At 43.3% G+C, this 288,358-nt stretch overlaps 2 protein-coding genes, 1 long non-coding RNA gene and 1 other non-coding gene across 7 annotated transcripts; 2 read left to right on the top strand and 2 right to left on the bottom strand.

Annotated features, from left to right (window-relative positions):
- The first annotated feature begins 43,929 nt into the window (after positions 1 to 43,929).
- TRNAS-GCU (transfer RNA serine (anticodon GCU)) lies at positions 43,930 to 44,003 on the top strand. Its single transcript has one exon. It is a non-coding gene; the product is annotated as a tRNA-Ser (tRNA).
- A 19,496-nt stretch (positions 44,004 to 63,499) lies between these two features.
- Positions 63,500 to 197,008, bottom strand: SOS2 (SOS Ras/Rho guanine nucleotide exchange factor 2). 2 transcript variants are annotated; one of them, XM_068254184.1, is made up of 23 exons: positions 195,109 to 197,008; positions 144,995 to 145,120; positions 133,928 to 134,059; positions 127,255 to 127,419; positions 121,394 to 121,600; positions 118,849 to 118,992; positions 118,593 to 118,703; positions 115,151 to 115,249; positions 110,058 to 110,185; positions 107,763 to 108,418; positions 106,007 to 106,088; positions 103,334 to 103,456; positions 100,644 to 100,747; positions 98,813 to 99,038; positions 87,105 to 87,224; positions 85,604 to 85,766; positions 83,773 to 83,890; positions 80,551 to 80,723; positions 74,759 to 74,875; positions 73,224 to 73,479; positions 71,838 to 71,879; positions 68,510 to 68,616; positions 63,500 to 64,069 (listed from the first exon to the last, which is right to left on the bottom strand). In XM_068254184.1, the coding sequence occupies exons 1-23, from the start codon at positions 195,193 to 195,195 to the stop codon at positions 63,560 to 63,562; spliced, it is 3,996 nt and encodes a 1,331-aa protein (XP_068110285.1). In that variant the 5' UTR covers positions 195,196 to 197,008; the 3' UTR covers positions 63,500 to 63,559. The 2 variants fall into 2 exon arrangements, with proteins under 2 accessions (XP_068110285.1, XP_068110286.1); XM_068254185.1 differs by having other exon boundaries at positions 68,519 to 68,616.
- Positions 197,009 to 212,616: 15,608 nt separating this feature from the next.
- LOC137531950 (L-2-hydroxyglutarate dehydrogenase, mitochondrial-like) lies at positions 212,617 to 261,271 on the bottom strand. The gene is made up of 10 exons (XM_068251992.1): positions 261,103 to 261,271; positions 245,774 to 245,889; positions 241,881 to 242,032; positions 238,819 to 238,950; positions 235,531 to 235,693; positions 231,528 to 231,562; positions 229,665 to 229,832; positions 228,034 to 228,191; positions 226,277 to 226,408; positions 212,617 to 213,326 (listed from the first exon to the last, which is right to left on the bottom strand). The coding sequence occupies exons 1-10, from the start codon at positions 261,189 to 261,191 to the stop codon at positions 213,131 to 213,133; spliced, it is 1,341 nt and encodes a 446-aa protein (XP_068108093.1). The 5' UTR covers positions 261,192 to 261,271; the 3' UTR covers positions 212,617 to 213,130.
- A 170-nt stretch (positions 261,272 to 261,441) lies between these two features.
- Positions 261,442 to 279,413, top strand: LOC137531951 (uncharacterized). Of its 3 annotated transcripts, none has more exons than XR_011023814.1 (3): positions 261,442 to 261,522; positions 271,987 to 272,086; positions 279,301 to 279,413. It is a non-coding gene; the product is annotated as an uncharacterized lncRNA (long non-coding RNA). The 3 variants fall into 3 exon arrangements; XR_011023815.1 differs by lacking the exon at positions 261,442 to 261,522 and adding an exon at positions 271,833 to 271,879; XR_011023816.1 differs by lacking the exon at positions 261,442 to 261,522 and adding an exon at positions 271,851 to 271,871.
- Positions 279,414 to 288,358: the final 8,945 nt, after the last annotated feature.

Here is a 288,358-nt window from a genome sequence, read left to right as displayed (position 1 = left end):
GTAATGCATGTAAATTATTATCTCTTTTTTTGTGTTTTCTCTCTTCTGTTTTCTTACAGATGGCGGTCGACAAGTGTTTTTCAAGTTGAAGAGGAGTTTGGCATCGTATGTTTTATAACATCTATTTGTTCTTTCTCCTTGCAACTTTCTAACTCTTTTTGTCTGACTTTTTTTCTCTTTTTCAGTATGATAAGTATGCATAAATAATCAATCTTTTTTACAGGTCACTTTGTGTGCAGTTCATGGGTAGTATTTTATATCTGTTATTGTATGTGGTAATGCATGTAAATTGGTATCTCCTTTTTTTGTGTTGTCTCTCTTCTGTTTTCTTACAGATGGCGGTCGACAAGTGTTTTTCATGGTGAAGAAGAGTTGTGCATGTGAATTGTTATGGCGGTGGCAGTTGTGTGTATTTGTTTCTTTACATTCACTGTGCAGATTTTGCACACTAACTGTTAAAGAAAATAAATCTGGAGAGGAATAGGGTGGCTATTGGGGAGGAGGAGGCCACAGTACAGGGTGGGCCATTTATATGGATACACCTTAATTTGGTTATTTATATGGGTACATAATTGTATGTGAATGGTGAAATTAACAAACAAAACCACCACTATTGGTCTGACACTAACCCACATTAGATAGAGCCCTCCAAGACTGTTGGAACAAAAACATTGATGGTATGATGTTGTATATGGGGTGTATACATAGATCAGGTGTATCCATATAAATGGCCCACCCTGTAGTATCCTTTAGTTTTGCAATGTGTAATATTTTATATCTTCCATTGTATGTGTAAATGCATGTATGTTGTTTTAACTTTATCTGTGTTGTCTCTCTTCTTTTATCTTCCAGATGGAGCTGGAGAAATATTTTTGATGTTGATGAAGAGTTGGGCATGGGATTTGTTATAACATGTATTTGTTCCATCTTTTTGCAACTTTCTTACACTTTGGGACTGTTTTTATTCTCTTTTCCAGTATAATATGTAAGCATATATAATCCCTCTTTTTTGACTGGTCACTTTGTGCGTATTTCATGTGTAGATTTTATATTTGTCATTGTATGTGTTAATGCATGTTAGATGGTATCTCTTTTTCTGTGTTGTCTGTCTTCTGTTTTTTTACAGATGGGGTTCGACTAGTATTTTTCATGGTGAAGACGAGTTTGGCATGGGGTTTGTTAATCACATAACATGTGTTTGCTCTGTCTCTTTGCAACTTTCTTGCACTTTTTGTTTGTTTTTTATTCTCTTTTCCAGTATAATAAGTATGCATATATGATTTATTTATTTTTTTACAGGTCACTGTGCGCATTTCATGGGTAGTATTTTATATCTGTTATTGTATGTGTTAATGCATGTAAGTTGGTATCTCTTTTTTTGTGTTGTCTCTCATCTGTTTTCTTACAGAGGGCGGTCGACAGGTATTTTTCATGTTAAAAGAAGAGTTTGGCATCAGGTTTTTTATAACATGTATTTGTTCTTTCTGCTTGCAACTTTCTTACTCTTTTTGTCTGACTTTATTTCTCTTTTCCAGTATAATATGTATGCATATATAAACAATCTTTTTTTACATGTCACTGTGCGCATGTCATGGATAGTATTTTATATCTGTTATTGTATGTGGTAATGCATGTAAATTATTATCTCTTTTTTTGTGTTTTCTCTCTTCTGTTTTCTTACAGATGGCGGTCGACAAGTGTTTTTCATGTTGAAGAGGAGTTTGGCATCGTATTTTTTACAACATCTATTTGTTCTTTCTCCTTGCAACTTTCTTACTCTTTTTGTCTGACTTTTTTTTCTCTTTTTCAGTATGATAAGTATGCATAAATAATCAATCTTTTTTTACAGGCCACTTTGTGTGCATTTCATGGGTAGTATTTTATATCTGTTATTGTATGTGGTAATGCATGTAAATTGGTATCTCCTTTTTTGTGTTGTCTCTCTACTGTTTTCTTACAGATGGCGGTCGACAAGTGTTTTTCATGGTGAAGAAGAGTTGTGCATGTGAATTGTTATGGCGGTGGCAGTTGTGTGTATTTGTTTCTTTACATTCACTGTGCAGATTTTGCACACTAACTGTTAAAGAAAATAAATCTGGAGAGGAATAGGGTGGCTATTGGGGAGGAGGAGGCCACAGTACAGGGTGGGCCATTTATATGGATACACCTTAATTTGGTTATTTATATGGGTACATAATTTTATGTGAATGGTGAAATTAACAAACAAAACCACCACTATTGGTCTGACACTAACCCACATTAGATAGAGCCCTCCAAGACTGTTGGAACAAAAACATTGATGGTATGATGTTGTATATGGGGTGTATACATAGATCAGGTGTATCCATATAAATGGCCCACCCTGTAGTATCCTTTAGTTTTGCAATGTGTAATATTTTATATCTTCCATTGTATGTGTAAATGCATGTATGTTGTTTTAACTTTATCTGTGTTGTCTCTCTTCTTTTATCTTCCAGATGGAGCTGGAGAAATATTTTTGATGTTGATGAAGAGTTGGGCATGGGATTTGTTATAACATGTATTTGTTCCATCTTTTTGCAACTTTCTTACACTTTGTGACTGTTTTTATTCTCTTTTCCAGTATAATATGTAAGCATATATAATCCCTCTTTTTTGACTGGTCACTTTGTGCGTATTTCATGTGTAGATTTTATATTTGTCATTGTATGTGTTAATGCATGTTAGATGGTATCTCTTTTTCTGTGTTGTCTGTCTTCTGTTTTTTTACAGATGGGGTTCGACTAGTATTTTTCATGGTGAAGACGAGTTTGGCATGGGGTTTGTTAATCACATAACATGTGTTTGCTCTGTCTCCTTGCAACTTTCTTGCACTTTTTGTTTGTTTTTTATTCTCTTTTCCAGTATAATAAGTATGCATATATGATTTATTTATTTTTTTACAGGTCACTGTGCGCATTTCATGGGTAGTATTTTATATCTGTTATTGTATGTGTTAATGCATGTAAGTTGGTATCTCTTTTTTTGTGTTGTCTCTCATCTGTTTTCTTACAGAGGGCGGTCGACAGGTATTTTTCATGTTAAAAGAAGAGTTTGGCATCAGGTTTTTTATAACATGTATTTGTTCTTTCTGCTTGCAACTTTCTTACTCTTTTTGTCTGACTTTATTTCTCTTTTCCAGTATAATATGTATGCATATATAAACAATCTTTTTTTACATGTCACTGTGCGCATGTCATGGATAGTATTTTAAATCTGTTATTGTATGTGGTAATGCATGTAAATTATTATCTCTTTTTTTGTGTTTTCTCTCTTCTGTTTTCTTACAGATGGCGGTCGACAAGTGTTTTTCATGTTGAAGAGGAGTTTGGCATCGTATTTTTTATAACATCTATTTGTTCTTTCTCCTTGCAACTTTCTAACTCTTTTTGTCTGACTTTTTTTTCTCTTTTTCAGTATGATAAGTATGCATAAATAATCAATCTTTTTTTACAGGCCACTTTGTGTGCATTTCATGGGTAGTATTTTATATCTGTTATTGTATGTGGTAATGCATGTAAATTGGTATCTCCTTTTTTGTGTTGTCTCTCTTCTGTTTTCTTACAGATGGCGGTCGACAAGTGTTTTTCATGGTGAAGAAGAGTTGTGCATGTGAATTGGTATGGCGGTGGCATTTGGGCGTATTTGTTTCTTTACATTCACTGTGCAGATTTTGCACACTAACTGTTAAAGAAAATAAATCTGGAGAGGAATAGGGTGGCTATTGGGGAGGAGGAGGCCACAGTACAGGGTGGGCCATTTATATGGATACACCTTAATTTGGCTATTTATATGGGTACATAATTTTATGTGAATGGTGAAATTAACAAACAAAACCACCACTATTGGTCTGACACTAACCCACATTAGATAGAGCCCTCCAAGACTGTTGGAACAAAAACATTGATGGTATGATGTTGTATATGGGGTGTATACATAGATCAGGTGTATCCATATAAATGGCCCACCCTGTAGTATCCTTTAGTTTTGCAATGTGTAATATTTTATATCTTCCATTGTATGTGTAAATGCATGTATGTTGTTTTAACTTTATCTGTGTTGTCTCTCTTCTTTTATCTTCCAGATGGAGCTGGAGAAATATTTTTGATGTTGATGAAGAGTTGGGCATGGGATTTGTTATAACATGTATTTGTTCCATCTTTTTGCAACTTTCTTACACTTTGTGACTGTTTTTATTCTCTTTTCCAGTATAATATGTAAGCATATATAATCCCTCTTTTTTGACTGGTCACTTTGTGCGTATTTCATGTGTAGATTTTATATTTGTCATTGTATGTGTTAATGCATGTTAGATGGTATCTCTTTTTCTGTGTTGTCTGTCTTCTGTTTTTTTACAGATGGGGTTCGACTAGTATTTTTCATGGTGAAGACGAGTTTGGCATGGGGTTTGTTAATCACATAACATGTGTTTGCTCTGTCTCCTTGCAACTTTCTTGCACTTTTTGTTTGTTTTTTATTCTCTTTTCCAGTATAATAAGTATGCATATATGATTTATTTATTTTTTTACAGGTCACTGTGCGCATTTCATGGGTAGTATTTTATATCTGTTATTGTATGTGTTAATGCATGTAAGTTGGTATCTCTTTTTTTGTGTTGTCTCTCATCTGTTTTCTTACAGAGGGCGGTCGACAGGTATTTTTCATGTTAAAAGAAGAGTTTGGCATCAGGTTTTTTATAACATGTATTTGTTCTTTCTGCTTGCAACTTTCTTACTCTTTTTGTCTGACTTTATTTCTCTTTTCCAGTATAATATGTATGCATATATAAACAATCTTTTTTTACATGTCACTGTGCGCATGTCATGGATAGTATTTTAAATCTGTTATTGTATGTGGTAATGCATGTAAATTATTATCTCTTTTTTTGTGTTTTCTCTCTTCTGTTTTCTTACAGATGGCGGTCGACAAGTGTTTTTCATGTTGAAGAGGAGTTTGGCATCGTATTTTTTATAACATCTATTTGTTCTTTCTCCTTGCAACTTTCTAACTCTTTTTGTCTGACTTTTTTTTCTCTTTTTCAGTATGATAAGTATGCATAAATAATCAATCTTTTTTTACAGGCCACTTTGTGTGCATTTCATGGGTAGTATTTTATATCTGTTATTGTATGTGGTAATGCATGTAAATTGGTATCTCCTTTTTTTGTGTTGTCTCTCTTCTGTTTTCTTACAGATGGCGGTCGACAAGTGTTTTTCATGGTGAAGAAGAGTTGTGCATGTGAATTGTTATGGCGGTGGCAGTTGTGTGTATTTGTTTCTTTACATTCACTGTGCAGATTTTGCACACTAACTGTTAAAGAAAATAAATCTGGAGAGGAATAGGGTGGCTATTGGGGAGGAGGAGGCCACAGTACAGGGTGGGCCATTTATATGGATACACCTTAATTTGGTTATTTATATGGGTACATAATTTTATGTGAATGGTGAAATTAACAAACAAAACCACCACTATTGGTCTGACACTAACCCACATTAGATAGAGCCCTCCAAGACTGTTGGAACAAAAACATTGATGGTATGATGTTGTATATGGGGTGTATACATAGATCAGGTGTATCCATATAAATGGCCCACCCTGTAGTATCCTTTAGTTTTGCAATGTGTAATATTTTATATCTTCCATTGTATGTGTAAATGCATGTATGTTGTTTTAACTTTATCTGTGTTGTCTCTCTTCTTTTATCTTCCAGATGGAGCTGGAGAAATATTTTTGATGTTGATGAAGAGTTGGGCATGGGATTTGTTATAACATGTATTTGTTCCATCTTTTTGCAACTTTCTTACACTTTGTGACTGTTTTTATTCTCTTTTCCAGTATAATATGTAAGCATATATAATCCCTCTTTTTTGACTGGTCACTTTGTGCGTATTTCATGTGTAGATTTTATATTTGTCATTGTATGTGTTAATGCATGTTAGATGGTATCTCTTTTTCTGTGTTGTCTGTCTTCTGTTTTTTTACAGATGGGGTTCGACTAGTATTTTTCATGGTGAAGACGAGTTTGGCATGGGGTTTGTTAATCACATAACATGTGTTTGCTCTGTCTCTTTGCAACTTTCTTGCACTTTTTGTTTGTTTTTTATTCTCTTTTCCAGTATAATAAGTTTGCATATATGATTTATTTATTTTTTTACAGGTCACTGTGCGCATTTCATGGGTAGTATTTTATATCTGTTATTGTATGTGTTAATGCATGTAAGTTGGTATCTCTTTTTTTGTGTTGTCTCTCTTCTGTTTTCTTACAGAGGGCGGTCGACAGGTATTTTTCATGTTAAAAGAAGAGTTTGGCATCAGGTTTTTTATAACATGTATTTGTTCTTTCTGCTTGCAAATTTCTTACTCTTTTTGTCTGACTTTATTTCTCTTTTCCAGTATAATATGTATGCATATATAAACAATCTTTTTTTACATGTCACTGTGCGCATGTCATGGATAGTATTTTAAATCTGTTATTGTATGTGGTAATGCATGTAAATTATTATCTCTTTTTTTGTGTTTTCTCTCTTCTGTTTTCTTACAGATGGCGGTCGACAAGTGTTTTTCATGTTGAAGAGGAGTTTGGCATCGTATTTTTTATAACATCTATTTGTTCTTTCTCCTTGCAACTTTCTAACTCTTTTTTGTCTGACTTTTTTTTCTCTTTTTCAGTATGATAAGTATGCATAAATAATCAATCTTTTTTTACAGGCCACTTTGTGTGCATTTCATGGGTAGTATTTTATATCTGTTATTGTATGTGGTAATGCATGTAAATTGGTATCTCCTTTTTTGTGTTGTCTCTCTTCTGTTTTCTTACAGATGGCGGTCGACAAGTGTTTTTCATGGTGAAGAAGAGTTGTGCATGTGAATTGGTATGGCGGTGGCATTTGGGCGTATTTGTTTCTTTACATTCACTGTGCAGATTTTGCACACTAACTGTTAAAGAAAATAAATCTGGAGAGGAATAGGGTGGCTATTGGGGAGGAGGAGGCCACAGTACAGGGTGGGCCATTTATATGGATACACCTTAATTTGGCTATTTATATGGGTACATCATTTTATGTGAATGGTGAAATTAACAAACAAAACCACCACTATTGGTCTGACACTAACCCACATTAGATAGATCCCTCCAAGACTGTTGGAACAAAAACATTGATGGTATGATGTTGTATATGGGGTGTATACATAGATCAGGTGTATCCATATAAATGGCCCACCCTGTAGTATCCTTTAGTTTTGCAATGTGTAATATTTTATATCTTCCATTGTATGTGTAAATGCATGTATGTTGTTTTAACTTTATCTGTGTTGTCTCTCTTCTTTTATCTTCCAGATGGAGCTGGAGAAATATTTTTTATGTTGATGAAGAGTTGGGCATGGGATTTGTTATAACATGTATTTGTTCCTTCTTTTTGCAACTTTCTTACACTTTGTGACTGTTTTTATTCTCTTTTCCAGTATAATATGTAAGCATATATATTCCTTCTTTTTTGACTGGTCACTTTGTGCGTATTTCATGTGTAGATTTTATATTTGTCATTGTATGTGTTAATGCATGTTAGATGGTATCTCTTTTTCTGTGTTGTCTGTCTTCTGTTTTTTTACAGATGGGGTTCGACTAGTATTTTTCATGGTGAAGAAGAGTTTGGCATGGGGTTTGTTATCACATAACATGTGTTTGCTCTGTCTCCTTGCAACTTTCTTGTACTTTTTGTTTGTTTTTTATTCTCTTTTCCAGTATAATAAGTATGCATATATGATTTATTTATTTTTTTACAGGTCACTGTGCTCATTTCATGGGTAGTATTTAATATCTGTTATTGTATGTGTTAATGCATGTAAGTTGGTATCTCTTTTTTTGTGTTGTATCTCATCTGTTTTCTTACAGACGGCGGTCAGCAGGTATTTTTTATGTTGAAGAAGAGTTTGGCATCAGGTTTTTTATAACATGTATTTGTTCTTTCTGCTTGCAACTTTCTTACTCTTTTTGTCTGACTTTATTTCTCTTTTCCAGTATAATATGTATGCATATATAAACAATCTTTTTTTACACGTCACTGTGCGCATGTCATGGATAGTATTTTATATCTGTTATTGTATGTGGTAATGCATGTAAATTATTATCTCTTTTTTTGTGTTTTCTCTCTTCTGTTTTCTTACAGATGGCGGTTAACAAGTGTTTTTCATGTTAAAGAGGAGTTTGGCATCGTATTTCTTATAACATCTATTTGTTCTTTCTCCTTGCAACTTTCTTACTCTTTTTGTCTGACTTTTTTTTCTCTTTTTCAGTATGATAAGTATGCATAAATAATCAATCTTTTTTTACAGGTCACTTTGTGTGCATTTCATGGGTAGTATTTTATATCTGTTATTGTATGTGGTAATGCATGTAAATTGGTATCTCCTTTTTTTGTGTTGTCTCTCTTCTGTTTTCTTACAGATGGCGGTCGACAAGTGTTTTTCATGGTGAAGAAGAGTTGTGCATGTGAATTGGTATGGCGGTGGCAGTTGGGCGTATTTGTTTCTTTACATTCACTGTGCAGATTTTGCACACTAACTGTTAAAGAAAATAAATCTGGAGAGGAATAGGGTGGCTATTGGGGAGGAGGAGGCCACAGTACAGGGTGGGCCATTCATATGGATACACCTTAATTTGGCTATTTATATGGGTACATCATTTTATGTGAATGGTGAAATTAACAAACAAAACCACCACTATTGGTCTAACACTAACCCACATTAGATAGATCCCTCCAAGACTGTTGGAACAAAAACATTGATGGTATGATGTTGTATATGGGGTGTATACATAGATCAGGTGTATCCATATAAATGGCCCACCCTGTAGTATCCTTTAGTTTTGCAATGTGTAATATTTTATATCTTCCATTGTATGTGTAAATGCATGTATGTTGTTTTAACTTTATCTGTGTTGTCTCTCTTCTTTTATCTTCCAGATGGAGCTGGAGAAATATTTTTGATGTTGATGAAGAGTTGGGCATGGGATTTGTTATAACATGTATTTGTTCCATCTTTTTGCAACTTTCTTACACTTTGTGACTGTTTTTATTCTCTTTTCCAGTATAATATGTAAGCATATATAATCCCTCTTTTTTGACTGGTCACTTTGTGCGTATTTCATGTGTAGATTTTATATTTGTCATTGTATGTGTTAATGCATGTTAGATGGTATCTCTTTTTCTGTGTTGTCTGTCTTCTGTTTTTTTACAGATGGGGTTCGACTAGTATTTTTCATGGTGAAGACGAGTTTGGCATGGGGTTTGTTAATCACATAACATGTGTTTGCTCTGTCTCTTTGCAACTTTCTTGCACTTTTTGTTTGTTTTTTATTCTCTTTTCCAGTATAATAAGTATGCATATATGATTTATTTATTTTTTTACAGGTCACTGTGCGCATTTCATGGGTAGTATTTTATATCTGTTATTGTATGTGTTAATGCATGTAAGTTGGTATCTCTTTTTTTGTGTTGTCTCTCATCTGTTTTCTTACAGAGGGCGGTCGACAGGTATTTTTCATGTTAAAAGAAGAGTTTGGCATCAGGTTTTTTATAACATGTATTTGTTCTTTCTGCTTGCAACTTTCTTACTCTTTTTCTCTGACTTTATTTCTCTTTTCCAGTATAATATGTATGCATATATAAACAATCTTTTTTTACATGTCACTGTGCGCATGTCATGGATAGTATTTTATATCTGTTATTGTATGTGGTAATGCATGTAAATTATTATCTCTTTTTTTGTGTTTTCTCTCTTCTGTTTTCTTACAGATGGCGGTCGACAAGTGTTTTTCATGTTGAAGAGGAGTTTGGCATCGTATTTTTTATAACATCTATTTGTTCTTTCTCCTTGCAACTTTCTTACTCTTTTTGTCTGACTTTTTTTTCTCTTTTTCAGTATGATAAGTATGCATAAATAATCAATCTTTTTTTACAGGCCACTTTGTGTGCATTTCATGGGTAGTATTTTATATCTGTTATTGTATGTGGTAATGCATGTAAATTGGTATCTCTTTTTTTGTGTTGTCTCTCTTCTGTTTTCTTACAGATGGCGGTCGACAAGTGTTTTTCATGGTGAAGAAGAGTTGTGCATGTGAATTGTTATGGGGGTGGCAGTTGTGTGTATTTGTTTCTTTACATTCACTGTGCAGATTTTGCACACTAACTGTTAAAGAAAATAAATCTGGAGAGGAATAGGGTGGCTATTGGGGAGGAGGAGGCCACAGTACAGGGTGGGCCATTTATATGGATACACCTTAATTTGGTTATTTATATGGGTACATAATTTTATGTGAATGGTGAAATTAACAAACAAAACCAACACTATTGGTCTGACACTAACCCACATTAGATAGAGCCCTCCAAGACTGTTGGAACAAAAACATTGATGGTATGATGTTGTATATGGGGTGTATACATAGATCAGGTGTATCCATATAAATGGCCCACCCTGTAGTATCCTTTAGTTTTGCAATGTGTAATATTTTATATCTTCCATTGTATGTGTAAATGCATGTATGTTGTTTTAACTTTATCTGTGTTGTCTCTCTTCTTTTATCTTCCAGATGGAGCTGGAGAAATATTTTTGATGTTGATGAAGAGTTGGGCATGGGATTTGTTATAACATGTATTTGTTCCATCTTTTTGCAACTTTCTTACACTTTGTGACTGTTTTTATTCTCTTTTCCAGTATAATATGTAAGCATATATAATCCCTCTTTTTTGACTGGTCACTTTGTGCGTATTTCATGTGTAGATTTTATATTTGTCATTGTATGTGTTAATGCATGTTAGATGGTATCTCTTTTTCTGTGTTGTCTGTCTTCTGTTTTTTTACAGATGGGGTTCGACTAGTATTTTTCATGGTGAAGACGAGTTTGGCATGGGGTTTGTTAATCACATAACATGTGTTTGCTCTGTCTCCTTGCAACTTTCTTGCACTTTTTGTTTGTTTTTTATTCTCTTTTCCAGTATAATAAGTATGCATATATGATTTATTTATTTTTTTACAGGTCACTGTGCGCATTTCATGGGTAGTATTTTATATCTGTTATTGTATGTGTTAATGCATGTAAGTTGGTATCTCTTTTTTTGTGTTGTCTCTCATCTGTTTTCTTACAGAGGGCGGTCGACAGGTATTTTTCATGTTAAAAGAAGAGTTTGGCATCAGGTTTTTTATAACATGTATTTGTTCTTTCTGCTTGCAACTTTCTTACTCTTTTTGTCTGACTTTATTTCTCTTTTCCAGTATAATATGTATGCATATATAAACAATCTTTTTTTACATGTCACTGTGCGCATGTCATGGATAGTATTTTAAATTTGTTATTGTATGTGGTAATGCATGTAAATTATTATCTCTTTTTTTGTGTTTTCTTTCTTCTGTTTTCTTACAGATGGCGGTCGACAAGTGTTTTTCATGTTGAAGAGGAGTTTGGCATCGTATTTTTTATAACATCTATTTGTTCTTTCTCCTTGCAACTTTCTAACTCTTTTTGTCTGACTTTTTTTTCTCTTTTTCAGTATGATAAGTATGCATAAATAATCAATCTTTTTTTACAGGCCACTTTGTGTGCATTTCATGGGTAGTATTTTATATCTGTTATTGTATGTGGTAATGCATGTAAATTGGTATCTCCTTTTTTGTGTTGTCTCTCTTCTGTTTTCTTACAGATGGCGGTCGACAAGTGTTTTTCATGGTGAAGAAGAGTTGTGCATGTGAATTGGTATGGCGGTGGCATTTGGGCGTATTTGTTTCTTTACATTCACTGTGCAGATTTTGCACACTAACTGTTAAAGAAAATAAATCTGGAGAGGAATAGGGTGGCTATTGGGGAGGAGGAGGCCACAGTACAGGGTGGGCCATTTATATGGATACACCTTAATTTGGCTATTTATATGGGTACATAATTTTATGTGAATGGTGAAATTAACAAACAAAACCACCACTATTGGTCTGACACTAACCCACATTAGATAGAGCCCTCCAAGACTGTTGGAACAAAAACATTGATGGTATGATGTTGTATATGGGGTGTATACATAGATCAGGTGTATCCATATAAATGGCCCACCCTGTAGTATCCTTTAGTTTTGCAATGTGTAATATTTTATATCTTCCATTGTATGTGTAAATGCATGTATGTTGTTTTAACTTTATCTGTGTTGTCTCTCTTCTTTTATCTTCCAGATGGAGCTGGAGAAATATTTTTGATGTTGATGAAGAGTTGGGCATGGGATTTGTTATAACATGTATTTGTTCCATCTTTTTGCAACTTTCTTACACTTTGTGACTGTTTTTATTCTCTTTTCCAGTATAATATGTAAGCATATATAATCCCTCTTTTTTGACTGGTCACTTTGTGCGTATTTCATGTGTAGATTTTATATTTGTCATTGTATGTGTTAATGCATGTTAGATGGTATCTCTTTTTCTGTGTTGTCTGTCTTCTGTTTTTTTACAGATGGGGTTCGACTAGTATTTTTCATGGTGAAGACGAGTTTGGCATGGGGTTTGTTAATCACATAACATGTGTTTGCTCTGTCTCTTTGCAACTTTCTTGCACTTTTTGTTTGTTTTTTATTCTCTTTTCCAGTATAATAAGTATGCATATATGATTTATTTATTTTTTTACAGGTCACTGTGCGCATTTCATGGGTAGTATTTTATATCTGTTATTGTATGTGTTAATGCATGTAAGTTGGTATCTCTTTTTTTGTGTTGTCTCTCATCTGTTTTCTTACAGAGGGCGGTCGACAGGTATTTTTCATGTTAAAAGAAGAGTTTGGCATCAGGTTTTTTATAACATGTATTTGTTCTTTCTGCTTGCAACTTTCTTACTCTTTTTCTCTGACTTTATTTCTCTTTTCCAGTATAATATGTATGCATATATAAACAATCTTTTTTTACATGTCACTGTGCGCATGTCATGGATAGTATTTTATATCTGTTATTGTATGTGGTAATGCATGTAAATTATTATCTCTTTTTTTGTGTTTTCTCTCTTCTGTTTTCTTACAGATGGCGGTCGACAAGTGTTTTTCATGTTGAAGAGGAGTTTGGCATCGTATTTTTTATAACATCTATTTGTTCTTTCTCCTTGCAACTTTCTTACTCTTTTTGTCTGACTTTTTTTTCTCTTTTTCAGTATGATAAGTATGCATAAATAATCAATCTTTTTTTACAGGCCACTTTGTGTGCATTTCATGGGTAGTATTTTATATCTGTTATTGTATGTGGTAATGCATGTAAATTGGTATCTCTTTTTTTGTGTTGTCTCTCTTCTGTTTTCTTACAGATGGCGGTCGACAAGTGTTTTTCATGGTGAAGAAGAGTTGTGCATGTGAATTGTTATGGGGGTGGCAGTTGTGTGTATTTGTTTCTTTACATTCACTGTGCAGATTTTGCACACTAACTGTTAAAGAAAATAAATCTGGAGAGGAATAGGGTGGCTATTGGGGAGGAGGAGGCCACAGTACAGGGTGGGCCATTTATATGGATACACCTTAATTTGGTTATTTATATGGGTACATAATTTTATGTGAATGGTGAAATTAACAAACAAAACCAACACTATTGGTCTGACACTAACCCACATTAGATAGAGCCCTCCAAGACTGTTGGAACAAAAACATTGATGGTATGATGTTGTATATGGGGTGTATACATAGATCAGGTGTATCCATATAAATGGCCCACCCTGTAGTATCCTTTAGTTTTGCAATGTGTAATATTTTATATCTTCCATTGTATGTGTAAATGCATGTATGTTGTTTTAACTTTATCTGTGTTGTCTCTCTTCTTTTATCTTCCAGATGGAGCTGGAGAAATATTTTTGATGTTGATGAAGAGTTGGGCATGGGATTTGTTATAACATGTATTTGTTCCATCTTTTTGCAACTTTCTTACACTTTGTGACTGTTTTTATTCTCTTTTCCAGTATAATATGTAAGCATATATAATCCCTCTTTTTTGACTGGTCACTTTGTGCGTATTTCATGTGTAGATTTTATATTTGTCATTGTATGTGTTAATGCATGTTAGATGGTATCTCTTTTTCTGTGTTGTCTGTCTTCTGTTTTTTTACAGATGGGGTTCGACTAGTATTTTTCATGGTGAAGACGAGTTTGGCATGGGGTTTGTTAATCACATAACATGTGTTTGCTCTGTCTCCTTGCAACTTTCTTGCACTTTTTGTTTGTTTTTTATTCTCTTTTCCAGTATAATAAGTATGCATATATGATTTATTTATTTTTTTACAGGTCACTGTGCGCATTTCATGGGTAGTATTTTATATCTGTTATTGTATGTGTTAATGCATGTAAGTTGGTATCTCTTTTTTTGTGTTGTCTCTCATCTGTTTTCTTACAGAGGGCGGTCGACAGGTATTTTTCATGTTAAAAGAAGAGTTTGGCATCAGGTTTTTTATAACATGTATTTGTTCTTTCTGCTTGCAACTTTCTTACTCTTTTTGTCTGACTTTATTTCTCTTTTCCAGTATAATATGTATGCATATATAAACAATCTTTTTTTACATGTCACTGTGCGCATGTCATGGATAGTATTTTAAATTTGTTATTGTATGTGGTAATGCATGTAAATTATTATCTCTTTTTTTGTGTTTTCTTTCTTCTGTTTTCTTACAGATGGCGGTCGACAAGTGTTTTTCATGTTGAAGAGGAGTTTGGCATCGAATTTTTTATAACATCTATTTGTTCTTTCTCCTTGCAACTTTCTAACTCTTTTTGTCTGACTTTTTTTTCTCTTTTTCAGTATGATAAGTATGCATAAATAATCAATCTTTTTTTACAGGCCACTTTGTGTGCATTTCATGGGTAGTATTTTATATCTGTTATTGTATGTGGTAATGCATGTAAATTGGTATCTCCTTTTTTGTGTTGTCTCTCTTCTGTTTTCTTACAGATGGCGGTCGACAAGTGTTTTTCATGGTGAAGAAGAGTTGTGCATGTGAATTGGTATGGCGGTGGCATTTGGGCGTATTTGTTTCTTTACATTCACTGTGCAGATTTTGCACACTAACTGTTAAAGAAAATAAATCTGGAGAGGAATAGGGTGGCTATTGGGGAGGAGGAGGCCACAGTACAGGGTGGGCCATTTATATGGATACGCCTTAATTTGGCTATTTATATGGGTACATAATTTTATGTGAATGGTGAAATTAACAAACAAAACCACCACTATTGGTCTGACACTAACCCACATTAGATAGAGCCCTCCAAGACTGTTGGAACAAAAACATTGATGGTATGATGTTGTATATGGGGTGTATACATAGATCAGGTGTATCCATATAAATGGCCCACCCTGTAGTATCCTTTAGTTTTGCAATGTGTAATATTTTATATCTTCCATTGTATGTGTAAATGCATGTATGTTGTTTTAACTTTATCTGTGTTGTCTCTCTTCTTTTATCTTCCAGATGGAGCTGGAGAAATATTTTTGATGTTGATGAAGAGTTGGGCATGGGATTTGTTATAACATGTATTTGTTCCATCTTTTTGCAACTTTCTTACACTTTGTGACTGTTTTTATTCTCTTTTCCAGTATAATATGTAAGCATATATAATCCCTCTTTTTTGACTGGTCACTTTGTGCGTATTTCATGTGTAGATTTTATATTTGTCATTGTATGTGTTAATGCATGTTAGATGGTATCTCTTTTTCTGTGTTGTCTGTCTTCTGTTTTTTTACAGATGGGGTTCGACTAGTATTTTTCATGGTGAAGACGAGTTTGGCATGGGGTTTGTTAATCACATAACATGTGTTTGCTCTGTCTCCTTGCAACTTTCTTGCACTTTTTGTTTGTTTTTTATTCTCTTTTCCAGTATAATAAGTATGCATATATGATTTATTTATTTTTTTACAGGTCACTGTGCGCATTTCATGGGTAGTATTTTATATCTGTTATTGTATGTGTTAATGCATGTAAGTTGGTATCTCTTTTTTTGTGTTGTCTCTCATCTGTTTTCTTACAGAGGGCGGTCGACAGGTATTTTTCATGTTAAAAGAAGAGTTTGGCATCAGGTTTTTTATAACATGTATTTGTTCTTTCTGCTTGCAACTTTCTTACTCTTTTTGTCTGACTTTATTTCTCTTTTCCAGTATAATATGTATGCATATATAAACAATCTTTTTTTACATGTCACTGTGCGCATGTCATGGATAGTATTTTAAATCTGTTATTGTATGTGGTAATGCATGTAAATTATTATCTCTTTTTTTGTGTTTTCTCTCTTCTGTTTTCTTACAGATGGCGGTCGACAAGTGTTTTTCATGTTGAAGAGGAGTTTGGCATCGTATTTTTTATAACATCTATTTGTTCTTTCTCCTTGCAACTTTCTAACTCTTTTTGTCTGACTTTTTTTTCTCTTTTTCAGTATGATAAGTATGCATAAATAATCAATCTTTTTTTACAGGCCACTTTGTGTGCATTTCATGGGTAGTATTTTATATCTGTTATTGTATGTGGTAATGCATGTAAATTGGTATCTCTTTTTTTGTGTTGTCTCTCTTCTGTTTTCTTACAGATGGCGGTCGACAAGTGTTTTTCATGGTGAAGAAGAGTTGTGCATGTGAATTGTTATGGGGGTGGCAGTTGTGTGTATTTGTTTCTTTACATTCACTGTGCAGATTTTGCACACTAACTGTTAAAGAAAATAAATCTGGAGAGGAATAGGGTGGCTATTGGGGAGGAGGAGGCCACAGTACAGGGTGGGCCATTTATATGGATACACCTTAATTTGGTTATTTATATGGGTACATAATTTTATGTGAATGGTGAAATTAACAAACAAAACCAACACTATTGGTCTGACACTAACCCACATTAGATAGAGCCCTCCAAGACTGTTGGAACAAAAACATTGATGGTATGATGTTGTATATGGGGTGTATACATAGATCAGGTGTATCCATATAAATGGCCCACCCTGTAGTATCCTTTAGTTTTGCAATGTGTAATATTTTATATCTTCCATTGTATGTGTAAATGCATGTATGTTGTTTTAACTTTATCTGTGTTGTCTCTCTTCTTTTATCTTCCAGATGGAGCTGGAGAAATATTTTTGATGTTGATGAAGAGTTGGGCATGGGATTTGTTATAACATGTATTTGTTCCATCTTTTTGCAACTTTCTTACACTTTGTGACTGTTTTTATTCTCTTTTCCAGTATAATATGTAAGCATATATAATCCCTCTTTTTTGACTGGTCACTTTGTGCGTATTTCATGTGTAGATTTTATATTTGTCATTGTATGTGTTAATGCATGTTAGATGGTATCTCTTTTTCTGTGTTGTCTGTCTTCTGTTTTTTTACAGATGGGGTTCGACTAGTATTTTTCATGGTGAAGACGAGTTTGGCATGGGGTTTGTTAATCACATAACATGTGTTTGCTCTGTCTCCTTGCAACTTTCTTGCACTTTTTGTTTGTTTTTTATTCTCTTTTCCAGTATAATAAGTATGCATATATGATTTATTTATTTTTTTACAGGTCACTGTGCGCATTTCATGGGTAGTATTTTATATCTGTTATTGTATGTGTTAATGCATGTAAGTTGGTATCTCTTTTTTTGTGTTGTCTCTCATCTGTTTTCTTACAGAGGGCGGTCGACAGGTATTTTTCATGTTAAAAGAAGAGTTTGGCATCAGGTTTTTTATAACATGTATTTGTTCTTTCTGCTTGCAACTTTCTTACTCTTTTTGTCTGACTTTATTTCTCTTTTCCAGTATAATATGTATGCATATATAAACAATCTTTTTTTACATGTCACTGTGCGCATGTCATGGATAGTATTTTAAATTTGTTATTGTATGTGGTAATGCATGTAAATTATTATCTCTTTTTTTGTGTTTTCTTTCTTCTGTTTTCTTACAGATGGCGGTCGACAAGTGTTTTTCATGTTGAAGAGGAGTTTGGCATCGTATTTTTTATAACATCTATTTGTTCTTTCTCCTTGCAACTTTCTAACTCTTTTTGTCTGACTTTTTTTTCTCTTTTTCAGTATGATAAGTATGCATAAATAATCAATCTTTTTTTACAGGCCACTTTGTGTGCATTTCATGGGTAGTATTTTATATCTGTTATTGTATGTGGTAATGCATGTAAATTGGTATCTCCTTTTTTGTGTTGTCTCTCTTCTGTTTTCTTACAGATGGCGGTCGACAAGTGTTTTTCATGGTGAAGAAGAGTTGTGCATGTGAATTGGTATGGCGGTGGCATTTGGGCGTATTTGTTTCTTTACATTCACTGTGCAGATTTTGCACACTAACTGTTAAAGAAAATAAATCTGGAGAGGAATAGGGTGGCTATTGGGGAGGAGGAGGCCACAGTACAGGGTGGGCCATTTATATGGATACACCTTAATTTGGCTATTTATATGGGTACATAATTTTATGTGAATGGTGAAATTAACAAACAAAACCACCACTATTGGTCTGACACTAACCCACATTAGATAGAGCCCTCCAAGACTGTTGGAACAAAAACATTGATGGTATGATGTTGTATATGGGGTGTATACATAGATCAGGTGTATCCATATAAATGGCCCACCCTGTAGTATCCTTTAGTTTTGCAATGTGTAATATTTTATATCTTCCATTGTATGTGTAAATGCATGTATGTTGTTTTAACTTTATCTGTGTTGTCTCTCTTCTTTTATCTTCCAGATGGAGCTGGAGAAATATTTTTGATGTTGATGAAGAGTTGGGCATGGGATTTGTTATAACATGTATTTGTTCCATCTTTTTGCAACTTTCTTACACTTTGTGACTGTTTTTATTCTCTTTTCCAGTATAATATGTAAGCATATATAATCCCTCTTTTTTGACTGGTCACTTTGTGCGTATTTCATGTGTAGATTTTATATTTGTCATTGTATGTGTTAATGCATGTTAGATGGTATCTCTTTTTCTGTGTTGTCTGTCTTCTGTTTTTTTACAGATGGGGTTCGACTAGTATTTTTCATGGTGAAGACGAGTTTGGCATGGGGTTTGTTAATCACATAACATGTGTTTGCTCTGTCTCTTTGCAACTTTCTTGCACTTTTTGTTTGTTTTTTATTCTCTTTTCCAGTATAATAAGTATGCATATATGATTTATTTATTTTTTTACAGGTCACTGTGCGCATTTCATGGGTAGTATTTTATATCTGTTATTGTATGTGTTAATGCATGTAAGTTGGTATCTCTTTTTTTGTGTTGTCTCTCATCTGTTTTCTTACAGAGGGCGGTCGACAGGTATTTTTCATGTTAAAAGAAGAGTTTGGCATCAGGTTTTTTATAACATGTATTTGTTCTTTCTGCTTGCAACTTTCTTACTCTTTTTCTCTGACTTTATTTCTCTTTTCCAGTATAATATGTATGCATATATAAACAATCTTTTTTTACATGTCACTGTGCGCATGTCATGGATAGTATTTTATATCTGTTATTGTATGTGGTAATGCATGTAAATTATTATCTCTTTTTTTGTGTTTTCTCTCTTCTGTTTTCTTACAGATGGCGGTCGACAAGTGTTTTTCATGTTGAAGAGGAGTTTGGCATCGTATTTTTTATAACATCTATTTGTTCTTTCTCCTTGCAACTTTCTTACTCTTTTTGTCTGACTTTTTTTTCTCTTTTTCAGTATGATAAGTATGCATAAATAATCAATCTTTTTTTACAGGCCACTTTGTGTGCATTTCATGGGTAGTATTTTATATCTGTTATTGTATGTGGTAATGCATGTAAATTGGTATCTCTTTTTTTGTGTTGTCTCTCTTCTGTTTTCTTACAGATGGCGGTCGACAAGTGTTTTTCATGGTGAAGAAGAGTTGTGCATGTGAATTGTTATGGGGGTGGCAGTTGTGTGTATTTGTTTCTTTACATTCACTGTGCAGATTTTGCACACTAACTGTTAAAGAAAATAAATCTGGAGAGGAATAGGGTGGCTATTGGGGAGGAGGAGGCCACAGTACAGGGTGGGCCATTTATATGGATACACCTTAATTTGGTTATTTATATGGGTACATAATTTTATGTGAATGGTGAAATTAACAAACAAAACCAACACTATTGGTCTGACACTAACCCACATTAGATAGAGCCCTCCAAGACTGTTGGAACAAAAACATTGATGGTATGATGTTGTATATGGGGTGTATACATAGATCAGGTGTATCCATATAAATGGCCCACTCTGTAGTATCCTTTAGTTTTGCAATGTGTAATATTTTATATCTTCCATTGTATGTGTAAATGCATGTATGTTGTTTTAACTTTATCTGTGTTGTCTCTCTTCTTTTATCTTCCAGATGGAGCTGGAGAAATATTTTTGATGTTGATGAAGAGTTGGGCATGGGATTTGTTATAACATGTATTTGTTCCATCTTTTTGCAACTTTCTTACACTTTGTGACTGTTTTTATTCTCTTTTCCAGTATAATATGTAAGCATATATAATCCCTCTTTTTTGACTGGTCACTTTGTGCGTATTTCATGTGTAGATTTTATATTTGTCATTGTATGTGTTAATGCATGTTAGATGGTATCTCTTTTTCTGTGTTGTCTGTCTTCTGTTTTTTTACAGATGGGGTTCGACTAGTATTTTTCATGGTGAAGACGAGTTTGGCATGGGGTTTGTTAATCACATAACATGTGTTTGCTCTGTCTCCTTGCAACTTTCTTGCACTTTTTGTTTGTTTTTTATTCTCTTTTCCAGTATAATAAGTATGCATATATGATTTATTTATTTTTTTACAGGTCACTGTGCGCATTTCATGGGTAGTATTTTATATCTGTTATTGTATGTGTTAATGCATGTAAGTTGGTATCTCTTTTTTTGTGTTGTCTCTCATCTGTTTTCTTACAGAGGGCGGTCGACAGGTATTTTTCATGTTAAAAGAAGAGTTTGGCATCAGGTTTTTTATAACATGTATTTGTTCTTTCTGCTTGCAACTTTCTTACTCTTTTTGTCTGACTTTATTTCTCTTTTCCAGTATAATATGTATGCATATATAAACAATCTTTTTTTACATGTCACTGTGCGCATGTCATGGATAGTATTTTAAATTTGTTATTGTATGTGGTAATGCATGTAAATTATTATCTCTTTTTTTGTGTTTTCTTTCTTCTGTTTTCTTACAGATGGCGGTCGACAAGTGTTTTTCATGTTGAAGAGGAGTTTGGCATCGAATTTTTTATAACATCTATTTGTTCTTTCTCCTTGCAACTTTCTAACTCTTTTTGTCTGACTTTTTTTTCTCTTTTTCAGTATGATAAGTATGCATAAATAATCAATCTTTTTTTACAGGCCACTTTGTGTGCATTTCATGGGTAGTATTTTATATCTGTTATTGTATGTGGTAATGCATGTAAATTGGTATCTCCTTTTTTGTGTTGTCTCTCTTCTGTTTTCTTACAGATGGCGGTCGACAAGTGTTTTTCATGGTGAAGAAGAGTTGTGCATGTGAATTGGTATGGCGGTGGCATTTGGGCGTATTTGTTTCTTTACATTCACTGTGCAGATTTTGCACACTAACTGTTAAAGAAAATAAATCTGGAGAGGAATAGGGTGGCTATTGGGGAGGAGGAGGCCACAGTACAGGGTGGGCCATTTATATGGATACGCCTTAATTTGGCTATTTATATGGGTACATAATTTTATGTGAATGGTGAAATTAACAAACAAAACCACCACTATTGGTCTGACACTAACCCACATTAGATAGAGCCCTCCAAGACTGTTGGAACAAAAACATTGATGGTATGATGTTGTATATGGGGTGTATACATAGATCAGGTGTATCCATATAAATGGCCCACCCTGTAGTATCCTTTAGTTTTGCAATGTGTAATATTTTATATCTTCCATTGTATGTGTAAATGCATGTATGTTGTTTTAACTTTATCTGTGTTGTCTCTCTTCTTTTATCTTCCAGATGGAGCTGGAGAAATATTTTTGATGTTGATGAAGAGTTGGGCATGGGATTTGTTATAACATGTATTTGTTCCATCTTTTTGCAACTTTCTTACACTTTGTGACTGTTTTTATTCTCTTTTCCAGTATAATATGTAAGCATATATAATCCCTCTTTTTTGACTGGTCACTTTGTGCGTATTTCATGTGTAGATTTTATATTTGTCATTGTATGTGTTAATGCATGTTAGATGGTATCTCTTTTTCTGTGTTGTCTGTCTTCTGTTTTTTTACAGATGGGGTTCGACTAGTATTTTTCATGGTGAAGACGAGTTTGGCATGGGGTTTGTTAATCACATAACATGTGTTTGCTCTGTCTCCTTGCAACTTTCTTGCACTTTTTGTTTGTTTTTTATTCTCTTTTCCAGTATAATAAGTATGCATATATGATTTATTTATTTTTTTACAGGTCACTGTGCGCATTTCATGGGTAGTATTTTATATCTGTTATTGTATGTGTTAATGCATGTAAGTTGGTATCTCTTTTTTTGTGTTGTCTCTCATCTGTTTTCTTACAGAGGGCGGTCGACAGGTATTTTTCATGTTAAAAGAAGAGTTTGGCATCAGGTTTTTTATAACATGTATTTGTTCTTTCTGCTTGCAACTTTCTTACTCTTTTTGTCTGACTTTATTTCTCTTTTCCAGTATAATATGTATGCATATATAAACAATCTTTTTTTACATGTCACTGTGCGCATGTCATGGATAGTATTTTAAATCTGTTATTGTATGTGGTAATGCATGTAAATTATTATCTCTTTTTTTGTGTTTTCTCTCTTCTGTTTTCTTACATATGGCGGTCGACAAGTGTTTTTCATGTTGAAGAGGAGTTTGGCATCGTATTTTTTATAACATCTATTTGTTCTTTCTCCTTGCAACTTTCTAACTCTTTTTGTCTGACTTTTTTTTCTCTTTTTCAGTATGATAAGTATGCATAAATAATCAATCTTTTTTTACAGGCCACTTTGTGTGCATTTCATGGGTAGTATTTTATATCTGTTATTGTATGTGGTAATGCATGTAAATTGGTATCTCCTTTTTTGTGTTGTCTCTCTTCTGTTTTCTTACAGATGGCGGTCGACAAGTGTTTTTCATGGTGAAGAAGAGTTGTGCATGTGAATTGGTATGGCGGTGGCATTTGGGCGTATTTGTTTCTTTACATTCACTGTGCAGATTTTGCACACTAACTGTTAAAGAAAATAAATCTGGAGAGGAATAGGGTGGCTATTGGGGAGGAGGAGGCCACAGTACAGGGTGGGCCATTTATATGGATACACCTTAATTTGGCTATTTATATGGGTACATAATTTTATGTGAATGGTGAAATTAACAAACAAAACCACCACTATTGGTCTGACACTAACCCACATTAGATAGAGCCCTCAAAGACTGTTGGAACAAAAACATTGATGGTATGATGTTGTATATGGGGTGTATACATAGATCAGGTGTATCCATATAAATGGCCCACCCTGTAGTATCCTTTAGTTTTGCAATGTGTAATATTTTATATCTTCCATTGTATGTGTAAATGCATGTATGTTGTTTTAACTTTATCTGTGTTGTCTCTCTTCTTTTATCTTCCAGATGGAGCTGGAGAAATATTTTTGATGTTGATGAAGAGTTGGGCATGGGATTTGTTATAACATGTATTTGTTCCATCTTTTTGCAACTTTCTTACACTTCGTGACTGTTTTTATTCTCTTTTCCAGTATAATATGTAAGCATATATAATCCCTCTTTTTTGACTGGTCACTTTGTGCGTATTTCATGTGTAGATTTTATATTTGTCATTGTATGTGTTAATGCATGTTAGATGGTATCTCTTTTTCTGTGTTGTCTGTCTTCTGTTTTTTTACAGATGGGGTTCGACTAGTATTTTTCATGGTGAAGACGAGTTTGGCATGGGGTTTGTTAATCACATAACATGTGTTTGCTCTGTCTCCTTGCAACTTTCTTGCACTTTTTGTTTGTTTTTTATTCTCTTTTCCAGTATAATAAGTATGCATATATGATTTATTTATTTTTTTACAGGTCACTGCGCATTTCATGGGTAGTATTTTATATCTGTTATTGTATGTGTTAATGCATGTAAGTTGGTATCTCTTTTTTTGTGTTGTCTCTCATCTGTTTTCTTACAGAGGGCGGTCGACAGGTATTTTTCATGTTAAAAGAAGAGTTTGGCATCAGGTTTTTTATAACATGTATTTGTTCTTTCTGCTTGCAAATTTCTTACTCTTTTTGTCTGACTTTATTTCTCTTTTCCAGTATAATATGTATGCATATATAAACAATCTTTTTTTACATGTCACTGTGCGCATGTCATGGATAGTATTTTAAATCTGTTATTGTATGTGGTAATGCATGTAAATTATTATCTCTTTTTTTGTGTTTTCTCTCTTCTGTTTTCTTACAGATGGCGGTCGACAAGTGTTTTTCATGTTGAAGAGGAGTTTGGCATCGTATTTTTTATAACATCTATTTGTTCTTTCTCCTTGCAACTTTCTAACTCTTTTTGTCTGACTTTTTTTTCTCTTTTTCAGTATGATAAGTATGCATAAATAATCAATCTTTTTTTACAGGCCACTTTGTGTGCATTTCATGGGTAGTATTTTATATCTGTTATTGTATGTGGTAATGCATGTAAATTGGTATCTCCTTTTTTGTGTTGTCTCTCTTCTGTTTTCTTACAGATGGCGGTCGACAAGTGTTTTTCATGGTGAAGAAGAGTTGTGCATGTGAATTGGTATGGCGGTGGCATTTGGGCGTATTTGTTTCTTTACATTCACTGTGCAGATTTTGCACACTAACTGTTAAAGAAAATAAATCTGGAGAGGAATAGAGTGGCTATTGGGGAGGAGGAGGCCACAGTACAGGGTGGGCCATTTATATGGATACACCTTAATTTGGCTATTTATATGGGTACATCATTTTATGTGAATGGTGAAATTAACAAACAAAACCACCACTATTGGTCTGACACTAACCCACATTAGATAGATCCCTCCAAGACTGTTGGAACAAAAACATTGATGGTATGATGTTGTATATGGGGTGTATACATAGATCAGGTGTATCCATATAAATGGCCCACCCTGTAGTATCCTTTAGTTTTGCAATGTGTAATATTTTATATCTTCCATTGTATGTGTAAATGCATGTATGTTGTTTTAACTTTATCTGTGTTGTCTCTCTTCTTTTATCTTCCAGATGGAGCTGGAGAAATATTTTTTATGTTGATGAAGAGTTGGGCATGGGATTTGTTATAACATGTATTTGTTCCTTCTTTTTGCAACTTTCTTACACTTTGTGACTGTTTTTATTCTCTTTTCCAGTATAATATGTAAGCATATATATTCCTTCTTTTTTGACTGGTCACTTTGTGCGTATTTCATGTGTAGATTTTATATTTGTCATTGTATGTGTTAATGCATGTTAGATGGTATCTCTTTTTCTGTGTTGTCTGTCTTCTGTTTTTTTACAGATGGGGTTCGACTAGTATTTTTCATGGTGAAGAAGAGTTTGGCATGGGGTTTGTTATCACATAACATGTGTTTGCTCTGTCTCCTTGCAACTTTCTTTTTGAAAAATCTTTATTTAGTAAGACAAGCCGTCACAGTACAAGGTATAATTTGAAGACAAAGTCAATTTGTTCGGCTATAGCAATCAAAGATATAGATAGCATAATTTTTAACAATTTTACACAATATGTGGTACAGCCAGATTCCTTGATAACCCCCTGTTGGAGTATATAAGAGTAAAGATCCTTCTTTTTAATATAAGGGTCACATCTCTAGACTCGTGCTTATATCTCTCTGTTTGTACCTAAAGGCTATTGCCAATAGCATTGTGGTATAGGTTATGTATCTATTGGCCATTCTTCTAGTGAGAAAGGTAAAGAACATATAAAACTAAAACAACAACAAAAACAACGTCAAGACCACTATGTATCCCAGGAGACGCCACCCCGTCTTATATTTTAGAGATTTGTCAGGATGACGGGGAGCGTCCGTGTGTGACGACCCCACTCTATCTGAATTACCTCTATGCAGCTAAGATTTCTCTTTTCCTGAGTTATGTATACATCAAATACTAGGAGTTATTTTACAACCTCTATTGTCCCTCCTCTATCTCTCATTCGCTACCACTGCTTTGAACTCCTCCGATTCTCTAAATGCCAGCCAACATCTCCATGTCTTTTGTAAAACTTCTGTTCTATTTTGGGCCACGTGTGCAAGTTGCTCCATTGTATATACCAGGTCTATTTCCCTGACCACTTCTTGCATGTCAGGTGTCGCTGCGCTTTTCCAGTGTCTGACTATAGTACACTTAGCTGCATTGAGAATATGTCTCAACATAGATTTTTTATACTTCCTGATTGACCAGTTGTTATGCTGTATCAAATAGAATCCCGCAGTGAATGGAATCTCTCCCTCTATCACCCCACTTAGCAGTTTTTCTACTCCTCTCCAGAGAGGTAGTAGCTTAGGGCAATCCCAGAGGATGTGTAGGAGCGTGCCCCTATGTTTTCCACATCTCCAGCATTCAGGATTAATATCTGGAAAGATATGTTGAAGTTTAGCGGGTGTCTGATACCAATGCGTCAGGATTTTGTAGTTAATTTCCTGGATACGTGTTGCCAGGGAAGATTTATGGGTAAAAATATATATCTTTCTCCTCTGAGGTGGGGAGAGTGAGACTCCAAGTTCGCCTTCCCATTTATCCATGAAGGTCATGTTGGGGGCTGACTGGTCAATCAGGAGTGAGTACAGTATTGATAAAATTTTTCTCATTGGTTCTTTCCCTGTACATAGTTTCTCAAATGTCGTAACTGGGCGAATCATGCTTGGTTGTATATTTAGACGTCTCAAGTAATAACGTATTTGGAATAGGTTCCACCAGTTTAGATTGAGTCGAGGGAATTTCTCTTTAAGGTGGTCAAGGGTCGGCCAGTCGTTTATCACTGTAAAAGAGGTGAGTGTTAATGCCCTTCTGTCTTCTAAGTGTCTAGGGTCGTTGTTAGATATCGTTGGAATGTCTGGGTTTGTCAGTAATGGAAGCAGAGGTGAGGGCTCCGGGGAGAGTTCTGTCATGTGTCTTATCTTGTTAAGGTTTTTAAAGGTGTTGAGGCACAGAGGAGGACAATGCCAATCAGACATGTCTGGGTTTGCTATCCAAAGTAGATCTGTCAGAGGGATTGGTGTTAGATCTTGTTCTAATTTGGTCCATTGTTTGCAGGCTGTGTGCCTACTCCAGTCTACTGCTCTTGTAAGTATCGCTGCCCGGTAATAGAGTGTGACATTTGGTACTGCTAGGCCCCCTGCTTGTTTAGAGCAGTATAAAATCTCTCTTTTAAGTCTGGGGGGTTTGTGCTTCCAGATGTACCTATTAAAGGTCATTTGTACCCTTCTGAGGAAAGAGACTGGTATGTGAATAGGAAGGGTCTGGAACAAGTAAAGCAGTCTGGGCATCACGTTCAGTTTTATAACTGCTATGCGCCCAATCCAAGATAGTTGGGGCAATTCCCATTTTTTAAGATCTTCTGTCAGCTTTCCCAACATCGGGGGAAAGTTCAGGGTGAAGACTTCTCTCATGGAATTTGCGATATTAGTGCCTAAATATCTAATGCATTTGGGGTTCCATTTAAATGGAAATGCAGCTTCTAAGTGTTGCCTAGCGCCTTCAGATAGACTCACGTTAAATGCTTCACATTTCTCTAGGTTGATCTTGAAGTGGGAGACTCGGGCGAATCTTTTAAATTCTTCCAGGAGGTTGGGAAGTGTTGTAGCTGGATTTTTGATGTAAAATAACAGATCGTCCGCGTATGCGGCTACTTTATGTTCAGTGTCTCCCACTTCAATACCCATTATATTTCTATTTTCCCTAATGTGACAAAGGAACGGCTCTAACGCTAGTGCGAAGATGAGGGGGGACAATGGGCATCCCTGCCTAGTGCCATTACGTATATTTAGTGGTTTAGAGAGATCTCCATTGATCTTAATGCGTGCCGATGGGACCGTATATAGTGCTCCAATAGAGGAGAGGATTCTAGGTCCCATTTTTGAGTGTTGCAGCACTGCTCTGATCCAGTCCCAGCCCACCCGGTCGAACGCTTTTTCGGCATCTGTGGAAAGGAGCATACCTTGTGTTCTTCTAGACCGGATGAGCTGGACCAGATCCAGAGTCCTGATTGTATTGTCCCTTGCTTCTCTATTTGGTATGAAGCCGACCTGGTCCCAGTGTACCAGGTGGTTCATATGCGGGGCAATCCTATTGGCCAGAATTTTGGAGAACATTTTTAGGTCAAGGTTTAATAGGGAGATTGGCCTGTAGCTTCCACATGCTGATGGATCTTTATTTGGCTTTAATATCACAGAAATGTGAGATTCTAATGACTGTGCTGGAAATTTAAGCTCTGTATCACCTTCTGCCAGGGCATTAAAAAGTTTACAAAGGTATGGGGCCAGAATATCCTTGTACTTTTTATAGTATTCGGCTGGGAACCCATCTGGTCCTGGCGCCTTGCCTATCTTGATCCCTGATATGACCCCTTTAATTTCCTGCTCAGAAATGGGAGATTCAAGTTCCGTAATTGCCTCATCTTCTAGTTTGGGAAGGTTTGCTTTATGTAAATATCTTTGGATCGTTTCTTTCATAATCTGTTTTTCATTCTTACTATGGTGGCTTTCTAGGTTATATAGTTTAGAGTAGAATCCTCTAAAGCAGCTTGCAATAGAGCCGTTCCTTATGTGCTTCCTCCCGTTAGTGTCTATTATCTGTGCCACATAAGTTCTTTGCATCTGTTTTTTGAGCGCTTTGGCAAGTAATCTGCCTGATTTGTTCCCATTAATGTAATAGAGGTTTTGGCATCTGCGTGCTGCTTGTTTAGCATATTCCTGAAGAAATTTGTTAAGCTTAGTTCTATGCTCCTTGAGTGTGTTTAGTACTTCCGGTTCTAGGGAGTTTTTGTGCCTAAGTTCTAACCTTAGAATTTCTTCTGTGAGCTGTTTAACCTGCGCATTTCTTTCTCTCTTGATTTTTGCACCCATCTGAATTAGAAAGCCCCTCAACACACATTTATGTGTTTCCCATACTATGGGGGGCGAGGTATCCTCAGTGTCATTGATCCGAAAGTAGTCATTCAGCTCTCTCTCAATCCCTCTGGCGCATTCAGCATCCTGCATTGTTGAGATATTCATTCTCCAAGTGAAAGGACAATCCTTTTTAGATTTGCTGTTTAAAGTGACACTTACAGGTGCGTGGTCTGAGTAGGATATAATTCCTATGTCAGCTCCAATATGCTCCGATAAAAGATTGTGAGAGATCAGAATATAATCAATTCTACTGTAAGTCTGAAATACACCAGAGAAGAAGGAGTAGTCTCTAGTATCTGCATGCGTAACCCTCCATACATCTACAAGCTGTCGTTCATGGAGAAGCTTTTTGATTCTATTAGTTTTTGCTAGTGACACCACAGACCTTCCTTGAGAGGTATCAACCTTGGGGTTCAGAGCTAAATTTAAATCACCTCCTATTATGATGCTTCCCTCTGCAAAGGTATCAAGTTCCTCCAAAACATTCTGTATGAACGAAACTTGGTCTACATTGGGAGCATAGATAGATCCCAGGGTATATTTCACTCCTCTGATTAGGCATTTGACTAGGCAGAATCTTCCTCCCTGGTCTGTTTTGGTGTCAATCTCTATAAATGGGAGGTTCTTATTAATCAAGATAGCTGTTCCCTTGGTCTTTGATTCAGGAGTCACGCTCAGATAAGAGGTAGGGAAATGTTTATCCTGTATATTGGGATGATTATCTCGTCTAAAATGGGTCTCCTGAATGAAAACAATCTGTGCTCCCTGCTTCTCCATGTCTTTCAGCAAGACTCTCCTCTTCTCAGGTATATTCAGACCCCTAGCATTGATTGACACACATTTCATAGCTGCCATGGTATTTTCAGGTATAATGAGCTATTTTCAAGTGGCGCCGTCACAAAAGGATACACAGTGGTCCGAGAGAACATAACCTTTAACTGTAAATTTCCCTTCAACATGAAGAGAATAACTAACGTAGCTGCTTTCCTTCTTGGAATAATGACTACCTGAGTCATCCTATGTGGGAGAAGAGAGACCATAGTCGACCTTTCAGACTATCCCCTCCTCACCCCACCCACAACGAACGCTGTTATACGTATGTATATATATATATATATCTTCAGGAATCCTATGAAAGATTAGTTGACATATGGAGTATATCCACAACATTAGTTTCAAAGAGATGCGACTGCCATGTCTGCCAATCCCCCCGATGATTGTAAGGTAAGTATCCCGGATCTTATTTACATCATAGATATTTCTACTGTGGATACTCTAAGTTATATTACACCCATTGCTTCGTTATGTTGAGATTTGAATTCAAAATCACATTCTCCCCCTTCCCCCCTCCCGGACCCCCATTCGCCCTGCAGTTCTACCGCCATGTAGATGTCAATGTGCTTGATATTATGGAGTGCACGTAGTCTTACAGGGATATCAAGGAAGTTGCCCTTAAGTCTGGAACCCCTTTAGGCCGTGTGGTAGGTTCTCTCATTGTCTCATGTATCTATGCAATCCCGCGTCTGGTTAGAAGTGTGCGTATGTCCTTGTTTCAAGGCGACTATTGCAGGTTCTCTTTGCTAGCGTATAAAGAGGTATCATAGTGGCTCCTACAGGACCAGATAATATAGCGGTCAGTTCGGACCCTCTAAGTTGGAAATATGACTTTAGTGTGCATGTCACAGACATGCGCCGTCTTCTGGGATCCTCTATAGGTGATAGTTCACAGGAATGGCTGGGCGTATGACCCTCTGTTCACCAAGTGTGTTGTTTAGTAAGTAAAGCTCAGTATGGGGGGGACTCTTCTTATTTACTTTGAAGTAAGATAGTGTGCACTTGGCTCAGCTCAGGTACTGCAGGATTACGGAGGGCAAGTGATATGGGCTGGGAGATCCTGGCATTATGGAGGGAGTAGGGGGGGGCCTGCGGTTTACTATCTGGGGTGATTGTACAGTACCTTATCGTTGTACCCTTTTAAGCCTCCCTGGGTCTGGTCAGTCGCTGCTCTGTATACTCCATATTTTCAGCGTCGTTGCCTCTTATTTCTTTGTGGTAAGCCCATGATTAATTTATCCGGTTGCCATTCTGGGACTGTAACTTGTGGTAGGTCCAAGGCCTTAATCAGCTCCGGTAGCTCAGCCGGTGTCCTCAGTGAGTGCACTTTATCTTCGCCGAAGATGTTTAATTGGAAGGGGAATCCCCATCTGTATTTGAGCCCTTTCTCATTTAAGGCTTTCAAGAGTGGCTGCAGCGCTCTTCTTTGAGCCAGAGTGCTCGGGGCAAGGTCCTGGAAAAGCTGGAGTGTGTGTGCCTCATGCTCTATGACCTCCATTTTCCTCGCGGCCTGCATTATCGCTTCCTTCACACTGTAATGGTGGAGTCTACAAATAATGTCGCGTGGTGGTTCATTTTCAGCCGGTATGGGTCTCAATGCTCTGTGGGCTCTGTCTATCTTGATGATATGACCAGCGGGCTGTCTAAGGATCTCATTAAATATATTTGTTAGAGTATCCTCAATCTGCGGTGTTTCTATAGATTCCGGTAGGCCTCGTACCCTAATGTTGCATCGTCGGCTCCGGTTTTGCTGATCTTCCAGCCCTGCGCGCAGTAGGGAGTTCACCATCACTTGTTGTTGGTTGCTCTCTTTCAGTTTGGCTAGGTCTGTTTTCATCGTCGCCATCTCTCCTTCTAGGCCTACCAATCTTGCGTCATGCGCTTCTACCTCCGCTTGTACGACTTGCAGCTCCGCTCGTGCAGCCGTTGAGATCCGGTCTGCAAGCTCAGAAAGGTCATCTTTTGTAGGGAGGTTATGAAGGAAGTCTCTTATCTCGTTCAGAGATCTAGTGGTGGCTGCCGCTGCTTCCAGGGCCTTGTCCGTGCCGCCGGTGTTGGGCGGAGTGTCGGCCATCTTAGATGGAGTCTGCGTGGCCTCATTGCGTTTGAGGTATTTTGTGACTCTCTGCTGCCCGGGCGAGGTCTCGGGGCTTGGCGTTTTAGTTCCCTTTTTGCTCTTGGATCTTCCAGTCATATTTTGATATAGGTCTGGGCGTTGAAACGGATTCCAGTCTTTGATACGTTGTGGGTGAGTGAGGAGCTCTGTAGAAACACGTCTTTACGCCGCCATGGCTAACTCCGCCCCCTCCTTGCAACTTTCTTGTACTTTTTGTTTGTTTTTTATTCTCTTTTCCAGTATAATAAGTATGCATATATGATTTATTTATTTTTTTACAGGTCACTGTGCGCATTTCATGGGTAGTATTTAATATCTGTTATTGTATGTGTTAATGCATGTAAGTTGGTATCTCTTTTTTTGTGTTGTCTCTCATCTGTTTTCTTACAGACGGCGGTCAGCAGGTATTTTTTATGTTGAAGAAGAGTTTGGCATCAGGTTTTTTATAACATGTATTTGTTCTTTCTGCTTGCAACTTTCTTACTCTTTTTGTCTGACTTTATTTCTCTTTTCCAGTATAATATGTATGCATATATAAACAATCTTTTTTTACACGTCACTGTGCGCATGTCATGGATAGTATTTTATATCTGTTATTGTATGTGGTAATGCATGTAAATTATTATCTCTTTTTTTGTGTTTTCTCTCTTCTGTTTTCTTACAGATGGCGGTCTACAAGTGTTTTTCATGTTAAAGAGGAGTTTGGCATCGTATTTCTTATAACATCTATTTGTTCTTTCTCCTTGCAACTTTCTTACTCTTTTTGTCTGACTTTTTTTTCTCTTTTTCAGTATGATAAGTATGCATAAATAATCAATCTTTTTTTACAGGTCACTTTGTGTGCATTTCATGGGTAGTATTTTATATCTGTTATTGTATGTGGTAATGCATGTAAATTGGTATCTCCTTTTTTGTGTTGTCTCTCTTCTGTTTTCTTACAGATGGCGGTCGACAAGTGTTTTTCATGGTGAAGAAGAGTTGTGCATGTGAATTGGTATGGCGGTGGCATTTGGGCGTATTTGTTTCTTTACATTCACTGTGCAGATTTTGCACACTAACTGTTAAAGAAAATAAATCTGGAGAGGAATAGGGTGGCTATTGGGGAGGAGGAGGCCACAGTACAGGGTGGGCCATTTATATGGATACACCTTAATTTGGCTATTTATATGGGTACATCATTTTATGTGAATGGTGAAATTAACAAACAAAACCACCACTATTGGTCTAACACTAACCCACATTAGATAGATCCCTCCAAGACTGTTGGAACAAAAACATTGATGGTATGATGTTGAATATGGGGTGTATACATAGATCAGGTGTATCCATATAAATGGCCCACCCTGTAGTATCCTTTAGTTTTGCAATGTGTAATATTTTATATCTTCCATTGTATGTGTAAATGCATGTATGTTGTTTTAACTTTATCTGTGTTGTCTCTCTTCTTTTATCTTCCAGATGGAGCTGGAGAAATATTTTTTATGTTGATGAAGAGTTGGGCATGGGATTTGTTATAACATGTATTTGTTCCTTCTTTTTGCAACTTTCTTACACTTTGTGACTGTTTTTATTCTCTTTTTCAGTATAATATGTAAGCATATATAATCCCTCTTTTTTGACTGGTCACTTTGTGCGTATTTCATGTGTAGATTTTATATTTGTCATTCTATGTGTTAATGCATGTTAGATGGTATCTCTTTTTCTGTGTTGTCTGTCTTCTGTTTTTTTACAGATGGGGTTCGACTAGTATTTTTCATGGTGAAGAAGAGTTTGGCATGGGGTTTGTTATCACATAACATGTGTTTGCTCTGTCTCCTTGCAACTTTCTTGCACTTTTTGTTTGTTTTCTATTCTCTTTTCCAGTATAATAAGTATGCATATATGATTTATTTATTTTTTTACAGGTCACTGTGCGCATTTCATGGGTAGTATTTTATATCTGTTATTGTATGTGTTAATGCATGTAAGTTGGTATCTCTTTTTTTGTGTTGTCTCTCATCTGTTTTCTTACAGACGGCGGTCGACAGGTATTTTTCATGTTGAAGAAGAGTTTGGTATCAGGTTTTTTATAACATGTATTTGTTCTTTCTGCTTGCAACTTTCTTACTCTTTTTGTCTGACTTTATTTCTCTTTTCCAGTATAATATGTATGCATATATAAACAATCTTTTTTTACATGTCACTGTGCGCATGTCATGGATAGTATTTTATATCTGTTATTGTATGTGGTAATGCATGTAAATTATTATCTCTTTTTTTGTGTTTTCTCTCTTCTGTTTTCTTACAGATGGCGGTCGACAAGTGTTTTTCAAGTTGAAGAGGAGTTTGGCATCGTATTTTTTATAACATCTATTTGTTCTTTCTCCTTGCAACTTTCTAACTCTTTTTGTCTGACTTTTTTTCTCTTTTTCAGTATGATAAGTATGCATAAATAATCAATCTTTTTTACAGGTCACTTTGTGTGCAGTTCATGGGTAGTATTTTATATCTGTTATTGTATGTGGTATTGCATGTAAATTGGTATCTCCTTTTTTTGTGTTGTCTCTCTTCTGTTTTCTTACAGATGGCGGTCGACAAGTGTTTTTCATGGTGAAGAAGAGTTGTGCATGTGAATTGTTATGGCGGTGGCAGTTGTGTGTATTTGTTTCTTTACATTCACTGTGCAGATTTTGCACACTAACTGTTAAAGAAAATAAATCTGGAGAGGAATAGGGTGGCTATTGGGGAGGAGGAGGCCACAGTACAGGGTGGGCCATTTATATGGATACACCTTAATTTGGTTATTTATATGGGTACATAATTTTATGTGAATGGTGAAATTAACAAACAAAACCACCACTATTGGTCTGACACTAACCCACATTAGATAGAGCCCTCCAAGACTGTTGGAACAAAAACATTGATGGTATGATGTTGTATATGGGGTGTATACATAGATCAGGTGTATCCATATAAATGGCCCACCCTGTAGTATCCTTTAGTTTTGCAATGTGTAATATTTTATATCTTCCATTGTATGTGTAAATGCATGTATGTTGTTTTAACTTTATCTGTGTTGTCTCTCTTCTTTTATCTTCCAGATGGAGCTGGAGAAATATGTTTGATGTTGATGAAGAGTTGGGCATAGGATTTGTTATAACATGTATTTGTTCCATCTTTTTGCAACTTTCTTACACTTTGTGACTGTTTTTATTCTCTTTTCCAGTATAATATGTAAGCATATATAATCCCTCTTTTTTGACTGGTCACTTTGTGCGTATTTCATGTGTAGATTTTATATTTGTCATTGTATGTGTTAATGCATGTTAGATGGTATCTCTTTTTCTGTGTTGTCTGTCTTCTGTTTTTTTACAGATGGGGTTCGACTAGTATTTTTCATGGTGAAGACGAGTTTGGCATGGGGTTTGTTAATCACATAACATGTGTTTGCTCTGTCTCTTTGCAACTTTCTTGCACTTTTTGTTTGTTTTTTATTCTCTTTTCCAGTATAATAAGTTTGCATATATGATTTATTTATTTTTTTACAGGTCACTGTGCGCATTTCATGGGTAGTATTTTATATCTGTTATTGTATGTGTTAATGCATGTAAGTTGGTATCTCTTTTTTTGTGTTGTCTCTCATCTGTTTTCTTACAGAGGGCGGTCGACAGGTATTTTTCATGTTAAAAGAAGAGTTTGGCATCAGGTTTTTTATAACATGTATTTGTTCTTTCTGCTTGCAAATTTCTTACTCTTTTTGTCTGACTTTATTTCTCTTTTCCAGTATAATATGTATGCATATATAAACAATCTTTTTTTACATGTCACTGTGCGCATGTCATGGATAGTATTTTAAATCTGTTATTGTATGTGGTAATGCATGTAAATTATTATCTCTTTTTTTGTGTTTTCTCTCTTCTGTTTTCTTACAGATGGCGGTCGACAAGTGTTTTTCATGTTGAAGAGGAGTTTGGCATCGTATTTTTTATAACATCTATTTGTTCTTTCTCCTTGCAACTTTCTAACTCTTTTTGTCTGACTTTTTTTTCTCTTTTTCAGTATGATAAGTATGCATAAATAATCAATCTTTTTTTACAGGCCACTTTGTGTGCATTTCATGGGTAGTATTTTATATCTGTTATTGTATGTGGTAATGCATGTAAATTGGTATCTCCTTTTTTGTGTTGTCTCTCTTCTGTTTTCTTACAGATGGCGGTCGACAAGTGTTTTTCATGGTGAAGAAGAGTTGTGCATGTGAATTGGTATGGCGGTGGCATTTGGGCGTATTTGTTTCTTAACATTCACTGTGCAGATTTTGCACACTAACTGTTAAAGAAAATAAATCTGGAGAGGAATAGGGTGGCTATTGGGGAGGAGGAGGCCACAGTACAGGGTGGGCCATTTATATGGATACACCTTAATTTGGCTATTTATATGGGTACATCATTTTATGTGAATGGTGAAATTAACAAACAAAACCACCACTATTGGTCTAACACTAACCCACATTAGATAGATCCCTCCAAGACTGTTGGAACAAAAACATTGATGGTATGATGTTGAATATGGGGTGTATACATAGATCAGGTGTATCCATATAAATGGCCCACCCTGTAGTATCCTTTAGTTTTGCAATGTGTAATATTTTATATCTTCCATTGTATGTGTAAATGCACGTATGTTGTTTTAACTTTATCTGTGTTGTCTCTCTTCTTTTATCTTCCAGATGGAGCTGGAGAAATATTTTTTATGTTGATGAAGAGTTGGGCATGGGATTTGTTATAACATGTATTTGTTCCTTCTTTTTGCAACTTTCTTACACTTTGTGACTGTTTTTATTCTCTTTTTCAGTATAATATGTAAGCATATATAATCCCTCTTTTTTGACTGGTCACTTTGTGCGTATTTCATGTGTAGATTTTATATTTGTCATTCTATGTGTTAATGCATGTTAGATGGTATCTCTTTTTCTGTGTTGTCTGTCTTCTGTTTTTTTACAGATGGGGTTCGACTAGTATTTTTCATGGTGAAGAAGAGTTTGGCATGGGGTTTGTTATCACATAACATGTGTTTGCTCTGTCTCCTTGCAACTTTCTTGCACTTTTTGTTTGTTTTCTATTCTCTTTTCCAGTATAATAAGTATGCATATATGATTTATTTATTTTTTTACAGGTCACTGTGCGCATTTCATGGGTAGTATTTTATATCTGTTATTGTATGTGTTAATGCATGTAAGTTGGTATCTCTTTTTTTGTGTTGTCTCTCATCTGTTTTCTTACAGACGGCGGTCGACAGGTATTTTTCATGTTGAAGAAGAGTTTGGTATCAGGTTTTTTATAACATGTATTTGTTCTTTCTGCTTGCAACTTTCTTACTCTTTTTGTCTGACTTTATTTCTCTTTTCCAGTATAATATGTATGCATATATAAACAATCTTTTTTTACATGTCACTGTGCGCATGTCATGGATAGTATTTTATATCTGTTATTGTATGTGGTAATGCATGTAAATTATTATCTCTTTTTTTGTGTTTTCTCTCTTCTGTTTTCTTACAGATGGCGGTCGACAAGTGTTTTTCAAGTTGAAGAGGAGTTTGGCATCGTATTTTTTATAACATCTATTTGTTCTTTCTCCTTGCAACTTTCTAACTCTTTTTGTCTGACTTTTTTTCTCTTTTTCAGTATGATAAGTATGCATAAATAATCAATCTTTTTTACAGGTCACTTTGTGTGCAGTTCATGGGTAGTATTTTATATCTGTTATTGTATGTGGTATTGCATGTAAATTGGTATCTCCTTTTTTTGTGTTGTCTCTCTTCTGTTTTCTTACAGATGGCGGTCGACAAGTGTTTTTCATGGTGAAGAAGAGTTGTGCATGTGAATTGTTATGGCGGTGGCAGTTGTGTGTATTTGTTTCTTTACATTCACTGTGCAGATTTTGCACACTAACTGTTAAAGAAAATAAATCTGGAGAGGAATAGGGTGGCTATTGGGGAGGAGGAGGCCACAGTACAGGGTGGGCCATTTATATGGATACACCTTAATTTGGTTATTTATATGGGTACATAATTTTATGTGAATGGTGAAATTAACAAACAAAACCACCACTATTGGTCTGACACTAACCCACATTAGATAGAGCCCTCCAAGACTGTTGGAACAAAAACATTGATGGTATGATGTTGTATATGGGGTGTATACATAGATCAGGTGTATCCATATAAATGGCCCACCCTGTAGTATCCTTTAGTTTTGCAATGTGTAATATTTTATATCTTCCATTGTATGTGTAAATGCATGTATGTTGTTTTAACTTTATCTGTGTTGTCTCTCTTCTTTTATCTTCCAGATGGAGCTGGAGAAATATGTTTGATGTTGATGAAGAGTTGGGCATAGGATTTGTTATAACATGTATTTGTTCCATCTTTTTGCAACTTTCTTACACTTTGTGACTGTTTTTATTCTCTTTTCCAGTATAATATGTAAGCATATATAATCCCTCTTTTTTGACTGGTCACTTTGTGCGTATTTCATGTGTAGATTTTATATTTGTCATTGTATGTGTTAATGCATGTTAGATGGTATCTCTTTTTCTGTGTTGTCTGTCTTCTGTTTTTTTACAGATGGGGTTCGACTAGTATTTTTCATGGTGAAGACGAGTTTGGCATGGGGTTTGTTAATCACATAACATGTGTTTGCTCTGTCTCTTTGCAACTTTCTTGCACTTTTTGTTTGTTTTTTATTCTCTTTTCCAGTATAATAAGTTTGCATATATGATTTATTTATTTTTTTACAGGTCACTGTGCGCATTTCATGGGTAGTATTTTATATCTGTTATTGTATGTGTTAATGCATGTAAGTTGGTATCTCTTTTTTTGTGTTGTCTCTCATCTGTTTTCTTACAGAGGGCGGTCGACAGGTATTTTTCATGTTAAAAGAAGAGTTTGGCATCAGGTTTTTTATAACATGTATTTGTTCTTTCTGCTTGCAAATTTCTTACTCTTTTTGTCTGACTTTATTTCTCTTTTCCAGTATAATATGTATGCATATATAAACAATCTTTTTTTACATGTCACTGTGCGCATGTCATGGATAGTATTTTAAATCTGTTATTGTATGTGGTAATGCATGTAAATTATTATCTCTTTTTTTGTGTTTTCTCTCTTCTGTTTTCTTACAGATGGCGGTCGACAAGTGTTTTTCATGTTGAAGAGGAGTTTGGCATCGTATTTTTTATAACATCTATTTGTTCTTTCTCCTTGCAACTTTCTAACTCTTTTTGTCTGACTTTTTTTTCTCTTTTTCAGTATGATAAGTATGCATAAATAATCAATCTTTTTTTACAGGCCACTTTGTGTGCATTTCATGGGTAGTATTTTATATCTGTTATTGTATGTTGTAATGCATGTAAATTGGTATCTCCTTTTTTGTGTTGTCTCTCTTCTGTTTTCTTACAGATGGCGGTCGACAAGTGTTTTTCATGGTGAAGAAGAGTTGTGCATGTGAATTGGTATGGCGGTGGCATTTGGGCGTATTTGTTTCTTAACATTCACTGTGCAGATTTTGCACACTAACTGTTAAAGAAAATAAATCTGGAGAGGAATAGGGTGGCTATTGGGGAGGAGGAGGCCACAGTACAGGGTGGGCCATTTATATGGATACACCTTAATTTGGCTATTTATATGGGTACATCATTTTATGTGAATGGTGAAATTAACAAACAAAACCACCACTATTGGTCTGACACTAACCCACATTAGATAGATCCCTCCAAGACTGTTGGAACAAAAACATTGATGGTATGATGTTGTATATGGGGTGTATACATAGATCAGGTGTATCCATATAAATGGCCCACCCTGTAGTATCCTTCAGTTTTGCAATGTGTAATATTTTATATCTTCCATTGTATGTGTAAATGCATGTATGTTGTTTTAACTTTATCTGTGTTGTCTCTCTTCTTTTATCTTCCAGATGGAGCTGGAGAAATATTTTTTATGTTGATGAAGAGTTGGGCATGGGATTTGTTATAACATGTATTTGTTCCTTCTTTTTGCAACTTTCTTACACTTTGTGACTGTTTTTATTCTCTTTTCCAGTATAATATGTAAGCATATATATTCCTTCTTTTTTGACTGGTCACTTTGTGCGTATTTCATGTGTAGATTTTATATTTGTCATTGTATGTGTTAATGCATGTTAGATGGTATCTCTTTTTCTGTGTTGTCTGTCTTCTGTTTTTTTACAGATGGGGTTCGACTAGTATTTTTCATGGTGAAGAAGAGTTTGGCATGGGGTTTGTTATCACATAACATGTGTTTGCTCTGTCTCCTTGCAACTTTCTTGTACTTTTTGTTTGTTTTTTATTCTCTTTTCCAGTATAATAAGTATGCATATATGATTTATTTATTTTTTTACAGGTCACTGTGCTCATTTCATGGGTAGTATTTAATATCTGTTATTGTATGTGTTAATGCATGTAAGTTGGTATCTCTTTTTTTGTGTTGTATCTCATCTGTTTTCTTACAGACGGCGGTCAGCAGGTATTTTTTATGTTGAAGAAGAGTTTGGCATCAGGTTTTTTATAACATGTATTTGTTCTTTCTGCTTGCAACTTTCTTACTCTTTTTGTCTGACTTTATTTCTCTTTTCCAGTATAATATGTATGCATATATAAACAATCTTTTTTTACACGTCACTGTGCGCATGTCATGGATAGTATTTTATATCTGTTATTGTATGTGGTAATGCATGTAAATTATTATCTCTTTTTTTGTGTTTTCTCTCTTCTGTTTTCTTACAGATGGCGGTTAACAAGTGTTTTTCATGTTAAAGAGGAGTTTGGCATCGTATTTCTTATAACATCTATTTGTTCTTTCTCCTTGCAACTTTCTTACTCTTTTTGTCTGACTTTTTTTTTCTCTTTTTCAGTATGATAAGTATGCATAAATAATCAATCTTTTTTTACAGGTCACTTTGTGTGCATTTCATGGGTAGTATTTTATATCTGTTATTGTATGTAATAATGCATGTAAATTGGTATCTCCTTTTTTGTGTTGTCTCTCTTCTGTTTTCTTACAGACGGTGGTCGACAGGTATTTTTCATGTTGAAGAAGAGTTGTGCATGTGAATTGGTATGGCGGTGGCAGTTGGGCGTATTTGTTTCTTTACATTCACTGTGCAGATTTTGCACACTTACTGTAAAAGAAAATAAATCTGGAGAGGAATAGGGTGGCTATTGGGGAGGAGGAGGCCACAGTACAGGGTGGGCCATTTATATGGATACACCTTAATTTGGCTGTTAATATGGGTACATAATTTTATGTGAATGGTGAAATTAACAAACAAAACCACCACTATTGGTCTGACACTAACCCACATTGGATAGATCCCTCCAAGACTGTTGGAACAAAAACATTGATGGTATGATGTTGTATATGGGGTGTATACATAGATCAGGTGTATCCATATAAATGGCCCACCCTGTAGTATCCTTTAGTTTTGCAATGTGTAATATTTTATATCTTCCATTGTATGTGTAAATGCATGTATGTTGTTTTAACTTTATCTGTGTTGTCTCTCTTCTTTTATCTTCCAGATGGAGCTGGAAAAATATTTTTTATGTTGATGAATAGTTGGGCATGGGATTTGTTATAACATGTATTTGTTCCTTCTTTTTGCAACTTTCTTACACTTTGTTACTGTTTTTATTCTCTTTTCCAGTATAATATGTAAGCATATATAATCCCTCTTTTTTGACTGGTCACTTTGTGCGTATTTCATGTGTAGATTTTATATTTGTCATTCTATGTGTTAATGCATGTTAGATGGTATCTCTTTTTCTGTGTTGTCTGTTTTTTTACAGATGGGGTTCGACTAGTATTTTTCATGGTGAAGAAGAGTTTGGCATGGGGTTTGTTATCACATAACATGTGTTTGCTCTGTCTCCTTGCAACTTTCTTGCACTTTTTGTTTGTTTTTTATTCTCTTTTCCAGTATAATAAGTATGCATATATGATTTATTTATTTTTTTACAGGTCACTGTGCGCATTTCATGGGTAGTATTTTATATCTGTTATTGTATGTGTTAATGCATGTAAGTTGGTATCTCTTTTTTTGTGTTGTCTCTCATCTGTTTTCTTACAGACGGCGGTCGACAAGTATTTTTCATGTTGAAGAGGAGTTTGGCATTGGGTTTGTTATTACATGTATTTGTTCTTTCTGCTTGCAACTTTCTTACTCTTTTTGTCTGACTTTATTTCTCTTTTCCAGTATAATATGTATGCATATATAAACAATCTTATTTCATGGGTAGTAATTTATATCTGTTATTGTATGTGTTAATGCAAGTAAGTTGGTATCTGCTTTTTTGTGTTGTCTCTCTTCTGTTTTCTTACAGATGGCGGTCGACAAGTGTTTTTCATGGTGAAGAAGAGTTGTGCATGTGAATTGTTAGTTGTTTTCTCTTTTTCTGTGTTGTCTCTCTTCTTTTGTCTTCCAGATGGAGCTGGAGAAGTATTTTTTATGCTGATGAAGAGTTGGGCATGGGATTTGTTGTAACATGTATTTCCTTCTTTTTGCAACTTTCTTACACTTTGTGACTGTTTTTATTCTCTTTTGCAGTATAATATGTAAGTATATATAATCCTCCTTTTTTGACTGGTCACATTGTGCGTATTTCATGCATAGATTTTATATTTGTCATTGTATGTGTTAATGCCTTGCCTTTTGTGTACAACAGTTGTCCGAAGAGAACCCCAGATAGCCATGTAAATTTATCTCTCTCTCTATCTCCAGGGCCCATAACCCTGAGGTTGATGGATTGAAACCATCCTCTGCTAGGTGTACTTTGTTTTTTGTTTTTTACACCTTGCTTTACCACATAGGTTCTCAACATGCGGTACGCGTACCCCAGGGGGTACTTCTGATGGTTCCAGGGGGTACTTTGGCTTGATATAATTAACCAAGTATAACAAATTTAGAGTTTTAGAAAATGATAAATCCTATATAAACAACACTAAATTAGTATTTTAGCTAATTAAAAGCAACAGTAAATGCTTGGAAATTGTTTACAACCAATTATTATGTACTATGATTAAAAATATATTTGTCAAGGGGTACTTGAGATAATGTTTACTATGGCAGGGGGTACTTGGTGAGTACAGGGTTTTAAAAGGGGTACATACCAATAAAATGTTGAGAAACACTGCTTTACCACATGGGCCAATCAGTGGCCATAGCTATTTCAACTAATGTATCCCTCTTAAACTTGAAGGTTATATACAAACGTAAGCAGAGTGGTGCAGCAGAAGCGTGCTGGGCCCATAACCTAGAGGTTGATGGATCGAAACCATCCTCTGCTAGGCATGATTTCATTTTTGCACCTCGCTTTATCGCATGAGCAAAACGATTTCCATAGCCCTGTAAGAGAAAGTGTTATAAGGGCCCTGCCATAACATAGATATTACGGTAGCTACGACTACTCCTGGGACTTTCTTGTAGTTGAAGAGATGAGTGAACTGTGACACCACACTTAAAAAAAAAACAAAAAAAAAAAAACAGCAAACAGAGAAGCTTCCCCATATTTTTACATTACTATCTATGTTACAGCAAGCCCTAATGACACTTTCTCCTATGGGGCTATGGCCACCGATTGGCCCATGTGGTAAAGCAAGTTGTAAAAACCAAAGTACACCTAGCAGAGGACGGTTTCGATCCATCAACCTCTGGGTTATGGGCTCAGCAAGCTTCCGCTGCGCCACTCTGCTGCCACCCCGGGAATGCTTAGTTGTAGGAAAAAGTGGCGTTAAACTTCTTGGAGCAGACTTACTTCCTCCCTCCAAAAGACACACATACATCCCCATAAAATCATTTAGTAGCAACTGCATGCAGTCTCTGTGGTGCAATTGGTTAGTGCATTCAGCTGCTAACCGAAAGGTTGGTGGTTCAAGCCCACCCAGGGACGGCCTTGCCTTTTGTGTTCAACAATTGTCTGAAGAGAACCCCAGATAGCCATGTAGATTTATGGTATATCACAATGGTACATGCTAGGCTGGCTTCAGCAGGCAGTGTTGGTGGTATAGTGGTGAGCAATAGCTGCCTTCCAAGCAGTTGACTTGGGTTTGATTCCTGGCAAATGTATGTGAGTGGGCTTTTGACATCCTACAAATCCCTGGAAGACATGGAAAGGGGGGTGTTGTTCTTTTCGGATATCTGTAATATCCGCGGATATTAGTGTTATGCGCCCAAATATCCGCGGACAGCTATCCGGATTTTGCCCCAGGTATCCAAAATCCGAATCCGGTCGGATAGCTGAAAAAGTTTGGATAGTCCGGGTTACCCGGATATCCGGAATCCTGATGAGCAGCACTGCTCCCCGTCTCTCTGATTCAGGTTTTCTAAATGCATGCATAGAAGCTGATTAATTAACACTTGATTTGGAGCACTTGGATAAATCTATCAAAGCAGTGTTCCCCGCTATATCATCGGAACTGCCAAATTTCGATGGTTAACTCGAAATTTGGAATCCAAGAGCTCAGCCCTGTTGCGGACTACACAGAAGTGCAGTCCTCTTACTGCAACGGATCCCGCTGATCTATTGCAGCGTGACAATTCTGAACAGCTCCTATATATAAAATTGGAGTCATTCACTCTACGCTTAGCAATGAGCGGAGAACGGACATAAAAAAGAAAGGCTCAGTTCCCACTGGAGTGGAGAACGGACTAATGGCTGATTCACACTACACAAGCTTTTAAAGCGCTAGAGATTAGAGATGGCCCAAACTGTTCGCCCGCGGACAGTTCCCGGGGAACAACATGTGTTCATTAACATATGGCGCATTCAACCAGCCCCCTATACATTATAATGGAGCCAGAAATTGACCCCTAACCCCAGAGTCAGCAGACACATGGCAGCCAATCAGCTATCCCTCCCACCTGGACCATCCATCCCCCCCACTTATCAGAAAGAAAGCACAGCAGCCATTTAGCAGTCTGTGTTTAGCTTCTGTGCTAGGCAGATCAGGGAGAGTGTGCTGCTGACAGGGATAATGTTAGTTAGGCCTGTGTTCCTTGTCCTCAGTGCAGATTCTTGCTGCTACCACAGTATTCCGAACAGCTGATAGCCCTTCTTAGGGCAGGTAATTTTTTTTTCTGCTATTGTGCACTGGACAGACACAGCAGCAATACATGTATGCTATTGGAGACAGGGCTACTGATCATAGAAGTGCACTGACTAGATAACCCAATAATCCTTCACCACCACTACTGGCAACGTATATTCACTACTACTTCCCTGGCAGAGTTTTTTTTTTTTTTTTACTTACAGTATCAAGAAAAAAAGGACAGGCAGGGACAGGCCACACCACAGGGGTCGTGCTGCTGTGATTTCCTGTGGCCCTAAGATATTGCCCAATGTTCAGAGGCCACGTACCTTGAACTTAAAAAATGTCACAATGACTGGCTTACACAGCAGCACACCCCACTTCTACTGCTTCTGCTAGGAACCTTGCCGCAACATCTTCATCCTCCCCTGATATGGGCACTCTACAAGGTAACTGAACTACCTCAACTTGATCATAGGGGCTGGAAAACCGCAACTGCCTGCACTCCCACGAACGTGCACGCAAGCATAGCAACCGTCATCACTACACAAAGATTGCCACCGAGAGGATTAACATTTACGTTCTGGAAGATTTAACTAGTCAAAACAATAATTTGCTCACCTGAGGTTATCACTAAAGCTCTTTGCGTTTTTTTGCGGTGCGGTAAATGTTGAGTTTTGTCTGTCAGTATGAGCCGAAGGCTTACATTACCTGATCGACGCGTACACACGTCAGATGTTTTAAAGCACTTTATTCCACAAATTTTGGAATGTAATGTGATGTGATTTCTGCTCTTTAGAGATTAAAACACAACTCTGGGTCAACTTATGTAATGTTTCGGGGGACTTTTGCCATGGATCCCCCTCTGGCATTCAAGGTCCAGGTGTTAGGCCCCTGTAAACAACTTTTCCGTCACTTTTGTGGCCAGAAACCATCCCTCTTGGTTTTAGAATTCGCCTGCCCATTGAAGGCTATGGCGATTCGCAAACGTTTGCGGCAAAAATGTCAAGCTCGCAACATTACTACTGGAGAGTTGAAAAGCTCTCGCTAATGGAACGCTATGCTATGGAGGATTTTTACTAAATCACATCGCGCCAGTGTGAACACACACATAGGAGAACACTAGCAAGAGCTTTTAAAATCACAAAACGCCTAGAAAAGTTCTTGTAGTGTGAATAAGCCTTTAGGGACCATTCACACTTAACAGCGCAAAACAGTAGCGCTTCACTTTTGCATGGGTGATTTTACAGCGATTAGTGCAATAAAATCACTGTATACTCTCACGATTCAGAGCGATCGCGATCAGTGCTTTTAAAAGCACTGTATCGCAATCACTCCTGAATCGTAGCAAAGTGCTGCAAGGTACACGTTTTGCGATTGCCGCTAATCGTGAAACACCTGCGATTGGTGGCAATCGTGACAGTGAGATTACTGCCATAGGTTAATATTGCGCTAGCGCTTTGGCGATTAGCAGGAATCACCCACTAATCACCCAAGTGAGAATGGGCCATTTTAGGGCCAGTGCACACCAAAAACCGCTAGCGGTTTTTGAAGCGGCTTTTCAGAGCGATTCTAGGCATGTTTAGAGAGATTTTCTAAACATCCCTAGCGGTTTTTGGAGCATTTTTGTGTAGCAGATTTTATATTTTGTTACAGTAAAGCTGTAACTGAACAGCTTCTCTAACAAAAACGCTTGGTAGACACCTCAGAGGTCTCAAAGATGCTGCAGGACTCAAGTTTGCGTTTGGGGGAAAAACGAGCCGCTCTGGTGTGTACCAGCCCATTCACTAACATTAGCCAAGCGATTTTCCCCCTGAAAGCGTTTTTAAAAATGCTCAGAACCGCTCTTTGTGTGCACCAGCCCATAGACAGTTTGTTGAAGGTATGGAGTCTGATGAGCAAGATTTATTTATTTTTAGAGAAAATGACTCACAGAACAAATTGACTTCTTTAGAAGATTAAGACTGCTGTCATTTATTAAATCTGTTAAGAACACAGATACAAAGCACAGTAAAAGGCCACAGGAGAGGAAATCAGTGTGGCTTATAGACATCTGTACAAACACATGCTTAAACCTGATGAATCCCATGATATCTCACACCAACTGTCATTAGAGGCCCAGTTGTTACAGGAAAAAAGTCAACCACTTTATAGTAAGTTCTTGGTATTAATGGAAATGAAAAGTTTGAGCAATAGTGGAATTAAATGCCATTAACAAGAGCAACCCAGTTCAATGAAAGGATGAATAAACCTGATCTTCTCATTGCATGGGAAAAAGCAGAGCACAGCAACCAATCAGTGACTGTTTGGAATTTCGCTCACTATATTTTGCCATCATAGAGATGGTTAATGAGATGCAAATAAACCTGGCTTGTATGCAAAATTTATGCAGCTTGGAACAGAGCCAGACAAATTAACTTCTTGTAGATTTTGATTGGCTCATTTTTCAAACTGCATAAAAACTTGGAACTATCTGCATCTCATTTACCAGCTCAAGTTAGTACACACCGTTCTTTGTTTCCACACAGCGGCAGGGCCGGGCCGAGGCATAGGCTGGAGAGGCTCCAGCCTCAGGGCGCAGTGAAGGAGGGGGCGCACAATTCATTCAGCTGTCATTCCTAATTGTGTATGAAGCAGAAAGAAATAAGAAAAGGGGATACATAGCAGTGACTGCAAGCCAGATAACTAGATATTAAGGTGTTGGGGGCCCTGGGGCACCTCTTAGTCTAACAGCAATCAGTGAGTGACAGCTGGGGTGGGAGGGGTGGAGGGGCGCACTTTGGTGTCTCAGCCTTGGGTGCTGGAGGACCTTGTCCCTGCTCTGCACAGCGTCATTCTTAACGTTCTCCCGTGCGCGATTCCAGATCCAAAATTGCTGCCTATTGAAATCAATTGTCTGCTTCCGAATTGTGCGTGGAACACAACCCATGCAAATCCCCACTGCTGTCCATAGGCACAGCAGAGGGATATGGATGCAAAGTTGCATTACCAAGGGTGCTGGGTCTGTGCAAATTGCAGAATATGGAAACCTAATAAAATTTTACACTCTTAGATCCTGCTTAAAGGACATCTGAGGTGAAAATAAACAGATGAGAAAAACAGTTTTTTCTATTCTCCTAAAAATGATTTTTTTTTATATTGAAATCTAGTTTTTAAGTTTTCTCTGCTCAATGAAACCTTCCTTGAAATATGCCAGAGATAAAATCTATGAACTATTGGACCTTTGTATCTCTTTCCTGCTCTCTACAGCCATAAAACACTTTCCTGTCAGTAAATGGCTTCTATTACTTGTCAGTAAGGGTTATGCTATAGTCTGGCCCAGTCCGACCTGGACAGAAACTGTCACTTGCATACATGACGTTTAACTCTTTCAGACAAAGAAAAAAAGGAACACAGCCTAGTTATTTGTGTGCTTGGTACTATACATTTACATGTCTATCTCATCATGTCACGTCACCTCAGTTGTTCTTTAACCTCCTTAGCGGTAACCCCGTGTGTGACACGGGGTAAGCCGCCGGAGGGTGCCGCTCAGGCCCTGCTGGGCCGATTTTCATAATTTTTTTTTTGCTGGACGCAGCTAGCACTTTGCTAGCTGCGCCAGCACCCCGATCGCCGCTATCCGGTGCGGCGCGCGCCCCCCCCCCCAGACCCCTGCGCTGCCTGGCCAATCAGTGCCAGGCAGCGACAAGGGGTGGATCGGGTCTCCCAATGACGTCCCGACGTCGCTGACGTCATCCTGCCCCGTCGCCATGGCGACGGGGGAAGCCCTCCAGGAAATCCCGTTCTTTGAACGGGATTTCCTGATCGCCTATCGCCGGAGGCGATCGGCGGGGCTGGGGGGATGCCGCTGAGCCCTGGGCTCGCTACATGATTTAAAAAAAAAAAATATAAAAAAAAAACCTGCTGCGCTGCCCCCTGGCGGTATTTTTCATACCGCCAAGGGGGTTAACCTCCCTGGCGTTCTGAATCCCCGCAGCCGCGGGTGGTTTTTTTTAACCTAATTTTTTTTTAAATCATGTAGCTAGCCTAGCGCTAGCTACACGATTCCCCCCTCCCTGCTTCCTCCCTCCCACCCTTCTGATTGCCGCCGGCGATCATGCCCATCAGGAAATCCCGTTCTGAACGCGATTTACTTCAGGGCTTCATCAACGTCGTGACTTCAGTGAGTCCCGATCCACCACTCAGCGCTGCCCTGATTAGCCAGGCTGCGCACGGGGTCTCGGGGGGGGGGCTGTTACGCAGCGGGTAGCAGCGCATTGGCGGCGAACGGAGAAACGTGCAGCTAGCAAAGTGCTAAAAAAATTATAAATTCAAATCAGCCCACCAGGGCCTGAGCAGCGCCCTGCGGCGTTACTGGACGAGCTGAGCTCGTCCGTAATGCCCAGGAGGTTAAAGTGGCAGGATACATATTCATAACTGTGGTTAAAGGGTCATCAAAATGTCTGATGATTAATGCAATACACTAATAGCTAGTCCACTCTCCATCCACAGGTCCAGATTACATGGAGAGTGTCCCACCGTTAAATGTGAACCTGAAGCTGGGAAGGGAAAAAAGCCACTAACCTATGTAGAGGGAAGGCTCTGGATCTCAAAGTCTTCCCGATCCTTGCTCCACCACTGTTCCCTCAAATGTATTTGACCTGCAGATTGAGTGCCTCTTCAGCTCTCCTCAAGCAGGCAGGGCTAGTGGATTGTGTACGTGGGAGTCCGGGCTTGCCAATGTGCAGCACGGGTGCGCATATCTTCAGAAGCCCTGGGGATGAGAATACTCCTGAAGCCTGCTGATGAGTACCAAAGATGAGTCAGCTCTAAACCATCGAGACCGAATGAGGATTTGGGAGGCTCTATGGGATCCAAAACCTTTTTAGATACAGCCTATTTATAATTAGATTTGCAAATGAATACCCACATTTTTACCTCATCATGTCGCTTGAGGTACCATTAAGGAGAAACCGTAACCTTGGATTGAACTTCATCCCAATCAGTAGCTGATAACCACTTTCCCATGAGAAATATTTAACTTTTCTCAAACGGGGGAGCTGTATGGCTGATATTGTAGTGAAACCCCTCCCACAGCGTGATGTCAGCACCAGGGTGCAGACATCAGAATGTGGGACCCTTGCGGGAAATAACAGCTGTTTCCAACTGCCAAAAATGCATCATCTCTTTCCACAGACATCACCTGCCAGCAGTAAAGATGTCGCCATGTGATAAATGTCAGAATATTAATCAGGGAGAGGAAAGATTTTACAACAAGCAAGCACTGACTAAATAATTTATACATAATTAGTGTAAAAAATAAGCACTTTTTTTTCCATTACGTTATTTTCAGTGCAGTTCCTCTTTATGTCTGGGCAACTAGTCTTCCTTCTTGTTTCAGGACAGTATGCAAAACTATTGGAAGCATAAGGAGAACGCAAAAGTAAGGCAACAAGAAATAGGACAGCAACCTCCACACCCATCAGTACAGGCTCATGTTAAAGGGATATATACAGTCCAAACAATATAACGGGGTTTTAAATGAACAGTCGACGTTTTATTCTCCAGTATTCAATTTTCTTCTAGATTGCGAACAGGTAACCACAAGAACCACATACAGGACTCCACATCAAAACAAAGGACTGCCTGACACGTGTTTCACGGTCAAAGACTGCTTCCTCAGAGGCACACAGTGCATACACATATCAAATGTTGGTTCACAGGTAATATCACATCACAATTTGTAAAACCAGTGAATCCGCTCTCCTGAACGAAGCCCTGGACGCTAGAACGCATCCACTTATCTTCCATGGATGCGTTCTAGCGTCCAGGGCTTCGTTCAGGAGAGCGGATTCACTGGTTTGACAGATTGCGATGTGATATTACCTGCGAACCAACATTTGATATGTGTATGTACTGTGTGCCTCTGAGGAAGCAGTCTTTGACCGTGAAACACGTGTCAGGCAGTCCTTTGTTTTGATGTGGAGTCCTGTATGTGGTTCTTGTGGTTACCTGTTCGCAATCTAGAAGAAAATTGAATACTGAAGAATAAAACGTTGACTGTTCATTTAAAACCCATTTATATTGTTTGGACTGTATATGACATTGTATGAGGGGTGGAACTATACTATTGGTGTTTTAAGTGTTCATGTTAAAGGGAACCTGAAGTGAGAGGTATATGGAGGCTGCCATATTTATTTCCTTTTAAACAATACCAGTTGCCTGGCTATCCTGCTTATTCTCTGCAGCTAATGCTGGGAACACAAGATGCAACTTCAACTCCGATGGACGGTAATCGGAGGATTATTTCCGTCCTGTCTGATCGGTTTCTGATCAATAAAGGAATCAATTTTGCAAAGTTTTCATTGGAAAATCATGTACAAGGCTTCCTGTCAGATTATCTGTCATTCGCACGTCAATTGCATTGTGTATTCCCCGCATATTGAGATATATGAAGAAAAACAGCAGCATTTTTCCATGGACGAACATGCAGTGTAGGCCAGCTGACTGTCAGCAATGGAATATCGCACACATTGAGTGAAAAAGAAAAAGCAGCAGTGTTGGTATTTACATTTTTTTTTATGCTGAGGGAAAACAGATTACCTTCCCTTTGATTGCCCATAGGGAAGCACTGCGAAAAACGCAAGCAATTCTTAGCAAGGGTGACCCCTGCCTTAGCCCCTGAATAAGCATGTAGATTAGAGGTTTCTGACAAGATTAGCTGCATGTTCGTTTCAGGTGTGTGAATTAGACACTACTGCAGCCAAACAGATCAGTAGGATTGCCAAGCAACTGATTTTATTAAAAATAAATAAATAAATAAATAAAATATGGCAGCCACCTCTTGCTTCAAATTCCCATTAACCTTTATTGCCGCTGGGACGTGAGCTCCACGTCCGCAGCGGTAGCTGCTACAACGCAATAGTCACGTCCCTGCACTTCACTGGCTTCCTGTGCTTGCAATGGTCCCGGCAACAGGGGGTTTGGTGGCAGGGGACAAAGGTCCCCTGAACCAATCTGTTCTTGTCCGCTGAAAATGATCACTGTATTTGTTCAAAAACCGTGATTTCCACCACCAATGGGAACATTGTTCCCATTCATTCATCTCCCCACAGGCCACCATGATCGCAGGTATCAATGGATGCCTACGTCACTTCCCTAGTTACAATGTAACCATGCAGTGTCACGTTTCATTTTAAAACAATAATGGCCAAAAACTGAAAAAATAAAGGTTTCCATTGTTTTCTTATTATTCCTGTTAAATTGCATTTGATATAAAATAATTCTTAGCATAATGTACCAACCAAAGAAAGTATAATTGGTGGCAGAAAAAACAAGTTATAGATCATTTTGTTGTGTTAAAGTGGTCTAACAACCAGCATTTCAACTTTGCGTTAAAAGATTGCTTACAGCTTATAAACTATTATGCCAGATTTTTTTTTTTTTAGTAGAAATTCACTGAATGGATTAAACATGACATTTTAGTGCTGCATTTAGCTAGAAATCCTCCTCCGTGCTTGCTTGTTTAGTTACAAATGTATCTATCTACAATGTAACAAACAAACACTGCTCTGAGAGAACAAAGAGGGCTTCCCTGGCAGGCTTTTTAAAGGTCTATTTGTATTCCAAATAAAGATACATTTGTAACTAAAAGATAAGAACGGATGCGGATTCCTAGTTAAATCCAACACTAAAATGTCATGTTTAACCCATTCAGTGAATTTCTGCTTAAAAAAAAATCTGGCATAATAGTTTGTAAGCTGTAAGCAATCTTTTAAAGCAAAGTTGTAATGCTGGGTGTTAAACCGCTTTAAGTAGTGATAAAGTTATTGAGGAATGAATGGGAGAAGCGCTGAAATGTGAACATTCCTCTCGTCCATAAAGTGAAAACAACCCGCGGGCTGAAATGGTTTCAGGACCACTCCAGCAAAAAAGAAAGCAGTTAAAATCTGACAGAACCAACAGGTTTTGGACTAGTCCATGTCCTCATGGGGGATTCTCAAGTTTTCAGAAGTAATTTTCTGCACTGCAGTTTAACTGACAAAACAGGAAGATACCAGCCAGCCTCCCTACTCCCTTGCACACTATTTTGGCAGTAAGACTTGGGAACTGCCATTCAGGAAATCCTTTTAAAAACAAAGAAAACCCTAAGAATCCCCCATGAGGACATGGATTAGTCCAAAACCTGTTATTTCTGTGAAAATAAAGAACAAAAGTGCTTAATTTTCACAATAATAATGTATAAATGATTTAAAGGGAAAAAGCTCCAAAAACTCAGTGGGAAGCGGCGCTAGTGGGCTTTCTCAGCTGCACTATTCCAAAAGGGGATTCCACAAACCTTTCAATTGAATAAATGTAAAAAAAGGAACATGCGCTTCTAAAATATCAACTACTTTTTAATCAGATAATTGTATGAGTCAACAAATCAATATAATTTAAAAGGATCCTATACTTATAAAAGCAATCCACAATCACCCCACCATCACATTCACACAATCATACACTATGCGTGACCTGCCGCATATAGCCTTCCAGCACCAAGAAAAATTTGTTTAGTTTCCAGGATGCAGTTCACTTTTGCAAAAAAAGGAAGCTCAGGTTGCAGCGTTACAACGAATAAAACTTGCGAGTCCTTCAAAAAAAAGACCCAGTGTGTCCACAATGGCAGGTAGAAAAATTTCATATACTCTCCACCGTTATAGAAAAACTCCAGGATTAATCCTCCCAAGGTTGTGATGTGGTCTATAATGCGCTTCTTAGTTATATATAAAATTGCTCATATCATTGATCCACTCAAGGTACCTTAAGTTAGATGATCAGGTCCTGCGTAGCTAAGAACTCCACAACTCTCCGTCTAGATTGCGGGGATACCCGGCGGCCTACGTCACTTCCTTCTGGCAATCCCAGTGGTGACGCTCGCTCTTCCGGGATCTTCGCTTGTAGTGTCTTTGTAGTCGGTGACGTCACCTTAAAGATATAGGAGCTCTTTTTCGAAGTGCAGCCGCTAAGCGCTTCTACGGCTCACAGCTCTTAAATATCTTGACACATAGAAGACAGAGTCAATATCTTCACCTCTACGCGTTTCAGCTAAATAACGTTAGCCTTCTTCAGGAGGAACAGTTGCCATTTGGGACCTCTCATGTTATATAGACCATCTGATTCAAGTAACCACCTCTGCAGGGGAGTTTCCTCCCATAATTTCATATGCAAATTTCTCCATTCCCCCTGGCTATTAACCCTTTCCATACCCACATTCTCTCTCACATTCACCCAAATTACATCAAGGGATTGCCATACAATAAAAAATTAATTTATTCATTAAAAAATGCAAATGTTTCCATTTCATTGTTTAAACCTTTAGGAATCAAAGTGTCCAATTGGAAGATCCACTTTGATTCATTTCTTGACATTTTACGGATGTAGTCTCCTCCCCTTGGATCTTTTTTAATAATTTCTAAGCCCCAAAAAGTCGTTCCCCTCAGAGATCCCCCATGTTTTTCTTTGAAATGGTTAGATAATGGGTGTTTCATGTTTTTCTTCATGATATTTTTGCAGTGCTCACCTATACGTGTATGCAGGGCCCTCTTGGTTCTACCTACATATATTTTATCACAGGGACACTGGATACAATAAATAACTCCCTTTGTGTTACAGGTTATTGAGTCCTTAATTTTATATGTTATTCCGGCTTCTGTAATAACCTCTAATATCCTGCCAGGGTTATGAGTGACTCTACACCCAGTACATATTCCACATCTCTTGAAGCCCTTTTTCCCATTTGCCTCTTCTGGAAAATTCTGCTTTTTCTCATTGGCAGCTGTGGCAATTGATAGCCCTATATTTGGTGCCCTCCTAAAAATTAATTTAGGTGTGTTTGGCAGTAAATCGCCTAGAATTTTATCTTCCCTCAATACACTCCAGTGTTTTTCTACTATTTTTGCAACCAATCTAGATTGGGAAGTGTATTGAAAGATCATGGAAAAATCCACGTTATTGTTTTCAATCCTACTCTTTGATGCCAGTAGATCTTTCCGTCCCTTTCTATCTACCATATTTTTTGACTTCATAATCATATTTTCAGGGTACCCCTTTTCTAGGAGGCAGTCCACGAGACCCCGCGCTTCAATGTCATATTCCACTTTATCTGTACAATTGCGTCGGAGTCTCGTGAACTGTCCCCCCGGTACACTATTTAGCCAGCGGGGTAAATGACAGCTGCTATAAAGAATATAGCTATATAGCTATTTACATCAGAAAATATTTTTTCAAGCACATTTTACGCATGAATTTTTTTATATCTATATATGTGTCAAATTTATTCATCTTATTACAGGGTGCAAATTTCAAACCCTTTTGTAAAAGATTCACTTCGTCGCTTGTCAATTCACGTTTACTAAGATTGAACACCCCTCCTCTCTTTCCACTTTCTCCCACCCCTCGATTATTATTCTCTAAAGTTGTTACCTTTTTATGTTTGCTCCTCCCCCCTCTACACCCTCTTTTCCTGTGTATGGCCTTGGTGTCCGTAAAAAATATTGACTAATTGATTGTCGTGGGGGCTCTACCACAATATTGTTTCTTGATTTAAATTGTTTCTTATTCCTATTGAATTTTTGAGAATTAAACTGCGTGGGTGGTGTCTGTCTTATTATGTTGTTGTTTTTTCTAAACCCTCCCTGTCTTACTAGGGGTGGGCCACTGGGAGTTCTATTTCTCTCCACGGAACCTGTAGTCCCCCTTGGGGTTTTATTCCTCACTACAGGGCCATGGCTAACACCTGGGTTTACCATCCGAGGTGTTCTTTTTCCTACATAATTCTTAGTTCCTCCAAAACTCTCTGAAAGTGGTGCAAATCTATTTGATATAGGGATGTTTGATATTATGGGGCTAGGATCTGCTCGCTTAGATATATTCATTTGTCTTTCAATGTCTATTTTTTCTTTCCTCCTCTGGGTGGGATGTGAACTAACCTCCCAACCAGATGAATTGTGTGTTTTTGTCCATTCTCTATTTCCTTCATCTGTATCTGACTCATCAGTGATTTCAACATCACTGATGTCTATGTACTCCTGTAGTAATGAATACTTACCACTTGATACCTCTGTGTCCTCACCGATCTCATCAATCGTCTCCAAAGTGCCTATTTCACTCTGTATATTGTCATCTCCTATATTCTCTTCTTCCATACTTTTAGACTGTTCATCTGTAATGGGTACTGAATCTCTCATAAATTTTTTAATCTTTTTATTTACAATCTCTTTCTCCAATGTTTCTAATCTAGCCTGTATACTTATCTCTAAACTTTTATATTCATTTTGTAATTTATACAGGGTTAGGAAATTTTGAATATCTCTAATATCTCCGCCCAATCTTTCAGACTGAGCCCTTCTTGCGTCTAATACAAATTGTGTTGTCTCCATAGAAAATACATGGAACATGTAATCCCATTTTTCCAAAGTTTCAGCATCTGCCAAATCTTCTGACAGAACCTTCGATACTGCCAGACCTCTAGGGGCTATCTCCCACTGCAAATATCTCTGTAGTGATGCAACCTCCCATATGTTTTTGGTCTCTCTAGTCATTAACCTTTCTAATTCCTTCATATGGTAGGTCATATCATGTTGTTCTGTTTCTCCCAATATATTACTATCTCTATTAAAAAATTCTCTCACTCTGCTCCCTTGATTGTTTCTATATTCCCAAAGTTTACCCCCAGCTGCCATGCTTCGAGGAAATTAAAGGGAAAAAACTCCAAAAACTCAGTGGGAAGCGGCGCTAGTGGGCTTTCTCAGCTGCACTATTCCAAAAGGGGATTCCACAAACCTTTCAATTGAATAAATGTAAAAAAAGGAACATGCGCTTCTAAAATATCAACTCATTAGAGAAGTCTATAGAAACCATTAACACTAATAATTGGAATATAAAATTAACTGCGAATATTAGTGACCACAGTGTCAATTTCCTTGATCTAGAGATATACGTTGAGTCAGGAAGATTGAAAACCAAAACATTCCAAAAAGCTGTTGATGTAAATAGCTATATTCTTTATAGCAGCTGTCATTTACCCCGCTGGCTAAATAGTGTACCGGGGGGACAGTTCACGAGACTCCGACGCAATTGTACAGATAAAGTGGAATATGACATTGAAGCGCGGGGTCTCGTGGACTGCCTCCTAGAAAAGGGGTACCCTGAAAATATGATTATGAAGTCAAAAAATATGGTAGATAGAAAGGGACGGAAAGATCTACTGGCATCAAAGAGTAGGATTGAAAACAATAACGTGGATTTTTCCATGATCTTTCAATACACTTCCCAATCTAGATTGGTTGCAAAAATAGTAGAAAAACACTGGAGTGTATTGAGGGAAGATAAAATTCTAGGCGATTTACTGCCAAACACACCTAAATTAATTTTTAGGAGGGCACCAAATATAGGGCTATCAATTGCCACAGCTGCCAATGAGAAAAAGCAGAATTTTCCAGAAGAGGCAAATGGGAAAAAGGGCTTCAAGAGATGTGGAATATGTACTGGGTGTAGAGTCACTCATAACCCTGGCAGGATATTAGAGGTTATTACAGAAGCCGGAATAACATATAAAATTAAGGACTCAATAACCTGTAACACAAAGGGAGTTATTTATTGTATCCAGTGTCCCTGTGATAAAATATATGTAGGTAGAACCAAGAGGGCCCTGCATACACGTATAGGTGAGCACTGCAAAAATATCATGAAGAAAAACATGAAACACCCATTATCTAACCATTTCAAAGAAAAACATGGGGGATCTCTGAGGGGAACGACTTTTTGGGGCTTAGAAATTATTAAAAAAGATCCAAGGGGAGGAGACTACATCCGTAAAATGTCAAGAAATGAATCAAAGTGGATCTTCCAATTGGACACTTTGATTCCTAAAGGTTTAAACAATGAAATGGAAACATTTGCATTTTTTAATGAATAAATTAATTTTTTATTGTATGGCAATCCCTTGATGTAATTTGGGTGAATGTGAGAGAGAATGTGGGTATGGAAAGGGTTAATAGCCAGGGGGAATGGAGAAATTTGCATATGAAATTATGGGAGGAAACTCCCCTGCAGAGGTGGTTACTTGAATCAGATGGTCTATATAACATGAGAGGTCCCAAATGGCAACTGTTCCTCCTGAAGAAGGCTAACGTTATTTAGCTGAAACGCGTAGAGGTGAAGATATTGACTGTCTTCTATGTGTCAAGATATTTAAGAGCTGTGAGCCGTAGAAGCGCTTAGCGGCTGCACTTCGAAAAAGAGCTCCTATATCTTTAAGGTGACGTCACCGACTACAAAGACACTACAAGCGAAGATCCCGGAAGAGCGAGCGTCACCACTGGGATTGCCAGAAGGAAGTGACGTAGGCCGCCGGGTATCCCCGCAATCTAGACGGAGAGTTGTGGAGTTCTTAGCTACGCAGGACCTGATCATCTAACTTAAGGTACCTTGAGTGGATCAATGATATGAGCAATTTTATATATAACTAAGAAGCGCATTATAGACCACATCACAACCTTGGGAGGATTAATCCTGGAGTTTTTCTATAACGGTGGAGAGTATATGAAATTTTTCTACCTGCCATTGTGGACACACTGGGTCTTTTTTTTGAAGGACTCGCAAGTTTTATTCGTTGTAACGCTGCAACCTGAGCTTCCTTTTTTTGCAAAAGTGAACTGCATCCTGGAAACTAAACAAATTTTTCTTGGTGCTGGAAGGCTATATGCGGCAGGTCACGCATAGTGTATGATTGTGTGAATGTGATGGTGGGGTGATTGTGGATTGCTTTTATAAGTATAGGATCCTTTTAAATTATATTGATTTGTTGACTCATACAATTATCTGATTAAAAAGTAGTTGATATTTTAGAAGCGCATGTTCCTTTTTTTACATGTATAAATGATTTAGTCAGTGTTTGCCCATTGTAAAATCTTTCCTCTCCCTGATTTACATTCTGACATTTATCTCATGGTGACATTTTTACTGCTGGCATTACTGCTGATGTCAGTGGAAGGGTGTTCGGTTTGCTTTTTTGGCAGTTGTAAACAGCTGTTATTTCCCACAATAAAAAAATATTTTTAAATACAAAAAAAATTGTTGTAACAGCTGCTTCCAGATTTGACGCTTCAGGGCCAAGTGGGGATGGTACCTCCCAACATCTCAGTAGGTGGTTGCCTGAATATCAACCCACACCTGTATTTTTTAGCCACTTTGTGTAGTGTCTGTAGCATTTCTAATGCTGGGAACACACAACACGCATTTTGCGGTAGATTCACCACGCGATCGATTTACCATACGATTCCCTGTTCAATTCTCTTATCTTCCGCTCATTTTTCTTATCTTTCTTTTCAATTCACTTCTATGAGAAATCGAGTGGAAAATAATTGAGCAGAGAATCGGACATGATAGAATTTATCAATCAAAGGCATCTATTGGAATGATTCTTCCTGCAAAAACGAAACGTGTGTTCCCAGCATTACACGATACTGCGCCAGATTGGGCTCCCGTTATCTCTCTGTGTGTTTTTTTTCTCCTCCAACCAGTTCTGCAGCTAACTACTGCTGTCGGAGGGGAAAAGCTGAAATTGGCTGGCTGCACTGCAGGGTACAGGTTAAAAAATGAATACAACTTGGGCTAAAAGGCAGGTTTTTGTTTTTTTTTATTCATTACTGGCTGCAGACTGAAATGAAAAGGCAATTTTTAATAACATGAAATAGCAAAAACAATTTTGTAGTCCTGATACAAGTATATAGCAAATTTGTAGCTAGAGCAATTTTTTTTACTTTAAATACATTTTCCTTTGCTTACGATATGCTTTGAAAGACCTCATAAAACAACATTTCTGCTGTTGAGAATACGGTGTACCGTGGAGTGAGATAAACTGACATATTTCTCATATATTTTTGTGTTATAACGAATAAGTTGCCTTTCTTGGGCATGATTTCATGTTTAAAGATAACGCTTTTTGTCCTTGCAGCTGTTATCCAAATAATCCATTTTCGGGCATCTTTTTATTTTCTGCGGTGTCTGTCAAAGAGGTGATAGAGCCAGGTAGCTAGAGAGCATTTAAATATTTTGAAGGAAAAAATAAAATAAAAAAATGGAAAGCAAAAAAAGGTATGAATTACAAATATTGTTCCGATTCTAAATAACACTTTATGGAGATGACCTTTAACGTTTCACCTTTAAAAATCCACTATTTTAAAGACATTAATATCAGCGCTGAGAAGCCGGTGAATTCTCATGACTTCCCCCAGAACTAGTGTGATGGGCACTGAAAAATCACTGCCCGAATATACTGTACTCAGGGTCTCCGAGTTAATTATCAGCTGATACTCCACCCCCTCCCCTCCTTAGCGATGCAGTTACAGCATAATTGGTGGCTGCTGAGCTGGGGGCAGGTTGTGGCGATGCAGATAGGGATAACCAGGGCCTCGGCAGAAGTTTGGGGGGAAAAAAACCCTACAGCTGCATTTCTGAAGGGGAAGGGCGGAGCACTCCCCTGAATGAATTACAGCCAATCAGGTCAGTACTTAACCCAAAGATTTCCCCCCCACATATCATTAAGGCAGAGCCTGACATGATATACTGGAAGCACTCTTTAAGGCTCTCCAAGGTTGAACAACGCAAGACAATGTAAAATATTTAGCAAAACCAGCCTGGATTTATTACATATAGTCTACTGTTCAATGGGAAAAAGTTTGGAAGATGTGCCTGGATGATAGCAGATTAAAGGGATAATTGCACAGTGTAAAACTTTAGTTAATTCAGATCGTCTTAGATTTACTGCAAACTTTTTTCACTGTAGGGGTGAACTAGAGATGGCAATGCCAGTCACTCCTCAATAAGCCAGCTTAACTTTGCCACCAAATACACAATTTGTGATAAATTCAGACCAGGTTGATTGGATCACATAGGTTCTCTGGTTAATTTTTGGGTCTGGAGAGGCTTAGTACTAGCCAGACACAATGGGTGGTAGTTTGAAGAATTTGTGATTTAAATGAGGCTTAATTGCCTCAGGTGTGTGGTGGAAAAACAAGGGGTGATATACCCATAAGTCTGTTTTATATCATGCGCTCCAAATAGCTTGCACGCGTCCTATGGGACGCGTTGCAAGCCTCACTTCATGCATTTCCTTCAAGACCGTAGGAGGAAATGCGCAGTGGTCAGGCTTGCAACGCATCCAATAGGTCGCGTGCAAGCTATTTGGAGTGCACAATATACAACGGACTTATGGGTAAACAACCCCTTGTTTCCCAGCTGCACACCTAAGGCAATTAAGCTTCATTTAAATCACACATTTTAGTGCTTAGCCACTCATAAGTACTCATGAGCCCATGCCTGATTCTAGGCACAACTAATAATTATTTTCAAAATCTTATTTTTTTTAAAAGACCAGACTTAAAACTTTGTAGTTACTGAGACTTTCCTATTGTGGTTGCTTTTATTGGTTGACTTTAGATCTGCTTAGAGAAAAGAAAATGAATCAGTTTGGCCTATGGTAACCATTATCACTCTACCTTTCATTTTTACAAGCAAAGGCTAGAAAGATTAAATAGGTGTTGGATGGGTCAGTACCGTGGCATCTGCTCCTCACTCTGAGGTTTGATACATTAGTCCTACTACCCAGTTGAACAACTGGAAACTACTTTTACCTCAAAATAGCCTCATAAAGTTAGTCTCTGCTACCCCCCCCCCCCCCCCTCACCAAAAAAAGTGGGAATAATATCTGAGGATCATGCATACTGGTCCCAAGACGCCAAAATAAAACCGGTCTGCGTTTATGCATCATGTAGACAGCCATATTGAGAAAAAAAAAATATTTATGAGACAGGCTTCTTCCCATTTGTTCTCAAAATGGCTGTCTTAATCACCAAAGACATTTGTGAAGCAGCTCTTGAAAAGAACAACTGTTATATACACAGTGCAAGGACTGGATGTTTTAGAAAACCCAATAGCTGCATTCCTCATTTTCATCCTCTTCATACCACTCACGAAGAACATAAAGTGATTACATTTTCAGAGACATTGGCTTGAAAACAAAATGTCTTACAGAGTAACCAAGTTATTTAGTGTCTCTGTCATCCCTTTCAGCAAGGTGACAAATTAATACCACTGTCTGGTCAGTTGAAGTTTTTTTTCCTGTACAGAGATGACTGTAGACTGCCTGAAAGGAAAAAAAAAACTCCTGGCTGCCTGAGTTTAGGAGAGAAATTATGAATGACCTTGAAGAACTGCTCACAAAAAGTAAAAAAATCAAAACACAGTTTTGATTCCCCAATGCACCTGAAAGACTTTAAGTACAGGAGAAACCAGTACAAGTAAAGGAGAAAGACAAAGTGTTCTTAGAGTACATTCGTGGCAGATAGCTTTGATCTCAGAAAAAGGCAACTTATGAGCACAATCTGGCTTTTAACCTGCTAAAATAAAAGATAAAGGCACATTTGAACACTGCATGCTTAATACTATTCTTCGGGTAATCGATAGTGTTTGATTTTCCTTAGGTAGTGTTTGTGAACAGACAGACAGGTAGTGCATTTGCATTTACACCGGGGCTCCAATTTTTTTCCAGACCTCTTTCGTGAAGTCAGAAGGCCTAGTCAAGGAAGCAAGAAAGGGAGGAAGCCATTTTGAAAATGTGGCCTATGCTGATGTTAAAAGCCAGTAAAACCATGACAACACTTCACCTTATAATATGGCATCACAGGGCCTAACTGAACAACAGGCCTACAATATGTCAGCTCACAAAATGGCTTCCTCCACTTTGCATATGTAACAGGCATACGTCTAACCCGTTGGGAGACACAAGCAGATCATGCTGGTCCTGACCGTAGTTTAGTGAGAGGATAAATGGAATGATATAACCTGGAAAGAACCCTAAGAGGGTGCAATGATGCTGTATCTCCTGTATGTGGTCTGGAAATTAAAGGAAGAAAAAAAAAAGGCCACTAGTGCTTTAAATTACTGTAACAAGTCTTCCCTCCAAAAAAGAGCCAATATTCCAAAAAGAAGTATAGGACTCGCTTATTGAGCTGGTCTACTGGAGGGTACAGTGCAAAAAAAAAAGTCTGAACATTTTTTTACATACATAAAAAAAAAAGCACTGTGTTCAAAACATAGCAGACAGGTTACTCCTGAGCAGTTACACGCTGTTTTAGTGTTTAAAGGCCATAATGTGTTTAAGAACAGTCCTTCTCCCATGGAGTTCATTCCTGCACATGCTGTTTTGATCAGTAGCACTTTAAGAGCGTTGGGGTTAACCCCTTTCTGGTCAGACTGCCAGCAACACCTTAAGCAGTGCCTGAGTTACACAAGGGGAAAATACAGTGCCTTATCAAATAAATTACAAAAAACACAAAAAAAGAGCAAGAGTCCATTTCTGATCCCTATCCAGTGTCAAGGACTGTAATGGCTGTAGTCATTGTGGAGTTTCTGTATTTTCCAACAAGGCTAGTCTGTGCAAAGGAGGATGGGAGAATTCCCTTTTGTAAGTCTTTGGTGGCAGTTTTGGTAGCTGAGGAGTGGAGTTCTGCCGTGGCGGAACCGGCGGGGCGGTCATCTGCAGGAGGTTGTTGTGACTGGTGCTGAGGCCGCAGCAGCGGCGTAGTGCTCTTGGAGACGGGGTGCTGGGAGGGGTATTGGGAGAGTTAGGGACAGTGCTGGCCTCTCTAAACCAATCCTGCTCTCGATGGAGGCGTCCCAGGGGTGGAGGTTGAAGATTGAGGGGGCAGTTTATAAAGTGTTCTGGAGGCCGGAGCGGGACCGGAGGAGGAGTATCTGGAAGAGGATCTCTTGGGGGAGGAGGAGGAGGGCTGTGCAACGGTCCATCAAAGGGTCCAGTATAAGCAGGAACCCGTGGTTGAATCTTTGGAGGTGGAGGCAATCTGGGTGGAATGGCAGGTGGATCCTCATCTGATCGAGAACTCGCCTGAGGGGGGAAAAAAAGGAGTTTACTGGTACAAAATAAGTCAATTTGGACTACGTACTTATTACAAAATGAGGTATTTTTACAACACATTCCTAGGGAATTTACCATATTTTCCAGACTATAAGATGCACTTTTTCTCCTCCAAAAGTACAGAGAGAGAGAGAGAGAGAGAGAGAGAGAGAGAGAGTGTGTTAGTCTGCATGTGTGGCCAGGTGTGTGGCATGGTGGGTACCCCGAAGAAAATGCAGAGCACAATGGTATTTCCTCCATCCTATCTGGTTTACTGGTGCCCTCTCACTGCGTAACCCCAGGGCACATGCGCTGTCAGATCATGCAGTGAGAGAACTCAGAGGACAGAATCTGCCATTACAGCGACTGGAGACAGTGGACATGGTGTGTGCCAGCTGGATAGGGGAGGGCATCACTGGTTAGCATTGTATAGCTAGAAGTGTGGTTAAGAGTAGCTGGTTAGTGTAGCTAGTTGGGGGGGGGGGGGGGGGGGGGGGAGCAGGGACTAGTGTAGCTGGGATAGAGTAAGCCTGGGGGGGGGGGGGGGGGGGGGTACACAAGACGGTCCTGCACCATGGAAGCACCAAGGTCTAGTATATTTGTGTCCTCTAAACCTAGGTACGTCTTATGGTCCAGAGCGTCTAATAGTCTGAAAAATAGGGTACTTTATAAGTATTTCTTCCTAGTCTCTGGAATCACAGTCTGGCTTCTAAAGCCCTGTATAACCCCCACCAGCCATTCCAGTTCATAACTGACATCAGGGCCAGCCTTACGGCTTACATGTCGGCCTGTGAAAGGTCTCACTAGGTCGCTCGCTTCTGGATCACCTTTCATTTACTTCCAGAATTTTTTTCTAAATGATTTGTAACTAATATTTATAACTAGATTTGAAAAAAAAATCCACCCTAAATAGTTTTAGCTTTTTCAACAAACTCATAGATCATCATTTCCTCCTTAGGAATATACAACTTGTCTGATCATTCCCAGTCAGTATGAGCCAGTAACCTTTACGGGTGGGGAAGTGGGAGGGGAGGAGATGAGCAAACTGAAGCCATACCGACTGCTAACCAATCATGAAGGTCTGTCTCCAGTAGCCTGGCAGGACTTTAAACTAAATATGGAGGTGAATGGGCAGCTGGAGGTCACTACCAAGGTGGATGTACAAATTGGTGCAGCAGACATGTTCCTTTTTATTTTGCAATAACTGTGCTTAACCTCCTTGCCGGTTTTCCCGACCTGAGCTCGGGGTAAAAAAAAGAAGCTGTTAGCGGTGATCCCGAGCTCAGGTCGGGGTAGGCAGTGCAGCGCTTTACCTATCAGTTGTGGAGTCCCGCGCGCGATCGCGCGGTGCAGCGGGACTCCAGCCTCTCTCCCCGGCAGTGTGGGGTCTTTCCCTGGCCGCCGGGATCCCCATGTCCCCGCTATTCTTCCGGGGACCCGGCGGCCATCGGAGCGGCGGTGGCGGCGTGATGTCATCGGGGGTGGGGCTAATATTTAAAACGAACTTCTCTATATTAGAGAAATATAGAGAATTTTGTTTATATGCATATTAGCGCCTTCTTGTGGTCAAAATGATAACTGCAGCGCTGGAGCCCAGGAAGGTAAATTTTTTATTCTGCTGCAGATCTCCCTGCCAGAATGATTTTTTTCAGGTTTTAGGGTCTGAATGAGTGGAAAAAAATTGCACCTCTTTTAAACCCTAAAATCTGGAAAGAATCAGACCGGCAAGGAGGTTAAAGGACAACTGAGAGTTAAACATCAGGTATGCAAGTGAAAGTTTCTGTCTGGGTTGGGACCAGGTCGGACTGGGTCAGACTATAGCATAACCCTCACTGATAAGTAATTACAGCCATAAAACACTTTCCTGTCAGTAAATGGCTTCTGAGAGCAAGAAAGAGATAAACAGGGTCAATAATTCATAGATTTGAGCTCTGGCATACTTCAGTGAAGGTGTCATTGAGCAAAGACAATGGAACAGTAAAAACTAATTTTAAATATAAAAGAAAACTGTGGGATATCTTTAACCACTTCAGGACTCAGCCTTTACCCCCCCCCCCCCCTTAAGGACCAGTGCTGATTTCGAAGATCTGTGCTGGGTGGGCTCTACAGCCCCCAGCACAGATCAAATAACTGGCAGAGCGACCAGATCGCCCCCCTTTTTTCCCCACTAGGGGGATGATGTGCTGGGGGGGTCTGATCGCTCCTGCATGCGTGTGGGTGGCGGGGGGGGGGGGGGCACCTCAAAGCCCCCTATACCTCTTCTCCCTCCCTGCCCCGGAGATCGGAGGCTGCACAGGAACGGATCTGTCCTGTGCAGCCTCTAACAGGCTCCTGTCTGTCATGTGACAGCGATCCCCGGCCGCTAATTGGCCGGGGATCGCTGATCTAGCACAAAGCTGCTACTCTTAGCAGCGTTGTAAAAATGTAAACAAAGCGGATTATTTCCGCTTGTGTTTACATTTAGCCTGCGAGCCGCGATCGGCAGCCCGCAGGCTATTCACGGAGCCCCCCGCCGTGAATTGACAGGAAGCAGCCGCTTGCGTGAGCGGCTGTTTCCTGATTAATTAGCCTGCAGCCGGCGACGCAGATGTGCGTCGCTGGTCCTGCAGCTACCACCTTGCCGACGCGCGTTATGAGTGGGCGGTCGACAAGTGGTTAAAAAAGTCATTTTTAGGAGGAGGAAGATAGATACAATTGTTTTTCTCATCAGCTTATTTTCACCTCGGATGTCCTTTCAACTTTTATGAAAAACAAGCATTTGGATGCATTTATGAGAAAAAAATGTCATATAATTACAGAGCTGCTGAGATTGAGTTTCAATATGCTGCCAGAGTACAGGTAGTAGTCGTGTTAGACACTCCCAGTATCCACCATCTCCATACTGATAGCCAGTCAGTAAATGGCATGGACCAAACTATGTTCTACACAGTAAGTGAAGTTTCATTTTCAAGCAGTAGGGTTGAAACCGATAAAAAATTGGAACACAGTAAGCACAATATTCAGGCCACCCCCATCACCACACCACCTCGGTGCCGCCAAGTGCATGCCCGACCAACAATGTGACCAATTTCGGGCCAAAATTGGTCACATTAACCAATCAGACATGCTGCAAGATGTAGGGCCAACCTGCTCAATCAGGTGCGCGGCGGTAATGGCGTGGGATATCGGGACAAGCGATGAAACCCCCGGCATTGTCCCCCCCAATGTTTAATGCCCCCCCCCCCCCCGGTGCCCAGTGCCCAGTGCAAGCTATACATTACCGGTCTGCGACATCCACTGGCCCCAGGCGCACTCATCAGTGCATACACGCGCGCCCCACATGGTTGCCGAGTAACGGGATGGGCGTAGGTCGACAACCCACATGAGACGCGTGCAGTGAGAGTGCACCTGGCACCAGCGGAGGTCAAGCAGCGGACAGGTAATGTATACAACACTGAACACTGAGCACTGGGGGAGGCAAGGCACCCCTTAGGGGGTCGGCGAGGAGGCGGATACTGCACACAAGGCCGATTCTGGATTAATTTCAGCATTAAATTGATCGGGAATCGGCCTGTGGTGTATGGGCAGCTGACAGACCTCTCTCTCATCAGATTCGATTAGATTTGCCTCTTGGTCAAATCTGCCCACCATCGCTAGCTGTATGGCTACCTTAAGATTGCAAGCGAAATCTGAGACACTTTAGACACCAGAACCAATGCATTGATCTGATCATAATTCAGGCGCCCATACATGACTCAATCAAAAACCTCAATTTTCCCGTTCAAAAAGAAAAAATCTGATCGGGAAAAATATATCGAATTTTTGACCTTTTGATCATGTTGGAAAATACAGTGTATAGTGGATAGGTTTGATTTTTCAGGCAATACAATCAAAAAATTAAATTTAAAAAGGTCTGAAGAGAAAATAAAAATGGTTTAGTGTATGAGCGCCTTAAAGTGTACCGAGCTGAAGCTCGGGTACCCAAAATCAGATACTCACCTAAAGAGAGGAAAGTCTCAGGATCTTTCTTCTCTCTTGTAATGTCCCCCTGTCGCTGAGCGTAGCCTCCCGGAAGATTAGCAACAAGGCATTGTCGCTAATCAGATCAGGGCCGCGCAGTCCCTTTTCCTTATTCATGGAAGCGCAATATCCCACTAAGCCCGTCTGCGCATGCGTAGTGAGCCGTGGGCTCCGTACTACTGCGCATGGGCGGGCGGCAGGCTCCCGTGGCTACAGCATGCAAATGACTAAGGAAGTGGAGCTGCGCAGCCCCAATGTGGAGGGGAGGCCACGCTCTGCAACAGGGGGCTTCCGACAAGGGCGGGAAACCTCAAAGGGATCCTAAGGCTTCCTTCTCTTCAGGATAAGTTCTTGTCTGGAACCGAAGCTTCGGCACGGGTTCACTTTAAAACTCATCTGTGCTGCCACCATCTGGCAGAATATTGTAAATACCAGGCTTACTGTATCAGGATCAAACTTCTTGCGTGGAGGCAACGGAGGAGGAAGCAGAGGTTCTTCATTTGGCCTGTACAAACTATTGCAAGAGCTGAAGAAAGACTCTGTAAAATGGAATAAAAATTAAGTAAGGGGTGCATTACAGATATTTTTCAATGAATAAATATACTAAAAGACAAACACTTATATAGCGCTTTTCTCCTGGCGGACTCAAAGCGCCAGAGCTGCAGCCACTAGGACGCGCTCTATATGCAGTAGCAGTTTTAGGGAGACTTGCCTAAGGTCTCCTGCTGAATAGGTGCTGGCTTACTGAACAGGCAGAGCCGATATTCGAACCCAGGTCTCCTGTGTCAGAGGCAGAGCCCTTAACCATTACACCATCCAGCCACCTACTATATTGAACAGCACTCCAAAACCTGTGACAGCTTATGGCTCACATGTAGCTAGAGTCACCGAATACTTCCGGTAAAAGGACTAGAACTATGATAAGGCTATTGTAAGCCTGGAGGGAAGGGGACATATGGCTACCTATACAGAAGGAGGGTGGCTGCTGACAGTGGCCTTGGGCGGTAAAGAGTACAAATCCGACCCTGATAACAACTAGGTGTGAAAGCTCCACTAGCAGCAGCACCAAATGGTTACCCTTTCAGTAAAGGATTTTACAGCAGGATAGCAGGCATACTGGAGCCATTCTAAGTGTATTGGAAATAAATGTATTATATGATTTTTGTGCCTTGTAAAGGATGCCATACATGATAGGTATGGAAATGATATAATTTTGTTGGTCAGGATCCGCTGAGTATTCTAATATATAATTTATGCCGCCAACATACCCAGCCACTGAGTTATTGAACTTCTCAGTAACTGAACATCCTACGTTATCCACGTTTAATATCATTTCAACGTCTATTTCTTGAGTATTATGAACTTGTGATTATTATTTGTGCGCGAGAAGCGTGTGCTGAAATATAGAAGATGTCATATTTGTTGGGCTTAAGCTTCCCGCCCAAAAAATAATAACGCCCAGTCCAGTCTAGGGGCTGCCTGAGATCCCGCCCTAAAATCTGGATCATTCAATAGGACAAGGCTGAGACTCCACCCCAGTCCTTCAATTTACCTTGGTAAGGATTGCACGCAGCTGCCAATTTGTCTGAACTCTGATCCGGAAACAAAGAGCTTTCCATGTGCTTGAATTTCCACACAAAGGGACACATTTCTTCCGAACTTAAGTATCCATTTTCGTTTTTTTTCCCCTTTTATTTTACACTGGGTTATCATTGTCTAATTGTTACAATACTTTAAGTCAATAATTTTCTCAGCTGCACCCTACTATTCAGTCAACCAGAAGGAATCCTTGCTTCTGAAGATACGCTACCTGAAGATTGTTTGTTATAGTTAGAATAGTGTGTTCTAACCGTTTTATTTGCAGGTCTTAGAATCAGTGAGAATAGGTCCTCTGTCCTCTACAGAGGTGGTGGCAGCTTTGTATCCTGAACTAGTGTGTAGTTTGTGTCACTGTAGCTCGCAAGCTTCCTTCTAGCCTGTTTGCTGCCCAATTCCAGCAGTTTCAGCTCATGGATTGCGTCCAGAAGGTTGGACCGTCTGTGGGCTGAAATACATTGGAAGGCATTGAGCGGTCCGGCCACTAGAGGGCCTGTGATAACATCACAATACCGTCATATTTATGAATAGCTTCAAAATAAAATAATAATTTCATTATTTTACTACATGCATTTTTTTTCTTAAAGTGGACCTGAACTCTTGCGCAGGAGAGAAGGAAAACCGAGAGAAATGCACTCTGTATGTGTTTAGAGAGTTTAGCCTGTATAATTCTCCCTCATCTGTGTCTAATCACAAGTTGTAATTTTCTCTCTTAGCTGTGTCAGCTCAGAAATCTCATCTGCCTTGGCAGAGCAGCTAATTTGTTAACACAGGATATTAACAATATGCCTGCTTCCATGACAGCAGGAAGTAGACACTGCAGATTTATTGCAAGATTTGTATCAACTGTAACAAAGAAATGTTTTTCTTTAAAGGTTATAATGCTGTTGCTTATCTTTTAGAGCAGAGAGGAAGTTCTGAGTTCAGGTTCGCTTTGAAGAGCCTTTTAAGTCTGCAATTAAACTTGCAATGTATTGTCTATTCATATAAAAGTTATGATTGTAGAGACCACTGGAGGGCGGCCTTATATCATATTTATATTCTGTAATCTCTCAGCCCCTCGAACATACCAAAACTAGATCGATGAGAGCATGGGAAGACGACCTAGGCCAGACTAACTATAAGTCAGTGGTCTAACTGTTGTCTTACCCTGGCGAAAGGCAGCAACTATTTTTCTCATATAGAGACGAACTACAAAATTCTACATCGCACATATATTACTCCTGAGAGGTTGCATAACATCTCAAATACCAACTCTCCTAAATGCTTCAAGGGATGCGGGCAAACTGGCGATCTTGCTCACATATGGCGGCTCTGTTCAACTGTGAAAAAGTTCTGGGCCCAAATTGCCTCTGCCATTGGCACAGCACTTGAACTACCTCTTTCACCCGACCCACTCCAATTATTACTAGGCAATAAGCCACAGAAGTGGAAGTACCCACAACATAGATTGGCACAGCATATGGACAAAGCAGCTCGCCTGCACATAGCCCGACAATGGTCGAAACCCAATCTTTCCCTCGAACTTACTGATGCTATAATTATGGAAATACTAATCTCTGAGAGATTGTTAGCCATTGTTTATGACACTACTCTACCTTTCACCAGAACCTGGCAACCTTGGCTCTCGGCCTCGACTTCTCTGGGCTTACGCTCCTGTGCCCTCTCCTTCTAGGGACAACGCCCATCCTTTGTTTGCAATAATCCTTAGAACAACATGATATGTCTTGCATATTTCTATTTGTTAATGTTTGTTACGATTATAATTTGATCATATGCCCTTTGCTAAGGGTCTACTCAAAGCTGTTAGATTTCTTCAAAAATCTTAAGAGAATGTTTTGAAACTAAAAGTAATAATTGCCTGGCTGCTCTGTTCCTCTAGAATCCCTCCCAGAGTCCTGTAACTCCCTGACTTCAGGAATCCCCTCCCAGAGCCCCCCTGCTGAAAAACGCCATGGTGTTTTCCCTACTTCGGCTAGAGAATACCATGGCCTTTTTTCCAGCAAGGGGCGGGGCTACTCAATGGAAGCCGGCAGATACGGGGTTCTGGGAGGGATTCCAGAGAAACAGAGCCGACAGGTCATTATAACTTTATATGGCAAGATGAGACATTGAAAGTTTAACTGCAAACTGGATAGACAATATTGATATTAAATAGACTTACTGGAATTCGGTAGAAGAACTGGGGCAAAAATGCTGTTGCTGCCTGTAAGACAGAGAAAATTGTTAATGTTCATAAAAAAAGTAAATACAAAAGTAACCCATTTTGTATGCTTTGACACTGGACTATTTTAAGGTGTCCATAAACTTCTCGACCATCATACAGATCCATCTCTGATTGAAATCTGATAAGAGAGGCACCTTTCACTGCCACGAGCTGTGCAAAAATTTTATCAGTGGAGCGGCCTCCCCAGGTCTCTGCAAAGCTCAGAGGAGCACATTAGATGATAGAGTGTTGCAGAGGAGGGTATGCTCACCTATCCACTGGTGCACCCACCTTCTGTGTCTTCTCTGTATCCCTGCCGGACACCGGTGCACCATTGACCCGGTATCATACACACGACCACAAATTACATTGCACACCCCGGCAGCCATGGAGAGAAGACAGGACACCGGAGGAGGCCACCAGAAGATAGGTGAGCATACGCTCTGCTGTGACACTGAGCAGTCTAGCGGCACACATTTTAAATGAGCGGAGACCAGCCGGAAGGTCTATCGGTCGTCCAGAAATCGAACGGTGCTACCAGCGACCACAGGGATCAATCATGGCAAGTAGGGATCTTTCTAATCTGCATATGACTCATAATTTAATCATAATATTGATTTAAAAAAAACAATAGCTGTAATAGATTTCCATTAGATTCAAAGTTTTCACTGTATCTAATGTCTAATCTATTGAAGAGATCAAGTAGTATATGGCCAGCTTTCATTTTTGGGTTACATTTGGCTTTAATTATAAATATACTGAAGGTACGTTTTCACTGTCTGAGACGAATGTTTGACCATCTCAAACACTATGCTACATTACCAAATAACCAACACAAAATACGAAAGACCACTATTGTTTGGGCACCTCTTGCTCATTGTGTCTCCCATCCCCGGCACTGAACATATTACATGAAAAAGACTGTTATGCAATTTTAATAAGGGCTGAATGAGTAGAACTTCACAAAGAGCACAGTGGCATAGTGATTAGCACGCTCGCTTTGCAGTGCTGGGTTCCCGATTCCAATCCCAGCCAGGGCACTATTTGCAGAAAATTTGTATGTTCTCCCCGTGTCTATGTGGGTTTCCTCTGGGCACTCTGGTTTCCGCCCATATCCCAAAAACATTAAATAAGTTCATTGGCTTCACCCTACAAATGGCCCTGACTACAGTGGACATGTGACTTTGGTAAGGAATTACATAGTGAGCTCCTCTGAGGGACAACTAGTGTCAAGACTATATACTCTGTACAGCGCTGTGGAAGATGTTAGCGCCATATAAATACAAAATAACAATAATAAATGATAAAGAGTAAAGAGGAGTAGATGCAAGAAAGAAAACCTACCGTAGGAACTGTTGAGGTCGAAGAAGACACTAAGTTCGGAGGATGCAGACACTGGAGGCGTGGAGGGGGTGTTGGGGGAAATGGGTGGAGAGGTTGCAGCTTCATGTTCAGATTCAGTAATTCTGCTGAAGCTGATCTTGTAGGGTTCTCTCTCCAGAGGGGTGGGGTGTCCCCGCAGGGTGCCGGATGATGACAAATGCCTCCCGCTATTTGGTCTTATGCCTGGAGACTTCAGGGGATACGTTGTTTTCCGAGGCTGGAAGAAAGAACATTTTAGCTCAACTGCGTATCATTCCTTTCAAACTTTATTACCACTTTAATAGATTATCATGGTTTAAAGGATACCTTAGGCCAAAAGAAAATGTTAAAACGGAGGGAGCAGGCTTGTGTAGAGGGCTCTCCTCATTCCCACCGCTCCCCCCGTTCTCCTCCGCCCCCTCTGTACCAACCCTTCGGCTACTTCCTGGTCGGGAGGGTCAGCGAAGAGCGCAAAGGCGCTGCCCGGCGATGCGCATCCTTGATTGTGCGCCCGCATCTGTATGTACACAATGTAGTTGTGATGTAGTCCGAATGCGCAGAGCGCTCCCAGCAGCGGGAACGAGGATGTGCGTCGCCGGGCAACACCTGTGCAGTCTTTGCTGACCCTCCCAAACAGGAAGTAGCTTCGGAGGGTAGATACAGAGTAATGGAGGAAAACGGGGGGTAGCAATAAGCTTGAGGAGAGCCCACTACACATGCCTGCTCCCCCTGTTTTTACATTTTCCTTTGCACTAAGGTATACTTTAAACCATTATACTAACCCCATAATGAATGCAGACAATCTAAATCTGAAAAGCGAAATAATAAGTAGTTACCGGAGGTGAAAACCAGTAGTCTAACTTTTCAGCTGTTCCAAAGCCGGATCTGTAAGTGACCTTGGGGTACTCCTGTACAAATGTTGGCTTTTAGATGAGATGGTCCCCAACAGCCGCTTCAGCAGAGCTCTGTCTAGCATGTATACAAGGCTTTACTTTTAAGCGGGACCAAATGCCCCACATTAAAACGTAAGTACGGTACCTAGTCTTCAGGACATAAAAGAGCATTTGCCCCCCCCCCCCCCCCTCTTCCTTGTAAAACGTTTGTTTTGCTTGATGAGAGTACGACAGGCAACACTGCTCTCAGAAACTGACAAATATAATTATTGCCGGAAAGGAGAAGCTCTCTGGCTCTTCCCTGTGCTCCCCTGCATCTTTCACCAAAGTGAAGTGCCACCGTGGCATCGTATTCAGGCACATAAAAGCCAACCAGTTCAGTCCAGAAACATGTGTCACTTCCACAGAGGTGGAGAAGCACAGGGAAATGGCCAGGCAGAGAGGGAAGAACCCAGGCAGAGAGCTTCCCCAGCCGGCAATGACCATACATGCCAATTGCGAGAGCAGTACAAGCTTGCACTGCTCTCAGCATGCTCTGTAAAAATTTTGGGGGCCTCAGGGCTGGAACGGCCTGGTGGAGGAAGAAGCTGGGGTAGGGGGAAGGATTCACCAACAAAGACTTACAAATCTGGGCGGTTGCTTGCAGCCTCTTGGTTCAATCTCCAGAGATTTGTTGAACAAATAGTCTGTAAAATCTTTTTCAGGCGTGTTCCCCATTGGGTTCAGATTCTCAAAGAACCTCTGCAACGAAAAGAAACAGTCAGAGTGTTATTCTTTTCTGCAGAAGTCACCAAGTACGGGCGATACGCCTGTATGCACAGCACAGCACTGCAACACAGGTACAAAGACAATGCCCAAGACTTCTTGATGTAAACTGTGGAAATTAAATATGGAGCCATTCTTAGGGCTGAACGATTTTAGGAAAATATTGAATTGCCATTTTTCTGTCAGAAATTGCGGATTTGATTCACAATTTTAGGGATACGGAGCCAGTCCCAGGGCTCAAAAAGAAAAAAACAACACAAAGGATGATCCCGGTGCTCAGTTCACGTTAAGACCATTACTCTTACCACCTCTGGATGGCCAGAGAACAGGTCAGTACAGTCCTTCTCCTGCAACCCGCTGTGCTGTAACAGCTCGCCGCTCCGTGCACAGTAGTGGCAGCTCAGAGGCTTTCAACACTCCTGGCGGCTCACTCTCTCATTCCGCCTGCGTCATCAGCTGGGCGGGCCGGCCAGCCACAAGGATCAGTTTGAGAGCAACTTAGAGTCCTTCCTTCTCAGGCCCGTCAGTCAAGCTTTAGCCAGCTATCAAGCCTGGAATCACAATTTTGACTTAGGATTAATCGCAGCTCCTTCGCACAAATGCACAGTGCCCAGCAGACCAGCACTCAACAGCTTTGCAGATCACCACATCACATTGTGCCTCATCCAGACTTCCTGTCTGTCACTGTGCAAAGGAGGCAAAGCTGTGATTAATCCTAAAGCTTGATAACTGGTCGAAGCTTGAATGACAGGCCTGCGGATTCTCAGAGATCTAAGGAAGGATTCTAATTTAATCTTAAACTGATCCTTGTGGCCAGCCCGCCCAGCTGAAGACGTAGGCAGAAGGAGAGAGTGAGCCGCCAGGAGTGTTGAGAGCCGCCGCTACTGTGTACGGAGCGGCAAGCTGTTACTGCAAACATTGCACAGCGGGAATAGGACTGGACTACAACTGTTACTGGCTGCACAGGGGAAGAGTGCCGTGATCATCTTCAAAACCGCAGCTTAGTCGATCACGTGATTGTCTCCGAATTGCGATTTCGATCTTAAAACGATAGATCATTCAGCCCTAGCTATTCCCATTGAAATATTATTTAATGCAGGCTACAACACTAACCTAATTCATGTGGCTGAATATAAAGACTAAAGCATTGATAAATAATGAAATTTCAGCTCAGCTGAGCAGCATGTTTAGATGCGGAGGCATCCAATGTCAAAGGCATAGGCTGAAAATAACCGGCTTGGCTAATTACTTGACACTTGAACATCGCAAACGAGGAATACCTCAGCAAACGTCATGTTTATAAAAACAAGGAACACCAAGAGCCCCAATAGTGTAATATGTACTGGTAAATGGTTACTAGATAGAGTAAATATTAACCTGCTGGGCGGTCTGGACGAGCTCAGCTCGTCCAGTACCGCCGGAGCCTGCCGCTCAGGCCCTGCTGGGCCGATTTGGCTCAAATAAAAAGCAGCACACGCAGCCGGCACTTTGCCAGCTGCGTGTGCTGCCTGATCGCCGCCGCTCTGCGGCGATCCGCCGCGAGCAGCGGCGAAAGAGGGTCCCCCCAGCCGCCTGAGCCCAGCGTAGCCGGAACAAAAAGTTCCGGCCAGCGCTAAGGGCTGGATCGGAGGCGGCTGACGTCGATGACGTCACTCCGCTCGTCGATATGGCGACGATGTAAGCAAAACAAGGAAGGCTGCTCATTGCGGCCTTCCTTGTTTATTCTGGGCGCCGGAGGCGATCGGAAGAACGCCTCCGGAGCGCCCTCTAGTGGGTTTCATGCAGCCAACTTTCAGTTGGCTACATGAAATAGTTTTTTTTTAATTAAAAAAAACCCCTCCCGCAGCCTCCCTGGCGATCTTAATAGAACGCCAGGCAGGTTAATACTCACAAACCAGAGTTACCATTAGGCAACCACTGTAAAGGCAGGTGGGGAGATTTTCCTGATCCCACTCAGGAATAGGAAGTCGCTTTCTGTAGATGAGAAAAAGGGGGTTCAACCCTCCACCCAGGGTGGACTCAATATTATGCAGGAGAACAGAGGCGCCAAAAGGATAAAAGGAAGCTAAATGAGCTTAAAAACCAAATTCTTGGTAAATAGAGATAGTAGTGGTGGACTTACCTCCTCCAAGTAGACACACAACGACTGTAGTAAAGACAGTCAATATATTTTATTTATGAACTCCAAATATGCAACGCGTTTCACAGGTTTGATCCCGCTTCAACAGGCAATAACAACGGAGCAGTATAGGCCTGAACGATTTTAGGAAAAGATTGAATTGCACGATTTCTGTCAGAAATTGCGATTTCGATTCGATTCACGATTTTCATCAAAATCAAGCTTTAGTACTAAATTACAGTAACATTTACAAAAATGCATTGCCAGAAAACGACATCATACTATCTAATTGATAGTATGATGTCATTTTCTGTCATTTTTGTAAATGTTACTGCAGTAACATTGTGAAGCTGTTATTAATCCTAGCCAATAAAAATTGGCGTACGTTAAAAAGGGGCGCTGGGAAAAAAGGGCGCGGGGTTTTAAACGATAAGCATGGATAATGTTTAAAAATGTATTGTACTGTATTTCGTTTAAAATTAATGTTTTATAAAGTTATAAATCATTAAATAATGTGCATTAAATCGGCAATTGTAAAAACGTTAATCTTTCGTTTAAATAGTGAAACGTATAATAACGTTTAAAATTTTTTTTTTACTAAGTAACCCTCCCTGTACCTACCCCTAACCCCTAGACCCCAGTGTTGATGCCTAAACCTAAGACCCCCCCTGTTGGTGCCTAAGTAACCCTCCCTGTACCTACCCCTAACCCCTAGACCCCCCTGTTAGTGCCTAAACCTAAGACCCCCCTGGTGGTGCCTAAACCTAAGACCCCCCTGTTGGTGCCTAAACCTAAGACCCCCCTGTTGGTGCCTAAACCTAAGACCCCCCTGTGATAAGCATTAATAACGTTTCAAAAACATATAGTGCGTTTTTTTCATTTAAAAATAATGTAAAAAAAATAAAAAAAATTGTACTGTTTTTCGTTTAAAAATAATGTTTGAAAAAAATATTGTACTGTTTTTCGTTTAAAAATAATATTACAAAATGTATAAATCATTAAATAATGTGTAATCATGAGAAGCAGTAATAAAACATTTAGTCTCCGGGCGCCGCTTTTAAAACGTTATTTTTCTCCGGCGCCCTTTTTTCCTATCGGGCGCCCATTAAACGATATTTATTATGGGAGTGAATGGCGGCGCCCGATTTGTCCACTAGCCTCCTGCGCCCTTTTTTACTGTTACCTAAAAATTGTGCCTAGTTTCAGGCTTGATGACTGGCTGAACAGTGACTGACCAGTCCAGTCCAGTGCGGAGTCTCAGAGACCTTAAGGAAGGACTCTAACCCTAGTAGCCTAGCTGATTAAGTAGTGTACTAACAGTGTGGTGCAGGGGCATAGCTAGAAATCATGGGGCCTCATAGCAAAAATTTTGGTTGGGCCCCCCGAAAAAATTAAGCACTTCTTCGCCCCCTTTCACCCACCCCAGCTCTACGTAGCCAGTATGCCTTCCCCCTAGCCCCACCTCAACTGTTGGTAGTACTCAAATCAAAGTAGCCAGATGTAACACTCCCTTCCCATCCCCCTGCACAGTACGCGGATGGAGCATTAGCTCCATTTTCCACTAGCCACAATCCGCTTAGATAATCTGTTTGCTGCCGTTTTGCAGAGGACAATCGGCAATGAAATTAATGAACAGTAAATGGTGATCCAGCCTCACTAAGTAAATATAAGCAGGGTGTTTAAGTTTTTTTTTTGTTTTTTTTTAAGTTTTGTTGCAATAAAGCAGAGGAGTAGGTGAGAGAACTATGGCAAAGATCAGAGTGGAGGAGAAAACAGCCCATACAGTCCATTTAATTACCTGGAGAGCAGTTTGAAAGTAAGGCCAGGACAAGACAGGCATCACCACTTCAGAGGAATGCATCCGAGTTATAATTGATTTACAGCTTGGTTTACAGCCCAACGCTGCTAAACAGCTCTGTTTCTGAAGTCTATGGGATCCCCGGAAGCTTTACAGATGATTAGGGCAGCTGATTACAGCTGACTAGTAATCTCCTAACCCCTTACTCCAGAGCTGGAGCTGTCCTGTGTGATGTCGCCGCAGATCAGTAGGTCTGTGTGCGCACTGGGAGACGCATCGGGTTAGGAGGCAGAGAAGCCAGAACTCCGGCAAGTTGGTAGAAAAGAGAGTGAGGGGGAGACAGATTACAGGACCTAAGCAACAGTAAACTGCATTGGAAGCTGGGACAGGCAGACCGTCTGCCCGCCTTCCGTACTATTGAAGACGCAAGAATATAACTTGGGGAGTGGAGCAGCTTAGCTAGCGAAACAACTACACTGCCGACAGACCTGGAGGCTCACAGAGAAGAGGTCTCCGATGATTAAGTGGAGATTGCACGAGGTGCATGAGATACTGATACTACTGACAGAAGGCACCGGAGGAAGCGGATCACATGACAAAAGAAAATCCGCTCTGAGCATCAGGCGGCCTGCAGCGTAGGCGGAGCTGTACAGAGCAGGCACAGCTTCTGCCAATCACTGCATCTTCATGATATGACGGCGGTGGTAGGCGGAGCCGCACAGACAAGCACAGCTGGTGCCTGAAAAAACGTAGGTATTGACGATCCCTGTATCGTCTTTGCAGGAATCGCGGTTACGGTTTAAAACCGCCGAACCGTTCAGCCCTAGAGCAGTAGCATATGTGGTCAGTAGAAGAGCCAGGCACCTCAGCTCTTCTACTGACCACATATGCTATTGCTCCATTGTTATTGCCTGATGAGCGGGATCAAACCTGCGAAACGCGTTGCATATTTGGAGTTCATAAATAAAATATATTGACTGTCTTTACTACAGTCGTTGTGTGTCTACTTGGAGGAGGTAAGTCCACCACTACCTCCTCTATTTACCAAGAATTTGGTTTTTAAGCTCATTTATGTTCCTTTTATCCTTTTGGCGCCTCCGTTTTCCTGCATAACGTCATGTTTATGGCTGTAACCATCACAATCAGTCATGTTAAGCAGATCAAACACATTGATTTTCCCTGTCAATTCCCATAAGGTTTGATCAAATCTGCCAGAAACCTATTTCACCAATTCTGATCGATCAAATTTTGATGAATAACGATCCGATGTATAGATCGGACAGGATAGAAAATTTCCGTCGGTGTGTGGGGGCTGCTCAGGAGTGGTGGACAATCAATTAGCCATAGAGTAGTGCAACACTGTGGTTCAACTGAATTTCAAAAAATTTCCTGATTAAATCTATTGTAAATCAATTTTCAAAAGTGCCGTGAGTGGTAGGAATCGATCAGGTTCTGATCAGCAAGTGTCTGCCCTCCCTTGAGGGCTGGGCTTTTTTTCACTCAGAAAGATCATCTAACCGGAGTGGAAATGGGTGTTCTCCAGATGCCTTATTGCTTGGTTGCCTACCTAGGCAATCTAACTTTGTAAGTACCATTCACAATACCTACGCTTGCTCCATTTTCAGTACATACTGCACTATTTGGGCTCTTGTTGTTTACTTTTCAAAGTACATCCTATCTCTCAAGAGCAGCCGACAGAATGATCTGATTGTGTTATCTTTCTTCATGCCGTACCCGGATATCAGCTTCTATGCGTAAACAGTAAGGCTGGTTCTGGTACTGCTGGATTTCCCCTGTGATCTCCGCCACTTTCCGCCTCTTGCTGAAGTTGATCAGCTCCTTGCCATGTCTCTTGAGGAAGTCCGGGTTCCCTTCTTCTGTTTTCAGTATATTGGTTAAGTATATTCCTGCAATAAAGAAAGTCATGATACTGTGCATGACAGCATGCATATCACACCTACACACACAGCATGGTCTGCCACGCATTCATAAAGATATAAGAGGGCAGGGCAGTATGCCCCAGTAATATTCATAGTACACTGAGAACAAAGCCTGACGCTGCAGCAGTCTGGGAAAATATCAGAAGATCACTGCCACTTCCTCATGCCCTCGTTCATCTTCCTACTTTTTTAGCAATACACAAAGTTTGATGCATTGCAAACCTATACGATTGGCAGTTAATATATTTACAACACCTAGTATTTGTCTCCAGTAGTTCCTTCTTAGTAGCAGCTAAGGAGCTCCTTCTTCAGCACAGAGCAGGTCACCTGAACCTATTAATCTGTATGCTTTTAAAAAAAACAAAAAAAAAAAAACACCTCTTTGTGGCCAGCACCACATCTACAGTTCCTTCCTGCTCAGCGTATAAGAAAATGTAACCCTTCCCACACTCTTCATTGTCTTTATTAAATGTCATTTATACATATCACTCTGTTCTGGGAGCAATAAGAAATTATTTCTCACTGCTCTTTTATTTAATCCTTTCATAAACACAATGAAGAGGTGGACGAAAGACAATGCTTTTTAAAGAGACTCTGTAACAACAAAAACCTCCCCTGGGGGGTACTCACCTCGGGTGGGGGAAGCCTCCGGATCCTAATGAGGCTTCCCACGCCGTCCTCTGTCCCACGGGGGTCTCGCCGCAGCCCTCCGAACAGCCGGCGACTGTGCCGACTGTCAGTTCAATATTTACCTTTGCTGGCTCCAGCGGGGGCGCTGTGGCGACTTTCGGCACGGAAATAGACGGAAATACCCGATCTCCGTCGGGTCCGCTCTACTGCGCAGGCGCCGGAAACTTGCGCCTGCGCAGTAGAGCAGACCCGACGGCGATCGGGTATTTCCGCCTACTTCGGCGCCGAGAGGCATCAGAGCGCCTGCGCAGGAGCCAGGAAGGTAAATATTGCGTCACGGCTGTACGGAGGGCTACAGCGAGACCCCCGAGGGACGCAGGACGGCGTGGGAAGCCTCATTAGGATCCTGAGGCTTCCCCCACCCGAGGTGAGTACCCCCCAGGGGCCGTTTTGTCGTTACAGTTCCTCTTTAACATCGGAGCAAGGACGTAAGATAGGACCCTGCTCAACTGTAGACCTACGGCTGTGGGCACAAAGAGTTAAAGTCTGAGAGGACTGATGAGGTGGGAGGGGTCAGGTGATCTTTGCACACTGGGACAGACTGACCACTAGTGATAGCTAACAATTCTGAGAGGATACAAATGTTATGCAGCTCGACACACAGACCATACAAATGTAGCTGCTGCAGCATTTGTTCGACTCATTTTCAGGCGAATAAATCTGCATACAATTATAACATTTGCATGAACTCAGAATATACATATTTATGTCAATGGAAGTGACTGTATAACAGATAAGACTGATAAGAACAAATGCCAGGCTACATTTCCCAGAATCCCTGTACAACAGTAGTAACTATGGCCCTTATCTGACTCACTTTTCTCCTAAGTTTTCAGCACTCTGTAATTGAAAAAGTACCAAAAAATATGTGAAAAAAAATACTGAAATAAATATTCAGAGTATTTTCTTGCTTGCTAGTGGCTTAAAGGGAACCCCGAGTCGAAGTTTGGGTTTAAAAATAGATATTTACCTAAGGAAAAGGGAAGCCTCAGGATTCTACTGAGGCTTCCCTACGTGCCCTGATGGGGGCGTGTGCAGCCCCCCCCCCCCCACGTGACCTTCCTCCACATTGGGGCTGCGCTCCTCTCCTGTTATGAGCACGCCTGCACATGCCCAGTAGCATTAAGCTTACAACAGCTGCACGGGCATGCATGCACAGTAGCTCTGGCTTACAGTAGCTGCGCTGATGGAACAGGAGGTGTTCAGCGAGGGGGGACAGGTGAGCAATGAGGGAAACCTCTGAGGCTTCCCTTTCTTTAGGCAAGTATCTCATTTTGTAACAGAGCTTTGGCTCGGGTACACTTTAAAGGGAGTTTTATTGGTGAAGTGTGAAAATATCACCCAGGAGAAAGCTTAGAAGAAAAGGGGATTTGAATAAGGGTCCTGGGCCCATATGCAAGTTTTCTCCTAGGTGATATTTTCACAACTTGTCATAAATTTCCTTTCAAGCCAACAGTATGCAAGGAAACACTCAACATAAATTTGATAGTACTTTTTTTAACCAACTTTTGGGCACTTTTTCAATAGTAAAATGCTGAAAAGTTAGTTTAAAGAGAAGATGAAAATGATCTCCTAGGAGATAATGCAGGAGAAAAAGTGAATTGTATATGGGCCCTGGTGTCAGAAGTCAGGACACGTCTTAAACTTCTATGAATAGGTGCGCAGCAGCAGCATGTATGGCTACACAATGGGGCTTATAGTCAATACTTGTGATTTTCACTAGTCAATGTGACTGCTATTAGAATCTAAGCAAAGTGTGAAGAACAGTCTGGTACTGCAGTCATATTCCATAAAATGAGCTTTATTGTGCTCAGCTCATTGATATACAAAAATCTTCATGCAAAGTTCTTTATATAAAATGCACATACCCATTTGGAGCGTAGATTAGGTCGTGGGGCATAGTGGTGGCTGCGGCCCGCCTAACCACCGTAAAAGGTCATTTCGTTAGGTTTTATATAAAGAACTTTGCGTAGATTTTTTGTATATCAATGAGTCGAGCACAATAAAGCTCATTTTATGGAATGTGAATGCAGTGCCAAACTTTATGTTCTTCACACGTTGCTTATGGACATTGATCTACTTTTTCTAGTCTAGAGCACGCTGTAATCTATCCCTATCAATACCCAATGAATCGAAGTACGGAGGTTGTACTTGTATTTTGCACGCTGCCGTAGTGCCTGCAACTGTTTCTCCTTTATTGCTGCTATTAGAATCTGCTTTGGTCAATTTTGGCTTCAGTTGGGCTTCTATGGTTGATAAAGAAGACTGCCTCTAGATTCCCCTCAGGTGCATACGCAACAATGAGAAATAAGCAAAAGTAACATACCAAAAAAAGGCACACAAGGTGGGTTGATTGACTTGAGTTTTGCCAGATATTTTTTAAAGTGATCCTGACTCAACTCCACTGCCTCATCCAGTATTTTCTTTTTTCTTTCCTGTAACGCCTGTAAAAGAAAACATAATTACTCAGCCTGCTTTAGCTCTAATTACGCAAAAATAAATACAAGGCTTTGTTGCTGTGAAAAACATGCAAAATAGCGTTAGACACGGCAGACACAAAATCTACTGCAATATTGAATATGCTCCATCCTTTTGGAAATCCAGCTCAGAAGCCAGTGTACACAAAGCTGTAAAAGAGCACACAGTGTAGGTATTAAGGGGTGTACACATGGACAATGCTTGTCGTCAGAATGGATCGGGACACAATGGCGTTATTTTGGGAGCCGAGCACTGTAGAGATGGCTTGTTCTGCTATAGCAGAGTGAGGAGTCTGCTGCTATGTGGAGGAGAGGAGGAATAATGTGTGCTACACAACAGAGGGGCTAAACAGTGCATAAACAGTTACACAAGGAAATAGCTCTGTTGTGTACTGCCCCATATTCCATCAGATACAGCAGGACTGTTAGCGCTAGAGGGGAGGTTGTGCAGATTAAAACAGTGCGACCACTAGAGGGGAAATGAGGAAATTCATTTTCATTTTGACAGTTCTGCATCTCTTCCCTGATTGAAGAAGCGAGACTAGAGAATGACGTGGGTAGGGTGAAAGGGGTCAGTAGCAATCTTGTTGCATGATTTTGCACCTGCTAATTTAGAGGTCATGTCAGGAGGGATCCTTGCTCTCTAGATTATCAGATGCAGTATTTAGATCTGTGCTTAAAAATAATCAGGCTTCTATCTTATAGGACCACTGTTACAAAAAATTAGGCAGAACTGACAGGTTTTGGGCCAGTCCATCTCCTCATGGGGGGTTGTAAAGATTTTCTTTCTTTTTAACAGAATTTCCTGAACAGCAGTTGCAAAGTTTAAATGACAAAATAGTGTGCAAGTGAGTAGGGAGGCTGACTGGTATCTAACTATTTTGGCACTGCTGTTCAGAAAATGCTGTTGAAAACAAAGAAAACCCTGAGAATCCCCCATGAGGAGATGGACTGGCCCAAAACCTGTTGGTTCTGCCCTCTGGAAGCCTGTGTTTTCCTCACCGCAGCTCCACTCTAAGCTGGTCTCCCGGGGACATGTGGCTAGGGACACACAGGCGTCCAGGGCCTGGAGGAAGCCCCAGGTTAGTAAATCATATTTTTTTGTTAATTCTCAGATGTATCCTTTAAAGGGATCTAAGCAGTACTTTTTAAATAAACCAACCTTAAGAGAGATTTGTTAATTGTATGGGCTTTAGGTGTGCAGCAGGCATTTACTTACCTATGGGAGGGAGGGCAGACTTAAGACCCCCCCGCAAGTTAATATAGAAGCTTCCATCTACTGTGTCTAGCACTGCAGATTCCCGCTGGTTATTCGTAAAACTCTTTCTGCACAACGCATGCCGGGAAATGTAATTCCCATTGGTGGTGGAGGGGGGGTTGTTTATATGGAGCAACCCCCATAAGTAAATGCCTGCTGCCTAAGGCCTGCACAATTAGTGCTCCAATTAGGGGGAGGTTAGTTTTCAAATTGTACTGCTAAGATCTCTTTAAGAGTTTACTACATGCTGTAGTTCAGGAAAAAGAAAAATGATTTTAGGCTGTATGCCCTGCGCCACTTAGCTGTACCTGACCTCACTGTGCATAGAAGTACCTAACACATTGGCTGTTCAGGAATGTCAAACAATGACAGTGGCAAGAAACATGACAGGTTCTCTTCTTTTCTAGAAAAGGAAAACAAACCTCAAATGTGTGATCCAACCGGTATATGGGAACAGAGTTCACTGCGCTTACTATCTCCAGAACACCATTGAAATTGTTCAAGTCTTGGAACACCTGGAGTATTTCAATGACCCGACTGAAAACAGCAACCCTCTCCTCAAAATTCTCCGTCTCTACGAGGCACCTGTATCCCACAAAGAAAAGAAAAAATGAATCCAGTATTCCTTACTTACAACATTTAGAGCTCAATTCCCAAGAAAATCAGAAAAGTGTGGTCCTTTGTAGCAACAAACAATGCAATACATAACATAAAATGTGAAAATTTCAGAGCTGAAGAGGGCTGGTCACGTGACTGCTAATCACCCTCTCTCCTAGTGGATCTGAGGTGACTGCACAGTCTGGAGAATGCACATCCTTTCTCATTCTAATGGAGCACTGCGACATAAGCCCAAGATGCGTGTTGGTGCGCCTGCTCAAGCTGTGCCGTAGCCGTGAGGAGGTAGTCAGCTGTCATATGAACCCCTTTTCAGCTCTCAATTTTTTTTTACAATAATACTAATTTATAATAATACAAAGCGAACTCTGAAGAAATAGTTAGATACTCACCTATGTAGAGGGAAAGCTCTGGATTCCATAGAGCCTTCCCAGTCCTCTCTCCATGCTCCATAGCTGTTATTCGATTAACTTGTTGAATGTGCCTTTGGGAATCCTTGTGAAGGCTTCTTAAGTACTCATGTCCTCAAGTACTTCAGAAGACGGGCAGGTCCATGCTGCACATATGCAAGTGCGGACATGCGCAGTATGGATGCACCCATTAAACGCCCCGCCCCTTCTCTCATAACATTCATGTGACTCTCCTCAGAGCTAAACAGACAGAAAGATTTCCTCACAATAGAGGCTGCTGCCAGTCTTTCTTTAGAAGACAATATCAGTAGATGAAGGGCCGGTTTCTACTGGGGTGCCGCATCCATTTCTGAATCGGACGTGGCCCCCGTGCAAGTCTGTAGCTGAATTACTATAGCTGTGTAATACACGGCTATAGATATTCAGATGCATGCTGCGGAAAACTGCAGCATACCGTCAAAAATCGCATTTGCATGCGATTTGGACGGCAAGCCAGTTGACTGAATAGGCATTTTCCGCATGCTGCAGTACATCGGAAGTCACAGCATTTCCTCGCACACGAGTCCCTCTGACTCACATGCGGGGAACTGCTGCGAATTTGGACTTGCTGGAAACGGCCCCAATTTTTCAGTTCTGCCGAGAACCTGTCGATCCAGTTCTTTTCTTCTTTGTTTCATTTCCTGTTGAGATTAGTTGTATCTAATTTCAGATTGGATATGTTTATTGTTTTCTTGATGTAAAATGTGTTTTACGTCTACCTGTGATCTGATAATATATGGTGCTCAGTGTTGCTACTCCTCTATTGCTACATTATTGCTGTACTTTTTTTTTTGGGTATATGCGATTTCACAATAAAAAAACAAAACATTTGAACCTGGAAAAAAATGTGAGAACCTACTTTTCAAACCAAAGTGTGAGGTTTGTGGTGTGGCGAATCATCTTCAGCAAGTTAGGGGAATTAATTTCTTTATCTTCTTTAGTCCACACGCTGCCTACAAGTTCTGACGGCTGCACCGCCCTGTAAAGGAGCAAACACATTGAAAAAAAAACTCATTTAAAGATGAAAACTGTTAGTTTTCATACAAAACACACAGACAGTCAAGACACGAAACATTTATATTCTGCTTTTCTCCTGGCGGACTCAAAGCACCAGAGCTGCAGCAACTGGGACACACTTTATAGGCGGTAGCAGTGTTAGGTCTCCTACTGAATAGGAGCTGGCTTCCTGAACAAGATGAGCAGAGATTCAAACCCTGGTCTCCTGTGTCAAAGACAGAGCCCCTAAGGGCCCATTCACAGTAGAAATCACAAAACACTAGCACTTAGCGCTAGCGTTTTGCTCGAGTGATTTTACCACGATTAGCGCAGTAAAATTCAGTGGACACTTCCTTTATAAGCACTGTACCGCGATCGCTCCAAAAATGCTGCAGGTAACGCGTTTGCAATCGGCGCCAATCGCCGCAGTGAGAACACTGCCATAGGGTAGAATAGCACTAGTGCTTTTAAAAAGCCCCAACGCTTTGTCCTAGTGTGAATGGGCCCCGAAGAACAACTGAAGTGAGAGGGATATGGAGGCTGCCTTGTTTATTTCCTTTTAAACAATACCAGTTCTCTGGCAGCCCTGCTGAAATATTTGGCTAAAAGATAATAAAATACTGCTGCGCCACCTAAATAAAATAAAAGATTACAGATGTGCTCTTATCTACAAGATTATATATAAACGATCAATATATTAATATCACCACAGGCTCAAACGCCAATAAAAAGTATCTCAAGTCCAAAACAACAATTGGAGTGCGCTGTGTTGAATCCTCTAGGGCAATCTTGAATCAGTTATATCCACTGCGCGCTACCATATCTGTAGAAAACAATCTCACATAGTGTAATCTGCTTTACCAATCATGTTTTAACAATATAACTCCCATCAATCGTGCTGGTGGTAAACAGGTGTCCAATCGTGATTCCCACCACCTCGAATAACAGAGCAGCTCACCAGATTATAACCACCGAATCACAGGTGGAGTTCAGGCTCAATATGTGGTACTCAAGGCTCATCAGTAATGAGCAGATTACACTATGTGAGATTGTTTTCTACAGATATGGTAGCGCGCAGTGGATATAACTGATTTGAAATATTTGGCTGCAGAAAGGTCTGAATCACACCAGAAACAAGCATGCAGCTAATCTTGTCAGATCTGATAATAACGTCAAACACACCTGATCTGCTGCATGCTTGTTCAGGGTCTATGGCTGAAAGCAGAGGATCAGCAGGCTGCCAGGCAACTGGTATTGCTTAACCTCCCCGGCGTTCTATTGAGATCGCCAGGGAGGCTGCGGGAGGGGTTTTTTTTAATTAAAAAAAAACTATTTCATGCAGCCAACTGAAAGTTGGCTGCATGAAAGCCCACTAGAGGGCGCTCCGGAGGCGTTCTTCCGATCGCCTCCGGCGCCCATAATAAACAAGGAAGGCCGCAATGAGCGGCCTTCCTTGTTTTGCTTAGATCGTCGCCATGGCGACGAGCGGAGTGACGTCATGGACGTCAGCCGACGTCCTGACGTCAGCCGCCTCCGATCCAGCCCTTAGCGCTGGCCGGAACTTTTAGTTCCGGCTGCGCAGGGCTCAGGCGGCTAGGGGGGCCCTCTTTCGCCGCTGCTCGCGGCGAATCGCCGCAGAGCGGCGGCGATCAGGCAGCACACGCGGCTGGCAAAGTGCCGGCTGCGTGTGCTGCACTTTATTTGATAAAAATCGGCCCAGCAGGGCCTGAGCGGCAGCCTCCGGCGGTGATGGACGAGCTGAGCTCGTCCATACCGCTCAGGAGGTTAAAACAGGGATGTCAAACCGGTCCTTCGAGGGCCGAGGTCCTCACACATTTTGACACAGCTCAAATTAATTGATGGGTCTGAATCAGGAAAGGTGTGGTCCATCAGGTAGAACACATTCCTCTTTCTCAGTCCATCCGAAACCCTGGCATGGCTCTAGCCTTTCAGGCCTGGAGTTCAACACATGTGGCTTAAAAGGAAATAAATATGGCAGCCTCCATATCCCTCTGGCTTCAGGTTTCCAACAAAAGTTGATTAGGTGGTACCCTTAATGACTAACTGTACAAGATTTCTTGACCAGACACAATAAGGTTGCCATCTGGTCTGTAATACGGTTCTCTGAACAGATTTTTATATTACCATATATACTCGAGTATAAGCCGACCCGAGTATAAGCAGACCCCCCAACTTTTGCCCCAAAACCCCAAGAAAAACGATTGACGCGAGTATAAGCCGAGGGTAGGAAAACCAGCACCTAGTGAGGACCTCCTAGGGCTCTCTGATCATCCAATTTAGCCCCACAAACACCACATTTGATACTGGGAACTCCTTAACCACTTCAGGACCACAGTCTTTTCGCCCCTTAAGGACCAGAGCCTTTTTCTCCATTCAGACCACTGCAGCTTTCACGGTTTATTGCTCGCTCATACAACCTACCACCTAAATGAATTTTGGCTCCTTTTCTTCTCACTAATAAAGCTTTCTTTTGGTGCTATTTGATTGCTCCTGCGATTTTTACTTTTTATTATATTCATCAAAAAAGACATGAATTTTGGCAAAAAAATGATTTTTTTAACTTTCTGTGCTGACATTTTTCAAATAAAGTAAAATTTCTGTATACATGCAGCGCGAAAAATGTGGACAAACATGTTTTGGATAAAAAAAAACCCATTCAGTGTATATTTATTGGTTTGGGTAAAAGTTATAGCGTTTACAAACTATGGTGCAAAAAGTGAATTTTCCCATTTTCAAGCATCTATGACTTTTCTGACCCCCTGTCATGTTTCATAAGGGGCTAGAATTCCAGGATAGTATAAATACCCCCCAAATGACCCCATTTTGGAAAGAAGACATCCCAAAGTATTCACTGAGAGGCATAGTGAGTTCATAGAAGATATTATTTTTTGTCACAAGTAAGCGGAAAATGACACTTTGTGACAAAAAAAAAAGAAAAAAAAGTTTCCATTTCTTCTAACTTGCGCCAAAAAAAAAATGAAATCTACCACGGACTCACCATGCCCCTCTCTGAATACCTTGAAGGGTCTACTTTCCAAAATGGGGTCATTTGTGGGGTGTGTTTACTGTCCTGACATTTTGGGGGGTGCTAAATTGTAAGCACCCCTGTAAAGCTTAAATGTGCTCATTGGACTTTGGGCCCCTTAGCGCAGTTAGGCTGCAAAAAAGTGCCACACATGTGGTATTGCCGTACTCAGGAGAAGTAGTATAATGTGTTTTGGGGTGTATTTTTACACATACCCATGCTGGGTGGGAGAAATATCTCTGTAAATGACAATTTGTTAATTTTTTTTACACACAATTGTCCATTTACAGAGATCTTTCTCCCACTCAGCATGGGTATGTGTAAAAATACACCCCAAAACACATTATACTACTTCTCCTGAGTACGGCGATACCACATGTGTGGCACTTTTTTGCACCCTAACTGCGCTAAGGGGCCCAAAGTTCAATGAGTACCTTTAGGATTTCACAGGTCATTTTGAGAAATTTCGTTTCAAGACTACTCCTCACGGTTTAGGGCCCCTAAAATGCCAGGGCAGTATAGGAACCCCACAAATGACCCCATTTTAGAAAGAAGACACCCCAAGGTATTCCGTTAGGAGTATGGTGAGTTCATAGAAGATTTTATTTTTTGTCACAAGTTAGTGGAAAATGACACTTTGTGAAAAAAAACAATAAAAATCAATTTTCCGCTAACTTTTGACAAAAAATAAAATCTTCTATGAACTTACCATACTCCTAACGGAATACCTTGGGGTGTCTTCTTTCTAAAATGGGGTCATTTGTGGGGTTCCTATACTGCCCTGGCATTTTAGGGGCCCTAAACCGTGAGGAGTAGTCTGGAAATCAAATTCCGCAAAATGACCTGTGAAATCCTAAAGATACTCATTGGACTTTGGGCCCTTTAGCGCAGTTAGGGTGCAAAAAAGTGCCACACATGTGGTATCGCCGTACTCGGGAGAAGTAGTACAATGTGTTTTGGGGTGTATTTTTACACATACCCATGCTGGGTGGGAGAAATAACTCTGTAAATGGACAATTGTGTGTAAAAAAATCAAAAGATTGTCATTTACAGAGATATTTCTCCCACCCAGCATGGGTATGTGTAAAAATACACCCCAAAACACATTATACTACTTCTCCCGAGTACGGCAATACCACATGTGTGGCACTTTTTTGCACCCTAACTGCGCTAAAGGGCCCAAAGTCCAATGAGTATCTTTAGGATTTCACAGGTCATTTTGCGGAATTTGATTTCCAGACTACTCCTCACGGTTTAGGGCCCCTAAAATGCCAGGGCAGTATAGAAACCCCACAAATGACCCCATTTTAGAAAGAAGACACCCCAAGGTATTCCGTTAGGAGTATGGTGAGTTCATAGAAGATTTTATTTTTTGTCACAAGTTAGTGGAAAATGACACTTTGTGAAAAAAAAAATAAAAATCAATTTTCCGCTAACTTTTGACAAAAAATAAAATCTTCTATGAACTTACCATACTCCTAACGGAATACCTTGGGGTGTCTTCTTTCTAAAATGGGGTCATTTGTGGGGTTCCTATACTGCCCTGGCATTTTAGGGGCCCTAAACCGTGAGGAGTAGTCTGGAAATCAAATTCCGCAAAATGACCTGTGAAATCCTAAAGATACTCATTGGACTTTGGGCCCTTTAGCGCAGTTAGGGTGCAAAAAAGTGCCACACATGTGGTATCGCCGTACTCGGGAGAAGTAGTACAATGTGTTTTGGGGTGTATTTTTACACATACCCATGCTGGGTGGGAGAAATAACTCTGTAAATGGACAATTGTGTGTAAAAAAATCAAAAAAGATTGTCATTTACAGAGGTATTTCTCCCACCCAGCATGGGTATGTGTAAAAATACACCCCAAAACACATTGTACTACTTCTCCCGAGTACGGCGATACCACATGTGTGGCACTTTTTTGCACCCTAACTGCGCTAAGGGGCCCAGAGTCCAATGAGTACCTTTAGGCTTTACAGGGGTGCTCAAAATTTAGCACCCCGCCCACTTGCCAGGACAGTTAAACCCCACAAATGACCCCATTTTGGAAAGAATACACGCTAAGGTATTCCATGAGGGCCATGGTGAGTTCATAGAAAATTTTATTTTTTGTCACAAGTTAGCAGAAAATGACATTTTGTGAAAAAAAAAAAAAAAAACACAAAACCACAATTTCTGCTAACTTGTGACAAAAAATAAAACATTCTATGAACTCACCATGCACCTCACGGAATACTTTGGGGTGTCCTCTTTCCAAAATGGCATCATTCGTGGGGTCTGTCCTGGCATTTTAGGGTCTCTGCAATCATTACATGTATGGCCAGTATTAGGAGTTTCTGCTATAGTCCTTATATTGGGCATAAGGGTAATGCACTGTGGGCTGAAAGGAAAAATGAACGTCAAACAATCAATCAATGTGGATGAAAAAATATCTGCCAAAAAATTTTGGAAAAAAAAAAAAAAAAAGAGGAGGAAGGCGTCTGCCAGGACATAGGAGCTGCCGCCCCAAAAATCCAAACCCACCAGCTCGTATGCCCTGGCAAACCTGATTTATCCATTCACACCGATCGATGTGGATGAACAAATCATTGCCAGAGTTCTTTTTTGATACAAAGTGTTTGCCAAAGCATATGAATCCCCAACACCACTCCTCGGCCCATATGCCTCGGCAAACGTATCTTTTTGACTGCGGAGGAGAAATCTCGTCCTGCAGCGCTGCATGCACCGACTTGTGTGTAAGCTGACAGACGCGCAACGTTCTGTCAGGATGCACCATCAGTACTGCAGCTGGTTAGTCATTCGCTCGGTCCACCTGGAAGGTTATTGGATGGAAAAAAAAGAAAAAAAAACTCAAAAAACAAGCAAGCAGCAAAGCAATTACTTCATTAACATTAATAACCTTTGAACTTTAATAAAAAACTTAACATTGCAAACCAAACATTAACTTCTTTGCTTACCTGTTTTTTGTTTTTTTTTAACTTACCTCCCGAGGACAAACCTCTCCTCCCCCATGGAACAATGTGCGAAGTGCAAATTGCACAGAGTTGTGGCGAAATACATTACGCAATTTGTCCCAAGTGAAAGGAGAGGTTTCTGGCAGCCCTGTGTATTAGGGTCTCTGGAAACCCGATGTTTGGTTTCACACTGCATATTGACATATCCGGTGGGTCGAGCCCGCCGCACCGTATCGTCCAAAACAGACCTTCAGGCAATACCACAAGAGTAGCATTCGGCCTAGTAATGAACTGCGTCGCCATAGACTAACATGACTTCCGCGCCGATCGATACTGCCACAGAAGCCACGCAGTAACGTAGGCATGCACTAGCGTTAAGTCAAGCACTTCCGGCGTAGGGGGGGGGCCGCAAAGTGTGACTTTTGCTAGGCATTTTGCCCTAACGCATCGCAGCAGTGTGAAATAGCACTGAGAGACCCTTGTGTGCCTACCGCTGTGTGTGGAGTTCCCTACTCTCTAATAGTGTACCTGCTCGTGGTACCTCTCAAAACACTCCCCTAGGCATAGGCCAGGCTGGTCAGGACAGGTGGGACAATAAACAGTGGTGTCACGCCTTATTCCAGCCCTGCTGCAGACACGACAGCGTTTTCTTCGGATTCGTTGACCTGGGGTAGTCGGAATTGGATAGGCGTAATGCCTTCCATACAGCCGGCTAGTTGCATCTTGGGGTTGGGCCACGGCACCTCCTGGATACAGGAGTTCCATCACGATCTGTTTATTAAATTGAATAAACGAGCCAGTTCTCCCAGCCTTACTGTAGAGAACAAAGCTGTTGTAAATTGCCAATTGAATGAGGTAAAAAGACACTTTTATACCAGCGTCTTGTTTTTCGGGCAACTAAATAGGGCGCTAACCTCTGATCATTGAAGTCCACCCCTCCCATGTTAGTATTATACTCGTGGACGACAAGGGGTTTTTCAATGACCTTAGTTCGCCGTTGAATTTCAACTGTCGTGTCTGCGTGAATGGTGGACAGGAAGTAAACCTCCCTCTTGTCCTTCCATTTCACCGCGAGCAGGTCGTCAGCACACAAGGCGGCCCTCTGCCCCCGTTCAAGTCTGGTGGTAATGAGCCGTTGGGGGAAGCCCCGGCGACTAGGCCGCACGGTGCCACAGCATCGGATTTTTTCTATTTTTAAGTGCTGAAAGAGGGCCACACTTGTGTAATAATTGTCCACAAAAAGATGGTACCCCTTCTGGAACAAGGGTGACACCAAGTCCCACACAACCTTTCCACTGCTCCCCAGGTAGTCAGTGCATCCGACCGGCTCCAATTTTGAGTCTTTTCCCTCATAGACCCTAAAATAAGATGTATAGCCTGTGGCCCTTTCACAGAGCTTATACAGTTTCACCCCATACCGGGCGCGCTTGTTTGGGATGTACTGTTTGATGCGAAGGCGCCCGGTAAAGCGTATGAGGGACTCGTCTACGCAGATGTCCTGGTCAGGGGTATAAGCATCTGCAAATCTGGATGACAGGTGGTCTATGAGGGGTCGAATTTTGTGGAGCCGGTCAAAAGCAGGGTGGTCACTTCGATGACAGGTTTCGTTGTCATTGAAGTGCAGGAAGCGCAGGATGTTCTCAAATCGTGTCCTGGACATGGCAGCAGAGTACAGGGGAACATGATGTGCTGGGTCCGTAGACCAATAAGACCGCAACACATTCTGCTTTACTAGTCCCGTGTGAAGGAGAAGGCCCAAAAAAATTTTCATTTCGGAAACTTGGACTGGTTTCCACCGAAAAGGCTGGGCAAGGTACTTTTCCGGATTGGCGGTTATATATTGTGTGGCCTTACGGTTGGTCTCTGCCACAATTAAGTCCAAGAGATCCTGGGTGAAGAACAGATAGAAAAAGTCTAGGGTCGATCCTAGATTATTTGTCTCCACCTGGACTCCAGACTGGGCGGTGAAAGGGGGAAGTACGGGTGCGGCGGAATCAGGGGATTGCCAATTTGGGTTTGCCAGCACCTCTGGTAAATTAGGGGTAGTACGGGCCCGTCTTCTTGGTGGCTGCGACTGGGATCTTACTGCACGTGCCACCGAACCAGTTTCAACTTCCATGCTGGTGCTCGCCACTTCACCAGGGTCTACGGAAGTACTGGTGCTAGGTCCAGGAGATGTTGTGCTGCTGGTGCCTGCCCCACCATGAAATCTCAGACCAGCACGAACACCACTCTGCTGCCCTTGAGGCTGATCCTGCGCCACCTGCGGTCCAACAACATGGGGTGTGGTACGCCTGGCTTTAGCCGGGACCTCAACCTCGTCATCACTATCGGTCAGTGAGCCACTGCTCAATTCAGGTTCAAACTCTGACCCGGAAGATTCGTCGAATGAGGCGTCCCAATCGTCCTCATCCGACTGGGCCATGTACCTGAGAACCTCATCATCGGAATACCCCTTTCTTGCCATGGTGGGCTGCTAAATTTAGGGGGTATTCCTCTGAGACTACGCAGAAAAAAGAGCACCTACCTAGCAAAAGGGAGTATTTGAGAGGTAGAAAGCTGTGCTCACTGAGTTTTGATAAAAAAAATAAATCAAAACTGAGGTTTACAGTGCCACAGCTATTGTACAGTGTTTTTTGCAGTGATCAGAAAAAAAATTCTGTCACTGCGGTGGGGCGGGCTGAACGCAAGTGCAGGCGAACGATCAGGCCTGATCGGGCAAACACTGCGTTTTTTTTTGTGGATCCTAGTGACCCTAATAGATCTGACTGCGATCAGTAATGATCACTTACAGATACTATATAGTACCAATGTTGATTAGCGACAGTGATGACGCTAATTAGTGACTGTGGTGCAGTGGGCTGAGCACTAACTGACACTTACAAAGGGGCCTAGCTAACTGGCCTAACTGCTAACACTAGTGATACTAAAAAAGTGACAGTTTTCACTGTTTTTAGATCACTTGGATAGTGACAGGGGGGTGGTGGCGAGTGGGGAATCGGAGGCAATCAGAAACAATCACAGGACAATCAAAGGCAATCACAGGGCAATCGCAGGCCAATCACAGGGCACTCAATTCCCGGGACAATCAAAGTCAATCACAGGGCAATCAAACCAATCACGACACAATCAAAGCCGATCACAGGCCAATCAAAGCAAATCACAGGCCAATCACAGGGCAATCAAACCAATCACAACACAATCAAAGCCGATCACAGGCCAATCACAGGGCAATCACAGGGCAATCAAAGCCGATCACGGGACAATCAAAGCCGATCACGGGACAATCAAAGCCGATCACGGGACAATCAAAGCCGATCACGGGACAATCAAAGCCGATCACGGGACAATCAAAAACGATCACAGGCCAATCAAAGGGCAATCACAGGGCAATCACAGGGCAATCACGGGACAATCAAAAAAAATCACGGGACAATCAAATACAATTACAGCACAATAAAATTGAATGTCAGCACAATGAAATTGAATGTCAGCACAATCAAATACAATTGCAGCACAATCAAATACAATGCACTGGGAAGGTGATTGGGGGGGGGGGGGGGGCTGAGGGCGATCTAAGGGTGTGGGGGGTTGATTAGGTGCCCGCACGGGGCAGACTGGGTCCTGATCTGGTGGGTGGCAGACACAGGGGGTGACGATAGGAGATCAGTGAGGGATTACAGGGGAGAATAGATGTAAACAATGCACTGGGGAGGTTATCAGGAGGGGGGGGGTCTGAGGGCAATCTGAGGGTCTGGGTGGGTGATCAGGTGCCCCCAAGGGACAGTTTAGGGTCTGTGCTGATGGGTGGTGGTGACAAGGGGTGATAGACAGGTGATCAGTGGGTAAGACAGCTATATAGCTGTATACAGCATACAGGGGGGTGGTCTGGGAGGGGGGTCTGGGGGGGATCTGAGGGTAGGGGGGGTGATCAGGGGACCCTAGGAGGCAGTTAGGGACCTAACCTAGGGGATAGCGTCCCTAGATAGTGACAGGGAGTGATTGATGGGTTTTTAGGTGGGTGGTGGGGTGCAGATGCTGGTGTGCTGGGGTGGTCAGGGGGGTTCTGAGGGCTGGGGTGGGCGATCGGGGGGTCTGTGTGGGTGAAAATGTGTTGTGTTACACTTAGCTGCAAGGCTGCCGTCCTCTCTGATGGTCGCACGACGAGTGACCATCAGCGGAGGAGGCAGCCAGTATAATACACTTTGTTACAATAACAAAGTGTATTATACTCCTCTGATTGGCCGGATCGCCGCATTTGAAACCCGCCGGCGCTGCTAATTTGCCGGCGGGTTTCCGTGCAGAGTGGGCGGAGCCTATTGCCGGCGGCGATCGCGTCATTGATGACGCGATCGCCGCACAGCCACCGCTGATGCCGCCCCCGCCGATGGGCGTATTGCGGTCGTTTGGGCCCGGTCTTTGCCGCCGCCCATCGGCTGGGGGCGGTCGTTAAGTGGTTAATTGCATCAACTTTTTAACAGTGCACATATCTATGCCAATGTCGTCTTAAGTATGGGCCTTTAGTTGACACCAGGCATTAAATGAACAGTTCCATAACTCATTAGTCCATCACATCAAGCAATAAAAGTGCACGCAGAAAGTTTAAGCTTAGGCAAATTATTAGCAGCAAAGCACTGACATTTGCAAGCTGGGTTATGCAGCAGTATTATTCCATACTGTATCACTTCTGCAAGTAATGCAAAAAATCCTTAGCGCTATATACAGTAATAAATGAAATGCTCAACATTATCTGCAGGCATGTGCACATTTGAACACACCTGGCTTCATTCTAATTTTGCACCTTTACCCTGGGCACGTGCCCCCCTGCAGAGCTGTATGTCTAGTTACATCCCTCCACCACCGGATCCGTATTGTGTGCTTATTGCCCCCCCCCCCCCCCCTTCCCCCCACCGGAGCGGTATTGTAGTTATGTGTGTGAGTGACAGAGCATTCACTCACCAGTTCCCGCCGCCAGGTTTCATCTTAGCTCGTCAGATTCTCATCTCTATCATTTTCGTCCAGTGGGCACGCAATGTAGAGGGCGTCATAGAGATGCGACTGATGGTGGACAAGCTAAAGATGAACCCTGGAGGTGGAGCCGATGAATGAATGCTCCGTCACTCACACTGAATAACTGCTGGCAGGGGGGCACATTAGCATACAATACCGCTCCGGGGGGGGGGGGGGGGTTGGGCACATTAGCATACAATACCAATCCAGCGGGGGGGCACATTAGCATACAATACCAATCCAGCGGGGGGGCACATTATCATGCAATACCGCTCTGGCGGGGGAGCACATTAGCACACACTACCGCTCCAGCAGAAGGGGAATGTAATTTAACATACAGTCCTGGCAGGGGGCACGTGTGCGGAACCCAGGCATTATCTATGTATGCTGCTCTGGTGGGGGGCACACAGTGACGCGAGTATAAGCCGAGACCCCCACTTTGGTACCACTTTTTAGGTGCACAAAACTCTGCTTATACTCGAGTATATACGGCATTTTTTTTAACGCTTGCAACTCCACCCGGAACTAAAACTGGCTTTATATCACAGCAACGTAGTGACCCACCTGTACAGATCAGACTCTATCAGAGTCAGCTGGCGAGCGATCTCTATGGGGTGAAGAGTCATCAGGTCAAATGTCTCAAATTGGCCGGCACGGCTGATATGCCACTCAATAGGAGGTGGGGGGCTCTCAAACGTGATGTTATGACTGACTCCATTAGCTGCCTGGGCTTGTTTTTTCCTTCTGATTATCTTGGCAATGGACTCCACCCATTTCTTCATGGATTTACCTTGAAAGCAAACAGAAAATAAAAGCTAAGATTTACAGTACATTTTTTGCTAAACCCATACAAGCATATTTAATGTGCTATATTCCAGGCCACGTTGCCACTTGCTGTTCTTCAGTCGCTACAGAGCAGTGATATAAAGTGTTGAAACAGACAGTGGCCCTTATTCAATTCATATTGGCCCATAAGCAATTAACCTTTTCTCCTGAGTTTTCTCCTAGGTCAGGTTTTAACGTGTCAATAAAATGCCTTTTAAGCCACCAAAAAGCAAGAACATACTAGAAAAGAATAATTTTGATAGTAAGTTTTGACCAACATTTCAGTGCATTTTCAGTTTAAAAATGCTGGAAAGTTATTTTAAATAGAAGATAAAAAAATCTAACAGAAAACTCAGGAGAAAATGGGAATTGCATATGGGCCCTTGTCACTAAAATGCTTTTTAAAGAGACTCTGTAACAAAATTGTCATCCTTATTCCTTCTATCCTCTAAGTTCCTATCCTTGTTCTAATGTGGTCTGGCTTACTGCAGCCTATCCTAATTGTACAGTGGCTGTATTATCTCTGTTATATGATCTAATCTTTTCTCCTCTGTCGGGCTGAGGCAGTCAGGCTGGAATGTGCTGTGCTGCTTGTGATTGGATGGAAGCTATACACACCCTCTCCAGGCCCCCTGCACACTCTGTATGACTCACACACTCAGCTCTTCTCAGCGTATCACTTGCTATGTCTTTTGTTTGTAAACACTGGATAAAAATGGCAATTGCAAGCCAGGATTGCAGCAGGGAGAGACAGAAACAGCACAGAGGGGCCCAGGAGAACATAATGAATAGAATGGTATGCTTTTTATTGTAAGAATTTTAGAGTACAGATTCTCTTTAAAGTGGACCTGAACTCATGCACACGACACAAGGAAAACAGATTATTCCACCCTGTTTGGGTTTAGAGCAAAGACCCTAATTCCCCCTTCAGCTGCAAGTAAGCACAATTGTAATTTCATCTCTCAGCTATGTCAGCACAAAAATCTGGCAGTCCTCGGCAGCCTCAGGTAATATGTAAATACAGGATGCTAAGGGGAACCCGAGGTGAGAGAGATATCGGGGGCATGTTTATTTCCTTTTAAATAATGCACATTGCCCGGCTATCCTACTGAGCCTCTGCCTCTAATACTTAAGACATAGACCCTGAACTGGCATGCAGCTCAAATAACTATGGCAAATCAAGAATAGCTGCATGCTTGTTTCAGGTGTGCGATTTAGACCCTACTGACCAGAAAGATCAACAGGACTGCCAGGCAACTGATATTGTTTACAAGGAAATAAATATGGCAGATTCCATAGGTCTCACACATCGAGTTCCTTATAACCCTTTGTCTGCTTCCATGAACGCAGGATGTAGACACACTTGAGGAAGTTCTGTGGGCTGTAACAAATAAATGTTTTTCTGTAAAGTTATTATGCTGTTGCTTCTCTCAGAGTAGAGAGTTCAGGTCTGCTTTAAACCACTGACAAGCGAGAAAATACTCCGAATACTTTTGACAATACTTTTCACCTACGTTTTGGTACTGGTAAGTGAAGTAAATAAGAGCTGTTGTCTATTACCCGGGCTTACCTTTAACACTGGAAATGAAGGTTTCTAATCGATCGAGAAGTTCTTGGTCTCTTTCAAAATCATAGTAATGATGCTCAACCCAGTGCCGAAATACATTTAATACCCTACAACATAAAGAAAAGTGGTACTATCTACACCATGGTAAGACAGGAAGAAAATACAATTAAAACTGAAGAATTAACTCTTTATTAAACAGCAACCCTGTGCAACAAAGTTATTTCAGACACTGGTAAGGAGCAGAAGAATAAAACCCTACCAAATGTATCTTACTCTGGGTTTGCTTTCTAAGTGTCTCAGAGCAGACTTGGGCCCCTTTCTGGCGGGAGTCTTGGGCCCCTTTCTGGCGGCGGGAGACTTGGGCCCCTTTCTGGCGGGAGACTTGGGCCCCTTTCTGGCGGCGGGAGACTTGGGCCCCTTTCTGGCGGGAGACTTGGGCCCCTTTCTGGCGGGAGACTCGGGCCCCTTTCTGGCGGCGGGAGACTTGGGCCCCTTTCTGGCGGCGGGAGACTTGGGCCCCTTTCTGGCGGCGGGAGACTTGGGCCCCTTTCTGGCGGCGGGAGACTTGGGCCCCTTTCTGGCGGGAGACTTGGGCCCCTTTCTGGCGGGAGACTTGGGCCCCTTTCTGGCGGGAGACTTGGGCCCCTTTCTGGCGGCGGGAGACTTGGGCCCCTTTCTGGCGGCGGGAGACTTGGGCCCCTTTCTGGCGGCGGGAGACTTGGGCCCCTTTCTAGCGGGAGACTTGGGTCCCTTTCTGGCGGGAGACTTGGGCCCCTTTCTTTTGGGACCCTTTCTCTCCCCCCCCCCCCGCGAATATTTTACTGCACTGTTGGGCAGTTCGGCCTTGCAGCTGCTGAACACAAGCACTACTCGGGTGCAACTTCCATGAAGCCAAATGGCAGCCGTTTTAACACCACGTGTGTCAAGCGCTAAGACGCAGTGGTGTTACCTGGCAGCACAGAACGGCAACATGTCGCATCTGAACATGGCTGCCACCACGCTCTGATGTGACTATAGGAGGCCTCCTTTCCAGCACCGGTACGAAGTGCTAACAAGCACCTGGCCAATGCACACGGAAGCTGACAGACATTGAATTTGCTGCCTGTCAGTTACCTATACGAAAGAGCCTTACAGCCTCTTGGAATTAATGGTCACTGTGGAAGTCCTTTCCCCATGGCACAGCAGCGGAGCAGATAATATAAAGAAATCCGATAACTACATAACAGCCATCCTATATACTAAACAAAGGCAGTAAGTATAACAAACGCACCTGTAGCTGCGCATGCCCGTCACACTAAGCTGCACCCACAATTGTGCCGCTTGCCCACATCACACATGCCACCATGACTGCAAAGCCTACACCACCCACGTTAGGCCGCTGACCCAAACCCAAAAAAGCAAAGGCTGCAAGTATGCACAAATGCACCCACATGTATGATTCTTTTGAGAATCAGGGGTTTACTGGTAGTACACAACTAAAACTTTCATCTATAATAGAATAGTCTTGCATGTTATTTGCTGTGACAGTGCATAGGCTCAATCAGAAAATCTGCAACAAATCTAGCTCTTCCCTAAATTAAGTGTTGAATATGACAATTGTAAAAAGATCAGCAAGCTTTATAACTGAAGAGTGTGCTAAACTCATCTGACCGGCTGCCAGTATGAGCCCTCCCTGCATCATCTTCTCGAGGCATGGTTTTAGGTGTCCTAATAAGTTTACTTTCCATTAAATATATTTGGTTAGAAGTGATCATTTGATCAAGAAATCAAGACAAGCTACTAACCAAAATGTTCCATACAAACAAACATAGATCTCAAGAGCTCAGGAGCAGCCGACAGAGAAGACCTGGGGGGGGGGGGGGGGGTGGTGTTGGGATGGAGGGACAATGGACCGGTGGCAATGTGACGTCACATGGTGGAGAGGTGAGTGGCAAGAACAGAGCCATCAGCCGGCTTGATTCATCGTCTCCTATGTCCTTGCAAGAATCATTTGTCATCTGTCTCTTACCCACAGTATATGCTCAAACCTATTGCCTGAAGAAGAGGGGTCACTCGTGTGAAACGCATTGTATTGTTCTCTACATTGGCATTGTGTCTGTTTGGAGGAGGCAAGTCCACCACTGACTCCGCAATTTTAAACTTTTTAGATACTTTTAGCCTTCTGGTGCGTCTGTATCCATACCGCCGTGATTTATCTGGTGGATCACTGGCTGAGTGGCAGTCGGGAGCTGCTGAGCACACGATAGCTTATCGGCTGAGGCGGTTGTTATGGGTTGCTTCAGCAGAGTTTAATCTAACGTGTGTACAGGGCTTTACACTTTTTGTGCTGCAGTCACAAGTTAAGGCCCATACACACTTTCGATTGATGTCGCCCCACATTGATGGGCCAACACTGTACAGTCACATAGTTAGCTTACATGCTAACTATGCGTTTTATCGCAATGCGGGGGCCTAGGGACAATGAAGCGGCCCCAGTGTGGCATAACACAGTGAGAGCGGCATGAACATAGCTACCGGCTGTTGCTCAGCCAACTTGATCCACCTGGCAGATCTCTGGCCGACCGGCGGCTGACGCAGTCATTATCAGTTGCCTCAGCTGAATCTAGCATGTGTACAGGGCTTTAAGCCGGCCATTTGCAGCTCCACAATAGCGCCACCTATCCACCCCTGCATTAGAAATAACAGAGACCAACCTGAGTTGCACTGGCTGAACATATTCTTTTCGGAATCTCTTAAGGTTAGCGCTGATTGGCTGTTCTCCTTTCTCTATTGCCATTCGGTCTGCTTCTGTAGGTTCAGGATCAGGAATTTCAAACCTATGGAAAACCAGTAGAAAGAAGCAGTTTCATGTTACTCATGGGAAACAGTACACAAACCTTAGGACAATGCTACAGAAACACTGGCAGGGAGATAGTGTCATAGGAGGGTGGGAGGGCTCTTTTAGAGACACCCACTAGGTGTGATCTCATCTGTGCCTCCTGCTTCAAAGAATGTATGGAGTAGGGAAGAAGTGCCGGTGGCATTGTTTCAGACAATAAAAACGGGCAAAAGTCAAAATAAATTCTGCCTTTTTAAAATTTAAGTTTCCCAGTTTAGATTCCACTTTAGAGTAGAACTAGATAATGCGTGAAAACACAGCCATAGGATCAGATGCAACACCTGGATGAGCATCATGAATGTCTAGGGATAGGGATCATAACAAGTTATGTAACAGCATCACTTTATCCTGAACTGCCAAGGGGGTGGTGGTAATCAGTACAAATGACTGCAGAGCCTCAGACCCCAGAGCAAACTTTAAACTGCCCTTCCCCTAACACTGTTTGTATAATAATTTCAGACAAGACAGCCACAACTTGCTTCCCAAGGACAGCCACATGTGAAAGTGGTGTAAGCAGAGTAAAAGGAATGACTTTTGAACCAATTTCGGACCGACGCACATGTTGGGCGGGTAACGCTGCGGTTCTGAACGGACGTAAACTCTACGTCCCATTCACCGCGTGTCCCCGCCCGTTCCTGCCGCAATGTGCTGCCCTGCCGCCTCTATGATGGCAGAGCACTGCGACTTTTTAACCAATTTCGGACCGACGCACATTAAATCTATGTTGGGCGGGTAACGCTGCGGTTCTGACCAGACGTAAACTGTACGTCCCATTCACCGCGCGTCCCCGCCCAATCCCATTGGCTTACATTGAGTGACAGGGTCAGAAGCCAATGAAAACGGCTCCTGACCGGCGCACAGCGCTCTGCCGTGATAGAGACGGCAGAGAGAGCAGCCTGCGACAGGGACAGAGCGGCGTGACCGGCGGGTTATTGTGGCGATTCGTCAGTATTCAGCGTTTTAGCGTACCAGCAGCCTCTGGTCCTTAAGGGGACATAAGCTGCTGGTACCGAAGTGGTTAGTGATTGCCACTATTCACAGCACATATAGAGGTGAGCATTACCAGCAAAGAGATAAAGCATTGACTGGAGGAGTGAGGTCCAGGGGGATCAGGTGTACTAGCCTCCCCTATGCCCTAACTGCTATACCACTGGTGGTGATGTACTTGTAAGGGCAGCCTCTAAACTCACTCTAGCGCTCCCTTCCCGACACTACTCATTCTTTGTACGAAACTGAACTAGGCAATACGTATGTTAACATTAATGTGAGCAAGATAAAATAGGCTCTGAATTCTCCCCATGTAATACATTGTGCTGATATCATGAGCAAGATGGCAACTCCCATTCAGATAAAAGCCAGGCAGTAGAAACTATATATACTGTACAAGGGCAGAGACCTCCTCCTAGTGTTTCTTATTTTGCTGTAAATTATCATATGAACATGTACTAATATTGATGTCTTAACCACCCTGGCGTTCTATTAAACGCGCCAGGGTGGATGCGCAGCACTATTTTTTGTGGGTTTTTTTTCTATCATGTAGCTTAGCCTAGTGCTATCTACATGATTCCCCCCTCCCTGCGGCGTCCGCCCAGCCCCTCCGATCGCCGCCGCGCCCTCTTCCCATAATAAAATCCCGTTCTGAACGGGATTTCCTTTAGGGCTTCCCCTTTCGCCATGGTGACAATCGTGATGAAGTCATCGGGAGTCCCGATCCACCCCTCAGCGCTGCCTGGCACTGATTGGCCAGGCTGCACACGGGGTCTGGGGGGGGGGGGGGGGGGGTGAGCTCGTCCATACCGCTAAGGAGGTTATACTACACATCAGCTATGTATGGATTTGTATTGCTGGAAGTCCTAATTGTACAGTTTTGATCTTCTCATACCTATGCTTCCCACTATTTGTTTAGTAGTATGTATAGTGCTACGGAAGATGTTGGTGCTATATACATTAGCAAGAAAAAGTGTGAACCCTTTGGAATGCTTTGGCATGGCTTCAAGAAAGCGGTTTACACCAGACATCCCAAGAATATTGCTGAACTGAATCAGTTCTGTAAAGAGGAATGGTCAGGAATCACTCCTGACTGTTGTGCACGTCTGATGTGCAACTACAGGAAACGATTGGTTGTAGTTATTGCTGCCAAAGGAGGTTCAACCAGTTGTTAAATCCAAGGGTTCTCATACTTTTTCCACCTGCACTGTGAATGCTTACACAGTGTGTTCAATAAAAACATGGAAACATTTAATTATTTGTGTAGTATTAGGTTAAGCAGACTGTGATTGTCTATTGTTGTGACTTAGATGAAGATCAGATCACATAATAGAAATAAAATAATAGTAAAGATGCAACTGTGGAATTACACTGGTAATCAGGTCTATTGCTTTAAGATGCACAATTATCTAAAGTATGCATTAGGTAAGAGATTCCTTCCAAAGTGCTATATAGAAACACAGGACAAAAATGCCAATCCTCAGTAGAAGCATGTACTTGCCTTTCAATAAGAAGGTTCAGTAGCTCCTGTGGCTTACAGAAAGAGCGATATGTTGTCAGAAAAGTGCGAACAAAGTTAGGATCTATGGAGAGAAAACACACAGCAAGAGATAATCAGCAATGGTGTTAAACTGAACCTTAAGGCCTCATTCACATCATTTAGCGCAGATGGCTGTGCGATCGGAATGCAACGCGTCCGATCGCACGCTATCTGCGCTAGAGATCCCATTCATTACGGTGAATGGGATCTGCGCTGCGATTCCCGAAAATGCAGCAGCAGCGCGATACAACGGGAATGGTAGAAGAGCTGTCTATGCCCTTCTACCGTTCTTGCGTGTCGCACACTATGAGCGCTGCCAAAATGCGCACGCCAGCGCACAAAGTCTGAACGAGCCCTATAGGACTACTGTAGGGGGGGGTGGGGGGAAAAGGAGTTGAACGTCCTGTGCCTGCGCAGCCACTCACCGATGCTCCGGTCCCAGACTCTAGTTCACTTCCGGAATTTGCGACTTTAAAGTCGGAAAGCCACTGCACCTGTGCGGCCGTGTCCTCGCTCCCGCTGACCACACCGGGATCGTGCTGTGCAGGCGCAGACCGTACTGGGCCTGCGCAATACACTCCTGGTGACGTCAGAGGGAGCGAGGGCACGGCTGCGCAGACACAGCGGTTTTCAGACTCTGAAGTCGCAAATTCCGGAAGTGAACCGGAGGCGGGGCCAGAGCATCGGTGAGTGGCTGCAGGGGCTCAGGACGTCTGCGGGGGACCGTTAGAAGCCCCAGGTAAGTTCAACTCTTTTTCCCCCTACAATACTCCTTTAAGTTGAATAAAAGTTGGCAGCGTACCATTACATCTCCTTAGGGATGAAGAAGTGGAGGGAATGGGAGGTTGATAGGAAGAAACACTGCAGCACGCCTGCATCATTCTGCCTGAAAATTTGACTTTAGCCAAAAGTCACATCTTTCAAGGAATGATGACTGAGACCAGAGGGATGAGGAGAGGAACGGACAAGGCACATCAGTACAGTATCAAACAAAAGTGAGTACACCTTACATTTTTGTAAATATTTTGCATCTATTCATGGGACAACACTGAAGATATGACACTTTGATACAGTGTAAAGCTGTCAGTGTAAATTTTCTTACCTATTAAAATAATTCAACACACTGCCATTGATGTTTAAACTGCTGGCAACAAAAAACGTTTCAGAATTAATTTCAAACTATCAAGTTACCCACACTACTTGATATTAAAGGAAAATTGAGTTGGGGGGGGATTATACGTGCCTGAGGCTTCCTCCAGCCCCTTCTTTCGCTGCCTGGATCCTCAGCATTTCGGCCAAGGTCCTCCGGTCTGGAGCGTACTGTACATGTGCAACCAGGCCTTGCACCAGTCCCCGTCCCTGGGAGCATACTGCAGTACAAATGGCTCTGACTGAAGGACTTTTGGGGCTGAACTGCGAAAGATCCAGGTGGCGCAAGAGGAAGGCAAGGGAGCGATAAGCCTGGAGGGGATTGGAGGAAGCCCCAGCCAGGTATGTATAATTTTTTTTTAAATTGCCCGTCTCAGGTGCCCTTTGCATGGTATCATCCTAATTCCCATTCATTTTCTTTATGGCTATAGGTAAACACTTGTTGACTGATATCTAAAATATAAAACCTGGTAGGTCTCTATGGACCTCTGCTCTGTTTTGTAAAGCGTAACGTCCTTATGGTTTTAAAGGTGGAAAACCTTAATGATCATACACAGCAGTAACCCACCTGCATACATGTGATAGGTCAGCCTTTCGATAAGTTTAACCACAGTCCCTCCCTTTATAATGGGGATTCCACCTCTGCTCTGCACATTGTCTTCGAAAACTATGTTCTCCTCCGAGTCCTCCTCCACAAAGCAGTAGACATCTGGACTAGGCAGACGCAATGGCTGCTCATTCTCCTCCCGAATCAGCACAGAGTCCAACATACGGTCCAATGTGCTGCGGTACTGCAGCGAGATCAGAGCCGCCATCCAATTGTTTTTCTCCTCGGCTGTCTTGGCAGCAAAAATAATAGAGTTCTCATCTTTGGAGACCAGCTCGAAAGCATGCTTGTACTCCGGCGTGTCTTCCCGGTCGGCGACCTGCACCTTCCTCATGATGAATTTCTCCTTCAAGCGGTATTCAGCTGAGCTGTAGCCAGGGATACGGGACTGGCCATGGTTCATCTTGCAGCTGATCATCAGGCCATCAAACAGGAAGATGTGTCGTTCATGTTTGGCCCCGACTCTGGTCAAAGAACCTTCCATGATGAACTCGTTACAGCACTGGCCGATATCTTTACCTTCCCAGCCATCAATGTTCTTCTGGATTTCATTCATCTTCTTGATGGCCAAATGTTTGCTGCGTGTCTGCCGGTTGTACAGACGCCAAGTGTGCTCCCTAAAAATACAAATCGGTTTAGAGCTTAAAGTTTCAAAGTGTACTTGTCGTGTAATTAAAGATGGTCAAGGAGATGATAGAAATGCTGCATTTGACTGGCCCATTTTCACAATGCGTACTATGTTATTCCAATAATTATTATGATGTCACATTCTCTACATTAAATTAAAATGTGGACTATCATAATTCCATTAAATCACAATTACCAGAATATTGCAACACTTGAGACCTGATTCTCTATGACAGGGGTGTAAAACCCAGTCACTTACAAGGCTATAAACTAAAACATAGTCTAAGTTTTAGATTGGTTTATGAACATATATTGTCTCAAACTAAGTGGGGTAACTATAGTGACCGCAGGGGGCCTGCTCCTCCCCCTTGTGCAGAGTAGCACAGTGGAGCAATTTAATGCTTTTCTGCTTCAGTGCTGCTTCTGCACTCCTCATCTTCCTGACAGCCACATTCTCCATGCTGAGACCTGTGTGTGTGTGTGTGTGTGTGTGTGTGTGTGTGTGTGTGTGTGTGTGTGTGTGTGTGTGTGTGTGTGTGTGTGTGTGTGTGTGTGTGTGTGTGTGTGTGTGTGTGTGTGTGTGTGTGTGTGTGTGTGTGTGTGTGTGTGTGTGTGTGTGTGTGTGTGTGTGTGTGTGTGTGTGTGTGTGTGTGTGTGTGTGTGTGTGTGTGTGTGTGTGTGTGTGTGTGTGTGTGTTTTACCAGCCTCACAAGGGAGTTTAGATACTAGGAGGGGTCCCATGCTGATTTCACTCGGGAATCCCCTTGGTTTTTGTTGCTGCACCCCCGACTCAAATGGACAATGTTTCCATCAGAAACTCCATCACCAGTGTGCTCCTCTGGATAGTTTGACAGCTGTGCTCTATGACATCTCCAAGAGTCTCCAATCATTCTCAGTGGGAAATTATTAGTAAGGCAGTGGTCGTTTATAAATATTAGTAAGCAGCTGGCCGTTTCTTTTTTATTTAACAACTACGACATGACAAAACCAAGCCAACTTATCACAATACCCAGAGTACCATTTCACAATACCAACTGAGATTTAACAGTATAGACAATAATATTGCAATGACATCTCACAATACATAGGATGACATCGCAAAACATGTGATGACAATACTTGACCTACCATGACTTCACGGTCCAAAGTAGGATACCATGAAGCTATTATCGTAACTATAATGAGATCACAATAACTTAAAGGGCCACTATCGCATAAAAAAATATGTAAATTCATCCATATAAAATGTATGTTAAATCCAGAATAAAATGCAATATCATTTTTTGTTTTCCTATGTCGCTGTCACTTATAGGAGATCGTTAACATGTCAGATATTTACTACTTACTAAAATAGACAGCAACTTAGGAATAATGTATTTACAATGCATTTTACTCAGGTAATAATGTAAATATTTTATGTATGTGTTTAAATCTTACAACTGTCCATAAAAGTGATCCTTCAACACTGCCATGCTTACCAGGACATGACAGCCACTTCCACAAGTAACACCAATGACAAAATCACAACACCTATAATGACAGACACTGCTTTGAAAGTTTTTAGTTTCATCTATTGCAACCATTACAGATCCAGGAACATACAGATAGAATATGAAAGCCTTTCCTTACCCCGGCCGGCGTCGCGGAGAGTGCTTGTTGTAAATGCGCTCCATGCTACATCGCAGGTTAAGAAGAGCGGTGATAGCTTGTTTTAAACATTCTCTGTCCTCCTGGTCCTCACTGCGTTCTTGTAACAGCTGAACAATAAGAACATTTCAAATCGTTAAACTGTAGAACTTTGTTTTAAAATTAGAATCAGTTGAAATCTACAAGAGCAGCTACATGCAGGAAAATACTATGGCTTCAGTTAATATGTAAATACACTTGATGCGACCAGATATCGGCCAATTTCCATCGATCAAGCAGATTGTCATCCGATAAAATGATCAAATTAAATGATCGATTCTCCTCGTTTTCAAAGCAGATGAATTTGGGGTCAGTCCTATCAGCACAAATATTGGCTATGTTAGCTGTGGCAACACAAAGTTGATCAACAATAGGTAAGTATTAAAAGGTTTAGGCTTGGTACACACATAAATCTGTACATTTCTGGTAGAGTCCGCCTTTGCATCAGTTCTTTATTGCTTTTATCTGATTGGACAGGTACACCTTTTATGTGTGAACACAGCCACAGAAACACATACAAAACTGACAGGACTGGGGCGGAAATGTACAGATTTATATGTGAACACATCCATAGCAAACATTGGAGTGTGTAGAGGGCTACAAATTATCAAAAAGCCCTCTTACTAAAATGTTAAGCAAAACAAAAAAGTTTGCCTTCTTAAAACAAAGGGTCAGTGTTCTCCCTAGAGTCTATTAGCGGGGCGCTCCGCCCACCTGAAATTCCTCACCGCCCGGCTGCCAATCAGCCCCCATCCGCAGCGGAACTGCTTCTGCAGGCAGCCCGCTGTCGCTCATGGACGCTATACCCGCTCTACGCCTCAATTCCTGTCTGTGGGTGGTAAGGAGGGAGGGACAGGGGAAGTACTGTATTGACGTTGTCATGCAGCTCAGGAGACTCTGCCTCTCACTACCCTGCCTGTTGGCCAGTCACATTAGAGCTTCACCAGTGGGGGGCGTGCCCTGTCGCGTGGGTCAGCTAATGTGCTACTGGCTGCTATCGATGCTTCAAGCCGCGCTGGGTCTGTGTGTTTTCCTGGGTAAAAGCGGTGGGAGAGGGGAGAAAACAAGGATGCTTTCCCGAGGGGCTCCTTAGAGTGATCTTATCAGTCATCCACTGGCATGCTGGCCTCTTGTTTTCAAAGTAAACATCGGAGAATGCTAGACAGACAACGGGTGAAGGACTCTGTCCCCTCACGCTGTAAACTTAACTTCCTTCCCACGTGTCTGTCCAGAAATGAAACAGCGAGGTGAGAAATCATGGCGGGGGGGGGGGGGGGAAGGGGGGGGGGCGGGGAGGGGAGTGAGCTGGGGGATACAGCTGCTGCTGACCTGTGAAAATCTATTTACACTGCTACACAGCTCATTGTGCTTTCCCCAGCCAAGCTGTCTGCAAAGCTGATACACACACACACACACCCCTGCATCTTAATAACAATCATCTGGTACAGCAGGCATTGGTTATGATCTCAGTCCAAAAGGTCCATATCCACATAAAAATTAAACAGCATGACATTACGTAATGATCATTTAATGGAGATTCGTTATACAAGTTGCAGATGGCTTACGAACCGTGGTGCTCACTTTTTTTTTTTTTAAAGGACCGTTCTGATGGATCACAATGGAAATGATCGTTCAAACGAAACAATAATTTCTACTAAAGTCAATGGACTTTAGCAAAACATGGTTTCATTTGAACGATTGCCTACGTCCTGTTGGTCACATAACTCCGCTTCCAATGTTCAAAGATAGATCATGGAACAATTGTTCATAATGGAATTCCGTGATCTATCTTTTCGTGGGTACTCCGTTTTAGTCTTAAATTGCTACGAAGTGTACAAATTTCCAGCTGTAGCTGCTAATCGCAGCTTTCAACATAGGTGACTATGTTGGGACCCAAAATAAATTTGCCGCTTCGATGTGACCCTGCCTTTCCACCCAGCATGACCTTTCTTCACCACCCGGCTACTTTTTCATGCCACCCGGCTGGAAAAAATTTCTGGGGAGAACACTGCAAAGGGTATTTGCAATAAAAAAAATCTGCCCCCCTTAAAGGTGTCCAGCAGTGATAAATCGTGGGAGACATTGGCCTCAATTCACTAAGCTTATCTCCTGTCTTTAACCTCCCTGGCATTCTATTAACCTCCTTGGCGGTAATCCCGAGCTGAGCTCGGGGTATGCCGCCGGAGGTCGCCGCTCAGGCCCTGCTGGGCCGATTTCAGTTCTGAAAAAAGCAGCACACGCAGCTGTCACTTTGCCAGCCGCGTGTGCTGCCCGATCGCCGCCGCTCCGCGGCGATCCTGCCGCGTGCAGCGGCGAAAGAGGGTCCCCCCAGCCGCCCGAGCCCAGCGCAGCCGGAACAAACAGTTCCGGCCGGCGCTAGGGGCTGGATCGGGCGGCTCTGACGTCAGGACATCAACTCATCATCAGCTCATTGCGGCCTATCTTGTTACTTTCGATTGCCGGAGGCGATCGAAAGTACGGATCAGGAGCGCCCTCTAGTGGGCTTTCATGCAGCCAACTTTCAGTTGGCTGCATGAAATATTTTTTTTTTTATTAAAAAAAAAAAACACATTGCAGCCTCCCTGGCAAAATAAATAAACCGCCAGGGAGGTTAAGATTGCTAGGGAGGCCTAGCGCTAGCTACATGATGCCCCCCTCCCTTCCGCATCCCTCCCACCCCTCCGATCGCCGCCAGTGCTGTTAGCCATAAGGAAATCCCGTTCTAAAAACGGGATTTCCTTTAGGGCTTCCCCAGTCACCATGACGACAATTGTGATGACGTCATCACGATCGTCGTCATGGAGTCCCGATCCACCCCTCAGTGCTGCCTGGCACTGATTGGCCAGGCTGCGCAGGGGTCTCGGGGGGGGGGGGGGGGGCCCTTACGCGGCGGATAGTGGTGCATCGGCGGCGATCGTCTACAACACACAGCAAGCAAAGTGCTTGCTGCGTGTTTTAAAAACAAAAAAAATTATGAAAATCGGCCCAGCGGGGCCTGAGCGGCGCCCTCCGGCAGTAATAGACGTAATAACTCGTCCATACCGCTAAGGAGGCTAATAACATTTTCTAGAGTTATCACCATGGTGATGAGGCATGTCGTATTCAGGAAACATTTTACCTCAGGCAAACCTAAAGTTAACTTCTGTCTTTAAGTTAACTCTTCAATCCTTAAAATAACTCCAGAGTTAAAGACAGGCTGTTTATTAACTGCGTGTGAAAATAACTGCAGAGGAGGTAAATTAACTACAGAGGAAGTTATTTAAGTACAGAGGAGGTAACTTAACCCTCCTGGCGGTCAATTAAAACCACAGCACTATTTTTTTTTTTTTTTTAATCATGAAGCTAGCCTGGCGCTAGCTACATAACAGCCGCTGAGCTGCGGCATCTCCTTACCCCCTCCGATCGCCTTCGGCGATCAGGCCCGTCAGGAAATCCCGTTCTGAGCGAGATTTCCATTAGGGTTTCCCCCGTCGCCATGGCTAGCTGCGTGTAATAAAAAATGTTTTGCAAATCGGCCCAGCAGGGCCTGAGAAATCCTCCTGCGCGGCATAGCCCGAGCTGAGCTCGGGCTTACCGCAAGGAAGGTTAAGGAATGAAGAGATAAGATAACTCTCTTACTGTGTGGTGGTACGTTTTCTCTTGCCTTATTATCTACAGCATGATCTTAGTGAATTAAGGCCATTATATGCTCAATCCAACCTGAATTATCACAAATACATTCTGTTTTAAGAATGCAAACTTTTGCTTTGCACAACCATAGAAACCAGGGATGCGGAGTCGGAGTTGGAGCAATTTTGGGCACCCGGAGTTGGAGTCATTGATTTCATAAGAAGACAGGACACCTTTATGAAGGGCACATTTTTAACATACATTTAAATGTACTGGAAATGTATGCTAGAAAAGCACACAACGGATCCGTTTTTAAAAAAAAAAAACATCAATTTTAACTGGATCTGCTTTGATCTGCTGCAAGTGTGAACCGGCCCTTAGGGAAGTATAGCGTTGCCCTGGATTAATCAGTTATGGGAACAGAAAGAGAGGTTAAGAATTGTAGGAGGTATGGTTCAGCATTTGTTTTAGGGGAGTCGTTTAGGGTTAGGCATAGGGAAAGGGAGCCTGTGGTAAAGATGGTGTACGCAATTTTGTCTTGTTTTAGAAATGTGATATGAGAGAGGTTAGGATTAGAGGAGGGGTTGCTAAAGCTTTAGGGTCACACAGGAACCCAAACTTTGTTCTCTGAAAAAATTGCATAGGTGATACCTGGTGTCCCAACCACAGAGAACATGCCCCATAGGCAATATTCAACCCCTCAAATATCAAACAAAAAAACCTCATAGCCGCCACCAGATGCTGAAGCCACTCAAAACACTTGGGGTTTCATCTATTTCTAAATATAGACAACGCAGCTCACGGAGCAGTGGAGAAGACAGTTCTAATGAACCATGAAAGCTATGATTTTACCCATTTCACCCGCTTCAGACTTGTTAAATCGTATCCGAGATGAGAAACTAACTAGAACAAGTAACTTGTCTATATATCTTATCTAAAGTTTAGATAGTTTACTCAGCAAATCTAGCTGCAAACAGCTTCAACAGTTTATGATTTATTTATTTCTGTGATACAATGAGAGTGGCCATGTTCTGTTTGTCACATTACACACAGGCAAGCTAATCTGCATCTCCAGCCCTCAGCTTGTGAAAACTTAATTCCCCTCTCCTACTCCCTCCTCCCCTCTGCCTCTGAAATCTCTGGCTAGTAACCTCCTTCTTCTCCTCCTGCCCAGACTGAGCTCCCATAAGCCCTTGCTATTAAGGTTGAGAGTGCCAAGTCTCTCTGGAGAAGCTGTGGGCGAGGCTTGATTAGTTTATAGGGAATTAGAGTATTAAAACAAAAACAAAACAAAAAAGTATTTGGCTTGAGGAATGCCCTATAAACTATATGAAAGGAACACAATTACGCAATGAGTAAAAGTTTATCTCGGATCCACTTTAAAGTTGGTTCGGTAGACTCCACTTCTCTGTTTTCCTGGATCTTACCTCCAATAATTCAAAATAGTGCAAACAGTGGTAAACAGGAACCAGCATGAGACGCGGGAGGACGTATCTCACTGCTTCTTTAAAGCCATCTGATATCGACTGTGGAGAGAACACAGGAAGCAGTGAAAAATGCAGCCCTTTACATTCATACCATGTGTTCCCTGCAATGTAAACATTGTTAATCCATGACATAGAGAGTCTGGGCATCAGATAAGTTTGCAAAGCATTTACCACTTTATTTCCTCCCCACAGCAGACACATACAGGTGTATTGGCGGCCTCAACACAGGCCTTTTAAACAATTACCTTATTACCTTTTAAACAATACCAGTTGCCTGGCAGCCCTGCTAGTCTATTTGGCTGCAGTAGTGTCTGAATGACACCAGAAACCAGCATGCAGCTAATGTTGTCAGATCTGACAATGTCAGAAACACCCGATATGCTGCATGCTTGTTCAGGGTCCATGGCTGAAAGTATTAGAGGCAGAGGATCAGCAGGATAGCCAGGGAACTTGTATTGCTTAAATGGAAATAAATATGGCAGCCTCCATATCACCCTCTCTCCAGGTTCTCCTTTAACTCGCTACTGCATGCTTTGCAGTCAGCTACACTATGTTCACGCTGTGTTTTTTGAAACATGTACATTATGGGCTTGATTCACAAAACGGTGCTGTTAGCACGCGATCGCGGGGCCTTGTGCGCGCAAAAAGTCAGTGAGCATCACTTCGCATGCTAACTGTTTAGCACGCCCGTGCTCACAGTTAGCACCATTTTGTGAATCAAGCCCTATGTGTGTATATACAGAGGAATACCTGTTGCCGTTTCATTCTGAAAGAGCTTCTTCTGAGGCACAAGTACTGCCACTGATACTTTTGCCTTGGAAGAAGCTCCTGTGAGGCGAAACGGCCATCAGGCATAAGCCAGTGCCCTGCATCTACTGCCCCCTCATTAAACAGGTATTCCTCTGTATTTACACACAGTGTATTTCCTGATATTACTCAAATAACAGGCCTAAGCAATGACAAACGCTCTCCTTTTCTTTGCATGTCAAATACTTCAGTCTGTTTGTCCAGAGCACGCTTTACTGACCTTAGATGAGGCCATTACGATAGAGCAGTGATGGCTAACCTTGACACTCCAGCTGCGGTGGAACTGCAAGTCCCATGAGGCATTGCAATACTCTGACAGCTCTAAGCATAACTCAGGGAGTCAGAGGCATGATGGGATTTGCAGTTTTGTCACAGCTGGAGTGCCAAGGTTAGCCATCACTGCGATAGAGGGTGCCAACGGCTGGGTAGTACCAGTGTTTTCCAACCTCCACAACTTGCTACATAATAATTTGTTTTTTTTCAAAAACATATTTGTAATAAGGCCTCTTTCACAGTGCGACGTTAAAGTCGCACGTTAGAAAATTTTATAACGCAGACTAATGCACAGCAATACAAAGTCTGTGCGACATTCACAGTGCACACGTTGCGTTGTGTGTAACGTGTAGCAATATTTAGAAGGTGCTCCATGCTGTGCGTTTAGCTGCGTTATGTGTGTTGCACAAGTTCAGTACGTTTTTTTTTAATGTAACGCATGCGCCGTTTTCGTTCCATCACTGTGCGACGAAAATTGTGCACTAAACGCAGGGCTAAATAACGTCCAAGTTATAGTCTTTCAATGCGTTGCATTAGGGGCACGTTATGCGACCTTAACCACTTGCCGACCGCACACTCATAACGTGCGTCGGCAAAGTGGCAGCTGCAGGACCAGCGACGCAGTACTGCGTCGCCAGCTGCAGCCTAATTAATCAGGAAGCAGCCGCTCGTACGAGCGGCTGCTTCCTGTCAATTCACGGCGGGGGGCTCCGTGAATAGCCTGCGGGCCGCCGATGGCGGCTCGCAGGCTAGATGTAAACACAAGCGGAAATAATCCGCTTTGTTTACATTTGTACGCCGCTGCTGCGCAGCAGCGCCGTAAGGCAGATCGGCGATCCCCGGCCAATCAGCGGCCGGGGATCGCCTCCATGTGACAGGGGACGTCCTGTCACTGGCTGCACAGGACGGATAGCGTCCTGTGCAGCCCAGATCTCCCGGGGGAGCAGGTAGGAGAGGGAGGGGGAGGATTTCGCCGCGGAGGGGGGCTTTGAGGTGCCCCCCCCCGCAAAATGCCAGCCAGGAGGAGCGATCAGACCCCCCCCTGCACATCATCCCCCTAGTGGGGAAAAAAGGGGGGGGCGATCTGATCGCTCTGAGTGCCCTTTGATCTGTGCTGGGGGCTGCACAGCCCACCCAGCACAGATCACCTAAAACAGCGCTGGTCCTTAAGGGGGGGTAAAGGGTGGGTCCTCAAGTGGTTAACGTCGCATCAAACGCAACGTCCCACTGTGAAAGAGGCCTAAGTCATAACACATGCAGTACATCAGAAAAACACAAACCCTTGTAATGCACACATTTGAACCGGCGCCAACAAACATCATGGACAGTAAATTGAAAATGGAACCAAACTGTTTCTGGGCACAATCAGTGTTAAGGTGGCCACACACCATACAATTTTTTAAATATCTGTTCAATTTAAGAATTGCAATAAATTTTTCTGACTGTAACATTTCAAAAATATGACCAATGTACCACACACATATGTTCCCCAATTATGATAAAAATGATTGGAAACTGAGAAAATTGCTAGGGTGTTTATATTAATAAATTGACAATCTAACACACACCATAGTCTTTAGAAAAATTGAAGAAAAATTTCCAGCATTCTGGATTTGGATTTTTCAGTCGAATAAAAGAAAAAGAAAAGCTTTTAATTTTTTTCAGGAGATCCGATCATATTTATCGAATTGCCGTAAAATGGGATCATTTTATTGTACCGTGTGTGGCCACCTTTAGCATGACACAAGTTGAGAGTAATCCTTTGGAAACGCTTTGAGATGCTCTAGAATCCCAACATGTGAGCCACTTCTTTTTGAAAATCTATGCAACTCACACCTAGTCGAGTAGAGGTTATTAGACTTCTTTTACATGGGCAGCTGACAGAGGGTACATGGGCAGCTGACAGAGGGTGTATCCATTGCCTGTCAGCTGCTCTGGGGGACCTGCTGGGAGTGGACAAGTGCTCTGCACCGGCAGTGGGGAAGAATCCATTCCATGGATGAATATCAGACTGCGGCAGTAGCTACACCCAAAATTGACATGACACATAGTAAGGCTACAGGGCCTCAAGAAACCTGCTTCAAATGCATTTGAATGCAACTGGAAGGCACATTACTGACCATTTCTGAGGTGTTGAAAAGGGGGATACCAGAGATTCAGCGTTTGCTGAATTTACCAACTTTATAACTTTTTGCCACATGCAATGTTCTGCATTTGCGATTTTAACTCAGTGTCTCAGGTTCATCAAACTAAAAACTAATAAAACTTTAATATCAGCAGACTAACTCTTTGCACTGCTTACCTGAAAATGCAGTGCAACAGTAGATTTAGCCATGAGGTTATTAAATTGTTCTTGAAACTGAATGGCCAGAATGTCCTGGGATAACGTTTCATACGGGTCAAAGGCTTGCTCCTAAAGGCAAAACAAAAAAAATATTTGGTTTATTTTTGACACCAAATTAGGCACACACAAGGCCATATCTGACTCCAGATAAACCAAGCTACAGGGGAACAGTAATACGGGGAAATCCTGCGTATGTACATGGAGCACCTATTACCTCAGCCAGGTCTTCAAAGCAGCTTCCGACAAGAGGATGTGGACTACTCTCATCCGTCATCTCCACCGTGTCCTCAATTAAACCCAAAAGTTTCACCGTAATCTCATGGATGTCCAGAATATTACTGAAGATGATCTCAACGTCCTGTACATAGACAAAATGGACGCCATTTACCAACAGAGAAATTATGTATAGAGCACTGAAGGTTGTTCACTTCAAATGTATGCAGAGAAGTCTTTTGAAAAAAACATCAAATATTTATTGTATTTATAAAGGACTAACATATTACGTGGCGCTGCACAATAGAAAAATCAAAATCAGTTGACATACAGAGAGCTCACAAAAAACAAGAAAGTTGCAAATTTCTGACAACAGTAGCTCAGTGCCTTTGGTCAAAATAGAAACTGCTCAAGAGGGGTGACACACAGTAAGATTGCATAATCAAGCTAGAAACACTACAGAGGAGGGCCCAGCTAGAAATAATATGTGCGTCGTTTTAGAGGTTGCCCAGCAAAACATATAATGGTACGGTTGCAGGGGGGTAGGCGAGCATAAAAAGGTGAGTCTTAAGGGGTCTAATTAAAGGTGGGAGCGAGTCCGATGGCTGGTGGGAGTGAGTTCCAGAGAGTGGGGGCAACCCTAAAGAAGTCCTGCAATCATGCTTAAGAGTGACCTTATAATGTAGGTCGTTACTTACCATGGTAAGCCTACATTTTGACAGGTGTTTTGGTGTAGGTACCAACTAGTGCCGAAGTTATATACTCACTATTTGTGTCCCCACTATCACATACCGGTAACTCCCACAACAGAAAGTGAAACAAAACCTCTGAATGCAGAAATAATAACCCTTTTTTTCCTTTAAGCGCCATTAGGCGTCAGGAAGGTGGCAGCCACAGGACTGCCTAACGCCAATCGGCGTCAAGAGCGGTGGGTGGAGATTACCCGGGGATCCCTCTCAATTACGAAGCGGAGCTCCGTAAAAAATCTGCTAGCCGCGACCGGCAAGTTGAAAAAACACAAAAAACAAAACAAAACACAAAACAAAAAAAAAAACAGCCCGTAATCACTTGTACAGGGCTGCGATCTACTGCAGTGCTGTACGGGGGACAGCTCTGTGAGAGGCACACAATAGATCCCTCTTGTAGGCTCATATTACCTCAGGACGAAAGATAAAAATAAAAAAAATGTATAAATTAATAAAAAAAAATGTTGCAGCAGCAATCAGATGCCACCAACAGAAAGCTTTGTTGGTGGCAAGAAAGGGGGGGGGGGGGGGGGGGGGGGTGTATGGCATTTGTGTGCTAAGTTGTATGGCCCTGCAACGAGCTGTTAAAGCTGCAGCATCCTTAAATCGGATCCAGATTAAAGATTAACTATAAAAAGTAACTTGTCTATATATCTTATCTAAAGTTTAGGTAGTTTACACGGCATATCTAGCTGCAAGCCGCTTCAACAGTACATGATGATTTCTTCCAGTGATACAAGGAGAGCTGCCATGTTCTGTTTCTCATCATTACACAGGTAATCTGCAACAGCATCTCCACCCCTAAGCCTGTGAAAAATTCACTCCCCCATCCTCTCTGCCTCTGAAATCTCTGGCTAGTAACCTCCTCCTTCTGCCCAGACTAAGCTCCCATAAGTCCTTGCTACATGGGTCTGAGTGTCTTGGCATTTTGGAGAAGCTATGGGCAAGGCTTGTTTAGTTTATAGGGAATTAGAGTATTAAAAAAAAAAAGAAAAGAAAAAAAAAGTATTTGGCTTGAATGCCCTATAAACTATATGAAAGGAACCGAATTATGCAATGAATAAAAGTTAATCTCGGATCCACTTTAATTGTAAAAAATAGATAAGTAATATAATCTCTTACCCACCCTGTTTTAAAAGAACAGGCAATTGTTTGTGATTGCATGGGGGCAGCCATCTTTTTGATTGAAAGGAGGTGACAGGGAGCATGAGACACAGTTCCAACTGTCCTGTGTCCTGATCAACCCTCCCAGCTGCGCACACTAAACTTCAAATCTCAAATTCAAAATAAAATAAAAAAAAATTGCACCAAAACAGCAGAACGAGAACAACATCATCAGAAATCCCATCATGCTTTGCACAGCATCAGGGGAAACATGCCCGGGCAGTTTTCTTCTGTGCAGCTAAAAATAAGGTTTGGTTAAGAAAAAACAAAGTTCTGATGCTGTGAAACTGTGAAAGAAACTTCAAGCCTTTTCAGTGCTGCTGAGTAGATTTTTAGTCTGGAGGTTTACTTTAAAGGGAACCTGAAGTAAGAGGCATAAGAAGCCTGCTAACAGGTGTGTGGTCTCAACTGACAGAGCAACCAGTCTCTCCTGAGCATGCTCAATGTGACAGAATTTTTTTATACCTCTTGTTTTATATATATATATATATATATCTTCTCAATTCAAGAATTACAGTCAATTTTTCTGGTTGATTGTAACGTTTAAAAAAAATCTGACACAAGTGTTCAATTTTCATCCCCAATTATGAAAAAAAAGAATGAGAAAGAGTGAGAGGGAATGGACTTCTAACTCACACTGGATGTGAAGAGCTTCTTGCTTGCGAGGAAAGCTTCCCGAAAGACTTTTATGATGAGATTGAGCTCTCTGAGATACTGTCGCTCCCCAGCTATTTCATTCCGCACCAGGTCATAGTAATTCATCTCCCCTGTAGAGGAGGGCTCCTCATCACACAGAGCGACCACTCCAATGTCATCATCCTGGTCAAACATGTCCATCAACACCTTGAGGGCAACAAACCGAAACAACATGTCTTCAAAATGTCACACTGATCAATACACAGACTTACATTACGTTATGCATCAGTATACATCAGCTTTTTGTTGGACACAATCAGTAGTTTAAGTGTGGGTTCTACAATGGTACTGTGATCATCAGAACAGTAAACTTGCGTTATCTATTTAAGCTCTATTATAAGAGACACAAGGCTGTTTCTATCATTTACAATAATTCTGCACCTGCCGAACTCGCATTCTGTGTTTGGTGAAGTGCTAATAAGGTCTGCACAAGGATGATAAGGGCCCGTTTCCACTTGTACGGTGGGAATCCCCGCGGAAAAAATTTGCATGCAGATGCGAATTTCGCATCCGGTTGTATGCAAATTTTCATGCGAATTCGCATACGATTTCGCATGGATGACTATATATGCGAATTTAACCATGGCAGTGCCTGTGTGTTTTTCCATTATTTCTATGCGAAATCATATGCGAATTCGCATGAAAATTCGCATACCAAAACCGCATGCAAATTTCCTATTAAATACATTGTATGTGAATCGCATAGCGGTATGCGAATTCTGATGGCTCTGCCGTGCAGATTTTTTCTGCACAGAAAAACGCTCAGAAATCCTGACAAGTGGAAACAGTCCCATCCACTTGTATTGTCTATGCGAATCCGTATGCAGGAAACCCATGCAGATTTGCTCTAGTGGAAACGGGCCCTAAGAGATGCAGAGAGAAAATTGCCTCTTTGCATTCCTTTTCCCTGTACAGACCATTTCCTATACTGTTGGTAAAATAGGAACAGCACCTGCTGTTTTTTGAAAAAATGTTCTAAAGCCGTACAGATAGGGGTTAAAATGAATGCTTTCAAGGTTTTTCAAAACAAAAGTTTGCTTTCTTAAGACAGAAAGAGTTCTAGTTCACCAAGAGCTTGCTAGGTAGTCTGTAACTCAAAGTTTTTCAAACAAAGAATAAGATGCACTGTTCCCAGTTTGCTACCAGTACAAGAAACTATTACCTATATTCTTACTGGGAGAGGTATCTTAAAAGGAGTCTCAAAACAAAACAAAACAAAAAAAACAATTAGTAAACGAAAAAAATGCATAATTAATTGGGGCTCCATTTGAAGACCTTTCTGAGCACTTAAAGTGTACCTAAGACCAATCAAGCAAAATAATTGATACTTACCTGGGGCTTCCTCCAGCCATCCTCAGGCCATGGGCTCCTTCACCATCTTCCCGAGCTGCTTGGTTCAACCACTAATCGGCCCAGTAACTTGTCTGAGTCGCACATGCTCATTAGTACTGCGCAGGTGCAGCAACGGAGAAGCGCATGCAGCAGGCTTGCGCATGTGCGACAAAGCAGGACTGAGGCAAGTCACCGGGCTGATTAGCTGATTAATCAAGCAGCCCAGGGTGGTGACGAGGGAGCTAAAGTATTTACACGAAGGACTGGAGGAAGCTCCTGGTAAGTATCAGTTCTTTTACTTGGTCTTGGGTTTCCTTTAAACACTAATAAACTTTACAATGAGATATTGAAGTGGATCACAGGGGCGACAGGATGAATGTACTTACAGAGGTAAGTACACCCATCCCTTTGCCTCAGGTTTAGTTCTCTTACATTATAGGAGTGTCAAATATGTTGGATGTTCTAGTGCCTAGGTTCTTTAGAAGGCTCGATGGGGTACTTGAGTGAGCCATAGTTAATCTATTACAGTTCTAGTACGTTTTGAGACAAAAAAAAAATTTATAAATTATATTTAAATAAATCTGAATAAGTATTATTAGTTCATGAAAAGCATCAAGGAAGGTTTGAAAAGCATTTTTCCCCAAATTATGAAGTAAATCTAACAAATATATAAGCACTAATAAGTACTTGAGATGATGTTCCCAACAACTGAGGTTACTTGGCCAACATAGTCATTAATAAAGGAGTACATGCTATAAGAATATTGAGACACTATTTTAGTGTGTAGCGTCCCCTGTACAGTAAGCTGCCTACAGAACCATCAGTCTCCTAGCAGCCTTTACATGTTCTGTGTACAAATTCATTTCCATATCTATATTATCAAATGCAGAGCATACAAAGCGAGGCACTGAACACCTTACACCTAGGCCCACACCCAGCCGCCTCACCCAGACTATTCTTAGAGAAAATGCAATACAATCACTAAGCAAGTCTGGAGTAGACAAATTAGCATGAAGCAAGGATATAACAGTCTAGCACTTAAGGTGCCCACATACTTGCTCAATTTTCCTGGCTGCAATCAGATTGATGCTGCAATGTAGAAGCCCGTTCATAATTTTGATCGTTTCACAGTCAAAATTGATCAAAACTATCAATTGCTCAGGATGGGAAGCTCTCGCTTGAAAGGGGGTGGATGAGTGTGCAGCGGTATCAATGATAGATTTTAGGACCACAAATGAACTTATTTCCCCAACCCCGTTCCCATAGATCTATATTATGCTCCATTTGACCCTTGGAGAGGGTTGCAGCGAAGCGCATACTTACCTGTCTGCTGGCGCACTCCTCCTGTGTCCTCCCTCCATTGACATTGGTGTGCCTGTGTCCCGTAACCCAAAGGCAATACATGGTCGCAGAATGTACGTGTCACGGGGTAAATGCTTCCTGGTGGCGAAGGAGAGAGGAGAAGCAAGCCAGCAAAAAGCTGAGCATACACCTCTGCACAGCCCGAGAGCAGAGCACATTAGATGGGGAAGACATGACATGGGCAGCCCCACAGATTTTCAATAGGGGCACTACAGCGAAAAAAATGTAAAATTTTAAATATGTGCAAACATATACAAATAAAAAGTACATTTTTTTCCAGAATAAAATGAACCATAAATTACGTTTCTCCTATGTTGCTGTCACTTACAGTAGGTAGTAGAAATCTGACAGAAGTGACAGGTTTTGGACTAGTCCATCTCTTTATAGGGGATTCTCAGGGATATATTTATTATCAAAAGTACTTGATTGCTCTGTCCAACTGCCAAAACAACTGTGTAGGAAGCAGGGAAGCTGGCCAGCATCATTGTTTAAATCCTTTTTAGGGAATATCTTTATAAAGAATAAAAGCCTTGCTGAGAATCCCCTATGAAGAGACGGACTAGTCCAAAACATGTCATTTCTGTCAGATTTCTACTGCCTACTGTAAGTGACAGCAACATAGGAGAAAAGTAATTTATGGCTCATTTTACTCAGCAAAAAAAATGTACTTATTTGTATATGTTTGCACATATTTTAAATTTTACAGTTTTTCACTGTAGTGCCCCTTTAAAATCTGTGTGCAGTGTGTGATAATAGATCCCTCTCTGATCAGATCTGATCAGATTTCAATCAGAGATTGAATCTAGTGGTCACCTTTTTAAGGTGGCCATACACTGATAGATTTCAGAATTAAATATATTGGAAATCTATTGAAAATGTAGCTAAATGCATTATTGCACCATTAGATCCAATGCAACTCTATGGGCCATCAATCTGCTGCCAGCAGCAAATCGACCTAGACTTTCCATCCTGTCAGATAGATCAAATCGTTTGAAATCGGTCGCTAATCGATCGGCTGATTTGAAAGAATCGATTTTTTGATCGATCAATTCTATCGAATCGATCGATGGCTGAAATCGACCAGTGTATGGGCCCCTTTAATGAGATGTGGTAAATGTACTGAGGCAAAAGACAACATAAATATTCTAGCAAACCCAGACTGGATTTATTAAGGGTATTAGCTCTTAGAGGACACCTGAAGTGAGAAGAATATGGAGGCTGCCATATTTATTTCCTTGTAAACAATACCAATTTCCTGGCAGCGCTGCTGATCTATTTGGCTGCAGTAGAGTCTGAAGTTACAGACAATGCAGTAACTTCAGACACTACTGCAGCCATACTACTGTATGCAGTTAATCCTGTCAGCTCTGACAATAATGTCAGAAACACATGTGCTGCATGCTTGTTCAGGTTCAATGGCTGTAAGTATTAGAGGCATAGGATCAGCAGGACAGCAAGGGAACTGGTATTGCTTAAAAGGAAATAAATATGGCAGCTTCTATATCCCTCTCACTTCAGTTGTCCTTTAAGTAGCAGGTGTTTCCAACTCCACCTGGATCATAGCAAACCAAAGTGAAGATTGCCAAATAAATAATCTGCAGCAAAGAGATTGTCCTGCTAGCATGTCATTGTAAATAAGATGCTAATAATTCTGGTTTGCAAGCAAATGTAATGCACGTTGTACGCGACTTGGGATTGGGCCAATGAAATTCCGCAGGAAATGTATCCGATTGGCACAATTCTAAGCTGTATACAGTTTGCATTAAATTTGTGCGCTAGCCGGCATAATTAGCATCTCTACTGTTAGTCAATAGTATGATGTGGGTAGAAACAAAAATTGTATTTTTAATAGTTTAACCACTTTAGGGCCGCGGTGTTAAACCCCCTAGTGGCCAGACCATTTTTTACTAATTGGGCCGCTGCAGCTTTAAGGCCTAGCTGCAGGGACGCACAACTCAACACACAAGTGATTTAAAACGCCCCCTCCCCCCCTTTTCTCCCCACCAACAGAGCTCTCTGTTGGTGGGGTCTGATCGCTCCCCAGTTGTTTGTTTGGTTGTTCAAAACTGTCCCTATCACAATGTTTGGCGCCAATATTTTATTTGGAAATAAAGGTGCATTTTTTCAGTTTTGGATTCATCCCTAATTACAAGCCCATAGTTTATAAAGTAACAGTATTATACCCTCTTGACATAAATATTTAAAAAGTTCAGTCCCTAAGGTAACTATTTGGTTTTTTTTTATTGTATTTTTTTTTTATTACAAAAACGAATAAAAATTGGGGAGTGTGGGAGGTAATGAGTTAATTTATTGTGTAAAACTAATGTATTTGTATATGTAAAATGCTTTAGGGTGTAGTTTTACTATTTGGCCATAAGATGGCCACAGTGAGTCTTTGTTTATGCGACCTGTAAGCGTCCGGAAGGACGCTTACAGGAAGCACTATGAGGCTGGGAAAATCACAAGGATTGCGCTGTTTCTCATAGAAGCAGCAGATCATTGTGGGGGCTTAGATCAACGAGTGGGAATGGATTTTCCTGTTCATTGATCTCCGGGCGAGTGGGCGGCGGCGTGCACGAGCGTGCGCATGAGCGGCGGGAGTGCGGACAGCGGCAGTAGCGCGGGAGGTACGGATTTCTCCGTCCCTTGGTTTAATAAGGGTGGAAAAAGAGACGGAGAAATCCGTACCGCGGGGGGTAAAGGGGTTAAAGGACACCTGAAGTGAGAGCAATAAGGTGGCTGCCATATTTATTTACTTTTAAACAATACCAGTTGCCTGGCCTCCTGCTCATCTCTCTGGCTGCGGTAGTGTCAGATTCACAGGCTGCAGTAGTATCAAGCATGCAGCTAATCCAGTCAGACTTTAGTCAGAAACATCTAATTGGCATGCTTGTTTAGGGTCTACGGCTATGAGTATTAGTGACAGAGGCTCGGAAGGACAGCCAGGCAATCTGCAATGTTTAAAAGGTAATAAATATGGCAGCCTCCATGTCCCTCTCAGTCCAGATGTCCTTTAATGCAGTTAACGTAGCATCTACTCTTCAAGCTATAGTGGACTCTCTCAGTTAACACACTACTTCACTGTAATGACTGTGCAGCCATCTTACCTTGTCAGCACACATGGACACTTTAATGTCCTGCTGGGAGATCTCAAAGTGGCGGATGTTGGCGACATAGTTTCCCGCTAGCTTCAGAATGTCAGCTGAAATGTATTCCAGCACAGCCACAATGTAGAGAGCAACGTTGTAATCCACTTTATAGCCAAGAACTTCCTACAAAGAATAAAATGCCAACAAATTAAAGTCTGCTATGTAGGAAAAAAAAATAATGAAGATATCCAAGATGTACATCAGTAAGACAGATATTGCTAGCAGTAATCAGGACTAAGGCAAAGTTTGCAGAATATGACTTTAAACAAAAGGTTAAAGGGATCTCATTAAAGAACTACTCCAACCCAGCGTCACATACTGGATCAGTACGGACAAGTGAATGTGGCTGTTTTAATTACTATAGTGATAGCAGTGTCAAGATCCTTACAGGTGAAATCTCTGGATCCTGGCCTTCTGCACACAGTGGCCACAACCCGCCACACTTCTGGCGTGTGTGCCTCCTCCTGGTGGTCCTTATTCTTCCTTCACCATAGCATTCTACGAGAGTCCTTTGTCAAATGTCCCAGTAGGAGTCACATCAAAAGAAGTGCTCCTGGGGTACACCTATCACACGCAGAAGACCAGGATCCACAAATTTCCAAGCAAAGATCGCAAATTGGACTCCAGAAGAATATGCATGATTGTCATACCCACTCACATCCATGCTTGACATAACAAAGCATTGAGTGAGGTTTGGAGAACTCCATAGTGTGACATTGGATTGAGTGTTAAAAGTGTACCTGAGATGGGCTATTTAAATGATTTTGTACTTACCCAGGGCTTCCTCCAGCCCCATGAGCACTAATCCGTCCCTCACCACCCTTCTGAGTGCCTCTGTTCTCCTAGTATCGGTTCTGGAAATCTGACTCAGCTGCGCCAGTCGCCTCATCTGCGCATGCACAGAAGAGCCAACTGGTGCAACTGAGCTAGATTACCATGACAGATACTAGGAGAAAGGAGGCACTCGGGAGGACGGCAAGGGACAGATCGGTACTCATGGGGCTGGAGGAAGCCCCGGGTAAGTATAAAATCTTTTAAAAAGCCCATCTCAAGCACACTTTAAGTAGTAATAATAGGTCATCCTTTTAAAGCCATCAGCTGAAAAATTATTTAAACACACTGACTAGCCAGCTAGCTGACTCACATATTCCAAAAATTCTGGAGATAACAGACGCAGCAGTTTAACTGCAAAGATGAAAATGTTTTTGTTTTTTAACACAAAAATATGCCTTAGGAAGAAGATCACGAATCTTAGATAAACAGGTGTGAAAAGTCTAAGTATCTCAGGCCATGATACACAATGCCTTGAATAGCGGAATACAATAAAAATGCATTAGTGGCCGAGCCTCCTCTGAAGAGATCCGAAGATATCCTTGGTTGTTTCAAAAACCGGCGCTCTGTGCTATCTGCTTGCAGCATCAGGACACTTATAAAGGTCTAAGGAAGCAGGACCTAGACAGCGAAACGTGTTGTCTGTAGTGTTTCTGATAAATCTTGTTTTCTTTAGCTATATTGCAGTTTTTTACTTCTGTAAGGTAAACTACTTTTGCCATTATAAACGGTTTTTAGAATGGTTATCATACCTTGGCTGCCTCCTCCCACCCCTTATGTTCTTGCCCCCACTGTGAACAGTGTCATAACAGCAACTAGTCCCATAGTATCTATTCCATCACATTTTTAATTTTCTGGAGAGTGACCACCTGGATCCTAAGATCACCCATGTTCCGAGTGGAAAAGGACTAGTTTTCTTCTCAGGTGCATCAGCATGGTTGCCGTTTTCGTAACCAGGATCTGTGAGTATTATTCTGTACCACAATTTTCCCATTTATCAGACATACTAAAATATATATATATATATATATATATATATATATATATATATATATATATATATATATATATATATATATATATATATATATATATATATACACATATACATATATACACATATACAACTGGTATTGTTTAAAAATTAATAAAATATGGCAGCCTCCATATCTAAGTCTCTGACCTTGGGTTCCTTTTAAGCCCTCCCTAAAAAACCCAAACTGAAACTGTGTGATGGTGGCTGCCAGTGTCTAAAATGACAAGCTGCATGCTACACCTGATGCAGAAAACTTAACAAGCATCACTGGTGGTAGGCAAAGTGCCTTATAACTGGCATGAGGCTTGCATATCAACTGCAGCTTCCACAAGCAAGCAGTTTTATGATCTATTCCCTATGAATGAAAATGACACAAGGACAAAAGCTGTCAGACTGAGTGCATCAGGCATTTGATTCATACTGGTAGCAGCTGCTGCATTGGGTGTACAACAGGTTCATTATAAGCAGACCTGGAGTCAAATGTTAGGACAATCTTCATAAGACTGCTGCAGGGCTTATAAAGCTTACATGATGTCGAGATTGTTACTGAAAGACATCCCTGAGTCACCGGCCACACCTGCTAGGCATGGATTTGGAAAGGTATCATCTGAGTACTTAATTGAGTTTAATGAAGTTCTTGGCTGACAGTCAATTCCATGCCTAGAATGCAGGAAGCAGTAACGATGTCCACTACTGTGACAAGCCAACATTAAAGGGGAACTTCAGCCTAAACAAACATACTGTCATCAAGTTACATTAGTTATGTTAATTAGAATAGATAGATAATATAATCTCTTACCCACCCTGTTTTAAAAGAACAGGCAAATGTTTGTGATTCATGGGGGCTGCCATATTTGTCATGGGGGCAGCCATCTTTTTGGTTGAAAGGAGGTGACAAGGAGCAGGAGACACAGTTCCAACTATCCTGTATCCTGATTACCCCTCCCAGCTGCACACGCTAGGCTTAAAATGTCAAATTCAAAATGTCAAAAAAAAAAAATGCACCAAAACAGCAGAACGAGAACAACAAAATCAGAAATCCCATCATGCTTTGCACAGCATCAGGGGAAAAAAGGCCGGGCAGTTTTCTTCTGTGCAGCTAAAAATGAGGCTTGTATAAGAGAAACAAAGTTCTGATGCTGTGAAACTGTTAAAGAAACACAAAGCCTTTTCAGTGCTGCTGAGTCGATTTTTAGTCCGGAGGTTCACTTTAAGCTGCTTATCTATGCAAATGCAAGGGAATCAGAACACCAGTTTAAGTACACCTGAAGTCAGAAGCACATTATGCTTCTTTAAAAGTATTTATTTCATTTATTTCCTTTAAAAGTAAACCAGAGCTTATCAAAATGCAACAAACGATACTACTTCCTCCAGCAGCATAAGCATGTGCGAGTCCTATGCTGTCCTCCCGCGGTCTGCCGTTCAGCAGTGAACAGCCTCAATAGGCTCAGTCACCTCAGTCCGGGTCTACTGCACATGCATGGGAGGTCTGCGCACGCGCAGAAGACCCATACTGCACACGACTGAGCCTATTACCACGGAGCGAGGACACATGTGACTGGCAAGGTAGCGGAGAGGAACAGTAAGTGAGCGAGTGTGGATCCGAAGCGGCATCCGTCAGAGAGGTCACCCAGGGACCACATCTGTACAACATATGCGTGTATCCACTTATCACATGCAAGTGAAATAACTTTTATCTTATGTTTAAAAACTGGTTTTACACCATATTAGCGTTTTTATTTGAAGTTGTCATTTCAGGAGCGGCATTCCTGTATCTGCAGATTTGAGTCCATACCAACCCCCCCCCCCCCCTCCCCAGGAGACAGCCATACTATCCCTGGAGAAAAACACATATATAAGTAGATAAATACTTATTTTACTTACATAATGTACCGTATGTATTGTACTGTCCACATTTTGATGTCAGTGAAATTTATAAAGTAGATAAAGAGAAAACTGTTCCAGGCATCTTCCATATTTCTCTCTGAAGCCAATCCTGATGTAATTTCCTCCCTTACACTTTTTTCTTCTCTTACCCGAAATGGTGTAAGCATTGCCAGACGTCCTCCCCACTGAGCGTTGTACTAAAAACTGCGCTGTCATATCTAGCTTGCTTTATAAACACGTGAGCAGATTGTATTTCAGCAACTTTTTCAGAGAGGTGAGATTTATTTCAATTCTCAGCCTCGAGTCGCACTGAACTGCCCTAAGCCAATCAGTAAGGAGCAGGAATGTGGGAGGGGAGATAATCTTCCCTCTTTCCAGCAACTTACCAGAACAGAACCAAGCTGACAGATAAGATTCATTACAGCAGACACATTTCTGATTATATTGTAATGCTTGCAATGCAGACTGCATGTAGACTACATAATAAACACAGAGCTGTGGGTAAATGGAATTTAATTTTATGGCTGACAATCCCACTTTTTTTTTTTTCCGTTAAACAAAGGTTCGTTTATTTGAAGATAAAACAGGTTACAAGTATAGTATTACACTGTATTAAAGCAGGTGATTTACAAGGGGCATTAAAAGTTCAGGCATACAATATACATTGCATAATGCTGAAATGCACCGTGGTTACATATGAAATCTGAATACTAATCAAGAGAGAAACAAATAAAACAGACCTGACATATGCGTTGTTTCTTTGAAACCAATGGTGTTCCTATAGATTTTTGACAATCCCACTTGAATGCCTCCAGGACTTTTGCAGAAGCAAGATGAGACTTTTTTCTGGCTTTACCCTGCACCCAAATCTTCTGGCACCTTAATTACATCTACACTGAGTAACCTAGTAACAGGATTGGCTGCAATAGCACCTCTTACAATGCAGTCAATGCCTATATCGAAGCACTGACAGGGCTCTAGTACAATGTCCCTGCTTACTCATCACAGCATGCTCCACTAACTTTCATAGAGCTGTCAGATTCCACAGAGGCACAGACCATATCGTGCCGGCAAGTGCTTCCTTTTGTCCAGAGTCACAGATTGCCCAGCAAGCTTATGGTGAACCAGAACTACTTGGAATGGGCAAGGGGCTAAAAAGGACCAGAAAACCCAACTTTATAGACCTGAACTCAGAACTTCCTTTCTATTCTAAAAGATAAGCAACAGCATAATAACCTTTAAAGAAAAACATTTCTTTGTTACAGCTGTTACAAATCCTGCAATAAATCTGCATTTTGTCTACTTCTTGCTTTCAAGAAAGCAGAAATATTGTTAACATCCGGTGTTTACCAATTAGATTATCTGCCGTGGCAGTCAGCTAACTGGTGAGAGATCATATTACAATCTTGTAGTCACAGATGATGGGGAATTAAGACAGGCTAAACTCTCTAAAGACATACAGGGTGCATTTCTAAAGGTAGCCATACACTGGTCGATTTGCCATCAGATTCGACCAACAGATAGATCCCTCTCTGATCTAATCTGATCAGAGAGGGATCGTATGGCCACCTTTACTGCAAACAGATTGTGAACCGATTTCAGCCTGAAACCATTCACAATCTGTTGTGGTGGTGCGGCTGCCGCCGCTCCCGCCCGCATACATTACCTGCTCCGCCGGCGCGACTCCAGTCCCCAGGTCTCCGCTGTCTTCTCCGCTCTGGTCTCCAGGTCCAGCATGCTTTACTTCTTCCTGCCCGGCAGGAAGTTTAAACAGTAGAGCGCCCTCTATTGTTTAAACTTCCTGCCGGGCAGGAGGAACTGAAGCATGCCGGAGACCAGACCAGCGCAGACACGGAGCAGCGGTGACCGGGGGTAGTCGCGCCAGCGGAGCAGGTATATGTATTGCCACTCTATTGTGTCGGTCGTCGGGCACTCGAACTCCGCGCTCCCTACCCGCGGGCGATCGACGGTAATTTTTCCGCACGGAGCGATCGATGGGATCGGACGAAATGGATCGAAATTCAGCGTGTAGCGTGAACGATTGGCAGCAGATTTGATCCCAGTGATCGAATCTGCTGTCGAAACGCCGGCAAATCGGGCAAGTGTATGGCCAGCTTTAAGGTTTTCCTTCTGTTCAAGAGTTCAGGTCCACTGTAAAACAGATGGTATTTGTGATTATTCAGATTAGAGTGAGTCATCATATTCTGTCCAGAGACTGCAGAGAAATAGCTGGCTACTGTAGCCTTCTGAGCCCCATCACTAGATTAAATAGCTACCATAATTTAAGTTAAATATACTTTAGGACTGAGAGAAAATAAAACAAAACAAAGTAATTTGATATTAGCACAAAGTTTTCATTAAACACAATCTGTGTTACATTTCACGTCATTCCAAATATAACTATTACATATTCTCTTTATTAATCCAGTAAACAAATGGGAAAGCAGGAAAAGGAAAGTGAAAGAATAATACAGTAGACAGAAAGACAAAAATAAGAATTTTATTTAGAAGGGCGAGGTGGGGGTAGGGGATTTCCTAGTCCCTACAATCAAACATCCTCTTATGGAAACCACATTCCTAATAGACTAAAAGGTCATCTAAAAAGGCTTATAAAGTAGCGTAGCTTAGGAGCTCTGGGCCCCAGTGGAAGTTTTACATTGGGCCCCCTCAAGCGCTCTATTATGTGGAGCAACAAAACCTGGCAAGGACAGGTGCAGCATCAGTGATGTGTAGGCGGGGGAAGAGAACAGTCTATTAATGGTTACAACTAATCAAAGTATCTATAGAAGTGATCATAACCAGCATAGCATCAACAGAGCTAGTACAGTGGTTGAAGGGGTCCCTGGAGCAACTGGAAGAGATGATCAGGACAGTTACCTTCAGCAAGGGATGGATTTTGTCGACTGGCAGAAGCAGAGGATTCCGTCGCTTTCGTTTTTCTATTGCTGACTGAGCATCGGCAATGGCCCATTTATCAATCGGGTGGGGAAACGTTTTCTGGACTCTCTCCTGAGAAAAAAGAAAACCAACAAGCAAATGATGTGAAGCGGTAAAAAAATAACGTATAATAAGAGAACACTTTTTTTGTGTAATCTTTTATTACTCTGGTACACAGAAACCAATATCTGAGAGCACATCCACTGCCTTATATGACAGATAACCAGAAGATCAAAACAGTCAATACTTAAATATGGCCAGAGTGTTTACATGAAGGGCTGATGCAACTATTAAAATGTTAATAGTGTGGTCACATATTGAGAAGACTGGACTCTTAGGAGAAATCCTTGATGCTTGGAAAAATTGAGAGCAAAAGCAGAAGAGGCCGGCAGAGGCTAAGATGGATGGACAGCACGTGGGAAGCTATTAACAACAGCTGGGGAGGGGGGGTGATTAAAGGACAACTGAAGCAAGAAGAATATGGCTGTCAATTATTTCCTGTTAAACTATACCAGTTGCCGGGCAGCCCTGCTGGTCTATGTGGCTGCAGTAGTCCCTGAATAACACCAGAATCGAGTATGCATCAGAACTGACAATCATGTAAGGAACCTCTAATCTGCTGCATGCTTGTTCAGGGTCTACGACTAAAAGTATTAGAGGCAGAGAATCAGCAGGACAGCCAAGCAACTGGTATTGCTTAAATGGAAATAAATATGGCAGCCTCCATATCCCTCTCACTTCAGTTGTCCTGTAAGGTTAGGCATCAGGAAGGGGAAGGGTGTGTTTGGGATGGGGAAGGGGGGTTGAGGCGGTTAAGCGTCAGGAAGGGGGTGGGTTAAGGTTAGGCATTTGGAGGGTATGGTGGTTAGGGATAGGCATTGGAAGGGGGAGAATTCTCTATGAGAGTAGGGTTAGGTTTAGCTGCCCAAATTTCCCGGTGCCTTTATTTCACATACGCTGAAATCAGGACTATAGAACTTGTTAAATTTAAAGCCTGGGAAGGACAAACTTATTTCAATTTCCAAAGCATTTTTCTTCGTGGACCGGCGGGGGTGGGGTGGGGAGACACACGTCCTAGTGGACAGTGTAGTGCGCAGCGGGTTACGGGGGTAGAGGGGTGGGGCTGGGGTGCGGCGGCATAGCTAGCATAGTTGCCCCAGTATAGGGAGTTTAGTTGCCCCAGTATGGCTAGTATAGTTACCCCAGTATAGCTAGAATAGTGTCCCAGTATAGCTAGCATAGTGTCCCCGTATAGCTAGTATATTATTATTTATTGTATTTATAAAGCGCCAACATCTTACGCAGCGCTGCACAATAGATAAATGGGTTAACATACAGGTAGAACATACGGAAACTCACAACAAAACAAGATCATGCAAATGATTTGATAACAATACAGTGTCATAGGTCAAAATAGAGACTGTTCGAGTCTACAAGAGGGGTGGTTGCGAGTAAGATTGCATAATCAAGCTGGATACGTTAGGGAGGAGGGCCCTGCTGGAGGCTTACAATCTAAAGGGTGGGGTGGAGACAATAGGTGCGTCTTTTGAGAGGGGGTCTAACAGAACATATTATGGTGCTGGTGTAGGGGGGTATGCGAGCGTGAAGAGGTGAGTCTTGAGAGCTTGTTTGAAGGAATTAAAGGTGGGGGCGAGTCTGACGGCTGGTGGGAGAGAGTTCCAGAGAGTAGGGGCGGCCCTGGTGAAGTCCTGCAATCGTGCGTGTGACTGAGTTATGCGTGGTGCGACTAGGCGCAGGTCATTGGAGGATCGGAGGGGGCGGGCTGGTATGTGTCTGTGGACCAGATCAGAGATGTAGGTTGGGCAGGTCTTGTGCACTGATTTGTAGGCAAAGCACAGGATTTTGAAATTGATCCTAAAGCTGATGGGGAGCCAGTGTAGTGCTTTACAGAGCGGAGTTGTAGAGGCGCTGCGGTGAGAAGAATGTATCAGTCTGGCTGCCGCATTCATTACCAATTTAAGTGGGTCAGTACGGTTAGAGGGGAGGCCAGATAAAAGAGAATTGCAGTAGTCTAGGCGGGAGATGACAAGGGCATGGATAAGGAGTTTAGTGGTGTCAGGGGACAGGTAGGAGCGGATCTTGGAGATGTTGCGGAGGTGGAAGTTGCAGGATCTGGCAATACCTTGGATGTGGGCGGTAAAGGAAAGTTCAGAGTCCAGAATAACGCCTAAACAGCGGGCTTGGGAGGTAGGGTGGATTATAGTATTTTCAATAGTGACGTGCAGATCTGGGAGGGGTGCAGCTGTGCGGGGTGGGAATATTAGAAGCTCAGTCTTGTCCAAATTAAGCTTCAGGTACCTGGCAGCCATCCAGGAAGAAATGGATGTGAGGCAGGCAGAGACTTTGTCCATGGTAGAGGAGGAGAGGTCTGGGGTGTGGAGATATATCTGGGTGTCGTTGGCATACAGGTGGTAATTGAAGCCCATGGAGGAGATGATTTTGCCAATTGAGGCAGTATAGAGTGAGAACAGTAGGGGTCCTAGGACGGAACCTTGAGGAACACCAACTGAGAGGGGTGTAGGAGTGGATGAGGAGCCATTGAAAAATGTTGTAAAGGAGCGGTTGGAGAGGTAGGAGGAGATCCAGGCTAAGGCTAGGTCCTGAATGCCCATTAGCTGCAGGGAGTGGAGGAGGAGGGAGTGGTCGACAGTGTCAAATGCCGAGGAGAGGTCCAGGAGGAGCCGGATGGAGTATTTACCTTCGGCTTTGGCAAGGGCGAGGTCATTTACCACTTTGGTGAGGGCGGTTTCTGTAGAATGGGCTGTGCGAAAACCAGATTGCAGGGGATCGAGAAGGGAGTTGGAGTTAAGGAAGTTGGTCAGGCGTTGGTGTGCCAGGCGTTCAAGAATTTTTGAGGCAAAAGGGAGGAGAGAGATTGGGCGGTAGTTGGATGGCAGAGCAGGGTCAAGTGAAGATTTCTTTAGTAGGGGAAGCACAGTGGCCTGTTTGAATACGGAGGGGAAGATGCCGGTGGAGAAGGAGAGGTTGAACAGATGGGTGAGGACAGGGGCCAGATCAGAAAAATGTGGGCGCAGAGAATCAGATGGGACCGGATCTAGGGGGCAGGAAGTGGCAGGTGAAGTTGCCAGCAGCTGGTTGACTTCCTCCACCGTGACAGGATTGAAGGAGGTAAGGGAGGAGACAGAGGAAGGAGTCGGATGTGGTGGGGAGGCGGGGGCGATAGAGTGGAGGAGAGAAATATCCCTCCGGATGGTTGTAATTTTGTTGATAAAGTAATTTGATAGGTCAGTGGCTGAGAGGGTGGAGGTTGGGGGGGGGGGGGGGGGGAGGTGTGGGGTTAAGTAGGGCATTGAAGGTGGCAAAAAGACGACGTGGGTTGGAGGCTTGGGTAGCGATCAAGTGAGTGAAGTATATCTGTTTACTATCAGCGAGGGCAGCATGGTACGTCTGCAACTTGGTCTTGTATCCCAGGAAATCATTGTTGTTGCGGGATTTCCTCCATTTGCGTTCTGCAGCTCGTGTCTCATTTTGTAATTTTCTTGTGAGGGCAGTGTGCCAAGGTTGGGGGTTGGGGCGACTGTTGGTACGAAAGGTCAGGGGAGCCGCATGGTCTAAGGCTGCAGAGAGGTTACTGTTGTATTGAGCTGCCGCTTCGTTGGGGCAGGTTAGGCTGGGGAGGGAGGAGGAGAGAGAGTGGAGGGGTGTGGCTAGTACATAGGGGTCAAGGTTGCGCAGATCTCTCTGCCAACGTCCAGTTTAGTATAGTGGGCAGTATAGCTAATATAGTCCCAGTATGGGCAAGTAGTGCCCCAGTATAGCTAGTATAGTGCCCAGTTTAGCTAATATAGTGCCCAGTATAGCTAGTAAAGTGCCCAGTATAGTTAGGTAGTGCCCCAGTATAGCTAGTATAGTGCCCAGTATAACTAGTATAGTGCCCAGTATAGCTAGTATAGTGGCCAGTATAGCTAGTATAGTGGCCAGTATAGCTAGTATAGTGCCCCAGTATAACTAGTATAGTGCCCCAGTATAACTAGTATAGTGCCCCAGTATAACTAGTATAGTGCCCCAGTATAACTAGTATAGTGCCCCAGTATAACTAGTATAGTGCCCCAGTATAACTAGTATAGTGCCCCAGTATAACTAGTATAGTGCCCCAGTATAACTAGTATAGTGCCCCAGTATAACTAGTATAGTGCCCTAGTATAACTAGTATAGTGCCCAGTATAACTAGTATAGTGCCCAGTATAACTAGTATAGTGCCCAGTATAGCTAGGTAGTGCCCCAGTATAGCTAGTATAGCGCCCCAGTATGGGTAGGTAGTGCCCTAGAATAGCCCCCCTCGCGCGGCTGCCGCTGCTGTTACCTTAGCCAGCGGCCACTTCCTCTATATTCCCCTCTCCTGCCCGTGTAACTGATTCACAGCAGCGCGCCCCGCGGCTGCTGTGATGAGGCAGGAAGCAGGAGAGAGAGAGTGGCTTCCTGTAGCGGCGATGTGTATCGCCGTTACTATAGGAACCGCTCTCTCCTGCTTCCTGCCTCATCACAGCAGCCGCGGGGCGCGCTGCTGTGAATCAGTTACACGGGCAGGAGAGGGGAATATAGAGGAAGCGGCCGCTGGCTAAGGTAACAGCAGCGGCAGGCGGGGGGGGGCAAGAGGACTGCTGGTCCGTGGGACATTTGCAGTTGGGCCGTGGACCGGTGGTTGGGGACCCCAGCTTTAAAAGGGCATTTTCAAGATGACAAGATATGAAACTATCACCTAGAAGAAAACTCAGGAAATAAAAAAAAAGTCAACTGCAAATGGGGCAAATGTCTTGTTGTATGGGAGAGAAGTTAGAACCTTTGAGCTTTTACCAAGTTTTTCACACCCTGTACCAGGGACCACTAGGGTTCTCCCAAAAGCAATGCAGGTCCATTGGGTTCTTACAGACCAGAAGTGAAGGACAATCTCCCTGGTAGCACTAACAGGTTATTGTAATAAATGAGAAGCCTGCCACTGTATTAAAGCTGCTTTGTTTCATAGGTGAAAAAACAGGAATCCAATGGCTCAGCACTGCACAGGGTATGAGTGCTACAGTATAAAACCACAGTTAAATAGTCATTCAAGGTCTTGGCACTGATCAAATATACATGCACCAAAGAATACCACAACATGTTGCCCAGTGGACTGCACCACAATTACATATTTAGCCATGTAATCTCAGCTTTGATGTTCTTGGTGCAGAGTACATGTCCTCGGGTGCATTGTGTCCAGAATTTGGGCAATAAAGTTGTGTGTGGACAGTTTGGCTCTTGGTGCTTTATACCTAATTTTTCATACCATTTTTTCCAATTAATAAAATAATTTGCACCACTGCCAATTTCTTATTCAAAAAGAAAATATATTTAGCATGTATGCACTGTCACAGACAACTACTTCCAAACGGGGGGTTTGGAAGTAGTTGCCTGTGACAGTGCATACATGCTAAATATATTTCCTTTTTGAATAAGAAATTGCACCCCCCCCCCCCCCCCCAAGTTGTACCGAGTACCGTATTTAGCACCAGGGGTGGTCATTCTATGGTCATGTGGTATAGTATTTGACACAGGGGTATAATCATTGATATGGAATTGAGGGGGGAAGGGAAGCATGCACTCGGACGGGTGATGGTGGTAATGTTTAGGGAAACTGACATCTCTTGCCATAAAATACAGCGTGCCGAGCTGTCAGAGCCTGAATTACCAAAGGAGATTTATAGAACTTATCCCCATAGCATTTTTAAGACTTCAGAGGTATAAACTGATTGGATAGTGTTTTAAGGGCTCTGCCTCTGACACAGGAGACTAGGGTTTAAATCGCGGCTCTTCCTGTTCAGAAAGCAAGCACCTATTCAGTGAGGAGACCTTGGGCAAGACTCATTTACCAGAGATGGTACACTAGCGCTAATTTATACTTACCTGGGGCTTCCTCCAGCCCCATAAGCACCATGGCTTCCCTCACCGTCCTCTTCAGCCCCTCCTTTTTGATGGTACAATTCCCAGTAATCTAGTTAGTCGCCGGCAGTCGAGGGCTTCTGCGCATGCACAGCTCGGCTACGCTCCCCTCCGCGCTCCAGTCCCCTGGATCATTCTGCACTGATGCCATACTCTGGAGCAGAACAATCCAAGGGACAGAAGTACGAACGGGGGGAGCGGGTGCTGCTGAGCCGCGCATGCGCAGAAGGCCGTGACTGCCCGGATTACCAGAATCAGAATTTATTTCGCCAAGTACAGCGGAGCTGTACTCGGAATTATTTGTGGTACACATGGCATAGGCATAGTATAGGGAGACAAGACGTACAACACAACACAAACAGTTGGAATTACAGTAATGGTGTGGGTCTGACCCACGTTAGTGACAGACCACGGTCATCAGTTAGTGTTCCTGCTGGCATTCAGGAACAGTTCAATACTAATAATAGTCATGATGGTGGCCCCCATAGTGCCCAGGGCAGTGAGAACCAGGGCGGGCTTCGGTGAGAACTGGCTGGAAGGCCCCGCTAGGGCATGTCAGAAGGCGGGCCTGACGGGGGGAGGTTGGAGTTCAGCAGCCGAACCGCTTGGGGGAAGAAGGTGTTCTTCCGTCTGGAGGTTTTGCATGGTATAGTCCTGTAGCGGCGGCCCAATGGGAGGAGATTGAAGTAGCATCTGCCTGGGTGAGAGGGGTCACGGGAGATCACAGTGGCCCTCTTCATCATCCTAGCGGAGTGGAGGAGATCAAGTGATGGTAGGGGTGACCCGATGATCCTCTCTGCATCAGTTATGACTCTCTGTAGTTTGTATTTTTCACTGGCCGTTGCACCCATGTACCATACAATGATTGAGGAGCAGAGGATGGATTCTATGGTGGCAGTATAGAAGCTGGCCAGCAGCTTCCTGGGCAAGCCGAATCTCTTTAGTTGGCGCAAGAAGAATAACCTCTGCTGAGATTTCTTCTGAATGTTGGTGGTGTTCTGCCCCCACTTCAGGTTGTTGGAAAGAGTCGTGCCAAGGAACCGCACGGATGTCACCTAGAGACTTCGGTACCCTCAATGAGGACAGGTGGGAGGGGGGGGAGGATTCTTCCTGAAGTCCACGACTAGTTCAACGGTTTTAGCACCGGAAGTCATAGCAGCGTAAAAGAGGATCTGAGGAGGGTGGCAAGGGAGGCCACGGTACTTATGGTGGAGGAAGCCCCAGGTAAGTATAAATTAGCGCTAGTAAACCATCTCAGGTTCACTTTAAAGTACAACTGTAGTGAGACGGATATTGAGGCTGCCATATTTATTTCCTTTTGAACAATAAAAGTTGCCTGGCAGCCCTGCTGAACTATTTGGCTGCAGTAGTGTCTGAATCACACCAGAAACAGACATGCAGATCATCGTGTCAGATCTGACAATAATGTCAGAAACACCTGATCTGCTGCATGCTTGTTCAGGGTCTAACGGTATTAGAGGCAGAGGATAAGCAGGACAGCCAGGTAACTGGTATTGTTTAAAAGGCAATAAATATGGCAGCCTCCATTTCCCTCTCACTTCAGTTGTCCTACTGCCTATAGAGCATACCCTAGAGGCTGCAGCTCTGGCGCTGAGTCCGCTCGGTGAAAAGCAAAATATACTATAAATGTTCTGGGTCTCAATTGATGGTTCATGATTGTTTTGACTAACAAGCAAGTATCATCTTCTGTACCCAGCAAATCTTGGGCGAGTAGAAATTGGCTGGGGTGAATAATTGGTGTAATTTCCCACCTGCAGCAGCAGCAGTAAGCCTCCTGCATCTCCTTCCCTCACGTCTCGCTGGGATACTACACAAAGCTTGACCAACTCCGGCATGACTATGACTGGCTGCTAGCAGACTGTTGGATTAAGTAATCACAAATGATCCGTTTGCCTAACAAAGACTAGTGTCTGCACGCAGCTATACTACTCATGCAAGTATGACCTGCCAAGTCCTGGTCAGAGGCCTCCCAGTGATCACAGCCCGCTGGCACGTCTATTGTATATTATAGATCATTCACCTCTCCCAGTCTGTGCAGAAAATGCTCAGAGGGACTGATGCAGAGACCACAATCTATTCCTAGAAATTACTCATTGAAATGAGAGTCATTTATAATCCATCTAGAGAGACTATTGACAAGAGTGAGACAAAATGTCTTAAAAACTTAAATGCAGGTCTTGGCTATGAACCAGGAGAGCCGTGCCAAACCTACCCGCAAACAAAGCCAGGCTCCAACCGCAATTCATCTCCATTATACAGAAATGAAGAATTATTACTAGACTCCAACATTTAACATTAAATATACCAGAATCTCAGCCGACTTCCTGGGTGGCTGGGCACCGCCTTAAAACACCATATTTACATGTCAGAACGGGGGGGGGGGGGGGGGGGGGATCTATGTGTTTCAAATGAAATAGGGATCGGAGGACTTTTTAAATGAACATGGTTTCAAAATCCTTTAACTTGGAGATTTCCTAATTTTTAATTGGGCTAATGGCGACTAAGGAACACATTTTCCCTTCCCTTTTGCAGGCCTGCTGTGTAAGGATGGCATATCTACACAGGCTATCCCCTCCATACAGTTCCTCATTAACCTCCCTGGCGGTAATCCCAAGTGTAGCTCGGGCTAGCCACCGGGAGCTCAATGGAGAGTATAGTGCGCAGTGGCGCTTTTACTCACCTCCCGGGGGATCCAGATGTCGGTAGCCGTTCAGCTTCCTCTCTTCAGAGGCTCTGAATCAATCTGGTGAGATTGCAGTCATCGCTCTCACTACAGAGTTACAGTGCCACCCGGAGGACGGAGGTAAAATTGCAGCGCTGGAGCCCAGGGTGGCGAGAGAGCAGGGGCTGCTGCAGACACTCTGGCGGCATGATTTTTTTCCTTATTTTAGGGTCTGAAACATTTTAAAAAGACCCTAAAATCCAGAAATAATCATAGTGCCAGGGAGGTTAATATCCGGATATCATCCATCTTGGTACCTTCGTTCCTCCCAAGATATCCTCTTGTTATCCAGTTTCGTTACCTATCCAGTCGGCTCTACTGTGTAGGCGGCTCGCACCTGTGCGGTAGAGGGGGACAAATCAGGCTCTGCTTTTTCTGCCGGGGCCCAAGTGGAGAGACTACTTCACCTGCGCGCATGCAGACAAGGAGATCTTTGTGGGGTTCTAGCACTTGATTCCTTCTGCTTAGCAGGTCGAGGGAAGCCTCTTTAGGATCCAGAGTATTCTCCCTCCTGAGGTAAGATCAACCCCACCCCCCCATGCTATTTTTTTGCCATTTAGGCCACTGCTGCTTTAAGGCCTCTCTGCAGGGCTGTACAACTCAGTACACAAGTGATCCCCCCCCCCCCCCCGTTTTCTGCCCACCAACAGAGCTTTCTGTTGATTAGCTCTGATTGCTCCCCTTATGTTGGTTTGTTTTTTCATAAATATTTATTTCCTTTTTGTAGGATGTATTAAGCAGCCAGAGAACAGTGATTGAAGCCAAAAAAGGGCAAGAATAGGAATACAAACACCTTGACAAGTAGTTATGGTCATATCTATGAGAAGTCATGGAGAAGCACGTGATCAGTTTGGTCAGATATGCAAGTCTCTGATTTGCTAGTCACGACCGTGTGCTAAAAGCAGGCTGTAATGACAGGCTGTCTACATGTGGGTTTGATGTGGCTCTAAAGTTTAAAGCTATAGACTTGCTATACACCAGCGGTTCTGGATGCAAGCCTGGCTTCAGGGGCATAAAGAGATAATTTGCATATTCAGAAGCAGTGCATTGTGGGTAAATAGATGTTCACTTAAAGAGAACCCGAGGTGGGGATCTTAGAGTTAAATCTATACACAGAGGCTGGGTCTGGCTATAGTGCCCAGCCTCTGTTGCTAGTTGAATATTCCCTACATCCCCCATGCGCTCTGCACGAGCTCATAAATTACAGCCACGCTGTCGGGCTCTGTTTACCTTTCTAGTGCCACTCACGCCGCCCCCCCCCCCCCCCCGCAGAGCGCCGGTCCCCGCCCGCGTCCCTTCTCTCTAATCAGCGGCGAGGGAAGGGACGTGGGCGGGGATCGGCGCTCTGCAGGAGGCGGGGGAGCGGCGTGAGTGGCACTAGAATGGTAAACCGAGCCCGCTGCGACAGGCTCAGTGTCGCTTGCGCGGCTGTAATTTATGGGCTCGTGCAGAGCGCATGGGGGATTTAGGAAGTATTCAACTAGCAACAGAGGCTGGGCACTATAGCCAGACCCAGCCTCTGTGTATAGATTTAACTCTAAGATCCCCACCTCTGGTTCTCTTTAAAGAGACTCTGTACTCTAAAATTCTTACAATAAAAAGCATACCATTCTATTCATTATGTTCTCCTGGGCCCCTCTGTGCTGTTTCTGACACTCCCTGTTGCAATCCTGGCTTGTAATTGCCAGTTTTAGGCAGTGTTTACAAACAAAAGACATAGCTGCTAACCAGCAGGTGATAGGCTATGGAGAGGGTGTGTATAGCTTCTGCCTATTAACAGCAGACTGCACATTCCGTCGTGAACTCGACACAGGAGAGATTAGATTATTTAACAGAGATAACACAGCCACTGTGCAATTAGGAAAGGCTGCAGTAACACAGACCACATTAGAACAGGCATAGGAACTTATAGGATAGAAGAAATAAGGCTGAAAATTTTGTTACAGAGTCTCCTTAAAGCTGAATTATCGCAAGTACCTTCTGTTTTAAGAAGGCAAATCTCACCAAGTATTGACAAGTGGAAATGTGTAACGGCTAGATGACTTAGCAGGAATATATACAAAAACTGCAAGTCTCATGGGGTATTACTAGCTTGTAGTGGTTATTACCTATCCAAACTAATTCAAGGAAAGACAGCCGAGGTGAACTGGCAAAAGGGCCAAGAATTAGTTTTCTCCCGCATCATAAAAGCATAGTGATAAATGTATTATTTTTCACTTTAGACATAGGTAGGGACATTAGAGCCCCACTAAGGTACTCTGCGGACCACTGTGTACCAATGTATGCCAGTGCTATAAACAGGTAATTACCTCCACATCCTGAACAGTCCTGGGTTGAGCGATACATAGCTTATTGAGGAGCTGGAGGATGAGTTCTTCTATGTAATATAAGGAGTCTTCTTTAGCCGACAGAGTTGGGTGCACTTGTTGCAGGACCTGCAATAGAATTAAGGCACGTTAAAATGGTTCATCACAGAACTGGTGCATTTATTAATTTGCTAATGTGATAAACTTCTTGATTTCTGTATAACAAGCCTGTTGGGGTAAAATACATTTATATCTGTATTGCCATCAACATCTGACACCACAGGTTCTCTTTCCAAAGGCTTCAGTGTTGGCGCTAGTCTAGTTTAGGGGACCCAGCAGGAAACCTCATAGGGAAATTCCACTAACGTGATTGGGTAGAAGGCACCCTCTCTTGAACCGCTAGGTTTCAGGAAGGTTGTAGTAAACTACACTCACACTGTTTGGCCAATCACAATGCTTCATGCTGTAAAGGGTGCTGTGATTGGAGAACTGTTCCCTATGAGATTGCCTGCTGGGTCCCCTAAACTGGACTAGCGCCTCAATGTTTGGGCCCTCAAAATGTACCCCACATTTGTTTTCCATTTATCATGTGCCATACGGAAACTTTTACTGCTTGACATAACTGCTTTCTATCCTCAAGCACAAGGGGGGAATCACAGAGTCCTTTCTAGTGAAGTACTTTTTAAAAGCGCAAAAGTAAACATGAAACACAAGTGTTGCAGTCAGGAAGTGCTCGTTGCCTGCTTTACATGAGCGTAAGGCTGCTTTGACAAAACAATGAAGCACACTATGCTAAAATCAAAGCAAAGCAACAGGGCAGGTTTTGTGCTTTGTGTTGCTTTGCTTTGCTTTCAACACTAAAGTAAAGGCCACCTCTGCCAAGAATCTCGTGTTTGTACGGTGGCCCCTGACCCACCTCAATGCATTGGAGGTCGGTCCACCTTGCCAATTGACTCAGTCAAATGCAGGCTGAGGGCACTGTTATACTTACCCCACCCATTTTGTGCTGTGTCGTCGTCTCTCCTCCCTCTCCACTGGAACAGAGCATGTTGCTAGGCTATAGGACAGCAACACATCTGTATATCCTTGGACTGTTGCGCCAAGTGATCGAGTCCTAATTCTTGCCAGGTGACCGTCCTTGTATGTGTACACAAGGCTTTATAATTTAACAATAGACACTGTGTGGTTTAAGAATATACCAACTTCAACTTTGGGTTATATTGTGCTTTAAAGTGAGTACTGTAGGGGGGTAGGGGAAAAAGAAAAAAAAAAAGTTGAACTTACCTGGGGCGTCTAATGGTCACCCGCAGACATCCTGTGCCCACGCAGTCACTCACCGATGCTCCGGTCCCTGCCTCTGGTTCACTTCTGGAATTTCCGACTTTAAAGGCCACGCCCTCACTCCCGCTGATGTTACCAGGAGTGTATTGCGCAGGCCCAGTATAGTCTGCACCTGCGCAGTAGACTCCTGGTGACGTCAGTAGGAGCGAGGACACGGTTGCGTAGGCACAGTGGTTTTCCGACTTTAAAGTCGGAAATTCCAGAAGTAAACCGGAGGCGGGGACAGGAGCATCAGTGAGTGGCTTCGCGGGCACAGAACGTCTGCAGGGGACCATTGTAAGTTCAACACTTTTTTCCCCCACCCCCCTACAGTAGTCCTTTAAGATGTGGGATCTATAAAGGCAAAACTACCAACCATCTAGGACAAGCATCCGTCAAAGATACATAAACTTACCACTTCTCCTACTCTAATGTCCCCAGGATTTCCTTAGCAGAACAAGTACAGCTTCTTGAGTGCAAGTCTCGTCACAGATGACACCTAATGTGACTACGTTCTACTCTAAATCAAGACATACAAAAATACTGTTTGGCCAACAAAAAAAATGTATGAATTTCAATTTCAAAGCAGTTCTGAGGACATCTGTTTGGTGCAAGAATCACCTGACTAAATACTCAGAGGAACTTTCTCAGGCAGGTTAACATCTGACTGAAACTGCACATTTTTTTTCAGACTGTTGTCTTACGTCTATGAACAGACTAACAAGTGTCAGACATAAAATGTGAGGCGTTTAACCTTTCATCTCCTAGTCACATGTCTGAAAGAGACTTAAAGGAAAAATTCCACAATGCTGATAGTTCTCTGGTAGCAGAGCTTCCTGGTCCAGAGCTGCTGCCTGGCGGTGACAAAAAAAAAAAAAAAAAAAAAAAACTCTCCGCCTTACCAAGCAAACACATTTGGTGCATTCCTTGCCTCTAGCCTGAGGCTTTGATAATGCATGTTAAAAGGGACACATCTATGAAGGGAGGACTTGATCAACAAGCAAAACCAGTATCAGGGTGCACGCTCGCCAGAACAAGGTGTGTCCGCCACGGAAAAATGTCAAGGCTCCTATCGTAACCAAGACACGTTCTTTAATATTCCAATACAATGCAGTCTGTGACATAATCAGCATTGCTTAGCAGTCTAATGGAACTAAATGTACAAACCCTTTGTATTTCTTTGTAAATCTCGCCAACAGACAGGGCTGTGCAAGCTGTATCCAAGAGGCCATTTTTTTGGCCAAAAGAAACTTTAGTTGGTCATCAACTCTATTTCCATTGACAATTGAAAAAAAAAAAAAAAAGTTCATATTTTCTATTTCTCCTTACAAAAAAACTCTAGGGGCTGAGAATTTTCTGCATTTCCCTGTATGCAAATTCGGACAAGACAACACAGCCTATTAAAATCAATAGGCTGCCGTTCAATTTGCATGCAGAGGGGAGGGGGGAGGGAATCTGCATTGCGCATTTGAATGTATTGCATAGCATAGCAGTGGCATGGCAAGACTACAGGGATTCAGATGCATCTAACATCACTGGCAAGACGCATACAGGCACACGAATAATGGGTTCTCAGCTGCTGCTGCTTAGTGGCCAAACTCTAATTTAAAAGGTGCCCACTAATAATACAATCTTTTTTTGTCCAATCTTACCACTTCTACGTAATATGAGGGATGTGAGGGAATGCATAAAATATCCATTCAAAGGCTATTCGACTCAGTTTACCCTTATACTACAAAGATTTGGTAAGATTGGACAGGGAAAAAAAAGTGTATTATAAGTGGGCACCATAATACACCTGGCCTAAACACATACACATACATACACATACACACACATACACATACACATACATACAGATATACAGTATCACATCACTGCAGAAGATGTCTGCTGATACTGTTGGTTATATCTTTACTATTAGCAGGTGCACTAGTGCGGAATGTTTGTCTGTTGTGTGTTCAGAAGTGATGAAAAACAACACCTGGAGCCATATGCAATTTCACTTTTTCACCCGCGTTTTCTCCTAGGTGATAGTTTCACAACTTGTAAATAAAATTCCATTTACACCCCCAACAAGCAAATAAATACTCGAAATAATTTTGATAGTACTTTTTCACCTACTTTTTGGTACTTTTTCCATTGCAAAGTGCTAAAAAGTTAATTTAAATTGAAGATGAAAAATTATCTCCCAGGAGAAAACTCAGGAGAAAAAGTTAATTGCATATGGGCCCTGGTCTCCTAGCCTAGGCTGTGACATCACTGGGCGGGCAGCTTTATAAACCAATACACAGCAATAGCTATTTAATAGGAGGTGCTTCTGATGCTGAAACCAGGAAAATTAATGCAAAAGTGGGTATTCTACTATTTGTCACTGGAGATCCTCTAAAGTGTGTATGTTTTCAAATGCCTTTACTGTAAACCAGCTCTTACCTAGTTGCCATGAGGCATTCAGGGACCAGCTGCAAAGCTCTGGGGTGCATACGTGCAAAATCGCCGCCGGGAGACTTGGGCACAGGATATAGCCGGTATATGGCTTATCCTGCTGCTGTACAAGTCCCGGCGGCGTTAATTACTATTCCCCCTGCAGGTCACCGTGGATGGTAAGGAATTATGTAATTCGGCTTCCAGCTATTGCTGGAGGCCGAGTTACAGTGTTTTAAAAGTAACTTCAGCTCCATCTTCTGACGGCACCGAAGTTACTCACTGAGCGCCGCTATAGCCGTAATTCCTATTACGACCTATGCTGGCAACGGCTGCGCCCAAATCTCCTGCGCTGTTACAGCGCTCAATCTGGGGCTCCACTGGTTCTAGAAGGTATGCAAGACAGCATGTTCTAGAAATTGTCAATTAGAATGCACAATCCAACAGCCTTCATCCTCCCCTTAACCTTCTGAGCGTTACGCCGCTCAGGAGGTTTTGCCAGTTTGAGTCCCCAAGTTAATTAATGCGATCAAATGGGTGTAAAACGTTTAGCTAGCACTAGGCTAGCTAGTACAAGTGTCCTCCACCCCCCCGATCATACATTACACAGCCTGGATCCAGCGATCAGCTCCGGACTTCACTATAGGGAGGATCGCACACAACGTCATGTGCAAAGCCGATCCTCCCCATAGAGAGACCGAAGCTGTGCAGGGAGGCTGCGCGAATGCTGGATCCAGGCTGGGTAATGTATTACCGGGGGGGGGGGGGGGGTTGGATCAGCAGCAATCGGGGGGAGCTGGACACTTGTACTAGCTAGCCTAGTGCTAGCTAAACGTTTTACACCCATTTGATCGCATTAACAATGCATGGGGTACTCCTTGGGCCAGCAAGCGGTATGCCCAACACAGGAATAGGAGCGAGTGATTGCAGTAATTATCATGGGAGTCTATGGGGATCTGAATGATCGCAAGCTCAGTGATCCAACATAACGGTCAAGATCATTCAGTGTTCTCCCCAGAAATTTTTTCCAGCCGGGTGGCATGAAAAAGTAGCCGAGTGGGGTAGTATGAGAGAATGCAGGGCCGATGCTTCTGTGCGCAACTCTGCTTATAGCATAGGAGGAGGTGAGCCGATGACAGCCGGGTGCTCACCAAAACTAGCCGGGTGGAGCATCTGGCTAAAAGAGCCTGGGGAGAACACTGTCATTGCGCGTCATTAAACATTGCGTTATAGCAAAAACGTACCCACAGTCACTAAATTGGGAAACCGATTGATCATTCATGGAAAATGTCACTTGTTTCAGGAAACAAATGCCACAAAAATGGTGTCGTAAGTACGGACCTTTATAGATCTTCTACAAGGAAGGAATGGGGACTCATATAGACAGCCCATTCCCAGTTGACAGTCTGCACTGCCCACCGCCTTTCCTCAAGCGGTTCTAGCACTCTGCGATTCCTAGAGACTAGAATAGTTTGTAATATGAGCCTCTCTGTACGGCCAGAGCGCATCTTCTCAACACTACGGGTTATTAATGGATTCCTGCTTGTCTCTGTGAAAGTGACAGCTTGCAGAAATGCCATTACGTATCCAGTCCAGCGGCGTACAGCCTGCAGGACTTCTACTGGATTATTACAGCTCTGCAGCTGGAGTATAAGACTGCCCATCAAGCTCTTGCTGAGCAACAACTTCTAGAAGTGTGTAAGGGGATAAAAAGGACTATGAAACCCTCTTACTAAAATGCCATGGAAAACAGAAATTAGCCTTCTTAAAACAGAAGGCATTTGCGATTATTCAGATTGGAGTGAGCACATGTTTCCCACAATGCATCACTGCTGAATATACAAACAACCCTTGTTGTCCCTGAAAGCTAGCCACACCTCCAGAACCGCTGGAATGCAATGATGTGTTAGCTTGTTAATTGTACAGAGCCACAATTCTCCAACATGCATACAGACTGTTTCGGATTGGTTGATCCTCATCAGTGCATGGCATGGATTAATGTGGCTCTATGGGGTAGGACTTGTAACACCGAGAGGTACAGATTGCTCAGCAAGCTCATGGTGAACCAGAACGCCTAGGAGTATGTAAGGAGCTAAAACGGACCAGAAAGTCTTCTTAAAAAAGGCTATGCAAAACGGAAATTTGCCTTCTTAAAACAGAAGGTATTTGTAATTATAGCTGGGGTAAACCCCTGCTTCAGGTCAAGATGGGGAAAGTTCACACAGACGATTGCAAGTGATTTCCTGCCAGCTGTGGTGCTTGTCGTTAAAGCGCTGCCCATTCAAGAGCCTGTACTGTAGTTTGCTGCCGTCTGCGCTGTGTTGTGATCCTGATCCTGTTGCTTACCGTTGCATGTTTGTATTCCCCTGCGGAGGAGAAAAAACCCCAGTAGTCGCTGAAAAAATGTCAAATGCTTTTCTGCATGCCGGCAGAAAAGCATTTGACTGACACGCTTGCATACAGATTCACCCTGAAGTTATTGGGAGTCTATTAAAAAAAAGAAACCAGATACTTACCTAAGGAGAGGGAAGGATCTGGGTCCTATAGAGCCTTCCCCGGTGCCCTCGTTGCTGCAGCAGCTCAAACAGAGTCCTCCCGAAGACAGGCGGCTCAGTACTGCGCACGTAGGAGTGCACAAGAGAGGGCGCTCGTGCGTGCGCAATATGGAGCAGCCTGTCTTCGGGAGCACTCAGGCTCCCGAAGACTTCCGAAGTTTTGGAGAGAACAGTATTTGACCAAATTGGTTGAATGCTGCGAGGGGGAGCCAGCGCTGTAACTGGGCCAGAGAGAGGAGCAAGAAGACTCTATAGGACCCAGAGCTTTCCTTCTCACTCATTTCCAATGACTTTAAAAGTCACCTGTATGCATATTCAGCAGTGATGCACGGGGAAGCAAATCAGAGCTCACTCCAACCTGAATCATTGTAAATGCCTTCTGTTTCAAGAAGGCAAACTGTTTCTCATATCATCTTAGTAAGAGGGCTTTTTGGTCTCTTTTAGCCCATTGCACACTCCTAGAAGTTCTGGTTCCCCTTGAGCTTGCTGGGGACTCTGTATGCAAGCTAGGTGTCACATGATTTGCGAGTATCAACACACCTTTTCAAAGAGATCCCAGAGGCTTCAACACCACTACAGTGGAACTGTAGTGAAAATAATGAATAAAATTGCTTACTTTTTACAATATTCATTTATAGATTATTTAGTCAGTGTGTGCCCACTGTAAAATCTTCCCTCTCCCTGATTTACATTCTGAAATGTATCCCAGGTGGCGACATCTTTAGTTCTGCCAGGTGATCTGTATGAAATGTTTGTTTCTGAGAGTTCTATGCACAGAGGGAGAAACTGCTTGCTTGGCAGTTGGAAATAGCACCCACAATACAATTAGGTTCACAGGCAGCAAACTCTGCGCGTGATTGGATAGTGTACTGATTAAGGGCTGGGTTCAAATCTCGGCTCTGTTTCGTAAGCCAGCACCTATTCAGGAGACCTTTGGCAAGACTCCCTTACACTGCTACTGCCTATAGAGCCCCATCCTAGTGGCTGCAGTTCTGAAACTTTGTGTCTCCCAGGAGAAAAGCGCAAAATACATTTTGTCTTGTCAAACTGTCAGGACCATGGTCATGACATCACACTGTGGGAGGGGTTTTATCAAAATATCAGCCACACAGATATCCCTGATGACCTATTCGAGAAAAAGCTAAAGATTTCTTGTGGGAGAGTGGACATCAGTTACTGATTGGGATGAAGTTAAATCCTGGTTAAAAGGTCCTGACATGACACACACAAAAAACTAAATTTTTACATACCTGGGGCTTCTGCCAGCCCCCTCCGTCCTGAACGCCCCCTCTGCACCGTCCTCCGCCTCCTGGATCTTCTGTAAATGCTCCCGGTATCTTCAGCAGACAGGAGTTACTGCGTATGCACGGGCTTGCCACGCACGAATGCCCTGCTCCAGTCACCAGGAGCTCTCTGCACCTGTGCAGTACTATAGAGCAAGTGCAGAACTCTCCTGGCAGCGGGATTGAGGGGGAGCGTGCGCAGCTTACAGAAGATCCAGGAGGCAGAGGACGGAGCAATCAGGCCAGAGAGGGCTGGAGGAAGCCCCAGGTATGTATGAATTTTTTTTGTGTGTGTATCATCTCAGGTACACTTTAAGCAAGATGCATCACACCATGAAGACCAAGAGTGCATAGTTATGCATGCTGAAGTTTTCAGTTTTTTTCCCTATTTGTTGTTTGCTTCACAATAAAAGGGCCCTTTCACATGGGCAGGTGACAAGCGGTGGGGTCACCGCCTTTCAGCTGCTCTCATGTCCCCGCCCCCCCCCCCCTTCCCAAAAAGGTGAGATCTGAGTGCAGCCACGGTCAGACTAAACGGGTCACATTCCTCCGCCGCCCAGTAATGCCACCGCATGTCAACGCTTGAATTGCGTGGTGTTACAGCCAGTGCAATTCGGCTGCATTTAAATTACACCCAAATTACATAGTTACATAGTTATTTTGGTTGAAAAAAGACATACGTCCATCGAGTTCAACCAGTATAAAGTACACTGGCACTGCAAAGTACACATTGCACTGGTGGACGGCAGACAGAAGGCTAAACTGCTTGGGAAACACACAGTTCAGCCATCCGTCTGAAAGGGGCCTGATACATCTTCAAAGTTGTAGGCATGTTCTGTCAATGAAAGGGTACAAACTCTCAAACAATCCATTTTATTTCCAGATTGTGAGGCAACAAAACATGAAAAATGCCAGGGTGTGAATACTTTTGCATGGCACTGAAAATAAATCACTTAAAGCGGACCCAAACCAAACTTTTTTAATTCAAAATATTTAGTTGCACCACTCTGACACATACGAAGATAAATTAACACTTCTTCAAGCCTATGAGCATTTCAGTGCATGCTTTTCAACCTTATCTTTTCATAACTAGGGTTTATACAGGAGGCAGCCATTAGCAATTCCTCCTTTGCCGGACACCACCTACTCCACCAGTTTGCCGGATTCTGTCCCGGCAATATGAAAGGAAGGGAGGGGTTCCTCCAATAAATGTAAAGAAGTATATATATGTCATCATGCAGCTGGAAAAAGGCTGCTATTTATTATTATAATTTAGAAAATAGATTTTATTTCTGAAATTTTGTATTTTTAATTTGGGTCCACTTTAAGGAGCCAAAGCACGCACAAAGAATTTGTCCAGGTGCAGCAACTGGGTGTCGATATCTCGGGTAACAGTTTGGGGCTAGTTGCTGTAGAAATCTGTTCTGCTGCTATGGAGTGGAGAGGAAGGACGATGGCCTAGCGCACGACAGAGCGGATTCCAGCAGGAAGGGTAATCAGAACAATGCATTCCGCCAGATCTCTCAGTGACCTATTGGGGAGGACTAAAGGTGCATACACACATCAGACTATAGTCTTTGGAAAATGAAAGATCACAGGCCAATCTTACCACCCTGCCATACCTACAGTCTATTCTATGGAGCTGAACTCCCCATCAGAAAAAATCTTTGCAAGATGCTGCACACAAACAAAAAGACACAAAAGATCAGTATCTGCAAAAGATCCGTTCCTGCAAATTGCATTCATAGGTGGCTTTTCCTCCTTCCCCTTTATATAGTATATATAATTCATATAGTATATATTATTATATGCAACTTTTTCATATATTGTATTTACATACATGTAGTGGTAACTTTTTTACATTTTCTTAAACTTTATACTATTGTTATTAAGTATGCTCGTAACATGTTTTTTGTACATATGGATGTATTGCACCTTTAAGATCTCGGCTTTTTGGTGGGTGGGTGGGGACTCTTTTTCCCCCCACCTGCATATAAGCCCTGTTCTAGACAGATTTACTTTAGCTATGATTAAGGGCAGATTGTAGGCCCGATACGCGTTAGCTTATTCTGTCTCTCTTTTATTGCACTGTTTGTGGATTTTTTCAAATAAAATTTGTCAGCTTTTTTCATCTACCTGGTCTGGCCTGCGGATCCTTCTTTGCTTGTACTCTTGGATTGGCCTGGCTTCCCAGATCCTGCACCAACTGGTTGGAGGTGAGGGGGGTAGAGCGTATATGAACTCTCCAATTTTGCATAGTCTATGAGATCTGCAGATCATCATACACACCTTGTTTAACTGACATTCATCTGCAGATCAGATCCACCAGGATGGATTTTCAGATCTGCAGATGATTGTCTGATCTGCAGATGAATGTCAGTTAAACAAGGTGTGTATGAGGATCTGCAGATCTCATAGACTATGAATGCATTTTGCAGGAACGGATCTTTTGCAGTAACAGATCTTTTGCAGATACTGATCTGTTACATGTGTACAGCATCTGTGTGTGCAGCATCTTGCAAAGATTTTTTCTGATGGGGAGTTCAGCTCCATAGAAAAGACTGTGTAGAGTATGGCTCTCATACTACATGGAAGGGGGTAAGATTGGTCTGTGATCCTTCATTTTCCAAAGACTATAGTCTGATGTGTGTATGCACCTTAAGAATCCTCTAGCATGCGTACGAAGCTTTATTGTAGGCGAGCCAAGGATTTTTAATTGGGGATGTGAAAGTGATCAGTTGGAGCTGATCTGTCCACCAAACTGTCATGGTTCCCTGGAAGCGCATTTGAATCTTTTGGTGTGTCTACAAATGGCAACCGACTGCAGACAAATGGTTTGAGATTATTGATTTCATTTAAATTTTTAGCAATAGTGAAACTACACCTACTGAAGGTTATTCTATGTAGAATGTCTGCATCTTAAAAAGAAACACACAACCCCCCCCCCCCCCCCCCCCACCCACAAAAAAATAATACTCATGTACTCTGTTTTCACAATTTATACACCTAGTGTCATGTCGTTATGGTATATAAATCTGGATCCACAAGGACAGGTAACATCCATATGTCTAAAATAAACAAATCAAAATAGAGCACCTGATTGCAGTCCCACCCCTCCCTATACGGTTTTGAAAGCCCACCACAACAGCCTCTGAAGGCTCATACACATATAAAAAGGATATTTAACAGAGTACTGAACCTTGTCCGAATCAGTAGCTGATACCCCCTTTTCCCACAAGAAATCTTTACCTTTTCTCAAATAGATTGGTGGGGGGGTTAGGTCTGTGTGGCTGATATTGTGGTGAAACGCCTCCCATAGTGTGATGTCATGGCTGGGGTCCTGACAGTTTGCATTGTGGGAAATAACAGCAGTTTCCAGCTGCCAAGTAAGCAGCTTACTCCCTTTGTGCATAGAACTCTCAGAAACGAACACTCCGCAGAGATCACCTGACAGAGCTATAGATGTCGCCACCTCTGATAAATGTCAGAATGTATATCAGGGAGAGGAAAGATTTTACAATGGGCAAACACTGACTAAATAATCTATGTCACACGGCTGTCCCCAGTACAGTGCTGCCGTAGATTGCAGTCTCACAGCGTCCTAGTGGCGATTGCCACTGGGAGAATGTTGACGAAGTGGAGCTCTATCATTCAAGCGCAATCTCCTGTAAAACTCCGCCCCAGGACTTAACGCCAATTGGCGTTAGGCGGGATTTCCTGATCGAAGCGGGCGGAGGGATGCTACTGAGCAGCGGCTATCAGGAAGCGAGCCCGGGGCTCGCTACATGATATAAGAAAAAAAAAAAAACTACTGCGCTGTCTCCTGGCGGAATTTTTTATACCGCCAGGGGGGTTAAACAGAAAAACTCCAGAGTTGTCTGAAAGCAAATCATTGATCCACGTTTCGCCATGTATATCACAGGACTCAGCTTACAGACAAATTCAACTTACAATCTCCTGACACGGAAGCGGTTTGTAAGTAGGGGACCGCATGGTTCAGATGGATCATTTTCTGGTTATAATCTGTACAAATTACCTTTATACTGAGCATCTGATGATGAATCCACCCCAGGGACACAAAAAGCAGCCCAATTCAAGGAGAGATATTTCACACTTCTGGCCCAGCACAATTTGTCAAGTATTCAGAAGTTACGGATTCTTGGAAGGGAAGGACGGAGCATGAAGAGAACATTCCAAATCTCACCAGAGAGCAGGGGAACAAGACATCCAACACAAAGATGAACTCTCCAACAAGGTTAAAGCCAGCGACTACACACAAGACTGGTATTAATGTGTGGCCGGGGGAGAGATGTTCCAACATAACTCCGAATAGAGGTAAGAACGCTGTCCTTGTTCTGATCTCCACTAGGTAGTCATTGTACAGAATGCTGCATTCAAAAGGAGGCAAACTTAACTATAAATTAGGCATACCTTCCAGGTACATAGAGTGAATATGTAATGAATGCATAATAGGGAAAAAAAGTAATCTATAGCACATTTTTCCTCTAAAACAAAATGTACATCTTGTACATTTACAGGGTTTTTGTTTTTTTTTCAATCGTGGTCATTTACCATTACAATTAAAACTGGTGTAATACAAATATGTCCTACCAACTTTTTTAATTTTGTATTAATATTTACAAAAGAAGGAATTCCCAATTAACATTTAACCAAGCCCTAAAACTTTAGCTAGATATAGCTAGAGATCAGTTACAGGGCTATATAACAATTCTGAAAGAAACATCCACACCCTTTAAAAGGGATCCTGAGCAGTAGATAAAAATGCACATGCGCAGGACTGTCACGCCGGCCGCCGTGATGACGTATACCGGGCAGTGTGATACCGCGGAGCGTCACCGTTCAGGAAGTGTTGACCCGATACTCTGCCTGGGTGTTGCGGGTAATGAAGTCACCAGCGGGACCGGGAGAAGAACCAGGAGGAGGCCGGGGGACCTGGCGGCCTACGGTAGGCTGGAGGAAGCCCCAGGTAAGTACCGATTTCATTTTTATCTAATGTTCGGAGTCCCTTTAAAACACAACTACTGTGTAGTCTTAGTCACAAAAATTGAACAGTAGAAATTTAATGGGACCTGACTAAAATCCAATAGTCCCACCATGGGCAAACCCCAAGATCACACTCCTAGCTGCGAGAGGTTCATTTGTCACGGAGTAAATTGCACTGTAAATGACTTTTTCCCAAAATAGCCATTATGTGCAGCAAGTAGTATTAATCAGACAGCTCTGATCGTCAGACTGACAGGTTTTAAGTCAAGTACACAAGTCAGGGCTTGTTCACACTACAAGCACTTTTCTAAGCTCTTGCTAATGTTATCCTATGTGAGTGTTCTCACTGGAGCGATGTGATTTTGGATAAATCCCCCATAGCATTGCAGTGTTCTCCCCAGGCTTTTTTAGCTGGGTGCTCCACCTGGCTAGTTTTGGTGAGCACCCAGCTGCCATCGGCTCACCTCCTCCTATACTATAAGCAGAGTTGCGCAAAGAAGTACCAGCCATGCATTCTCTGATATTGCCCCACCCGGCTACTTTTTCATGCCACCCAGCTACTATTTCATGCCAACCGGCTGGGAAAAAAAATCCTGGGGAGAACACTGCATTTTTTTCATATCACTAGCGCTTAAAAAGCTCTTGCAGTGTGAATCAGCCCTGAAGGTAGGAACCCACTAGGGCGTTTTTGGCAGCATTTTGGGATCACCGACAATCGCCGATGATTCCCAAAAACGCTTTGCCAATGTAAGTGGGTGGGTGGGTGGGGGGCACTAGTGTGATTGCAATTGGGGTAATCGCAAGAAGACCTGCAGCATTTTGAGCACGTTTGCCCTCAATGCAAAGTATATAAGCTCTGCATAAATCGCTTAGCGATAATGCAGTGCTTTGGGGGGGTGCGAGTGATTAGCTTTTAATAAAACTTTATTATACTTATAGGGTCTCTGCATTTCCTTCTTCCGTCCATAGCCCCGTCCCCTAAAGAAGAGATCACAGGCGCTCCTGATTGGTCATAGAGATGCACCTATGACCTCTTCCTTTTGGGGGTGCGGCTACGGATGAAAGAAGGACACCTGGTAAGTATAATAAAGTTTTATTAAAAAAAAACAAAAAGCAAATCGCAAATAGGAAGAGCTGTACAGGTTACTGCTGGATGTATCTACACTTTGCATTGTTTTCCTTCTCGCCCCGCCTCCTGGAAGCCAGTCTTTTGCAGGACATGCTGTCATCCCGTGTCCGAGAGAATTCGCAGCAGGGAGACTTGGGCGCAGGATACAGCCGGTATGGCTTATCCTGCTGCTGCACAAGTTCCCGGCGTCGTTAAATGCTATTCCCCCTTCAGGTTCACATGGATGGTGGGGAATTATGTAATTTGGCTTCCAGCTATTGCTGGAGACCGAATTACAGTGTTTTAACCTCCCTCCTGGTATGCCGCGCAGGAGGAGATCTCAGCCCCTGGTGGGGCGATTTTCACCATTTAAAGTGCTGTACGCGCAGCTAGCACTTTGCTAGCCGCGCGTACAGATCGCCCGCACGCAGCGGCGGAAGAGGCCCCCCCCGCCAGAGCCCTGCGCTGCCCGGACCAATGAGTTCCGGGCAGCGCTATGGGCTGGATCGGATGCGTCTGACGTCAGGACGTCGGCTGACGTCCATGACCTCATTCTGATCGTCGCCATGGCGACAGGAGAAGCCAAACAGGGGAGCGCGTTATATACGCGTTCCCGTTTTCTATTGTTGCCGGCGACGATCGAACTAGAGGGACAGATTCGCCCTCTAGTGGAGTTTCATGTAGCTACCACTCTGGTAGCTTTACATGAAACATAAAAAAAAAATTGGATTTCTGCAATTTTTGCAGAAAAAGTAAACCGCCAGGGAGGTTAAAAGTAACTTCAGCTCCAGCTTCTGACAGTGCCGAAGTTACTGACTGTGCACCGCTATAGCCTTAATTCCTATTATAGTCTATGGTGGCGCCAGCTGCCCCCAAGTCTCCTGCACTGCATTTGCAGTGTTTGTCTCATCCCTCCTTTCCCCTCCATAGCAGCAGAACTCATCTGTTCAGCACTTGGCCCAAAACTGCCATCCAGGGGATCAAAGCTCTATTCATGTGGGCAACAGTAAATGTGCAGCTGCACCAGACTTTAGACCAGTGATGGCTAACCTTGGCACTCCAGCTGTGACAAAACTACAAATCCCATCATGCCTCTGCCTCGGATGCCTCCCCGAGTTATGCTTAGAGCTGTCAGAGTATTGCAATGCCTCATGGGACTTGTAGTTTCACCACAGCTAGAGTGCCAAGGTTATCCATCACGGATATAGACTAACCCAGTGATCTGCAAACTTGGCTCTCCAGCTGTTAAGGAACTACAAGTCCCACAATACATTGCGGGAGTCTGAAAGCAAAAGCCATGATTTATAAAGGCAAATGCATTGTGGGACTTGTAGTTCCTTAACAGCTGGAGAGCCAAGTTTTCAGATCACTGGACTTGCTCATATCTCCATGGCAGATGCTTAGAATTTCCTTTTTTTAAAAGCACTCCCTGAAAAGCAGGTCTTTTTCAGGGAGTGCTTAAATAAGAAAAGGATAAAATAAACTTCTAGAATCCCCCATGGGGGGGATGGGAGTACTAGACCAAAACCTTCTGGTAAGTTGTTCAGAGCCATCAGACTTATAATATCTAATGTAAGTGACTGCTAAATAGGGAAAATATCATTTATAGTACATTTTACTCTAATATAAAATGTACATCTTGTAAAAAAAGTGTACACATTTATGTTAGTAAGCGCTACACCCTGCCCCTAATCACACAACCCCCACCCATCTTACTTCTCCCCGGGCCCCCATCACACAACTCCCTGCTCCCATCACAAACTCCGCGCCCGGCAGCCCACTACTCCCAGCCCACCACCGCACAACTCACTGCCCGCATCGCACTATTCCCTGACCCACGCCTCACTACTCCCTGCACCGCATTGCACTACTCCCTACCCACCGCCGCACAACTCACTGCCCGAATCACACTATTCCCTGACCCGCGTCTCACTACTCCCTACCCTGCATTGCACTACTCCCCACCCACCACCGCACAACTCACTGCCCACATCGCACTATTCCCTGACCCACGCCTCACTACTCCCTACCCCGCATTGCACTACTCCCCACCCACCACCACACAACTCACTGCCCGCATCGCACTATTCCCTGACCCGCGTCTCACTACTCCCTACCCCGCATTGCACTACTCCCCACCCACCACCACACAACTCACTGCCCACATCGCACTATTCCCTGACCCACGTCTCACTACTCCCTACCCCGCATTGCACTACTCCCCACCCACCACCACACAACTCACTGCCCACATCGCACTATTCCCTGACCCACGCCTCACTACTCCCTGCACCGCATTGCACTACTCCCTACCCACCACCACACAACTCATTGCCCACATCGCACTATTCCCTGACCCGCGTCTCACTACTCCCTACCCCGCATTGCACTACTCCCCACCCACCACCACACAACTCACTTCCCGCATCGCACTATTCCCTGACCCGCGCCTCACTACTCCCTACCCCGCATTGCACTACTCCCCACCCACCACCACACAACTCACTGCCCGCATCGCACTATTCCCTCACCCGCACCTCACTACTCCCTACCCTGCATTGCACTACTCCCCACCCACCACCACACAACTCACTGCCCGAATCACACTATTCCCTGACCTGCGCCTCACTACTCCCTGCACCGCATTGCACTACTCCCTACCCACCACCGCACAACTCACTGCCCGCATCGCACTATTCCCTGACCCGCCCCTCACTACTCCCTGCACCGCATTGCACTACTCCCCACCCACCACCACACAACTCATTGCCCACATCGCACTATTCCCTGACCCGCGTCTCACTACTCCCTACCCCGCATTGCACTACTCCCCACCCACCACCACACAACTCACTTCCCGCATCGCACTATTCCCTGACCCGCGCCTCACTACTCCCTACCCCGCATTGCACTACTCCCCACCCACCACCACACAACTCACTGCCCGCATCGCACTATTCCCTGACCCACGTCTCACTACTCCCTACCCCGCATTGCACTACTCCCCACCCACCAACACACAACTCACTTCCCGCATCGCACTATTCCCTGACCCGCACCTCACTACTCCCTACCCCGCATTGCACTACTCCCCACCCACCACACAACTCACTGCCCGCATCGCACTATTCCCTCACCCACGTCTCACTACTCCCTACCCCGCATTGCACTACTCCCCACCCACCACCACACAACTCACTGCCCGCATCGCATTATTCCCTGACCCGCGCCTCACTACTCCCTGCGCCGCATTGCACTACTCCCCACCCACCACCACACAACTCACTGCCCGAATCACACTATTCCCTGACTCGCGCCTCACTACTTCCTACCCCGCATTGCACTACTCCCCACCCACCACCACACAACTCACTGCCCTCATCGCCCTATTCCCTGACCTGTACCTCACTACTCCCTACTCCGCATTGCACTACTCCCCACCCACTACCGCACAACTCACTTCCCGCATCGCACCATTCCCTGACCTGTGCCTCACTACTCCCTGCGCCGCACTGCACTACTCCCTACCCCGCATTGCACTACTCTCCACCCGCCCCCGCACAACTCACTGCCCGCATCGCACTATTCCCTGACCCACGCATCACTACTTCCTACCCCCATCGCACTACTCCCCACCCCTAATCCCACTACTCCCCGACCCTGACCTCACTACTACGTACCACAGATCGCAGTACTCCCTACCCCGCATAAGTATGCGCTTTTTTTTTAGGCCACACGTCGCAAAAAAGAAAAAAGGGATAATTTTATTTCAGTTACTTCTGATTGTTTTTACATAGTTATGGACATTTTAAAATCAATTGCATAAAATGATTGCATTAAAACCAGATTGTGCGTGACAAGCACAGTTTTTTGTACAATACATGGTTACCTGTTAATCAAAATCAAGACGTGGAAATAACCTTGCCAAAATTTCCCCGCTGAACGCTACTGACCCATAAATATGGCTGCCACCCCCGTTGTGCCAGCTGCCAGAAAAAAAAGCTGGCAAGATTCCTGAATGTCTGAGCTGCAGATCGATAGGAAAGGTTTAAAATAGAACAAAGTCAGAATGTATGACAGCGATCAGATCATTTCTCAGCTCTGAGGGGGATGTTGCAAAGCCTGAATCCTCAGGATGCTACAGTATGTAAACCAAAAGGTGAGCCAAACAGCCGGTACATGTACAGGTGTGGCCTCCCAGTCATGGACTCTATGTTGAAAAACAGTTTTTTTATGTTTACTATTTTTTTGCACAAAGCTGCAAGGTGCCTCCTGTGACTCCACAGTACAGGAAGCGGGACAAATCTGCTCTGGCATCTACCAGACAAACTCCTGTCTCGATAATTCACATGGAATTTATGACACCTAAGTGAAATGCTGTCATATCCCACAAATGTGTCAGGATGTCTGCATAGAGTAATATATCACATCCTCCGTGCCTAAAGGGGATTTCCACCTTTAGCCAGGTTCATACTCATAGGTGCGGAAAACGTGTATTTTCACACTCCAGTTTTTGGAAACCACGTGTGTTCCGCTACGTTACAACCTGCATGTTTTGCCGCAGTAGCTAATGACATTAAGCCATGTTACTGAAGGTGGAGATGGTCAGACCAACTACAAGTGATGAGGAAACGTGGTCAATGAGATGCAAGGAATTCCGGCTTGCATGCAGCTTGGAATCGGGCCCAATGAATTGAAGTTCATTTGACTGGCCCAGTTCCCAGCAGCATACAAGTTCCTTATACAGATAGGTCCATAAATATTTGGACAGAGACACCTTTTTTCTAATTTTGGTTCTGTACATTACCACCTGATCTTAACCCAACTAAGCATGAATTTCATTTGTTGAAAAGTGAACTTCACACAGAAAGGCCACAAAAACAGCAACTGAAAGCCACTGCAATAAAGGCCTGGCAGAGCATTAAAAAAGGAGGAGACCCAGCATCTGGTGAGGTCATTGAGTTCACGACTTCTGGCCGTCATTGCCAGCAAAGGGCGCTCAACCAAGTATTAATCCTAACATTTGTATAGCGCTTGTCACCTGTCTGACTCAAAGGGTTCCCGAGCGCAATTTATTCCAATTGTGAAAATGTCAGTTAAAAATACACGGCTATCGCACAAAAAAAACTCTGCGGCAAACCACAAGCACGAATCACAAGCGTTTTGCAATCGTAAGTGTGAATGGGCCCTAAGGCCCCATTCACACTAGAGCGTTTTGCCACGATTTCGGCAAAACGCTCAAACTCTAGCTGCAAATCGCCCAAAAACGTGAAACGCAAATGCGTCGCCTGCACCATTTTTAGGCGATTTCCCGGCGATCGCGTTTCAGCACTATAGAAGCGCTAACCACGATTGCGGCAAAATCGCCGCAGTGTTTAGTAATTTTTCCGTGTGAAATCGCGGAAAAATCACTGCTGCAAAACGCCGGAAAAAATCTCCGGCGTTTTGCGTTTCTAAGTGTGAATGGGGCCTTAGGGTGCATTCAGGGTACCACCCTGCAGTGCTAGGAAGTCTTGCCCAAGGACTTCTTACTGAACAGGTACTGACCCTAACCAGGATTTGAACCCTGGTCTCTCATTTCAAAGGCAGATTTAGAAATTAACTATTATATTTCCAGTTATTAAATTTGTCCAATTACTTTCGAGCCCCTGAAACGAAGGGAATGGGTTTAAAGAATGCTTTAGTTGCCTCGTATTTTGCGCAATCGTTTTGTTCACCTCACTGAATTAAAGCTGAAAGTCTGCACTTCAACTGCATCGGAGTGGTTTCATTTAAAGTGGGCCTGAACTCAGAACTCCTCTCTGCTCTAAAAAGATACAACACAGCATAATAACCTTTAAACAAAAAAACATTTCTTTGTTACAGCTGATACAAATCCTAAAAAAAAAAATCTGCACTGTCTCTACTTCCTGATTCATGGAAGCAGACATATTGTTAACATCCTGTGCTTTCAAATGAGCTTAACTGCCATCTCTGCCAAGGCAGTCATGTGACACAGGGTGTACATACAGGGTGCATCTCTCTAGGTTTTCCTTCTATCCTGTGCAAGAGTTCAAGTCCACTTTAACATTTACTATGGTAATGTACATACAGTGGTTTGTAAAAGTATCCCCCCCCCCCTTTTGAAGTTTTCCACATTTTGTCATATTACTGCTACAAACATGAATCAATTTTATTGGAATTGCACATGAAAGACCAATACAAAGTGGTGTACGACTGTATAACAAAATAAGACTAACCGTTTCTGCCTGCAAGCTGGAATTACTTGCATGTCATAGATCATCACTAGTGCTGAGAAGGCAACGATGATGGTCAAACAGGCATTTTTCCTTTTTTATTTTGCAGAAGTTATGTTTTTAACACATTTATACGTAACTAATACAATACTCTATTGAATGTATGTGAAATGGTGCCTGCAGTGGGGATGTAACACTTACTTTAATAACCCACTGTGCACACTTATTATTATGACCATTATTGTTAGCAGCTGTAGCAGAAAGCTTAATGCACATTACGGCCGTCGCTTTGCAGGCGCTTCAAGATAATCGCTATTCTACGCTTTGGGGAAAAAAATCATTGCGACTGGTGCTGCCTTCACTACGGCAACCAATCCTCGACCCCAAGGAGGAGATGTGAAATGCGACAAACACAAAGTCACAACTGTGTCATAACCTAGCAGAGGAGTTTAGTTAAGTTCTGGTTAAACAGTACACTAATGTACTAATAGCTTCAATTCACTAAGCCACATTAACCACTTCCCGACCACCAAGTGGCCGCGTGTGTGCATGTATGTACGTCACTGAGCGTGAACCGCGGGTGTATTGCTATCATCTCTCCTGCAAAACAGAACGTTTTAAAAATGTCTGTTTTGGACTGACAAGTGCAAAAAAAAAAAAAAAAGTGGTTGCGTAAAATATAAAGGGTCAATAAAATACCACATTCTGTGTGTTTGACTTTTTTTTTTTTAATTCACTAAAATGTTCACACATGCGGTTGTTTAAGGGCTCTTTCACATTAGGGCAGATTTTGTGCGTTAACGCAAACGGCTAACGTTTGCGTTAACCAAGGTGAGATGAAAGTCCATAGACTTTCATTTTACCTTTCACATCTGATGCTGTGTTTCGATGCGTTGCGGTTCCGACGCACCCGGGCGCAGTTTTTCTTCCAACTCACCCGCGACGACACGCCGCAGGCAGACAACGCGTGCAGGAGAAAGGCTCCTGCACACGTTGTCTAATGTGAAAGAGCCCTCAGCAATTTACCAAAATACTGCATGACAATTCATTAGGATTTTTACCTCATGTGGTATTTTAAGGAATCATGCGGTACTGCATGGATTATTGCAGTGCATGGAAAATGGATGAAAGATGCGATACAGAAAGATCGCATTTTTGTATTACTTTACCTGCACTTTGCAAGGGAGTCGCCGGGGATCTTAATGATCCGATATGGCATGTCAGTCATAATAGCCACGTGTCGCAAACAGGGCTGTGGAGTCGGTACAAAAAGACTCCTCAGTTTATGAAACCACCAACTCCAACTCCAGGTACCCAAAATTGCTCCGACTCTACAGCCTGGATCGCAAAACATTGCTCATGTAATCAAGCACACGTATTCACATTGAGAAGCAATCGCTCATTGCACACACAAAAAGCACTGGTCGCAGGAGAAATCACGCTAAAAGTCGCATCGCAGGTACGTGGTTTTACTGACAGCTCCAGACTGGAGGCTAGAGGTAAAATACAGAACATCAAAAGTGAAATTCTTTGCGAATTGACAATCATTAGGCATTTACCTCTCGAGCCAGCAATTTACCTCACTAGTCAGTCATTTTAGCTTCCGTGCTGTAACAAAGCAAATTGACATTTCACAAAATGTTCGGTTAAATCAGTTTGTTTTCTGCTTTATTATCACATGCAAAGCCAATAGCTCAATCTCCCAATTGATTATCAAACATCTACCGAACGATTCGGTAGCATTCTTAATGTGAAAAATCTGGATTTGGGGCTACAACGTTAGGGCTGAAGGAAGCTGGGCACAATGAGGTGCCACCGACTGTCTCATGACCTTAGAGAATAAAGCAGGTATTGCATAACACTTAAAAGTTTTCCTCACCTCAGGTACACTTTAACTAGAGGGCTAATTATTTGACATCCAAGTTATTTTAAGGTCTCAACAGCTCCGACATGTAATATAACAGAAATGCCTTTGTTTAGGGTGTAGTTCTGTCATTTTGGCCCATGAAAGGGCGTTGGAAGTTTCACCAAATACCGAGAAACAAGCACAAGTATCTGCCCAGGACTTTCCTTTCTATAAATGTTCAGGTTAACAAACTGAAAGTAAAAGATAAAGCGCCGTCTCCAACACAAACAAAACATTCTTCTCTGACTTATAACGTATTGTTTTTTACTTCAGCGCTGAATAATAACAGGCACAAGTCCAAACCTTCTGGCAAAAGTCAAAAGCAAAAAAAAAACAAAACAAATCTGTAGAAATCCTGCGTCAATGTAAAGGTCAGCTTTTCGGTTAGTGCGCATCACAAATATGACGCTTTAGTTCCCCAAAACATTTATTTGTGAGCATTTGAGGTGAAATCTCTGTGGATGCACTATGCAAATCTGGGCCAGGACAAAGGGGGTTTGTATATTCTTTTCACCAGTCTATAGGTTTGGTCTAGACACTTCGGCTTCCTAACACACCCCAGAAACATACAATGTTAAAGTGAACCCGAAGTGAGTGATGTGGAGGCTGCCATATTTATTTCCTTTTAAACAATACCAGTTGCCTGGCAGCCCTGCTAGTCTATTTGGCTGCAGCAGTGTCTGAATTACGCCAGAATCAAGCATGCAGCTGATCTTGTCAGATCTGACAATCTTGTCAGAACCACCTGATCTGCATCAGCTAGGTAACTGGTATTGCTTAAAAAGGAAATAAATATGGCAGCCTCCATATACCTCTCACCTCAGGCTCACTTTAAGTCAATTGGTTCCACCCCAAAACTGGCCTTAGTCTATGATAGGGACATAGGACCGACTGTGGTAGGGTTTAAATTGTTAGCTACTTTGAGGGACAGTTAGTGACTGACTATATGCTCTGTAAAGCACTCTGGAAGGTGTAAGAGTAATATATTGCAAAATAACAATGTCTGAACAGGCAGTTTAACATTGGTTTGAACAAGATATTTCTGCAATCTTTCTCAGAGGAACAACTCCTGCCTGCATTGGATTTTCAAAAGTTATTTGTCATTTCTGGGGAAAGTTATTGAAAAGGCTGTATACCTCCAACTTGAAGCCAGGCTCTCAACAACCTTTCTTGATGCTCATCAATCTGGCTTCAAAAAACATCACAGCCGTTAATCTCCTTGGCGGTATGGACGGGCTCAGCTCGTCCATGACCGCTTGAGGGCGCCGCTCAGGCCCTGCTGGGCCGATTTAAACAATTTTTTTTTTAAATCCATGGCCGCTTGAGGACGCCGCTCAGGCCCTGCTGGGCCGATTTAAAATTTTTTTTTTAAAACACGCAGCACTTTGCTAGCTGCGTGTGGGGGACGATCGCCGCCGATACCCGCCGCGTAAGGCCCCCCCCCTCCCGAGACCCCTGCGCAGCCTGGCCAATCAGTGCCAGGCAGCGCTGAGGGGTGGATCAGGACTCCCGATGATGTCACGACGCCGATGACATCACGATCGTCGCCATGACGACGGGGGATTTCCGGATGGGCTAATGCGCCAGAAGCGATCGGAAAAGTGAGTAAGACGCCGCCGGGAGGGGGAAATCATGTAGCTAGGGCTAGGCTAGCTACAGGATTAAAAAATAAATAAATACTGCTGCGCCGCCACCCTGGCGATCTTAATAGAACGCCAGGGTGGTTAAACAGCCCTCACCCACATCTGCAACGATCTGCTCATGGCAAAACACAGAGGTGAGTGTTCCATCCTGCAAGACCTCCCAACGGCTTATGACATGGTTGACCATGAAATCTTGCTTAACAGGTTACAAGAGTACTGTAGATGGCTTAGTTCTCAAGTGGTTCAACTCCTTGGCTGGCAGAACATAGACTTCAATGTCCTTCAAGGCCACAAAGTGTATCTTTGGGGCCTTTCCTCTCCAACCCTGTACCACTAAAATATGGTGTACCCAAGGGCACGATGCTATCCCCTTTGGTGTTCACAATATACATGCTCCCTCTTGGAAAAATTGTCCAAAACATGGTCTGACATACCACTGCTATGCTGATGACACCCAGCTCTATTTATCATTCAAACTTGGCATCACAGATCCTACTCCACAAATAAATGCGCGCTTAGATGAGCTTCAGGAGTGGATGAATAATAACTGGCTAAAACTAAATACGATAAGACTGAGGTTCTTGTTATTGGAGGTCAGTGCTCAAAGCAGTTTCAGTATCAGCCAGCACCACTAAGGATAGGGCAGCTCAGAATCTGTGCGCAGCCAGGATGTACTAATTGATTGGGAATTAAGCTTCAGGAATCAAATCTCAACATTTCTTCTTTCACCTAAGAAACATTGCAAAAATTAAGCACCTCATACCTCCCAGTGTCTCTTCCAACCCTAGTTTATGCCTTCATCACATCAAGGTTGGACTACTGGAATGTTCTCAATACAGGCCTTCCAAACAAAGACCTGCACTGCCTGCAATTAGTACAGAATGGCGCTGCAAGGCTGTTAACAAACCAAGCCCGCCACAGCCACGTAACATCGACCCTTCCCTCACACCAGTGTCTACCAATAAAAAAGGAGAATTCTATTTAAGATTGGCTTATTGACATTCAAATCCTTGCACAATCTGGGCCCTGGATTCCTGAGGGATTTGATGCAAACTGCATCACACCTTCCACAATCTTAGATCAAAAGGATCTAATAACTGTCACCTCCAGAGTCAACATCGAAACTTTTGGAGACAGAGCATTCAGTCATGCTGCCCCTATACTTTGGAACTCCCCGCCACAACCAATCAGGAAATCTCCATCCCTGGAAGCATTTAAGTCCAAACTAAAAAGCCGCCTGTTTGGTCTGCATGCACTGCTTTCTGTTTTACTGACCAGATTTAAAAAAATAAATAATAATAAATTGCATGTGTGTACTGTAAGCACCAATCCTCCATGCACCATTTTTCCCAGCTGTAAGAGAAACTCTATTCTCTATTCCGTTTGCTTTGAAGGACCTTTTACACTTAATGCGTTGCGTCCCATTTTAGCATCTGCAAAAAAGCATGCAGCAACGCAGCTCAACGCTTTTAGTGTAAGAGGGCCCCCAGGACAGCTTTATTTTTGCATAACGGTGCGATAATCCTGCCGCATCCCACCACAACAAATGACAGCCATACCACAGTCATATGCATAGCCCCACCCCTGTTCAGTGACGTACTCCCTGCTGGGAAAGAAGTACATCACTGGGATTCCCAATGTATGCATGACGCACTGCACTCTGGGTTTACACTTACTGCATCGACCCATAGACTTCCATTACTCCAAGCACCATGCGTTAAGCACAGTGCTTGCAGTACCGCGCTGCAGCCCTTGCATCGGATTGGATACTTCTGGGGCACCGCAAAGGACTGCAACAGATGTGATAGTCTCCATAGATTTTCATTGCTTTTTCAGCCCCTTGCAATGAAATAGGGTAACGCAATGCAGGTTTAACCTGCAAGTGTAAAGGGGGCCTAAAAGTAACCTAAAGTGAGAGGAATACGGAGGTTGACATCTTTATTCACTTATAAAACAATGCCAGAGTTGCCTGACATCTGCGCTTATGCACTACCTATAATACTTCATGTAATTGGCCCCGGATAAGCATGAAAATCTGATGCAGGGACTCTGGTCTGACTCCTCTGGTCAAAAGCTCAGCACGACAGCCAGGCAACTGGCATTGTTTATAAGGGAATCAGATTTAGGTTCCAGTGCACATTAAAGTGGACCTGAACTCTTGCACAAGACAGAAGGAAACCCTAGAGAAATGCACCCTGTATCTAGAGAAGTAAGCCTAATCACCCCCTCGCCTGTATCTAATCACAAGCGTAATTTGATCTCTCAGCTGTGTCAGCTCAGGAACCTTGGCAGAGCAGCCAATTTGTAAACACAGAATGTTAACTGTCTGCTTCCATGAAAGCAGGAAGTAGACACTGCAGATTTATTGCAGGGTTTGTAGCAGCTGAAATAAAATGTGTATCCTTTAAAGGATACCACAGCCCAAAGGCTGTGGTAAAATCAAAGTTGCAATGTGGAGGGAGAGAAAGATACATACTTACCGCTTCCCTCGTTCCCTGCCGACGGGTCCCGCTCATCTGTTACAGCTCCCGGTACCGACCCGACTCTCCTGACCCTTCACCCGGACATACTGTGCTGCGCATGCGCAGTATGTCACTATACTCTTCGCTTCTGCCGTCGCATCGTGACGGCAGAAGTACGGACACTCCCCCGCCTCCTCCTCTCCCAGCGTGTGCGCTCCAATCTAAAGCTAGCGTGACATGCTGGCTGGAGTTCGCACTGGGATAATCGATGTGGAGAGAGCGGAGGGGGAGTAAGTTAAAAAAAAAGACACTGCCGGCTGGAGGGAGGGAGCGAGTGAGTGGGCGGGCGAGTGGGCGGGCAGGCAGCGAGTGGGCGGCGAGCAGGCAGCGGCAGTACAGCCCAACCATTCTGTACATAGATGCAATGACATCTATGGTACAGCGAGAAAATTGTCCCCACATTTATCTCTGCATATGTGCATGTATATACATGTGTATATATACATGTACACACATGTATATACATGCACATATGCAGAGATAAATGTGGGGATAATTTTCTCGCTGTACCATAGATGTCATTGCATCTATGTACAGAATGCTTGGGCTGTACTGCCGCTGCCTGCTCGCCGCCCACTCGCTGCCTGCCCGCCCACTCGCCCGCCCACTCACTCGCTCCCTCCCTCCAGCCGGCAGTGTCTTTTTTTAACTTACTCCCCCTCCGCTCTCTCCACATCGATTATCCCAGTGCGAACTCCAGCCAGCATGTCACGCTAGCTTTAGATTGGAGCGCACACGCTGGGAGAGGAGGAGGCGGGGGAGTGTCCGTACTTCTGCCGTCACGATGCGACGGCAGAAGCGAAGAGTATAGTGACATACTGCGCATGCGCAGCACAGTATGTCCGGGTGAAGGGTCAGGAGAGTCGGGTCGGTACCGGGAGCTGTAACAGATGAGCGGGACCCGTCGGCAGGGAACGAGGGAAGCGGTAAGTATGCATCTTTCTTTCCCTCCACATTGCAACTTTGATTTTACCACAGCCTTTGGGCTGTGGTATCCTTTAAGGCTAAGTTCACAGTGAGACGTTAAAGTCGCACGTTAAAATAGCATTTAACGCAGAATAACTCACTGCAATGAAGAATCAATGTGCCGTTCACAGTGCACACATGGAGTTGGTGTGTAACGCTGCACGTTAAGTAAAAGTACTGCATGCTGTGCGTTGTACACATTATTAGCTGCATTGCACTGTTTGCACATGCTCAGTAATGACTTGGAAACATGCCTGTATTTTTTACTGTATCTGCTGTATGCGACGGTAACGCTGTGTTGCGACTTTTTGGGCGCGTTGCGTTGTATCAAAACGCAACGTCCCACTGTGAATCTAGCCTAAAAGTTATTATGCTGTTGCTTGTCTTTTAGAGCAGAGAAGAAGTTCGGAGATCGGGTCTGCTTTAAAAGCCAAAGCATTTGATCAGTGAAACAACTTATTAAATTCGAGGCATGAGGTGATACCAGGTCTCATGGCCCATACTCACGAGTGACATTTGTCGCCGCAACACGCGGCGCGCGCGTGTTGCGGCGACAGGTCGCCCGTGAGTATGGGCCGCCGCACGCGCGCGCACCCTGAACTGTCACCCGTCGCTCATGTCGCCAGGCGATTGAAACTTTCAATCGCATGGCGACAGTAGCCGCTGCCCCCCCGCCGCAACTGTCGCTAGTCCGCGTGAGTACGCGGACTAGCGACAGCAACCTCCATTGAGGTTCATGGAGCTTCCGGCGGGGGGAGGAGGAACGTCGGCGACAGCTTCCGTCTCGCCGCTGGTCCCTCTTCCGCGTGAGTACGCGGAGGGACCTGGAGAGAAGCTGTTGCCGGCCTGTCGCCCACACGCTCACGTGTGCTGGCGACAGGCGATTTTTGCAGCCCGTGAGTACGGGCCATCAAAGAGAATGCCAGTCTCAACTTCTGCTGGGAAAAAAAAAAACACCCAGCCCAAACCGTATAACATCTGACTGAAACATTCCTGCAAGTACCCCAACCAGGGATCATTGCAAATCACATTCCTCTCTTCAGGTGTCTCAGAGACCACCATGACCTGAGACAAATAGACATGGTAAGTGCAGGAAAAAAAACATATTCCCAGGAACCCAGGGCTTCCAAACTACAGGGTTAAAGTTTAAGAGCTATTACGCTGCAATTACAGTTGTAAAAGTCTGGTCATACTGACACTTTTATGGTGGGAGGCTTTTTACCCAAAACCTCTGAGACTCCTGTCTCAGAATCAGCTTACACAGGTCCGACAATAGTTAAAACTCCTGTACAAGGCTACAGGAGAAGCGAAAGCTAGCAAGAGTCAATAAGTCATTTAATGGCTTCTAAAAATGGATCAAGGGCCTTGAAAGCAACAGACAGCACTGCTACCATAAATGTCCATGACGATTCTCGTAAATAACTATCATCAAAACCGTTCCACAGGTATTTGCCAAAAGCCACAAAGCAATATCTCACTGCATGGCCTGCTGCGTGTCCTGGGATGGAGCCTGCCTGAAACTGACAGTCATGTAACTAATCTGTCACTTCCCTAAAATCAAAGTGCAACTTCTGAATGCAGCCACATCAGGCAGGGTTACTTCCCTATGGAACGAGGACCTGTCTGCAATGTATCGCCAACTCAAGATATACAAGCTCCAAACCCAAATGGTTTGGTGGTGGAAGTCTTTTCGGCACAAAGCCATCTGTGTCAAAATAAAATGAAATAAGAAGCATGTAAAATAATATTAAAAAGTGTACCTGTAGGGGTAAAAAAAAAAATGTCCCAAACAGATGGTCATCTCAATATAATAATCCAGAGGCTTCCCCTGTCCTCCTACACTGGCCCGTTCCAGCGAAAACTATCAACAATGGGCCACCCATGCACAGTAGCACTGACCCAATCAGGCTTTGACAGAAAAAGCTGAGCCCGATCGGGTCCATGCTCTTGCTGAATTTATCCGCCCCTGTGCAATAGCATGGGCCTGATCAGGTTTTGGCAGAAAAAGCTGAACCCAATCAGTGCTATCGCGAGAGCCATCTGCGCCTGTGCAGTAGCACGGACCAGATCAGGCTAAAATTTTTCCGCCAACAAAGCCCGAGCAGATCCATGCTACGGCGTAGGTACAGTGCGGTCACGAGCTTCGGAGGTCTCAGCACTGGAACAGCCTGGCAGAGCTTACCTTCTCCTGAGGTAAGCATCCAATTATTCCCTTTTCAAATCTCACAGATTAATTCGAAAGAATTGTTTAACAAACTAGCACTAGCAGAGACACCCTTGCACTTAGTGTGAAAATAATTACAGCACAAGTTATTTTTTACTTGCATCAACAGTCTATGCAGATGGACCCATTCAGCTGCATGAACAGTTAGCCCCGGGCTGCTGAAGAGCTCAACAGCAAGGCACTTCCATCCAACTACCTGTACACGTAGTAGTAATGATGGTCACGTCTAGGAGAACTCATGGAGAAGCATGTGATTTGTTTGATCAGCTCATAGATTTGCAAAGCTCTGATCTGCTGTGATCACATCTTGCCTTAGCATAGGATCATTACTAGCAAACCAGAGGCCATACACTGGTCAATATGGCCAGCAGATGGTTCCATCTCCGATCATTATCTGATCAGAGAGGGCTTTATTTGCTAGGGCCGTGTGGTCCACAACTGTCCACCCTGTGGTCCATCCCGGTCTCTGCTTCTCCCTGCCGGCTGCTCAGTCTTCTTCCCTTCCGTGTCCCCGGGCGCCTGTGTGATATAATACAGGGGACAGACATTAGGGGAGCTGTCCCCTAGTGTTTATCCATTAGAGGCCCCTAGTGTCTATCCACCTGCGTTACGTCACACAGGTGCCCGGGAACACAGAACTGAAGACAGAGAGGGCAAATAGATGAGAGTACCTTTGTTGGGCACCAAATCAAATGCCTCTAGCAAAATGTTCTGACCGGACCAATCGACCCAATTTCCTGCTGTATATCAACGGGATATATCGGTGAGTGTATGGCCTGCTTTACATACATATCACCTGACCAAATTGATCACAAGCTTCTCTATGAGTTTTCCTAAACATGACCACCACCACTTTCAAGTAGTGATAGAAGGTGTGGGTGGATTTATCAAAACCAGTACAAGGAACACTGGAGCAAAACAGGAGTAATAATAAAAATCAGTCCAACACATATTCACATATTCAAATGCTAAAGAGAACATGGCGGGAGTAACAGGAATCACCTACCATGTTTCTACTCCTTCCATGGCCATCTGATGGCCAGCAGAAAGTTGTCAGCGATGTGAAGTTTGGCTGAAGTGGCTGAAGTGAATACTGCACAAAACATTTTCATCTTTTCTGCTTTCAGTTTCGGGGGATGGTGCAGGATTACGCAAGTTTTGTATGCAAATTTATGCAGCTGGAAAATGAACCAATGAAATCTGACCTCGGCTTCATTCAGTCCATTTTCAAGCTGCATAAATTTGCATAATCTTATCAACTTTTTTTGCTTCTAACTGGCCACCCCTGATCAGTTTGGAGTTGTCAAAAGATTTCTAGATTCTGAAAACAAAACTAAATGCATTCATTATAAAGATGGGATGTTCGGTGTCAATGGATGACAAATATGGCAATCAGATGCTAGGTCCCCATTGGCATGCCTATTGTTAGAATTTCTGGTTGTAGCCAGGATATCAAAGTCAAAACGGTTGGCACAAAAGGCAATATATTTGCCTGGATCCCCACTTGCACCAGATCATGTGTGGCCAGCAGGAGTAGACAGTATAGTGCCTGCTCTGATGGTCACCGGTGGTCTGGCTGGAACCTGGGGGCAGGTGTGTTACCACAATAGGCTATATGGCGGCTACTCAGGATTACTGCAGACTGCACAGGCTTGCGTCCCCCTTACTGAAACAGATCCCACGGATTTGTTGCAGAGTGACAAGTCTGAACAGCTCCCATTTAGAAAATAGGAGCCGTTCAGTCAGTTTTGCTATGAGAGGAGAACGGACAACAAATGTCCGTTCTCAGCTCAATTTGTAACACACCCTTACCTCAATGGATTTCAAGTCAGTCTTTCCTAAAGTATAGACAGAAAAGATAGGGACACCGAGAGCCCAATATAGTGTAGTATGTATTAGTATATCAGAGGAATGTTAGAGTAAGAATAGCAATATTCACAAACCAGGGTTACCGCTTAGGCAACCACAGTAAATGCAGGTGGGAAGATCAAGCCTGTTCCCATTCAGGACTAAGAAATTGCTCTCTGTAGATGGCATGGAAATAAGGGTTTTCGTCCCTCCGCCAGGGGTGGACTTGTACAATATACAAGTGAACAGGGGCACCAAAAGAATAAAATATAACATTTTTACAACATGGAAGTGGTGGACTCTTACCCACTCCAAAGGACACGGCAGTACAAATGTGTTAACGTTTAACCGAAAATGTATGCACACACTCCACAATTTTTGCAATGCGTTTCGCAGGCATAACCCCGCTCCCTCAGGCAGTCTGACAGGAGTACACAGTGGGTAAGAGTCGCATATTTCCTAAGTATAGTGACAGCCCTCAAATTATAAGGTCTGGGATCCCTGGTTACTCATTACAGATATCCTTACAATGGGTTCTGATTGTTAATCCATTTGCATTCTTTAGGTTATCTAAAGTGTGTTCACCTTGGAAGTAATACCTAGGAGTTCAAGCTATGTAATATATCAATTCTTCTCCTCTGTAGACTGTATGCATTCTTTTACCTAACATACACAAATATGACCCTCAAGCCTTGCACACACGCCTCTGCAGAGAATCTAGCAAGTTTACGGTGCCTCTGATACACAACAACGATCCAGACTGCAGAATAATTTCATCTGAGTGCCATCAGAGTTCACTGCACTTCCTTCTTACCTCTCCTGCTTCTCTGTAGTGTGCCGCATATCGTCCCACCAACAACCGCAACAGACAAAATACAATAACAGGCAATACACAAAATTCGACCCTGAAATGTGACCAGAATTTAGCATGTGTATGCATCTTAAAGGGGAAATGCAAAAAAAGGTTGAATACTTACCTTAGTAGGGGGGGGGGGGACCTTTTTATGGTCCAGAAGCATCCCTGGTCTCCCTATGCTCCTCCTGCAATGTGATGGGACCCCCATAAAAAATCTGACATTGTAGAAGCGCGGCCACACTGCGAAGGCACAAAGTACCGCCCGCGCATATGCAATAGCACAAAGCCCGTCATGCAAAACTCTTTTCTCTGCGGTTCTGTGCCACTGCACAGGCGCAAACCTCTTGGCACCTGCACAATGCAGCTGAGCTTGTATATGGAGGGAGCACAGCCGTGAAGATAATGAGGGTCCTGGCTAGCAGAGGACAGGTCCCGGAGGATTGGGGAACACTGAAGCGTCCAGAGGCTTCCCTCTACTGATGCAAGTATAACGTTAAAAAGAAAAAAGTTACAGGTTTACTTTATGAATGTGAGCCACCATTGGTGAATCATGTGAAGGGCACCTAGTAGTTTAGCTGTTTGTTTTCTGTTTATAGGTAAAACATAGCCCTGGAGCTGTCTTTTCCCATATAGTTGATATACCAACTAATTTATTTTGTTAATAATAGGTTTACATGTGGTTTGTTACAATCTTTACTATTAATGTTGCAGCAAAAAAGACAAGCCCAAGGCACTGCCGGGCATGCGGGAAAAGGAGGGTGCAGAAGGGAAACCAGACAGAGCACTATGCCGCCCAATGCAAGTGTTTTAGTGACACAAAATAGCTGTAAGTGCCCTGTCTGATTTCCCCTCTGCACCCATCTTTCCCCGCATGTCTCCCACTTTCATATAAGCCCTGCCTATGCATGCAGTTCTGTGGATGAAAGGATCATCCACTGACAGTGCCCGGATCTTGCCTTTGTTGCTGCAACTTTACCTGGATTTTATTTTCCTGAATATCCGTGAGAACCCCCAGCATTGACGACAGTTCCACAAACATTAGATGCCACTTTTGGGTTATATTATTTGCGGTTTCCCTCACTCCATATAACTGAGTGTGGAGCTTCTCTTTTTATGCTTCTCAATACTCCTAATACAGCCCACCATTTTGCCACTATTAACAAACGTAACCTATTTTATAGTAAATATGGGTTTCCCCAGCGCACACACAAAAAAATTACAATTATGGCTAGCCACAGGTCAAGTATACCAGGCACTACGTGTTAATTCAGTGACAATGCATGCTTGAAAATCATTTCATATTTTATGGACATGTCCTTTCGTGCCTTGTAACTTGAGAAATTTAAAATATAACTGGCTCAAGGGAAAAAAATAGCAATATAAGTAAGAGTCAGGGCCAGTTTTCACTGCAAATTGCAAATGCAGGAGATCATTTTTGCCATTTTTTGTAGTGCGTTTTATGCGATTTTCAAATCTGCCATTGCTATTGGATGGGCAAGGGAAATGACTATGAATTTTTGTGCCCCCATTGAATGTGACACAGATGCAAACCCTCAAAAAAACTGCAGCCGACGATGTAGAAGACTTGTGGAAACAGCGCACTGTAATTTACAGTATATTATACTGCGGTTTTGCGATTGTAAAACCGCACGAATTCCAAACATTTTAACAAAATGCATGCAGTGGGTTTTTTTTGTGTTATTCTCCATTAAAATATGAACTATTAAGGTACCCATTAACGATCCAATTTCCCAAACTATCGAGCATCAAATTGATAACTATCATTCTGGTCCACCATCGGAGGCGAATACTGATAAGCAGATCAGACCAAAAGAATCGTTCTAAAATTCGGATCAGTGTAACAAGTGATAGAAGAATCATTCATCATCAATCCCCACCATTAAAAGCACTTGATGCGATCGATCGTAGGGTCAATCATTCGGGACATTGTACCATTTATTGGGTACCTTTAAACTATCATTTACATTCAAGTATTCCTTAAAGCCTAAACAAACATACTGTCATTAAGTTACATTAGTTATGTTAATTAAAATAGATAGATAATATAATCTCTTACCCACCCTGTTTTAAAAGAACAGGCAAATGTTTGATTTCATGATGGCAGCCATGTTTTTGGTTGAAAGGAGGCGACAGGGTGCATGAGACACAGTTCCAACTGTCCTGTGTCCTGAGCACCTCTCCCAGTTGCTAGGCAACGTGATTAACAACATAGGAAATCCCATCATGCTCTGCACAGCATCAGGGAAAAAAAGCCCGGGCTTTTTTTCTTTGATGGGTGGAGCTTAGCTAAAAAATGCAGCTAAAATGATGCTTTGGTAAGAAAAACAAGGTTCTGATGCCGTGAAACTGTTAAAGAAACATAAAGCCTTTTCAGTTCTGCTAAGTAGATTTTTAGTCCGGACGTTCACTTTAAATTGAGTTCATATACTATATATTTCTACATGTTAAAACATGCACGTAATTTTTTTTAGCATGATGAATTGCCATGTACCCTGCTCATCAACATTCAGGGCTCTTTCACACTAGCGCGGTGCATTGCGGCAAATTGCCGCACTGCTACCGCAGCTTAATGATACCCTGTGGGGAAGTTCATACTTTCCACGTTGCGGTACTCTACGCCAGAAGGCCCCGATTTCGCATACCTACGTTATCGCGGGACTCCTGCGGCGATCTGCGGTTGCCCGGAATTCATGTTAGTCTATGGCGATGCAGGCTTCTTAAAGAAGTTGCCGTCTCCACAAGCGCACGTCACTTCCTGATTGGTCGAATGCCAGATGCCAATTTATAGTGTGAAACCAGCCTTAAAAAGTGCGTTTGGATAAAGTGGTGCGATACAACGCCGAAGTAATTACTATAGGACTTCAAAAAATGGCTGACATTTTCTACTGTGTACTGAATATACACTCCGGCGGCCATTGTTTTTTGTAGTTCTATACTAATTCCTATGAGACTACAGGAGAGCAGAGGGGAGGCAGAGCAGTGACATAGATTGGCCCTAAACATGAATGCATGCAATGCTACAGCAATGGCCTGAGGGCCGCATGCAATTAAAATCTTAAGAGCCGGGGGGGGGGGGGGGGGGAGGCTGGGGTGCGGGGGGCGCATTGGAAAAGGCTGGGTGGGCCGCGTTTGGCCACTGGGCCAGACTTTGGACACTTCTGCATTGCAGGTTTTTGTCCTCCATGCACAAGTTCTATTGGCAATACGCATGGCTTACTGACAAGCCCAGTATGGATCAGCTTGTACACAGCCATAAGAAACCTATTCAACTAGCGCTGAGACAAGTAGGTGAGTGAAGAAGGCCCCACCGCTGGATTGGTGGGCAGAAGGAGCATTAGAGAAGACTCTGGACAATAAAAGTTTCCCACTACTAAGGCAAGTAACGGATCTCAGTCACACTGCTCAAGCAGCTCGCACCTGTCTAGAAGCGTGGAGCTGAATGGGTTTGGCTTTTTTGCCTGAGCATCAGCTCATTGCAACTGCGCAGGCACAAGCTGTCCTGTTCTGCACAGTGCGGCCTGGATCCTGAGGCTTCCCTCTACTGAGGGAAGCATCTACATTTTTAACCTGTGGACCTCACAGATTTGCCTTAAGGTACGGCAGATAGACATTCTATTCAAAGAGCAGTAACCCGTGGCAACCTACCAGTATTTAAAGGTGCGCACAAACGCACTACTGTATGGAACGATGGGTCCGCCAGAACCTCCCGCTGGGCGGGCGTTCTGCCGACAGTAGAGCGTGTGTAGTCTGCCAACAGACTGTACACACGCTCTACTGTCGGCAGAACGCCCGCCCAGTGGGAGGTTCTGACGGACCTGCGTTCCTTACAGTAGTGCGTTTGTACGCACCTTAAAAAGAGAAGAGAAGGATGCACATCTCCCTATGTGCATAGAATTCTCAGTAACAGCACCAGTGATAAATTTCAGAATGTAAATCAGGGAGAGGAAAAATGTCACAATGGACAAATATAATGAATATTGTAAAAAATAAGCAATTTTATTCATTATGTAATTTTCACTACAGCTCCTCTTTAAAGGAAACCTAAAGCCAACTAAAGAAAAGGAGTTTCAATTACCTGGGGCTTCTACCAGCCCCCTGCAGCCATCATATGCCCTACCTGGTCCTTAACGATCCTCTGTTCCCCCGCCGCGGCTTAGTATCGGTTTTGCCGACTGAGAGTTGGCAGGCCACTGAGCCTGTGCAGCCCTGGCCCCGCATACCCTTCTTTGTGTTCCCATCCGTAATAGTGTCCTGCGCAGGCGAAACTAAGCCGCAGTGGGGGAACGGAGGATCATTGAGGAGCGGCACGAGCACAGGATGGCTGCAGGGGGCTGGTAGAAGCCGCAGGTAAGTGAAACTCTTTTTCTTTAGTTGGCTTTAGGTACACTTTAAGGCTCGCTGCAGTCAGTTTACCGATAGGCAATCGACTAGTTGCTAGGGGTTACAGCACAGTATACACTGCGCCAGGCCTTTCTGTGTAGGCCCCATGCTGCTTCCTGCAGTCCAGGACCACTCAGTGATATTTATGTTTGTGCATATTTTGCTTGCAGAGCACAAAGGGATAAAGCCCTGACTCAGGAATTCTGAATCGCTTGTTGTGGATCAATATATCATCCCCTGATCACTGTCAATAAAGACCATAATAAATCCAGAACTCATATCTAGTAATCAATTATGCAGTCTTATCACAGGCTACTTTAGATGATATGCGTTCTTGAAATAAAATAGATTAGCCAGATACCGCTGTCTTTATTGCTATTCCAAAATGTAACATGCATTCCAAGAAACAACTGCCACAGTCTACTCAACAGCAGAGCCTGAACTTGTGAGAAGGTCACCTGGCTCCTTATCCAGCATAAGAAGATGTCCTTTGTAGCTTTATTTAACCCTTATACTGCCAGCTATTTTTGTGCGAGTCTGAAGTTAAAAAAAATAAATACTGTATTTTTTAGACTAGAAGACTCACTTTTCCTCCACCAAAAGAGTGTGTGAGTGTGTGTGTGTGTGTGTGTGTGTGTGTGTGTGTGTGTGTGTGTGTGAGAGTGTGTGTGTGTGTGTGTGTGAGAGTGTGTGTGTGTGTGTGTGTGTGAGAGTGTGTGTGTGTGTGAGAGTGTGTGTGTGTGTGTGTGAGTGAGTGTGTGAGTGTGTGAGTGTGTGAGTGTGTGAGTGTGTGTGTGTGTGAGTGTGTGTGTGTGTGTGTGTGTGTCCGAACGCAGGGAGTTCCTGAATTGTGAATGCCTGCCAATAGGAACCTCCAACCCGCTGCAATGTTGGGAACTCCCTGCACTGTGCCAATGCAGTGGAGGACACAGGGGACGCAAAGGGGCATAGAGGACGACACAAGGGAGACACAAGAGGTACAATGGGGGCATAATCCTCAACACCCCTTCAACAGGAATGCACCAGGTTTAGAATATATACTATTCCACTGGGTTTGTCCTCTAAACCTGGGTGCGTCTTATGGTCAGGAGCATCTTATAGTCCCAAAAAATACGGTAAATAAAATTCACCCAAGGAGAGGGAAGGCTCTGGGTCCTATAGAGCCTTCCTGCTCCTATCCTGGTGCCGTCGTTCCTGAGCTGGCTCCCTAGTTAGCAAACTCCGAACAATGGGTCAGAGACTGGTCTTTGCTGCTGCAAGGGGAGCTTTGGAAGTCTTCAGGAGCACGGGCCACTCCATACTGTGCAAGCGCAAGTTAGCACGCTCACGCAGTACAGAGCGGCCCATCTTTGGGGGCACTTGGGCTTCCAAAGACTACCGAAACTCCCCTCCCCCCCCCAGCGGCAGAGACCCATCAATCGGAGACTGCAAATAGGGGAGCCAGCGCAGGAACGAAGGGACCAGGCGATCAAGAGCCTTCCCTCTCCTTAGGTATATTTTTTTTTATTTGTTTGTTTTTTCCCATCACACTTAAATGCCTTACTTAAAGGATACATCCAAGCTAAATGAAAAATCAAAATCCACTTACCTGGGGCTTCCTCCAGCCCCTGGCAGCCGTCCTGTACCCTCACTGCCGATGTCCTCCGCTGCAGAAGCCGATCTTGCCGGGTCGGCTTCTTGTGCGCTACACGGCGTGGGAAACGTGATCAAGCCGACGTCATCAGGCCTGTACTGTGCAGGTGCTGTAGTTATGTGCCTGCGCTGTACAGACCTGGTGATGTCAGTGAGATCATGTGACCCGTGCCGTGGAGGTGGAGCGCACAAGAAGCTGACCTAGCGAGGTCGGTTTCTGCAGCGGAGGACATCGGCAGTGAGCAGAGCTGCGGTGAGGGCACAGGACAGCTGCCAGGGGCTGGAGGAAGCCCCAGGTAAGTGGATTTTGATTTTTCTTTTATGTTGGACCACTCCTTTAAATCTATATGTACCAAAGTCCCCATTAGTTAGTAGAGAGCTCATTCACATGCAAATAAATTTGAGATGATTTAGAATAATCCTCTGGAATAAAACCCCTTTGTCTCTGCGTCCCATGTCCGTGTGTGTGTCTGCGTGCTACTGCGCATGTGCCGCAGGGACAGCCTTCGGATGGGAGCATCACAGGCAGAGGGCCGCACGCACACTCATCGGGAGCGTGCGCGGCGGGCACGCGCGCATGTGTGGTGACTGTGTGTCGTCCCGGGAGGGGAGGAGAGCGGAGGGAAGGGGATTTAAACAGACCTAGAGCCCGTTTTTAAACAGGCTTAGGTCTACTAGCGCTATTATAACAGATTTATGCTTATTACCTTATTCAAATCTATTATAAGTTGGACTAATCAAATCTTGCAGTGAAAGAATTTCAGTGGTCCATTTTAAAGCAGCATAGATTGGCAGAAACATTTGCATATTTTAAAGGGAACCTAAACTGAGAGGGATAAGGATTTGTTAAATAATACCAGTTGCCTGACTCTCCTGCTGATCCTGTGTCGCTAATACTTTTAGCCACAGCCCCTGAACAAGCATGAAGATCAGGAGCTCTGACTGAAGTCAGACTGGATTAGCTGCATGCTTGTTTCAGGTGTGTGATTCAGCCACTACTGCAGCCAAAGAGATCAGCAGGGCTGCCAGGCAACTGGTATTGTTTAAGGCTGGTTTCACACCAGGACGTTGCGTTTTAGGGGACGTTAAGGTCGCATAACGTGCCCCTAACGCAACGCCTGGTGGTGTTGGAGCAGGACGCTACCAAGAGCCGCGTTACAAGCAGCCTGCTCTGTCGGAGGCACTGCGGAGACCAAGTGAGCGGAGCTCTCCGCATCACGTGGTCCCGCCAGCCAATCAGCGGCCGCTCCAAGAAGAAAACACTGCAAGTGCAGTGAATATTAAGTAGTCATGTGCCTGGCTATGTAGTGGCCTCTCCCCGCCTCCTCTCCGCCCCCAAAATAAAAAAACCCACCCGTACTGAGCATGTGCAAACAGTCTAGTAAAGTACTGCATGCAGTACGTTATCAGGACGTGCTGCGTTACACTGTAACGCAACGTGGGCACTGTGAACAGCCCATTGATTTTTCATTGCTGTGCGGTGGGGTGCGTTACAGGCTGCTCTGACGTGCGCCTGTAACGTCCCACTGTGAAACCAGCCTAAAAGGAAAAATTCATATCCCTCTCAGTTTAGGTTCCCTTTAAGTAAAGTAGAAAGTTGGCACTGAAAGATGGCCTGCAGGGTCAAGTTGCCAAAAGAAAAAAAGTCTCTTCTACACAAATGCCACAACGTATCCCAATTACAACATGCCAAACTGCACAGAGACAAGCCTCAAACCTCCTGGCACAAAGTCATTTGGAGTGATGAGACTAAAATTCAACTTTTTGGCTACAGCAATAAACGCTACATTTGGAAAGGAGTCAACAAGGCCTATTATGAAAAGGTACACTATTCCTACTGTGAAACATGGTGGTGGATCGCTGATGTTTTGGGGATATGTGCGCTACAAAAGCACAAGAAATTTGGTTAGAATTGATGGCAACATGAATGCAGTAAATAAAAAAAATAAAAAAATAAAAACTGGAGGAAAATTTGCACTCATCAGCCAGGAAGCTGAGCATGGGATGTACTTCAACATACTGTAATTCCAACATGACAATGATGAAATGATAAAAAGCATTGGGTACTAAAACATGCTTCCAGTCTGTTGATTGGTGCAGGTGTTGAAAATGATTAATAAGCTTCAGATCTGTGCAGATAATTACTCCTGCTGCAAGTTGGGAGTTTTTTTTGTGCAGAGTATACAACAGAGTGGTGTTGCCATGGCTGCAAAAAGTGCAGTTTGAGCTTATTGAGTTAAATCACAGGATTGCTGAAAGGAAAGTGAAAAAGCAGCTATGCAGGCGTGTATCTAGGCAGATCAAGATTTACTGCAAGAAGCTCTGTGGGCTGGTGCACACCAGAGCTGTTCTGGAGCGGTTTTTAAAACGCTTGCAGAGGGAAAACCGCTTGGCTAATGAAAGTGAATGGGATGGTGCACACCAGAGCGGCTCGCTTTTTCCACAAACGCAAAGCATTTTTTAGATTTCTGAGGCCTTTTTTGCCTCAATGTTAACCACTTGAGGACCTAGGGCTTTCTACCCCTTAAGGACCGGCCACTTTTATTCCATTCAGACCACTGCAGCTTTCACGGTTTATTGCTCGCTCATACAACCTACCACCTAAATGAATTTTGGCTCCTTTTCTGGTCACTAATAAAGCTTTCTTTTGGTGCTATTTGATGGCTCCTGCGATTTTTACTTTTTATTATATTCATCAAAAAAGACATGAATTTTGGCAAAAAAATGATTTTTTTAACTTTCTGTGCTGACATTTTTCAAATAAAGTAAAATTTCTGTATACATGCAGCGCGAAAAATGTGGACAAACATGTTTTTGATAAAAAAAAAACCCATTCAGTGTATATTTATTGGTTTGGGTAAAAGTTATAGCGTTTACAAACTATGGTGCAAAAAGTGAATTTTCCCATTTTCAAGCATCTATGACTTTTCTGACCCCCTGTCATGTTTCATGAGGGGCTAGAATTCCAGGATAGTATAAATACCCCCCAAATGACCCCATTTTGGAAAGAAGACATCCCAAAGTATTCACAGAGGTATAGTGAGTTCATAGAAGATATTATTTTTTGTCACAAGTAAGCGGAAAATGACACTTTGTGACAAAAAAAAAAAAAAAAAAAAAAGTTTCCATTTCTTCTAACTTGCGACAAAAAAAATGAAATCTGCCACGGACTCACCATGCCCCTCTCTGAATACCTTGAAGGGTCTACTTTCCAAAATGGGGTCATTTGTGGGGTGTGTTTACTGTCCTGACATTTTGGGGGGTGCTAAATTGTAAGCACCCCTGTAAAGCCTAAAGGTGCTCATTGGACTTTGGACCCCTTAGCGCAGTTAGGCTGCAAAAAAGTGCCACACATGTGGCATTGCCGTACTCAGGAGAAGTAGTATAATGTGTTTTGGGGTGTATTTTTACACATACCCATGCTGGGTGGGAGAAATATCTCTGTAAATGACAATTTGTTAATTATGCCAGGGCAGTATAGGAACCCCACAAATGACCCCATTTTAGAAAGAAGACACCCCAAGGTATTCCGTTAGGAGTATGGTGAGTTCATAGAAGATTTTATTTTTTGTCACAAGTTAGCGGAAAATGACACTTTGTGAAAAAACACAATTAAAATCAATTTCCGCTAACTTGTGACAAAAAATAAAATCTTCTATGAACTCGCCATACTACTAACGGAATACCTTGGGGTGTCTTCTTTCTAAAATGGGGTCATTTGTGGGGTTCCTATACTGCCCTGGCATTTTAGGGGCCCTAAACCGTGAGGCGTAGTCTTGAAACGAAATTTCTCAAAATGACCTGTGAAATCCTAAAGGTACTCATTGGACTTTGGGCCCTTTAGCGCAGTTAGGGTGCAAAAAAGTGCCACACATGTGGTATCGCCGTACTCAGGAGAAGTAGTACAATGTGTTTTGGGGTGTATTTTTACACATACCCATGCTGGGTGGGAGAAACACCTCTGTAAATGACAATCTTTTGATTTTTTTACACACAATTGTCCATTTACAGCGGTATTTCTCCCACCCAGCATGGGTATGTGTAAAAATACACCCCAAAACACATTGTACTACTTCTCCCGAGTACGGCGATACCACATGTGTGGCACTTTTTTGCACCCTAACTGCGCTAAGGGGCCCAAAGTCCAATGAGTACCTTTAGGATTTCACAGGTCATTTTTGTTTCAAGACTACTCCTCACGGTTTAGGGCCCCTAAAATGCCAGGGCAGTATAGGAACCCCACTAATGACCCCATTTTAGAAAGAAGACACCCCAAGGTATTCCGTTAGGAGTATGGTGAGTTCATAGAAGTTTTTATTTTTTTGTCACAAGTTAGCGGAAATTGATTTTAATTGTTTTTTTTTTCACAAAGTGTCATTTTCCGCTAACTTGTGACAAAAAATAAAATCTATGAACTCACCATACTCCTAACGGAATACGTTTGGGTGTCTTTCTAGAATGGGGTCATTTGTGGGGTTCCTATACTGCCCTGGCATTTTAGGGGCCCTAAACCGTGAGGAGTAGTCTTGAAACAAAAATGACCTGTGAAATCCTAAAGGTACTCATTGGACTTTGGGCCCCTTAGCGCAGTTAGGCTGCAAAAAAGTGCCAATCATGTGGTATCGCCGTACTCGGGAGATGTAGTATAATGTGTTTTGGGGTGTATTTTTACACATACCCATGCTGGGTGGGAGAAATACCTCTGTAAATGACAATTGTTTGATTTTTTTTTTTTACACACAATTGTCCATTTACAGAGAGATTTCTCCCACCCAGCATGGGTATGTGTAAAAATACACCCCAAAACACATTATACTACTTCTCCTGAGTACGGCGATACCACATGTGTGACACTTTTTTGCAGCCTAGGTGCGCTAAGGGGCCCAACGTCCTAATCACAGGTCATTTTGAGGCATTTGTTTTCTAGACTACTCCTCACGGTTTAGAGCCCCTAAAATGCCAGGGCAGTATAGGAACCCCACAAGTGACCCCATTTTAGAAAGAAGACACCCCAAGGTATTCCGTTAGGTGTATGGCGAGTTCATAGAAGATTTTATTTTTTGTCACAAGTTAGTGAAAAATGACACTTTGTGAAAAAAAAACAAAAATCAATTTCCGCTAACTTATGACAAAAAATAAAATCTTCTATGAACTCGTCATACACCTAACAGAATACATTGAGGTGTCATTTTTCTAAAATGGGGTCCGTTTCTGGGGTTCCTATACCGCCCTGGCATTTTACGGGCCCAAAACCGTGAGTAGTCTGGAAACCAAATGTCTCAAAATGACTGTTCAGGGGTATAAGCATCTGCAAATTTTGATGACAGGTGGTCTATGAGGGGGCGAATTTTGTGGAACCGGTCATATGCAGGGTGGCCTTTTAGATGACAGGTTGTATTGGGCCTGATCTGATGGATAGGAGTGCTAGGGGGGTGACAAGAGGTGATTGATGGGTGTCTCAGGGGGTGGTTAGAGGGGAAAATAGATGCAATCAATGCACTGGGGAGGTGATCGGAAGGGGGTCTGAGGGGGATCTGAGGGTTTGGCCGAGTGATCAGGAGCCCACACGGGGCAAATTAGGGCCTGATCTGATGGATAGGTGTGCTAGGGGGTGACAGGAGGTGATTGATGGGTGTCTCAAGGTGTGATTAGAGGGGGGAATAGATGCAAGCAATGCACTGGCGAGGTGATCAGGGCTGGGGCCTGAGGGCATTCTGAGGGTGTGGGCGGGTGATTGAGTGCCCTAGGGGCAGATAGGGGTCTAATCTGATAGGTAGCAGTGACAGGGGGTGATTGATGGGTAATTAGTGGGTGTTTAGGAAAGAGAACAGATATAAACACTGCCCTTGGGAGGTGATCTGACGTCGGATCTGCGGGCGAACTATTGGTGTGGGTGGGTGATCAGATTGCCCGCAAGGGGCAGGTTAGGGGCTGATTGATGAGTGGCAGTGACAGGGGGTGATTGATGGGTGGCAGTGCCAGGGGGTGATTGATGGGTGGCAGTGACAGGGGGTGATTGATGGGTGATTGACAGGTGATCAGTGGGTTATTACAGGGAAGGACAGATGTAAATAATGCCCTGGCGAATTGATAAGGGGGGGGGGTCTGAGGGCAATCTGAGCGTGTAGGCGGGTGATTGGGTGCCCGCAAGGGGCAGATTAGGGTCTGATCTGATGGGTAACAGTGACAGGTGGTGATAGGGGGTGATTGATGGGTAATTAGTGGGTGTTTAGAGGAGAGAATAGATGTAAACACTGCGTTTGGGTGGTGATCTGATGTCGGATCTGCGGGCGATCTATTGGTGTGGGTGGGTGATTAGATTGCCCGCAAGGGGCAGGTTAGGGGCTGATTGATGGGTGGCAGTGACAGGGGGTGATTGATGGGTGATTGACAGGTGATCAGGGGGGATAGATGCATACAGTACACAGGGGTGGGGGGGCTGGGGGGGGGGGGTCTGGGGAGAATCTGAGGGGTGGGGGGGTGATCAGGAGGGGGCAGTGGGCAGGGGGGGAGATAAAAAAAAAATAGCGTTGACAGATAGTGACAGGGAGTGATTGATGGGTGATTAGGGGGGTGATTGGGTGCAAACAGGGGTCTGGGGGGTGGGCAGGGGGGGGGGGGGGGTCTGAGGGGTGCTGTGGGCGATCTGGGGCAGGGGGGGGAGAAATCAGTGTGCTTGGGTGCAGACTAGGGTGGCTGCAGCCTGCCCTGGTGGTCCCTCGGACACTGGGACCACCAGGGCAGGAGGCAGCCTGTATAATACACTTTGTAAACATTACAAAGTGTATTATACACTTTGTATGCGGCGATCGCGGGGTTACCATCCCGCGATCGCTCCGCCCATGCCCTTAAATGGACCGCCGCCTCTGTGGGTGAGCCGGTCCTTAAGGGCTCCACTTCCCGGCCGCCTCTGTGCGTTAGGCGGTCGGGAAGTGGTTTAAGTATCGGAAAGAGGAAAACAGCTCTGAAAACGCTAGATCACAGCGGTTTTCCAGGTGTTTTTGTTACAGAAGCTGCTCAGTAACAGCTTTACTGTAACAATATTTGAAATCTGCTACACAAAACCGCTCCAAATAACGCTAGGCATGTTTAGAAAACGTCTCTAAGGGCCCGTTCTCACCTGAGCGGGAAGCAGCGATTCCCGCTCGTTTTGCAAAAACCGCTACACAATGTAGCAAGTGGCAGTTTTATCACTGCCGCGGTCGTGGTTAGCGATAACCGCAACCGCGCTGCATGCGGCGGCTTGCCGGCGACGAGCGTTCTGCGATTAGCGATCGCAATCGCTCCAAAACCGCCGCAGTGTCCAGTGATTTTTCCACGTTAATCGTGGGAAAAATCACTCCTGCAAGGTTTTGCGATTATAAGTGTGAACGGGCCCTGAGCATACCTAGAATCGCTCTGAAATCTGCTTCAAACATCTCTAGTGATTTGCAGATCTGCTAGAGGTTTTTGGTGTGCACTGGGCCTAAATGTGCATGTATGTCACTGTGATTCCACAACTCTTTCACTATCCTTTTAGTAGTGCTTGCTGTTTTCTGATCTAACACACATGAAGTTTGGAAAGACTCACCACCTATGAAAAGCAGTGTTGTGGAGTTGGTACAAAAATCATCCGACTTCTCCGTTTATGATACCTTTGACTCCAGGTACCCAAAAATTGCTCCGACTCCTCGACTCCACTGCACTGGCAGGGCTGCGGAGTCAGTTCAAAAATCATCCGACCACAACTCAGACTCCTCAGTTTATGAAGCCATCAACTCCGGGTACCCAAAAATTGCTTTCACTCCAACTCCACAGCCCTTAATAAAAAGTCATTTGTGAATTAATACAGTTCACAGATTAGCGAGGGCAGTTTTACAAAAGTCAAAGCTGTCCTGGCGTGTACAGGTGCTTTGCTGTGAATGCGGAAATGTCTGAGTGATGGAGATTGGGGTGCAACGCATTGGTGAGAGGTGACCACCCATATATGCCAGGATGTACTTGCTCATCCTCATTCACAGGCCTGTCTCTGAGAATCATTTACTTACAGAGTCTAAAGAAGACCTGAACTCAGAACTTCCTCTGTGCTCTAAAAGCTATACAACAGCATAATAACCTTTAGGTCTCATTCAAAACGCTTTTGCAATGAATCTCTATGAGAAGGTTCATATTAGCGCGTTGTGTCCACATCCTAAAGACATGACTGTCTTTGACCACAGACTTTAGGAGAACACCAGGGACCTCGCTGGCTACTGTGGGTTGGAGGAAACCCCAGGTAAGTCCAGATTGCATTTTTACAGAGAACTCAGGGTTCCTTTAATTTAGTGTTGAGATATTTTGATGGGGCAGCAAATTTACACTGTTATGCAGCGTAAGCTTCCCTTACTTTGCTAAGAAGAGGGAAGCCTCCTTCCCACTATGTCCTCCGGTCCTCCATTGGCCCTCACAGACCCTACAAAGATTACCAACCAGGGCTTGTCGGCAATCTGATTGGGGCCGCGTTCCTCTTTAGGCACGGCTGCACGGAGCCTGCGCAAGTACGGCCGCGTCTGAGCAGTGAGCCAGACCCGCTAGTGCAGAAGCATCTCCATGCTACTGCGCAGACACAGCCATGGCTGCACTCGTGCCAGAAGAGAAACACGGCCCAGATCAGCTGGAGGATCCCGGGCAGAAGTCTCTGGAGGATCTAGAGGCTTTCTTCTCCTTAGGTAAGTAAGTATTGGTTTCTGAACCTCAGCTTCGGCAACTCCTTATGGCTTTCATTTTTCCTTTGCAAATCAAGTTCAACATGTCTTATTCCTTTGGGTTTCACCTGCTTTTTTTTATTTTATGTTGCTGGCTTATTGCAAACGAGTATGCATGGTAGATACAGAAGAAACTCCTATCGCAGCGCAAATTGTTCAGCTGAATCTTCCTCGGCTGTGGAGTCAGAGTCAAGGAGTTGGAGTAATTTTGGGTACCTAGAGTTTGTGTCAGAGTCATGGGCTTCATAAACTGAGGAGTCGGAGTCAGATGAATTCTTGCGATAAATCCTGAGATACCCGGATACACAACTGCATGGCTGCTATTTCACTTTCGTTTCAGCAATCCTGCGATATAACTCAATAAGCTCAAACTGCACTTTTTGCAGCCATGGCAACCAGAGCTGTGGAGTCAGAGCAATTTTGGGTACCTGGAGTTAAAGTCAGAGTTGGTGGTTTCATAAACTGAGGAGTCTGAGTCGGATGATTTTTGTACCAAATCTACTAAGTAGACTAAGGAGCCGGAGCCATTTTGGGTACCTGGAGACGGAGTTGGAGTCTGAGTCGGTAGTTTCATAAACCGAGGAGTCGGATGATTTTTGTACCGACGCCACAGCCCTTGAATCTTCCTCATTTCTGAGTCAGTATACGAATACTTACCTACAGAAAGCACCGATTTTCTCTAGTTGTGTAGAGACTACATATCCACGTTTCCAGCAGGAAAGCCGCAGGCCGTCCTCATTTGTGGGAACAAGCGCAACACACTGCAGGAAAGATTCCCATGTCCTAGTTTGTTCTTTTCCGAACCCCCTAATGAGACCATGTATGGACAATACAGCTATAATGTGGAAAGACAAATCTAGAGCTCAGGAGCCGGTCGGAAGATGCTAACAATTCTGGCTTGCATACAAATTTAATGCAAATTGTTCACAGTTTAGAACTGGACCAATTAAATGAACTTCTTGCTTTTTCTTGAGCAAATTCTAAGGAGGCATACACATCCAATTTTGATTTGCCACTAAGCAATTTTACCACCTCTCCACATTATGAAGACCACCATTTTTGAATGCTATGGACCAGCTTGTGTAGGTGAGCTCTCACACCACATGGAAGGGGTAAAAATGGCCAAATTGGAAGTGTGCACCAGGCTTAAGATGCATTAAACGTGCATATTAGCAGTCAGAAGTCAGGAAGAAACTCTTGGAGGCCAGTGCCATTGGCAACATAACTAAAAAGTTAAGGTACCCGTACATCTAGCGATGTAAGGGCAGATTCGACCAAAAAACAAATCTCTCTCTAATAGAATCTGATTAGAGAGAGATCTGACAGCTGCCCATACACCGCAGATCAATTCCCAATCAATTTGATGCTGAAATTGATCCAGAATCGGCCTTGTGCGCCGCATCTGTCGCTGTGCCCTAATGTAAAATGTCCCCCCGGTGCCCAGTGTAAAATATACATTACCTGTCCGTGGCCTGCGCTTGTCCTCCGCTGGCTTCCGAGATTCCTCCTGCATTCATGTGCGCCCCATGTGGTTTCCTGGTATAGTAAGGGTGCGCATGTGTGACAGCACGCGCGCCCTTACTAGGACACCACGTGTGGCGCACAGGTATGGACAGCAGAGTGCCCCTGGAGCAGCGGAAGGACAAGCGCAGGCCGGACAGGTAATGTATACCTTACACTGGTCACAGGGGGACATTTTACATTAGGGGACATCAGGGGGTTTGTCTCGTTCGAGCGTCGCAAAATTGCACGCCATTCCCAAAGCCCACCCAACATCTTGCAGCAGGCGCGATCAAGAATGCGACCAATTTTCGTCACACAATTGTCAGGCATGCACTTGGAGGCACCAATTTTCATCCAATACTATGATAATAATCAAATTGGATGGTTGATCGGCCGCCAAGTCGCCTGATGTATGGCCACCTTTAGGTGCTAGACTAGGCTACCTGGTATTTGTCCAGTCCTAGCCTGGCTTGCTTTACAGCAGTGGCACTTTAGGATTAATGCACTTAATCCCCTTACAGTAATAACTTGCCTTGAAAAGCGTTTTTGACAAAGGACCTGTTAGGGTCTAAAACGGACTAGTGTTGTCGCGTCTACATATAACCTCATAATATATCAAGGAGTCAAACACTGTTTTTGTACAGTATATAACTTCAAAATGACTCATTGCACTATTCTGCATTTAATTTGAGCTGGAAAACACGTGGTGTACGTTACAATTGAATAAAACGCAATTTTGAGAAACATACCGTATTTTTCACTGCTAGTCTACTTTAAAGAGGAACTGTTGTGAAAATATTAAAATTTAAAACACATACAAACAAAAAGTACATTTCTTCCAGAGTAAAATGAGCTATAAATTACTTTTCTCCTATGTTGCTATCACTTACAGTAAGTAGCAGAAATCTGACATTTCCGACAAGTTTTGGGCTAGTCCATCTCTATATGGGAGATTCTCAGCATGGCCTTTATTCTTTAAAAAGACATTCCCTGAAAAAGATTTACTGATGCTGGCCAGCCTCCCTGCTCACCGTACACGTCTTTGGCAGTTGAAAGGAGCAACTGCCATTCACTAAGTGCTTTTAAAAATAAAGAAAACCCTGAGAACCCCCCGTGAAAAGATGGGCTAGTCCAAAATCTGTCAGATTTCTACTACTTACAGTACGTGACAGCAACATAAGAGAAAAGTTATGTATGGCTAATTTTACTCTGGAAGAAACCAGGGCTGTGGAGTCGGTACAAAAATCTTCCGACTCCAACTCCTCAGTTTCTGAAACCACGACTCCAACTCCAGGTACCCAAAATGGCTCAGACTCCGACTCCTCAGTCTAATACTTAACAGGGCTGTGGATTTTGTACAAAAATCATCCGACTCCTCAGTTTATGAAATCAACGACTCCGACTCCAACTCCGGTGCCCAAAATTGCCCCGACTCCGTCTCATCGACTCCCACTCCACAGCCCTGGAAGAAACGTACTTCTTATTTGTATATATTTACATGTATTTTAAATTTTAGGATTTTAGTGACAGAGGTTCTTTAAGAGGAAGTAGGAAAACTAATAAGAAACAGTTCTCCAATCACAGCGCTCTTACAGAACAAAGCGCTGTGATTGGAAAAATAGCGTGGGCGTAGTTTACTACAACCTATTAGAAACCTAGCCGTTTGAGAGGGTGCTGTCCACCTAATCACACTAGCTGAATTTACCTATGAGGTTTCCTGCTGGGTCCTCTAAAGTAGACTAGCACCTATTTTTCTGGACATCCTCCCAAAAACTATTTAGTGGGTGCAGTGAACACCTATTGGGATTAAACTTCTCTATACAACCACAGTCTTGGACTATGAGTAGCATAGACAGCATGGGACTTGGAGTTCCAAACAAAGCTGAGAGACCGGCGGTACCTGTCACTAATCTAAAGAATGAAGAGATAGCGCCCCAGTCTTCTCTCCAGCCCCAGCACTCACCTTCTTTAATGCTGGTACAAACAGTCCACGCCATTTGGTGCTGTTCTCGTCACTGAAGAAGTCGTAGTTCTGTGGTGATTGCTGCATGGTGCTGGCCTCATGGGACTCAGTCTGACTCTAGCCCAGAGCTGGGCTGTAGTAATGTTCAGGCTGTCCTCTGTCTACCGAAGACCAGAGCAGAGGTTCCACAACACTCTTCCGACTGTCTTCTGTGAGGCCCTGAGCAAGCTGCCGTGCTGCTTCCAAAACACTCTCTAGCCTGGTCTGCTCAGATCAGAGCTACTATACTTGTACCAGAGGTCGGGAGCCCTTCGGTTTTCTACCAGACACAATGCCACAGACTTGTTAAGGCAAATCGCTACTACTGTGCAGTTTAGTATCTGGCACATAAACGGGCTCTAGCATTTTATCGAACAAAGGGGTTCCAGGTCAAGCAAATTTTATACATACAGGACAATAGTATAGTTGAGTCTTTACTATGAAAGTCAACAATGGTGCTCTCTAATGCATGCAAGACAGTTATGCTTTTAACTGGACTGCAATGCTGCTGACTACCACAGCTAGGAGCTCAGCTCTAATAATCCACTAGTGCAGTCAGGAATACAGGGGTTATTCACTGTCTAGCCTGGGTTGGTGTACAATGCTGCAAGATACCAAAAAACAACACACAAGCTTTCAAAATAGCAGACTCTTTAGCATGGACAGGGGTGCAACTACTGATTCTAGGAGGCACAGGAGAACGTTTTCACTGGACTCTCAAATGAGGTACAATATTGTTGTCAAGGACTGGGAGAGATGCTGCTCTGCTGACTCTAGCACAGTGGAGGGTACAGCAAAACTGACTCTAGGGGATAGGTCTGTTGACTATACTGCTGATTGGGGTATATGCTATGTTGTCTCGCTAACCCAGAAGGGTACAGCTCTGATGTCACGCCAAACCAAAGAGTGGTACAGCTCTGATGTCACTCCAAACCAAAAGATGGGTACAGCTCTGATGTCAAACCAAAGAGGGGTACAGTTCTGATGTCACTCCAAACCAAAGAGGGGTACAGCTCTGACGCCTCTGTAGTCCACAGAGGGGGAGATGCTGTGCTGTCTCTCCAGCCCAGAGGGGTACAGTTCTGATGCCTCTGTAGTCCAGAGGGGGTGGGGGAATGGTGTGCTGTCTCTCCAGCCCAGAGGGGTACAGTTCTGATGTCACTCCAAGTCCAAGAGGCACAGCTTTGATGTCACTCCTAACCAAAGAGGGGTACAGGTCTGATCCCTTTGTAGTCCAGAGAGGGGGAGACACTATGCTGCCACTCCAGCCCAGAGGGGTATAGCTCTGGTGTCTCAAAGCCAGAGATGGGGAGACACAGTGCTGTCGCTCCAGCACAGAGGGGTACAGTTCTGGTGTCTCTGTAGTCCAGAGAAGGGAAGACGGTGTGCTGTCACTCCAGCCCAGAGGGGTACAGCTCTGATGCCTCTGTAGTCCAGAGAGGGGGAGACACTATGCTGTCTCTCCAGCCCAGAGGGTTACAGCTGTTGCTATCTCTAATGCACAGAATCCTCAGCTCTGCTACTCTCCAACACAGCCTGGGTTACAGGAGGCCAGTATCTGTGTGACAGCCACAGGCCACTCTCTCCTCCAGCACGGATCAGGCCGCTGTCCCTGCCGCTCTCCAGCACAGTCCTCTCAGACACAGCACAGGCTTGCTCGGGCCTGCGTCTCCTCTGCAGCAGGGAGGGCTGCGTTGTATGCTGCCGGCGGGATAGGGCCCCTGGCTGCCCCCCGCTCCTTCATGCTGGGCCCGCCTCAGGCTGCTGGATGGGGGGATGTTTTTGTGATGGGATCCGGCTTCCTATGGGACCGTGTCCTGAAATATCAGCCCAGCCCCAGCACGGTGCAGCGAGCATGCCCGGGACCGGCGGGGGGAGGGCCGGGGAGGAGCCGCCGCAACTTTCCACACAGGACACAGGAGAGGAGGGGGGAAACCTGTCCCTGGAAACTGCTATTCCTGGAATAGCTCCACTGGGGACCACCAGAAACTCTAGCGTAATACACCAATGATTATAAATTATAACTGAGCATTCCAGTGTTTAACATGGAGCTCTACATCTTTATACAATTTGGATAGAATGAACATTGTAAAGAGAATTGAAAAAAAAAAATGTGAAACAAGATTCAACATTTTCTGTGGTTCAAATTCACCATTTCCCAAGCTCACCAAAAATCTGTACTTTTGAACTTAAAAGCCTGGTACACTTTCAATTTTTGATTGGCCAATTTTACCACCAATATGTAGTATGAAGGTCAACAGACAGATTTTGATTACTATGAGCAGATTTTGTAGGTAAACACTCAGGCCTCATTTACATCATTTTGCGGAGAAGGCCATGCAATTGGAACGCAACCCATATTATCGCACGCCATCTGTGTCGCTATACGCTGCTGATCCCATTCACTATAGTGAATATGTCAGCACTGTGATTCCCTAAAAATGCATGCAGCAGTGTGTTAGCGCATCACACTGCTGTGCAGCACATATGATGGGAACGGCTGCCGTTCTTGCGTGTCGCATGCTATACGCATGCCGAAATGGGCACGGCAGCGCCTTAGACTACAGGTAGGTGGTAACATTGGTCAGTGATTGGCTGAAGCTGTGTACTACCAACATACGTATATGTATGCCGCCGGTGAGCTGGGTGCAGGGTGAGCCAAACAACGGCTGTCACTCAAATTCCCAGCGGCGAAAAAAATACTATTCCCCCTCTGAGTCGTTGCAACTCGGACGGGGATGCGCCCCACGCGTATAACATTGCTGCTATGGGGGCGCCTAGTTTCTGCGCTAAACGTAGTAACCACCTGCTTCGGTGTACCAGGCTTTAAATTGTACCAGAGAAGAGTGAATACAAAAAATGTATACATACCCGGAGCTTCCTCAGCCCCCTCCAGCGTTATTGCTCCCACGGCGCCATCCTCAGGCTTCTGCATCTTCGGTAACGGGTCCCATCATTTTGGCCAGTCAGTGCATGTGCAGTGCGCTCCTCCGTTTCGCCCCCAGCTACAGGAGCGAGACGGAGGAGCGCACTGTGCATGCGCCGACTGGCCGAAATGACAGGTTAGATAAGGGATAACTAGGGACAGTCAGTAAGAATGGGGCAAATAATTCAGAGCTGATGTAGAATTATGCAAATTCTGTATACAAATTTGTGTAGCTTGATAATGGACTATTCGAATTCCACCTTGACGGGATTGGACTATTTTCACAGTATAGGTCATATCCTATTTCTAAGGTGTGATACAGCGGCGTAACTACAGGGAAGCAGCCCCGGCAACTGCAGGGGGGCTTGGAGCTGTAAGAGGGGCCCCAACAACTACTTCACTCCCTCCAATAAAGGGGTCCATGCTTCAGATCAGGTGTTTTTGTAGCTACACATATTATGAGTGTGAAGATTACAATGTCCACACTTGTTTTATGGGGTACATAGTATCCAGGCGCCGGGCGAGTTGAATGACGGCTCTCCATGCTACCGCTAAACTCCCAGGCGGCATTAAATACTATTACCCCTCCGAGATGTAATTCGGGGTCTGGCGATCACCAGAGTCCCGCATTCCACCACTCACTACCGCACGTCCATGTCCTACGTCCAGCAGAAGGAGGAAGTGCGGTAGTGAGTAATGGAAAGCGTCCCATAGGTCGCGTATTACAGCGGTGACACGCATAGGATCCCCGGACTTCTTGGTAAGTTAACCCTCCCATCCCGCGGTCACATGTGCAGTAATTAACCCTCATTAGCACTCGAAATTCAAGTACTGCCGTACATGAAAGCCCATCCCTGGAGCTCAGCGCCGAAATGAAGTGCTTCGTGTTTTATGACCTTTGCAAGATGGGCCTCCAGGCAGTGAGGGTCACCAGGGGTAGGCAAGGGAAGGGTGTTAACATTGGGAAGCCCCATCAAAGTTTTGCTGGGGGGCCATATGATTTCTAATTACTACTCTGGGGCAATGCGACTTTTCGGCACCAGTGCGTTGTGAGCGTATCACTGTGAAAGAACCCTTATAGTTGAAGCGCAGCACACTTTTCATGCACTGTGCGCATCACTGTATGTGTCACATTGCATGAGTAACACACAATGCGACATTGCAATCCTGTTACTTTGCAATCCTGTCTCCAAATGCTAATACAGTATAATATATTGGGCAGGTGAGCTCTCACACTACATGGTAGTGGTAAAATTGGCCAATGATTGACCAATCAAAATTGGTTGGGTATACCAGGATGTGTGCAAATACGGCTAGGGGGATTCAGATGCATACTTGCATTGTAATGTGCTGACATTGCTTCTCAAAAGAGGCACCTGACAAATGGGCTGACAAATGGTAACCTAGGGAGTTTAGTTGAGCTAGAGCCGCTAGAAGCATATTTACAAGAAGGTAAAATGATGCCCTGATCAATAATGCAACATACTTGTTTCTTGCACCTTTTTAAGGCTACTCAGGCATTGTTCACATTAAAATCACTGAAGCCCCTCCCGGCGCTTACCTGCGCGCTACGATTTTGTGTAAAGCGCTTTTCAAAGCGCTTTTACAGAGCATTTTTTTTTCACTTCCTGACGCAAATCAGGAAGTGAACTCTTTGACCCGGAAAATAATAAATAAAATGTGTTTATTCTTAAAAGCACAAACGCAATCGCCAGAGTTTTTGCGTTTTTCCTTTACCTTCCATTGTAGCAAAATCACCCTAAAAATGGTGCAGGTAGTGCTTTGGTCAGCGGAAAGCTGAGGAAACGCGCAGATATAAACAGTCCCATAAGGATTCATTGCACAAGCGCTTTTAAGACGATTTTCAAAATCGCTGGCGCTTAAAGAGGAACTGTAACGACAAAACGGCCCCTGGGGGGTACTCACCTCGGGTGGGGGAAGCCTCAGGATCCTAATGAGGCTTCCCACGCCGTCCTGCGTCCCTCGGGGGTCTCGCTGTAGCCCTCCGTGCAGCGGTGACGCAATATTTACCTTCCTGGCTCCTGCGCAGGCGCTCTGATGCCTCTCGGCGCCGAAGTAGGCGGAAATACCCGATCGCCGTCGGGTCTGCTCTACTGCGCAGGCGCAAGTTTCCGGCGCCTGCGCAGTAGAGCGGACCCGACGGAGATCGGGTATTTCCGTCTATTTCCGTGCCGAAAGTCGCCACAGCGCCCCCGCTGGAGCCAGCAAAGGTAAATATTGAACTGACAGTCGGCACAGTCGCCGGCTGTTCGGAGGGCTGCGGCGAGACCCCCGTGGGACAGAGGACAGCGTGGGAAGCCTCATTAGGATCCGGAGGCTTCCCCCACCCGAGGTGAGTACCCCCCAGGGGAGGTTTTTGTTGTTACAGAGTCTCTTTAAGAAATAGTGAAAATGCCCTAGGTGTGAACACGCCCTTACACACTATGCAGGTGAAAAGTCACATCACACGTTAAGAGTGTGAGGCGAAGCAAACAGAACATTGAAAGTATGCTTCACTGCCTCTGTAAACACACACGTCCGTTAAACGCACAGCATACATTGCGCTATTCTGATGGAACCTTCCACACTGCACTATTGATGCGAAACTTAACATAACGTAACATACATTGCACTACATTGCAATGTGATTATACTTTCTGTTGCAACAAAACACAATGGATACAGATGTGTGTTCCATAGAAAACGTATGGTGGAAACACATCTGCTACCGACTCAAACCAGAGATGAAATACCGTCCAAGCATACAGTGAACTGTCCAAAGCACCGTTTGAGATCCAGCTATGTGAACCAGGACTTGCAGAATGTGGTAAAAATCCATCTCATGGTCATTTTTAGGATTTCCTTTAGGCTGGGAGTACAGCGATTTGCGCAGAAAAGCATGGATTTTAGGGCTCTTTTACACTATCCTGCTGTGCTTGTGTTTTGTGGTGAGAGTCTGATTGCATGCAATTTACAAAACACAAGCACGCAGTTTGAAATGGAAATCGCAGCCACTGTTTTAAACTAACACATTGCGATTGCGCAATAAAGCTGGGACCACACTTGCTTAGGGCTTGATGAGTGTTTGCAGATTTTTTTAAGCTCTGGCGAGAAATCGCCCTAAAAGCAATTGTGCAATGATTTCCTATGAGAGTGTTCACATGTAAGCGGTCACATTTTCAGCAAAACGCAAACGCGCTAGATGTACAATTTTTTAATCGCTTTTACTATAATGGAAGGTATAGGAAAAGCACAAAACGCTTGAAAAATCACTTTGTATAGAGATTTTCCAAGCGCTTTTAAGAATAAATACATTGTATTTATTCTTCTCCGGGTCAAAAGGTTCACTTCCTGACTGACGTCAGGAAGTGAAAATCTCAATCGCTCAGCAAAAGCGCTTAGAAAAGCGCTTACAAAAGCGCTTTTCTAAGCTCAAAGCACAGGGAAAAGCGCTTTGAAAAAAGCTCAATAAATCGCTCATCGCTTGCGACAGAGCTGGCGATTTATAATGTGAACAAGGCCTTAGGGCTGGTGCACACCGAGCGGCTTTTTCAGCGTTTCTGCAGCCGCTTGCGGCTGCGGATCCGCTTGGTCAATGTATCTCAATGGGGTGGTGCACACCAGAGCAGGAGGCGTTTTGCAGAAACGAAAAATGCCGGGGTGAGGCATTTTTTGGATTGCGGGTGCGTTTCTGCCTCAATGTTAAGTATAGGAAAAACGCAAACCGCTCTGAAAATCGCCTGTTCAGAGCGGTTTTGACGGCGTTTTTGTTACAGAAGCTGTTCAGTAACAGCTTTACTGTAACAATATATGAAATCTACTATACTGAAATCCGCTGCAGCAATCGGCAAAACGCTAGCAAAACGCCATAGAAAAATAACAAAAAGCGTTTCAAAATCTGCTAGCATTTTGCGGATCTGCTAGCGGTTTTTGGTGTGCACCAGGCCTTAAAGAGGAACTCCAGTGAAAATAATGTAATAAAAAAAGTGCTTCATTATTACAATAATTATGTATAAATGATTTAGCCAGTGTTTGCCCATTGTAAAATATTTTAAATCTCTGATTTATATTCTGACATTTATCACATGGTGACATTTTTACTGCTGGCAAGTGATGTAGCTGCTGCTTGCTGTTTAGGCAGTTGGAAACAGCTGTAAACAGCCATTTCCCACAATGCAACAGGGTTCACAGACAGGAAACTGCCAAGAGTACATACTCAGAATTTCTTTGTGGGAGGGGCTTCACCACAATATCAGCCATACAGCACCCCCTGATGGTCTGTTTGTGAAAAGGAATAGATTTCTCAAGTAAAAGGGGGTATCAGCTACTGATTGGGATAAAGTTCAATTCTTGGTCGGAGTTTCTCTTTAAACAACTTTTCTACCACGATTCACATGCAAATAAAAAACTGAGTACCTGCCGCATAAGATTGCATCTCGCAATTTCCATAGACGGCTGACGAATGCCTGAAGCAGGGATCACACTTGGGTCCATGGAAAAACTGCCATAGTTGTCCACTGCCAATTTTTGTTTTATGAAGTGCATTTTTTTCCTCTCTTGCTAAAAAGGCAGATTATTATAAATGCAAATACATTCAAACACGCAAATTCAGAAATTCAAATGCAGAGAAAAACGCAGAAACGTCACATTTGGGAGAATTGCACACTTTTTCCACACATACAGAAACACTTCTAATGTAACAGCCCATGTTAATAAATGGGTTGGCTCACATTGGGCATACGTGTAAAATGGCCGTGGCCAAATTTCGGTGTACGGTGAAAAGACTCACCCTGTGCCTGGTGAAAGTCCCCTCACCTCATTGCAAAGCATGAGTATTGATCAGATCAGAAATTTGGTTTATGTTGCAACCCCGGGGAGGGGGGTTGCACGTAATTCCAGCACCGGCTGTCGCTAGCGGCCGTATTACCTCTTTTTTTTTTTCTGATTTGAGCTCCGGCAATCGCCAGCACCCAAATAAGTCACTGAGCACTGCTGTAGCCTTAATTTTCATGACCTATGGCGGTGCCCAAATTATCCTAGCAGCTCTGTGCTGAAATTAGCTGTCTTGCACATTAATGCAGCTCCCGCATGCGGGGAAAAACGTTGCTGCATATAGTACTTTTTTTGCACCCTGCGTGTGATTCCTTTTGCCGACAGTCAACTGCTTTCAGCTGATGCATGTGGAAATTGCATTACTAGATCAAAATCTCATTGTGAATTGTGCAGCAATGCAATTTTCATGCAGGCTATAGACTAACATTATAGGCCATTTCCTCAGCAACACTGTGATTCTTTTAAAATTGCATACGCACTGCATGCAGCATTTTTTAGAGCGATTCAGCTTGAATGAATGTGAACGCATATTTATTCAAAAATTGCTCTGAAAATAACTTTGTAAAATGGCTAAGCACTAACGATTGAGATTTTTGGTGTGAACAAAGGCTAAAAGCAATCCCTGAAAGAGTGACACAATTCAATGGCCAGAAACTTTGTATAGGTCCTTTCCATGGAGTGCTTTTTTAAAGAATGAGGCCCCTTTTACACTTGCTTCGAAATGCTGCGTTGTGTTACCCTATTTCACAGCAGGGTAATGCAACGACAATGCAAAGCAATGGAGTCTAGCACACTTACCGCTTCACGTCCCGTTGCGCCGGAAGCAACCGATCCACTGACAAACCACCAAAAAGGTAACATTACTGTCCGACTTCAGCGGCGACAGTAATGTAAGTAAATGGACGACGCAGAGATTATAAAAATGTTGGCGTTGGGGCACGCATGCTCGGAACGACAGGAAAACCCGGGAATCCCAGTGACATACCTTCTGTCCAGCAGGGAGTACGTCACTGCCGCATTGTCATATGTTTGTGATTCTGTGCATCGCGGTGCGGTGGGGGTGGGGCATTGCACCGCAAAATGCACATTGCATTTTGTTTTCCATACTAACATTAATAAATGGTCTTAAAAAAGCTACACTTAGAGGCGATTATATTATTTTATTTTTTTATGATATCTCTGGACTGGTATCTGGAACTCTTGAGAACTATTGGTTGGAGAGGGAGATTGGCAGGAGGAGAGAGAGCTACTGATCTTTTTGAGTCTGTAATAGACCCCGTGATTCAGGTCTAATTATAATTATATTTGGTAAATCTATTCCAAGAAGGTGATGGAACACTGAGTTTGCGATGAAGACATATATTGTAAGGTTAAAAATGACCACACACGTTACAATTTTTCTAATCAATTTTACCCCAATTCAATTATTAAAGGGATTGATTGGGCCAAGGAATCGAAAGGTTGTTTTTTTTTTTTTTTGATCGAGAAATGGAGTGGCACATGACATGCGTGATGTCACACGGCAGGTGGAGGAGCGGATTGCTTGCAGGTAGGCGGTCTGGGGGACACTGTACACATGCCTGATTATTGGCTGAGGTGGTCGTTACCGGCCGCCTCAGATGACTTTAATCAAGCATGTGTACATAGCTTATATGTTTTGTTTTTGTTTTTTTTGTGGTAACACTGCTGTGATGAGCATTTCTCTTCCAGCTACCAGCTCTTAAACCTCATACTCACTGAGGCATTTCTGTCACCTGGCAGGGATTGGCACGTGATCCCTTGGGCAAAAGTGCACTTGGGACCTTTTTTCATAGTTTGGGCAACATCTGGGAAAATAACAGCAGGCAGTGCAGGGGACTGTACTACATCTGGCACAAGATGTGTCACCCCTCCCCCTTCCTATCCCATGGGCAATGTGTCTCCTCGCTCTCTACACACAGCCTGCAGTGAGTGAATGTGCAGAGCAGCAGGGTGAGTAGAGAGAATGATTGCTGTGCTGCAGCTGGGACATTAGCAGGGAGAGGTGTCAGGATGTGTTTAATGCTTCCGAAGTTGCCTGTCATTAGAAGTTATGTGCACTGGCTGCTGTAATACCGGAGTGCCCTAGACTATTAATCATTTATCCTGATCAGAGTAATTAATCAATAATGCAGGGCAGTCTGCTGTTGCAGAAGCCAGTGGCACTGACATCCTCTGCAGCATTGCAGAGTACAGTTTCATAACAGTTAGCTCCATCCACATCCTGATGACTCCTTTTCCCCAAAAATCCCCCAAAACTTGCAGCGACACGCTCGGTGTCCAGACCCGTCAACCCTCCCATCAAAAAATTGTTTTTGGGGTTGTCTGTAAATAATCAGCATCGGATGTAAAATTCCTTCGGTATGCCACTGGTGCCCAGTGCAGATGCACCATGTATTTTTGCTATGGAGGGGGCGGAGGGTCAAGCAGCACAGGACAGAGTGTTAGCATGGGTGGGGGAGAACAACGTGATCAGGCAGTGCTCGGGGATCACTAAAGATCTATCCGTCCGACACGGCCGAGTTCAAACCAGCGTGTGTACATAGCTTAAAACGGGGCTTATGATATTGAAAATGCTGTGTGACCTGACTGATGTGAGAGAGAATGAGGCACTCAGACTACTGTGATTGGCAGTTAGCAGGGGCTGATCACAAGCTCTTCTTTGGTCCCATGACTTGGTTGACATCTGGCCCCTTCTGATGGGAAAGCTATTCTTGTGTAGAGATGCAATGTGGCACTAGAAATACGTCTCACAAATCTTTCTAAACAGGATGCCAACATTTTGTGGGAACATGAGCCAAAACATCCCATAAGTGTATAAATAGCCCCTTAATAAGTCTCATTATAACACTAGACATACATTTACAAGTTTTGATAAATTGATGGAATTGATCCTTTTTTTTTTTTTACTAAAAAATATTGTTTGAAAAGAAATCGATCAAAGCCCCACACACTAGTATCGCCAAAACATAGATTTCAACCAAATCAATTGAGTAAGTACATTTCATACACTCACAGTTACGAGAGCAATGTTAAAGTGCATGGTCAGAAACAGTCAATCAATCTACAGTCGTTCAAAAGCAGTCAAATGAAAGCAGATTCCTGTGCCATCAACCCAAATTTTCCACCCTACTCGATCAACAGGATTTAGATTTTTAGCTTGATATCACTCAAATTGCCATACTAGTTGCAGCCATTAAAGAGAAATATCCTGTAGATGCATCAGGCATGGTTCCCAGAGATCCATTTAGAAAGCAAAAGAGGTGGTGGCAAAAGAGGAGGTGCTCTCTTGTCACAGCAGAACTTCGGTTGCGTACATATGCTCAGTTACAGTTGCCCTTCGGCTGGGTTTACACTATGTGAACTTTGTGGCGTGGACAGGGATATTAGATTTGCTGTTACCATCCAAGCCATGAACCCCTTTGTCTACAGTTGCTCTGCGGTGTCTACTGCAACAGATATGTCAGAGATAATATGCTATTTCATCTTCACCAGAAATTACTCTTCTATCCATGATTCCAGGCCCTAGCTCAATAAGGAATAAAAGCATTCTCAGACACTGTCTCACTGCGGGAAAAACTTCCATCACCCTCCTCTGGCTATCTTCCATCCCATCATCCTTTATAGGACAACTGAAGTAAGAGGAATATGGAGGCTGCCATATTTATGTCCTTCTAAACAATGCCTGGCAGTACAGCTGATCTATTTGGCTGCAGTAGTGTCTGATTCATTGCTAGTACACACCATACGATTTTCTGTTAGATTTTTCTGTTCGATTATATTCTATAAAGTATTGGTAGAGAATGGTCATTATCTATGGTGCATCGTCTTCTGGTTGTCTCCTGCTGAGTAGAACAATGCCTAATTGCTAGGCAGATAGATGGTTAGATAGATAATTTCCAACATGTTGGAAATTATCTAACAGAAAATCTAAAGGTGCCCATAGACCTAAAGATTATGAGCAGATTCGACAAAGAGACAATTTTTATCTCTAATCGAATCTGATTAAAGTTTGTCTCTTTTCAATTCTGCTCATACGCTACAGGCAGATTCCCATCTGATTTCAGCATGAAATCTTTAGGGAATCGCCTGAGCCCACTGCCCCCGCACTGCTGCTACCCCCCTAATGTATAAATGTGCCCCCCGTGTGCATTTATACATTACCTGTCCTGTTGCAGCCTCCGCGCGGTGTCCCGTAACCTCCGGGCGGCTATCCATACACGCTACTGGCGCCTAGCATCTGACTTCAGACACTATGCAACAACGTCAGACAATATGCGCCAGTAGCGCATACGGAATACCACCCGGAGGTTACGGGACACCGCGTGGAGGCTGCAACAGGACAGGTAACGTATAAATGCACACTGGGGGCACATTTATACATTGCGGCGGGGGTTTCGTCGTCTCGTCGCTCGCTCGGAAATCACTGCCGTACCGCAGCGCACCCGACCAAGCAACTTCGGCCCGAAATCTTGGCCGACCAAGTTGCCTGATGTATGGGCACCTTAACAGAAAATTGTATGGGGTGTACCTAGCATAACACCTAGAACAAGCATGCAGCTAATCTCAGATCTGTCAATAATGTCAGAAACACCTGATCTGCTGCATGCTTGTTCACGGTGTATGTTTTAAAGTATGAAGCAGAGGATCAGCAGGGCTGCCAGGCAACTGGCATTGCTTAAAAGTAAATAAATACAGCAGCTTCCTTGTCCCCCTCGCTCCTGATTTCAGCATCAAATACACTGCCTTTAAAATGTCTTTATATTGGCATGTAACCTCACCCTCCCTGCGATGTTTAGCCTAGGCTGTTTAGACATGTGTAATTCTCCTCCCAGACCATTCTGGGATACCAGGCATTATTTGTACTGGCTTTGGAACTCTCAGTAAACAGAGGACATGGCTGATTTGTTTTGATTTTCCCATTATGTCAAGCAAAAGAGGCAGGGATAATTATGGTAGACCTTAACCACTTCATGCCATAGGCTGAAGGGTTCAAATGAGAGCGCGCCTGTGTGCTACTGTGGCATGCATGCACATGTTTCAGCTAAATAGTTGGACTTTTATCAATACCCTAAAAGTGCAGAAATAGGACATTTATATATGTCCATTTTGCATTAAGTGGCCGGTATACATCAATGGCACCAATTCATCAAAGGCTGTTCAATGAAAAAAACAAAAAAACAAAAACACAAGTCGGGAAAATACAGCATTTGGTATTTTAGACTTGTGAGCTATTTCATGAATATTTTCACAGGTGTGGTAGAAGTTTGGTAACTTACCAAAGCCCATTGTAACAGCAGAAGAGTGAGTTGTCTATGTTGTTAAATGCTGTTTTCCATGCAGAGACAGCATTACAATAGTAAGAGGCATACTGACGTCCCTTTAGATGTTTGTTATACTGCCTCTGCTTGCTCTAAATCTGTTAGTCTCTTTTAGTCTTTTTTAACATTTTAATTGCCACAGCTTAGATGTACTTCCAAAAGACAGTACACATGCCCTGTTTAGGCGATTTCCCCACTAGCTCCTCTGCATCTTCAAACATAAACCTTAAGCCCAATCTACACGATACGATTCTTTGTGCGATTCGATTATGATTTTATTTAAGATCCGATTAAATCCGACATTTCCGATCGGGATTCGGGTCAATTCAATTTGCCATTGCAAAACAATGGCAAAGCAAATTGAATCGAATACCGATCGGACATGTCGGATTTAATTGGATCGTAAATAGAATCGTAATCGAATCGCACAAAGAATCGTATCGTGTAGATGGGGCTTGAGAGGTTGGCAGGTATAACCTGTTTTGATACATCTCTCTCTACTCGTCTGCCTGGGGGTAGAGAAGCTGGACCCGCCTGAGAAACCTGCGGGTCCTATCAACAGGACTTGCAGAGACAGGGGCTGTTTCTATTGGCATCTGCTCTTGTCAGTCATAGGTAATCGTCTGCTTCTGTGAGTTCCTTGAGTCCCGCACGGATTCTAACAAAGAACTGCCAGTAATGGAACTGTATTTTACCGCATGCTGTAACCTTGATGAATTGACATGTGTTGAGGCATTTACTGCACAAGTCGGTAATTTACCTCACTGCTTGGTAATTTCAACTTGTCAAGCAGTAACAGCCTTGATGAATTGACATTTTCCTAAGTTCTCGGTAAAATCATCTGTTTTCAGCATTACCGATGCTGAAGTAATGCTTTATGAATTGACACCAATATGTTGACTAAAAGTTTCACCAATAGACTATTATAAACTAACTGCCTGATATAATGTTATTTAGATTTTTCATGCTGTTTAAAAGGCAGAATTACATTTCTTTTAATTTTTGTTTTCAATAATTTGTATTGAACAGTTGTAAAACAAAATCATATGATAAAAGCATCATCATAAATTATACAGTCTAGTAGGGTAAACTGGTAAAGAAATTACCAGCAGCATTTTAGCTTAATTTTGCCATGTGTAATTGAAGCGCGACTGTAATAATGCATTCAAAACTCAACCCTCTCGGTGTCCTCGTTCCTGCGCTATCCCACATTCAAATTTGCCACCTCCCGGAGTCCTGAGAAGGCTTTGGAAGCACTCAGGTTCCTGAATGCTTCCACAGATGGGCAGCTCCGTACTGCAAGTGCTTCCAAAGATGAGCAGCTCCGTACTGCAAGTGCTTCCAAAGATGGGCAGCTCCGTACTGCAAGTGCTTCCAAAGATGGGCAGCTCCGTACTGCAAGTGCTTCCAAAGATGGGCAGCTCCGCACTGCAAGTGCTTCCAAAGATGGGCAGCTCCGTACTGCAAGTGCTTCCAAAGATGGGCAGCTCCGTACTGCAAGTGCTTCCAAAGATGGGAAGCTCCGTACTGCAAGTGCTTCCAAAGATGGGAAGCTCCGTACTGCAAGTGCTTCCAAAGATGGGAAGCTCCGTACTGCAAGTGCTTCCAAAGATGGGAACCTCCGTACTGCAAGTGCTTCCAAAGATGGGAAGCTCCGTACTGCAAGTGCTTCCAAAGATGGGAAGCTCCGTACTGCAAGTGCTTCCAAAGATGGGAAGCTCCGTACTGCAAGTGCTTCCAAAGATGGGAAGCTCCGTACTGCAAGTGCTTCCAAAGATGGGAAGCTCCGTACTGCAAGTGCTTCCAAAGATGGGAAGCTCCGTACTGCAAGTGCTTCCACAGATGGGCAGCTCCGTACTGCAAGTGCTTCCAAAGATGGGCAGCTGCGTACTGCAAGTGCTTCCAAACATTAGCAATTCCGTACTTCAAGTGCTTCCGAAGATGGGAAGCTCCGTACTGCAAGCGCTTCCACAGATGGGCAATTCCATACTGCAAGTGCTTCCACAGATGGGCAGCTCCGTACTGAAAGTGCTTCCAAAGATGGGCAGTTCCGTACTGCAAGTGCTTCTGAAGCTTTCCAGGGATCCCCAAAGGCACATTCAACCAGTTAGCCAATAACCTTCAATGAGGGTGACAGCATTGGAACAATGACACAGAGAGGACCAGGAATGTGCTATGGGATCCAGAGCCTTCCCTCTCCACAGGCAAGTACCTAACTTTCTTTTTACAGTTGCTTCACATTTACTTTAAAGTGGAACTTTACCAAAAGATAGAAGTAGACTGTAAGCCTTTGGGCAGGGTCCTCCTCCTTTTGTGTCCTACCTGATCATGCACCTCCATTACTGTGCACCCATGCTATGCATCTGAGTAAACCTAACTTGCCTAATCTCCATGCTCCATCCAGTGAATGACTAAGCATTACCTGGTACTCATACTATGGTGTGTGATCTGGTTTTCTTGTATTCCTGTATTGTCATATTGCTGTATGTCACCCCTAAATATTGTCTGTAACCTAAATTAATGTTCAGCGCTGCGTAATATGTTGGCGCTTTATAAATACAATAAATAATAATAAAGTAGGGAGAAAAATAAATCAATACATTGCAAAGTGAGAAGTTAAAAAATAGAAAATAGATCAAGAAATGGATTGATAATCGGCGTACAAATCCTCCGTGACGTCATCAAGCCGGGACCCGGGTTACCGGCAATATGCGGCTGACTGCAGTGCGGAGAACAGAGGATCGGGCTTCAGGACAGTCGCAGGAATGAGGTAGGTGAGTGAGGCTGCTTGCTGTTGGATTTTTTTTAGGATTTCTGCACGGAGGGGGCTGCCTCATGGGGGGGGGGGCATCTGGCTATCGATCCTGGGGGGTGGGGGTAGGATAAATAAAAGGGGGGGTTACATATTTGTTGGTGGGCATCTAATTGACTAAGGGGAGGGGGGGATTTACTAATTTGGTGCATCTGGGCAACTGGGGGGCAGTAATCATATACTGGGGGCACATTTGGCTATAATGGGGGGGGGGCAGCACTAATCCTGGAGGTACATCTGGCCATAATGGGGTTAATCCTGATCTGGGGACACATATGGCTATAAAGAGGGGCACTATTCCTGGGGGTGCGTCTGTCGATCTATTCTGGGGCTGTCAAACGCAGAGGACACATGTGGCTATGCTAGGGGGGCTGATATTGGGGACACATCTGACTATACTGGGGGAGGCGGTGATACTGGGGACACATCTGGATATCTATACTGGGGCGACTTTAACTAGCGGCACAGTTTTTATGTCAATCGCACTTTTTATTTCCAAACAGGAATTGGTCAAAATTCAACAATGCATTTTTTAAAAAATTTTCCCACTTTTTCCCATTAAAATGCATAGAGAGGAACATTTTACTTTGTACCAAATACCCCCAATGAAAGCTTAGTTTGTCTTGAAAAAAACGATATATAGATAATTTAAGTGGCACGAGTACAGATGAAGTTATTGCTGATTAAAAAGGGACACCGCTAAAGTGTCAAAACTGCTCTGGTCAATAAGGGGAAAACAAGGTCTGGATGCGAAGTGGATAAAAATAGATATATATTTGAACAGAAGGAAATACTGCTTGCTTAGCAGTTGGAAGAAGCCATTATTTCCCACAAGGCAACGAGGTTCACAGACAGCAAATTGTCATGACCATGGCATCACACTGTAGGAGGGGTTTTACCACAATATCAGCCACCCACACACTCCCCCTTACCCCAATGATCAATTGAACTAAAGGTAAAGATTTCTCATGGGTAAGATGGTATCAGCTACTGATTGGGATGAAGTTCAATCCAAGGTTAAAGTTCCTCTTTAATCGCTCAAAACTGAGCATAAGATATTGATGACCCGATGCCTCTTCAGGGGTCAAGTACAATCAAAAAATAACCTTAAAGCCTACTAAAGAGCCCTCACTGAAATAAAGTCCTTGAGCTATTGTGTAGTAAGTGGATTGGGGTGGGGGGAGTCTAGAAGTAATGTACTGGTCTTAGTAAACCGCATTCAAAATGTCTTATATGATCTGATCTGTGGAGAAGGGTTGTAAACTGAAAAAAAAAATGGATACAGGGAAGCCTCCTTCACCCCATCACCGCTGGCCAGGACCCTCTTCTTGTTTGCAGCCACACTCCCTACATTGTACAAGCGTGGCTAGTCACAATAGTAAGAAGATGTTCATGGATCCTGGGCAGCAATGGTGGTCCCATGCTCGTGTATAGATTGGGGAGCCTCTGTACTGAACTTACTTATGAATTTCAAATCCAAGTCAAGGTAACCACAGACAACTAATTATAACTCATAGCAGTTTTCTGATGGTCTCATAACATAATTCGAGTAAGACAACTCTTGGAAAAAAAAATATGGCAAAGCTTTTATTTATGGCAGAGTTCTTCAAGGAACCAATAAACAAACCACGGCACATATCTGGTAAAATAGTGTCTGCCTGAAGTATTTGTTGCAGCATAATCATTACATCTACAAACGTACTTAAAACAGTCATCTTTTATAGATCCGGTCTCTAAAAGGCTCCCTGCACACTGCAAATCCGTTTTCCGATTCCGATTCCGATTCCGTTTCCGATTCCGATTCCGATTCCGTTTCCGATTTTCCTTGAATACATTCAACAGAAAAACGGATCAAAAAACGCAGCATGCAGTTAAGATTAAAAATCTGAATCGGAATCGGATGTAAAAACAGATTAAAAATCTGAATCTGAATCTGATTTGCTTGCAGTGTGCAAGAGGCCAAAATCAGTGGAATCTTCTGACATGATAAAAGCACACATCACTTTCCAGAGTGAAGTCCTGTATAGAAGATCCTATTGACCATTAGCCAACCCACAGAGCAAGCAGTTTATCTCACAGTCCAAAGCGACCTTCTACTTCAGAGCAGATCATTTCCGCTATAGCCATGGAAGACGTGGCTGCTGGGGACGGTGCATTCCTGACATGAAGGATTCTACTTGCAATGTCACCAGAACCTCCATCAAACACAAAGTCATCCACAAGGTTCCCATCTCTGTCCAGGGCCTGTGCTCGGACCCCTGAAGGACCTCTGTGTGAAACAAAAATGACTTTATTAGTATTGTATGAGGGGATCCAATGATAACTCGTATGGTAACAAGGATTTTGGCGTGTACATCAGTATTATTTTAAAAACAGCTTAATTGCAGTTCAGTGACAGTTGATCATTATTTCAAGTTTTTTTTTTAACCTCAAGACACCCCCTTTCACATTACTAGTTGACTGCTTCTAGTTTAACAGTTCCTGTCCCAGCTAAAAAGCCCATGTATAATAATAACCCCTAGCAAATTTGTACTTGTACTCGACACCCCCCTATCCTCGCCAGTTAGTGCATTCAAAGGCAGGAGCTGGCCTACAAAGAGAATGAAATATTGTTCTAAATGCATCCTGTTTCAAAGACCATGCTACATCCAGGTCTCACTAAATCTGGAACCTGCCCACACCACACCCACATTTCACACCAGATGAAGACCTGCCCACACACTGCACTCACATCTCACTACAGCTGCAGACCTGCCTTACCACCTCTCACTATAGCTGTCCATCTGAATTGAAATTGTGTGGTGTGAGCAAACTTCACTTAAATCTGGATGTGGTGTAGACAGCTGAAGCAAGAGCTAATTATGGGTGGGATGTAGGCAGGTCTCCAGCTGCAGTGAGAGGTGGATGTGGGTGTAGTGTGGATATGTATCCAGCAGTACTGAAATCTAGGTGTGGTGTAAGCAGGGCTCCAACAGTAGTGAGATCTAGGTGTGGTCTTCAATAGTAGTGAGATCTAGGTGTGGTGTGGTGAGGTCTCCAACAGTAGTGAGATCTAGGTGTGGCATGGGCAGGTCTCAATCTGTCGTAAAAACTAAATGTGGGTTCGGCGTAGGCTGCTCTCCAGCTGCAGTGATAGGTGGATGTGGGTGTGGTGTGGGTAGCTCTTCAGCAGAAGTGAGATCTAGGTGACGTGGCGTGGGTAGCTCTATATCGGACGTGAAATCTAAATGAGGGTCTGGGAAAATCTCCAACTGTACCGAGATCTGGATGTGATGTGGGCAACTAATGCCTGCACCTACATTTAGGATTCAATTTCTCTCCCCCCCCCCCACCCCCCACCTCAGCTGACCTGTCATCTTACATAGTTATTTAGGTAAAAAAAAACAAAAACAAAAAAAAAAAAAAGACATACGTCCATCGAGTTCAACCAGAAAACAAAGTACAACAGGGGGGGAAGTGGTTTGCTGTTGGAAACAGCAAAGTGGAATACAGGCTTGAGATCCACAAATCATTTCTATACCATCAGAGCCCAACAGATAATCCAGGCCTGCCTGCAACTTTGTTTTAGTTAAATACTGTAGGATTTAGTCAACAGGATCTTTATTGCTGTTCATATGGTATTTTGTTTCACTCCGTGAAGTTGATGGCCTGGCAGGGCCCGGGGTTTTTCCCCACCCCATTTTCTTAGGTCATATTGCTTTGCAGTTTGTAGAATTTTATGTAAATTATTTCCTGCTAGCAGATCGCTTATTGATGTGTACCCTCAGGTGCTGACCATTTATCATCTATTCTAGACCACACCTTGCTCCTTCACAAATGTGGGCAATATGTCAGGTGTTATGTTGTCTGTGATGGGTGTTTGATTGCTAGGTCATATCTCATTTTCTTCCTGTATCTCTAATATCAATAAAGAGGATGTGCGGTCAAAAAAAATAATACTGTAGTGAAATCATGTTCATGAATTTGGAGAAGGCTAGCACTTTGATTAAATAAAATACGTTTTAAACAATGATATTGCTTAAAGTTATACAAGATTGCATATCCTGTTACATCATATAACAAATTGATAAGAGTCTACAATCACATCCAGACAGCAACAACCTTTGCAAACATACTGTAGGTGAGATTGTAAACATCTTCCTATTGCTCAATGATTCTGCAATCGACATTTAACCTACTGGTACTATACAGAAGCATGTGCCTGTGACCCTGCCCAAGGTCCACTTTCACTTATCATGTTACTACAGACACCCCATCATTACACGAGATGACCAATATATGAGGGGGGGGGGGGGAGAGGAAGAGAGAGAGATCACATAATGGTAACCTGTTACAATACCAGTCCATATGGTTCTTTCTGGGATGGAAACGGAAGCTGCAGAACAGAGGGGGCAGAAATCTTCCCACTTGCACCCATCCCTTTTATAAACACCTTTGTCCATTTCTATGACAAGGGACTCAAACCCACCTACAATGTATGTTAGGATAGGGTGTTGGGGCCGTTTAAAATGAATGAGTGGGGGCAAATACTGTACTTCTTTAAGGTTCCGTATACACTTGGGCCTGGTGCACACCAAAAACCGCTAGCAGATCCGCAAAATGCTAGCAGATTTTGAAACGCTTTTTCTTATTTTTCTGCAGCGTTTCAGCTAGCATTTTGCGGTTTTGTGTAGCGGTTTTGGTGTAGTAGATTTCATGTATTGTTACAGTAAAGCTGTTACTGAACAGCTACTGTAACAAAAATGCCTGGCAAACCACTCTGAAGTGCCGTTTTTCAGAGTGGTTTGCGGTTTTCCTATACTTAACATTGAGGCAGAAACGCCTCCGCAATCCAAAATCTGCAGCAGCCCGGGAGTATGCGTTTCTGCAAAACGCCTCCCGCTCTGGTGTGCACCAGCCCATTGAGATACATTACCCTAGCGGATCCGCCCCCGCAAGCGGATCGCAAACTGCAGCAGAACCGCTCTGGTGTGCACTAGGCCTTACTGCGTCACGGTACTCTGACCTGCCACAGTTTGTCGCAGTGGCCATTAAAGTGGACCTGAACTCAGAACTCCTCTCTGCTCTAAAAGATACACAGCAGCATAATAACCTTTAAACAAAAAAATATTTCTTTGTTACAGCTGATACAAATCCTACAATAAATCTGCACAGTTTCTACTTCCTGATTCATGGAAGCAGACATATTATTAACACCCTGTGCTTTCAAATGGGCTTATCTGCTTATCTGCCATAGGCAGTCATGTGACACTGGGGAAGATCAAATTACAACTAGTGATTAGACACAAATGAGGGGGAATTACACAGGCTGAACTCTTAAAATACATACAGGGTGCATTTCCGTTATTTTTTCCTTCTGTCCTGTGCATGAGTTCAGGTCCACTTTAAAGTCAATGAGACATGACACACTGCATGCACACTGTGATGCAATGCGACGGACGTGCTCCGGGCGCCACAGAAGTAACACACAAGCTGCAGTGCGCTACTCTGCAACTCCCGAAAGTGCACTGGAAGTCGTGTGTTAATATATATTGCTTCGCTTGCACTGTGGCTAAAAAGGGTAGTGCAACTTTTCAACTGCGGTGTGGTGAGATTGTTCCAAATCACACAGCTACTGCAGTGCACCAACGTAAAAGTACCCTGAAAGAAAATAAGGAAGAAAAGAAAATGATTTATACACCACTGTACTTTAGGTCTTCTGGTATGGCCCAATAATTGTATTCCTCTTGGTTCTTCACAACAACAGTGAGGACCCCCACCCAGCGACAGTCAACAATGTTGCACCTCTTATAAAGGAAGCTTTAACATCAGTAAATCTTTTTCCAAGATTCCCTACAGGTCCATTGATCTGGACCAATGAGCGTTCTTCCAGCTGAGAATTACCTATGGTCAAGTCAAAAGAATGGATAGGGGGTCAAAGTGGAAATTCAAAGATGCTTTATTGGGGTACCCTCCTTCCTGCACAGGAGTAAAGCAAATGAAAGCCCTTCACATTTACTTGAGGATTATGGCAGTGTGAAGTCAGAAAAGGAACCTTGGAAATTTCTAGCCAGGCCCTTTCAATCACTATTGAGTGTTAATTTTCCCCCAATTCTTTGCAGGTATAAAATCAAATAGAAGGATTTGTGAAGCAGTGTGTTAAGTGGGGAGTGGTGCTAAAGAGATCAATGCCCAAAGCAATAGTATCACCCAGAAATACCCCAGAGAGCAGCATCCTAAAGGGCCCATAAGGTATGTACAGGCAGTTAGTAATTGAATCTGCCAGTAAAGTGTCTGCACTGCGGGGTGATCATGTACTTGCAAGAAGTGTTTTAGCACTTGAAATTCACTCAGGAAGTAATATAGCCTAATGAGATGCTAATCATTCCAGCTGGTATGCAAATTTGATGTAAATTGTATGCAGCTTGGTATCAGAATTGGTAGAAAGTGCGTTTGAAAGGCTAAATTGCAAGATGCCTAGACTTCACATGAAAGTTGCATGTAAGAGAGCTGCGTTCTCCCCAGGCACTTTTAGCCGGGTGCTCCACCCGGCTAGTTTTGGTGAGCACCCGGCTGTCATTGGCTCACCCCCTCCTATGCTGTAAGCAGAATTGCACACAGAAACACTGGCCCTGCATTCTCTCATATCAGCCCACCCGGCTACTTTTCATGCCACCCGGCTGAAAAAAAATTCTGGGGAGAACACTGAGGAGTGTGCGCAACAACTCTCTAAACATCATCCCGCCACACATGCGCTATCCAGTCAGCACCGCAGCCAATCACAGCGGGGTGTGGAAGGAGGGGGCGTGTGTGGGGTTGACTAACACAGCTCCGCGGCCAATCAGAGCAGTGCAGGATAGAAGCACATACCATACATACGAACATTGTGTGATGGACGGACCTACAGACATACAGTGGGCAGCTTGGAAGGTATTATTACAGATAATTATTATTACTACAAGTAAGCAACGGCACTTCTCTCAATGCATAAATGGTTTGCAAGACTAATTGCATATTTGCTCCTCTACCTCTTAACAAGGTAAATCAGTACATATTAAGCTTAAAACAAAAACAAACACCCTGAATTGTTTTTATAATCCAAAATAATGGTCTGCAAGATGCGTCTTCCGCTCATAACTCGTACCATTTGGCATGGGACTGGAAATTCATTATAAAGAGGCGTTTAACACCATGGCTTCAATCCACTAAGAGCGGTTTGTTAAAATAAATTAGGTCAGTAAAATACCGCATTCTGTGTTTTAGACCTTTTTTCTTTCCCAAATTCACTAAGATTTCCTCACATAAGGTTTGGTAAAATAGCGAAAAATGTTGCTTCTATCCACTAAGCCCTGCTCGGTAGTGTAAAATCTCACCACTTGTGGAGTAGGTTTCAGCAGCAAGCTGCGATTTTTCTCCTACAAGTGGAGCCATTCCTGCTTCAGTCTTGTGACAGCTTACTAGAGTGGTTTCCTGCATCCCTTTAGATATGCATGCATGCCAATAGAGGGCTCTCTTCTGTATATCAGTATATAGACCTGCAAGCCTTTTTGAAGGTCTTCCTCACTCTTTTTTTCTTTCCTGAGGTCTCACCCACCAGTGCTTTGGATCAATTGGGGCGAGTAGCAGGGCCAAGAGGCTCTTCCTATTGGCTGTCTCGCTTGTCTACCAATTTTACTGAATATGGATTGCTGGTCGACAGGTCTAGGCAGAAATACCAAACATTTTACTTGTTTTACCTAATATTTCAAACTTTGTGAATTGACAGTTATTGAGGTATTTTCCACAAAATTCAGTAATTTACCTCATTAGCCGAATGTGGTAACGCTCAGTGAATTGAGCCCATGTTTTTATTACAGTATTATAATTATTTCTGATTAATACCTTGTTGGGCCTCAAACCCCATTCCATATCATCTAGACTAGGCCTTTTTTGTCATCATATGTATTATGTACCACAGCAATGCACGCGGTGTAGGCTTGACAATATACTAGCTGAACATTCACAAACACTATCAGTGTGCTCTGATAACCAGTGAAACATACAGGCGTCATATTGATAAGAAATGGGCAAGATAAAATCATAATTTCCTAGTGTAACAGTTACTGATGGCAGATTGTACAGGCAGGGCTTTCTTGTCTCACTGTATGATGGCACTGCACAGTAGATAAAAAGAAACTTATATCGCGCTTTTCTCCTGGCGGACTCAAAGCGCCAGAGCTGCAGCCACTAGAACGCGCTCTATAGGCAGTAGCCGTGTTAGGGAGACTTGCCTAAGGTCTCCTACTGAACAGGTGCTGGCTTACTGAACAGGCAGAGCCAAGATTCGAACCCAGGTCTCCTGTGTCAGAGGCAGAGCCCTTAACCATTACACTAATACCATCTATATACACAGTGTACAATAAGTACCTTATTACTGATTTATCTGCAATGTCCTTGTATGCCTTTCTTGTACTATATACACTATTGAAGAGACACTGAAGCGGGAAAAAAAAATTATGATATAATGAATTGGTTGTGTAGCACGGATAATTACTAGAACATTAGTATCAAAGAAAATATTCTCATATTTTTATTTTCAGTTATATAGTGTGTTTTTTATAACATTGCATCATTCTCTAATATTTCCAGTTTATACACTACTCAGCATTCTAAATGATTTTTACAGAGCAGGTGTAACGATTGGTGTCAGCTAACAGATTTTCTGATTATTGGTGGTCTGCAGTATCACCAATAATACAGATGCTATACCTGATTATGTGGTGATCTGCAGAATCACCAATAATGCTAGTATAGCCAGATACAAGACTACCAATGTGAGATAGTGTTTGGTGTAACAGTAATTAGGATGAGCGGGTTCACCCGAGGAGCGAGTGACCCAGACAGTACTGCAGCCGGTGCTCACTATAGGGCAGGTGAGTCAGAACGTGCTGCAGCCGAGAGTGTTGGAAGCACAAACGCAAGTAGAAGATAATACAACCAGAGCTGAACAACTGATCACCTGTGGAGCAGGTGATTCAGGTAGTACTGCAGCCTAGTAGTGTTTGGTGCACAGCACAAGGAGGAGTAATACAATTAGTACTGAACTAACGATCCCCTGTGGAACAGGTGATATGAACTGTATTGCAGCCTAGGCGTAGTTGATACAGAAGGTACTGCTGCCTAAGTGTAGGCAATACACAGTACTGTAGCCTAGGAGTAGATGATACAGACAGTACTGCAGCCTAGGAGTAGATGATACAGACAGTACTGCAGCCTAGGAGTAGATGATACAGACAGTAATTTCCTTCACCAGTGGCTAGGTCCACTGGTGCGGGTAGCGAGGTCAGACAGGCAGAGTAGGCAACGAGCGAACAGGTACAGTACAGAAACGGAAGACTGATTCAGCGTCAATAACAAGCAGGGTCGGCAACGTGAATTAGATAGCTGAGGTACAGAATCGACAAACAGGAGGATAGTCAGAGTAAGCAGAAAGTCATAACAAATAAACAATGCAATTAGTACTTTAACCACCCTGGCGTTCTATTAAGATCGCCAGGGCAGCTGCGGGAGGGTTTATTTTAAATTAAAAAAAACTATTTCATGCAGCCAACTGAAAGTTGGCTGCATGAAAGCCCACTAGAGGGCGCTCCGGAGGCGTTCTTCCGATCGCCTCCGGCGCCCAGAATAAACAAGGAAGGCCGCAATGAGCGGCCTTCCTTGTTTTGCTTAGATCGTCGCCATAGCGACGAGCGGAGTGACGTCATGGACGTCAGCCGACGTCCTGACGTCAGCCGCCTCCGATCCAGCCCTTAGCGCTGGCCGAAACTTTTTGTTCCGGCTACGCTGGGCTCAGGCGGCTGGGGGGACCCTCTTTCGCCGCTGCTCGCGGCGGATCGCCGCAGAGCGGCGGCGATCAGGCAGCACACGCGGCTGGCAAAGTGCCGGCTGCGTGTGCTGCACTTTATTTGATGAAAATCGCCCCAGCAGGGCCTGAGCGGCAGCCTCCGGCGGTGGTGGACGAGCTGAGCTCGTCCATCCCGCCAGGCTGGTTAAGCTATCAACAGAATCTGGCTAAGTGTGGAACCCCGGCTCCGGCCGGTTTTAGCACACTTTGGGATCTGACTAGGGTCTGAGCGCTAACACGATAGCATTTGCAACAGCAGACGAGGAGCTACTGACAGGCCTGTCCTATATATACCCAACCATGCTCCACAGCGCCGACCCAGTCACTCAGCCAATCCGGACGCTGGCTGGAATCAGCTGACCGCGCGTCAGCTGACTCCCCTCCTAGATGCATAAAGGTCCTGTCGCTTGGCTGGCTCGCTCGCGCGCGTAGCCCTTAACCTGTGAGCAATAGTAGGACCAGGCAAAGTCTCAGCATGCAACCGCGCGACAGAGGCCGCTGGCTGATACGCGGAGATAGCCGCCATGCCGCTTGTCTCTGCGGCGGTATCTCCGCTATCTATTACAGCAGGCCAGTGAACCATTGACCTGTCCTCTGGAGAGAAAAAGAAAATACAATGACTGACAGTTGAGATAACAAGCTTCAGAAGACAGAGCTGTCTGAAAGTCGTGGAGCTCAATGGCTCTTTTGCATAGATAATAACTGGAGTTTCTTAACTCTTCCTGTACTGGAAACAATATTAGACTCATGTCTCTGCTCCTAATGTTTTATTTCTTAGCTGTACTACACATACAAATCATTATATCATCTTTTTCCGCTTCAGTGTCTCTTTGTGCTACAGGAGATGCAGATAACTATTTAAATACTACTGTAGTGCATGCCGCCTATTATTATATGATTTACAGTGGTTTTTTATCTAAAGAAGAGCGCTCTCTAGCGTTACTTAACATTATTTCTATTCACTATAGATTTTGCATTCTCTTGCCTCCGCCAAAGCAAACTGGAATTTTTGGTCTCATCGGCTGCAGGGACTTTTTAATATAGAATGTCAAACTGCAACCCTGTAGCAAGTTTTATGTTCATAGAGAATCTCTAACACCAAGTTTTCATTGCAAATACAATCCACTGGCACCACAGCTTTCCAAAACTGTAGATTTGTTAACTTCTGTCCTATGGCTTATAAATGTTCCACCAACAGATCAATATTTTTTGTGACATAGCCATAGTAAAGGAGGGGTTACTTAACTTAGGTTATTGGCCACCTGATACCAACTTTTTTATAATTTTGTTACAGTAAAAGCAAAGTAAAGGTTTTACAGACTCACTCAAATGCTTTCCTGGATCTATGTATACACCAATGCAAAGATTTTTTTGTAGACTTTTTTTTATTAGTTCCTTAATTAGGTAAAGTCTAATGTTTTTAAAAGTCCTTGTGCAGGATCCTAGACACTGGTACTTCCTGTAGGACAGACATTACTATAGGCCAGTGATGGCTAACCTTTAGAAAGAAAACTGTATGATGCTATTTATACCCGCCGTAACCCCAAAGCAGCAAATATAGCCAACTATGATCATTAAGGGCTCATTCACACTATGTGCTGCGCTGTCAGTTTTGACGCACCGCATATAATGTAAGATTCATATGGTAACATGAAAGTCAATAGACTTCCATGTTACCATTCACACTACAGGTGTGCGTTCACATGCGTTACGTTGTAACGCATCTGGGAACATTTTAACGCACAACGCATATGTTTCCCCGATGGGTACAGCTGCCGACGTCCACGCTTTAGCGCACCACAACGTGCATTCCGTGCGATCCCTGTGCGTTGGCAGCGCATGCATGAAATCGCATTCGTGCATATGTTCTGTAGTGTGAATGAGCCCTTAATAATAAATGCAGCAACAGTTACCCCAGACACCAGAAAATAAACGCAATGTGTGCAACATTTCAGCAGAAAATCTTGCAATGTGGGCCACATATTACCAGAAAACAAACGCAGTGGGCCACATTTCAAGAGAAAATAAATGCAGTGGGCCACATTTCACCAGAAAACAAACGCAGCGGGCAGCATTTCACCAGAAAACAAACGCAGTGGGCCACATTTCACCAGAAAACAAACGCAGTGGGCAGCATTTCACCAGACAACAAACGCAGCGGGCAGCATTTCACCAGAAAACAGACGCAGTGGGCCACATTTCACCAGAAAATAAACGCAGTGGGCCACATTTCACCAGAAAATAAACGCAGCAGGCAGCATTTCACCAGAAAACAGACGCAGTGGGCCACATTTCACCAGAAAACAGACGCAGTGGGCCACATTTCACCAGAAAATAAACGCAGTGGGCCACATTTCACCAGAAAACAAACGCAGTGGGCCACATTTCACCAGAAAATAAACGCAGTGGGCCACATTTCACCAGAAAATAAACGCAGCGGGCAGCATTTCACCAGAAAACAAACGCAGTGGGCCACAATTCACCAGAAAACAGACGCAGTGGGCCACATTTCACCAGAAAACAAACGCAGCGGGCAGCATTTCACCAGAAAACAGACGCAGTGGGCCACATTTCACCAGAAAATAAACGCAGTGGGCCACATTTCACCAGAAAATAAACGCAGCGGGCAGCATTTCACCAGAAAACAGACGTAGTGGGCCACATTTCACCAGAAAACAGACGCAGTGGGCCACATTTCACCAGAAAATAAACGCAGTGGGCCACATTTCACCAGAAAACAAACGCAGTGGGCCACATTTCACCAGAAAATAAACGCAGTGGGCCACATTTCACCAGAAAATAAACGCAGCGGGCAGCATTTCACCAGAAAACAAACGCAGTGGGCCACAATTCACCAGAAAACAGACGCAGTGGGCCACATTTCACCAGAAAACAAACGCAGCGGGCAGCATTTCACCAGAAAACAGACGCAGTGGGCCACATTTCACCAGAAAATAAACGCAGTGGGCCACATTTCACCAGAAAACAAACGCAGCGGGCAGCATTTCACCAGAAAACAGACGCAGTGGGCCACATTTCACCAGAAAATAAACGCAGTGGGCCACATTTCACCAGAAAACAAACGCAGCGGGCAGCATTTCACCAGAAAACAGACGTAGTGGGCCACATTTCACCAGAAAATAAACGCAGTGGGCCACATTTCACCAGAAAATAAACGCAGTGGGCCGCATTTCACCAGAAAACAAACGCAGTGGGCCACAATTCACCAGAAAACAAACGCAGTGGGCCACATTTCACCAGAAAATAAACGCAGCGGGCAGCATTTCACCAGAAAATAAACGCAGCGGGCAGCATTTCACCAGAAAATAAACGCAGCGGGCAGCATTTCACCAGAAAACAAACGCAGTGGGCCACATTTCACCAGAAAACAAACGCAGTGGGCCACATTTCACCAGAAAACAAACGCAGTGGGCCACATTTCACCAGAAAACAAACACAGCGGGCAGCATTTCACCAGAAAACAAACGCAGCGGGCAGCATTTCACCAGAAGACAAACGCAGCGGGGAGCATTTCACCAGAAAACAAACGCAGTGGGCCACAATTCCCCAGAAAACAAACGCAGTGGACCACAATTCCCCAGAAAACAAACGCAGTGGGCCACAATTCCCCAGAAAACAAACGCAGTGGGCCACAATTCACCAGAAAACAAACGCAGTGGGCAGCATTTCACAGTAAATAAACAATGTGGGAAACATAGCATTTAGCAGAAAATAACACAGTGGGCCGCATTTCACCTGCAAAAAAAGTAATGTACTCACCTGACAGAAGTCTTCTCTCTCTGCTGGGCTCTGGCGCGCATCTCCCCCGGACGTTCCTTCTGCAGCTGAGTCTCCCGCGCTGCCGCTGACAGGCAGAGTGCAGGGCTACGGGAAGATGGCGCCCGAAGCCCTGTACTGGAGACAAATAGTCTCCAGTACAGGGCTTCGGCGGCCATCTTGCCGTAGCCCTGGTCTGCCTCCCGGGAGACTGCGGGGCTGCGGGCTATGAACTGGCACGGCAGCGTCTAGTAGACGGTGCGGCCAGTTCATAAGCAGCGGTGGCGTGCCAGCAGATTAGGCTACGCGTGCCGGGCCCGGCACGCGTGCCATAGGTTCGCCACCGCTGCTATAGGCTGAAGTCTACTGCCTACCTCCTTGCAGTCTGAAAAGTAGGTTATTACAATCCCGACATCAGTTCCACCCACAGAGAAATGGACTCCATTAAATGCGGTATTGTCACCATAAAAATCAAATTCCAACACCAACTGGTCTGAGTGTGCAAGTTTTGAATGCAGGATTAGCATCTTTATCACTTAATACAACTTTTTCTGCTGTTATGGTTTGGAGTTATCACATACTTTAGGGGCACTGGCTCTAGTGCCAAACAGTGCCAAAGAGTTGAATGCTTGGAGATCTTTTTATCTATAATATATTCCTCCTCTTCCATTTATTTACCTGCCTAGCTGCTTGTCAGAAACACCCTCTGATTACTTGTGTTTACAAGCAAGGATGAGGTGACTCAGTGATTGGATGTGTAAACAAAACAAAAAAAAGACAGTGCAGTTGTTAGTATACACCTCAGTGGGAGTGTCTGAAGACTCTGGGAGGAGGGCAGCTAATTAATACACAATGAGCAAGAGAAGGGAGGGGGGGGGGAAACAAGAGTCAGAGAGGATATGATGTCAGGATAAGCTTGGCAAGATGGCCACTGCCTAGAATAGGATTTTCTGCTTTTCCTTTATAAAATTCATAGGAATCATTACGTGGATAGCACAATACATCTGTTATGTAAGTAGAAGTAGTATTTATCTACTTATATATGTGTTTTTTATTTCTAGGTCAGCATGGGTGTCGCTTGTTCTTTAAAGGGAACATGCGAGCTAAAAGCCGCAGCTCCGGTGTCCCAAGGTCTCCTCCTTTACAGATGCCGATCGGCATCTCCTGCGCAAGCGCTCACATAGCCTGGAAGTACTGAAGTACTGGGCCTGCACAGAACGCTTCCGGCCACAGGAGCGCGGCCATGAGCAGTGCGGTCGCACAAGCACGGAAGATGCCGACCTTACGAGGTCGGCATCCGCAACGGAGGAGACTTTGGGACACCAGAGCTGCGACGAGGGACAGAGAGGCTGCCAGGGGCCAGAGAAAGCCCCAGGTAAGTAAATCTTCCTTTTAAAGCAGCTGCTTCTGGTCATGCACTCATAATATTAATATTATTTATATGAAGAAGCCCCATTTTAAAAATAAAAAGTAACAGAGCACCAATTACTAATCCATTACATCTAATGATGCAAAAATTAACTTGCATAACTAGGGGAACCTTTGACATTGAACCTTCCATTCTTGGCTTTGCGACTCACCTGTCAATATCGGTAATAGATAGCTCTGGGATAAACTTCTGAAGCTCCTTGAGCTGTGCATTAAGAAACAACGCACGATACATTTCTCCCATGCCATATGCCAGATTCTTCAGCACCAGCTTTCGAAGCCCACTGAAAGAGAACTCAACAATAAGAAAAACGTATCCTGCAGAGTGAATGATAAACTGTGTATAAGCTGGATAAGCTATGCTCACTCATCTACTATGAAAGAAGTTCCATGTCGCTTTGCTAATTGGACAGGTCAGAAATTGTGTGTTGCTGTTCTCTCCAAGGTAAAAAGTGACAGCAGTGTATTCTACCTGCACACTGACTGGCGGATCATGCCTGCATATGGAGCAACCCTCTGATGCAGCGGCCCTGCATCAGAGGGTTGCTCCATATGCAGGCATGATCCGCCAGTTCTTACCATTTACCATAAGGCACTGTAGACATGTGCCTACAGGCGCCTGATGATGGAAAGGCGGCTCACTCCCCTACCCTAGTGCCTCCCTTCTTCCTTCCCTATGCAGAGAGCAGAGTGTAAATAAGAGGTTACTCACCCAGCTCTCTGCATTCCACTGATGACATCTCCCTTCAGTCAGAGGCACCACTAGCTACTTAATACTGAGGATACCTCTGGCTATCTACTGTAATGCTAAGGGGCACCTGTAGCTACCTGTGACAGGCAAGGGAAGTAAGGGAGAAATTACATTTGGACCAGCCAGCACACTTGTGGTGCGGTTCAGTAGGTTCATGGAGGGTAAAGTTTAGGGTGCCAGGACATCTGTGCCTATAGGCTCCTGTGATATAAATCCAGGCATGCTCTAATGTCACTGGCAGTCTTTTATTTTCCACTCCTTGTTTCAAGACTATTCTAGCCATGGGACATAACTCTTATTTGTAATGGAGTTCATTAATCCCCAAAACACACTGATAAGTTAATTGGCTCGCCACAACATTGACCTTTGACTTTAATAGGTACACATGCAGTGGCGGCGCTACACTGGGCCCCCCAGGAATTACTGTGCTCCCCCGAGTGCCCCCTGCTCAGTAACATACAGTTAACAGTTTTCAGGCTCAAGAAGCATACAGTGAACAGGTTAGGGTCTGTAGAAAACGCTCCATGTCAGCCAGAGTCTATGCAGGTGTTAAGTAGACCAAGGGTCTTATCTATTAGCCATAAATACCTCATAATCCTTGTAAGATTCCTTGTAATTAAGGTATCTGGGTGACACTTATATTTGCAAAAAATCTCTCTAACTCCCGATTGTATGTTCTGACATTGTCAGTCAACAGGCATAGAGTCTGAAGAAGGCTTACAAGCTGAAAGCCTACGTTTTTAGCTTTACATTAGCCAAGAAACTAGAGCTTATATTTTACAGACAAAAAGTGTTGAATCAAGATAATAATCTTATCACTAAAGCTCGCCAAACATGGATTTGATCACCCAAGTGGGCCCCACCAGCCAGCCATCGTTCCCCAATTTGAAACTGGAGCCGCCACTGTACATATGCCTATGGTAGGATTAAATCGTGAGCTCCTCAGAGGGTCAGTAACCATTATTGTGCACTTTCTGTAAATCCAATAAACTTCATTTCACTTCTCAAATATCACTGTGTGTGTCTCCTGTATGATATATTTAACTGGCATTTTTTATCACAACAACCAAGGATTTATACAAGAAAATTATGATGATTAACAAGGTTGCCCAAGCTTTCGCATCCCACTGTATGCTTTATTGAAGTCCTAAGCCTTACCTGTATGTAATGGCTTCAGTGAAGTCCTTGGTGTTGAAGTCACACAGTCTGTAGCCTTCTCTTTTAAAAGCCAGCACAGCATTTGGGCCAAGCCAAACACTTCCATCCATTCGGGGGGTGAAATGGACTCCAAGGAAAGGAAAGCGAGGGTCAGGAACCTGCAGCCCAATACGGAGAGACATATGAACACCTTCTATACATCATACAATGACAATACAACAAGTCTCAATAGAGCTGGAACTTAAAGAGGAACTTTAAACAAGAATTTAATTCCAATCAGTAGCTGATACCCCCCATTCTAACAAGAAATCTTTACTTTTTCTCAAATAGATCATGAGGGGGGTCTGTATGGCTGAAATTGTAGTGAAACCCCTCCCACAGTGTGATGTCAGCACCTAGGTCCTGACAGTTTGCTGTCTGTGAACCTCGTTGCATCGTGGGAAATAATGGCTTTCCCAAATGCCAAGCAATAAATATCTCCCTCTGTGCATGGAACTCTAAGTAACGAACATATTCCATATAGAACACCTGGCAGAACTAAAGATTATAAATTTGAGAATGTAAATCAGAGAAAGGAAAGATCTTATAATGGGCAGACACTGACTAAATAAATAATTTATAAATGAATATTGTAAACAATAAGCAATTTTACACACACACACACACACACACACACACACACACACACACACAGCAGTCCTATTAGTCATATGAAAAAGTACACCCTATGCTAAGTTTTTCTTTTGCACAATTTTCACAAAAGGCACATAAATAACTGTAAATGCATTCAAACTAAAAATTCTAAATGCAATAAAGGGAGATCCATTCCTGACTAGGGATGATTAGTGAGATTCAAATAATTCTAAATTGATGAAGTATTATGCAAATGCACACAACTTGAAAATAGATCAATCTAATAAAGCCATTTTAAAGTTGCATAAAAATTTGCATAATCCTGTATGAATTTGTATTTTTTTGCATCTATGACTAGGGATGAGCATTCAAATTCAGACGGTTTTCTGAGTCAGACCCACTGCGCGAAAGGGGGTGGCAGTGGAGGGTTAGCTCACCCTTGCACATCTGTGCTCCAGCTCTCTACAATACGTCCTCCTTCACAGCGAGAAGGCGGGAGCATCGGCAAGCTGGAAGGAACTCACAAGAGTGAGTTAACCACCCTACATTGATCAGCAGATGTAAAGATTTGTGTTCTGATCCAAAGCATTTGGAACACTTCCAAATTTGAATGTTCATCCCTATTCATGACCTAAAGATACAAAAAAAAAGCCCTTTGCTGCCATCTAGTAGCAACACTGATTACAGCGCTCAACAATTCAGACAGTCTAAAAAAAAAACAAAAAAACACCTAAGTACAGTCCAAAAAAGCTGAACCCTTCGAGCCTCCAGTTGGATTTCATTTTATCAATATTACAGAGTTTCAGGCCACTTGGGCTCTGGTTGTGCATTTCTCTATATTATATCTTTGCTAAGTTACTGCATATGCCCTTTGCAAATACTGTTCAATTATCACATGACACAGTCAAAAACGACCAAGGTGAGTAGTTATTTGAATGAATGCCCTTCAGACATCAGGAATAATACATTGAATATAATGCATTTAAATGAATACTTACTGGGTAGATGTTGCCTTTCACAAGATAGCATTTCTCTGGCTTCAGCACCAAGTAATCACCACGGAAAGGAACGATACGCGGTTCCGAGCTACACCCGCTGACCTGAGACAGACGGTCTGAAAACAGACCAGCGCACGTCAACACATATTTACAATATACCTCTTCTCCCTGTTCAAAAATAAATAAAAAGTGAGTTGTAACCAAAGGTGCTCTTAAAGTGTACACAAGATGGGTTGAGGTGCAGAATTTATACTTGCCTGAGGCTTCCTCCAGCCCCATGTGGTCCGTGGGCTCCATCACTGTCCTCCCCAGCCACTCCATCCCGTGGTCACCTCTAAATGTTGGCCAGATGCGGACAGTTGTGCTATTCTGAGCGGCCACGCCCAGTCTTGGTGCGCTACTGGGGGCACGCAAGAGGCTGGGTATGTGCAGAACAATTGTCCAAGTTACCTGAGGTGACCACAGTACAGAGGAGAACGGCAATGAAGCCCACTGACCACATGTGGCTAGAGGAAGCCCCAGGTAAATAAACATATTGTCCTATGTCCGGTCTCAGGTTTCCTATAACCAGTCCTGACATAATGCACTTTAAGTGTCCAGTAGGCAAAATGGGGACTCATAGAACCCTGCAAGAGCAGATACTGGACTCAATAAAGGTACAGATTGGTAGGTTAGCTTCATTTTTTCTTACAGTATTTAATATGTAGTCTTAGCCTTTGCATACAATTAAGGAAAAACAAATTCCTATATTACGCAACAGGAAATCACTGTGACAGCTTTAGAAGCCCTCATACTGTGGCTGACAATGTGAACACTGGTTTTGGTACCTTGGTCTAGGGAACAGGCAGAAGCCCAGTACCTGTCAGACCACACCTCCCAGAGTTCTCTTAGCAGCCTTTGCAAGGGCAGAAAATTGCCATGGCAGTTCTTTAGGAGTGAGTGTGGCTAACCAACAAAATCTAGATTTTGTGACACGGGTAAATATTTTTTAAACCTTTATGTACTTTACTCTAGTATAACAATTTCTGCTTTTCGTGCTGGTATTTTATTGTTACATTTCAGTAAGGATTAGTATAGATTATTTTTTATTTATATAGCACCAACATATTCCACAGCACTGTACAAAGTACAAAACAAATCAGGACATCCAGTAATACAAGTACAAAAAAAACATACATACCGTATTTTACAGCATATAAGACACACTTTTTCTACAGAAAAAAATGGGGAGAAAAAGATCCTGCGTCTTATATGCCAGATACAGGGAGTCCCCGACTTACAAATGCTGGGGAGAAAAGGGCAACATGTTGGGGAGAAAAGGGGACACACTGGAGGTCCCACGGGGAGAAAAGGGGACACATTAGAGGGCACACTGGGGAGAAAAGGGCAACACGCTGGGGAGAAAAGGGGAACACACTGGGGAGAAAAGGGGAACACACTGGGGGTCCCACGGGGGACAAAAGGGGACACACTGGAGGTCCCACGGGGGAGAAAAGGGGACACATTAGAGGGCACACTGGGGAGAAAAGGGCAACATGCTGGGGAGAAAAGGACAACACGCTGGGGAGAAAAGGGGAACACACTGGGGAGAAAAGGGGAACACACTGGGGAGAAAAGGGGAACACACTGGGGAGAAAAGGGGGCACACTGGGAAGAGAAGAGGAACACTTCTAATTGGGTTAGAAAATCTACAAGACGCTTCTGGAATATGGACGCACCAGGTTTAGTATATATTTTTGTTCCTGGTTTTTGCCCTCTAAACCTAGGTGTGTCTTTTAGTTCGGAGAGTCTTATATGCTGAAAAATATGGTAGCTTATGTGGGGTTTGCAACATCACCAATACTGGTACATTTATTAAATTACCTTTAAATTTTTGATAGCAACTGGATAATCCAAACCTGTAGAAAAGAATATCACAACTTTGTTATTCAATTTTGGAAAATTGTCTTCAACAGGAATATATCATATACAGAACGCCTAATTTACCAAGAATAGAGACACACTGCGTATACAGGAGCCCTCCTTATTACCTGAAGCTGGAAATACTCTCTGAATAATGATACTCTGGTGTTTCCAATATTTGATACAATATACATTATTACTGCTGAGTAACTCAATCTGCTCACTCTGTATACAGCTTTCTCCATTAAGGAATGCATGGGAAAGCAGTAGTATGCTCTGTGACAGTCCCACTCATAGATGCTGCCTTGTACAGGTCTACATTACAGTGAAATACTGGCTCAGTAAATTTTGCAAATAAAGGGCAACTGAACTAAGAGGGATAAAGAGGCAGCCATATTTATTCTACATTTATTTCCTTTTAAACAATACCAGTGACCTGGAAGTCCTGCTGATCTACTTGGCTGCAGTAGTGTCTGAATCACACACCTGAAACAAGCATGTGACTAATTTGGTCAGATTTCAGTCAGAGCATTTGATCTGCATGCTTGTTCAGGGTCTATGGCTAAAAGGATCGGCAGGACAGCCAGGCAACTGATATTGTTTAAAAGAAATAAATATGGCAGCCCCCATATCCCTGTCAGTTCAGGTGTACTTTAAAGTAGGTCAAATTTAAAGCCAGTTTTCTTTTCTTGAACCGGCAATTTTTGCTCCAGTCTCATTCTCTCTCTCTCTCTCTTATCTCTCATGCTCTATTCTGGAAACCTTGACCTTCTCTACATACAACTTAGCCATGTCTCTGTAACTTGGTGAATACGGCAGTATGCCATTTCCCGCACAACATGGTAGCAGCAATTACAGGTTTTAGTAACGTTATGGGTAAAGAGTAGGGATGGTCAATGAGATGTAAACTATGCAAATTGGTATGCAAATTGATGTGGCTTTCCACTTAGGTGGAATTTGATTGGCCCATTTTTGAGCTGCATAAATTTGCATACAAAATTTGCGTAATTCTGCATCAACTCGGGATTTTTTTTGCCCCTCATTGACCATCCCTAGTACAGACTATGAAAAAACACATAAATCCAGGCACATCGACTAAAGTTAGGACATTTAAATGAGTTATTATGGAGGTACTAAAGGGGGTGTGGCCAGCAAAATGGCTAAGACACTGAACATGAATGTATTTAGTTAGCTTCATCGTGAGTTTAGTTTGATGCACTATCTGTCCCAGGAGAGGACGTCAGGATATGCGCTCCTACTATTTAGATTTAGGTTTGATGCAATGAAAGTTTGCATGTCTGCACTATGCATACAGGGCCAGAGTTTGGACGCCTACGAATACCTGGGTACGTCTGAGCAGTGTAGGTGACTACGCAAGGGAATGCATTCTTTTGTAATTTAGACCCTGGCTTTTAACTTAGCTGTAGGGATAGCAGTGGTGCCGGGATGATCGATTTCTGTGAATGCATTTGTTTGAGCATTTGCATGGGAGTTTGCAAAGGGTTATGGTAACTGTCTTAGTACAGACTATGCACATATGAGTAGAGATGTCGCGAACCGTTCGCCTGCGAACAGTTCCAGGCGAACTTTGGGGGTTCGCGTTCGCCTGCGTCAGGCGAACTTTTGCGGAAGTTCGATTCGCCCCATAATGCTCTATTGAGCAAAACTTTGGCCCTCCATATCACTGTCAGCAGACACATTATTGCCAAACACACTGGTCTCACTGCTGTAAGACCACCCACCCTCTCTCCTTCAAGCAAGGTCCTTATACCATTTGACTCAGTTGTCTGCCTACACTAATTAGTTATGGGACAGCTGCTACAGAGATTTTAATTAGCCTCTTGTGGGTTTCCTCCCACCTCCCTCCTCCCTTCTACCTATTCCCTCCTCCCTCCTACCGGAGGGAGGAGGGTCTCATCTGCCAGGGAATTATCCTATTTCAAAAACCAGTATACATCATACCATGGCTGGGAATCGAACCCAGATCTCACTGTGTGGTGGGCAAGCACACTAACCACTGTACCACTACAGTAGTAACTGAAGCTGGCCTAAAATTTACCATTTATGCTCAATGCAATAGAAACATTAGGTTGCTTAAAGGGAACCTTAACTGAGAGTGATATGGATGTTTCCTGTAAACAATACCAGTTGCCTGGCAGTCCAGCTGATCTTTGTGACTGCAATAGTGGCTGAATCACACCCTGAAACAAGCATGCAGCTAATCCAGTCTGACTTCAGTCAGAGCACCTGATCTGCATGCTTGTTCAGGGGCTGTGGCTAAAAGTATTAGAGACACAGGATCAGTAGGCGATTCAGGCAACTGGTATTATTTTAAAAGGAAAAATCCATATCCTTCTCCGTTTAGGTTCCCTTTAAGGATTTGTAGCATAAAAGCCAACTCACATTGGCTGGGATTTGAACCTGGGTCTCACTGTGTGGTGGGCAAGCACACTAACCACTGTACCTCTACAGTAGTAACTGAAGCTGGCCTAAAATTTACCATTTATGCTCAATACAAGAGAAAAAGTAGACAAGACAAATAACATTTATATCACAGGTATAGGAGGTGGAAGGAGGGAGGAGGGAGGAGACCCACAAGAGGCTAATTAAAAACTCCCTAGCAGAGTGTGTAGCAGCTGTCCCATAACTAATTAGTGTAGGCAGACAACTGAGTCACATGGTATAAGGACCTTGCTTGGAGGAGGGAGGGCGGGTCCTCCAGCAGTGATGTGTATTTCACTTAATCAGGTGTGCCTCCAGGTATTAGAGCTCTTGAAACATATTTTCTATCATTTTTCCAGCCGGTAGAGTTTTTTAAAATTTTCAAAGTTCGCCTCCCCATTGAAGTCTATTGCGGTTCACGAACTTTTTCGCGAACCGAACCTTTCGCGGAGGTTCGCGAACAGGGTCCTCCTAAAATCGGAGGTTCGCGACATCTCTACATATGAGCAGGTTTTGAGCACAAGGTGATGCAGTTCATCTGTATATTTACATACAGGTATAGGCACTCTTGCACCTACTACTCCACATTGGAGAAATCTACACGTTATAATAATTTATTTTTTTTAAAAGAAGAGATGAAAACCGAGAGCCCACTATAGTGCAGTAAGTATGAGTATTGAATCTGGACAAAAATTGTTTGAAGTGTTACTCACAAAGGTGGGTTACCTCCAAGGCAACCACTGTATGTACAGGTGGGAAAAAATGACCTATCCCCACTCAGGTTAAAAAGTTACTGTCTGTAAAAATGTATATGGAGGTAACACCCCTCCACCAGGCTGGACAAAACACTGAAGATATGTCAAAACTAAGGCACCAAGGCAGGATCAAATATATTAAAAACAGTTTTAAAAAAAGGTAGGAAGCGGTGGACTTGCCTCCCCATTGATGACTCAGTGTGTATTTATTAATCATTCCAAAAATGCAACACGTTTCGTGGGTCAGCAGCCCGCTTCATCAGGCAATAAAAGGCGTCCTGCCCTACTTCCTTGCGGATAATTGCTCCATTTTTATTGCCTGATGAAGCAGGTTGTTGACCCGTGAAACGTGTTGCATTTTGGAGTGATTATAGTTATGTTTATCTGAAACAGACATACCAAGTCTTCAACAGGGAGGTAAGTTCACCACTTCCTCCATTTTTAAACAGGTTTTAAATATAATTTATCCTGCGCTGACGCCTCAGTTTTGTCTTATCTAATTATTTTCCATGAATGAATCTCCTTCCACAAGGAAATACTGGAAGAGTTACACAGTGGTGGTCATGTAAAAACCGCAAAAAGAAAAAGTGGAGGAAGTTCTTCAGACTAAAACTGTGCAGCAGAGTTTTTATACCGCACTAGAAACATTGCAGGTTGAACGTGTTTGAGTATTTTGCAAGGACTCCAATTATCTCCCTCCAGTTTACACACATCAGCCCTCAAGAAAAGATTCCACAGAGCTGATAAACAGCATGCTGCAAACTCACCCTGTTCTGACCCCGCAGGGCTTTCAGAAACCAGTCTTATATCAGAAACTTCAAAGTCCGTCAGAACGCTTCCTCCAGTGTCCCGAAAATCATCCGTGTATGCCTGACATACTTGTTTATAGTTCACAATACCGGTGTGAGGAGAGTCCAGGGCCATCACTCCCTGCAATGTAAGGGCAAACACAGTCAATACAGTGAGACACTAAGGCTAGGTCCACACTGGTCCGTCCAGAAATGAATTTTTGTAGCATATATTTCCAGTCCATGGAAACATATGCCCAGCCGTGGTGGGAGAGGCAGCCACCATGCTGGAGGGGTATAGCAGGCAGAATAGGGGTGTCAGCGGGGAGGGGGGGGGGGACCTTCTCCCCCCCCCCCCCCCCCGGGTCTCCCATCCCCGCTACCCCTCCAGCTACATGCTGCAGTACTTGTTACAATGTATAGCCGCGGCGAGCGGGGAGCTCACCTTCTCTCCACTTCCTCCGCTCGCCGCGTCACTGCCTGCAATCCTACCCTCTAAACTTCGGAGGGCGGCATTGCAGGCAGTGATGCGGCCAGCTGAGGAAGTAGGAGAAGGCAAGCTCCCTGCTCGCCGGTGCTATACATTTTGACATGTTTTGCAGCATGTAGCTGGAGGGGATAGAGAGGATGGGGGACCCAGGTGAGGGAGGGGGGAGGGGACATCTCCCCTCTCCACTGCCACCCCCGTCCTGCTTGCTATACCCCTCTAGCTTGGTGGCCCCCTCTCCCCCCACAGGCTGTGACACAGAAACGGATCCGTTTCGGTGTCCACAATTTGTCTGTGTAGAAGGGGATCCGTTTTCCCATTGCCTAACACTACCCCTGCGTGTATCAGGGTCCAGATCCATTGCGTGAAAATGCAGCATATCCGGACCTTCTGTTCAGGTTTTGAAAACGGATTCCTGCAAACGCAGACAGATCCTTTTTTTTGTTATGTGTGAAGACAGCTGCTATCTAAAACACTGGTATCCGTAGCTCCGGTTTTGATCTGGCCTGAAAAACTGAGCCACGGATACGTTTCCAGACCTAGTGTGAATGAGCACTTAGTGTATTTTTATTATACTAGACTTTATGGCCTGCACTCAGTGGAGTCGAGTGATGGTACGGCTGTACTTCCTACCCTAACCCATCCACTGTGCCTTTAATCTGGCAATTAGCATGACTGAAGAATAGGAATGATCAAAGATAAGCAAATTCTTTGGAATTTATGTAAATTTTTATGCAAATATATGCAGTTTGAAAATGGACCAATCAGTTTAAACCTGGGTTGAAATTGTTTGGTTCATTTTTAAACAGAATATATTTGCATAAAAATGTGCATCATTTCGGAAGCATCTTGTATTGATTGGTGTCAGCACACAGAGTGTATCTGATTATTGATGATCTGCAGTATCACCAATAATACAGATGTTATACCTGATTATATGGTGATCTGCAGAATCACCAATAATACAAGTATAGCTTGACACAGGACACCTTATGTAATGTGAGTGTTTGGTGTAACAGTAAGAAAGGTTATCTCCCGAGGAGCGGGAGATACATACACTACTGCAGCCAAGGATTCCCTGAAGAGCAGGGAATTGGACTGCGCTGCAGCCAGTGGACACCTGAGGTGCAGGTGGCCTCTGACTGTGAAGACACTCACCCCCTTAGGAGGAGGAGATGGAGATTGTACTGCAGCCAGGGATTTCCTGATGGCTCAGGAATCAGACTGTACTGCAGCCAAGGATTCCCTGATGGGCTGGGAATCAGACTGTACTGCAGCCAGTGGACTCCTATAGGTAAAGTCCCCTGACTGCACTGTAAGGAGGACTTCCTGAGGAGCAGGCAGCCTTTACAGCTAATGGACACCTATAGGAGTTGGTGTCACAAGGAGTACAGAGAGGCTGTTCACCCAAGGGACGAGTGACAGCCAGAAGGGTCATACAAGCCAGGTCGGCAACACACGAGCAGATAAAGTACAGAGACAGAAGACCGATTCGGTATCTGGGTACAGGCAAGGTTGGCAACGGGTAGACAGATAGGCAAGGTACCGAATCAGTAAGCAGGAGAGAGGTCAGCAAAGCCAGGGATCATAACAGGTATCAATATAGCACAACCCTAGTCTGAGGTGTGAGGTCCTTGGTCTCAACACCCGGGAACTAGTCTGAAGTATAACAGTACAATAACACAATAGCGTCTAAAGCGGAATCTGGCTAAGTGTGAATTCCCAGCTCCAACTGGTTCTAACACACTGTAAGATCTGACTGAGGTCTGAGTGCTCACACGTGAGTATTTGCAACGGCAGACAACCAGCAACTGACAAGCAAGTTATATATATATATATATATATATATATATATATATATATATATATATATATATATACTTACAGCGCTCTGCAGCGCCGCCCCAGCCACTCAGCCAATCCAGAGTCCAGCTGGGATCAGCTGATCGGCCTGATCAGCCAATTCCCCTTCTGCTGGCATAAAGGTCCCGTCGCCTGGCGCGCGCGCGTAGCTCTCCATCTGTGTGCACTAGAAGGACCAGGCGAACCAGAGACATGTTGCTGCGCGAAAACAGCCGCCGGCTTGAACGCGGAGACAGCCGCTCTGCCGCTTGCCCGCGCGGCGGCATCTCCGCTATTCATTACGCATCTCATTGATCATCCCTACTGAAGAGACAGATGCTCTCATTTTAACTGGCAACAGCCTGCAATGATCGTAAATGTGTCCAACACTTTAAGGCGGGATTTCTGGCTTCAGACATTTCTGCTCCACTAAAATATACTGAGAAGAAAGGAGACCATTTACAGGTCACTTCCCACACCCCAGAGATGGTTCTTCACTGCAGCCTTATTGCAATGCAGAGTCCGTCTCTCCATAAGTCTCTGGGGATGGTTTACAATGGTTGGAGAGCTCTAATAAGCCTAAGTAATCCATCAAACCTGGAATGAATCAAAAAGTGTGCAACCCGCACCTGGGTTACATCAGAACAAAGTGAGGATGCTGAAAGGTTAGCGAATAGTAGCGTGTGCTACTGCAGTCACATTCATCACTCACAGCAAGAAGTTGATCTAAAGGTGAAGCACATACCCGCTGTCACACGAACATTAATTTACTTCCCTTTCAGCAACCACGTTGTATTCTCATATGACCCAGGTATGCCCTGCAAACTTTTGCCCAGCCGATAGTGTCCATTTTTTTTTCTTTTTAAACAATCCAATCCGGGTTGGCTGGATTGTTCAGATTTTCCCACCCTCAATGTCAGCTGACAGGAAGCACATACCCGGCAGTAGGGCTCCTTCTCTCGGATCTCTTTAGCGCTGATGAGTTGTAGATCTGGCACATTGTTCTGCAGTCCTCGCTCATACAAAGCTTGTAGTCTTGGGATTTCCTGGTGTTCCACAGCCACTATCAGCTAAAGAGAACATTGCATACATTGTAAAACATAAAACAAGTACAGAATCAGTAACGCATACTAGATTACAGGGTCCTGCTCTACCTGTGCATGTGACCCAAAAGAAACTAAAGCAAGAAGGGAAATCAAGGCTGCCATTTTTATGTCTTTCTTTCAACAATGACACTTCTGGACTGCAATGCTGGATCTTGTCTACACTAGTGCAAATGGTTTCTTTTTTCCTAGGTTTCCACAGTGCTGCACACAAAAACTCAGGTTGGCACATCTCACTTGTGATTATTTCCTCTGATCCAAAAAAGTAGGTCTGACCACAAAATGCGTCAGGGTACCTTCCATAGTCTGGAATCATGTCACCATTAATGGGCCAGGATCTGACATTTCATACAAACTTTCATTGTAGTCTATTTCCTTAAACCTATAAGAATTCTTTGCATATCTGTCAGTTCAGCTTTACAAGTCATTAGTCATGTGTGACGCGACCACGGCTGGTGGAACGTGGAAGTACCAGCTGATGTGCGTACCAAAGTTTGTGAGGGACGTGGCCAGCGGATATGACGTGGTGGGTTTTACCCAGAAGTGCTTGGAGCGGCACAAAGTATTTGATTGAAGACCGGCGAGACTATCCTAATGGACGCAAGCCGATTGGCCAATTACCTGCATGGGGGAGGAGTTTGGGGTATAAAGGGGTTGATGTGAGGGGGTGCTCTTGGTCTTGATAAAGCCCTTATTGCGGGGCGAAACGGCTGTCAATCTGCTGTTCTCCACACCTCTCTATACCTTCAATACCTGCTGCTGAAACTGCATCTGGACTGTGATAAGTATAATGTGCTTTTATGCTGCCTACTATCTTTTTATGAAAGTGTTCTATTAAAGATTGAGAAGTTTTATCTTGCAAACGAGTTGCTGCTGGATTTCTGTTTCTATGTGTATGCTAGATTATGGATCTTTAGGTCACCGGATTCTGCACCGTTTGAGTCCGTTGTGCTGGAGTAACAGGCATTAGTTTGGGGTGCACTCATTTTGTTTTTGGATGTGGATTTACAAGTCATTACTTGGGAAGCAGACTTTAGACATGGAATCCTATCTGTTTAAAGTGTTCCTAAGACCACTAAAATGGGGCGATTTTTACTTACCTGGGTCTTCCTCCAGCTCCATGAGGTGTGTGGGCTCTCTCACCATCCGCTCTAGCCGTTTTGTTGTCTTGTAATCCTCACCAGTAATCTGTCCAGTCATGCGCTTCTACGCATGCTCAGCCTAGCCTGGAGCCCACCAAAACAGGGCGTAGATTTCAATCGCTGCGGTCCTTAAGTAGTTAAGCAATGCACATTTCCTGGCTGTCATGCTGATCCTCTGCCTTTAATACATTTAGCTATAGACCCCTGAACAAGCATACAGATCAGATATCTATGACAAATCTGACAAGATTAGCTGCATGCTTGTTTCAGGTGTGTGATTTAGACACTACTGACCAGAAAAATCAGCAGGACTGCCAGGAAACTGGTATTTCTGAAAAGAAAATAAATATGGCAGCCTCCATATACCTCTCACTAAAGTTCTCTGGTAAAAAGTAAATAAATATGGCAGCTTCCACAGGTCTCTCACCTCAGGTTCCGTTTAAGGCCCGTTTTATACTTACCGCATTACGTCGTGTCGCGGTACTCTACCCTGCCACAGTGGCCATTCAAGTCAATGAGGCATGACACACTGCCTGTGGTGTGATGAAGCGGGAGTGCTCCAGGCACGCAGAACCTCCAGCGCATTAGGATGTGACTCTGGGAAAGTCACATGTTATATTTTTTCTTTGGTCGCACCTCACCTCTGACCCATGTGGTGTGACTTATCAGCTGTGATGCGACTCTTCTAAATAACCGCTATTACAGCGAACTAGTATAAAAGGACCCAGAGAGTAAACTACACAAAAGTTAAGATAAAAGAGTCTCTGCCAGTTATTATTGCTGTCTTTGTGTCTGTTGGAAAATCCAACTTCTTTTCTCACACACCTGACAGGAAACGGGTAGAAATCTTTCAGAGAAATACAATGGCACCACCAGATGCCTGACGGTCCCTAGTAATCCCTTTCTCAATTAAGTGCAGTGTTCTCCCCAGGCCCTTTTAGCCGGGTGCTTTGGTGAGCACCCGGCTGTCATCGGCTCACCTCCTCCTCTGCTGCAAGCAGAGTTGTGCAGAGAGGCACCTGCCCTGCATTCTCTCATCTCACCCCACCCGGCTACTTTTCCATGCCACCTGGCTACTTTTTCATGCCATCCGGCTGGAAAAAAATTCTGGGGAGAACACTGTAGAGCCAAAAAACAAAACTCCCTGGGCTACTATTATTTTGTAATACTTATTAAAAAAGTTTAAAGTAAACCTGTAACAACTGTAACACCACAAAAAAATATATACTTTAATCAGTAGCTAGAAGCCTCTGGCTAATCCAAAGGCTTTACCGATCCTCTCCGACACCTCCACTGTCGGCCGAGAGACTCTGTATCTTCGCGGACACATTCCCCTCTGTGTACCAGCGTGGCCGCACTGTGCAGATGTCAGTGGGTGTGCCCCTGCGCAGCAGCACAGAGTCACTAGTTTATAGAGAAAAGAAAGCTGTGTGCGAGTGGTTCCATGCTACTGCACGGTCATGGACTGTGCTTTCCAACTGCGCAGTGTGGACACGCTCATACACGGAGGGAAACATGGCTGGGAGCAATCTTCAACTTTAACATCAAAGATTGTTCACCACAAGAGGGGCCTAGGGAGACAGGGGGAGCTTCTGTATCAAACTTTTTTTTTTTGTAAAGATTACAGGTACCTTTTAAGAAATAAAAATAATAACCTAAAATTTACAATGAAATAAAGTGAACAGACAACATATTATCATTCTGATCTGTGTTCACAGATCATGGCATTGCTGGTAGTTAGCAATCACTACATACCTTTCCACACTTCTTGTATGGGATGAGCCTGCGGTCACAGTAGTCATACAAGAGAGATGACCCTCGGACACACAGTCTGGCTTTAAGAGACCCCGGTGTATAATATATTCCACTGTGTATCACTCCACTATTGTGGCCACTCTGGTGCATAGCTAGGTAAATAAATAAAAAAAGTGAATGGTAGTTACATTTGCCTTAAAGCGGTATTGTCACCATAAAAATCAAATTTCAACAGCAACTGGTCTAAGTGTATTAAGTGATAAAGATGCCAATCCTGCATTCAAAACTTGCAAAACTTTTTCTGCTGTTATGGTTTGTAGTTATGACATACTTTAGGAGCGCTGGCCCTAGTGACAAAGAGTTGAATGCTGGGAGTTATTTTTATCTATAATATATTGCTCCTCTTCCATTTATTTCCCTATCTAGCTGCTTATCAGAAACACCCTCTGATTACTTGTGTTTACAAGCAAGGCTGAGGTGACTCAGTGATTGGATGTGTAGAAAAAAGACAGTGCAGTTCCTATTATACACCTCAGTGGGAGTGTCGGAAGACTCTGGGAGGGCAGCTAATGAATACACAATGAGCAAGAGAATGGAGAGGGGGAAACAAGAGTCAGGGAGGATATGATGTCAGCATTAGCTTGGCAAGATGGCCACTGCCTAGAATAGGATTTTCTGCTTTTCCTTTATAAAATTCACAGGAATCATTACGTGGATAGCACAATACATCTGTTATGTAAGTAATAATAATAATAATTATTCTTTTTTTGTATAGCGCTTTTCTCCTGTCTGACTTAAAGCGCTTGTGAGGCAGCCACTAGAGCGCACTCAGTAGACAGTAGCAGTGTTAGGGAGTCTTGCCCAAAGAACTCCTTACTGAATAGGTGCTGGCTTACTAAATAGGAAGAGCCGAGATTTGAACCCAGGTAAGTAGAAGTAGTATTTATCTACTTATGTATGTGTTTTTTATTTCTAGGTTAGCATGGGTGTTGCTTGTTCTTTAAATAATACTATATATATATATATATATATATATATATATATATATATATATACATACATGGTCACAAAAAAGTGTAAGGTGCCCATACATCAGGCGACGTATGGGCAGACTGACCATGAGACAGATCCCCCTCTGATCCCTCTCATGTCAGAAATCAGCCACAGCCATCTGCTTGGCCGCATCACCGCGAGTGCCTGTACCACATGGCTCCAGGTATGTGTGCGAGGTCACGCAGGCACCTAGTGCCACATGGTACAGACTATCACGGTGAGGGTGATGGAGGTCAGGAATAGCACTGGTGGACAGGTGAGTTTTTAAAACATTGCACACGGGCATAGGGGAGACACTTTACATCGATTTTTCTCCATTTTGATAGAATTATTGAAACGGAAGGTTGATGGGCCTGCGAATTCACCTGACGTCTAGCCATTTAAGACATATATGTGTAAAGATACAAACCATTTAGATATAGTTTTCCACATCCAGAAGCTAGGTGGCAATTAGAGAGGTCAGTGAGATTTTAATACAATAATAGTGAGATTGTATACACATTGTACGCAGGTTGAAGTGGGGCCAATCCAGGTTGTCTGGAAGAGCATTTGACTGAACGTCCAAGCTGAATACAATATGAGGGTCATATCATTTACCTGCAATACAGGCAGCCACTGTGCAACAATAAGAGACAAAGGTGGGAAGTCAAGTGCGCACTCCTCAGTCTTACTCATACAATAAGCTCAAAATCACCTCCTGGCTAGAACTACTGCATGTGTTTACTGTGCTCTGCCCCTAGTCAGCGCTGATCTTCCATGAGGGTAGAACTAGGCAATTTCTCAGGGCCCCTCAGCAGGGATAGAGGCAAGCTGAAGAAAGGAGGCAGTGCACCAGCCTGACAGGTAAGATCACATTCTGCTGTGTGCACTCTACATGTGTCAATGGCTGACAACAACCTGGATGAATGCACCCATGTACAGCACCTCAAAGCTATCTAACCAGCAGGCCTGGAGTGAGTCTCCCTTCTGCAACCTATGAGTTTCCCTCTGCAGCTCGTGAGTAGGGTGAGCTACACACTGAAGCCCTGCGAGGAACTGGTGAGATGAAAATTCACTGTACATGCTGTGATGCTGTGGAGTCTTGTGCTGTCATTTATGGACATACTGGCCTAATCAATTAGCCTGGCTGACCTGACATGTTATATCCTGCTTGCTGTGCTACTGCTGATGGATGAACTGCATAGTACATGTCATGTTGCAATATTAACATCAAGGCTTGTGTGTATAACGCTGGACATGGTCTGATACAAGCTTTTTTGCTCTTGCCTTTTTTTCCTGCCGCTGCATGGGGACATTGCATACTCTGCTTATCTTGTACGTCTAGTACGCAGCTATCGTTGCTTTTACAACTGCAGAGGTCGCCACTAGCATTAGATGCCGGCGTGTGTATGATGGTGTGACGTGGTAGTTTGAGTGGGTGAGTTGTGGCGGGGTGGCCATCCCATGTGATTTTTATTATTTTTTATTAGAAATTGTGGATTTAAATAATAAATTTTGATATTTTCAATAATTTGGTATTCATGTTGGATCTTTGGGGGTGTATGTCTTACCATTTGAATTGTTTCCACTGCCAAGTTTGAATAGTAAGATCACATTCTGCTGTGTGCACTCTACATGTGTCAATGGCTCTACTAACTGCTATATGGGCGGGGAGGGAGGGGAAGGCAATGGTTACCTACTAAAGGGCCACCCAACACTGCTATATAGGGGAGGGGCTGTTTAACTTTTGCCCAGGGTCCCATTTTATCTAGAACTGGCCCTGGCATTAAGCCCCATTCCCCAACTGCCTAGTGATTGCGATGTTGCTGTGTTCCCGTTCATACAAACCACAAGTGCTGCGGTGAGAACAGTCCCATAATCTTGTAGGGATACATTGTACACAGCTTGCTGGTCGCTAGCAATCAGCAAAGCACTACAACACAGCAGAAAAACATCCCAGCAGGGATGGGCTTAAATTCGAATTCGGGTGAATCTGGATAGTAGCTATCCGGATTTCACCCAGATACCTGTGCGGTGTGGTCAAGCTTACCTATCTGACGTCTTCTTCGGTCCGTCCCTCGATGCCTCCCACGATGCGGTCCAATCCGGCGTCATGTGACTATACACTTCCTCCTTCAACCCGGAACGAGGAAGTGTTTGTAATCACATAGCCGCCGCGTGGACCGCATCGTGGGAGGCACCAAGGGACGGACGTCAAATAGGTAAGCTTGACCCCCCGCCCACGTATCTGGGTGAAATCCTGATAGCTACTATCCGGATTCACCCGAATTCGAATCTGAGCCCATCCCTACATCCCAGTGTGAAATGGGCCCCATGTGCTGGAAAACAAAAGCTGACCAATCTGCTTTAAGACAGCGAGAGCTGACCAATGCGCTTATGGACAGGGAGAGTAGATCAATCCAACCAATCACCTGTATACTGTTAAATACTGGGTACCACATACAGTACAGCACCTGTATCTGTTCACACATAGCACCAGTATATGATTTTTTTTTTATTTTATGTGCGTTGGAAGATGGGTAGTCTTATACGGCGAGTATATCCCAAACTCTATATTTTAACTGGAAAAGTTGGGGGGGGGGAATGGTCGCCTTATACTCCGGAATATACTTTTTTTTTAATATCTTTGTTTATACATGTTACAGTATTGTATAAACTGTTGAAAATACATTCAATTAAAAAGACATTGAAAAAGATCCTCCCCAAAAGACAAAAATATTGTTTATACATATCTAAGTACAGAATAGAAAGGGCCCTTTTCTACTGGAAATCGTAAACTCAACTGCAAACTCACGACTAGTATGATTACAACATAACCCTTCCTAATCTACTAGACTTACCAATTTCCTTCTCTTTCTCTAGCAGGGCGAATCGCAGTGCAGGATGACGAAGGATCAGCTGTCGTGCTGATGCAAGACCCACAATGCCGCCGCCCACAACCACAACATCGTAAGTGCTGAAAAAAATGAAACCGTTACTAACAAGTTCAGAAATTTAATCAGTAATGTTAATACAAAAATTATGGAGCACCAGCTAACAATCCCTCCAATGAGGAGGGAGAAAAATAGGAGCGGCACAGAACCAAGATGGCCGACGGAGCCGCGATCGCGGCCGTTCGGTGCCTCGTACACGGTGAGTTTCACCTTTTGCTCACCGAAAGTAGCATCATTCGTTAGAGTAGATTCTCAGCTTTCCATAGATATATTAACTTGTGGGGGTTTAGAAGAGCTGAAAGCGGAAATTCGCTCCGTTTTCAGCACAGCTCAAATTCTCTACAGGGGTTTACGGTGGGTCCCCTAAAGTAGACTAGCTCCAAAATTATTACCCTACATTATTTGATACTCTATTTTCACTCAACTGCTATTTTACTAAGTATTCAATAATTACTACTAAAATAGACATGATCCACATGAGATCAGCAATCTTTACGTCTTCCCTTAATAAAACATCACATACCAAGTCATACCTCTTTATTCTGGAAAACAAAAATTATGCTGGTAAACACTTTGTTAAAAATAACCTTCAAAAGCCATTATAAGCCATACAAAAGAAGAGCAGCCATAACACGTGACAATATTAGACTTCTCCTTGCCACTCTCTGCATTGGACTGGAGGCGATATTACTGGCTGAAGGAAAAATGCAACAGCCTGTTTGTAGCTCCTGAAGGTGCTTAGGCCACTGGGGCAATTGCCCAGTTTGCCTCTACATTAACATTGGCCCTGCATGTATAAAAATAATTTTCAACACGCTGCTGCCATTTGTTCCCATTGAATGGCAGACCCCCCGGGCCGCAACAGCACTACCTTAGTATGCAATGAAAGCTGGATGGGATCCTTGTGAGATGCATTCTTTTTAAACCAAACATGTCTCAAACCTGAGCAACTGTAAGGCCTAGTGCACACCAAAAACCGCTAGCAGATCCGCAAAATGCTAGCAGATTTTGAAACGCTTTTTCTTATTTTTCTGCAGCGTTTCAGCTAGCATTTTGCGGTTTTGTGTAGCGGTTTTGGTATAGTAGATTTCATGTATTGTTACAGTAAAGCTGTTACTGAACAGCTACTGTAACAAAAAACGCCTGGCAAACCGCTCTGAAGTGCCGTTTTTCAGAGCGGTTTGCGGTTTTCCTATACTTAACATTGAGGCAGAAACGCATCCGCAATCCAAAATCTGCAGCAGCCCGGGAGTATGCGTTTCTGCAAAACGCCTCCCGCTCTGGTGTGCACCAGCCCATTGAAATACATTACCCTAGCGGATCCGCACCCGCAAGCAGATCGCAAACAGCAGCGGAAACGCTCCGGTGTGCACTAGGCCTAAGTGATCATCAACGGTCATGCAAGTTTAACATCATGCAGCTCCTCCAGAGGTATCAGTCGCTGAATAATAAGCGGATTTTCAGCTTGTTAGGCATTCAGAGTTAGGCATGGATGGGGAGGGGATGGGTTTAGGTTAGGGATCAGTTGAGGGAGAGTGAAATTGGTTAGGCATCGGTGTTGAGGGTGTCAGTTAGGGATCGGTAGTGGGAGGGCTCTGTGTGAGAATAGGGTTCAGTTTAGCGACAGTAAAATATCACCACATTTTACTTAAAGTGGACCCAAATTAAGAATACAAGATTTCAGAAATAAAATCTATTTTCTAAATTATAATAATAAATAGCAGCCTTTTTTCAGCTGCATGATGTGAAATATAAAATGTTTTACATTTATTGGAGGAACCCCTCCCTCTCTTTCATATTGCCGGGGAAAAAAAAAAAAATCAGGCAAACTGGTGGAGTAGATGGTCTCCAGCAATGGAGGAATTGCTAATGGCTGCCCCCAGTATAACCCTAGTTATGAAAAGAGAAGGGTGAAAAGCATGCACTGAAATGATCATAGGCTTGAAGGAGTGTTTATTTATCTGTGTATGTGTCAAAGTGGTGCAACTAAATATTTTTAAATTAAAAAAAATGTTTGGTTTGGGTCCGCTTTAATTTCATAGCAGAATATCAGTAATTTACCAATATTATACTAGCGCTATTTCTGGCACAAAAAAAATCCATGATGCCCATTTTGCGTGTATGCGACCCTGGCAGCTCCCAATTGGCTGTTCAGAGACCATAACACTTCAGATTCCTATCACTGATATACAGTATATAGCGCATATTCCATAGCACTTCCATGTGGATAACTGCCTGTAGCCTGCGGTATCAAATTATATTTGGTGTATTAATCTTCTATACTGTAATCATGTTTAGTTCACACAATATGCGTCAGTTGCCCGGGTTTGGGACAGGTATTAGCTGTAAGTTCTAAATCTTGGCTGGCTTGGATATTCCTCTAAACATTCCTTTGAACAATCTGTTACTGATAAATAGCATAATCTCAATAACAAATAAGTACTAAACTCACAAGCTACTATTTGACTATTTATGGGAGCTTAATATCGTTACTCTTTGTACCCTGTTACTAATTACAAAATCCAATCCCTAAGGAAGAAGCATGGGACAAAATCCACCTTTCTCCTTGGCCCAAGAATACAAATGCAAACATCGGAAAAGCAAAGTTAAAAAGCATGCTGTGCTTGAAAGAGTGCAGTCGGTGTAATAAACAAAGATCTCCAGTGTAAAGCCATGCTTTCTTATGCCTACTACACAACATGCAATTTCCCATCAGATTGATGTGTCCAATCAATAATTTCCAACATGTCCAATCTGATTTCCGGTCGATTTTCTGAATTACTTCTGCTCAAAAGTGATTGAAAAATCGATTGGAAACCAGATTGGATCTAACGGAAATGATCGATTCAACCACTTGATCTGGCAAGAAATTGCATGGTGTGTACCAGGCATTAGTCTCAGCTTCAAGCACCAATCTCCCTTCAGCCGTGCATCCTATCAGAATAGTTCAATTTGCCAACCACGTCTGGGGTTGCGCCTGAAAATGGGTTTGGCACATACAAGGCTCGCAGAAGTGAATATAGGATAAAACACAATATACATTACAACATAGAGTGTACACAAGATACGTTACAGAGGCAGTGATTCAATAGACAGCTTGGAGAGAGTCCAAGAGGTTGACAGTCGAGGGGAGAAAAGGGTTTCTGTGCCTCGAGGTCCTGGTGGAGATTAGTGTTGGGCGAACACCTAGATGTTCGGGTTCGCGAACGTTCGCCGAACATCGCCGCGATGTTCGGGTGTTCGCGCCGAACTCCGAACATAATGGAAGTCAATGGGGACCTGAACTTTCGTGCTTTGTAAAGCTTCCTTACATGCTACATACCCCAAATTAGCAGGGTATGTGCACCTTGGGAGTGGGTACAAGAGGAAAAAAAATATTTGAAAAAGAGCTTATAGTTTTTGAGAAAATTGATTGTAAAGTTTCAAAGGAAAAACTGTCTTTTAAATGTGGAAAATGTCATGTTTCTTTGCACAGGTAACATGCTTTTTGTCGCCATGCAGTCATAAATGTAATACAGAGAAGAGGTTGCAGGAAAAGGGACCGGTAACGCTAACCCAGCAGCAGCACACGTGATGGAACAGGAGCAGGCGCAGGAGGAGAAGGCCATGCTTTTTGAGACACAACAACCCAGGCCTTGCATCAGGACAAGAAGCGTGCGGATAGCATGCTTTTTACCGCCATGCAGTCATAAATGTAATAAAGATAAGAGGTTCAATAAATAGGGACCGGGCGTCAACGCTAACCCAGCAGCAGCAGACGTGATGGAACAGGAGGAGGCGCAGGAGGAGAAGGCCACGCTTTCAGGTGCAACTCAGGCCTTGCATGAGGACAAAAAAATGTGTGCGCAAAGCAATGCAATGAGTAGTTTTCAGGACACAATGGGCTATTCGGAGGAGCTATTCCCACCCCCACAATCTTCTACCTGTGAAAGGTCAATGGAACAGCCACAAATGTTGTGCCCGGATTCACAACCTTTTTCTGTGGAAAATGCACCTCGCACTGAAATGCAAGGCGAGGCCGAGGATGAACATGACGTCAACAACTCAACATGACGCAAAATGGGGGCGGAACAGAAAGCTGCTTTCAATGTTTTGAAGGCCTTAATTGCCTCCGGTGGCCAGTTAGATGCATCATTCATCACACCCAAATCCCAGAGCAATGTGTGCAGGAATTTGAATCTCAGGAGGTGTACCGAGATCATCTGGACAAGTGACCAAGTGACAAGTGACAAAGTGACCAGTGACAAAGTGACAAAGTGACCAGTGACAAAGTGACAAAGTGACAAGTGACAAAGTGAGAAGTGACAAGTGACAAAATGACAAAGTGACAAGTGACAAAGTGAGAAGTGACAAGTGACAAAATGACAAAGTGACAAGTGACAAAGTGACCAGTGACAAAGTGACAAGTGACAAAGTGACAAGTGACAAAATGACAAAGTGACAATTGACAAAGTGACCAGTGACAAAGTGACAACTAACAAAGTGACAAAATGACAAAGTGACCAGTGACAAAGTGACAACTGAGAGGTTGTTCTGGGGAGCTCCACTGCACTCAGTCGCATATGAGGAGAGGTCTCGTCGGGACTGCTGATCCTCCTCAGCTTGCTCAAAGCCTTGAGGGTTTCTGAAGATCCTCTGCTTGGAGTTCGCCGGGGTTCAGCTTGGTGTCGGGGTCGGCGGCGTCCTCCTCACTCCAACGTGGCAGATCTTCTGTTGAAGGAAAAAAAAACAAACATTGTTAAAAGTCCAGTACCGCTTCTGAAGGACTCACCAAGAGATGCAGGAGCGCTTCAATCTAGCGCACCATCGCTCGCTGGGTGATGTCCCTGCCTACGCGCTGGAATTCTACGCTGCACATGCTAGCACGCTTTTGCGCAGTGCCGAGGCGCATTCCAGCAGCTAGTAGCTACCAAGCTTCTGTGGATCTGATTGGGCCACCATGTTGGATCTCTGCCAAGTCCTCCAAAATTTTGAGCAAATTCACGTTGCGTGACTGAGCAGTGACAACTCTACAGTCAGCATTACAATACCACTGCTGTGTTTACTGAAGAAATCAATGTTGAAGATGGAAACCGCTGGCATGATGCAAGTGGGGGATTCTGAAGATGAAAACGATCAGCGTGATGATACCAACATCAGGCAACCTGCCTCAGGAAACGCTGGTCCCAGCTATGACAAAGAACAGGACGAGGAACAGCTGGAGTTGGAGCAGGAATTGGATGCCCCCACTGCCGAGGGACAGAGCGGTGCACGTTGGACTTCCACAATTTAGCGGGAAAGGACAGCAGAAGAGGAAGAAAGTGATGCTGGTGACGAATATGGTGCATCACAACAATCACAACGCTTACAAGAACATGAAGACAGAGGAGTCTCTGGCACACATGGCTCAATTCATGCTAGACTGCATTGAACGCGGCCCGCGCATTATTCACTATTCATTATTATTCATTGTTCTGGAATCTGGACAACACCAATTACTGGGTTTATACCCAGTTTATACAAACACAATGTTAAAAAACTGATTGAAGAAAGTGTCAGACAGGTCAAAAATGGAACAATTCCAGCAGGCCCTTGAGGATGGAGACTTTAGAGAGGAGATTGACATCCTCCTCCTTCTCTAGCCAGTTGTACGCCGACAGACTGACTTCAGCAAACCCAGGAGGACCAGGAGGGCAGCAAAGAACACAAGCTGCTGCTAGTGCCGAAAAGGGAATGGTATTGGCAGTGTCCTTGGAGTGGGAACATTTTCTGACACCCATGCAGCAGCCCACAGAACAGCAATCGGGCAGTTCCACGTCCTCCAACACCAATCGCCTGGAGAAGATGGTCAAGGTCCAGGACTACATGTCAGATGGCGTAGCTGTGTTGAACAATCCATCTGCAGACAGACGGTGAGTGTGACAGGCAGCACAGAAGGACCATGGCAACTCACTCATAGTACCACAGTTTGATAGTGCTGCCCAAAAAATTATATGGATCCGTAGACCCGGGCACTGCGGGCAGTACTGGGAAGTGGGAACGCAGATTTTAGTACCTAAACACACGATACAACATGTTTTCCGGGGTCGGACTCTGAGGCACATACAGATGCACACAATGCTATATAGTCAGGCTAAGCCGTGTACACAGAGTGTCAGAAAACACAATGCTATATATAGCGTGGCTGAGCGAGGTGCACAGTGGCAGTACACACAATGCTATATAGTCTGGCTGAGCCGTGTACACAGAGTGGCAGTAAACACAATGCTATATATAGCGTGGCTGAGCGAGGTACACAGTGGCAGTACACACAATGCTATATAGTCAGGCTAAGCCGTGTACACAGAGTGTCAGAAAACACAATGCTATATATAGCGTGGCTGAGCGAGGTGCACAGTGGCAGTACACACAATGCTATATAGCCAGGCTAAGCCGTGTACACAGAGTGTCAGAAAACACAATGCTATATATAGCGTGGCTGAGCGAGGTACACAGTGGCAGTAAACAATGCTATATATAGTGTGGCTGAGCGAGCGGTGTACTACTGTTCCCAGCAGCGACACACAATGACTGGGGGGGACCCTGGCTAGCGTGGCTGGAGAGCGAACTACCCTGCCTGCCTACCCAAAGCTAAACCCACAGACAAATGGCGGAGATATGACGTGGTTCGGGTATTTATTTACCCGAACCACGTGACTGTTCGGCCAATCAGAGCGCGTTCGGGCCCGAACCACGTGACCCGTTCGGCCAATCACAGCGCTAGCCGAACGTTCGGGGAACGTTCGGCCATGCGCTCTTAGTTCGGCCATGTGGCCGAACGGTTTGGCCGAGCACCGTCAGGTGTTCGGCCGAACTCGAACATCACCCGAACAGGGTGATGTTCTGCAGAACCCGAACAGTGGCGAACACTGTTCGCCCAACACTAGTGGAGATGGCCTGAAACCTCTGGCATAATGGGGGCCGACTGAAGAAGCAATGCATGAAAGGAAATTCACTCAACTGGAAGATTAAGAAGTCCAATTTTTATTAAACAATGGTTCTGGACAGAGACCAAACATCTCAGGCATTTCGGAGCTATACTCGCTCCTTAGTCATAACTAAAAATGCCATGTAGGAGCAAAAATGTATACACACACAGTAACACCCCTATGGGCAGAGGGTGCCATTTAATACTGGGGGCACACCTGGCTGCCCATACTGGTGGTAGACTCATCGGCTACCTGAACTGGGGACCAAACTAAGAATAGGGGTGTATATGGCAACTAGTTCTGGGGGCCCAACATCCTCAACTGGGGACCAAACTAAGAATAGGGGCGCATATGAAAACTAGTACTGGGGGGGCCCATATTGGCTATCTATACTGGTCTGACCCCTCTCAAAATTTAAGAAGCCTTTGTGGCCCACAAATCAAAATGTTTGCCCACCTATTACCCAGCCTCAGAGGACATGGCTTTAAATGTCAGGGCAATACCCCCACCGAACGCACATGACGGTTTTGCCGTCTAACAGTCTCCCGAGTGGTGATCGCCGCTGGGAGACTGAAGGCGGAGCAGGAGATGCGCACACAGCCGGCACGTGATCTCCTGCAGTAGCTGGCCCAAGGACTTGACGCCAATTGGCGTTATGCGGTCCTGGGGCTGCCACCGCGGTCACTCCCATTGGCGTGACGCGGTCTTGAGGTAGTTAAGGATAATTATGCATATTGTAAAGTGAACCCTTAACCATATGAAAGTATATACAATATTGGCACCTTATGGCAGTACCATATAGTGCAATATTAAATTGCGGCTATGGGCTGCCAAGGTGCAAGAGTTTGGTGCAAAAGCGGTGGTAAGTGATTTGTAAGCAGTGCAAGCTTCATCTAGTAAGCAGCGGTAAGTGATCAGTAAGCAGTGGCAGCTTTGTTAAGTATCCTACCAGTAGGAGGGTTGCGGTTAAAGGAGAACTGTAGTGAGAGGTATATGGAGGCTGCCATATTTATTTCCTTTTAAGCAATACCAGTTTCCTGGCAGCCCTGCTGATCTATTTGGCTGAAGTAGTGGCTGAATCCCACCAGAAACAAGCATGCAGTTAATCTTGTCATATCTGTCAAAATTATCAGAAACACCTGATCTGCTGCATGCTTGTTCTGGGTCTATGGCTGAAAGTATTAGAGGCAGAGGATCAGCAGGATAGCCAGGTAACTGGTATTGCTTAAATGGAAATAAACATGGCAGCCTCCATACACCTCTCTCTACAGTTCTCCTTTAAGGGATAGGGTTGGGAAGGTTAGAAAAAGGTACACTTGGGAAAAAAGCAAACTGAAAAAAAAATGTTGAAACTTGTAGCTGAACATCAGTAACAGTATGTTACCAACATTTGAACTATGAGAACAGTCCATGCCGAAAATCTGGTGCGTGCGTGTGTCTTTAGAAGATTCAAAGAGTAAGCTTGCAGCCAATAAGCCTTCTTCAGACTCTTTTCATGATGTATAATCTACATGAATAGAGTCTGAGAGCAGCTTATTGGCCTAAAGCTTACTCTCTGGATCTTTTAAAGTTAGCCAATAAATATCACCCCAATTCAAATGTCCTGCTTTAACCACTTAAGGACTGCAGTCATAAAACCCCTTAAGGACCAGAGCCTTTTTTTCCATTCAGACCACTGCAGCTTTCACGGTTTATTGCTCAGTCATACAACCTACCACCTAAATGAATTTTACCTCCTTTTCTTGTCACTAATACAGCTTTCTTTTGGTGCTATTTGATTGCTGCTGCGAGTTTTACTTTTTATTATATTCATCAAAAAAGACATGAATTTTGTCAAAAAAATGACTTAATTTAACTTTCTGTGCTGACATTTTTCAAATAAAGTAAAATTTCCTATACATTTGAGCGCGAAAGTTATTCTGCTACATGTCTTTGATAAAAAAAAAAACCATTCAGTGTATATTTATTGGATTGGGTAAAAGTTATAGCGTTTACAAACTATGGTGCCAAAAGTGAATTTTCCCATTTTCAAGCATCTCTGACTTTTCTGCGCACCTGTCAGGTTTCATGAGGGGCTAAAATTCCAGGATAGTACAAATACCCCCCAAATGACCCCATTTTGGAGAGACGACATCCCAAAGTATTCAGTGAGAGGCATGGTGAGTTCATAGAAGATTTTATTTTTGTCACAAGTTAGCGGAAAATGACACTTTGTGACAAAAAAAAAAAAAGTTTCCATTTCTTCTAACTTGCGACAAAAAAAAATGAAATCTGCCACGGACTCACTATGCTCCTCTCTGAATACCTTGAAGTGTCTACTTTCCAAAATGGGGTCATTTGTGGGGTGTGTTCACTGTCCTGGCATTTTGGGGGGTGCCTAATTGTAAGCACCCCTGTAAAGCCTAAAGATGCTCATTGGACTTTGGGCCCCTTAGCGCAGTTAGGCTGCAAAAAAGTGCCACACATGTGGTATTGCCGTACTCAGGAGAAGTAGTATAATGTGTTTTGGGGTGTATTTTTACACATACCCATGCTGGGTGGGAGAAATATCTCCGTAAATGACAATTGTTTTTTTTTTTTTACACACAATTGTCTATTTATAGAGATATTTCTCCCACTCAGCATGGGTATGTGGAAAAATACACCCCAAAACACATTATACTACTTCTCCTGAGTACGGCGATACCACATGTGTGGCACTTTTTTGCACCCTAACTGCGCTAAGGGGCCCAAAGTTCATTGAGTACCTTTAGGATTTCACAGGTCATTTTGAGAAATTTCGTTTCAAGACTACTCCTCACGGTTTAGGGCCCCTAAAATGCCAGGACAGTATAGGAACCCCACAAATTACCCCATTTTAGAAAGAAGACACCCCAAGGTATTCCGTTAGGAGGATGGTGAGTTCATAGAAGATTTTTTTTTGTCACAAGTTAGCGGAAATTGATTTTAATTGTTTTTTTTTCACAAAGTGTCATTTTCCGCTAACTTGTGACAAAAAATAAAATCTTCTATGAACTCACCATACTCCTAACGGAATACCTTGGGGTGTCTTCTTTCTAAAATGGGGTCATTTGTGGGGTTCCTATACTGCCCTGGCATTTTAGGGGCCCTAAACCGGGGGGAGTAGTCTTGAAACCAAATGTCGCAAAATGACCTGTGAAATCCTAAAGGTACTCATTGGACTTTGGGCCCCTTAGCGCACTTAGGGTGCAAAAAAGTGCCACACATGTGGTACCGCCGTACTCAGGAGAAGTAGTATAATGTGTTTTGGGGTGTATTTTTACACATACCCATGCTGGGTGGGAGAAATATCTCTGTAAATGACAATTGTTTGATTTTTTTTACACACAATTGTCCATTTACAGGGAGATTTCTCCCACCCAGCATGGGTATGTATAAAAATACACCCCAAAACACATTATACTACTTCTTCTGAGTACAGCGATACCACATGTGTGACACTTTTTTGCAACCTAGGTGCGCTAAGGGGCCTAACGTCCTATTCACAGGTCATTTTGAGGCATTTGGATTCTAGACTACTCCTCACGGTTTAGGGCCCCTAAAATGCCAGGGCAGTATAAGAACCCCACAAGTGAACCCATTTTAGAAAGAAGACACCCCAAGGTATTCTGTTAGGAGTATGGTGAGTTCATAGAAGATTTTTTTTTTGTCACAAGTTAGCGGAAAATGACACTTTGTGAAAAAAAACAATACATATCAATTTCCGCTAACTTGTGACAAAAAATAAAATCTTCTATGAACTCACCATACTCCTAACGGAATACCTTGGGGTGTCTTCTTTCTAGAATGGGGTCATTTGTGGGGTTCCAATACTGCCCTGGCATTTTAGGGGCCCTAAACCGTGAGGAGTAGTCTTGAACCCAAATGTCTCAAAATGACCTGTGAAATCCTAAAGGTACTCATTGGACTTTGGGCCCCTTACCACAGTTAGGCTGCAAAAAAGTGCCACACATGTGGTATCGCCGTACCCAGGAGAAGTAGTATAATGTGTTTTGTGGTGTATTTTTACATATAACCATGCTGGGTGGGAGAAATATCTCTGTAAATGACACATTTTTGATTTTTTTTTTTTTTTTTTACACACAATTGTCCATTTACAGAGAGATTTCTCCCACCCAGCATGGGTATGTGTAAAAATACACCACAAAACACATTATACTACTTCTCCTGAGTATGGCGATACTACATGTGTGACACTTTTTTGCAGCCTAGGTGCGCTAAGGGGCCCAACGTCCTATTCACAGGTCATTTTGAGGCATTTGTTTTCTAGACTACTCCTCACGGTTTAGGGCCCCTAAAATGCCAGGGCAGAATAGGAACCCCACAAGTGACCCCATTTTAGAAAGAAGACACCCCAAGGTATTCCGTTAGGGGTATGGTGAGTTCATAGAAGATTTTATTTTTTGTCACAAGTTTTCACTTTGTGAAAAAAACAATAAAAATCCAATTTCTGCTAACTTTTGACAAAAAATAAAATCTTCTATGAACTCATCATACACCTAACAGAATACCTTGGGGTGTCTTCTTTCTAAAATGGGGTCACTTGTGGGGTTCCTATACTGCCCTGGCATTTTACGGGCCCAAAACTGTGAGTAGTCTGGAAACCAAATTTCTCAAAATGACTGTTCAGGGGTATAAGCATCTGCAAATTTTGATGACAGGTGGTCTATGAGGGGGCAAATTTTGTGGAAACGGTCATAAGCAGGGTGGCCTCTTAGATGACAGAATGTAATGGGCCTGATCTGATGGATAGGAGTGCTAGGGGGGTGACAGGAGGTGATTGATGGGTGTCTCAGGGGGCGGTTAGAGGGGAAAATAGATGCAATCAATGCACTGGGGAGGTGATCGGAAGGGGGTCTGAGGGGGATCTGAGGGTTTGGCCGAGTGATCAGGAGCCCACACGGGGCAAATTAGGGCCTGATCTGATGGGTAGGTGTGCTAGGGGGTGACAGGAGGTGATTGATGGGTGTCTCAAGGTGTGATTAGAGGGGGGAAATAGATGCAAGCAATGCACTAGCGAGGTGATCAGGGCTGGGGTCTGAGGGCGTTCTGAGGTGTGGGCAGGTGATTGGGTGCCCGCAAGGGGCAGATAAGGGTCTAATCTGATGGGTAACAGTGACAGGTGGTGATAGGGGGTGATTGATGGGTGATTGATGGGTAATTAGTGGGTGTTTAGAGGAGAGAAGAGATGTAAACACTGCACTTGGGAGGTGATCTGATGTCGGATCTGCGGGCGATCTATTGGTGTGGGTGGGTGATCAGATTGCCCGCAAGGGGCAGGTTAGGGGCTGATTGATGGGTGGCAGTGACAAGGGGTGATTGATGGGTGGCAGTGACAGGGGGTGATTGATGGGTGATTGACAGGTGATCAGTGGGTTATTACAGGGAATAACAGATGTAAATATTGCACTAGCGAATTGATAAGGGGGGTCTGAGGGCAATCTGAGCGTGTGGGCGGGTGATTGGGTGCCCGCAAGGGGCAGATTAGGGTCTAATCTGATGGGTAACAGTGACAGGTGGTGATAGGGGGTGATTGATGGGTAATTAGTGGGTGTTTAGAGGAGAGAATAGATGTAAACACTGCACTTGGGAGGTGATCTGATGTCGGATCTGCGGGCGATCTATTGGTGTGGGTGGGTGATCAGATTGCCCGCAAGTGGCAGGTTAGGGGGTGATTGATGGGTGGCAGTGACAGGGGGTGATTGATGGGTGGCAGTGACAGGGGGTGATTGACAGGTGATCAGTGGGTTATTACAGGGAAGAACGGATGTAAATAATGCACTGGCGAATCGATAAGGGGGGGTTTGAGGGCAATCTGAGCGTGTGGGCGGGTGATTGGGTGCCCGCAAGGGTCTAATCTGATGGGTAACAGTGACAGGTGGTGATAGGGGGTGATTGATGGGTGATTGATGGGTAATTAGTGGGTGTTTAGAGGAGAGAAGAGATGTAAACACTGCACTTGGGAGGTGATCTGATGTCGGATCTGCGGGCGATCTATTGGTGTGGGTGGGTGATCAGATTGCCCGCAAGGGGCAGGTTAGGGGCTGATTGATGGGTGGCAGTGACAGGGGGTGATTGACGGGTGATTGACAGGTGATCAGGGGGGATAGATGCATACAGTACACAGGGGGGGGGAGGGTCTGGGGGGGTCTGGGGAGAATCTGAGGGGTGGGGGGGTGATCAGGAAGAACAGGGGGCAGTTTAGGGACTAAAAAAAAAATAGCGCTGACAGATAGTGACAGGGAGTGATTGATGGGTGATTAGGGGGGTGATTGTGTGCAAACAGTGGTCTGGGGGGTGGGCAGGGGGGGTCTGAGGGGTACTGTGGGCGATCAGGGGGCAGATCAGTGTGTTTGGGTGCAGACTAGGGTGGCTGCAGCCTGCCCTGGTGGTCCCTCGGACACTGGGACCACCAGGGCAGGAGGCAGCCTGTATAATACACTTTGTAAACATTACAAAGCGTATTATACGCTTCCTATCCGGCGATCGTCGGGTTAACAACCCGCCGGCGCTTCCGATTGGCCGGCGGGTTGACGTCGCGGGTGGGCGGAGCCTATTGCCGGCGGATGCGCGCGCATCCCAGCGCGCGATCCCCGGCCAAAGAGTGCCCCAGGACCTGACGCCATTCTGCGTTACGTGGTCCTGGGGCTGCCACTTTGCCGCCGCCAATATGAAGTAGGCGGTCGGCAAGTGGTTAAAGTGAATGGGAACCGCATTTAAAAAAATGAGACAGATACTTACCCAAGGAGAGGGAAGGCTCTGGGTCCTATAGAGCCTTCCGGCTCCTCTCCTGGTCCCCTCATTCCATTGCTGGCTCGCCCGGTAGCAGTATTTTACTAAATTAGCCAAATACTGCTTTACCCAGCCGAAGGAGGCTTCAGAAGTCTTCAGGGAGCCCAAGTGCTCCTGAAGAAGCATCTGTGCAAGCACGCTCTCTTGCACCCTCATGCCTGTGCAGTATGGAGCCGCACGTCTTTGGGAGGACATGGCTCCCGAAGACTTCCAAATACACGGGGGATTGAAACTGGGAAGACCGCACAGGATAGAGAGCACCGAGAGAGGAGACGGAAGGCTCTATACGACCCAGAGCCTTCCCTCTCCTTAGGTAAGTATTTGCTTCATTTTTTTTTAATGCGGTTCCCATTCACTTTAACTGATGGCCAACAAGGTACAATGCTGTTGCAAACACACAGTCATAGTAGCGCTAGTCCCCCTGATGTTCTGTTTTGACAGTGCTCACCACAGTGTCAAATGCAGATTCCAGCTCTGTGACCGTCAAGGGCATTTTTAATTTAAAAACTTTCACAATTCAGAAAGATGGCCCATTTGTCTGTAATACTCATATGTAGAAACATCAAAAAACAACAGATCCATACGGACGATGCCTGTTGGTGGCCGGATCTGGAGGATTCTGCTCTCTGCATCAGATCCCTGCACAGCAGGAATGTAAGTAGAACACTTCCCTGCCAAGGACGTTTAACTTGCCAATTGGAATTTCTTCAACTTTAGGATCAATAATTTCTGTTTTATTAAAAGAAGAACTACAATATCTAGTGTCATCCCCCAGAATAAACGTTGTCCTAGACTTATTTTTACTTTGTTTAACTCATCATTTAACCTAAACATGTTCTAGTCAATCTCACAATGTGAATGTGTGTTGTCAACATTGCCCTGCCCTGAGCTGCTAGAAGTTGTCTAAATACAGAACCAAAATTAGCAGTGAACTTTCATCCCATAATGTCCAGCATGACCTCTGACCTGTCAGTCAGCTGGTCATCAGGGAATAGGTTGCCGCAGTGATCGCATTCAGAAACTCATGTACAATACCAATGGCGAGTTGACTTCAGGTCAGAGGTCATATGGGGCATCGTGGCACAGAAGTTCACTGCTGATGAACCCACACCATGGCAAAGTCCATCCCTACTGTTGTCTACTGAGTCTAGACAACAGCATAATCTCAGACAATCTAAGTTTAGCAAAACGTTTGCCTCAGTGTGCCCCAAACGCTCTTCAATGCCGTAGAAATCGATCCTCTCTCTCCCTCCACATTGTTTATTCCCAAATACACGTGGGAGCCAGAGTGGCTATCTTGCTTAGAGCCCCACTCTAAGCAATCTCACTATAGGGCAGTTGGCATATCAAAACTGTACACAAAGTTTACTGGGCAGTGAATACTCTGCCTCCACCTAGTGGCAGCTTCAGGTACTGCAACATGGAGAGTGACCTGTAATATCGGACAGTACCCAGTGCTACAGCTCTGTGGGTTACCTGGCAGCCCGCGCCGCACTCAGCCTGCATTGCGCTTTTCTCAGCAGCAAGGCACCCGAAACCTTCCTCCAGCCACCCAGCGCAGACATCTTCACTGCCCTCCAGACCTTATAGACATTCCGTGTGTACTTCTCCTCTCACTGCTGCTGTACAGTCGCCACCAGCCAATCGCAGCGTATCTCTACTGGGCCAATCACACAGAACTTCCCAGCCCAGCCCCGGAGTATCACCTGTCCAATCAGAGAGTCGGAAACGGGACCTAACTATTAACTCAGACTCTACAGCGAATAGACGCGGAGGGCTGGAATGTCTTCAGCCAATGGGGAGAAAGCAGTGTTAGTTTCTTCTCCAATGAAGAGAAAGGTTGAAGGGCAATGGGCGGGGCGGTCTGCGGACAACAACTGGCAGTGTGAGCTGGAGGTGAGATGTGCAATATATTGTGCTTTACTTCTGTGGAGAGAGCAGCAGCGCAATAATATTTATCTGTACTGCACTATGGAATACGTTGTTTATACCAATAGTATGTGTGTAACCAGAGTCAGGCACAGCCTATTCATTATATCATATATTTTTTTCGCTTCAGTGTCTCTTTAACACCCTACATACAGCATGCATGCAAGTCTGGTGCTGATTTCAGAAAACACTAGATATTACACATAAACCAGTGTTGCACTGCCCTCAGCACATGCCATGTGGAAGACAAATGACATTTATTGGCTGCTACAATCTATGTAACATACATGCAACATATGCAGTAGTATATTATAGTCTGCATGTACCAATGGCTCTAGGACACACAGTATAATATGCATGTTACATACACAGGCAATGCCTGTGTAATATCTGTTTGCCAGTCTGCGGTGGTAAATGGTGAACACAGAATGGGGGGGGCAGAAAGTTGTACATGAGATATGATTATTTGATTCATCCATAGCTAGTTGGAAGCAGGGCTCTGGAGAAATTTTTGGGTACCTGGAGCCGGTGTAGTGAAAAATTTTGCTACCCATCATATTTTGCAACTTGCCATAGAGGACAGTGTATGACTGTGTAGGCGTGGCTTCTCTCTGTTAACACGCCTGTAATTTTTTGCAACCACAGATCCCATTGGGCTAGAAGAGGGATTGTTCCCTCCAGGGGGGGGGTTATTAGTTGAGCAAGAGGGGGGGGGGGGGTTGTTCCCGGGGGGGTATTAGTTGAGGAAGAGGGGGGATTGTTCCCTCCAGGGGGGGTTATTAGTTGAGCAAGAGGGGAGGGTTCTGTGTGAGAGTAGGGTTTGGTTGGGTTGCATTTTCTGATACAGTTAGGTTAAAGTCAATGGTTAGGTTGCACTTTCTGATAGCTATACGTATAAATAAATGCAACCGGTTGCAAAATCTGATAAAGTTGCAAAAAATTTCACCACACCGGAGTTGGTGGTTTAATAAATTGAGGAGTAGGAGACAGATGGTTTTTGTACCAATTCCACAGCCCTGGTTGGAAGCAATGATAGTTAAAGAGGAACTTTTATTTATTTAAGTATTTATATTATACAGCGCTGTACAGAGTATATAGTCTTGTCATTTACTGTCCCTCAGAGGGGCTCACAATCCAGTCTCTACCATAGTCATACGTCGATGTATGATCGTGTAGTGTATGTATTGTAGTCTAGTGCCAATTTAGGGGGAAGCCAATTAACTTATCTGTATGCTTTTGGGATGCGGGAGGAAACCAGAGTGCCCGGAGGAAACCCACACAGACATGGGGAGAACATACAAACTCCTTGCAGATGCTGACCTGGCTGGGATTCGAACCAGAGACCCAGCACTGCAACTTTAACCAAGTATTGAACTTCATTCCAATCAGTAGCTAATAACTCCCCCCCCCCCCCCCCCAAAAAAAAACCAACCTAGAAATCTTTACCTTTTCTCAATTACATCATCGGGAAGGGAGGGGATGGTGTCTGGCTGATATTGTGTTGAAACCCCTCCCACAGTGTGATGTCATGACCATGGTCCTGACAGTTTGCTCTCTGTGAACCTCGTTGCACTGTGGGAAATAACTGCTTTTTCCAACTGCCGAGCAAGCAGTTTCACCTTCTGTGCATAGAACTCTCAGTAACGAACATTACACAGAGATCACCTGGCAGGTCTTAATATGTCACCACCTGTGATAACTTTCAGAATGTAAATCAGGAAGAGGAAAGATTTTATAAAGGGCAAACACTGGCTAGATAATCTATAATTTAATATTGTAAAAAAAAAATAAACTGGAACAGGAGGATGTGGGAAGCTTCTGGATACTCCATAGGCTTCCCTTATCTTAGGTGGGCAGCTATTTTTGTGCCCTAACTTTGCCATGGCTACACTTTAAGTAATCAGTTAAAATGGCCTTTGGACAGATAAGCTGATGGAATACATGTCACATCTTTGCTGGGGCATTTGGATTAGTTACCTACATATCACTCTTTCCATTCTTGTCAGCATTTGTTTTTTGTCTTTTTAGACTAGCGGGGCAAGGTATACAAAATAAATGTTTCACCCTGTGTGCTGCCCTTATCTCTTGGCCACTGGGACAGAGGCAAGCCTGTCCACCTGCAGAACATACACATCTCCCCTCCTTTCCTGCTCACTGTTTAGAGAGGCAGTCCTTTCCTCCAAGGAAAGTAAAAGGAGTCAGCCTGGAGGTATGATGGGCAGTGCGATGAGGGGGAAGAGGATGTCTTTATGGACCGAGGAGACAGATCTCTCTGTCTGTGACTCTTTGTCTTTCCCCTTCCTTCTCTCGTTCTCCTTCCCTTCCTACCCTCGTCCCTCTCATCTGTTTCTCTGCTTTTTATACAGGGAGTGCAGAATTATTAGGCAAGTTGTATTTTTGAGGAATAATTTTATTATTGAACAACAACCATGTTCTCAATGAACCCAAAAAAACTCATTAATATCAAAGCTGAATATTTTTGAAAGTAGTTTTTAGTTTGTTTTTAATTTTAGCTATTTTAGGGGGATATCTGTGTGCAGGTGACTATTACTGTGCATAATTATTAGGCAACTTAACAAAAAACAAATATATACCCATTTCAATTATTTATTTTTACCAGTGAAACCAATATAACATCTCAACATTCACAAATATACATTTCTGACATTCAAAAACAACACAAAAACAAATCAGTGGCCAATATAGCCACCTTTCTTTGCAAGGACACTCAAAAGCCTGCCATCCATGGATTCTGTCAGTGTTTTGATCTGTTCACCATCAACATTGGGTGCAGCAGCAACCACAGCCTCCCAGACACTGTTCAGAGAGGTGTACTGTTTTCCCTCCTTGTAAATCTCACATTTTATGATGGACCACAGGTTCTCAATGGGGTTCAGATCAGGTGAACAAGGAAGCCATGTCATTAGTTTTTCTTCTTTTATACCCTTTCTTGCCAGCCACGCTGTGGAGTACTTGGACACGTGTGATGGAGCATTGTCCTGCATGAAAATCATGTTTTTCTTGAAGGATGCAGACTTCTTCCTGTACCACTGCTTGAAGAAGGTGTCTTCCAGAAACTGGCAGTAGGACTGGGAGTTGAGCTTGACTCCATCCTCAACCCAAAAAGGCCCCACAAGCTCATCTTTGATGATACCAGCCCAAACCAGTACTCCACCTTGCTGGCGCCTGAGTCGGACTGGAGCTCTCTGCCCTTTACCAATCCAGCCACGGGCCCATCCATCTGGCCCATCAAGACTCACTCTCATTTCATCAGTCCATAAAACCTTAAAAAAATCAGTCTTGAGATATTTCTTAGCCCAGTCTTGACGTTTCAGCTTGTGTGTCTTGTTCAGTGGTGGTCGTCTTTCAGCCTTTCTTACCTTGGCCATGTCTTTGAGTATTGCACACCTTGTGCTTTTGGGCACTCCAGTGATGTTGCAGCTCTGAAATATGGCCAAACTGGTGGCAAGTGGCATCTTGGCAGCTGCACGCTTGACTTTTCTCAGTTCATGGGCAGCTATTTTGCGCCTTGGTTTTTCCACACACTTCTTGCGACCCTGTTGACTATTTTGAATGAAACGCTTGATTGTTTGATGATCACGCTTCAGAAGCTTTGCAATTTTAAGAGTGCTGCATCCCTCTGCAAGATATCTCACTATTTTTTGACTTTTCTGAGCCTGTCAAGTCCTTCTTTTGACCCATTTTGCCAAAGGAAAGGAAGTTGCCTTATAATTATGCACACCTGATATAGGGTGTTGATGTCATTAGACCACACCCCTTCTCATTACAGAGATGCACCTAATATGCTTAATTGGTAGTAGGCTTTCGAGCCTATACAGCTGTTTCTGGTTCAAAAGTGGGTTCATGCTTCCATCTGGTGAAAAGCTTTATGGAGATTAAGATTTCATCTTTTAGCACGACCTGGCACTTGCTCACAGTGCCAAAACCACTGGTAAATGGTTTACTGACCATGGTATTACTGTGCTCAATTGGCCTGCCAACTCTCCTGACCTGAACCCCATAGAGAATCTGTGGGATATTGTGAAGAGAAAGTTGAGAGACGCAAGACCCAACACTCTGGATGAGCTTAAGGCCGCTATTGAAGCATCCTGGGCCTCCATAACACCTGAGCAGTGCCACAGGCTGATTGCCTCCATGCCACGCCGCATTGAAGCAGTCATTTCTGCAAAAGGATTCCCGACCAAGTATTGAGTGCATAACTGAACATAATTATTTGAAGGTTGACTTTTTTTTGTTTTAAAAACACTTTCTTTTATTGGTCGGATGAAATATGCTAATTTTTTGAGATAGGAATTTTGGGTTTTCATGAGCTGTATGCCAAAATCATCAATATTAAAACAATAAAAGGCTTGAACTACTTCAGTTGTGTGTATTTGAATCTAAAATATATGAAAGTCTAATGTTTATCAGTACATTACAGAAAATAATGAACTTTATCACAATATGCTAATTTTTTGAGAAGATCCTGTGTGTGTATATATATATATCTCCCTCCAAGGGCACCTCCTCAAAAACCTTTTTCCTGTGCTGTAGTAAGTCTGGATTTAGAGATTAGAGCAGTTTTTGAGACCAGTAAAACTAGTTGGGGAGGATGTGGTGGGAGAAACCTAGGAAAAAGAAGGAAAACTAGGTTTTTCACTGTAAAGACTTTTTCTTATTTTGAGAATTTTATCTTTAAAGTATGTGGCCTGTCAACAGAGATGCAGCAACAGAGAGAGTGTTGGGGGAGGTGGAGGACCGAGGAGGGCATCAACAGTATTGAAACCATCAATTAACTTACCTAGTAAGAACCAGAGCAAGAGCACTGCAAGACCAAAAACTAGATAAAACTCTTTAACTATTTGACATTCCTGGACGTGAAACTCACGTCCAGGAAGCCATGTGCGCTTCTGCGCGTTCCCGCGGCCGATCGCGCGCGGGCACGCGCGCTCCCGGCCCGCGGTTTGTTAGCCAGCGAATCAGTGAATCGGGCAACGGTGCCCGATCACTGATTCCTCTCCCCCGCAGAAAAAGCGACAGCTTCTCTCAGAAGCCTAGCTTTTTCTGCTTCCTATTTCCCCTACGTCGCTCTAAGCGTACGTGTTACGCTTAGAGTGACGTCACTGTAAACAAACTCATGACTGCCATCTTGTGGCCAGAAAGTAAACTACAGCTAAATGTTAAATAAAAATAAAAATACACATATTTACTCAAAAAAATACAATTTAAATCCCACCCTCCCAAAAATACCCACATAAAATGTTTAATTGAAAAAAAAACAAAAAAACATTACAATTAAAAAAAACAAAAAACACAAATATTTACCTAAGGGTCTAAACTTTTTAAATATCTATGTAAAGATGAAATATTTCAATTTTTTTTTTTTATTATAAGCTTGCAAATAGTGATGAATGCAAAACGGAAAAAATGCACTGTTATTTCCAAATAAAATATTGTCGCCATACATTATGATAGGGTCATAATTTAAACGGTGTAATAACCGGGACAAATGGGCATATACAATACGTGAGTTTTAAATATGGAGGCATGTTTTATTTTAAAACTATAATTGCCGAAAAGTGAGAAATAATGATTTTTTGCCGTTTTTTTCTTATTCTTCCTTTTAAAATGCATTTACAGTAAAGTGGCTCTTAGTAAAATGTACCCCCCAAAGAAAGCCTAATTGGTGGCGGAAAAAATAAGATATAGATCAGTTCATTGTGATAAGTAGTAATAAAGTTATAGGCTAATGAATGGGAGGTGAACATTGCTCGGATGCATAAAGTGAAAAACGACTGAATGCGAACTGGTTAAAGAGAATCTGTATTGTTAAAATCGCACAAAAGTAAACATACCAGTGCGTTAGGGGACATCTCCTATTACCCTCTGTCACAATTTCGCCGCTCCTCGCCGCATTAAAAGTGGTTAAAAACAGTTTTAAAAAGTTTGTTTATAAACAAACAAAATGGCCACCAAAACAGGAAGTAGAGTGATGTACAGTATGTCCACACATAGAAAATACATTCATACACAAGCAGGCTGTATACACCCTTCCTTTTGAATCTCAAGAGATCATTTGTGTGTTTCTTTCCCTCTGCAGCTATCTTCCACTGAAGTGTCAGGCTGTTTCTTACTGCAGAGTGCAGACATATCTGCCCGTATGTAATTCCTCAGTATGTGAAAGCCCAGCCAGCTCAGAGGAGGATTTATCCAGCTTGTAAAAGATAAGAGAGAAGAGAGAAGCTGCTCTAATCTAAATAATACACAGGCAGTGTGCAGAGAGGGGCCTGGAGGGGGGAGATGCATCACAGAACCACAACACTGAAAAACTTGGCAGCCTTCCAGACACAGGCTGACAAGTCTGACAAGAGAGAGATAAGTTGATTTATTACAGAGATGGTGATAGTAGAACGTGCTGCAGTTAGCCACAACACATTAGAATATCTTTTGGAACTTGTAGGATGATAAAAAACAGGATGCAATTTTTGTTACGGAGTCTCTTTAAAGCGGACCTGAACTCAGACCGAGGAAGTTATCTGCTCTAAAAGATACACAACAGCATAATAACCTTTAAAGAGCGCTCAGAAGCGCTGTAGGAGTGCACCAGCACTGAGGCTGGGAGAACACTAGGCAGTGAAGAAAACCATGCGTTTTCTGCACTGTGGGGTTTTAATTTTTTTTTTTTTGTGCATTTTTGTTTGCGTTTTGGATTTGTTCTGTTCTGTTTTTTAATACTCTCCCTCTATTAATGCAGTAAAATACAGTATTGGGGCTGTGGTTTAATTAGTTTTTTTAAAAAAGCGTGCACTTTTCCAGGGCTGTGGAGTCCGTACAAAAATCCACCGACTCAAACTCCGACTCCTCAGGTTAGGATTCCACCGACTCCTCTAATTTGCATATTACAATCTTGTTTATTGAAAGTATGTAACATGAAATACATCTCTTAACTGCCAACGCTTAGGAATTTTGAAATACAACTGAAGTGAGAGGGATATGGAGGCTGCCGAATTTATTCCCTTTTAAACAATACCAGTTACGTGGCTAGCCGGCTGATCTTCTGCCTGTAATACTTTTTGTCATAGACTAAAACTAGTCCTTGGTAAGGGTACTTGTACAAGACAGGAACAAAAAACATGCGATTCTTTGTGTGATTCGATTACGATTCTATTTACGATCGGATTAAATCTGACATATCCAATCGGGATTCGATTCAATTTGATTTGCCATTGCAAAACAATGGCGAATTGAATTGAATCCCGATCGGACATGTCGGATTTAATCGGATCATAAATAGAATCATATCGTGTAGATGAGGCTTTACAGTGATGTGCAGGTACTCTGCAGGGGAATGAGGCTATTCTTCCTCTATTACACATTCTTCATGCACAATCTGAACCAGGTTTATGGGTGATAGACAACACCTCTGTGTTCAATGTGCACAACATTCTCAGTGGATTCCCTGCAGCTCTGTGGGGAGTGCATATGTAGAGTATAGTACTACTATGTAACAAAGTAAACCTGAGACAGATGAAATTAAAGTTTTATACATACCTGGGGCTTCCTCCAGCCCCCTTCAGGGTAATCAGTCCCTCACTGTCCTCCGCCACCTGGATCTTCTGCTATTGGGTCCAGGTACTTGAGCCAGTCTGACATAGTGCGCATGCACACACTCCACCGCTGGGAGCGTACTACACCTGCGCAGCACTATTGCGCAGGAGCAGAATGTTCCTGGCTGTGGGAGCCGCACGTGGCCGGACTGCGCTGACTGGCTGAATTACCGGGACTCATAGCAGAAGATCCAGGTGGTGGAGGAGGACAGCGACTGGATTAGCCTGAAGGGGGCTGGAGGAAGCCCCAGGTATGTATAAAACTTTTAATTTCATCCTTCTCTGGTACCCTTTAATTCGTAGTCACCAAACCAAATTTTTAAAGGTACTCCGAGCTCAGAAAAAGCGCGCATGCGCAGTACTTTCACGCCGGCCGCCGTGATGACGCGAGGCGGCCGGCGTGTGACGTAATCCGCGTCATATGCGGAAGGAGCAGCCCGACACTCGGGAGAGTGTCGCCCGGGCTGCGGCCTGTCAGCCATTCCGGAGCGGGGTGAAGAAGAGGAGCCAGGACGCCGGCGTGGGACCTCCCGACCAGCACTGGGCTGGAAAAAGCCCCTGGTGAGTACAACTTTCCTTTTTTTTCTGAGCTCGGAGTCCCTTTAAAGGGTACCCGAACTGACATGTGACATTATGACATAGACATGTGTATGTACAGTGCCTAGCACACAAATACTGACTCAGACAGGAAGTGACTACAGTGTGACCCTCACTGATAAGAAATTCCAACTATAAAACACTTTCCTAGCAGAAAATGGCTTCTGAGAGAAAGAAAGAGATAAAAAGGGGAATTTCTTATCAGTGAGGGTCACACTGTAGCCACTTCCTGTCTGAGTCAGGAATATATGAATATATATATATATATATATATATATATATATATATATATATATATATATATATATATATATATATACTATTTTTTTTCTTTTAACGCATGTAAAATCACATTCCTCTGCGTCATTGAGATACATTATGTGCTTTTTACATGTGTTTTTGAATATTATGCAGCAAGTTTTGTGCACACTGTAAAATGTAAATATCTCTTCACAGTGCTATACAGTAGTTTTGTACTATAGATTGCGTGAGCTCACAAACCGCGTGTTGCTGATATTAAGAAGCGCTTGTGCATGGAGGTAAAAATCGGTGCACGCTTGGAATGATGTGCATGCTGCACTGACCCAGGAGTTATGCCAGGACTCGCACTATTTTCAAATTGAATGAAGAAACGTTTTCCTTGCCAAAATGATTACCGTAAAGGGAGGTCTAATTTTAGTACTGCTTTTTAAGATGTTTTATGGGAGGTATACATAGTTCATGCTTCACTTTTAACTGCTCCATCAGTAATACAGCACACAGAGATATATATATATATATATATATATATATATATATATATATATATATATATATATATATATATATATATATATATATATATATATATATATATATATATATATATATATATATATATATACTTTTTATAACCTTGTCACACATTCATTCAATGACAAGTTTATCAATCAACCAAATCTGCTTTGCGGTTTGTGTCTCCGCCCCCTTTTGTAAATTTGAACCCCAGTCACCCAATGACCTATTAGCTGGTTTGAGGAATCTCAGTTACCAAGCGACCAACTGTGCCAAATTTGAGGACTCTGGCTTTATTACTGTGAGAATTATTAGTAGTATTATTATTGATTTATAAAGCGCCAACATATTCCGTGGCACTGTACAAAGTAAGATACAAACATGGGGTACATAGTAATACAGACAATGGTATACACCAATTTACAATATACAGAAGTGGTAATTACAGTGACAAAAGACATCATGAATAAAATGTATTACAAATTCCAAGACACGTCAGCCTTCTAAATGTTCCCATTGATATGAATGGGTGAAATCTGATTGGCTGTTGTGGTTCTGCCTGGGCCGGGGGGGGGGGGGGAGGGGGGGGGGCATGACACCCCAGGACATATCCTCCCAGGCAGTAAGGGATTTGTATACCAAGTTTTGTTCAAATCGGTCACACACACACACACACACACACCACACACACACACACACACACACACACACCCACACACACACCCACACACACACCACACACACACACACACACACACACACACACACACACACACATCACACCACACACACAACACACACACATCACACACACATCACACACACACATCACACACACACATCACACACATCACACACACACACATCACACCACACCACACCACACCACACCACACCACACCACACCACACCACACCACACCACACCACACCACACACACACACACACACACACACACACACACACACACACACACACACACACACACACACACACACACAATTTTATATATACAATATATAGATTATTATGTCCTGAGCAAGATAGGTGTGACTTTATGTGGTGCAGTATGCCACCATATGGGTAATTTTCATACGAGGAGAGGTAAGTATTCCTGCTAGTGTTCTGCATTTATGTATGTGCTGCAAGAGGTTAAGTTCTCCAAACCATACAAACCTCAAGACACTGTTTATAGCCACGCCTCCCTGGCCACCCATTTACCCTGATGAAGGTGGTGAAACGGGACAGAGCCTGAGGGCACAGTAATTGGGTGGGGACAGAGAGATCTTGGCTCATGGAGAAGACAGAACAGCGTGTTGCTCCGCCCTGAGTGCGATTGTATGCCTGTAATTAAACAAACCTGTACTTATAATATAGCAGTGTTTACATTTGAATGGAATACGGTTTTAAAGGATTCATGCACTATTCACGTACATCTTGTTGGTATTTTCAGGGGCATCATGGGATATCTGTACTGAGAAGAGCTGCTGGATCGTGTAAATATCAGACAGCTGAGTACCTGACGCTCTCCAGGACTTTGTGAGGTCCATCAGGTAAGACACCACTTTGTGAGGTGTGGAGGTGGATTCAGGGTGTTGGTTTGCTGTTTGGAATCTGCACTTCTTTCATATATACACATTTCTGGATCTTCTGCTGACAGCAGAGGATGCAGCTTTACTTGTCATGGGGCACAAGGACTAAGGTTTAATGTTATATGTATACTCTATGCCTTTTATTGAGAGCATACCCTATGGCTTGTCCTGTTACAGGCATGCTATAGGGTGGACAGCTCCTCACCCTCTTACATGCACCCCCTTCGTCAGGGCCAGAGGCCAGATTTACCAGTAGGCCCGGTAAGCACCTGCCTAGAAGCTGAATATGACTAGCCCTGCCCTCTTTCACTGTCTACTGCTCTCTTATATCATTTTATGAGGTTGTGCACTGAATTGTGCACAATTACATGGCCCTTTGGCTCTGCACAATGGAGCACATGTAATGGCTTTTGTATAGCACTGTTAATTTTTTATTGTGTTTTTAAATACATAATAGTGGATTGACCTGCTAACGGGAGGGGTTTAAGGCATTGGATCTTCTGTCTTTGTAATATCTGGAGATGTTAATCTTTCCCTGCTCTATGATGTGTACTGGGAGCAGTGCCTGACTTTGCTATGTGTATACTATATGTTGCAGACTCCATGTATCTTCTATGCATACTGCATGGCAGGTGCTGAGATCAGGCAGTGATTAGCTATGCCAAATGCTTACAGTATTGCGTATCCAGAGAGCAGCACCCAGTTCTCTTCTTCAGAATCCCTTTTACATTTAACAAACCTCCCACTTAACTAGCAGCATATCATCCCCAGATTATCACTTTACCTCCATCATGCTTCACAGATGGGTTCAAGCAGCTCGGGGGGTGGGAGAGACATTTTACACTTGAGGGTGGCCAGGCAAGCAGCGGAGGCGCCGTTGCCAGGCAGATTCTATTGGGAATCGGTCTGCGGTGTTTCGGCAATAGATCTCTCTCTGATCGGATAGAGATCTGGCTTTTTCTTTTCAACTCTGCCTAGGAGGCTAGCATCTTGCAGATGCCTCCTCACTGTTGACAGTGAAACTGATAGTTTGCCGGAACTATTTAATGAAGCTACCAGTTGACGACCCTAGTTAAGGACCTGGGAGGCATCTGTGTCTCTAACGACACTCTCTAATGCATAGAGTATAGAGTTCCATTCCCTATTATTTAACATAACATATTTTGCAGACTTTAACAAAGTCTGTGAATGGTTGTTAGGCCAGATCATTCTATACCAAAAAATGTACATGTTCTGTCTGCTTCGCAGGATTGGAGCCAATGCAAAAACGGAGCTGTCAATGTACCCTAAGTTAAATAGGATTCGTTCACATCTGCCCTTTAGTGGTAATCAGGACACTGTCTGTACACAAAGTCCCAACTTGCACGATTGTTCCGGACCCCACATATGCGGCAGACCTACCTGTCACCTTCTTCTGTTCATCATCTGTCAGCTTTTCATCTATCACCTTCTGCCTTCATTTGTCAGCTTCTCACCACCGCTGTTTGAGTCCACCGCTGCTGCCGGGACAAGTGCTGCAATACAGATGGAAGCCCTGGTGAAAGCATTGGTTTGAAACTTCTCTGGGAGTCTTCTCATTGGTCCAGCATTCTGTGAACAAATAAGAATACTCTCTAGGGAGAGAAGGTTCCTATTGGTCTGTTTTAGCCCACTGGGAAGCCCCAACAGTTTATTATGCTTTTGTGACCCGAGTCACGACAGTTGAACCCAATTGGCATACAGAGACCTTTGCACAGTGATACTAATGTGACTGAGGTACAACAGACACTGCATATTAGCACAGGATAAGCTGTGAACTCACCATTGTGCGCCATAGCATGTACCTGCATATTAACATGCCAATGCATGGACAGATTATTTTATAGACTAGTACTTTAGTGCGTGTGGCCCCTGATTCTTCATATGCATGCCCTCTGTCAGGCTGCAGTTACTAATTTGCTGCCACACTTATGTATTGCTAGATTTGACCACCAGATGGCACTGTTTGATTGCTTATGCTTACTCCTGGTGCAAATCATGTAATCTCTTGACACCTCTGTAATGACGAGTATGGTGACCCCAAACCATCTGGAAGGTATAAAGGGCTCTGTAAAATGTATTCGCTACAGACTTCACTATACACCAGCGGTTCTTGCTTTTAGGAGCATAAAGAGATTATCTGTCACTATTACACTTGTGTATTGATAGGATTGACCACCAGATAGCACTGTTTGATTAAATATGCTTATTACTGCTTTCAATCGTGTATTCTTTTGACACAATCTGGATCGCTCATCCTCTATACACGCATAGTTTTTGCCAATGACAGTTGTAACTACATATTTATAATGCGCTGACATGCTATGGAGCACTTTACAGAGTAAAGTCATGTTACTAACTGTTCTTAAGCCCCATCTACACTAGACAATTTTTTGTGTGGCGGGCCGCATTGCGTACATATTTACGCATTCCTGCTGGTGCAGGGACATTAACACTAGTTACGTGTTGCACCACTAATGCGTAAAAAATGTATGTGTTAATGTTCCTACACCAGCGGGAAATGCGTAAAAATGTCTGCAATGCGCCCCGCCAACCCCAAGGTCGGCAAAAACGAAACTAGCTGGCGGTGGGGGACCGGAGCGGCAGTGAGTGACTACGAGGGCACAGGATGGCTGCATGGGGCTGGTAGAAACCCCAGGTAAGTGAAACTCATGGGTTGTTCTTTTTTGCCTGACGATTCCTTTAGATTCACGCACAGGCTAGTGACCTTGAGGTTGATTCGTTAAAGTTTAATGCGCCAAGCAGCATGGGTTAAACCAGCAAGCGCACGCTACTGTCAGTGTAGCATGCGCTCTTAAGCTACTCACACTCCTTGAAGTTACGCGTGCTCCTTTGAAGTGCTGCGTGTTGGTATGTAGCATGACCGCGATACTTTACTAGCATGGCTGCTACTACGTTAATTAATGTGGTAGCAGCCGCACTAATAAAGTATCACAGATGCGCTTCATACCATCAGGCGGCACTTCAAAGGATTGCGTGCAGCTTCAAGGAGCGCAAGTAGCTGAAGAGTGCATGCTTCGCTGACAGTAGCGTGCATTTGCTGGTTTAACCCACACAGCTTAGCGCCTTAAACTTTAATGAATCGCCCTCCTTATGGTGTCTGATTATGGACACAGTAGAGCGGGTAAGATCAATCTGTACATGTCTGGAGATCAGAGTGATCGGATCTGCTTGGAATCGATTGAAAATATCCACAAATGTATGGGCATCTTCATAAATATAAACACCAGGAACTATTAGAAATTGTTAATTTGATTTATGGAATTATGCAAACCTTAAACAAGTTGTGGGATATAGTCAGATACATGTAGAGGTATTGCAGGGTTTAATGCTGAGAATGCACGATTAATTTTTTCAGCAGATTTACTTGCTGATTGATTTTCCGATCGTTTTTCCGTTCAATTTCCATTCACTTCTATTCTCACACACACTGAGCAGGATAGGTGAAGAACAGGCATACTTGCCCGCTGAACACCAATGATGGCCAGGTGCGGTGACTGCACTTTAGTTAGGGGGAAAATACACAGCATGTTGGGGTATTTTCTGTATCTATAATGCCCACTGACACCAGAGATGATACGTGGGGGCAATTGTTGCAGTTTATATATATGGGGTGATTGCTGTGTGTCATATGTGGGGTTATTATTGCATTTCAAATGTGTGGGGGCAGGATGGGAGAGGGGGGGGGGGGGGCATCCTCACAATGCTTGCTTAAGGCAGCAAAAAGTCAAGAACTGGCCCTGAACATACAATCTCCATGCAGATAGTGATCTGAGTGTAGCTAGTGACTGGAGTTTTTTTTTTATACTTTTTTTTTTTTTTTTTTTTTACAGTCACTAGCTTCATGTGTTTCCACCCTGTTTGGGGGGTCAAAAATGTTAATGTTATGGTTTTTAACCACATCCCTACCCTGTTCGTTTACACAGTTCAGCTCAGCAATGATTACGTTGGCAATAACTTTATCAATAATTATCACAACTAAATGATCTATATTTTTTGTTTATTCAGGACAAATTAGGCTTTTTGTGGCTTAAATTTGTTTTTAGTAATTACCCTATTTTCTATGCATTTTAAAAGGAAAAAAGTGAAAAAATAAACAATTATTCACTTTCTTACATTATAGCTTTAATGAAAACAGTTCTATAGTACATTAAACCCACACATTTTCTCTATCTCTCCTGCTTATTTAAACAGTTCATTTGTTTTCATAATGTATTAGTAACAGATTGTATACCCTACTCACTTGATACATCTTTCTTTTCTTCGAATATTTATTTTACCCTTGTTTACTCATTAGCCCTGCCATTGAATTCCCTGGGGAGAGGAGAGTGGTTTGCTGGTATTCCTTTTCGACTCTATAGTCTTTATATCAGCTCAGAGATAAATAAACAGTATAATCTAGGATTTTTGTAGGGAGGAGAGTGCAGTGACTTATTTTCATGTCCTGCGGCATAAAGTGGTTAAAATCCGAAAAAAAAATATTTTTCTTTTGAAGAAGCGACCACACCTGTACCTGAAAAGCCAAGTGGGGATGGTACTTCCTCACATATGATTATACTAGTTGCAGGTTCGGCAACCAGAAGAGTGTAAGTACTTACTTATACTAACTTGATAACAAAATACTACACTAGATTGGGCTCTTGTTTTCCCTGTGTTATATTTTTTTGTTTCCACATAACAATTGTTCTGAGTGAGTTAGTGCCACATTTTTCACTATTGACCTCAATGCAGATCAGCCAAATTTTGGGCAAATTTTCAGTTGTCAGATTGCTAGTCATCTTCTTGTTTGGACAGGAAGTCCTATATGCTTCTGGATCACACAATAAAGACTGGGTTCACACTGACATAAATAACCCGTTCTGTGAATCGGAACAGATCCACAGGCATGCAAATGAATCTTATATTAGTCAATAGGACCTGTTCAGGTCTGTCTGTTCAATACAGATATGTTCGTACATTTCCAATGAACAGGAAGGAAAGGTTCTGTGGTGTGTGTTTTTTTTTTTTTTTTTTTTCTGGAAGCTCGTGTAAAAACATTTTCACCGAACAGACTGGCTATGGAAATCGCACAGGCTACTTCCTATCAACTCTATGGTATTTTGGATGCTATTTTACATTCTTTGCATTTCTAGCTTTCATCCATAGTCTATTTTTAGGAAGCAGGGTCCATATGCAATTCACTTTTTCTCCTAGGAGATAATTTTTCACCTTCGATTTAAAATAATTTTTAGTACTTTGCAATGGAAACGTACCAACAAGCAGGTGAAAAGGTACTGTCAAAATATATTTGAGTATTTGTTTGCTTGCTGGTGGTTTAAAAGGCATTTTTAAAAAGTTGTGAAATTATCACCTAGGAGAAAACTCAGATGAAAAAGTGAATTGCATATGGGCCAGGAGAGAAACGTCAGGCGGCACTGCAAGTGCAGATGGATCCGCCAGCAAGCTGAGAGGGAGCTGCTATGTGCAGTGAGAAATCAGTGTGCTTTTATTACATACTAGCTGATGGCCCGGCATTGTCTGGTTATGTATTTGGCTGGTGTTGCTCCACTTTTTCTAACCCTAATGCTGGGTATACACGTTGCGATTTCCCGCGGGATCGATTCCATCGATTCGATTATTTCCAACATGTTCGATCGTGTTTCGATGGATACAGCCGTCGATTTTGCATACTTAATATGCAAAATTGATGGCTGTATCTATCGAAACACAATCGAACATGTTGGAAATAATCGACTCGATGGAATCGATCCCGCGAATCGCGCGGGAAATCGCAACGTGTATACCCAGCATAACACACAATTACTCAATCACTCAATGATCAAGTTTGTGAGCTTTGCGGTCTTTGGCATCAATAATTTGCATTGAAATGAAACAAATCTGGTTGGCTGTTTGTGGCTCCACCCCCTCTTCTGAATTTGAACCCCAATGACCAACTGTACCAGGTTTGAGTCATGTGCCATTAACAGTGCAAGAATGGCAGCAACTAAATATTCCCCTTGAAAATCAATAGGTGGATTTGCTTTTGTAGGCTCCAGCCACTTTTCTAAATATGAATCCCAGTCACCCAGTGACCAACTGTGCACAGTTTGAGAACTCTGCCATTAACAGTGTAAGAATGGCTGCAGTTTTCATTTTCCCACTGAAATTTGTATTTGTCTCCACCCACTTTTTGGTTATGGGGATAAAAGTATCCTATATGTTATTGCAGGTAATGTACTACATGTGTGCCAAATTTCATTCAAATCCGTTCAGCCATTGTTGCGTGATTAACAAACATCCAAACTTTTGCATTTATAATATTAGTGAGATAAATAAGAATGCAGTAGTTGTGCTAGACAGGAGGGGTTCCAGGCACTGCTGCAGTTACCAGACCAGCAAACAGCGGGTGCAGGGCACAAGTCCTCTCCTGTCCATTCAAAAACGGAATGAAAAACTGATGCCAATGGAACAAAGTGATCCATTTGAAACAGAAAATGATCTGTTTTTACAATATCCGTTTTTAATCCGTGACAGTTCGCACCCACACACCATACAGTTAAAAGATAACATTTTTCGCGAATTCGATAATTACGATCGGTTGTCCAGAAAAATCGAGAGCTTTTCTTTATGTTCGAGAGATAAATCCGATCGGATTTCCCGTTCCAATCAATTTTTTCTGAGCTTTCAATTATTTTACAATACAATAACATTTGTAAAGCGCTTTTCTCCCATAGGACTCAAAGCGCATTTTATTCAGGATTGGGGAAAAATTGAATATAGGTGTGTGGTACATTGGTCTGACTTTTGAATGGTTACAATCAGTCAGAAAAATTGATGGCTATTCTTGAATTGAACAGATATTTAAAAAATTGTATGGTGTGTGGCAACCTTTAGGGCCAGTTCACATAGCAATCGCTTTTCTAAGTGCTTGTGACTTCAAAAGCTCTTGCTAATGCAATGCTATGGGCTATTTTTTTAAAAAAATCACATAGTGCCAGTGAGAACACACACATAGCATTACATTAGTAAGAGCTTTTTAAATTCACAAGCGCTTAGAAAAGCGCATGCAGTGTGAACCCACCCTTAGATTGTATGTTAGGCTTATTGTATGTTCGTATTATAGGGTTCATTCCTCATTATACCCTTTTCTTTTCCAGGTCACAGACTATGCTAATCAGTAGCCTCCTCCGACCTTCTCTCCTGGCCACACCACGTCCTCTTCCATCTTTTGGGTGCAGACATTTTTGGGGATGGTTAAATGCCGTTTTCAACAGGTAAGAGATATCACCGCACACCTGCATGAACCCAGGCTATTGATACTGGGCATATAATACAAAATACATAATAAATTGAGATAGGGGCGTGGCATTGGATGCTAATCTCCCTCCCTCCTGCGATGTATTGTGGGTGGGGGCATAGCATGGCTGTCTCGTACCATCCCCCACTATTGGCCTGGAGAATGGACATTTTCTGAACAGTGTTGGAGGAAAAGCTGAGCATCTACTTGGAAGAATAGTCACAAGATCTCTAAATTTTGGACTGAAATTTGAGGAGATAAAAAGATCCTTCAGCACATTTTCTAGCATGTATCTGTTTCCTGTGGATTGGGGAGGTTGTGGCACGTTTCTTTTAATCAAAAACAGTCACTTTAAAGCAAACTTGAGCTGAAAATAAACGAAAGTATCTAAAAATAACTTTTTTAAAAAGCCCCCAGTTTTATGTTCAAAACCTGAGTAATTTTCACATCACGCTCCTCCCATTTATTCTCCAATAACTTTATCGCTACTTATAACACTGAAATTAACTATATATTATTTTTTGCAGAACAAACTAGGCTTTCTTTGGGCAGTACTTTATGCTAAGAATTATTTTATTGTATATGCATTTTGCAGGGAAGAAGAAGAAAAAGTAAATAAAAAAATTCACCATTTCTCCACTTTAAGCCATTGTAGTTTAAAAATAAATTGTGCTATTGATGAAACAGATACATTTTATTTACCCATTTGTCCCGGTTATTACAACATTTAAATTGTGCCCCTAGTACAATGTATGTCGATAATAATATTTTGTTTGGAAATAAAGGTGCATTGTTTTCTGTTTAGTGTTTTTTTTTTTAAGCCTTTATTTACAAAAGCAACAGTAATATACCCTCATGACCTACATGTTAAAAAAGTCCCTAAGGTAACTTTTTGTGTAGTTTTGGAAGTGTTTTATTTTGGGGTAGGGGTGGAAGTTTAACTATGGGGTAGGGGTGAAAGGAGTTAGAAAAATTAAATACATTTTTATTATTTTTTTTATGTGAAAGTGTAATCTTGTATTTGGGTGTAGCTTTACCTTTTGGCTGAAGACATTTATTGTCAAACAACTGTGTTTACTCTTTTTAAATCATAATCGCAATTCGCAACAGAGTCTCCCCAGAGTGGCTCAGTGATATTGAGGTCCCCACAAAGCTGAACATGTAACATGTCTACTGTTGCATGTATCCAAAAACTGTAACCATAGTAACACACGGCTGAAATGTATTAGACAAACTTAGTTCTTAGTCATAGTTACTTTATGACTGAGGCGCTATGTCATAGCTATGACGAACGGCTCATATCCATATAGCGCGCTTTCAGGTGTGCTTATGGAAACGCGATCGCAGGGACAGCAGAGAGTACATAGACTGCACCTTCTGCTGTTTCCATTCATGCGCTGCAATTCACTTCTGAATCGCAATGCATGAAAGCCTGCATTTCGGGGCGATTGTGCCCGCAATTCCAATAAAGTGGATCTGAGGTGAACTTTTACTAATTGCATAATTGTGTTCCTTTCCTATTGTTTATAGGGCATTCCTCAAGCCAAATACTTTTTTGTTTTAATACTCTAATTCCCTATAAACTAAATAAACCACGCCCACAGGTTTTCAGAGAGCCTTGGCAGTAGCAAGGGCTCATGGGAGCACAGTCTGGGCAGGAGGAGGAGGAGGAGGTGTTACTAGCCATTAACTTCAGAGGCAGAGAGGAGGCGGGAGGATTCGTTTTTTTTTCACAGGCTGAGTGCTTAAGATACAGATAAGCCTGCCTCTGTGTAATGTTTACAAATAACATGGCTGCTGTCATTGTATCACAGGAAGAAATAATCATTTTCTATTAAAGCTGTTTGCAGCTAGATTTGCTGTGTAAACTATCTAAACTTTAGATAAGATATATAGACAAGTTACTTGTTATAATTAGTTTTTCACCTCAGATCCGCCTTAAAGGAGTACTATCGATTGAAACGACTTTTTTTTTTTTAATACTCTATATTAGTGTACACATTACCACTAGTGCTAGGGGCACTTTATTTATTCACCCAGGTCTCTCTCTCACTATCCCTGCTTAAAAATTCATTTCTCACACAGCTTATAGTAGTTTGGGTCACCCTGAGCTGCTTGGTTACTCTGTCACACAGCTCACAAATATATTTCACTGTGTCACTCACAGCATGCAGCAGACATGAGGAGAAATAGGCTGATCTGAGGTGGTAACAGGTAACTAAATGAGCTGTAATATTGCTGGAATATAACTAGCTATTGTGTTTACACTCAGACTGCTTGCCTGGCTGTCTGCTTGAGGTGATACACTCCAGTCTGCATCCACTTTACAAGCTGCTGAGAGGGGCAGATCACTGTTTACAATTAGCATTATTAGTATCTTTATCAGTCAAGAGAAGCAAAGATAATAAACACACATTGCTAGAATCTTTAACCCCTTACCACCATATCAACAAGATTCTTTCAGCAAGGTGATAATTAAACTATAAACTGAGGAGTTGATAGCAACTCCCCTGTGCAGACATGGTCTAGCCCTCTGGGAGCAGTCAGTATTAGATACATTTTGTATCCAACACTGACGCCAAAACTGACGGAGGATTTTACAGCTGAGAGGAACAGCTGTGTGAGGAATAAAATTGCTCCTAGTACTTGCCCTAATGTGTGCTACAACATACAGCATTTAAAAATAAATGCATACATCGATAGTATTCCTTTAAGTATAATGAATGGGATTCCAAGCTCCGCCCCCCGGTAGTGACGCGCAATGCAGAGCCGTGCAGCTCTGTGTTACATGGAAAAGAGCCCTAAGGACTAGGTTAGTCTGATACATGTCAGCCACATGTTACTATGGTTACAGTTTTGGATACATCCAACAATAGACAAATTCTGTGTTTTGGCATTGTGCGGATCCTTTCCTCTTTTTCTCAGTATCTGTAAAGTTGTTTTGTTTTTTTTTTGTTTGTTTTTTATTTGCCACCAATTAGAAGAGGGTCAGATATGTGTTTGCAGGATTTTCTAGGAGCATAAGGCACCATTTTAAAGCAAACCTAAAAACAGTCTGGTGAAGCTCAGGGTCGCATGATGAACTTAAAGCGGACCTGCACTCATATCTTTTTCTCTGCTCTAAAACATAAGCAAGAGCATGATAACCTTTAAAGAAAAACATTTCTTTGCTACAGCTGATAGAAATCCTGCAATAAATCTACAGTGTGTCTCCTTGCTTTCATGAAAGCAGACATAGGGTTAACATCCGGTGTTTACAAATTAGCTGTGTTTACAAATCATCCAAGATTCCTGAGCTGACACAGCTGAGAAATCAAATTACACTTGTGATTAGTCACAGATGGGGAATTAGACAGACTAAACTCTCTGTCAGGCTTGTCTGGTCAATAACCACAATTCAGACTGTATGCCCATATGACTGACCCAGAGCCCAGCCCGTAACCCCTGTGTAAGCTCCTGCCTAACACAATACTACAATATACCCTGCAGGTACAGTGGTTTGCAAAAGTTTTCGGCCCCCTTGAAGTTTTCCACATTTTGTCACATTACTGCCACAGACATGAATCAATTTTATTGGAATTCCACTTGAAAGACCAATACAAAGTGGTGTACATGTGAGAAGTGAAACGAAAATCATACATGAGTCCAAACATTTAAAAAAACCAAGATGAGTGGGGGTAAATACTGTAGGATACAAGGCTGTAGTCGGCAGCAGGAATCCAATATGACAGTGAGCGCTACCCAGTAACAAGCCAAAGCTAATGCTATCACTGGCGATGGCTGGGGGCACTCACCAGGTTTAAATACTAGAACTAACCAATCAACAAAAGCAAAATTAAAAACAAACCAATAGCAATCCAGCGTGTCAGCTGATCAGCTGACACGCACACATGAACGTCATAGTTACTGCTTACATCTGCGGAGCGCGTACTGGGAACGCGTCCTCCGCCTATCCAATGAGATCTGGGAAGCACCTTGCGTTCCACTGACATCAGCGGGCTTGCTGAGACCCGGAAGATGAAACTGCAGCCCGAGTCTCGGCATTCCGCTGCTGCCCAGGCACAGCGGACCTTACACTCTCTAAATACATACATGGTGAATTTCTCTGTTTTCCTCCTGTCCTGTTTGAGAATTCAGGTCCACTTTTACAATTACCAAAGAGAATTAAGAGGTTGGGACTTTTTACATCAGAAAACAGAAGCTAATTAGCTTGTCATTTTCAGAATGACATAATGGACAGGTGACATATCTACACATATCTGTGTACTGGCTTGCTAGGAATAAAACAAGAAACGCTTGTATTTTAGTCAGTAAGCACTGCCTGCACAGTGCATACGTTTATTGGGAGGAAGCAGGTCTGCTGTGAACGTGCTGTGTCGTGTGCGGTATCCTTCATCTCATGTGGGCACAATATGACAGGCACGGCGCAGATACAATGGATTATTGTGTCGGCAGCTCATGTATAGGTCAGCCGTGTTATCTTTTATGCGGAGTCAGTCAGCTTTGGAAGCAGCTGTAGCTGGTTTGTTTCTTCAGAGCAATAAGATACCCTGGGCCTCTTATCTGGGGTGCTGAGGTAATCAAATCTGAGTCTTATTCAGACTTTGTCTATAATCGCTAAACTTAATCCGGGATACAGAGCAACAGCAGATAAACACAGTTACAGCTGAGAGCACACTTGGTAATTAGGAATATAGAAGATTAAAAATCTGATATTGCTGGGTGTGTTTCCCCGCTGCCCTCAGGGCCTTAACCATTTGCACGCTGGTCAGAAGCTCTGCAGTCACAGGTAGGTTGGTGTAACATTCGTAAATGTTTTGCTGTTTTGTGTCTGGCTAAGATGTTATATTTTCTAGTACAGCTAAAGAGGAACTCTAAGCTACTTCCTGTAGGTAGGTTACAAACGTGCCTGTCTGTATTCACCATTAAAACCTAGTTCAGATTCAGCTTGTATGCAAATATGTCAGATAATATTTACAAAAAAAAAGGGTTTAGTTAGAAATAAGGTATATATTTTCAAACTTGGTCTATTAAGCTGAGCCTCAACAAGTACTTAACAGAAATTTAAATAGGAAATGTAACCAAAGATTGAACTTAATTTCAATCAGTAGATGATACCCCCTTTTCCCATGAGAAATCTTTACCTTTTCTCAAAGACATCATTAGGGAGGGTCTGTATGGCTGTTGAAACCCCTCCCACAGTGTGATGTCAGGACCTAAGCCCAGTATAGCTAGGATAGTGCCCAGTATAGCTAGTATAGTGCCCAGTATAGGTAGGTAGTATCCAGTATAGCGCCCCCTCCCACCGCGGCCGCCGCTGCTATTACCCGCTCAGCCAGCGGCTGCTTCCTCTAATCCGGGTTCCCCTCTCCATGCGTATAAGTGTTTCACAGCAGCGTGCCCGGCGCTGCTGCTGTGACGAGACAGGAGGCAGGAAAGAGCGCGGCTTCCTGTAGTGGCGATGTGTATCGCCGTTACCAGGGGAACCGCTCTTTCCTGCCTCCTGCCTCGTCACAGCAGCAGCGCCATGTGCGCTGCTGTGAAACACTTATATGCATGAAGAGGGGAACCCAGATTAGAGGAAGCGGCTGCTTGCTGAGCGGGTAATAGCAGCGGCGGCCGCGTGGGGGAGTGGGGGGCGCAGACCACCGACCACCACGGACCAAGACTCGCATACAAGCCGCCCCCCCCCCAACTTTTGGCCCCCTTTTTGGGGGTCAAAAATTCGGCTCGTATGCAAGTATATACGGTAAGTGTTGTGGACATACCTTCTGTTCTTACTGTCCACGTTTAGATTTTAGTGATTTTTCTACTGTAAAAAAAAGAGAAAATCCTTCTTAGCATTTCCCATTTTAAGTGTGGCTATTTTGAAGCCAATCCTGATGTCATTTCCTGCCCTACTCTCCTCTGCCTGATTTGCCCGCCCTTCACTATAGAAAGTGCGTTGTCTCAGCATGAGAAATAGTGGCCAGTCAGAGAATAACAGAGGTGTGGGAAGGGAAAGAGGCTTTAGCCAATCAGGCTGCATTAGTTAAGTCTGAGGGGAAATAGAGAAGCAAAAAAGGAAACCCCAGCATGCCCGGCAACTTCCTTTTTGTGTACCAAATAAGAGTCAGGTAAACTGGGGAATGATCATTTATCAACAAGAAAATGAATACTGATTTTAACTTTTGGATTGCCTGGTTAGCATCCATATTACTTGTTTACCAGATAAAAATTAAGAATTGATTTTTGATTTTATGCCAGACAGTTACACTTTAAGTATTAGTTTTGCTTCCAAAACACAACCCCGGCCTAAACTGAGAATTCTCTGCATTGATAACTTTGCAGAAATGCTTCTTCTTTAAAGTGGGATGAAACTCTGAAAAAAAAATAAAAAAAAAATCATCAAATGAGAAATTACTTATTTAGCCTAGTGTTCACTGTCAGATTTAGGAGAAATATTTCTATTGGCCTCCATCTGTTTCTCTGTTATACCAAAAGTGACATCACTTTTTATTTCAACCCAGCTCAGTGTTCATTTTCTTTCCATACTGCTAGTGCTTACTGCCCCTCCCACAGCAAACATCACCTAGACAACAGACTTAGGGCTTTTTTTCACTACCCTGCGTTTTTCGATCTAACTGCGATCGCTAAAGGATCGCAAAACGGCAGTGACCTTTTCCATTAGTGCGATCTGATTGTAGCGCGATTTTATCCAGAGTGCAGTCATCTTCCTGACACGTTTTGGCTGCAATTGAACTATTTCTACTTTGTATATAAGCTCCATCACAGTAGTGGAAATTGGGAAGAAACGCGGTTGCATTCCAGCACAATTGTGATCGCGTTTTTTTAGTGGAAAAGAGCCCTTACGTCATTGTGTAAACTCTACACTGAGCTGGCCATAGTATCCTTATCTTATCTGTAGGAAACATTCTGTTATTTGCATGCCTAATAATCTAGCTAAGAAAAGAGAAACCTTCCCACAATCCCCGCTGGCACTGCGCAGTTCCTAAAGGTGGCCATATATCAGGCGACTTGGCGGACGATTGACCATCCAATTTGATTAATATAATCGAATTGGATAAAAATCTGTACTGCCAAGTGCATGCCTGACCGACAAAGCAACCAATTTCAGGACAGAAATTGGTCACATGATCAATCACGCATGCTGCAAGATGTTGGGCAGAAGTTGGTTGGTTGGGTGTGTGGTGGTACGGCGGCAATTTCCGGAACGAGCAACGAGACAATCAAACCCCTGCCGCTACCGTCGCTATGTATAAATGTGCCCGGTGTGTGCACTTATACGTTACCTGTCCTGTAGCAGCCTCCGCACGGTGTCCGTAACCACCGGGTGGCTTTCCGTACACGCTACTGGCACATATTGTCTGACGTCGGCGCATAGTGTCTGATGTCAGACGCTATGCGCCAGTGGCGTGTACGGAGAGCCACCCGGAGGATCACGGACACAGCGTGGAGACTGCTACAGGACAGGTAATGTATAATGCACACACGGGGGCACATATTACACATTGGGGGCAGCGGCAGTGCGGACTCAACCGATTCCCTGAAGATTTGATGCTGAAAGTTTCGGACTAAGCCAGCCCCTTCCTTCGCCACTGTGCCATGTAACTTAAATAATATGTGGATGCATTTGGGCTCATCACTAGGGGCACCATTGCCGAATATAGTGTGGCATGGTGTTACCCTATGTAGATCAGTTTTTGATCCTCTCCGGCACCATGGCGAGGCGTGGAATTCCGCAATTCCGTTCACATGCGTGGAATGGGGGTGGAGCTACAGCACACAAGCAGACGTCGACCCTGCCCACTCCTCCTGATGCCAGGTTGCATTCACACTCTAGTGCAAGGAGGTAGAGACCCCCTGGACCCCCGTTACTTGATCACCCCCGTTCACCGGAAAATAGTGCCGACGGGACGTGGGTGGATTGGAAAGGGTGAAGTATAATTTTGAATATTCAGTTTCTGCCTACTTTTGATCGAAATAGAAACTCACATAGAGCAGCAGACTTAATTAGCAGTTTTCCTAACTGCAGTATAATTACCTAAACCGGGATAGTCTTTAAGATGGAAATAAGTCTGAGTTAATGCAAATTTTGTTTATTTGATGCAAATGTATGCAACTGTAAAGTTGACCAATCAAATGCAGCATCTCCTTGATTATCTCTAGTGATTGTGTGAAATAAAGTGTCTTCTGTAATACTCTTGTTCTGGGTTAAGTTGCCCCTTATGAATAGTGTTGAATGGAAAATACTCCTTACACGATTATCACCCCCAACCCAGGAAGTGGAAGCACAACTATTAAGGACACCTATCAAACAAATGACAGCGCTCATAGGCTGCAACTGAATTGTAGACCAACAGAGGCATGCAGAGCTCCACAGGGCTAAATACATGCCATGCCTTGCATGTTGTGTATTTTAGTCCACAATTGTGGAGCTCTGCACATCTATTGCAGGTAGTCAATTCATTCGGGTGCAGGCTCTGTTTGGAAGCGCTGCCAATGTCTCCTGCTGTACAAAACTCATGTAAGTATACTTATGGCTAGCTGCATCCATGTGCATCAATTTGCATTCAAATTATAGATTAGGACTAGTACACGATTTGCATCTGATTTGAATTCAAGGAATGTATTTAGTCCTGTGGGGCTCTGCATGCCTCTGTTGGTCTACAATTCAGTTGCAGCCTATGAGCGCTGTCATTTGTTTGATGTCTGTTTGAGAGAAATGTGTATACCATTGTATGACTAGCAGCACTAGGAAAAAATGGTGTTTTTATCGTTAGACTAGCGGTAGGTCTACCCCGAGAGGACCCGTCACCACCGTGGGGAAGTCTAGTAGGGAATAATTTGTGTACATATTATTTATACTGAAGCTAACGTCCTCCTTTGCTGTACCTGTTTTGAATGCATGTTGTGTA

This window comes from Hyperolius riggenbachi, chromosome 9 (assembly GCF_040937935.1).
Source record: "Hyperolius riggenbachi isolate aHypRig1 chromosome 9, aHypRig1.pri, whole genome shotgun sequence".
NCBI classification, from domain to species: Eukaryota; Metazoa; Chordata; class Amphibia; order Anura; family Hyperoliidae; genus Hyperolius; species Hyperolius riggenbachi.
Note: the sequence above shows the minus strand (reverse complement) of the source record. Positions and strands in the feature narration are given on the sequence as shown.

Coding starts and splice junctions, on each gene's coding strand:
- SOS2 (XM_068254184.1), bottom strand. CDS start 195,195: ATGCAGCAATCACCACAGAACTACGACTTCTTCAGTGACGAGAACAGC. Junction 99,039..100,643: donor CTTCATTTCCAGTGTTAAAG/GTAAGCCCGGGT, acceptor TTTGCTTTCAAG/GTAAATCCATGAAGAAATGG. Junction 74,876..80,550: donor GCATAGAAGCTGATATCCGG/GTACGGCATGAA, acceptor TTTTCGTTGCAG/AGGTTCTTTGAGAATCTGAA.
- LOC137531950 (XM_068251992.1), bottom strand. CDS start 261,191: ATGTCTGCGCTGGGTGGCTGGAGGAAGGTTTCGGGTGCCTTGCTGCTG. Junction 242,033..245,773: donor AGAGAAAGAGAAGGAAATTG/GTAAGTCTAGTA, acceptor TTATTTACCTAG/CTATGCACCAGAGTGGCCAC. Junction 213,327..226,276: donor TCTATTACCGATATTGACAG/GTGAGTCGCAAA, acceptor TGTTTCACACAG/AGGTCCTTCAGGGGTCCGAG.